The sequence below is a fragment of the Apteryx mantelli genome, chromosome 1, assembly GCF_036417845.1.
Source record: "Apteryx mantelli isolate bAptMan1 chromosome 1, bAptMan1.hap1, whole genome shotgun sequence".
NCBI classification, from domain to species: domain Eukaryota; kingdom Metazoa; phylum Chordata; class Aves; order Apterygiformes; family Apterygidae; genus Apteryx; species Apteryx mantelli.
Window position 1 is genome coordinate 15917546 of NC_089978.1, and position 288358 is coordinate 16205903.

Consider the following 288358-nt stretch of genomic DNA (forward strand, 5'->3'; position numbering starts at 1 on the left):
ATAGTTCTGTGAGCCTCATGTGTCACAGGTTGAGGACAGATTTAAACAGTTATGTTCTCTCTCTCTTCTCCCAGATATACGTTAATCATTGAGCGATGTTTCATTTTACAAGTTACTGACATGAAAATGAATTGTTTTATATCATAGCAAACTTAAACCCAAGACTTCTACACTATTTTCCATTCTAAGTCTCTATGAACTACAGTATATGAAGAATTACCCAGGTAATGTTACCTAGGCAATAGCCTAACTTCATAATTTTCAGATGTGTGAATTTTTTATTTTTAAATAGGTTGTAATGCATTTGATATGACTATCAATACATTTCTGGTTATATATCCTATGAAACTGATACTAGAATAAGCAGTTACAACAAAAATGTGTATTTTTTTTAAAGAAATAATAAAAAAACAACAGCATTTTAACTCAAATAAAACAAGTTATCCTGTACTACATGGAAACATAGCTATTATACTATCTACAGGAGGGCTACCCTGTTGTTCCCTTAATGTAATGAAAACATGAATTAAACAAAAAATGATACACTGATGAGAAGAGGATAGAGTTCAAAGAAAGTGCACATTTCCCTTGTTCACATCAAAATTTATTGTGCATTCATGGATGTAGCCATGAAAAACAGAATTCACTTACTATTTTATTTTTTATACTAAAACAAGAAGTACTTTCCTACTTTTTGGCAGTATACTCTTCCATTTCTTGGAAACGATAATGTAACCCATCTATTTCAGAAGAAGGGAAAACCCCACCTCATAGCAGCTAATAATTATACAGTAAATAGAAGAAAAAAAAATTGTTAAAAAACAAGCTGTCCAGATAAAGAAAGAATATGTTTAGTTAAAATATTCTTGGGAAATTTAATGTTGCATTTTACATCTTCTATGCAGTTGGAAATTTCCTAAAATAGTTATCTCTGTTTTATTCTAGTATAATCATTTTGCTGTAAATCCTCAAAGTGAAACTGTTATTCTATGATAGGCATTTTAGTAAGCTTCCAGACATAGACAAGTTTATGGAAGTAACTTGCTTCTGGCCCATTAATCTGTCTCAGTTGCCCCGTCTGTAATAGGAAAAATGTATTTCATTGTACACATTTTGTTCTAAAACTGACCCTTGACACCCAGGGTTGTAATCTGTGTCTTTCAAAAATGGCATTTGATTGTTAGGCATTTTCCCAAATTTGAATTGCATTACTTTCTAGCTAACTTTCCTGTAATCAAAGCATGACAGCTTTTGGTAAAAATGGTTCATGTATCATCCAACAGTTCTATAAGAATGTTTAATTTGGCCAAGTCCAGATTTATCTTTGAGAACTGAATCTATCCTGTTTTTACCTAGCAAAATGCTTTCATTGCCTTATGACTGCCGAGAGACTTATCAGACTTGCCTTGAACAGACATTTCGGTTGCGTTCTGTTCGGACAAAGGAAGCGTTAACAATGGGCCGATCCCGCTTGTGGCAAATGCCCACTATCGAGAATTGTTACTGGAGTCAGCCTGTTTGTCACGCTTGCTCTGCTAGGGCTGACTTCATGGATCCCAAAGCTACCAGAGAAACTAGATGATACCGCATCATAAAAAGACTCCCTTATCTTTTGTCCGATTGTCTGCTGAGCCAATGTAAATGTAAATTAAGTGCCAGAGAACTCGGAATGCTGAGGACTTAAATCTTCCAGTAAGTGGCAAGTAATGCCACATATCTAGAAGCTCTTGCTCCAGCTGACTTTTGTGGCATATCTTACTGACAGTCATAGATTCTCAAGGATAAACTACTCTCTTGTTCCCCTGAATTAAGCATGATGCAGGTTACAATTACCATTTCAAATCTTCAGATAGCTAAGTATGACGATTAGCATATATAATAATAAAGACTATTCCTTTAAAAGTCTTATGAACCTGCAAATGTTAGTATTTTACTAGCTAAAGAATATTATGCCTTCTCACTGCCCTGTACTCACAGGGTACATGTGCAGGGTACACCATCTGCACATGCTCTGAATTGCCTGTACACCAATGCACGCAGCATGGGGAACAAACAGGAAGAACTAGAGATCTGCAGGCGGTCGCAGGGCCATGATCTCATTGCCATTACAGAGACATGGTGGGATAGCTCGCATGACTGGAGTGCTGTCATGGATGGCTATGTGCTTTTTAGGAAAGACAGGCCAGGAAAGCGAGGTGGCGGAGTTGCTCTTTATGTGAGAGAGCAACTGGAATGTATGGAGCTCTGCCTAGGGGTGGATGAAGAGCGAGTCGAGAGCTTATGGGTAAGGATTAAAGGGCAGGCTAGCATGGGTGACACTGTTGTGGGTGTTTACTACAGGCCACCTGATCAGGATGAGGAAGTCGATGAGGCCTTCTACAGACAGCTGGAAGTAGCCTCACGATCCCAGGCCCTGGTTCTCATGGGGGACTTCAACTGCCCTGATATCTGCTGAAGAGACAACACAGCTAGGCACAAACAGTCCCAAAGGTTCCTGCAGAGCATTGGTGACAACTTCTTGACACAGGTGGTGGAGGAGCCAACAAGGAGAGGTGTGCTGCTGGACCTCGTACTAACAAACAAAGAAGGACTGGTTGAAGATGTGAAGGTCGGGGGCTGCCTTGGCTGCAGTGACCATGAGATGGTGGAGTTCAGGATCCTGCGAGGAGGAGGCAGGGCACTGAGTAGGATCGCAACCCTGGACTTCAGGAGAGCAAACTTTGTCCTCTTCAGGGACCTGCCTGGAGGAATCCCATGGGTTAGGGCCCTGGAAGGAAGGGGCGTTCAAGAGAGCTGGTTAATATTCAAGCATCACTTCCTCCAGGCTCCAGAGCGGTGCATCCCTATGAGTAGGAAGTCAAGCAAAGGAGGTAGGAGACCTGCATGGATGAACAAGGAGCTCCTGGCAAAACTCAACCAGAAGAAGGACGTATACAGAAAGTGGAAAGGGGGACAGGCCACTTGGGAGGAATACAGGAACGTTGTCAGAGTATGCAGGGATGCGACGAGGAAGGCTAAGGCCTGTTTGGAATTAAATCTGGCGAGAGATGTCAAGGACAACAAGAAGGGCTTCTTCAAATACATCAGTAGCAAGAGGAAGACTAGGGAAAATGTGGGCCCTTTGCTGAATGGGGTGGGTGCCCTGGTGACGAAGGATGCAGAGAAGGCAGAGTTACTGAATGCCTTCTTTGCTTCAGTCTTTACTGGTCAGGCCAGCCCTCAGGAACCCCAGAGCCTGGAGGCAAGAGAGAAAGTCTGGAGAAAGGAAGACTTTCTCTTGGTTGAGGAGGATCGGGTTAGAGATCATTTAAGCAAACTTGATACCCACAAATCCATGGGCCCTGATGGGATGCACCCACGAGTGCTGAGAAAGCTGGCGGACATTATTGCTAAGCCACTCTCCATCATCTTTGAAAGGTCATGGAGAACAGGAGAGGTGCCTGAAGACTGGAAGAAAGCCAATGTCACCCTAGTCTTCAAAAAGGGCAAGAAGGAAGACCCAGGAAACTACAGGCCAGTCAGCCTCACCTCCATCCCTGGAAAGGTGATGGAGCAGCTCATTCTGGAGGCCATCTCTAAGCATGTGGAGGACAAGAAAGTGATCAGGAGTAGTCAGCATGGCTTCACCAAGGGGAAATCATGCTTAACCAATCTGATAGCCTTCTACGATGGAATGACTGGCTGGGTAGATGAGGGGAGAGCAGTGCATGTTGTCTACCTTGACTTCAGCAAGGCTTTTGACACTGTCTCCCATAACATCCTCATAGACAAGCTCAGGAAGTGTGGGCTAGTTGAGTGCACAGTGAGGCGGATTGAGAACTGGCTGAATGGCAGAGCTCAGGGTTGTGATCAGCGGCGCAGAGTCTAGCTGGAGGCCTGTAGCTAGCGGTGTCCCCCAGGGGTCAGGACTGGGTCCAGCCCTCTTCAACTTCTTCATCAATGACCTGGAGGAAGGGACAGAGTGCACCCTCAGCAAGTTTCCTGATGATACAAAACTGGGAGGAGTGGCTGATACGCCAGAGGGCTGTGCTGCCATTCAGAGAGACCTGGACAGGCTGGAGAGGTGGGCGGAGAGGAACCTCATGAAGTTCAACAAAGGCAAGTGCAGGGTCCTGCACCTGGGGAGCAATAACCCCATGCACCAGTACAGGTTGGGGGTTGACCTGCTGGAAAGCAGCTCTGCCGAGAAGGACCTGAGAGCCCTGGTGGACACCAAGTTAACCATGAGGCAGCAATGTGCCCTTGCGGCCAAGAAGGCCAATGGTATCTGGGGTTGCATGAGGAAGAGTGTTGCCAGCAGGTCGAGGGAGGTGATCCTCCCCCTCTACTCAGCCCTGGTGAGGCCACATCTGGAGTACTGCGTCCAGTTCTGGGCTCCCCAGTACAAGAGGGATGTGGCACTACTGGAGCAAGTCCAGCGAAGGGCTGCAAAGATGATTAGGGGGCTGGAACATCTCTCTTATGAGGAAAGGCTGAGAGAGCTGGGACTCTTCAGCCTGGAGAAGAGAAGGCTGAGAGGAGATCTTATCAATGTGTACAAGTATCTGAAGGGAGGGTGTCGAGAGGATGGGGCCAGACTCTTTTCAGTGGTGCCCAGCTCTAGGATGCGAGGCAATGGGCACAAACTGAAACACAGACAGTTCCATCTGAACATGAGGAAAAACTTCTTCACTGTGATGGTGACAAAGCACTGGAACAGGTTGCCCGGAGAGGTTGTGGAGTCTCCTTCTCTGGAGGTTTTCAAAACCCGCCTGGACGCAATCCTGTGCAACGTGCTCTAGGTGACCCTGCTTGAGCAGGGGAGTTGGACTATATGATCTCCAGAGGTCCCTTCCAACCTCAACCATTCTGTGATTCTCTACCAGTTGTCATCTATTGAAGTCTGTTAGTACTACACAGTATGGTTGCAAATGCTACCTGCAAATGCATACAACGGAGGACCATACAAGAGAAAAGACAGTGGAGACATCTGTGCATTTTCTCTCTCCTGCTAAATTTGCCGTGGCATCCCTTCTTACCAGTCTGGATTGACTTTCCAAGGTGACTGACCTTCCCTCAGCGATCTTCTGTCATTATTATCTCTGAATATGTCTAAATGGTCAATACTAACCAGAGAAATCCACTTCAAGCCACACATTGTGTAAAGATATTAGCATAGCACTAAGCTGAATATTCCTCATCTCTTCGCTCATCTAGCACCACATGACAACCTAGTTCTCATCTGATGCAGACTCACAGCCAGTTGACTGAGTGTGGGATCAGAATTTGCTCACATCTGCCTATACCCTGTCTCTCCTTTCATGTTCAGCCAAAGTGATACCAGTGATGTGGATAGCAAGAATGGCATTCAACTATGGAACTAGATCGTGGATATGAAACAGAGTTTCTTGCTTTTCACCTTGTTGTTGATTTTTTTAAAGTCCCACTGGATACTTACACCGAACAAACCACAGTAAATAACAGTATGTAAATTAATTATAGGATAATATGGACAAGAGGTTATAACAGAGTCCCAGCAAAGAATATTTGAATTTGAATTGAGATGTTATTTCTACTAATACTCAGATGCTTTGCTTTAAGAGTGAAAACCGAAGGTTAGGGGTACAAAGACACTACAAGAAAGTGATCCAAAGTCAGGCTGAGCAGAGCTCCCTAAAACTACCAGTTAGAAATGTCAAGCAAGGAGCTGTCTGAAGTTTCACCTTCTAGAGACTGGCCACTGTGAATCAAGGTTGCAGGAACCCAGCATCTAGCTTTCTCCCTTTGTAGGCAAATGCTTTAACTACTAAAATATATAAATGAAACAGGTAGAGTCCTTGTTACCTTCCTGTGATTTTTAAGCTGCCACAACTACTGTGACATGTGGAGTGCTGGGTAGCCTTCATCTGCTCAATCACTTGTATTGTATCAAACCCCTTTGGGATTTGGGAACTGCTTGTACCTGGATCTTATTTGGTTTTAAGCACTTACCTCTGCAGCTAAATGTCATTTTGAGCACACCAGAAGTCAAAACCACAGCCAGGGAATATGCAAATCCAACAGAGAAGTAACCAGGAGGTTTAAGCAGACACAGCAGAATACTTACTAAACATGATTTTTTTTTAAATTTTAGTTTTGAACTTTGCTACCTAAAGCATCCCCACACCACTTGGAATTACTCCATATATTAAAAAGACTGGAGATTTTTCAGGGAACATTATTAATCTGAGAAAGTGACAGGAATGTACATGTAAGTAGATCTTTGTGCTGAGATTCATGTCTCAGGGTAACATGAGTCAGTACACACTAAATTACAGGTTTTGACTTCTAAGTTATGATTCTAGCTAATTATCCTCCTCCCTTGGTATTGTTAACTTGCAGTAAATAAATAAATAAATAAATAAATAAATAAATGGAAATTGGCAGCTATATCAATTAATAACTTGGAGATTGTATTCCAGAGAGAGGGAGTAGTATCACTTTCAGTTCATACATACAAGGAATTATGAAACTTTGACTTACTTCCTTTGTTCATTTTTATTTGTTTTCAATTCAATTTTTTGAATGTATTGCTGTTAGCCAATATAAACCTAGCATCTAGAAACTTAATTCAATAAGGAGAAACGGAAAACTTTTAATAGCATTTCTCCTAGCAAGTTACTGGGAATCTTGACAATTCCCATGAAGAAACCAACAGGAAAACAGATAAAAGCAGATCTTTAGAAAAGCTAAAGCAAAATCAAATACTCTGCAAATAACTGCTTGAATGATGCTATGCTATTAATATTTCCTGTGCTATATAGGTACAGAGCTTATCTTGTACCCTTGCGTAGTTAAAGCGTACGTACAAGCATTTGTGTCCTTGCATTCTTTTGCCTATGATCTTACACTACTCTTTCATGGGAAAGCAGCAGTTTTCATAAGACAGAGTTATGCCACATGGCTCTATAACTAATTTTCCTATACTTACGTACATTGCAGAAGAAATAACAAGCGAGTTGGTAGGGTCTCTGTTCTAAAATATTCCCTTGTAGATATGAGACACTTGAAGTCCTTGTCTGCCTTAACAGCTAAACCAACATCTTCTAACAGAGCGAGGTAGAGCCAAATACGTCGAGGACCGCGTGCACAAGCATTTTCCCATTACATGAGCAGAAACATACACTGAAGTAAGGAACGCCAATACTCACCTCTCCCCTCCTCTCCTCTCCTCTCCCCTTCCCAGGCAGCCTCGCTAATAGGACTCCAATAAGAAAACGCCCCAGGGTTACTCTAGAGGCAGAGCAGGACCATTAATTGGAAACTGTAGCTCAATATTTACATTTAAGAAGATGAAGGAGAAATCTACAGTAATTGATCTGACTTCATCAACATGCAAGATTTTAGGACAAACTTAGAATAGCAAACATAGAAGTGAATGAATCAGGACAAAATTCCCCAGGTTTCAGAAAGAAAGTAGCTTCATTCATCTCTTCACAACTAGTGATAACATCAGGCTAATTCAATTAATAGAGACTAGTGCTTCCACCCACTTTGGTTTCTAAAAAGTTGCATATAATCCACCCTCTTCCAGTATACTGACTGTTAGTATTGAAAAAAGGGGAAGAAAAGGGGAAAAGGGGGAAGAAAAAGGAAAAAAGGAAGAAAAAGGAAAAAAGGAAGAAAAAGGAAAAAGAAAAGAAAAAAGAAAAAAGAACAAGGAAAAAAAAGAAAAAAAGAAAAAAAGCTAGTTCAGTACTTCATTTAGGCTCCTTCCAGTTTCTCTCATCTTTTGAAGTCCTGAAACCTAGTGTTTCTGGTAGGGACCGTTACTAGGATCTTCTCAGGGAAAAAAAATACAGAAATACCATTATTTCCTGCACATTATGAAGCTTGGAGCTTTTACACTTCCCAAACATATTTTCAGATACTTTGTTTGCTTTAGAAAGCAAGAAGTTACAGGGCTCTATCTCACTCTGACACAAAACACATACTAAGATTTATCTTTTCATCAAGATTTTTTTGAGGTTCACCTCTCTGTAGGTGTGCCAAATAACTCATTTAGCACATCCTCCTCCAGGTGCAGCCATAAATGCTAATTAAAGTCACAGGTTTCTAAAAACCTTTTCTCTGTCAATGGAAAATAATATAGGGTTGGGTTTACATCTGATCATATATAGCTTAATGGAACAAAGTTCTTAACTAATCTATCTTCCATAAAAACAAAACATTTTTTCTGAGAAAAAGGAAGAGCAGTACATGAGTACTACCTGGATTTTTATTTGATATAGTGTGAGCTGGGAAATTCTCAGTTCAGTAGAGGAGGATGTGGGTTATTTGGAGAAACATATGGAACTGGTTAAAGGGATAATGGTCAGTTATTTGGAGGGAGGATGTCAAGCTGGAGGGAAGTTCTTAGCAAACTTTGCTGCAGTTTCAGTACTGGTCTTATTAATGTTTCCATTCATGATCTTGATACCAAAAGTAGCAATGTGGTTATGGAACTTCTGAAGATGAGAACATTATAGAGTAAGAAATGAATTATTTTGCTCACCAGCATAATTTCTTTGAAATAAAATATAATGTACATGTGTTCGGGGCTTTTTTTGCTTTACCTTTGGAATCTGCTGCTTGAGAACAGAGGAAAAGAAAGATCTAAGTGGATCAGTGAACCCACAAAAGTAATTTGGCAATGCAACAGACAAATACAATCTTAGTCAAAGGTGTTTCTAGTACAGTGAGGTAGTTAATGTGGCTGAAACAGAGTCTTCGGTATAATTTCCGTAACCTGTGATCAAGTAAGATGAATTCAATCTTTCAGAGAAATAGAACTATCAGAATGGGGAAAGAAATTAATACTTTATGACACAAAACTTTGATTTATTTAGCTGTCATATGGCAGGCTTAGGGACAATATGATTGCTTTCTATAACTACATCAAAGAATAAACAGGATAGAAGACAAACCGTTCTCAGCTAGAGGATGATGCTGAGGGAAGAACAAGTGTGTCTAAAGTGACTGTATGAATACATGCAGGCTGAAAATTAGATTTTTAATAATTGGAAAAATTCTATTTTGGAATATTCTTCCCATAGACCAACTGGATTTTAAATGGTATCAGTTTACAAATGAGATGAGATATTATTGCCTGCAAAAGCAGGGAAATGAATTTGTTGACCCAAAAATCCCTTCCAGTCTTTTTTATTAGAAGAATAATTGTGTCAGGCAGCACATCGATGAGCAGAGGTTTGGGCTCTGTATGGATTTGGATAGCCTTCAGTGGGTCTGTTAATATAAATATCGACAGCTAGCTCAGACATTACCCTGTAGGCAGGAAGTCTCAATCTAGTGGAGGCTGAAGATCATTATTTTTTCCCTATAGCAAATTCTGCAGGCCGCACGGTTGGAAATTACAGCCTGTTTTCCGTGTTTCTGGCATTCGCAGGCATCTGTTACAAACGAGCACGAAGAAGCGAGGCTTGACGAGCTGCTCGGCTGGAAGCGCACAAACCGAGCCAAAGAACCACACCGTGCAGCAGCTCCGAGCTCGCCCCATCTCTCCACTGAAACTCCGCAAAAGCGAAGGCCGCGACCAGTTTTGCAGCGGGAGAGCAGGGGCCGCTAGCAGAGTAGCGGCGGCGTCTTCTTGAAGCCCGTTTTTGGCACGAGGCAGCTGCGCTGCGGTGCATGTGCTTTGGTGGCCCATCCTGACGCTTGGCTCCGGCAGTGACAGCCGGCGCAGGTGCGCTTGCAGGCAGCTTTCTTCAACGGCAGCCAGGCCCCCGCTTCTCCACTCAGGTGCGTGGATGCTCCCTCCCCGCCGCCGCCTGCCCCGGGCCCGGGCTCTGCCCTCGCCCTGCCCGCCGGCCTCCCTCGGGCCTCGCCAGCCGCAGGGCCGGAGACGGCGGCCGGGCGGGCGCCGCCGCTGGAGGGCGGCGAGGAGCGAGCGCTTCCCCGGCGGGCGGCAGCTCCGCGCGGCCGGGCCCGGCCGGCGCTGAAGGGAGGCCGGGCGGGGAGGGAGGCGGAGCGGGAGCTGCCGGAAGCGGCGGCGCTGGCGAGCCCGCGGTGCCCCGCGGCCAGCATGTAGTTGGGCGGCAGCGGCCGCAGCGCGCCGCCTCCGCCGCCACCGGCTGCCGGCGCGGAGGGGCCGGGCGCCGCCGGGCGGGCGGAGGAAGGGGCGGGCGCCGCGCTTCCCCCGGCTTGGCCCTCGGCGCCGTGCCCCGGCGCGGCTCCGCTGCCTGGGCCGCGGGCGCCGCTGCCATGGGGCTGCCCACGCTGGAGTTCAGCGACTCCTACCTGGACAGCCCGGACTTCAGGGAGCGCCTCAAGTGCCACGAGATCGAGCTGGAGAGGACGAACAAGTTCATCAAGGAGCTCATCAAGGACGGCAGCCTGCTCATCGGCGCCCTGCGCAGTGAGTGGGGGGGGGGCGGCGGGAGCGGGGGCTCCTTTTGTTTGGATGGGGCCGGGAACGGGCTCCCCTGCCGGCGGCCGGCGGGAAGGGGCCCCGCGCCGCTCCGCTCCGCGCCGCCCGGCCGGGGGCTTCGCGCGGGGGCGGCGGGAGGCGCCGGGCTCGCTGCGGCGGGCGCCTGGCTCCGGGCAGCCTGGCGACGGGGCCCCTCCGGGCGGCGGGGGTGTCTGCAGCGGACGGGCCGTGTGTGCGCAGGGGAAGCTCTTTTTTGTATTATTTGCTTATTTTCCCCCTCCAGTCTTGCTGGAATAGTTCGAGTTTTCTTTCAGAACCTGCCAAAGATGAGGCCGGGCGGTTTGGTGCTGTCGAGGGTGTGTGTGTGACCTTTTGAGCATTGGTGGCTTCTCCAAGCGTGTGGAAATGGCCCGGGCTCGCTGAAGAGTGCGATGGGAAAACTAAGAGTTGCCATTGCTCGTCTTGGCTCGCCCTCCTCGCCTTCCACCGGTGCCACCTCCTTCTGGCCCTTAAGTCGCTGTGGACCTCTCTTGCCTGCTGCCCTGGGCTTTCCTGCGGGGAGAGCAGAGCGGTGACATGCAGCTTCTTGCTCGCTTCACTGAACTCACTTCTTGCCTCACTAAACATTAGTGAGATGTTTAAGGAAAACAGTAATCTCTTTAAATAGTCCTTAAAAGTATCTGCCACATTGGTGCATCATACTAATTTTTACAGGGTTGAAGGGCAGCAGTATTGCTTTTATGAAAACAGGGAGCAGCTGTTACTGCAAGCTCCTGAGCTAATCTAGCCCTGAATCTGAGTGATGCCAACCCAGAGTCTAAACCCAAAGTTTTGCTCTTTACCTGGAGCAGGAGGTCAGACTGTGCGATGCTGTTTGGCCAGTGTTTGCATTGGGCATGAATTGTACTTGTGCGTGTGTGTCTCCACTGTACAGACAGTCCATGTGTAGCATTGCATTCACATAAAAGAGCTACAGGCTTTTTGAGATTTTTCATGCAAGTCTAAATATTTTGGGACATCTCTATTTTGGGGAATAGATTGGATACAAGTCTTACATTTTATGCGAGTTTACATTAAATTCAGCAAGCTCCTGTACGTAAGCTCATGCTCACAGAGTCTGAGATGATAGTTGATATAGAAAAAATGCATGTGGCATAACCAAAGCTTGATGGTACGTTTTTCTTTCCAGAGAAAGAAAAAAAATCTTTTTTTTAGATTTACTTTAGGTTTTTCTTTTTACGAATTTTTTACTACTTTAAACAAGCTTAAATGTCCTGATGTTTTTGAAAAAAAAAAAAAAATTTAAGTTATGAAATTAAGTTAAAAGTTTTGCTTCAAGTTTAGCAAAAACTTAAAATACTACTTCAAACCTGGTTCTATTAGCTGGTATACACAAATAGTAATGGCAGGTTAGGTACCCCGTGTGAACTTGTTTTGAGCTGGATTAGCATTTGAAATCGACTGCTTTTTGTTCCAAACCAAATCAAGCATGAACAAGATACTTTCCTCTTAAGCTGTCGGAGGCCACTGTACAATGAATGTTGTTCTCCAGAAGTAACGTAGGCAGATTCTGAAGTGAGTAATCTCATTATCTTCATAAAGACTACTTGTAAGTCCTTACTTAGACTTTGTATCCACACGTTTAACAACTCTGGCCTTCTTTTAGAAGGACAAGCAATATTTCTGTCTCAAGTAATTAATACTCATCCTGCAAATTCTCCTGAATTTTAAAACGTTTCAGTTCATATGTTGTTTTGTTTGACATGATGCTTATCATATTCTATGTAGAACTTTAAAATGCTGCATGCGGTAGTGTCCTTAAACTTTCAGAAAATAAGCTCTGCTCTGGTGTAGAAAGAAGTATTTCTCTTCTCCGTGTTCATTTCCACCCCCTTAATTTTGTGACCGTGCCTTCCGAAGACCACTGCCTATGACCCTATGTTAGGATAATTGGAGAAATGTCTGTGTTTTCTGAATAAAATGGAAATCCCTGCTTTATATTGTACAGACTCTGGTGTAGGTAGTACAAGGTGTATCTGTATCTGTGTTGGCAAGAAGCAGTAGTTTGTTTCCTAAAGAAAAGAAGAGGACTTCTGATTTGTTATAGTGCGCTCCAACTCAGCTTTAAAACGAGTGTAAAATAGGGTTATGCAAGGCCTTTTTTAATTTGAAAATCTAATCAAACAGTGGAGTAAGTAGTTAATTTCAGTGATGGACTATTATGATTTGTTCCTTGAAAATGTAATAACCTGCTACAAGCCCTGGAGACCAGCAAGCTTTGTTTACCATGTTCTATCTCTTTAGATGAGCTAGGATTTTTCATTTACATATCACTTTGGAGGGTCGGTTTTGTTAGGGGAAAAATTAAGACTGCTGTAGAGCTTCAGTGGAAATGGATTTTGGAGCATATTCTTCCTGATCATGTTTACAGGAGAGAGAGTGAGTTTGACTTAATGCACTTTGTAAATACCATTGCCTTTTAACTTGTCTAAATGAAAGATATGGGAAACGCCAGTATGTGCGTGGGTTTTCAGATGGAATAAAACTTTTATATTAGAAGTTCCAGAATATTTGCTATTATCTACAGAAATAACTATAAAAATATAATGTTTAAAAATATCTAACAAGAGGTTCCACATAACTTAAAGGTAGAACCAATACACTTAATGCAGTATGTAAACATTTTGAAGCTCAGTTGTTGGAGTGGTCCCAGGCTAAGGTCACACTTTATTTTAATGTGGTTCTGCTACATTAATTCTTAAGAATCCTACTTTCCGAAGTAATTTCTAGGACCATAATACTGGGCTGTAGAAGAGCAGTTGGCTTTTGTGAATGCTGTATGTGAGAGCTGATACTGCTAGGATTGAAGTCAAATCATTAGCAGCTTTTTCCTAACATATTCTTGCCCTGGTTTCTCCTCTTTCTAGGCACGAAAGACTTTTGGTAGAAGAATATAGGTTGTAGGGTCCAGTTTGGTTAGTTAGCATCCTGTTTGTATGGCCATCATGCTTAGTTCAGCCTTGTCCTACAACCCCTGTTTGTAGAGACTACTTTTTTTTTTTTTTTTTTTTAATGATCTGAAGTACTAGGTACATTGGTCTCACCTGAAAGGTTCATTATTATGCATATAATGGATGTTTCTGTTGTCTTAGAAAGTTATCCTTCCAGAGAAATTTAACTGATTATGTGTAGGCACAATTAAGTAGAATCACTAGTACTCTATGGTGCTTTTGGAGGAGGGTCTCTTCATCTTCAGTGTTCATTAACTTGTAAGTTGGGGGAGGGGGAAGCTTTCTAGAATAAACAATCTCCTTCTGGTACAACTGGCCTTCTTGGTTATTAGGTAACTTGATTTGGTAAGTTCTTCAGGCACCTAATTCAATAGATCTTTCAGACATATGGTTAAAATAGATACGTGCAAATGCTTCACTTAGTACAGCTGGACTCTTGAATCAGAATTGAAATTTTTCCTTCTCATTGATTCCAGCTCATTTTCAGTTGAAACATCAATCCTTGTCCTGTACTCTTTGCCTGTAGTATACTTTGTAATTTCTTTCCTTCTCAATTGCCTTACAGGGACAAAAAAAGAAACCCTTATTCTGTGGTTTTTTTGTAGTTTATGTAGAAAATATCACTATAAACAGACCTGTATGGTTTTAGTGTCCGTAATAGGCCTGCTGTTCTGGCAACGATAGTGAATATTGTATTAAACAAACCAGACAAGCAACATCCATGCTGTACAGGTGATCTCCTGGCTTACTGCTGTGCAGAAGCCTGCAGTTTTTCCCTCTCATTTTTGAGGCCTTCTCTCTCCATCTTAATTCCTGTTTTAGCTACAAGTTCATGCACTCAAAATGGTAACTAGATCTAGTTTGGGATTAAATGGGTGAAAGCTCACTCATTTTTCTGTTGATTTAAATGTTGATAAACCTGTTAAAGCATTCTACTATGTTGTAAACAGTAATGAAGAACTGTGGCATAATATAAATAATATTTTGGAGATGCCTCTAAGAAAACATAATTACTAACAATGCTTATTTTTTGTGAGAGTTTTTACTAGCAGAATTAGTACCTGAAGTCCTTTGTTTTATTTTACTGACTATTTAACACCTTCAGAAACAGGCACAAGATGGAAATGCCCCCCCCCCCTTTTTCCCCCCCCACAGGACTGTAATTTTTTTTTTCTAAGTTTTTATATAAATTCCACACAGAAAAGACTATGTCTCCAAGCTGTTTCCTTCTGTCATAACCCTAATAGTAAAAGTACAGTGATGAACCTGGCTATATGCATGGAGGTTAGCTGTCTGGAAAAAGAATAAGGGCTAAATTGCAACATAAGAATCAATGGTTTTGTTATCTCTCTTGGGAATTTTTTTTTCATGTAGAAACCCCTTTGTATCTTTTTCAGAGATGCATTTTCCCAGATAGCTTGGCCTCACGTGTTTTCATGTGATTGTATCTTAAAAAATGTCTTTTCCAGATTCCAACTGGAGCGGGAGTGAGTTCATTGAATAACTGCTGAAGTTTGGTAACTCCCATTCTCTTTTGTTAATTTAGATTTTAAGTAAAACCACTGATTCCTCATGCTCCATATGCGATACTATGATGGCAGACATGGAGTTATTAAAGTATAGCTTCCTCTTGAGAATTTCAGAAATAAAGCACATTGCCTTTGAAAATAGATTGCTTTTAGTTTGTTTTTGTTTTAGTTATGTAATGCAAAAGTGCGTAACTCTGCCTTTCTGCAGATTGGAAAACTTTCCAACTAAAAGAAAGTTGAACCTTGGGCGTTGTCGTTCATGTTTTGAAGTCATCTGCTGCTTCACTATTCTATTATTTCTGATAGGCATTTGTGCAGTCCTACTGCTCAACTCCTGCTGATGTTTCACTCAGTTATACATTATAGATACAATTTTCAAAAACAGTTTCAACAGTCTTCAGGCTTTTGTGCAAAGATACCAATGATAAGCTGGTTCTTGGCCAGAGAAGGAGTTTAATTACTGCCTCTGGTGTTTGAAGCAGCTGCAGTCTGTATAGTATTATCTTTAACAGAATATATGTGTGGAAAAAAAACAAATACTAGCTTGAAATGGTTGGGCTAAGTATTTTCTGTCCATTGGAAAATGTTTCATTTTGAACCAGGAATCCCCACAAGTGAATTCCCATGCTATCGTTAATGAATATTGTGTTAATGAAGTCTTTGAACAACACAACATGGGTGTTCTTGTGCCTTAATATTGAAGCAGGTATTCTTTAAAGAAATTTTGCAGTTGGATAATGTCAGGTGAACAACAAAGGAATAATTGATTTTCACAAGCCATTTGAAATGGTGCCTCTACTTTAAGATAATATTGTGCAATTTATTTTAAACTAGGAATTTCAAACTTTTAAAGTGCCTTCTGAAAAGGTCAAATTTAATCTGTTTCTTAATGGTCTAGTTGGCTTTTTGACTACTACATGCTTCATTTGCTATGATTAAGATAAATGAATTCTATTAATAAGAAACCAGCTGCTTCATGAATATTGTCTTTATTACAATGGAAAATATGATGCTGTGGTCACTGAACTTGTACAGCTCTCTTGGGGTTTTGTGGGCAGAAGTGCTACAGCAACTTGCAATTTCCTATAATAGTAAATAACTTAGTATCCATCCTCTGTGAAAAATACAGAGGATAATTCTGTCCTTTCCACTGAAATAATATGTAAAACAGTGTTATGCCATTCCCTCTATATGCATATTTTCCTGTAGTCTTAAAAGTCTCATTATAAATACATTCTGAATATGGAGGAATTAGGTGTTTAGGGGTATCATGGGTTTCCTTTGCTGTTAAATCCAGTCTCCTGCTAGTGTCATGTCATGTAATCCCTACTTGTCAAAATCCATTTTAAAAGCAGTTTTTATCCTTACTATTCCTGCTAGAAGGCTGTTTTAGAACCTTGTTGCTTGGAGGTTTGAGTAACTCATTAAAAATACATTTGATCTGGAAATTTTAACTTGTTTATACTCATTTTTATTTCACTCAACTCTTCTACACTGTTGTTTACCATGATTTGCCTAGGGAATAATCATGTCCTTTTGCTAGCCTGAACAAGCTGTTCTCATCCTCTCACATAAAAATTTCTCTGGTTTCCTGGTCATTTTAATCACGCTTTTCTAAGCCTTTTTGAATGTATCTTAAATGTTCAGGCAAATAGAAGAAAAAGTAGGGGAAACAGAAATACAGTAATAGTTGTACACAGGTTTGATCTTTGCTCATCATATTCTGAGAGAGCAGCAATTCATTAATTGGAATCAATGTTTGTAATCTTCTCCTGACTATGTAGTGCTATGGATTCCTCAAATGTATTATGTAAGGTGAAAAAATTTCAGGATTTTACAAACAGTAGCAGTAAAGTAAATACAAAACTTGTGGAAAAGATAGCTTGACCCTCCTCCATATTAATATGAGATTGAAGTATTATTAGGCAGTAATCTAACCTCCCATTTGCATCCCATGAAGTGCAAATGGCTTTCATTAGAAAGATAATATTTTTCACAGTACCTTATGAACTCTGGGCTATATTATTGTATAGCTTTTCAGATCAGTTGCAAGTTATCGACTTGAATCTGTTCTCTGTCCCGAATTATGCAAACTTGTCTTTCACAGGACATGAAAGACTTAAGCAACATGTTTGTTTTATGCTGCTGTTTTGTTAGTATAATTCAGGCATGGGAAAAGAGTATGGAAATTCTCATGCCTTTAAAAGTCTTATCTTCTTTTAGCTTAATATTCAAAGCAGGGTGCAAGGTGCTGCAATGTGCTACGTGATATATCTGGCTCTACTAATAATGATATTTCATCTTTGGCAAGTTGCTTAAGTGGGAGAGATTTGCATCAGGTGGGCATTGTAGTGTCTGCAAAAGTACTCCTCTGTTCTCTGAAAGATATAAATGAAAACAGGTATCACCTATTTGGTTATATGACTTCTATAAAGATCATTCAAGTCAACCGAACATCATGAAAGATAAAACAGGTAAAAATAAGAAGACTCACCGTGATCTGATCCTGTAGAATTACAAGTACAAATAAGTTTCTTATTTTAATTATTCTTCACCTTCTGTGCTTAGGGAAATCTTTCTCCCTTTGGCTTTCTGTAGTTGGGGACACAGCAAGATTTGTTCAGATACCTTTTGCCTCCAATCAACAGCACAGATATTCCTCGAGGATCAAATTTAATTTTCATATCAGTTGGTACTGTTTTTAGTGATGTTACTCAAAACAAATTCTGCATAATCAATTTTGTTATTCTCTGCCTGTGAATTTGAACCTGGGTTTTGTGCAGCCACAAGTTGATGCTGTTGTAGAAATGGACACTGCGGGAGTGACTGACTTAGTTTGCTAGTTAGTGTCCTTTTGCATGAGATGGAGGATGCAGACAGATAGCAGTTTAAAGCAGGTCAGTAGAGGTGAGTAGAGCCTGATATTTCTCCTCCTGTCTACTGGGAGAAAAGCATGTCCCTAATTCAAAAAGAGGTTTCATGGTTGAGCTCTTAGAGTAGAGAGCTGAAAAGAAGTTCCTTAGAGAGAGAGATTTGACTGCATCTTCGTGAATTTTCTTGTTTTCTCCCAGCTCATTTAAATGACTGCTTATTCCTTTGATACCTGTGAACCATGTATTTGTACAGCTCACTTCCCATGTATTTCTGCTGAGAATCAGGTCACCTAAATTACGCTGATTCCGGTAGTCTAGAGGATACCTAAAAGAAGGAAGAACTGCAGTACCTATATCCCTCTGTGTATTTAGGTCTTAGTTACTTTGGGAGAAAAACACTCCAGGAAGGATGATTATTCCTGTGCTGTTGAGTGATGTTAGGTATGGGGATTCAGCCTGCTTCCTCTGTTGGGGGGTGTGTTTAAATGTATAAAATGTTTAACCTGATGTGTCACACGCGACACAAACAACAAACACACAACCTGATGTGTCACACAACAAACCCAAGCTTCTGAGGGATGTCTTCCTATAATTTTTGGAGATCTTTGACTGAAGCTGTCCTCCTAGGTCATTAAATTTACTTCCATGGGATGTTGGGCACTCATTAATGTTTCTTCTTTCTGCTGTATGCTGCACTCTTAATACATCTTGGGATCAGGTTTGGGGGGGGGGGTTGCAGATTTTTCTCTTAAGTGTTTTTTCTTCCTCTTTCTAACAGAGTTATCCATTCTTGCATATCGTTCAAACTTAGGAATCTGCAACTTACTGTATTAAAAAAAAAAACACAAAAAACTTGTTCTCAAACTCATCCAACTGTTGATTTAATTTTTCCCCCTTTTTTCTACTCCATCTTTTCACTACTTTTCCTAAAGGATAGTCCAGTGTTCCTGTTTTGTATCAAGTTGGCATCAAAGTCCGGGTGGAGATATTAAGGAGATTTTTCTCAATATCAGTCCTTGAATAATATCCAATAATGACATTCCTCTGGTGGGACATTTGCAGCAAAGCCTTTTCCCAGTTGCTTTCTTATCTTTATAGCGTCTCTACAAGTTCTCGTCGTCTCCACCGTAATAATTAACTTCTGTTGTCTTCGTACCATGTGCTTTACTGTTGGCTAGTTAGATCTGTCCTGGTGTTTTTGTTGGTGGTGTTTTGTTTTTAATATCCTTTGCCTTTTCTAAGAAAGATATCCCCTGAACTGGTACAGTTTACCTTTAGTAAACATGTGTTGCCTTTTACCCCATTTTCTATCCATTTCCAAGACTTTTGTTCTTCAAAAAGTGTTCTAAATAATTGCATGTTTTTGAGGTCAAACTAATGGACCATGCTTGTTGGATCATTATCTTTGTTTGTTAAATATGGACATATATTTGCTACCTTATCTTAAAAAAAAAACTGCTTGATTTGGTTGATTTAAAAATCTTGGGTGCTAAGTTTATCTTTTCATGTGTTTAGCTTTTTAGTGGTATAAGGTATACAATATTTGTCCTAACCCCTGTGTGAGTTTGAGCTCTTTACATTTTTCGTATCAAAGTGATAGTGTGATTATTTTGCATTTTTGTAGGTACTCCTTTGCATGAATTTCATGCTTTTTTCATACTGATAGCATTGAGATTGATGCAAATTGAAGTTGAATATTAATTTTAGTTTCGGATCATACTTGAATCTTTGGGCTGTGTCTGTTTCCGTGCTATCTTTACTGCTTATTGGCCTTAGTTCTTATTTGTGTCCTCCTTTGACTTTTATACACAAAATGTTGTTTCTTTTTATTTAGTGAATTTCTACATTGGTTTGCCTTTGGCACAAAATTATCATTTTCCAAGTATGACTGTATTTGTGAAAATACCCTGAATTAGACTGAAACTATCTTGTGACTGATCAGTGTATAGGCTTTCCTAGAGCCTGCAAAAGTGACCCAGCACCACACTGGTGGCTGGCTAAGCTGTTGGAATTCCACTGGTTTTTGGTACGAAACCTGGTTGTCTTAACTTTTAAAAATACACCTACATGCAGGTATGTTTTGAATATAACATAACCATTTGCTCTAAATATTGATTTCTCTTCCCCCGCCCCCAGTCCATGATCCTCTACTTACATCTCCGTATCGTTTCTTCAGATGGTTATTCCTCCAGTTAACCTGGATGTCTTTCATACCGTTGTTCTTCTTGTAACTAAGGCGCGAATGCAAGGTAGCTTCTGTTATAGTTTGGGCTTTCTCCATATACAGTCATCTCCAGTGTGAAGTTCCCTTAATTACACAGATTCTGGCTTTTTGAAATGTAGAACTTCTGTTACAGACTTTTTTTGTGTGGGTGCTTATTCTTGTATTTAATTTTAAACTGAATGAGCTTGTGATTACTTAGAGTCAGGTTATTTTATCAGACAGTTTTTTGTGTGGGCTGTGTGAGCTGTGAGGCTCGTATTTTATCAGGTGAATTGGGATGTGGTTTTCTCTTTTCTGTCCTTCAGAACTGTGGTCCTAGGTGTTGTCTGCTGGATGTCAGACTATAACCGTGCAGTAATTTTGAATTCTGCTGTGCTCTCTTCTAGCACCTGAGTGTCTGCCATCCTCTGTGAATGGCAAAGAGTAGTTCAGTTGTCCCATAGTTCTCACAGAATTTCTGACCAAAAGAGGTTACTAGAGAGTATCTGTCTGAAGCCACGTTTTGATATGTGATTTTAAGCCAGCTCTGCTGCTAAACAAACAAGCAGAAATCCCCCAGAGCCAGCCCCTTCCTCTTTTCCCACTCTTAGACCTTGTTTCCACCCCTCCTGTAAGTGGTACTAGTATCGCTGTTTGCGCAGCTGTGCACTGTGCTGGATTCGGGAACTAAACTAATCATTCATCTTTGCTGAAAAAATGTTTCATCTCTCCCAGTTTCCTGATTTGGTTCATTATGCGGCTGTGGAAGTGCTCATGCTGATAGAGCACAGGGCAGCCTGGGTGTGCAAGTGACTCTGGAAGTTGGTGGCTTGGGGGAAGAACGGGGGCAGGACTTGAAGTTATTGGTTGTTGCCAGGGATTGCTTAACTGCACACCAGGCTACAGCCAAAATTAATGTATGATTTTGCACAGCGTGCCTACAGGCCAGCTAACAGTGACTATGAAAAGCGCTTTGTTTTTGGAGGAGGGAGATCAGCATAGTTAATAAGCTGAACAGGAGCTTGCAGACTGACAGATGCCAGAAATATTGTACGCTCCCTGCATGTGTAAGTTGGAGGTTGTATGAATATTCGCTGTATTTGGTGGTGAGTGTTGTCTGAGTCTGCTCCTGCAGTTCATGTTTTAGGGAGGATGCTGAAAAATTGCAGAGGCTCAGAGATGATCTATGAAAATGCTCAAGCTCCTTTGAAACCATAAGCACCATAAAGCATATTTTTTTGCAACTGCTTAATTCAAAGCGAAAGTTACAGATTTATTTGGATCACAGAACAAAAGTTTGATGGAAAGTTTCTCTGTCCAACAGACGAAGTCATGTGAAGATAGAAGTGCTGGCTGAACCTGTACAAATTAAGATTAGAAATATGTAACTGTTATGTTAATAAGACATTTCCTTAGGGTTGTGATGGACTTTTTATTGCTGGAAACTCTTAAATTTTTTAGGTGTTTTTTTTTTTTCCCCAAGATATGAACAGTTCAGTTTTACCTGTTGGACTTGAAGTAGCAAGTCCTGAAATTTCTGTTCAGTGGTGGTTGCACTTGGTGATCACGCTGGTTCTCTCTGGTCTTAGAAAGACATTTTTTCAGGTACTATCCATTGCTTGAATGCGTATGTGTATGTGGAATCTTGAAAACTGTGAAGATTTAACCCTCAGGACATCTTCTAAGTAATCTAATGGTCCTCAGGTTTTGAAAAGCTTTTAAATGAGGCCTTGAATGGTTCCTTCTGGTACTCACATCACTTAGGGATTATCATTATGTGATTTAAAACTGAAGTGTTCTGCTATAACAGTTGTGTGTCCATCCCTTCCCTCTCCCCCCTCCCCCTTAGTTTTGAATACTAGATTGGCGGGTTTATTTCTGAGTGTTTACATACGTATGTGCAAATGTGCATTAAAACAAAGTCAAACAGTTGAAGATGGTAATATTATCTTTCTTTCCATATATACAGACACTAAATAAATATGCTCAGTTCAAGTTGCTGTGCTACAAGTATGTAAAGATAGCAATTTTGAAAGATTCTTAATGTTAGGAAAGCAAGGTTACTAGCTTAGCTTGTTAGTCTATTGAGATATAAATTATCTGAAGTACTTCAAGCATCTTAAAATTCTCACAGTTCTTGTACCTATATTGTATAGTCATCTCCTACCATGCCTGGGTTAATCTGAAAATAAACAGGTAACTGATTTAAAATCCCATAAGTGTGTCTCCAAACAAAGAGTTGTAAACAGAAATATAAGGCTTATAATTAGACTTTGTTAAATTTTCTCACAAATACAGTCAGCGTGGTTGGCTTTTTGCAATGTGAATATAGAGCTGCTCTGTCTTCCTGCTGTTCAGGATCCTAAGGTCAAATGTGAAATTCAAAATATTCCCTTTTTTGAAGAGGGGTACATTTCCTGTTTACATAGTCCAAACTTCTTTGTATGATGAGAGATTTCCTGATAAATTAATGCAAGACTTTTGAGTTTGCACTTAAATTTGTCTTTTCTTTTTGCTTAGTTCCTTGAAGACACCATTGTCTACACCCTAGCTGGTATGATGCAACTCATTTTTCTGTGGAGAAAAAAACTGAGATCATTTATATCCAAGTCTACCACCTTTCATTTATCCGTAGGTTGCAGGTTTGAAGATGAAACCATTAAAGCCATGTTTAAGTCATTTGTTTAGTGTTTCATTGTTTAGTTTTTGATTGGGAAGTGAAAAATATGATTTTTTTTGCCCTTTCCTCCTTTCCCCTTTCTTTTTCTTCTTATCCCCCAAGAGACTGTTTCTAGTTGAGATCTCTGGTCCAAGTAAATTTAATCCTGAAATTCCCTGGTTATGTAGTCCTGATATCATAATTCACTTCTTTGCTGTTTTAGTTCTCCTTCACTTGGTTCCTTTGCTTCTGTACAGACTGAAGAACAACTGCTGATTTTTTTTTTCCATTCTTGTACGATATTATGTCATATTTCATACTGCTTCTTCTGTCTAGTGTCTTCTCTATGCAATTGAAATACAACAGGTTAAAATATTATTTTTATTTTATTTACATTGCCACAGCATACAGCAATAATTTGATTCATTGTTTTGTTGATTCGGTTCTCGTACTCTTGTCTGTTAATGCAGCATGTCCCAAGAGTGTCGCAGCTGGAAGTGGTAATCATCCCAGATTTACAAAAATAACATTGCAAATCACATCTTTTTTTTACCAGCTTTCTGACGCTTCTCAAATTTCTGAAATCATTTGGCAGTAAAATATGCATTATGCTAACTGTATAATGCAGTTCTTGTTCTCGTTGCCACTCAAAAACATCTTTGATTTGTTTTCCATGAGAAACTACAGTCTTCAATACACCTTGTGACTTCAAGAGTGTTACAGAATAAAGAGTCCCTTTGCTTCCTACTTTTGTCAGTTGTCTTGAGGAATCTTTATGTAGCTCTATGAACAGTGTGTGGCTTGATTAAGCATCAGTCTTGCAATATTTTCTTGAACATTTAATGTACCCAAAGGAATTTCATGATATGAGAAACATTTCTCTTGTCCTTTCATAAATTAAAATGGCACTTACCAACATATTCATACAAATGTAATTAACTATGTGAAAATAGTGTTAATCTGCAGAGATCAACAACTTGTTAATTGTGTGTGTGTGTTGGGGGGATTGTTTTGCTTTCGTCTTTTAATTTCCAGCATAGCAAATGATTCAAATCTCAGTTTTCCTTCGGGAGGTAGGAGAAGGGCTCAGTGCAGTGAATCAAGATAGGAGTATGAGGGTCTGAGCCCCTGGGTGTGCGGCAGTGGGGGTTGAGTGTCAAATCCCATGTCTGGATCCTTGGCGTATATAAAAATTACACTACCTGATTGCCCCGTCCTTATTCTCTTCTTGTCTTGATCTTTCATCAATAAAATACGGCTGTGGCTTTGGGAGATTCATCTTCCTTAACTTTTGCCTGTCTTTGTCTACATAAATAGTAATTTTGTATGGCCTGTCTTTTACTGTGTATATTTGTGTTGAGTATTTTGTTCAGGGCCCATTAAGTATTATGGGGAATTTGACTTCCATATCGATGTCTATACATGGCTTTACTTTAAAATAAAGATGTCTAAGTATGTATAAATGAGTTAAATACTGTCTTTAAAAAGTTGTTTGCATGTGTTTGGGTTTTTTTTGCCTTTTTTTTTAAGGTGGGGGGAGAAATTAAAACAGATGATTAGTCTCTAGTACTCTTTCTTTTTGAGAATAAAACAATGAAGGAGTTCAGCAATTTCTGTGATGAGGCCAAAGAAATTATTCAGATTTGTATGGAAATGCAGCTGAACTTTTTAAAAATATATATGTTAGGCTCCTTCTACTATATAATGTTACAATTCTAATGAGCTACTTTGTTGATATTATAAATTTTGTCATACTGCTTTGTTCATCTTCATTAAAAATATATGTTGTCTATTTAAAGATGGATGTTGAAACTCCATTAATTCTTTATTCATTCCAGTGTAAGTATTTTATTTGTACCTTATTGAAAAAATTAGGAGGCGGAATTTGTGGGGATTTTTTTCCTATTTTGGAGTTCCAAGGCTGCCATATGGAATTTTGTCTCTCCAACAGCTACTTTCTGGTTCTAAAACAATGTCAAGAATATGGAATTAAAAAAAAAAAAAGTGATCAGACACAACAGTTATTCAGTTTCAGCAAAATGTGATTGTTTCCCTGGGAAACTAACTAATTCAGCCAGTATCCTATTGTTGTTGAAATTCAAGTTTCAGTTTTTGTGAGGCGGTTGTACTTTAGAGATATGTCAGCATCTCTGTAGTTTTGAGAAGAACCATGCAGTGTGCCTTCAGGATAGAGCTGGTCTGCTGGTAGCCCCTGTTAAAGTACTCAGCTTCTGAAATACGTCAGATGAGAAGATGAGTACTTGTGGTAGATTTTCACTGAAGTGCCCCTAAATATCCTCAAATAGCCCTTTTTCAGAGATGGGTTTGCCAGACCTGTTCTTGAATCCATCTCTCCTGGTAGACTCCACAGCATTTTTGGCAGTTTTAATTATGCACTGCTCGGGCAAAACTTCTTCCCTTTCCTCTGCTTGTCTTATACCTGCTGCTTGGTTATTTCATTATTTCATTTGGTGATGGTAATTCTATTCTATGAGAAATAGTAACGGTTGCTTATATGCATTGTCTTTGCTGGTTTTTTTGTTGCTTTTTTAAGACCTTTGTTGCATCTTTTTTCCATCTTTCTCCATCTTTCTCCTTTCTTGTAGGTTTTTTTTCCCAGCTGAAAAGTTCTAGTCGAGTTGGTTTCTGCTTTTAAATTACCAGATCTGAACCTCTGATTGTCCTTTGTCAGCCGCCTTTGTGCCTTTTCCATGATCACCGGGTCCTTTTTGAGAGGGATTGACAAGAAACTTCATACAATATTCAAGGTTATATATAATCAAATAATGATATTTTGGGGGTCTGTGCTCTCTTCCTCCTTGATAGTTCAATAGCCTTGATAGTTTTCCCTATTGCTGATCATTGAGTTGACATCTTAAAAGAACTGTCTGCATTTATTCCAAGATCTTCCCAGAATATTAAAGCTAATGTAAATCCCATCACTGTGTGAATATAATTGAGGTGGGTTTTTTTCCTATGTGCATTAGTGTGTGCTTTCCAAGCTTTATTTTCCTCTGTCTTCTTATTTCCCTGTCATTTAGTATTATGAGATCTTTTTCCTGCTCTTCAACAAAGTAAAACATAAAAGCTGATTACAAACATCTCTGTCAGCAGCAAAATATGTTACTCAGTGTTGACACCCTCTTTCCAACCCAATTTCCAGTTGTTTTTTTTTGTGATTCTGTAAAATAGTAAGGCTCCTTTTAGGTCCAGAAAGGATTTATTTTGCAAGGAAGGGAAGTGTTGATAGTGATAATATAGAAACACTGATTTTGAGATGCTTTTGAACTCTATCTCTTTTCACCCCATTCAACCCTCCTTCAGAAAAATAGTAACTCACTGATGGAAAGTATCATTTTCTTGTCTTTTTTTTTTGAGGGGGGGGTAGCTTCATAAAAGCTTGAGTGTTGGGTGTCTTGATCACTGTCTGAAAATACTTGAAGGAATAAAATTGAGAAAAGTGATTCTGGAATTGATCGTCTATGTTGTTTGAGGGTTCTGCCTAATCACAACTTGTAATTTTGATGAATTTCTATTGACCTGAATATCTCAAAAGTGCAGAATACTGCATCTTCAAATAATGCATTCGGATGAGGAAGTGAAGAATGGTTAGTGTGAATAGCTGCTGTCCAAGCAGGTACATTTTTAGAAAGTAAGATAACTGCAGCCTAGAAAACCAATTTTGTCCCCTTTGTGTATTGGAGAGCTTTTGGACTAATTTTTTTTTTTTTTTCCCAGAAGTCACAAAGAGAAATTCAATATTACAACTAGCATTTGAAAATGGAGAAATAGTTAAAAGGGTGGTGTGGGGGTTTCAAGAAGAAAGGTAAATCTTTTGGGCTTCCAGACAAACCAGAAAACAGGAACCCGGGTTCTGGAAAAAGATTCTTCAGGATTCCAAAAATAGGAAGGATGGAAACAGCATCTTGGATACCAGAGGTTGCCCAAACTCTGGCAGTTTAGGAAATACTAATCATGAAAGTGAAATGTGCTTTGTTAATAAATAAAATTCCCTAAAGCCCTTCAGCTTCACTTATCTGCGGGGAGAAAATGAAAAACAAAACCTGACTACTGTTCATACACAGGATTGTGCTCTATTTTTTCATTCAGTAGCACAAAAACATGAATTTTAAGATCACCTTGTCAGGTAAATTTTGGAAAGATGTATACAAACTAGTAAAGCTAGCAGCTGTATAATCTCTTAGCCACTGGAAAATTCAGTTCAAGAAGGATTCTTAACCTGAAAACTTTACTAATATTTTGCTGCTAAGGCAGAAGATTTGATGGTTTTTATTGGACTGTGTTTTTCTTTATGGGAAGAAAGTTTCATTTTTCATGTTGGAAATAGACAAATTAAAAAAAAAAAAAAAAAACAGGCGACCTGAATGTCATTATTTGAGAATTTGGTGATGTCAGTCTTAAGTTTTTGTTTGACTTGGTTTGTGCTTTTTCTTAATAATGTAAATGTACTTTGACCTCCAAAACCAATATGAGAATAATGTTTAATGAGGCTATTTATATGATTTTTTTCATACTAATTCTCTCTTTCATATTATTTATGAATTACTGCTTCCTGCACTAATCTTGAGCACAGTCTGTGCCTAAGTTATAAGTAATATTCAACAGTGATATTTTTTTTTTCCTATCCAGCCTTTATGAAAATTGACAGCAGAACACACAAGATTAATTTCTATATTTGGCTTGAGGGTATGATATCAAAGTTAAACTTAGTAGCTCTTTGGCCGCTGTGGAGCGGTAATGAGCGTGACCAGCTTGCATTGCAGTAGCTCTGATTATATCAGTGTTCTCGATTCTTGTCTGTATTAAGTGGATCCTAGGAGTATTGTCTTGTATTGAAAGGTGCTTGTAAAAGGATTTAGCAAGCCTGTCTTCATGGATAACAGGCCTGATAAGAGATGTTTTGATATATTGTATGTTCAGTGAGCCAGAGAATCACAGCCCTTGATACATGAGCTATTACAACAGCCAGCAGGAGTCATTATGGTCTGTCTTGACTGTGTGTAGAGTGGGGGGGCCTTAATTCGAAACAATTAAAAAAATAGAATAATTCCTTTGGAAAGACTATGTATTGTCATGCAGATTAGACACAAAGATACCTGTAAAACCATCCATTTATTAGATGCTGTAATTTTGAATAAAAAGATTTTTTAAAAAAAAAGAAAATTTTAAGGCATCAAACTTTCTTCCTGTTTAGTATTAATGTTTTTCTCCTCTTTCAGCTGATACTTTAATGTACTCTTTTTACTTATGTCAAGAAAGCTAACATTAACATTTTAGGAAGAGGGTGTTTTACTTGGCTACTCCTGCGGTCCCTTGCGTAAAGCAAAGTTCATCAGCTGTTCATTGATTCATATTTACTTATGTACTTGATTGAAGATGGAACAGGATTACAGTAGATACACACTGAGCCCTGAAAGGACTATCCATTGCAGTTAAGCATTTTACATGCTCATAAAAAGAAGAAATGCTGTATTGTATTGGCATATAACTAACTAAAGCGTGGGTTACAGTCTGGTGGGGGAAAAAAGTGCAACCTCCAAAATCTAGATGACCATACCTGTGCTCTATCACTTCAGCTCATATCACTCATTGCAAGCAATAGATGTTGTTTCCTAGAGTAACCAAATCTTTTTTTTATTTCCCCACAGAGAATTCCAGTTCTGTTTGCAAAAGAATTGATAATTTCAGAACTGCGTCTAGTCACAGAATTTGTTTGTTTTTAATCTTGCTGAGGTTTCCTGGTTTCTTATGAAATGTGTGGCTCCCTGGAAATATTCCCTCCGTATTAAACGGAGGATAACAGGGCCACTACCTTAAGCACTGCTGGGCTTCTGCAATGGAATCTGCAATTCCTTTAAGCTGCTTTTTGTTGAGAAAAGGGAGAGGAGAGCCCACTGAGGTGGAAATTCGGCCACCCTCCAAGCTGTGAGCCATTCATTCCAAGCACAGCTTCTTCCAGGAGAGAAATGGCATTATGGTCATTTCTCCAAAAGATGTCAGGGAAATTCTCCAGGCACTGAATAAAAATACAGTCCTGAGGTATATGGTTAAACATCAGATTTTGCTTTATGAGTGCCTTAATCACACACAACTGGTTTAGGCTCAGCATATACCCCTGTATATACTCTCTATCCCAGTGTATTTTGTATCGTTCAAGAAGGAACCTTTCCCACTGCTCTGGGAGAAACCTGTCTGGGCTTCCCCTGGGACTTGTATGCAGGCAAAGAGATCCTCTATTTTCTGTGCCGTCCTGTCACCAGAATACTGATTCTTTGAGACTGAGATGCGATGAGGTTACAGATTCCAATCCTAGAGTTAATAGGAATTGTTGTGATTGTTAGAATAAGAAATAAAATTCTGTTGCACTTGAAAACCGACTGAAACATTTTATATGCAAAAATCCTATGTTAGTTATTTTAATGTAAACTGCTCTAGTTAGGAAATGTCAATTTTTTTTCTTTTTTTTTTATTTGGGCAAACCCTGACTCTTCTGTCCTGTTTCTGCTATAGGGTGTTTGTTTTTTTTTCTTGAGATGCTTCAGTCAAATTTTAGCAAGTGCCTGTTAAGTAAGCAAGCATGTTGGTGTGTGTGGTGTATTCCTCTCTTGCTTTTCTGAAGACTGACTTGCAACATCTAGAGAGCACTGACTGCTGCAGCTGAGGTACTTGGGAGTTCTGCAGGGTCTGCACTAAATGGATCAAAACAAGTTTTTACATTTTTACAAAATTAGAAGTTTCTTTCCTCCTTTTAATGGAAAGCTTTATTTTATTTTATTTTTTAATTCTGTCCTCTGGGAAAAAAAAAGTTACTTTTTTTTTTTGTGGGACAGGAAAGTGTGTGGAGCTGCATTCTTCCCAGCTCTGGTTCACGTCTCCTGCTCTAAGGGAATGGCATCTGGAGTAACGGGCATAAGGCAGGCACCCAGAAGGGCCTGCCTCATCACCAGGTCACTGCGTGGCCTCAGGCAGTTGTGCTTTCGGCATCTCCTTCTGTAAAGTACTGTAATGGTGTTACGTATTATATAAAAATATATTTATTTCAGTGTCTTTTAGACTTGGCTTGTATGAAGGCTGAGATAATTCTGTATTCATTACAGGCCTTGGATGGTATGCAGTAAGCAATAGTGGGAGGAGAAGAGGATAGAGGAATACTGAACTCTGGAGAGAAAACAAGTATTGAATAGCTGCTGACTTTGTGACCACCCTTGTACTAAGAACTAAGTTAGGAAGTGTTTCGGAGGAAGAGAGTGAAGATAATACATGTGTTTAAGCACAAAGTGTGGAAGGACTAAAGCTGCACAAGCAGTCTTCATTGAAACCTTTCGACTGCTTGGCTGGTAGCCTAGATAAACTTTTTTTCCCCCCTATTTACTACTTATTAATGCAGTTATTTTTACTGTCCAAATTTATGCTTAGCGCACATAACTAAAGAAATCCTGAAAGAATTACAGCCTTGTCACATGGCTGAAGGCACAGTGGTACACCTTCTCTGTCTCTGGAGCAGTGAAAGATCTCTATCTGCACATCATCGTTCACCCCCTGGAGAATATCTCGCATAGCTTAGCCGGCGGACTAGAGCTTAAATGATGCAGTACAAAATCAGCTGGGTTAACTCAGCCCCCCTCCTCCCTTGGTGATTTCTTGGCTTCAATGGGTGGCTTTGTATTGAGGTCAATAGAGTGCTTAACCATGCTGCTGTACTGGCTCGTCTGTGTGTGATGACCTCCTCCTGGTAGATGGTGGTGGTGATCAGCTGATGGTGTCTTGAATCATTCAAGCTCTTGCGGAGCATACGTGTCCACGGCTTGCTGCAAAAAGCATAAGAATGACCATGCTGGGTCAAACCCAAGGTTTATCTGGCTTTATATCCTGTTTCCAGAAATGAGTAAGTGCTGTGCTGAGCATGTTGTATTTTCTCCCTTCCACACAATACTGAACGCCTAGGGTAGCATATAAGAACAGGCAAGAATGGAGTGATATTTCCGCTGCCTCCAGCAATTTGTGCCTTGAAGATTTCCTGAGCAAGAGGTTATGTCTTTAATAGCTCTCAATGGATTTTGCTTCTGTGAACTTGTCTAGTCCTTTCTTGAACCCACATAAATTTTTAATATCCACAGTATCCGGTGGCAGGGAGTTGCATGATTTAATTGCACATTTCATGAAATGTGCATCTCCTTTGTTTGTTTTGAGCTAGCTTCTTGCCAGCTTTATTAGATACCCTTTTGTCTTGGCTTTGGAAGAGGCAGTCACCATTTCTGTAGCATGTGTGACTTTGTAGAGCTCTTGTCATGTGACTCCCCTGTTGTCTTTTTCAGGCTGAGAATTGCTGGTGTGTGTTTTCATTTCTTTAAGAAAGGTATTCCCACCATTACCTACCCTTGTCGCAGTTCTTTGTACCTTTCTCAGGTGTCTTGGGATGGGTTCAAGAAAAAATCTTCACATCGTGTTCAAATGCAGGTCTATCATGGATTGATGAAGTGGCATGTATTTCTGGTATTTCTGTTTTTGTTCTTTTTTTTTCTTTTTCTTTCTTTCTTTTTTTTTCTAATTCCTAATAATTCCTAATGCTTGAATTGTTTTTTGTCTGGGTCTGAGCATAAAGTAATAAAACAATCTATTATAATTATTATAATAGATGTTATAATGACAAGATCTCATTCCTGAGTGATAGTAGTCAGTTCAGAACTCATTACACATGCCATAATATAAACAGTGCTAGTACTAATGGATGCTAAGATTATGAATTAAAGGATATCACTCTGCCAGGAAGATAAGGAGAGGATGTTGTCATATATTCCTAAATCTTTTAGTGACAGGAAAGTAGAACAAAATTCCAGGGTTTTAAAAGTTGAAAAAAAAACAAAACAGTAAAGGAAACATGTTGAAGCCTAGTTTGTCCTTCTAAGAAGTTATTTGAATTAATAAAAAAAAGACAGATTTCAGGGAAAGACAAGGTCATTAATGTTCCTTGTTTTGTCTGAGAAGTTAATTTAGTGTAAGATTCCAGTAAAATGAATATGAATATACTTTTTTCCTGCAGATAATATGAAGAGCCTGTTCTTTGAAATAGTTTTGTATATAGGGAGAAACTTAATCTGATTACTACTTTTTGCAGTGTTTCTTACTTGCTTTCTCTAGCTGAATGGAATAAAACTGGAAAGTGTGTAAGATACAGAAAGTATTTCAGAACTGTTAAGGAAATAGTGTCACATGCAAATTGTGGTTAACTCCAAATTCCTTTGCAACGCTTGATTCGTGGTCAGTGCAAACAGGAGCTGAGGTGGTGAAGCAGAGATTTGCAGGTGTGCATTTCATAATTTAATGAAGCTTGTTTTATTTGGTCGGTTTTACCCACGTGAATATGTAGATATTTTGGTAACAGATTTCGTAATTTTGCGTACTATGAGCGATTTAGTTTAAACCCTCAAAAGCATATCATAAAGCTCGTGGGTACTTTCATGACTCTCATCTCTGCATATTCTGAATACCTTTCATATTTTCAAGGCAGAAGAGGCTTTTAACTACTGTATTAAGCTAGTTTTCTAAATTAAGCTGATATTTTATGTTATATCCATTCTTCCTGAGCAGTGAGAAGTAGTGAATCAGAGCTATGGTAGACTGTCAGAGTGCAAGCAACTTCTTCAGGCCAAATTTGGTAAAAACATTCAGTGGCACTTAACTTCAGGGGACAAAATGCTGCCTGCTTGGGGACTCAGTTCTGTCCTCGAAGTCTGGAAGTGCATATTTGACTCTGTGAACAAGTGTTACTTGCATCTCTGTGTGTGTGTGTACATCTGTGTTTGTAAAAATAATACTGTTGTATGCAACAGTGAAATCCATGCGACTGTGATATTAGTTGTCTGATCAAAGGAATCTAATCAAGTGTTGTGTGCCTGAGCTCTAAAACCTTAAGGAATTTCTTATAGAAAGTGTTTCATTTCCTTTAAAGCAAAGTGGTAGTATTTTTTTTAATGAGCTAAATATACACATTTTATTTTACTTTTTTCTCCCCTCCCTCTTCTGCTCTTACAAAACACTTTGTTTTGTTGCCCAAGTGCATAAAACTGCCAGGAAGAAGGGTGAGCAAAGCTTCTGTTTCCCATGACCCTCAACTCTAATGTTGTTCCAAGAGCTCCCTACTTACGAATGCCTTGATAACTGCTTTCATTCCTTTCATCCCTCCCCCTCCGCTCAGCACACTCCAATCTGGCTGATCCTCACTCCAGCAGCTTTCTTCCGGGAACAGGGAAATCTACCTAACACAAAAACCATGGCACATAAATGCATTTCAAGCTATATTGGAGGAATTCTTATAGCTAGAGATCTGTACATTAACAGCATGATAATTGCAGGGATTTGTTCTTGGTTTTCCTGGAAGCAGTTTGTTTACAGCTCCATGTTCATACCAGAACTGACCAACCCTGTTCTTCATTTATTTATTTTCTGAATACACGTTTTGGCAGGGGTAGTAGTGGTGAAATCACATCTCATTGTACTCTTCTACAGGGCAGAAAGGGCTGAACTGATGTTGCCCAGATAGTCAGAACTGTGTCCCTTATGTGTGTTACAGCAGAGGCTTTAATTATGTTATCGAATCATTTTGTCCTATATTGCTGTGTTTTTCTTTCACTGTCGGTAAATAGGGATAGGGATTTTTGAAAATTTTCTGAATGCATTGTTAGGTGAAGAACAGAGAAAACTGTATATTTTCAAATAGTATTAAAAGACAGTCTGATACACCTATATCTTACGTTGCACTGAAAATCTGGAATTTCCCTGGTTTTTCTGGTTTCTAGACAGGAAGTCACTTTCTGCTTTTTCAACCTCTGGCGGCATCTGGTCTTCGTTTCTCTGTCTTTCCTTTGTGGTCCTTCTCTGTCTGCTCACTAATAGCATTCTCTGTGATGTGCCAGCAGGAGTGAGAAATGACAGCAGCAAGCCTGATAAACCATGTTTCAAAGAAAGAGGGTGGGAGGAAAGACTGGCCCTGTGGATCCAGCTCACTGGAAAATGGTCACAGTATTCTGGGAAATAAACATCCTTAGGGCAATGGAAAAATGTGGAAGAACATTTAAAAAAAAAAAAAAACGCATGCGAAATTCCCAGGAGGAGCAAGAGACAGTATGTTGTGAGACAAAGCAAAACTTCAGGGAGTTTAAGAACCTAGGATAGATAATAGAGTGGTAGAAAACTGTGCAGAAGTTCAAGTAAAATGATACAGAAGAATATAGGAAAACCTGAGAAAAAGAGGTGATGGGGAAAAGTTTACATTTTCTAGCTTTTTCTAGCCCTTTGACTTTTCTTTATAATTTTACTTTTTCACAGCCCAGGATGCTACTTTAAACTGTTTATTATTTAAATTACAGTCGAAACAAAATGGAAATGGATTATATTTGTAAAGGGAGGAGGAGAAGTACATGTGCAGTATTTTATGGTGGCCAAGCAGTTCCATATCACCATGTGTCCTTGAACTAGTTTAGGAATCAGTGTGCTGTGGTATCTACGTTAATACTAGAGACATCTGAAAGATGTTGTACGCTTATATCCAAGAGTTTAGAGCAGCCATGAATTACACCAAGTTAACAAAGGTGATGCTGTGCAAGGCTGATGGCAGTATTAATGTTCGTATCCTTTTGTATTGTAAGAGTTAGTGTATAACCAAGACTGCATGAGCAGAGGGTTCGTTTTATGGGTCAGCACAACATCTTGTGTGTCACCGTGACCGGACTTGTTTCTGTGTGCACGGTAAGTTAGAGACCAACAAACTCCGGGTGGCTCTGGCAAGCGTAACAAAATATATTGAAAAGCAGAAGGCTTGGGAGAAGAATGAGATACCACCCTCAACTGAAGTAAGCAACTTGAACGTTTTGATGAATTGTCAAACACTGAGGAGGGTCAGGAATCATTATTTAATGTGTGGTATAAGCAGATATGACCTTAGCTTCTTTTCAGGTATGTTTCGTGTCATGCTTTATTGATCAGAAAGCAATTAAAAAATTAGGCCCTAAAGAGCTGAGATCTTCCTGATAAGGAGTTATGGAATAGTTTTGTCAGTGGACACAAGGAAAATATGGAAAGTGTGTGGGTGAGTAAGTGCTGATTTTCAGTGATTTTTTTTGAATGGTAAAAAGGCTGGGAAATCAGCTTATTTTCATGGAGATCTGTGTTTGTGTGAATACACAATATTAAAAGAAAGGATTTATTCTTCTTTAACCTACATGATTCCGCAAATATGGGAATCCATCCTGTGAATCTTGGACAAAAAGCTTACTGAATGAAAATGAGCATATTTGCAAAACTTGCATTATATAGAAATGTTTTGTTAGAGTGTAATTTAGAAAAATATAATAATGTGCTAGCAATAATACTAAGTTATACTCCAGAGCCAATTTTTATAATTTCAAAAGTAAAATGAAACCCAATGCTCTCTGAAACTTTCAGCTCTATTTGTGGAAAATATTCAGAAAATTGCAATTGGTAGCAAAGGAAAATTTTCCTTCTGCTTTTAACTTTGTGATTAGTCACTTGTAAAGGCTTTATTGTTGCATTAATTCTGTGAATATGGGTTTATGATTGGATGGCTTAGAGCCTAGTAATTCCCTGTATAGTCGGTTTGCTTTCTAATCAAATGCAGCAATATCTTTGAATAGTCATATAAAGTAAAATATTGGGAAAGAAAGGATTTTGTAGCAATGAGGTAATGAGAAATAAAATAGAAGAATGTGCACTTGTTGAAGCAAAACAGAATTATACCATTTAAACGTAACTTTGCAGCTTTTTACTGCATAGTGCCATAACGTTAGAGAAGCAGATTTGTAGTACGTGCTGTATGGTATCCTCCAGATTGGTGACTACAGTACGTAGTGTAAGATTAGTGTAAGCAAATATCATTGGTTACATCTTCATTCTTTCACATATTTATCACCATGCAAAGTCAAAATGAGTTGGCCATTGTATATACTTTACAGTTTAGCATACTAAAGCCACATCTACAGACTAGCATACATCAGCCACATCTACAGACTACCTGAGATGGTGTGAGGAGAGGAGTGTTGAAGAGGGATGAAATATTATAGATTTTGTCCTCTTGCTGTATTACATTATTTGGTTAAACAGTCAAGCTTTTGGGGAGTTTTATAATGATTTTATAAAGACATTAAGTTTCAAGTAAAATGCAAATGTGGCCTAACAAAAGCTGTCATCAAACTTCTTTGTGCCATTCTGGGGTGTCTACTTCAAGAGTGTGTAGGATCCAGTGCTTAACCATAGAAAAATGTGAAGAGTATCCAAAGTGCTTTAAAAGTTTCTAATGAAAGGAAGTTGGGACTTAAAAGTGTTAGAATGAATAGCTGTGAATTTTGAACAAGATGCATACTTTTTAATAGCTCTTGCGTCACAATGTTAAGTAAGTGGGCTCCTGTTATGTTTGAAGAGGGGGATTTCTGTGTGCATATGAGAATGAGAAATTAATCTGTGCACTTTTCTCATGGAAACGTTCATGGCTAAGAAAATGACACTGAAGAATTTCAGACTGCTATAGTGTTTTATTTAACCCCAGAGGGATACAGTAATGCATGGAATACGTGTTGACCTGTTCTGTGATGTCCTTTCCCTGGAGGTTATGAGAAAGAAATCGGCTTCCCTGATATTGAGAGCAAAACATCGAGGTGGAAAAGTTGTGTGGGATTGCTGGGGGTGGGGACTTGTTTATTTTAGTTGTATACTATTTTGCTCCACAAGTTGCAAGCTGGCAAGGAATGTGGACCAGGGAAGCTAGCAAGTGTGGGGGATAAAGAGTTCATTGATAGCACAACGAGAGACTGTGGCAGTGCAGAGTAATGGCCCTTGTGCCGCACAGTCCTTGGCATCGGCCACGTTATTCTGGATCCCAGTGTGGTCTTTTCTTGTGACTTCTTTAGAAGGCATTAGGGCAAGCAGCCAGCAGCGGTTCCCTCTGCCCCTGCAGCACGCAGGCACTCTCCCCTGCCAGCCTGCCGGGTGAAATCCTCCTGCAGCAAATTTGGGAAAAATGAGGTAGTTCCTAAGAGGAGAGTGGTGTGCTTCCCCCCCTGTTTTTTTTGAATGACCATCAGAAAAGTTATTTTGATTCACAGATTAATTCAGCTGAGAAATAAAGAATAACTTCTAAAAATAAAAATGCCATGGACAACATTCTGTGCAATGGTATTGGCAATGAACCATGTGCAGTGGGAAAGACTCTAGTGTTGGAAGCCACTTAAAACTGAAGATGACAGAAGCTAATTCAGCTGGTTATACAGATTTTGTGTGTGTGTCTGTGTGTGTTTAAAAGGAATGTTAACATGCATTTTATATTGCTTTCCAAGTATAGTTGATGTGATCCTGCCCTTGTGTATTATGATGATGATATTTTATTAAGCTGGGGTTACCCATTCTGGTAGCAAAACCCAGAATTCCTTTAAAATACAATTGAAGGACTGAATTGCACTTCTGAGATATGTGCCAACATCCCCGTGCTCAGTATTGCTTTTGGGGGGAATTTGCAAGCCCTTGTCCCTTCATTTGGGTTGACCCACTATAACCTAGATTATGCAAATGGAAGATTTTCTGTAAGGACTAGTTAGCTACCTATGACAGTTGATTCCCTCCCTCCCTTCCCCCCCCCCCACTTTTTTTTTTTTAAAGCAAGACAGTAATGAGTGATGAAGAGTAGAAAGAGGAGAAAACTGTGAAGAAAATTCATTTTAGTGGTGTTGTCTGAATTGAGACCAACAACTGTGAAACTGGGATTTTTAATGAGAAAGCCCTTAAGACAGGAATGCATTTGAAATATAATGGTGATGTATGCAATCTTGTATGATCAGTGCTTTTAGCTGCTTAATCGTTCATGTTTCCTAAATATAGCCATATTGCCAGCTGCTGTGTTTACAGTCTGTGATGTGGAAGAAGATGTCCCACGATGGCATGTTCTAGTTACAATCAAATTGACTGTAGCAAACACAGAAGCTGTTGAAGTTCACCGCTTCTCAGTTGGGCGTTCTTGTTCCTCCAGCTTATTTCTGACTGTCAATAGAGCTTGCCTCCTTGAAGTTCTTTTTCATATAAAATAACAAAACCAAGATAACTCCCAGTTCATCTTCCCAGTAAAGAAGCATATAACACATCATGCAGTATTTAAGGAGATGCGTGCCTCATGAGTATTTTCCTGGATAAGTAATGTTTTAAAGATTTGTATTTGCAATACTGAAAGCCTTATCCCTCCCTCCCCCCCTTTTTTCTTGTATAAATTTTTTAAACATTTTCTTGCTTCTGTCTTTTGGTGTAGTAATAGTGCTGCAAATCATGCTCCTAATAGCTGCTGTTTTACAGTAGCAGCATCTCCATTATAAATCTACATTTTAAAGTGTTTATATAACTTAGGCAGGAAATTGTTTATAGAATAGAAGCTGTCTGTGAAATAAATCAAGAAAATACATTTATTTTTAATGCAATTAAAAAAAATTAGTGGACCATTTTCAGATATTGAGAAGGAGTAAAAGTCAATGAAGTAGACAGATGCTTATCTGCATTTTAGCCTGTCATTTTATGAAGTGCTCTGGCAATATCATTCAGTTCCTGCTGTGTTTTATTTCTGTGTATGGCAGCTGCTTAGTGTTCTGTTGTTGGGTTTGAGGAGCTTGTGTTTTAATAAGCTTATATTGGGCAGTGTATGCCCAAATGAGGTAACTCATAAAGCACGGGACCATAGTGAATGTTTAGTCGTACCTGGTAGAGGAAACAAGCAGTCCAAAGGTCTGGAACACCAGAGGTGACCATACTTGGTCTCCTTTAGCCTTTAACTGTCCCCAAATTCAGCTGACTGACAAATTGCCTCTAATATCCTGTCAGATCGGCCACCACCCCTCTACTCCTGCAATTTTTGAAGCCATGCAGTAACCTTTAGCTTTGTTTCAGATCACCAGATACGTTGCTGTCACAGTTGTAACCAGAGCACCTATGGTTTGAAGATCAGTATAACTGTGCTCCGACTTGTGCTCAGGGGTTAGTTGGGCCACGCCTAATCTTCTTGCTAGGTTTCAGCTGCAGTTTTTCTTTATTAACTTAGTGAACAATACCAGTTATACGATGGTGATTGACATCAGTCAGGAAGAATGTTGGTTATTGGAACTGCACTTGCTACAGAAGTCATCCTTTTAGGTAAAGCTGGTGCGGAGACTTTCGCTCTGATGTATTTGCTGAGAATGGTTCCTTGTATGCTCTTACTGGGGTAGGGATGTTGGTGCCTTGCATGTTTATCAAGTGCTTCATTTTAGAGCTTGTTTGACTCCTGTGTAGATGGCTTGGGCTTTCTTCTGTTCTTCCAATGGGCAGACTGGCAAAAATAAACAGCCTTCCTGCCCCAGGAAAAAAAGAAAAAAATTGCCTGTACTTACCGACTTTTAAAAATCTCAAGCTTCCTTATCTGTGGAACTTGATCCTTATTGTGAAGGGCTGTGCCAAAGCTAACATGCTCCATTTTTCAGGTAATAGGTCTTTCAGGTAATAGCATCTTTCACTTCATTACTCTTTTGCAATGTATTGTCCCCTCCTCCTCGAGGCTCCACATAGGAGTCTGTTTCATGCTCTGTTTAACAATTCCAGAACAAGAAGGTCAGAGAACAATTCTGGTAATACAAAGAGATGGCATCATCTTAGTTTTTTCATCCTATACCCAGCAGGTCTTATCTGAAGCCTAAAATAAATTGGTATATTACAATTTAATTTCAGTTCTCCTTTTTGGCAGTTTGAAATGAACTGAATCTTAAAAAAATGACTTTTAACTATTCTTTTATTAGCATTCTGATACTGATATTTGTTATTACATATATCCATATTCAATACCAGTATTATACTACTTTCTTGTGGTTAAGCTGCAGGTATTCTTTTGTGGTTGCTGGACATATTGTAATACATTTCTGTTAATAAGTTTGAAGACGATGAGAACCCAGTTTGCTTCCGTCAAATTCTACAAAAAAAATCCTGCTAGTCAATTGAGTTGATTCATCCTTTATTAAAATTGGCAACTCCATCTCAGTTATCTCCCTCCACTAACTATAAACAGTGTTGATGGTTAATCTTGACTGCATACCTGACTAACCTAAACTGATTCCCACTTTGGAATTGGGGAAAACAGGAAACGTAGGGTGCAGGTGAATACTATTAAAACAAAATAAAACAAAACAATGTTAACAGAAGATAAAACGGCCCATTAGAAATTCACCGCTCTGGCAACTGAAAGATATCAAGGTGTATTTTTACTTTTTTCCTGGCACCCAGAAAGGATAGTCTTTTTGAGTGCCTGCAGGACGTGCCCACAACATTAATGTTATCAGTGAGGCTTTTGGAGCAGCCTTCCTTCCCCAGGGAATAGACTTGGACTGTCAGTCAATAAAGCTAATAAGCTTTTTATAGTAACTTAGAGGATCAATTGGCTCTGCTCCAAAGAGAGTTTCTGTCCTGGGCTGAGTGAAATACGGTGTCCATGTGAACTCCACAGAAAGGGGGAGATGCATATCAAGACATGCATGTTAGAATTTGAGTGAGAGTGACTCTTGTAATACCAAAAAGCTTGCAGATCATAAAAAAGCAATTTGCTTGGGGTGGTGATTTACTGTCTTGCATCTGGAAGGAGCAAAAGGTACTGAGGTCTCTCAGGGATGTCAGGACTCTGGGATATAGGGTGATCTATAACATTTTTTAAAGCTGGACAAGGCGTCTGCTCCTTCTTTCTGCTCTTTTTGTTTCTTGTCAGGCCAAGGTAAGACGGTAGTATTATTATTTGCCTCTTCTTGACTAAAGAAGCAGCGGCTCTTAAATCTGATTTAATTCAGCGTTGAATCTTTGGATGTCTTTATCCCTCAAAGGAGGCCTGCTTGTTGCACAGCCAGTCCTCTCTCTGGGACTAGACGCTATGTAACCAAGTAAAGTGATGATACTCTTAAGAAAGAAGTTGATAAAAGGAACTAATTCCATGGCTTGGTTCAGATCTGGTAGTTCGGCTGCGATGTTGAGCCTTGAGTCCTTACAGAATAACTCTCTAAAAGGTCTGAGAGGCTGTCCGAATAAGTTGGAAAGTTTCTATAGAACAGTATTTTTAATATTTTCAGGTAATGTTAATTTTGTACAGGATCTCTAAATTAGTATCACAGGAAACATCTTGCCTTGGAACGTTATCTTATTCCTTTCAACGCTGAACAGCTTTAATGTTGATATGAAATCTAGTGTTTCCAAGCTGTTAGAATAGGTCTTATAGTGTCAGAAATCTCCAAATGGGATCATTCTGTATAATTTTATAAAATGATGTAATGAGCTCTGTACTTTTAATTACATTCTTCAGACCCACCGTTTCCAAGTTAGGATGAAGAAGTACACCTCCTTTAGGTTGAAAACACACAAGCATTAACACTCTCGGTTTTTAATACAGTGAAACAGATATCCGCATCTGCATGAGACTGATACAGAATATAAAATGGTGACTCCACCTTGTTTTGTTTTGTTTTTAATCATTCATTTTCTAGTTCCTTGACATTTGTTCTGGTGAGCCCTGCACGTGAGGAAGAGTGATAGGGGAGAGCCTATGCTCCCTCGTTTCCTCTCGTGTTCACAGAGATGCTGGTCGTTGCGGATGGCTACCAGATTGTCCTCAGTTCGGGGGAAATAGTAAATCTGAACTCCTGTTAGTGATAGATAATTTTTACATTCCAGTAGTACTTACATTACAGTATGTTTTTCATTGAAACACATTGAAGCCGTGTAATTCCTTTTGGCACAAATTGGTGTGCAACAATTTTATAAAAGGGTTTAGGATTCTCTGTAGTAGCTTGCTGGAAGAGCCAACAATAAAACTGTTTCTGCCACTTAAACTCAAAGCATCATGCTGCAAATGCAAATTAAAGTGTAGGTCTTTCAAACAGCTGTAGAACAGTTAATTACTTACATATCAAAAATATTATATTGGCTTAAAAAAGTGCTTCACCTCTTTGTAAAAATATTTTGTTCTACTATTACAGACTGTAGGAGACGCTTTCAATGTTTAGCTTCTAATTTGTTAATACATTTAATAATAAAATTTTCATGTATTTTGGAGTAGGAAATGCTCAGTAAAAATGCAATAGTTCCCAGGTGTGTATCTTAATGGAAAATGTAGTATATTTTGATAATGATAAGATACTTAGGAGGTCAGGAATGTACTGTGATGGAATTATGATTATCAGACAGGTTCATCTGGTAGTTTGAATCTGTTGGATAACTGTAATTCCATTACAAGTGTCAGTATACTATGAAGGGCAATGTCTGTCATGGATAAAAACAGAATTTATGTAGAAAATTATCTGACTGTAGATGTAAGAAAGCTTCATCGTAGTGACTTCTGTTCATCTAAAGAAAATAGCAAAGTTGTTATTTTGCTTAGTGCATAAAAAATGAATAAATCATCAAAAATATAGTTGGAATGTGCTTTTAAAAAGAAAAGATGGAAGGCATTACTTTGATATTTTTTGACTTTTAAATATTGTGAATAGTTGCTAAATAATTCTTATTGTCAAGGCTCACAACTTTACTTAGAGGAAGTTTGGTTTTTTTAAACTTAAAATTGACTTGGACAGATATTTAATAGCATCTGTAGTAATTTTAATTTTTTTGACCTTATACCAGACTTAATCATTTGAAGATGCAGTGGCCTGTAAGCTGAAGTGGAGGAGACTCTCTTCCTTGGAGTGGGGGAGAACTTTCTCCTTTTTTCATGATGTTTATCAAAAAGATACAGAAGTTGTTTACCCATTTCTTTGTTTTAGCTATTTATCAGATAAACATGTGGAATTCCTTGCTAATATAAGAAAAATCTGTTCATGTTTGTATTTTCTAAAAGGTGTTTGTTCTCTTTTTGACCTGATGTGCTCTGTAGCTGCATAATAGGAGACTGGGACAGAGAGGAGTTTTTGACTCCCATGATGCCCACCAGCCAGAGGCCAACATGAAGGCAGCAGGCGCTGAGCGAACAGAGGGGCAGGGCAAAGGCCTGGTAGGGTCTCTGTTGTTGGATAGTGGTTACCTTCAAATAATAATAATAATAATAAAAGTTTTCAGTTGTCTTATTATGTGGGTTGTTATTTGAAAGTATCTGAAATGTTTTCAAACCTTATTTGGTTTAGGATAGTGGAATGGTCCTTATTGTTGAAGATTTTTCAAATTTAAATGGCATTTTTCTTTTGTCTTGATTTAGGACCATAGGACAGGCTGTGTATTTATGTACTATGTTTTACTCTTGCCGGGAAAAAAGTAGCTTTCTATTACCTGAGGAAGCTGTTGTGCCCCTAAATGAATATCTGTACATTTAAAAGAACACAACATTGGGGACAGATACGTGCTGCTTTGGGGACAGAGTTTACGGCTTGGCTTCCGTTAATTTCTTATCCTTACTGCGTCTTTTGATTAGATTTAGCAGATACCAGAATCTTAATTACTATTTTTCCTGGCTTCCAAACAGATATCGTTGGTACTTCCTGAAGGATGTAGAGAGTTGTTGCTTATTTTCTGGGCTTTATCTAGACTGATAGCTTTTTTAAGTCTTGACTGAATTCATTCATTTTCTCATTCATCTCTGCGTTGGCCATTACTATTCCTAATGAAGAAAAGAAGACATCTTTGTGGTTACGCTGATGTTCTGTATTTATGAACTTTGTTTGTCGGTGCGTGTGTACAGTTATATTCAAGTTACCTGCTGTGAAATCTGGCTTGCTTTGACGTTCTTGAATCAGAAGATTGTAAACAGAGCACATGAAGCCTTGCTCCTAGTGAAATGGTGGTGAAGCAATTCTGAATTTCTCTTTTTTTCTCTCTTTCTTGAATTTTAGATTTATCCATGGCAGTGCAAAAATTCTCACAGTCTTTACAAGATTTCCAGTTTGAGTGCATTGGAGACGCTGAAACGGATGACGAAATTAACATTGGTGAGTACCCGCTATGCTCTCCTTGCAGTAACGTTCTGTATTGTTTCTTACGTATTTGTTAAAACTATTATAATGGGGCAGTTAACTGTTTCAGCTTTAATGGAACATATAACAAATACTAAAACTTTCAGTAAGCAGAGACCGTGCAAGATTTTAAAAATACACAGTGAAATATTGTGTCTTCATGACTTAGCTCGGTTCATGATAGTTCAAAATACTGTTAAGTCAGCTGCAAGGGTTCTAAATTCTGATACTATTTTTGAGTTGCAGCCAGTTTTCTTTGGGATGCAAGTTTCCTGTGAAATAACCTGGATCTGGAAAAGAAAGAAAAAAAACCCACTTAAGTAAGATACAGGAAGTATTTAAGAGCCTAAAAACAGGAATGTTTTCTTTACAACTTGTGCATTCCTAAGTATATAGTTGTTTGAGTTTTAGCCAGTAAAATTTACTAGCTGTTTAATGTTTTGTTTCTGTGCACACCCAGAACTTCTGCATGCGCAGAACTGAACAGCTCAGCATGTCTTGAACATTGCTGTCCTCTAATATCATCAAAATATTCTGTCCCCAGCAGACCTAATCCCGGAAGCATATCCAGAGTATACCTTGTTCTGCTCTGTGGGTGTTTGTGCCTGACAAAATTCAGAAATGCTGCTAATCTTTATTCCAAAACATTGCCGCAAGAGGAAGCAGTTGCAGTGATGCTTTCAGGCAGTAGCACAGCAGTGGGAGCGTTTCAACTCCCTCTTATGAGAGACCTGGATTCTCACCTATCTTCAGACTGAGGATGTCCAATATCACATAGCTCCCGTGTCTCTTCCAAAATATCTGGGAGGAAGAAAGGTGTTTGTTAAACAGTAGTTGCTTCTAAAAATAACTAATTTGGCAGCACAGAGGACCTGAAATACATAGGACTTGAATTTTCTTTAAAAAAAAAAAAAAAAAAAAGTCTTCATAATGCAGAGAGGAAACAGGGATTTGGGCTTTTCCAAGTTTCTCTCTTGTGTAAACCATTTTAAGTCTCCTCTCCCTTCAGTATTTCCCTTCTTGTGGTTGAATTACCTAATCATTGAACAAAGGGTCTAAGCTGCTTTCTTCCACAGCCAAGGTGGAGATTGCCTAATCCTCATTTTATTACAAAGTGATAGTTAGGAATGTCCTTGGGTATGGCTGGAAGTGTTCTGGGTCACTGTCTTCCATTCAGCTTGTTTGAGGGGTGAGGAAGGGCAGGGGGAGAGGAACCAGCCTTTTTCCTCCCTCCAAACGGCCAGTGATGAGCATAAATCCCTGAGAGATGATGTTTCAGATATGTTCCCATGATGAAAGCTTTATTGGATCTCAGCTTGCCATATTTTACTTCCATGATAAAGTCATTTGCCTCCTGTTGTACGTTAGCTTACATCTGTAGTTTGAAGATACAGCTTACTTGTCTGAAGCCAGATGCTGAAAAGTTAGAGACTATTGTACTGTGTTCTAACACTTGATTCCTTTGTTATTTTTATCCCTAAGTCCTTAAAACTTTCCTCATTTTGCAGGTATGCTTTTTTCTCCAAACTTTTTTTTTTTAAGAAGTAAAGTACACGTTTTATGTATATATAAAATATATATATATATTTTACAAAAATGTATAAAGGAAGGGTGAAAACATTGAGCTGCTTCTATTCAGGCGTTAAACTAAATACACTTTTCAGGTGTATCAAGCTTGTTGTATCAGCTCAAAAGGGATTTTTTTTTTTTTCATTTACTTCAGGATGACAGTTAAAGATGCAATTTATGATCAAAAATGGTAGCCAGTTGCCCAACTTATTAGCTGTGACATTCAGTCTAAGCTGGGAAGCATGACTTATTTTCTCTTTTCAAACTGTAGCTCCTTCACCAAACTGAGAATGCGTAGCATGACAACTATTGCAAAACTTGTGTGCTCAGCATCATGGCAGCACTTAGGAAAGAATACTTGCATACTAATGATTGTTAGGTAAGACCAGTTGACATAGTGGCATTAATTTAATAGTTTTCTATAGTAAATATGGGTTTGCTAGTGCAAGTCATGTTAATTGAACTGAAACTTCTTTGTGTGTATTAACAAACCAATAGAGAACTGAGAGTCAACTGATACCTGGCAGAACTTTAAAAATGCCTTTGGGAAATTTCTCCTAATGAGCGACAAAGAGGCAGAATAGTCAGTTTTTAGGATGAGAAGATGCTGATTCTTGGCTCCATAGTTTTTTTTTTTTTTTTAATTAAGTCAAATGTTTAATCAGCTAATGAATTTTTTATGCCTTTATGAAATCAGTAACTAGAAACATTACTGAGATGATAAAATGGGAAAATACTTTAAAAACTCTTGGAGAGTATGCCAGTCATAACTCTGCTGATATTTAGAAGTTGTGTATTTCTACTAATTAGCAGGTGAATGGATTGATGTTTAGAAATTGATGCCACAAATTAAGTAGAGCAATTCAAAGCCTTGCAGTCTAGTGCCCTGTACAACTCCTGAACTGTCAGCGACTTTGAAGTTTTTTTTTTTTAAGACATTCATTTACTCCATTTATTGTTAAGATGACATTTTGAAAATTGTAAATATGATTTTTCTAGTTAACAACTGCAGTAGATAGTTAACTTCTTATCTCATACAAACTGGTTTCTCAAATAGCAGGACATAATGATGCCATTATATATTCGAAAGTTGGTGTAGAAGTATAAGAGGGGTATCCTGTCCCAGAGGACAGTGTTTGTATGTCAATTCTGTTCCTCTATAAATTTTAAAACTTTTAAAATGTAGAAATGCATTCTTGTCCAGGGCCATAAAGTACTATATTCTAATTTACTGAATGCAGCACTTTTTTGCTATGCTCTGTGATATATTGCTAAATAATTATATTACAAATGAGTCATATGTGTATGTACTCTTTGGCATTATTCATATTATTTCTTGTCTGGTAGATTTATCTTTTGCATGTTTTATGCATTTAAACTAAATCTACAGTATCTCAAAGTTGCGTGTTCTTCCTGGATTCAATCAGTAACTATTTTTTAAAGACATAAGGATTTTGAATTTAAAAATGAGGTGATTGAAGACAACCAGGACTTTCATTTTTACTTGAAATCTAAATGTAGAAAAGACAAGACATTTTATTGTTTGGACATTAAACAGGCATTTAAAACTATTTAGGAAAAAACAGAGTTCATGAAGTTTGACAGCTGATTTATTTCACTTGGAGCTTCAAAGAAGGGATTTCTGGCTTCTAAAGAAACCATTGGGTTGTCGTGTGCATCAAAGCAGCTTATAAGAGTAAAAGGTAAACTGACAGGAATCAAATCCAAGTCTAACAGAGCTTGAATGATATTGTGTATTGTATAGGATAAACTTTAATTTTTGATCTCCCTAAAGCAGTGACCTAGAATTTGTCCATATCTTTACATCCCCAACAAGCTAGACGTTTGGTCATCATCAAAGACAGCTTTGTATAGATGAATCGTGCTCTCTCGGCCTCCTTCTGCCTTCATCGCTTTTTGTAAGAATGTTCCTTTATCATATCTACGATTGCGCAGCCCAGTGGGAAGTTTTACCTCAGTTTCCAGTGATACTCTGATATATTTTGTACATAAACACCATATATGTATGGAACTTAATACAGTGATTACATTCTGAAGATTATAAAATACGTGTTACAGGCTTAATGTTGGAAACCCACCCTAGTATGACCTTCTGAACAAGGCTTCTTCTGTCAGAATTTCATCTTTCCAGTAAAAAAGCAGATAGTATGAAAAACTGGACTTAAATAACACAAATTGTTTTACTAAACCTGTTATCAGAGCCAGAAGTTACTGATTTTTCAGTCTTAAATCCATGATTCTAGACAGTCTGACGTTAGGAAAAAAAAAGGTTTTGCTAATATATTTCTTTCTTGCCTTAGTGTACAGCTTCACCTTTTTCCAGAAAAAATAGCACCATTCCTAAACAGACTGAAAATAACATGTAAAATATTATTGGGAAAATACTGTGTATAGTGTTTCAATTTTTTCCTGAAAGTTGAAATATCCAGTTTTGAGTTCTGCTAGGAATGTTACTTTAAACAAGAAAGAATCTACTTCCATTTTGAAAAGAAAAATTCTGCTAATTTAGAAGATTTATTTTATATAGAATTGATTTGAAAGTAGAAAAATGATTTTTACAACACAGGTGGGTGTATATGCGTATGTATTTACAACAAAATGCTGTGGATGTATCCTCTTCACATAAGTTAAGTCATTTCATTGCTTAATTACACAAAATTTTCAAATATTACTTCAAAAAGTTTAGCTTTAACTTTTTTCAAAATTGAAACTCATTTATCAAGGTTTTTTCCTTACCTGTAATAAATATTTGGAACTGAGTTGATGGTTTCATGAGTGTTTTGTTTATTTTTGGCTTATTTTGAAGGAAATACCAGAGTTGACAACTAAAAGCACCATCATTTTTTGCTCTTCTTGCCAACCTGAGCTATAATAATAGCCTTCAATTTAATTTGTATTTCCTGCAACCTGTGCATTTTTAGATACTCTCTTTATGCAGGTCATTAGTTCCAGTACACAAATCATACAACATGTGTAAAAAGTAATTTTTTTAAGCTCCATGACAGACTCTGCATACACAGAATTATGATAGCATTCTTAGTATTTACACAGATCTATCTAGTATTTAATTTACTGGATTATTTGATTTTTATTTGCTCTTTATTTTCTTCTTTCATTACTAATTTTTATGATTTCTTAGGTTTTCTTTTACAAATAGTTCTTCTATAGAAGAGATGATCTTTCTAGAAGAAAAATGTGTATGTCTATTTGTGACTGTATAATGCATTCCTGTATTCTTTCCACATTGCTGCAAGTTATGAAAATTTATCTAATTCTCTTTATAGAAACTTTGAGATTTACTGTGCTTATTTTAGAATCGGGCATTTTGTGCACAGGTTGTAACATACTCTGCTTTCCTCCTTGAATAAGGAGGCTGACTTGTTCCTCAAATCAAATACAACGTGATTTTTCTAAAATTTTGAGCATCAAAGGATTCATACTATAGCCTTTTCAGGTCTGTCAACAGACTGAATTTGAGAAACAGTGCTTCCCAGTTTTACTAGCCTTTTCAGTAAAAAATGCACACTTAGCAACAACTGTCAGCCTTGTCTCTTCCTCTGTTTTGAAATGCATGTGGCAGCATGTGACCTGCAGCATTACAAGAGCCCTAATAATGCTAATTGGTACGAGAACATGGATATTAGCCCCAGTGGCATGTGGTTCAACTAAGCTGTAATTTTTTGTGCAGTTGAAAAGTTATGCAGGAAGTGACATCTGTGAAGCGACAAATAACACAGTGAATGATAGTGATTAATTAATACAACCCCAAAAGGCATTGTAATAAAGGCTTGATAAAAAAGCCTGTTTTTATCCTGTTTTCTTCTCTGTGTGTTATCTGGATTGTGGATGATGCAGATGAAATAATATAATAAATACTACTCAGTACAGTTCTGTCATTGTGCTTTCTTGTTTCTCTAACAAGGTCTTGTCTGTTTGGTTGGTATTAGGAATAGTCATAAATTAGTGTGTTTTAATATGAATAGTGTAAGACTGTGCTCTTCAGAATTAAAAGTAACCAAGGCAAATAAATACATTCTGTTTTTTCTTTTTACATCCCCCCTACGCCAAGATAAAAATCCAAGGTTGGCCATGACAACATTTTACTTTAATATCTGGTTTTCATTAGTCTGTGCTGTTTAGGAAGAAGCACTGAAAGGCATGTATATTTCTCTGTGTGGTTGTTAGTTTTGATATATATTTTTTTCTGTAATCAGAAATGGTTTCAGAGTTGTATTATGACAGATGTTTCAAGTAGCATCAGATGTTCAGTTTAGAAATATAATAGGATTATGAAGCTCCGTAAAATCATTATTATTAATTGAGCCACAAGGAATAGGTCAGATGTTCTAAAATATGTTATCTTCCTGTGTTGGAACAGAGTTCTCTTCGTGCTGCTAGCAGTTGGGGCTCATATGATCTTTGCTGACTCACATCCGAAGTCATTAATGGGGCGATAAAATTGCTGGTAACTAGCCATCTGTAGAACTGTTAATTCACCAGGCAATTATGTTGTATATAGCAGCTTAGTTACAAGCTGAACTTTCAGAAATCAGCTAAAACATGTTAGGGATGGAGAACTCTTTTTTTTTTTTTTTTTTTTTTTTTTTTCTTTTAAGCGAAGAAAGAACTTTAACCATAATTTTTGGTTAGAACTGCTGTGTTCTTGTTTGAGTTGAGCAAGCATGCCAGAAGCTCACAGTCTTTTCTTCTTTGCTTGTACTGTGCATCCACATGCCTAATGCTTTCAAGTTAGCTGCTGTGTGCCCCCTTCGAGAGCTTGTTAGAGGATAACATCCTGTCATCCTAAGCAGTAAATAGAGGGATCTGCATTGGGAATTTTGTGTCTAAAACTATGCAAATAAAAGCAAAATTCAGAAGGTTCCCCCACCTCTTGTAACAGTTTAAAAGGTTAATAGGCATTAAAAAGTGCCAATTTACTTTTTTTTTTTTTAAGTGGAATAGACTATGCACAAAGTGCTCTATTAAAAAAAAAAAAAAAGTGGAAAATATTATAGGAGCTTTTTGCCGTAGGCTTTATGCCTAAGTGTGTGGAGGCAAATCTTGACAGATGGACATTGCAATCTCTAAGTTAGAATGCAAGCTCTTTTGGAGCCACTTGGAGGCTAATCAGGAATGTACCTGCCAAGCTGGCCATGATTTCAAGCCGCTGTATCTTCATTTAATTTATTGTGCAGTGGTTCTTGGATTTTCCTGGGTGTTTCACAATTAATTTTTTAATACCCTAGCCATCTACAGTCTGAATCACTTGGATATCTTATAGGTCACCTCATTAACCTGTTGAGATTAGCTTGGACGTTCAAGTAGGCTCTTCCTAGAGTTAATATTCTACTGTGCTTTGGACTGAATTCCCCTTTGTAACCAGGTTTCTGAATGGCATTGTCAAATAAGTATAATAAGAATTCCAGTGGCTCAGGTATATTGCTGCCTTATCAGACCTAAGAAAGGAGGAGGATCTTGCCGCCGCCTTGAGGGTGGAGTTCCGGGCATGGGTTTTGTTAGCGTAGGCATCATCCCAATAACTTTTTTTTTCTCCTCAGTGCCTGAGTGTGTTGACCTTGTGGAGCACATTAGAGACATATTTACCAAAGGCGTTTTTTCAGATGGGTGGGAAAGGATTGAATCCTGAATTAGCATAGAAGGCTATTTGTGATTAACTTTGAATTTGCATAGAAACATTGCATACTGTTTTTCTATATTGATTACCTGCCTAGATTTGCCAGCTTTTTATTTTTCCCAGTTGGAAGAATGAATTTTAAGCTTAACTTTTTAGGTGACCTTCAAAGCAGCTTTGCCTAAGCCACCTGTGAGAACAGAACAGATTTGTTTGTTACTGCTGTTGGACTATTTTTATCTGCAAAAGTTAAACAGTAACATATTATGGGAGGTACTCAGCACATTCAAAATGTGAAATGTCTGAAATATTTGTTTAAAATCTGTTTCTACCATTATTTTTTATCTCTGTTGCATATTTAAACAAATGCCACCTTTCTTCAGAACACTATTGTTTCTCAAAACAAATGAGGGATCCTGTGTTAGTGCTAGCATCCCATAGAGGCTTCAAAACAGCATCTGCACCAGAAGAAGGAGGTTGGCATTCTGTTGGTCCAGCCCACAGATCTTGTTTTTGCTTGTAGAGGATCAAAGGAGGCTGACAAAGCAGGAAATAAAATAATGTTGCAGTAGGCCTTTATCTATGCAGGAGGAAAAGGTAAAATAAGAAAACAAGGCCTAGATTATTGATTTCTTTTTCTCCAAGATACATATCAGAAGGTTGTTAAGAAGATTTGCGTGCTTCATTCCCTGTTACCTTTAAGTGCTTATTCAAATGGTAGAAATTAGACAGGCGTGGCTGATGCAGTTACCTCCCTTCCTGTCTGCTCTACCCTTCTCCCCCAACAGGAGTAGCTGGATGTGAAACAGAGGAGCTGCAGTTCACATGCTGGTGTGTTAAGGGAGGCTAAAATTAGTGCCGGTTCGTCCTAATAGACAGGACTGCAAACTGCGATGTCTCAGGCTGCCACTTGGCTTGGAGCTTGGGTTGCTTACAGAAGGAGGTTGATGCAGGTGATTGACAGTGAAAGCTTTAGCTGTCCTGGTGCGTTCTGCTAAGTAGATTAAATGAGTCAACATTTGATCTGAACAACTGAATAGGCAAATATATCCCTGCCACAGGTCAAGGCGAAGCATCTTTTTTGTCCCTCATTAATACATTAATTATTTGAACTCTTGTAGATGCTTTCTACTTTATCATCCTCATTCCATGCCTTTAACATTCTTCTTCCTCCCTCCTTTTTCTCAGCCTAGTTATTGTCCAGCTCCACGATTACTTCTAGAACTGGGGATCCCAGCAGAAGTATCACACAATGAATGTGAATGCCTGTAGGGAGACAGTTACAGCCGGAGGCCTGGAGAATTTCCTTTACAGAGCTGGTTTGAAAATAATTGGTAGGGAAGTGTCTACTCTTGCTGCTCATAGTGTACTTGTTCTATTAATAGGACCTAACACTTTAGAGCTGTCAAGCTGGTACACCTCTTGAGCAATAGGCACTCATTTTCAAAAGCAGGTAGTGGTTTGATCAGCTTTGATATTTATCTTCAGGCTTGAACAAATCAGATGAGGAATTTGACTTTTGAAAGGGTTTTGATTTTAGAAAGTACAAAGTTCAGCATTTTAAACACAGGATGTCCTTAATCACTTTGTAGGCCCAAATTCAACAAAGCAATTACAGCAAACCTAACATTTATTGAGGTATTTGTTGATGTTGTTCATAATTAAAGTGCTTCACCATTCAAGTAATAAATGCAATGAATTTTACAAAATGGAAAAAAGTATTAATGATTCTCAGCTGTGTTCTGCAATATATTACTTTTCCTTCCTCTTATTTCAGCACCCACATACAGCCACCCACATGTAAGGTTTATACAGCTGGAAAGATAGAAATACTGGCTTCTTCCCCTCATTTGAAGTGTGGATGCGCCTCTAAAGAGTCAGTGATCTAGCAAGCCTGAAGTGTAGTTGTAGTTACTTCCAGTTCCAATGTTTATGGAATGCTAGGGTTGAATATTACTTTTTCAATTTGATATATTACCCAATGCTCTTCTCCATATTATCTTATTATTTATCTGTTCAGAAAATTTGAGTATGAAGTAGCAGTTGCTTTCTTAAGTAAAATTAATGATTTGTGTTTCTAGTCAATTTATATCACAGTCCTTTCCAGTGAGATTTTGCAGAGGAGGAGGCAGCAAAGGAAAACAGCAGAGGCTTGGAGGAATCTGTGACTTAACCAGAATCTGCCTTTGATCTTATCTAGTCCTGAATATCTAGTCCTGTGGTTTTCAAAGCTGTTCTTTCTGTGACAGGCCTTGGATATCAGTCAGCTCTGGAGAAGTCTGATCTGTTCAAGTCAAAGGTTAATAGTTAATTTACTTAAAGACTCATTCAGGCGTGATGGACTTTTACAGTATACAAAGTTATGCCACTAGTTTCAATAGGGGCCAAATCAAGCTGGTAGGGTTTCAAAGTATGTCTCCAAGAACTCAACTTCTGTGCACAAAAAAGGGTGACTAGTGAAACCACATGAAAATTGTTTCATTGCCAGTTGCACCAAAGGTAATGAATTAAATATTTATTCTCCACGCCCTGTTGAGTTATGCAGCAAAGATACCTCAGTCCTGCGGCTGCCTTTGCATGTGGCTCCATCAGGTGGAAACAGAGGCTGATTCCTCTTTTAATATCAGTTGACAAGTGTGATAATTTTAAACCCTCTTTTATAGTGGCATAGAAATGCAGTTTCTTAGTGCCCCCTTGGCTAAAACTCTTACATATATATTCTGTTAAAACATCGTGGAGGTATAAGATTTGTCCTTTTCAGTCCAAGTGTATCAGTATCTTATCTAGGCAGTGGCTAGTACCAGAAGCCTCCACTTCTCTATAGGAGTATAAAGGAAGGGGGGAGACGAGAAACAGTCATTTACTAATTTGTGAAAGGGTTTTTATGATGTGGTTTTCTGTGTGAGCAAGTGACTGCGTGGGATTATCTGGGAGATCCATACAGTCCCTTATTTCTGACAAAACAGAACAAATTTAATAATAGATGATTATGGAATACTTTATTAGGTAGTTTTCCTTGTTACTCTGGACAAGAAGCAGAGAAGCCCTGTGGAACTGGAGTTGCTAATACAGGAGACAACATACCATTCCACATTAGTAGCTTAAGCTCTGCCCTCAATAAAAACAGTGGTTAAGCCTATATTGATGTTCCCAGAACAGCTGGGTCACTTCTGAGTGCTGTTGAAAATTCTTCCCTTAAATGTGTAATGCCTGTGAATCTTGTCAAAACTTCTGATATTTTATGGCAGTGATATTAAAGGAGAATTATGCATAGAGATTTAAAAGAAAATTAAGCAAGTGGCTTCCCCCCTCCCCAATAAAAAGCTACTGTGCCAGTGGTTTACAAGTGGTGATTAACCAGATTAACCCGCAGTGGAGATATGTAGTCTCTGTGTGTCACTTGTGAACACCTGACTATGGTCTGCGGCAGTTGTGTATTGTGGGCAGTAGCTCATAAAGGAAAAGTATCTGTCAAAGCCAAATCATTAATAGAGTGGATTTGTCAGAACAAATACCATATTCTTATGTTTCTCCACTGATATTTCCACAAATTGTAGTAGAAATTGATCCATGTTTTTGAAATAAGATATGCCTCCCTGACTTACAGTTATGTCCTTCAGACCTACTGAAGGTGGGAGACTCATCTTCTTGGACTCCCTGTATTATTTAATGGAGAGAGGAGCCTACCTTTGCTAGCTTAATTGCTGAGATGATTTAAAAGCTTTCTGCTCTTGCGTCAAGATGTCACATGTTAGGAGAGATTCTGTAGACTAGTAGTGGTCTATATTGGGCTTTTTATACCAAAGCTCTACTAGTGTTTTAGATTCTGACTTACTGCTTTGATTGGGGTGAATCAATATGTTACTGTTCTTAGATTGTTTTCTTGTCTGCCCAGCCATCTCAGACTGTAAACTGTGTGGGCCTCAGATAGCATTTTGCTTTGTGTTTGTAAGCTCTGCCAAAGGGAGTTGCTATTTTAGGGTGAAGGTTGGGTACATGCAGTGAAAACAAAAAGTTGTAGAACACTGGCTGATGCTTATAGTCAAGTCTGTCAAGTATAAGGCTCAGTTACTGATTCTTTAGGATTAATTTCAGAATGTATTTTATAAGAAGAATTTGCAAAATAGAAAATAATTCAATTTGGAGATTTGTCTATTTATTTTCAAAATATTTATTACTTGTATAACCAGCATACAATGAGAGGACAGGGTAGATATATTAGCTGTTTTTTGAATGAAGCATTTATTATAACTGTGGTGGTATTTGAATAATTGCTTTATTATTATTATTATTATTATTTTTACTAACATACTGTGGGATAGACAGCCACCTTAAAAAATCTTTAGGAACTTTTAGAAACATTTTGCCTTTGCTTGATTCATCTAGAATTTTCTACTTGGATTTGGTTTGTGAGGTTCAGCATGAATAGGGCATGTCAATTTACTGATATTAAGTGAAGTAGTTGGATTGGTTTAAATTGCATAACATTGCATGACTTAGGGTTATCTCTGAGTGTTGTGTTTGACAAGTGCTGACAGTGAATCTAGAGCTTCTAGATAACCTGACTTTTCTTTCTTGCAAGTTTACTTAATTTGTACATAAATATATGCGGCATTTTATAGACTCTTGTTGAAAAGGAGTGGAGTGGAAAGCATGAATGTCTTGGCTTAAGACGTTCCTTTAACTCTTGCCTAAGGCTTACATTACTTGTCTACGTGCCTGTGATACAGTAACTACCTTTTATAGCAAAGAATTCTCAAGCATGATACTGTTTGTAACTGGATTTAGTTACTTAACTGACAAAGTTTTCAGTAAATCCCCGACAATTCTTTAATGGGAAAAAGGATTTTTACTTCTAATAGTAGCAACCCTTTGTTTTATGCTTTACATGTGTTTAGAAGTAAAATTATCATAAAATACTTTGCTATATTTGCTCATTAAGTTGTGCAATATAAAAATATTTTTGAGCTAAAATTTCATTTGCCTAATATGGCATGTACATATTAGTCTGTACTTGCAAATACATCTTGCAAAGCTTTGATTACGCTTAGATCTTGATTTGTTGCATCATGTGGTGCATGATAGTCTGTACTTTGAGGCACATGTTTATGGTTCTCAAGCAAAAGATTCCATTTTTGCTGTCGAACTTGCTGGCCTTTTTTGCTCTTTTGTTGCCTTGACATTGTGACAAAACCCAGGAGACTGGACAGAGGAAATGCTTGTGTCCTTTCATGTGGATCACTCCTTGAAAAAACATGGGCACTGAACGCCAAAGAACAGTGGAGGGTCAAGCAAAGAGAATATTAATAAATTTGTGCTAGTTTGCTTTCTGTTTTTGTCTTCATGGGGAATTTGGAGCACCCATTACCTTGCCACAGCTATCTCTGTGTGCTAGTACCACAGGGAGCCAATATGCTCCAAATTATGATGCAGAGGACCAGATACCACTGCATTTACCCAGGATTTACAGAGCTGCAACTCAAATGAAGTGGGGATAAGCCTGGTTTTTTTGTATGTTTATCTTTGGTTATGTGGATTTCAGTAGTGATGCTCCGATCAAATTCTTTGCTTGCCATTATTTTAGTGGAAGATGTAATCTTCCTTAGAGAACAATGCAGAGCCCTTGTCTCCATTCTGTGTTTTTGTTTTTTTTTCCCTTGCTTTCTCATTTGTGTTTTTTTTGGTTTTTTTTTTGCAGAAGATTTAATTTCGGCATTTTTCATCTCTGTGTCTCTGTCTCTCTCTTATCATACTTTCTTTTTGATCCTGGTATATGACGAACGTGTTTGGCATGTTCTTGTAAGTTAGCATCCTTTTTTTCAATAGATGAGAAAATGGGGCAACAAATATGTTTCTTCAGAATTCAGGGAAGGAATTGCCACAGGAAACTAAATTACTGCTTTAAGTTATGCTCTCTGTGTTACACTATTATAGCTATAGTTACTATTCATTTTTCTTATGGGCGTGTCTGTATTAACTCAGGATAAACAGTCTTTGAAATGGGATGGGAAGTTTTTTGATTTTTAGTTATCAGAGTGGAAAGTTTAAATTCAGGATTAAGTACAACTTGCTTCAAAATCTTGAAAGATTAAAATAAATGCCATAGTACTAATTCATTAAAAGCATTGGATTAAGCCCTCGTAGAGTTTACTTACAGTACTAATTACAGAGTATATAGTAAGAATGTTATTTTATTGAGACTGAAATTGCTTCACGTTGCCTACTCTAAGCATGTTTTGATTGCATAAAGAGAACAGCACAGTCTGCATATAGTTGCATATACCTTTGTGTAGCTCCCCGTGACGGAATTCTTCCAGGGAATTTGTGGTTATTGGGACTGTAAATTTAAACCACTGTCTGCTGGTAGAATTTGCTGTCAATCTGAGAGTGGGTGTGGGGGGTGTTTCCATATCATTTTAAAACCTGTACACTTGAATCTTTGCTTCAGCTGGTGTCTTTCACTACCAGAGTAATTTTTCATTGTATTACAGGAAGGTACTAATAGTTGCTGTTTCTGTTCTTATGGAGGCCATGATAAATGTAAACACAGACTGAAGGAATGCATGAGGTCTTTATTACAGATCCATAAAATCTGATACCCAGATTAGGGAAGTAAGAGAAACCAAATGGGAGAATAACTAACATCATCCAATATTATTTTCTTAACCTAAACAAAACTGAAACCCTTGAAGAGTTGAACCATTATTTTGCCATTATCACTATTTTCTTTAACACTTTAAAATTGTAACGTAATGTATCTTTTGACACCACTGCTGAGCTAAAAGTTGCAGTTTGTCTGACATGCTGTTAGCTTGCAAACTGAAATTTGGTTGAATACAAAAGTAATATTACCTTAAGCCTGAATGAAAGACAGCATTTACTCTGTTTCTTCTAATATCTTGGGAATGAAGCCCAGAAGACAATGAAATTGGTAAGAAAACAACTATTTTGAATCCTCCCCCTCTCCTCTAGTCTTCTCCTCTGTTTTATCTTCTACTTTTCAGGAAAAATTACTTTAGGAGAACTTTGAGATCTGTACCATATTAAAGTTTGCTGATGGTACAAACTGGGAGGAGTGGCTGATACACCAGAGGGCTGTGCTGCCATTCAGAGAGACCTGGACAGGCTGGAGAGGTGGGCGGAGAGGAACCTCATGAAGTTCAACAAAGGCAAGTGCAGGGTCCTGCACCTAGGGAGGAATAACCCCATGCACCAGGACAGGTTGGGGGTTGACCTGCTGGAAAGCAGCTCTGCGGAGAAGGACCTGGGGGTCCTGGTGGATAACACATTGACCAAGAGGCAGCAATGTGCACTTGTGGCCAAGAAGACCAATGGTATCTGGGGTTGCATCAGGAAGAGTGTTGCCAGCAGGTCGAGAGAGGTGATCCTTCACCTCTCCTCAGCCCTGGTGAGGCCACATCTGGAGTGCTGTGTCCAGTTCTGGGCTCCCCAGTACAAGAGAGACATGGAGTTACTGGAGTGAGTCAAGTGGAGCGCTACATAGATAATTAGGGGACTGGAGCATCTCTCATATGAGGAAAGAATGAGAGATCTGGGACTCTTCAGCCTGGAGAAGAGAGGACTGAGGGGAGATCTTCAGTGCATTTAAATATCTCAAGGGAGGCTGTAGAGAGGATGGAGCCAGACTGTTTTCAGTGGTGCCCAGTGACAGGACGAGAGGCAGCAAGCACAAACTGAAACACAGGAAGCTCCATCTGAACATAAGGAAAAACTTCTTTACTGTGAGGGTGACTGAGCCCTGGAACAGGTTGCCCAGAGAGGTTGTGGAGTCTCCATCCTTGGAGATATTCAGAAATCGTCTGGACGCAATCCTGGGCCACATGCTCTCGGTGACTGTGGTTGAGCAGGGGTGTTGGACTAGATGATCTCCAGAGGTCCCTTCCAACCTCAACCATTCTGTGTGATTCTGTTTCTCCAAAAATGTTGCCATTTAGAAAGTGAGGGAAAATGACCTACAGTAAAAATGGTAGATGAAATAAATACCTGCAGCCAACAAAAAAAGTAAAAACCTGAAGAATAATTGGGAAGATCTAGTAGGCATATACTTGTCCGAATACACCTTTTCTGAAAATCTTAAAAAAAATTTTTTTTTGTAGGAATATTTTGCATTTGTCTTGTACTACTATTTTTTAAATTATATTACAGCAGTACTCAAAGACCTAATCAGATTGGGTTATGAAATATTTATGAATTGCACAAATCATTCTTTATTCCAGAGAGTTTGCAGACTCACCAATCCTGCAACTTGTTCACTTTGTGCTGAACTGTGTCTGTAATTCCATTTAAAGCTATAGATATCTGTACATTTTCAGAGTTTTAGAGTTTTTACTCAATAGAAAAAAAGGAAGAAAATGAAATGGTAACAAACCTTTTAATAGTCCAGATTGTGCCAATGCAAAAGGAAATCTTTCTATTTTATATAAGATATGGATTATAGTTGAACATATAGACAACTATTCAAAAACAAAGAGGCTTTTGGGACCTTATTTCAAGACATTTCTGTTTTGGATTTACATTTTGGTATGTTGAAAACTTACTGCAGTGATGACATTTTGAGACATCCAGTTTAACTACCTTCAGAGATACACTACAAATCCCTTATGTCTTTTATAGGAGATCTGTGATTTCTGCTAGGTGTAAAGTACTGAGAAAGCAGGTTAATGTCTCTTTATTACAGGTATTTGTGGTGGCCTGCCAGTGGTTATCTGAAATTCGTGATGTTTTCTGTCCAATCAGCAAAAAGGGCTGTTGTTCCACTTGTCCTACTTTTTTTTCCCGTATTTTCAATATGGCTTAAAGCCACAGAAAGAAGGATGGAAATTTTATTTGATGCTGTGGCTTTTGAAAAGCTGCTTGAAATAGAGTTTGTGGCTGCAAATAATGCTAGTACTTAAAAGCTCTGAAAATGCCTCTGTGAAATAGTAACTGTTAAGTCATATTTACAATATATTTGCTTTTAGAATTGGAAAAGCCTCTTCTCCCAGCCCTCCTGCCACTTGCAGATCTTGTATTTATTCTGCTCTGTCACTGATGTCTAGTAAAACAAGTGTTAATCCTTAGGAAATTTCCTTAATGGGCCTTAGGTTCATTTGAATTCTTATTTGGTAATGTGTTACTTACTGTGGAAAACTCCCTTGGAGTCTTTAATTGACATTCATGCTCAGGCATGAATTCAGAGCCTGTTTTGACTTGTCTGTGCTAGATCTGACCAGTTCTGGAGAGCACACATGCACTGGCTGACCTTCCTGCCAAAGCGTCTCAGATGCTTCCTCACGCAGCCCAGCAAGATGCAAGGAAATGTCTTGGCAGGCTCTCACATTTTTGGTGCCCTAATGAACTGGATTCCTTTAACAGTAAGACATACAGTAAGATGTCGTAAGAACAATTTACCTACATACTCCAGGCTGGCATTCACATATTTAAAGATTGTGGCGATAGCTGCTTAGAATACTGTAGAATCCTGTTTAGTGCACTTTAGCATATTTAAAAATTGTCTGTGCATTGTTTAAATCTGTCTGTAAGTATAAGTTAACAACAAAAAATAAAAATTTATTTATTTATTTATTTGTGTGTGAATGCAAACAGTTATTTTTGTTCAGGTCCTCCACAGTAACTTTCCATTTTATCTCTGAGGATTACCTTTCAAACTTGGTTTTACATCTTTGAATTCAGTACTGGCCATACAAACATTAAAGCTAGTTCTTGGTTTAACATATGTTGTTTTCCTTTGATCCCTGAATGTAGACAACATCATACCTATTGTATATAACATTTGACTGTCAATGTAACACCGTGCTTCAGTATTAAGCTAATTATTGATAGAGTAACTTCAATAATGTCTGTAGGTATCTTGTTTCCAGGTGATACATTCTCTGCACCAGTATGTAACAAAACCTTCATAAAGTTAATAGTGTTCTTTTTTTTTCCCCCTATGAACCACAGGGTTGATTTTACTGCAGTAAATCAGAATTCTAGGTTATAAACTGTAGTGCTAGTTTGTTTCCTCATGAAGCAAACTAACTAAAGCACTTTTCATTGAAAAATACAGAGTGAATTTTTAAAATAGGATAACTGGAGATACTTTTCCTGAAGGAGGATAATTTTGCAGTAAGTTGTTGCTGGGTTGGGAACACTCCAGCGAAAACAGCTGGTGACCCGTTTTAATTGTGATGAATGAGACCACAAGTATACAGTAGGGTAAATACACAATTCTGCTTACATGTTGGGAGTTGCTTTTCACGGACATCGCTTCCACCATAATGCCAAATGTATCTTACAAATCCTTTGAATAGCCCTTAAATAAGAAGCAGACTGTAAAGCTGTTCGGATTATGTAAACTAGCATCTCATAACTAAATGTGAATCAAGTGAGTGAATAAAGTATTAGTAAGCTGATTAGGGTAATGCTTCTTTGTTTTACTAAAAATGGCCCACCAATAATTGCTTCATGGAAGAGCATTAGAAAACCTTAATATTAAATACATATTATGTTACATATTGTACTCTAGATTACCAGTATGTTTTCAGGAATCGTTTCTTATCAGCACATTCCTATGACATTTCCTCTTGTAAAATAACTTGATTCCCCTCCCCCCCCCTTTTGTATTTACAAAGTTCACTCTAATTCCTCTGTGTCTATTCGGATAAAAAAAATGCGTGTTGCAGAATTAATAAGAAAAGGTTGTGACTTCTGTGTGGAATTCGTGGACTTCCTGACAGGCGAAAGTGGGCCACACTTAATGCAGATGATTCTGATTTTTACATCTTTGCGCATTTAAGTACACAGTGTACCTTGAATTATTATTATTATTTTTTTAATAAAAAAGTGCTCCCACGGTGTGACCTGGAGGGCCGCCCTGGTGCGGGGAGCTCGCCCAGGGGGCCTGCCGCCCCACGCCTCGCGGCGGGGCTACCTTCCCCTTTCCGATGCTGGGCAGAGCTCTCGCAGCAGCGTCTGTGGGAAAGGAGGGAGGGAAGGAGGGAAAAGTGTACGCGGGGGAAAAGGGAGAGGGGAAGGGGCTGCCTTGCCTGCCATTGCTGCCTCCTGCTGCAGCTCCCGACCCAGATGACGTTCTCTGGGGACAGATCCTGGCTTGCACTGAGATCAGACTGACTGGGGGATGTATGGGAAGAAGGGAGTAACACATCCAAGATTCAAAAGTGCTCAAAACTCGCTGATATTGCTGGATAGCTAGCAGTGATTAAACTTTTTTGGACAGGTGATGTGGTGCCATCGCAAGGGCAGAAAAACCAGGGAGGCCACCAGAGACATCCTCGTTGCTGAGGGGTCTATCGATGTACTAGAAATGCAGCCTTCAATACATCTGAATTGCACGATGTGCCTGGGGTTTTCCGCTCCGTACGTGCTGTGGCAGGCCAGGATACTTGGCACGCTTCTGTGGGCACCAACTGAATGTGGACGGTGGCAGGCAGCGAAGAGTGGAGCTGTAGTCAGTGTTGATGTGGAGATGCCTTTGCGAGGGAGGTCGTTCAAGGATCAGGGAAATGATTTGTTTTAGACAGTGCTGCTGAAGAATGTAGATTCTGTGCATTTAGTGAAGCTTTGACCTTTATAATCCCCCCAAAAGTGAGGGGAACAGAAAGGGGGAAGATGGAGGCAGCTTCTCAGGCTTAGCTGAGGCATTGTATACAGGATGTATTATTATTCCTTTTATATTTCAGTGTGTTATACATTGAGAAAACATTAGTATGCATACTCACAGAACATATTCTTGTAGCTTTTTTTTTTTCTTTAGCTGACCTGGTTTTATTTATATCCTAAGCAAAAGTTTCAATTTAGAAATTAAAAAGCCTCTAGTTCTACTTTGAAATTAGGAAGATGCAGCAGAAGCTTCTCTTATTGCTTTTAGTTCCTCCTCACAGTTTTCAGTCATTCTTCTGCCTAGTTTCTGCTTCCTGCTGTTGTTAATTTACTATCTTTTTGCTCCTAAGAACACTGAATATTGTCTGACCAGAAAGCATACTTTTTTCTTCTCACCAATATTGCTTTTCCTTGTTTGCTCCCCCACATGCCCCCCTCCATTTGATTTAGAAGAAGTTTCCCCATATTTGGGGGCTGGAGACTGGCCATATTTGTACTCAGCTGTTCAAAGGTGTAAAATCATATTTTTCTTCAAGCTCTGTAATGATAAAGTTATGTCATGAGCCTTTGTTGTATTAAAAATGATTTTAATGATGTGCTCAGAAACTTAGAGTACCATAAGGCTTGGTGTGGTGGGAAAAACTTTATACTTCAGTGTGTTTTGGATCTGCCCTAATTACACAGCTATAGTGCTTAGTATGATAATTTCTATTTGAAATAATTCTGTTACTATAAGTGACTCCACAATAAAAAAAAAAAAAAAAAAGAGGGGGGAATGGAATCTCAACATGTGACTGCAATAACACATCATCTTGTGGTTTAAAAATGACCGTTTATTTCAGTGAAATAATCTGGAAACAATTTATGTTGCTGACTTTACTAGAAATTCAGCTGTTTTTCTAAAGTGCATCCTAATTCCCTGAATAGGTAATAACATTCAAACAGTATGTTTATCCTATTTTATTTGAAAAAATTAATTTTTTAATGGAGGGTAAAGAATCACCCTGCCATGTGGTGCAAATGATAAGCTGACTCTGTCCTGTTTTTTTACTGGTAAGGATAGTCTCTTGTTAATTTTATTGGGGATACTTGTTATTTATTTTGTTTTTACAGTTTCATAATGGGTACACAGATATTTTTGAACGTAGTAGTCAAGAGGTATCTCATCTGATAACTTCACGACTCAGTTCATCAGCCGTTTCTATACTTTATTTTGATAGGTGGGATGTTATGAGCTGACATAGTGGTCAATTTAATTTGGTAGTTATGAAACTGAGCTCTTGATGTCAAGAATTAACACTGATAAACTAAAGGACTCATCTAGTAAACCTGAGTTGAGGAGCTCAGAGCTTGTAACGGAGGCTTAGAATTTCTTTTACTTGAAAGGTGCCAAAATTATCTGATGATTGTTTTCTGAGCAAAAAGAAAAAACTTGGAGGAAAAGGCTTCAAACCCAGCTGGATGGATATCTAACTCACCAAGTGTATTTGGAATAAACAAGAGCTCATGAGTAATGACGGGAAAAAGGATTTGTCAGCAGAGAAAGAATCAGAGGTCAAGCCATGCAGGTGTAGCATTACAATTACAGAAATTAAACTATGTAAGATCTTGCAGAAGAACCTGGAACAAACAGCAAAATGTTTTTCAGTTGTATAAGTTAAAAGAGAGCAAGAAGATTGCAGTAGTGACCTCTGCAAAGTCTAGATGGGATAAGGGATAAAGCTATTTGGGTATGGTCTTAAAGCTAAGTAACAGTTTGTAGATACTGAAAACACAGCCAAGGCAAGCTGCGTAGTGGCTTCCTCTTAGAAAGTAACGGAACGTAACAGGTCCTATAGAAAATGTACTTATTTCCAAAAATCTTTCAGGGAAGTTGGAAGTGGATGAAGCTTTATTATTGGAGAGCGATAGATCTGGTAACAAAAGAAAATGGAAAAATAACTAAGAGGGCAGGAGTTCTGTTAGCCTACACTCAGTAGCATATGTTAGTTAACTGTAAAAGCTTCTTATCTTGCATTTTTGCCTGTGGAGCTATGATGCTGAATTCTGAACAACCCATATGCCCTTGGGAAAGTAATGTAGATGGAAAGATAGGATTTTCCTAGAAAGATTTGCACCACTAGCCTACATCAGAATGAAGCCTTGCTTATCATCCTCTCAGCTGGCCATGCAAGACTGTCTCAATGCCCTCTTTTCCGAAGGCATGCTACTTGTCTTATCAGTAAATTTTTTGGAGACCAGTATCACGTTGTTCATGTTGAGTTATTTGGAAGAAGGTAGTTATTCACTTGTTTAAAACAGGAAAAAGATGATTATGTATGACACTATGAAGCATCATGTCACAGATGATTGTTGCAATGCATACATGGTATGGAAATCCCCGTTTTCTAGCTCAGTGCTGTGATACGGATGTAAAGGAGGTCTTTTCGGATTACAGTAGTCTCCTTAGTGTCACTAGTTGGACACTCTTCTAGACAATGACCATTTCCCAGAGTTTTTGGAATGTTTTCCCCTTTCTTGCCCTGTTTTACGGGTTAATGCTTTTATCATGTTTCTATTGACTTTCGGTATAACCCTTTGACTTATATTTTAAGGTAGTTTTGAGCAAAGATTCTCTTACAGTAGGTGCAGAATTCTAAGTTTTTTATAAACTGATCATCTGTTCTGCTTTTGTCACCTGAGAGAGCTTGTCCTTGCAAAACAGAAAGCCAAGGAGCCCCTAGACCTAAATAGTTGGCATAAGTAATGTATTTCTTCTAAGATGTTGGCATTCATATTTTTAACTGAATAGTTTTCATAGTTCTTTGGAATATTTGTTGCTGCTCTTTAATAGGAGAAACTCAGGATTTTTCTTTCAAGTTTCTTCCTGCTGCTTGTGTGTTAGAGTGAATTTTGTAACTGCATATAGAATTATTTCCTCTTCTGTTTTGAGAATGACCTCTGCACATTTCAGGATAACGAGTTTGCCATATTTCTTTTAGACTTTTATTTTTTTGTACATAGGACTCTTAGGACTAGAGTTCTTTCCTGGAATCTGAGGTCCTCTCTCTTCACCTGCTGTTGACCTGCTGTTCACTTCAGTGCTCTGTGCCTCATTTTTAAATAGTTAATGACTACTGACCTCCTTAGTGAAGTACTATGCAAGAATAGTATCTTATCACTATGTTTTCAGTCTGGTTCACAGACTTATCTGGTCTTTTAAAATATAATGTTGATCTGGACATTCTTTTTTTGGTTTTCTTTTCAGCTCAGTCACTGAAAGAGTTTGCCCGGCTCCTGATTGCTGTTGAAGAGGAGAGGAGGCGCCTGGTAAGTCTCGTGGGAATAATAGGTTGCATTGGGACTTTTTATATTAAATACTACATTTTTCATTCCTCTTGAAATGTTTTTTAATTTTTTATTTTTGTGCAATAAGTATTTCAGTAAATATTTCATAAGAATCATTTGATGTTCTGCAAAGACAGAAATGTGCTAGTGCGGACTTCCAATATTTAGTGGTTTGTTCAGCCAGATACTTCTGCATTGCTTTAAAAACTGTTTTCTCACAATTTTTCCCCAAATAGCTTTGAACACTGATGTACTTTTCCTTTCCCCCCTCTTGCCTTTTTATTCACAAGGTACAGTAATAAAGTAAACTGTAAATGAAGATCTTATAATGGAAATATAGATCAATATTTATACTTAATGAAGTCTATATTTTTAGAGAGTCTGTATTTTAAGAGTCTAGTGATTATATACTCAAAGAATATAAAAAGTAAGTGGTAGGAACAGAAGCCAAGTTCATTGCTTCTGACAAACTCATGTACAATATTCTAGATCAAACTTGTCAGATTTGCCCTCTGTGATACTATTCCTATTCCCTTTGTTTCCATACTGTTGAATCTGCAGTATGCTTTTATTTACACTTGTGTTCTGATATAGCTTTGTTAATGGAGTTTCAAATATATTCTCCTGCAAATCTTTTTTAAAAAAGTTCCATATAAGCAACAAGACTACTTTTTCTTCCTTGGAAGTCAGTCATAAATAAAGAAGAAATGAATTGGTCTGGTAAGGATGAACCTCAGTAGGGGGATTTTTAAATATTGTGAAAGATTAGCTAGCTCACATCCATCCAATTACCATGTCTGTCTTTTGTTTTTCTTCCTCCTATGAGTACTCCTGGAGGTGGGGGAAAGAATCTTATGACTCAGATTGGGAGAAATTTATTAATCTGAGAAGAGGTTTGCAAAGGCTCTCTTTCCTAGAAGTAAATAAGCATAGAATCAGTCTGCTATTTCTGTGTTACATTAATATTTTAAAGTAGCAAAATCATTAATGTTCATATGGTACAGTTGCATAGTTATTATACCTAAACCTAGAAAAGTGCAAGCTTTTGGTTCAAACTAAGCTTTTGTTTTTCTTCCTTTGTATATGGTACTGAGAGGAAGAGTATGAAGGTGAGTGTTCAGATGTACCTCCTTAAAAGATGTTTACCAGAACACACATTGAATTACTTATTAAGCAGTGTTTCAGGTGAATAGCTTTCCAATTTAGGTTAAAGATTATTGTGAGGTAACTATTAGGAGAAGGAAAAGCAATGAAGAGGTGACAGCTGTATTTTTAAAATGGGTTAGTCTTTCATAATGTGTGTATGTAACTTCCTTTTGATTTTATTCTTTTTTTATCCTCAGATGAGTCACTCGTTTTTACTTCTAGAAGTTTCTGGTCTTTCTGTAGTTTATAATTTAATCATTCTATATAATATTTTACTTGATATAGGAAGACAAGTACAGTAAAAGGGGAAAGAAAACCATTAATTTTATAAGTGAGCAAAAGCCCAGTCAGATAGCTGCCTGTTGTTCTGTTTTTAGTGTGACTTCAGTGGGTCTTGCACAGATTCAATAGCTGAGCCTTCCGATCCCCCATCCAGGGTCAGAGCCCTGCGTGAAATTTCAGTGTCATGGAAAATTACTTTACAGTTGGCTATATGTTTAATATAATACAATCATCAAAGCCTTGTAAATAAAGTGGCAAATAATATTCATGTGTAGGGAAATTGGGCTGTTGCACTTGATGGGAAACCATTCACATCCAGCTCTTTTCTGAGTTTGAAAACCCCATTCTGTGTATGTTCTTCCAACTGAAGGTTCCTGTTGAGAGCACTGAAGACATGCAGTTATCAGGGTAGTGATTTTTGAACAAGAAGAGAATTCAGCAAGCTTAGGATTTCTTTTTTCTATTTTTAAACAGTTATGAGCTGCCTGTTGGTGGAATTAGATGATTATTCTGGGAATTAAACTTCCTAAAATATCTGTTCATAGTAGAAACAAATGCAAAAATGAAAACCTCAGGCTGAGGCTTTAGAAAATACACACAGGATAAAACAGTCCTGTCTAGATTTTACGTAGTTGCTGTGCCCACTCTATTCTCTAGGGTAAACTTTAGAAATGAGAAAGAGAGTTTGTTTTTCTTGGTTTTCTTTTCTCAGTTTAGTGAGTTCCCCACTGTGATGGCATTTCCAAGACAGAGGTGCTTTCCACTGAGTATAATGTACATGGACTGCATTATTTATTGCTCTAGCCCTAGAGCACAAAATTCTAAGCACTGCAGAAAAGTAGGCTAAAATGTTGCTGTACTAACTGCCATACAGGCGTGCAAACCAGAGGTCCTGCTATGCTGTCGGTGCACGTACTTAAGGATTGTGTTTGGATTTCCTTTTTCTGATTACTTAGATGCAGAAAAATAAAAGATGGGAAAGAAAATAAACTTAGAAACAGTCAGACAATCCTGACTTTATTTGCCCTTATCAGAAAAAAAAAAGAAACCCATTAATTTTCAGTTTTTCATACTATAATGAATACATTTCTTGTATCTTATGATATACATCTTTGCTGTAAGGGTTTAGAAGTTAAAAGCAAACAAAACCAAACAACAATAACAAAAAGCAAGCCAAAAGGTGTCAAAGATAATCGTTTGTGATTCTCCAGTTCTCTTACTGAAGTTTTATGCATGCTGTCGTAGGATCCAGAGGCCCCTATAAAGGTCAGGGTACCATGGCTGGATGCTGAACAGATACCTCATAATAAGAGTTTTCTGCTCAGCAAACTTGTGATTTAACTGTGAAAACTTCAAAACATTTTTTGCCAGTTTCTGAGGAAGCAAGGAGCATTATATGTACGCTTTGATTCTGCTGCTGGAAGCACTTCAAGCCAGCTAATTTGCAGATTAGTGATGATTTTAGAAAAAAAGTTGTCAGCTGACTGGAAAGCTTGAGACAGGGCATGAAAGTCTTTAAAAATTTTTTTCCTTTACTTAAAAAGAGAATACTTGCAAAAGTAAAAAAGGATAGGAATACAGATCTTTTCTTTTTGACATCTTGCAGAAGGCTTTGAGAAAACCAGCTGGCCAGTGTTGTGCCTGTTTACAGATGCACTTCTTACCATTTGCACCTTTTTTTTTTAACCGCTTGAAGTGTGTGATCGTAGAAGACAGTAGTATGTCAGCAAATGCTGAATGTGTGGGAATATGGAATGACAGATGTTGATTTTACTTACTGGCTAATGATTTTGAATTTTTTACTACTAATTGATGACCCTGGCAAGCATGCATGTGAGTGCATGAATCAGACTTGAATGTGGAAAGTCATGTATTCATAGCACCAATTTGTCTCTCATCTGAGAGCTTTGATAACTCTCTATTAAATTCTTCATAAGTAAAAAAAAAGTTTCTGTCCTTGTCTCTGTCCTCTATTTGCTGATACAGAAAATTTGACTAGTAGGCTTAGAAAAAACACAGGTCATGCACTAACCTTTCCCCCTTAAACAAACAAAGGAAAAAGCAATGCAGAAGACAATTTTTATGATATACAGCCTTATGTTTGATAGCCATCATTTTTTCGTTTTATTAATTTAGTGATCCTGTTGGTAAATGGTAGATTAAAAACAAAACAAAACTATTTCTAAGTCTTAGATTTTATAGGTAGCCTATCATCTGTATAAAAAGATTCATCCCCAATGCCTTTCCAATGACTTCAGCAGCAAGCCTTCAGGGAATGTAAAATAATGACCTCTATTTTCCAGTGATTTTTAGGGAACAATAGAGATGCCATAATTTAATTTCATGTGAACAGTTGGGTCTATATCAAGGGAACTTTTTTAAAATAATTTCCTTCTGCTCTTGTTGAATTTACACTGTTAAATAAATGATAAGCTGTTTTGATTTTAGCGATTCATGTATGATGTTTCCTTTTCATTTGATGTTATTAAACTTTATAACAAATAGAAATGTACTGGGAGTAATATAAAATACAATTCCTTTTCCTTTCTTAGGATTAATGCTGTGTTGACACACACGGATGGATTAGTTCATGCTACTAATTTCCTCCTTCTTGAGTTCCCCTATCAATTTGAAGCATTGAATACATTATCTTCAGTGTTATGTTATCTTGAATATAACTCCCAGATTATTTCTGAAAGATTACTAAATGCTGAACAGAAACAGGCCTCTCAACTGTTACATTCTTTGCTGTTTACCCAGTTTTTATGGTTTGCTGGCAAGTGATGAATGGGACAGAGGGTCCTATGGCTCTTTTCTCTGGCATCATATCAGTGAGATGTGTATGGTTACTTTGAACTCCTGACCAGTATTAAGTACTTCAGGAGACAGTACAAAAAAATTCTGAAGTGAATAGTTATGTAGTATTATGTTTGATGGATGTTTTGCTCTCTAACAGCTGTCCTTTTGTGAGTATCTTATAACCTTCATGCTTCAGAGAGTATCTTGTTGTAGTGGTTCTTTCATATTAACTGGATGCTCTCATTGTAGTACTGTATTTGCCCTCGTGCAAGGGGTCTGATGCTATTTCTGCTACTTCCAGGGAAAGCATCGACATTCTGAGTTTCAAAAGCTGCACTTGGAGAAAAATAAATGAACTATTAAAACCTGTTATCCATGGAATGGTTCATAACATCAGATACCTAAGGACTCAGTATGTTGTTGAGGAGAAGTAACCTTTTTCGTATATGTGAAGTGGGCTGCAGATTCTGCCAGAAGAATAAGCAATCTTTCCTCCACAGATGCTGCTTATATTACCCAGATTATAAAGGGGAAAAATTGTAAAATCACATATAGTAGCACTGTGAGACTGCATATACCTGCATACACCTGGTATTTTGTTTAACAAGCTCTCTCTCTTAAAATGACAAAAAATAGTATATGATGATGTTTTGATATACTTGATAACTGTTTTCTGCACTCTTCAATTTTCATATCAATTTTATTGAAGGAAGGTCCTGGGATAGTCTAGATGTAACTACTACTCGAGGAACTAAATATTCTGCTATTATATATTCTACTTTCATTATTCTACTATAATTATTATATATTCTTATTTTGTATACTTTTCCCCTTATAATATGCTACTGATCACTGTGGTGATACTGGAGTAGAGGAGATAATATGGCCATTTTTATGTCTTTGAGTAGCAGTAGTTCAAATAGATTAAATTAATGTTATCTGGAGGCTTGGAGATTGCAATGACATGCTTCAGCATCCTTTAAAACCTATTGGCAGACTGACCTGATAGTCTTCAGCAGCAGGTTCAGCCCTTGAATTTTATTTTATTTTTTGCTGATGATACAGTCCTTAGTCTCACTTCCTTAAGAACTAACATTAAAAAAAAAAACAAAAACAAATCTTGCTTCAAATATGATTAAAAGTTTCTGTCATCATAACACTGTTTATTACCCAGTTCTCCCACTGCCTTTTCACAGAGGCTGTTACTCTCTGCTTCCCAATCTGAGCTTTTGCAAATACTGTGATAACAGCTAGAGAAAGACAAAAGAAAAAGCACCTCCTCCTCTTTTCTCCCTTTATTGAATGCCTCGCTTGGGGAATTTATTCTATATATGGGGTAGCGGTATCACTGCCAAATCTCATTGTCCTCACTGGCCTCACTTCCCTGCTTGGAAGTGGATAGGAAAGGCCTGCAGACTAGGATGCAGGCAATGCTTCAGCAGATTAAGTCCTCTTCGTCCCCTAGGAAAGGGAAGTTGGGATCTGAAGGACTGCTTTGAGGAACCATCTGCTTCTAATAGCTCAAAGAGCTTGGATAAAAAATGACCAAGTCTAGAACAGTAGAGCACAGCTGTGCCTCACACTGTAGAGATGAGCGGTTCCTGCTTCAGCCTGTTCAGTATTATAAATTCACCTGGAAATCTCTGTCCAAGGCACAGCACTCACTAGCATAGGAGTATCTTCAACTTCACTATCTTGCTGCTTCCTTCTTGCCCTTCTGGAATTTGCCTCAGATCCCATGACATGGACGATTTGGACATGTGTGAATTTTTGCCCTCCCGATAACTATCTGGAGGTGTATCTTTGGGTGCATCTTCAATTAATTCCTTCCATTTTATTTTTACATATAGAATAATTTTTCCATATGGTTTTCATTTGCCTCTCCAGGAGAAAAATATGATGTGTCATTACCATTAATAAATTATGAATTTTATTTTTTAAAGTATATAATACTATGTTGTGAATGTTATTGTATGTTAGCTTTGGAAATTGTTGTTGAAGAGAGATGATATAGACTGCAGCAGTGTACAGTTGTATGCAGTGTTTTAGCTGTAAAATGGTTGAATAAATCTTTTACAGAAGCTTTTAACTAATGAATGGCTTTCAAACCAGCTTTCTGCCCCAAACACAAATCAGCTTTGTGTCCCAACTACTGTCACTGTAAAAATTGAGAGCTAACTGGAGTGGAGTTCGGTGACACCTGAAAAAATGGTTTGATATTCGTATTAATTACAGTTTTATAGTGTACTTCTTGAGCCATTTAACAAAACGTCCAGTCTTCTTTGTTGTGGTGGTATGAATGTTTGTGTGATTGGGTAGTGAACATAATTGGAGAAGCGATCCAGCTGGAAAAATAATTCCTTCCTTGACTTGCCATCAGCCGCTTCCCCTCACTTCAATGCACACAAGGAAAATGGATGACTTTCTGGGCCAGAATAACCATCAAGAAGATAGTAATTACTTTGATAGAGTTACTATGAAAAAGATCATGTTTGAACTATACCTTCAGTTGTCTACAGAAGTTATCAGTGCCGGCTCCAACTGATAAATGAAAGCAACAAATAAAAAGCAAATTTCCCTTGTGCAGGTTTGCCAGGGTGCAGGCTTGCGCTGGGTCCTCTTGTTTCTGTTAAGGGACAATTCACAAAGCTGCTTCCCTCTCGCACTGTCCTGGGCTAGAAGGAACCCTGCTTGCTATCCTGTTCTGCGCGGCTCAACTACAAAAGTCTATGTGCTCAATGAAGGTTTCTTAACATTTGTGTTCAACTTAAAAAAAACAAAGAGTATAATTCAGAGTAATAAAAGGAAACATCTCACTTCCTGTTCATTTATGACTACGTCATTAATGTAGTCTGATATCAACTTTATGTACCCATGGACATTTTTTAATTTTCCCCAAAATAGAAGAAACATATCAGTCCTGACAATTTGGAGGATAAAATCATGGTTACTTTTAATACAGAGTGTTAGCTGGTTCTTCCGGATGGCAGTGTGTCAACTTCCATAATATTCTCAAATAATAATGTCTAGGGATGCATATGGGGCTCTTAGTGTTATTTTTTAATCATACACTCGATACGTTCCTAATTTCATTTAAAATACTGTTCTAAACTTCTCAGATAATTTTCTTTCTTAAAAAATTTCTTGCAATATTTTTGTGAAAATGAAGAAAAAATGAAGTTACCCTGTCACTTCTGATGATGTTAATACTTAAAAACTTAAACTGATATCAATTGAAATTAGTTATAACTAGTCTCTCTCATTTCAGTGCCCACCTGTTAACATCTGGGATTGAAATGTAGACCCCTTTTATCTTTAAGTTTGCAGAAAAGACTTCTGGAATCATTTTGCTGTGACAGAGTAACACACAGGATTTGCTCAGGGGTTTAGCTGGTATGAATGAAACCACCAGAAAATGATGAAATCACAGGAAAGCATATTGTCCGGCTTCTGTGCTGTACTTCTTAGCAGCTTTCTCTTTTCAGATTCTTGCTTTTGAAAATGTGAATTGTTTCCTCTTAATATAAATGTGCATATGTGAAGAATCGTAGCCTCTACAAGGACTTTTGCACATTGACCTACTTAAGTTGGTCCTAAATCATTCTGTTGCCTTACAGGCCTACCAGGTGAGGAGGAGAGCAATTTGACTGTTTTTAAGACAGTCTTTGCTGGTGAGATAGTTGTCCAAGAGCTTGAATCATGATATAGTCATTTTCTTCTAGTAAACATCTTTTGTCAGAGGTGCCAAAGTGTAGCTCTGTTGTGTAGATCCCCACTGGTTAGCTGCTGTCAAACAGTGAGCTCTAGACTGTCTTGATGGGCCAAGAGACATGGGTAGGAGCTAAGATAATCCTTCAAGAGGAAGGGAAAAAGGGAGTGAAGAGGCTAACAGCCTTCACTAGCTCTGTGCCTTGTTTATAATATTTCATACCACTGATGCATCTGTAACGTTATACAAACAGCATACAAAGCCTTAGTAAGAAGGCCTTAATGATTAGTGTCCTTATAGTATTTGCTATTCAGGGTTTTTTTTGCAGAGAAAGGAAATTGGGGATAACCATTAATATTTAAAATAGCAATAGCAATATTTGTCACAGGAGTACTACACTGTAGGTTAATATAATTGTTTTGGTTATCTGTTAAAATATCTCCTGGTTTCTATGTTTGGGCGCTTTTATTGGCATGTGCCTCCCTTTGGATATCTGATTAGTAAAGTGCTAAGACGATTTCTGCTTATTACAGTATAAAAAGATTACAAGAAATCTTTGATCTTTGGGCTATGAAGAATTTTATTAAAAGATTTAGTGTAGTGGCTTGCTGTAAACAGTCCCATGATGTTTACAATATCCTCGTGGGCTGGCGTGGTCCATTAATAGCAGCTTTATTTGCTGCTCTTAATTGACTAATCAGCGGTGACTGCAAATAAGAATAGGAAATGATTATTGAAAACCCTTTAGTAAAAGAGAAAAACTCATGGATAAATTTAAGAAAATTTCTGGTTTACTTTGCAACATTGTTCAGTTAGGAGAGAACATTGACAAAATGATACTGCTTGCCATTCCCAGTTTTGAAAAGTATCATTGAGAGACAGAGAGATGAAATCCTCCCTTCAGTAAAAGTGCAAAATCAAGGGTTAGCTGGAAAACTGTTTGCTCCTTCTCATTTTATAAATCCAATTTGTGTCTTGATTTCATATACTCTTCTTGTGTCCCCGGTGCTTCAGTGAGTGTGATTGTGCATTACAAAACAGTAACTTCCCAAAATGTTTGGAAAGGGATTCACTGAATAGTGTGGCTTGAATGACTTTTATTTCTAATGACATTTTAGTTTATCTTCATAGAAATTCAGGTAGTTGCTATTTAAGCCTGATGACGCTTGGCGTTCAACACTGTCACTAACAGAGGTTCTTCTCAGATCATTATTGATAGAGAGAAGAGAAAGATGTATGCACTTCTAAATGGGTATTTTAAAGGAAGCCGAGTTTTGCTAGATGACATCTGATGAGCTGATCTTCTAGCAACAGAGTTTTATGTATTTATTTTGTGACTGCAGAAAGAAAGGGAATGGCTTTGTTAGTAGTAGAGGGTACATGTTGGACCCATTACTTGTCTGTAAGGATACCAGAACATCTGACAGTCTGCCACTTTCTGAATTTTTTCAGTGGATTCTGAATTGATCTCCTTTTCTGCTAGTAGTTTGAGAAAAGATACTTCATTCCTATGAACAATTTATTTTAGAGTTGTCCTTCATTTAGTCTGATCTCTGGAATATTTTGAAGGCCATATATTCCCTGTTGTTATTCAGTATTCTGGGAAATGTGACTGAAAATGGAAAATGACACAAGTGCTTTATAAACCTAACAGTGTGCACAGACAAAAACAAAGATGTCTTACTAAAAAAAAAAAGGGGGGGGGGAAGAAGCAGCTTTCAAAAGAAAGCGAGTAAATTTGCATTTACAGTGCATTCTGCTGTTTTTCTCCCTTGGAGAAATTGCTTCATCTGAATGGGCCTGCAGTTATGTTACAGATAAAGATGTTTTATTTCAAGTGTTCTCACTGGAATGTTGGTTTAATGTTTGCAGAACATCTAGATATTTTTTTAAATGCCTCTATAAGGTCAAATTATTTTTATTTTGACAATCTTGTTTAGATACATCTCTCTGAGCAAGAGCTTTTACTTTGAACTAAGACTAAAATCTGATTAACAGAGTTTGGTTTGTTTTTTCAGCAGCAAGGCAAGTTTATGCGCCCAGTTCAGAAAAATGATCTGGATAAAAACAAAACAAAACAAAGCAAACAAAACTTTTTACTGGTGACTTTTCAACCACGTTGGTTTCCCGGATTGGTTCCCTACGTTCTTCCACCAGCTGTTTCACCATCGCAACAGAGGGCAAAGGAGAAGTCAGAGAGAGCATGAATAAGCAGTGCAAGATCAGCAAAGTCATCTTAAGTTAGTATGACTCCCAAAATAAATGCCTGCCTCGGTAACTCTCAGCTGCAATGTTAGTTGTTACACTGCCCTCACAGCTAGTTGTGGTCAAAGAAAGGTTATTTTTCTGCTGATAAAAGGAAGTTATAACAGTACACTTGGAACCCATGTCACTGAATCCTATGGAAGGTTTCAAATGATAGTGGCCTTAATAAAATATTGAGAGCTACCTCTTGGGATGCCTGTGCTTCAGTAAAAGACTGCCTTTAAAGAAAGAGTGGGCTAAACTTCTCTCTCCACCGAAGCTGGCTCTCACGCTAGGTTGGTATCTTGTTTACGAGCCAAATGAGAGCTTTCCAAATTGATTGCTCTTGCTAGTCATATTCCCATGAGAACAGAGAAGGGACTAAGAAACTTACAGCCCTTTTGCTCTGAACATCTTGCCACAGTAAGTGTTAGCCCATTTCCGGTATCCCTTTCTTAATTGGGTGTACTGTTCCCAACACGATTATTTTTAACTTTCACCACTGACACACGGCAGAATCTTCTAAATTGTAATTTTTTAGCATTTGAGGTTTACATAACCTTTGAACATTTTACTTTGTGTCAGCTATCAGTAAAGCTTGGTAGGTATGTATGCAGCTATAAAAATCATGTTTTACAGTATAAAATCTATTTAAATTTTTTCTATAACTTTATTTTATTGTCATACTACTTTATTTTTACAACTGTTGTTAAGTAGAATCATGATCTTTTCCTGTGATTGTAAGGAATTAGCTTGAATAGCTTCCTTATATGTTTCCAATTTACTCTTTAAATTTCTGTTGGGATGCAAGAGCAATGTGTACACACTGAGTTAATGCTGTCAACAGCGTGGGCATATCAAAAGATTTTCTATAGGTTCTGCTCCCTTCAAAGTTAGTTTATCACTGAATAGTTAAACCTGTGACTACCTTGCCTTTCTTCAGAAAATATTCTTTGTGTTCATACACGTGCTTGCTTTTCCTGAAACGATGCGCAGTTACAACCTCGGAGTTAACAGTTCCTGGGCATAGTACCATTACAAACAGCTAAGCTGACTTTGGCTTTATGCCTGGACATGTTCATTCATGAAATACTTGTTAAAACAAAATACAACTTCCAGTTGCATTCTTCTCTTGGAATAGCTAGTTTCCTCAGTGCCGGCTTTTATTTGATTGTTTTCTTCTTTTAATAACAATGATTTGGGGGAGGTCAGTGAAGGTTGTGTTGTAGAGATAAGGGATAGTGCATTGCTGTGATGCTGCCATGGCTCTCACATCAAGAACCAGACACTGTAGAGGAGCAAAGCACTTAACTATCTAACTGTCCCTCTCTGTGCTTTCTTTCAAAGCAGCTGTGCTGTATAATGCAAAATGATTTCTAATGGTAATAGATAGTGGAGGTTAGTAGCTATTAACCCCATTTCTGCAGTTACTGGAATTGACCTGTGTGGACCCGCAGTATCTGTGAAGATGAGAAATAATTTTCATACTGGAATGTAGCACAGATTGGTCAAATGGTAACGCAGGGCCAGCTGTACCAACAGGACGATTTGAACTGGCTGCTTAATCAATTTTCAGCCTCGCTAAGAGCAGCAGGCAGGTATTAAGTGGCTCTTAATAAACTGGTGAACTCTCAGTTGCCTGGTCCCAAGAGGCACCACTTATCCACTGATAAAGCATTTTTACCTCACACAGATGTGATCACATGGGCTGATAAAAATATGTATTAGGCCATTGAAAATATGCGCAGAAGAGTAAAACAAACCAATCCAATGTGGCCGAAGTTAAAGCAATGGATGAGAGGGTAGTGGGTTTTAGGGTTCTGTGTAGAAGAAAAGAAAGCTTAACCCATAAAGGTAATACGTTTATTGAAGTGCAGTATTATGGACATCAGGTGATCCAGCTGTTTGCTGTGTGACTACCAGAACAAATGATTTGCCTGTGTCAGCACAGCCTGTGAAAGGGGAACACTCATACTTCTTCACCTCTCATCTTTGTAGTTTATTCAGAAGTTGGGTTTTCTAGAAAAGAGACTCCAACTCACTATGTTTATTTGCTATTTTTATTTATGTTTCACATAAAGCTGATTTAGTTATAGCCCTCAAGTACTGCCATAAGAGACAATATTCTTAATTACTGTGTGCCTTCTCACCACCCTTGTCAGAATCGGGCTGCCTTTTGCGTTAGCTGCAGTGTGAAAATGACAGAAGATGGCTTCCAGTGCGCGCTGCTGACCCTGCCTCTCAGGGCTCAGTGAGTGAGAGCTGCAAAATAAATAAGAAGGCAAAGGGAAAAAAGATGAGGCTAATGATAAGTTTGTTTGCCAGCATAGCTTTGCTGTGTGTTCAGCTTGGTGTTTCTGAACCATTGAGAAGTTTGTGGGCTTTTTCTTAATAAATATTATTAACTGTTCTGCCTTGGTTGGCTAATTTCTTATTAGTGACATGGAAATGTCTATCAAGCAGAATTTTGAAGATTATAGTTCACAAAAGTATCTTTTGCAAAAAGGCATCATAGCATTTATATCATAGAAGTTCAGTGTGTTTGTGGAAGAAGCAGACAAACAGGCAGTCAAGAAGAGGGTCAATACGATAAACAAGATTGGTTATGCAGAATGAGAAAGTATCTTTTGAAAGTACGATTTTTAAGGGAGTGGTTTAAAAGTGAAGGAACTAATAGAGCTCTGAGGAACAGGCAGGCCTGATGATCTTAGCTGAGTTGTGGAAGAGGGTGAGAGTCAGCAAACAACAGGAGCAAGTTTTGGAGAGAGCTGAGGGCTTAAACATTTTTTATGAAGTTCTGATGGTTGGTGGCAAACAAGGGTGAGTGGCATTAAGCACTCTCTGACTTGTCTCAAAACAGTGAAAAAGTACAGAGAAAAATCTTAGAGCAAAGTGTTAGAGAAAGTGCAGTACAGAAAAAGACATAGCTAAGATGCAAAATCTTTCTAACCATTTTATAAAAATAAATAGTTTTCCTTCATTTCTAATTCGTAAATCCTAAAATAATTAAGAGGTACAGTTGTTATTGTCTTTAACAGGTAGCAAAAGTTACCTTTGCAACCCAATTCATAGAAGAAATTTCCCCTTAAGATAAGGCTAGCACTATCTCCTAAAAATGGCAAAAGTTATGGGACCATCAATTTCCGGAATTTAATGTCTCTTCAAAGTAGCTTCTTAATATGCTGTGATAATGTAATTGGACTATCTGCTGTAATTTGCAAGGTCCATTTTCCAAATCATCTTTAAAACCGCCGGGGTAAGTAGTGTCTAAAGTCTTAATACGGTTTTCCGTACCATAATTATTAAATATGTTTGCTTGGTCTGTATACACTAATAAGGAAATTTGGTAGAGTATAACATTTGTATTCAAACCATAACCATGACAAATAGATGTGCATTTACACTGTCTCCAATTTAGACAATCTCTTAAGTAATCTGTTAGAAGTACTTTTCTTACAATTTTATGTAAACAGTTAGTATATGTTTTACAAGCATTTTCGATGTATTGTTAAGCCAAGCAACAGAATAGTGAAATCAGAGTAGCAGAAATATGTTGATACCAGATTTTGACTCAGTTTCATAACAAATAAACCAAAATGCTTTTTAATATATACATATGTAGATATGTATTTATTGCTCTAGATTAAATACAGTTACTCTTAACTTTATGGCAAAGCTTTGAGTAATTGTTCAAAAGGTTGTAAAGATACCTAAGTATATATATATTGATGATAGGTGTATAATTTACCTGCTTCTGCGTATGTATGTTTATCTACATACTATTAGTTAGGGATTTTCAGAATCTGCCGAGTATAACAGCAATGAGCTGATAAAAGAATGAGCTAGGATCTAATACAGCTCTTTCCAGATGGTCTCTTCTGCTTTTTCCTGCATGAGTTCCTGAAAAGAGGGAATTTTAACTTCTACTTTTTTTCCTTATTAGCAGAACATTTGTTTCTTGTTTTGGGAAGTGTATATTCTGCTTATGTCTTCTAGTTAAGAAGAGGCAATCATCTGCCAGGATGCAACTGAGGGAGAATATAGGGAAGGGTATTTTGTACTCAGAAGAACTTACTGATGATATTCAAATACTCAGGTTCCCGATCTCTTTTAGAAGTCCGGTGTCAAAGACTGGCCTGTGCATCTGCCTTAATTTCTCTGCCATCTTTTTACAAAGAAGGGGCTTGCTTTCTTTCTTTTCCTTTCTTCCTTTCTTCCTTTCTTCCTTTCTTCCTTCATTCAAGAAAACATTTGAAAAGTCCATTTCAGAAATTTTGACAAATGAAATTCTTTAAAATAAATGTTGTGGTGAGTCTGACAGCTCAATATCCGTTACGGGATAACGTGTGATAATTAAAAACCATTGTTTTTACTTTCATAGTAAGTCAGAAAGTTCTTACTTTGGTTAGTCAAGAGTTTATTTTTCCTTTTATTGATTTCCAGCTTTCCCTTAACACACTAATGGACCTCACAAGGAGGCCTGTTTTGGGTGTATTTACTCCACTCTGTAGAAGTTTTGATGACATCTGCGCAGTGAGGAAAACAGGCCTGGCCACAAACTTTGCGGACCAGGATTTGGAAAGGCAAAGAGACAAAGCAATAAACATATGGAACTTATTTTGGGTGATTCTTAACTAGACCTAGCAGCCGGCATGAAAATGCCTGGGAAGATTTAAAATAAGGACCTTATGAAATAAGTCATACTACTTGTTTGCTAAGATTTATCTTAATCATATAATCTATGCAACTGTTAATGCTTTGAATGTAAAATGATGAAAAAAACCCACAAAAGACCCAATTATACAGAAATTTTTTCTCTTCTTAAATTTAAAATTCCCCTTCTGGTACCAGGAGGTTTGGGAGTTTTTTTTTTTTTTTTTTTCTTGCTGCTTTTTCTTCACATGAAAAAATATTTTTCTTGTGATTCTTATACAGTGTTTCACAGTAACAGTTTAAGAAATGAAAGATTTTTTTTTAAACATAGTAAAATATCTGGACCAGATGATACTTAAACCACACTTACCACAGTACACAATAGAGTAATTTACCATTGCAAATGTTGTAAAGCATAGGTGTACTTGAATTCTGGACCTATTTTTCTTAATTAGTTCTGTGCTCTAATTATGCTGCTTCCTGTGTTTATGTAGTCATTTCCCCCTTGATAATATGTAATGTAAACACTCAAGCTGGGGGGGGGGGTTGTTGGGTTGTTTTTTTTTTGGAAAGCCATAAAGGGAGGAAAAAACAGAAAAGTTTTCTTCCACTGGTTATCTGAAATGCCATTCTTGAGTTCTCTTTTGCTTTCATTATGATTTGAACTCTTGGCCTAATCAAGAGACATGGACTATTTATAATAATGGTAATGATAAAAAGATAAATACATTCAAATTTGTGAGTGCACAGCTGAACGGTTTTCCTTCTTTGTGGTTATGCTTGCCATTACTTTATCTTTTACAACTTTCATTGGGACAATCCATGGAGTAAGCCAAAAAATGAAATGGCAGCTCTTACCAGTTGATTTGCTCTTACCCATGACCACCTCCATTGCTGATTTATGCCGTTCTTCTAAACATTTTTTCAGGGTGCTGCTAAATGAAAACAATGTTTGGTTTGGTTTGGTTTGGTTTTCTACACCAGGCAGTTCCTTTTATCAGGTGATGTAAATGTTGCTTATACAGCGTAGATGGGATGTCTGCAGCAATGGATTTCTTTGGTTAAAAGTGTGCAAAACACTGTGTTCAGGTTGTTTCGTGTCTTTCACCTCTATTTGGATACAGAACAATTTTGAATATCATATTTAATGGCTTGCCTCATTCAAGTCAGCAGGATTTTTTCTTTCCTTTTTAACTTGTTGGCTATTAGCTTCTGTTAATCTATTTAAAACTCTTAAAGGGTGAATATTTTTCACATAAATGAAAAATATCAGGAAAAAAATCTTAATGTGCAGTGCTCTCTGTGGTTGAATTTTACTTTACAATTACTCATGCGGTTAGCGTTAGGGTATTCTTAGCAACTGGATTCTTTATAAATTGTCCACTTGCCGCTCCGGCTATCCCAGGGAAACCGCTGGCAGTTACTGTGCGCAGCACGTCAGAATCCACTCGCGGAGCGTTCAGGAGAACGAGCTCAGTAACGCTTAACGTTGCATTGTGATAAGTTGGTCTATTTAAAGCCCCCAAAGCAAGGAAGTAAGGTAAGAAGAACCGGTTCATGCCCCTTCACTTCTGATTTCTGATAGCACTGAAGATGAGACGCTCCAATGCTTCGTAAGGCTTTTATTATCAAAGGGTACAGTCGGCAGTTTCTTAAATACGACCATGTGAGATGTCTTTTTAGCGGATCAGCACATCTTAGAGTCTGACCTTCGAGTGTAGTTTGGCTTCCTGTTGGCCGAGAACTGTGTTTAAGTGGCCTCTCCATTCTGTGCGCTATATGTAACAATACTGGAGTCTCTCCTCCAGATTCATCGGACACAGGTTGAAACGTCTTGCGCTTCAGATTGCTGCCGTTAGCTCTTTGTAGTTGAATGGAAGAAGTAAACGCTGGTCTCTCCCCAGGCACTTGCCAGGCACAGTGGGTATTTTTATAAGGAATTAGCACTTTTTAGGCTCAGTATTCTCTTTGAATTCTAGGAATCGTGGGTTCCATTTTTGCTTTTAGGATGCAATAGTAGTTATGTTAGTTAAAAGAAAGATAGTCCATCCTGTTATGATCCCTCCAGCTGTTAAAGATTATGGACTGTTGAAGTTTGTAGCTTGCATGTTTAAAAATGAATTCTTAGAACTGCCCTACAGTGAACATTTCCTAAAAATGGATTTAGGTGCCTAATTTTAAATGTGCAGCTGTGCCAGGTGTCCTTTGGAGAACCTGAATTAAAGATGTTACAGGAGCTTAGTTTACCGTGCTGTTGATCCGTAAGTAGCTTTAAGTAGACAGCACATGCTTCTTTTTCCAGTTTGCTTCTGTGGTAGTGTCAGGAGTAAAACATAATAAATATTTTACTCTGTGATTAGAGTGGTAATCCTCAGAAACCTCAGCAAGGAGATATTTTGAGTAATGATGAATAACTCTTAGATACTTTCCAGCCCATAATCACTACACTGAAGAATCACTGATACTTTGAATTTTGCTCAGAAACTAACAGGGAGCTGGTAAAAAAAAAAAAAAAAAAAGGTTTGCGCACTAATATTCATTGCAGACTTCCTCTGTCCTTCATGAGACATTTTCCAGTATGCATTACGGTGGCCTTGCTAAGAGATGCAAAGGTCTGGAAAACCACTGTGAGGTCCGCAGTCGTGGAGGAAGCCTGGCGCTTTCATGTCAGTCCCTAGATGCTACGAGTTTGTTCCTTTGTCACTATTTAAGACGCCAGGAGCAGCAGCTGATGCGGGCAGACTGGTAGGGTGTGACGAGCTTGTGCAGAAACAGTAGTTCAGTTGAGCTGCATGTACATCAGCAGGGAAAAATTCAAGCAGCACTCCAACCTCCAAAGTTTTATTTCTAAGGAAGGCCCTTTATTCGCATCCTTCTCTTGGCAAGACAGACTGAGAGAGGAATGAAGTCAATTTTGTTACTAGTTCATGCAGGAGGACAGTAAGAGTATTGTTAAAACCCATGTCTGGACAATTCCCTTGATTTCATTCTTTGCATCCTACTTTCCCTACAAAGCTTAATTAACAACATCCTAGTGTTCATATTTTTATTTATTACTTCTAACACTAATGCAGGATAGTATTTTGCCATTTAGAATAGAGGGTTGACACCTGAGAAAAGTTGTGCATTTTGTTTATTATTTTATATATTTTTTAATCAAGTTACAAAGGGAAAAGGGGAGAACTATGAGAAAAAGAGGATGTAAGGAACAAGTTGAGTTTTGGAATGAATCATATTTTCTTAAGACAGCAATTTTTTAATTTTTTCCCCAACCAGTGCATCTACACTATTAAGCATAACCTATTTGAATTTGTTTGGGCCCTTTTGTACATCAGTGTTTCTTCTGGAGACTGTCTAATGTTTCAAAAAATACAGGATTCCTTGGCCAGTTTGTAGTGCTGTGAGTGGGAGAGGAGAGAGAAGTATGTGCTCACCTTAGAAACACTTCTGAATCTTAGATCTGATTTTCTTGAATTCAATAACTACTTTGTGGTTGTTAACAGTCATAAAATTAGTCATATTCTTTAATAATTCAACTGGATTTTCTGTCTTGATGATGAACTCTGGCAATCAGCTTCTCAAATAGATTGTATATTACTAGTGCAAACTCATTTTTATTTCTTAGAATTTTTATCAATTGATATTTTCTGCCAAGCAGCCTATTGTTTCTTGTACTGCTGGATTGTAAGTAGAAGGCAACCACTTTTTACTTATCCATTTTAAGTAATGTTTTTTATTTCCTCACCTCATTTCCTAGCTTCTTATGTAAAATGTGTTGTGTTGCCTTTCTTGAAGGTTGTTTTCATTCATGCATATATTGTTTGTACATAATAATATCTGAAAGTAATAATCACTTATTTTAAAATACTTCAGTTTAAATGTAGATTTGTGGTATGATTTTTTTTAAAAGACCAAATATATTAAAAAAGACTATATTAAAATTTTAAAGACATTTTAAAAGTTTAGTGTCATCCCATGTTTTTCCTGTTATAATTTAAGTTCATAGAATAGTATTGAATATGATGGTATCAAGAAAAGATAAGGTCTGACCTTGTTGTGGTTAAATATTTGAGGTATTTATAGCCGTCTAAAAAGAAAATTAAGTATAGCAGTCTTTTAAAATTTGCAATAAAATAAAGATGGGAATCTTTATAGGAAAATGGGAAAATAAGAGAATATCTGACTTTATATATACATATTTATATACACACATACATGTCTATATATATGGAACATGATTGCTTTCAGCAATCCATTTTTTTAAAGTATTTTTTTGGATGTCTTAAAGATGTAAAATAGAATTAACATGAAAGTGTTTCTAGGAATTTGATTTCAGCAGTTCTGAGTGCTTGAAAGACTTGTTATATCCCTCCAAGAAAAACATCTGCTCTCTCCATACAGACTACATTATATTATATGGTGTAAATAGTTTTGAAAGGCTGCCGATATAACCGATCAGGCAAACATCTCATTGCCACTACACAGTATCAGAAACCGCTTTCTCGCTGGGTATGTGGAAGGGTAGCCTCTTACTGCTAGTTGCAGTGATTGATATGTATCTGCTGCTGTTTTTCAACTCAGCAGGACAGTTTGAGCATCAGCTATCAAAATGTCTTTAATAGTTAATTTGGTTGTCAAATACTGATGCGTTTAGTAGAGGTGATTATAATAAATGCAATTTCTGTTCCACATACAAGCAGTGGTAATTAAATGAGCAGGTTATTCCTGATGGCGTTCAAAGTTATGCTTCAAGTATTAGTGATCTGACAATGCCCAGGAATCCTGTGATTATGACCAAATAGATGAGCATTCAAACATTAAAACTTAATTACTGTAAAATAACAATTCTGGGAGTTTTAAGTATAATGACGTTTTCTCTTTAAATATTTATAAGCCAACAAAGACTGTTATAAGCTTATTGCAAATTCGCAAATGTGGAATTTAAAACAGATGGAGTGAATATTTAGCTTTTTCCTCCAGAGACATCACAAACAAATGGATGCAATGAGGGAACAAGATAGTTAAAAGGAAATAGCATTAAAAGAAGTATTAAATGAACTTGTAGAACATATTTTACCCAGATATGCCAAAACACCATTTTTCTATCTTTTTAAAATCTTTTGAAATACAGAAGTTTTACTCTTTATTTTCCCTGCAATTATAAGTTCAGCCAGGAAATTATCTGTTCTAGTTTGGAGAAGGATAACTGTTGAGATGTATGTGTAACTTGCTGCCACAACTTCATGATACAAATATTCTTACCTAAGTGCCTTTATTTTTCCTTCCCTGTATGTCTTCTTTTTCACTGAGCAGTGTCTAAAACCAGAGTCCAGTCTTGCAGTTACTAATTACTGTCTGTTGGGGTTGCTGTTCAGGAAGAGCTGAACAAGTCATTAAGACAAATAGTCATAAAATGTTTGAAAGTCATTGAGCGCAGCTAACAGAGGCAGCGAACAGACGCAGCAGTTTGCGCAGCAGTGTTTGGGCTCTGACTAGAACTTGAGGATCTTGTGGAAGTTGTGGGCTTTCTGAGGACCCCCGAGGACCTAGAAGGTGATCGCTGTGAACAGGAAAGGGGAAGCTAGGCAAGGACAACTGCAGGAGGCCTTGACTTCTCCTGGGAAAAGCTCGTGGGAAAAGCTCCAGCTAGGAGTGGCTGCTGCTAACGAGCTCTCTGGGTTGCCCCTGACCAGAGGGGGTTGGGGCCTTTGATCCCAGTGGCCCTTGATTGGGCGGTCAAGCACCCTGTGAGTCAGTGCTAGGGAGAGGCCTATATAAGAGCCAGGCCTAGAGCGCAGCTCCCAGAGCGCAGCGAACAGAGGCAGCGAACAGACGCAGCAGTTTGCGCAGAAGGGCGCGTGAAGGGACGTGCGAAGGGACCTTCATTTCTGTTCCCTGTGGTGTACACTTCCTCAAGTATGGTCGTGACACGCCGCACAGCACGTTCCCCAGCGGCTGCTGGAGTTGCTGTGTCAGAGGCTTGGACCCAGACTGACCCTCTGACAGTAGATGCAGCTCTACAGGTCTCAGGCTGCAGGGAGTGCTTGGGGCCTCTCCGGGAGGCCTGGGCCGGCAGTCAGCTCTCCTGCAGGAGGTGTGCTGCTGTTGGCGAGTTGTGTCGTCAGGTAAGGGAGTTACGGGAGGAGGTCAGTAGGCTGCGCAGCATCCGAGAAGCAGAGCAAGAGATAGGGTATTCTCGGAGACTGTACAGCTCCAGGAGTCCCAACCCCCTGCAGCAGTGGAGTTGCCAGAGGGCTCTGTGCCGTGTGAAACGGTACATCATAACATCGTAGAAGAAGGCTGGAAACTGGTCACTGCTCGTGGGAGGAGAAAGGCTCCTACTCCTTCTGAAGACCTGAAGCTGAAGAACAGGTTTAGTGCCCTCCAGGATGAGGAGGAGATGGGCATGGCTGCCAGGGAAGTAACCGGGACAACAGACCCTGTGCCCTACCGGAACACCCGGAAAAAGCGGCGGGTGATTGTTGTGGGGGACTCTCTGCTACAGGGGACGGAGGCATCTATCTGCCGACCTGACCTCTTGTCTAGAGAGGTTTGTGGCCTGCTGGGGGCTCGTGTGAGAGATGTCATGCAAAGACTGCCAAGGCTCGTCCATTCTTCGGACTATTACCCACTGCTGCTCTTCCATGTGGGCGCCAATGACACCAAGGGCAAACTGGAGACCATCAAGCAGGATTTCAGAGCTCTGGGGATGGTGGTCAAGGGTCTGGGAGCCCAGGTCATCTTCTCCTCAATCCTGCCAGTGAGGGGGGTGGATGAGAGGAGGAGGAGACGGACTTTCCAGGTTAACGACTGGCTGCGCCGCTGGTGTTGGCAACAGGGTTTTGGTTTCTACGACCATGGGACCCTGTTTGAAGATCGACAACTGATGGCGAGAGATGGGATCCACCTCACGAGGCGGGACACGCGGGTCTTTGCCAACAGGTTGGCCAACCTGGTAAGGAGGGCTTTAAACTAGGAAAGATGGGGGAAGGGGAGAGTTATAGTGACAGGGTAGTTGGCAAAAGTCTGCTCAAGTCAGGATGCCTCCAGCAGGTGAATGCAGCCAGGGAAGTGCGCATGGGATGTGGCTATGGAGGACCCTCTTGTATCCCTCCTGGGAAACCTGCATGCTCGATCACCTCCCTGAAATGCCTGTACACCAATGCACGCAGCTTGGGGAACAAACAGGAAGAACTAGAGATATCTGTGCGGTCGCAGGGCCATGATCTCATTGCCATTACAGAGACATGGTGGGATAGCTCGCATGACTGGAGTGCTGTCATGGATGGCTACGTGCTTTTTAGGAAAGACAGGCCAGGAAAGCGAGGTGGTGGAGTTGCTCTTTATGTGAGAGAGCAACTGGAATGTATTGAGCTGTGCCTAGGGGTGGATGAAGAGCGAGTCGAGAGCTTATGGGTAAGGATCAAAGGGCAGGCTAGCATGGGTGACACTGTTGTGGGTATTTACTACAGGCCACCTGATCAGGATGAGGAAGTCGATGAGGCCTTCTACAGACAGCTGGAAGTAGCCTCACAATCCCAGGCCCTGGTTCTCATGGGGGACTTCAACCACCCCGATATCTGCTGGAAAGACAACACAGCTAGGCACAAACAGTCCCAAAGGTTCCTGCAGAGCATTGGTGACAACTTCTTGACCCAGGTGGTGGAGGAGCCAACAAGGAGAGGTGTGCTGCTGGACCTCGTACTAACAAACAAAGAAGGACTGGTGGAAGATGTGAAGGTTGGGGGCTGCCTTGGCTGCAGTGACCATGAGATGGTGGAGTTGAGGATCCTGCGAGGAGGCAGCAGGGCACCAAGTAGGATGGCAACCCTGGACTTCAGGAGAGCAAACTTTGTCCTCTTCAGGGACCTACTTGGAGGAATCCCATGGGTGAGGGCCCTGGAAGGAAGGAGTGTTCAAGAGAGTTGGTTAATATTCAAACATCACTTCCTCCAGGCTCAAGAGCGGTGCATCCCTATGAGTAGGAAGTCAAGCAAAGGAGGTAGGAGACCTGCATGGATGAGCAAGGAGCTCCTGGCAAAACTCAACCAGAAGAAGGAAGTCTACAGAAAGTGGAAAGGGGGACAGGCCACTTGGGAGGAATATAGGAATGTTGTCAGAGTATGCAGGGATGCGACGAGGAAGGCTAAGGCCCGTTTGGAATTAAATCTGGCGAGAGATGTCAAGGACAACAAGAAGGGCTTCTTCAAATACATCAGCAGCAAGAGGAAGACTAGGGAAAATGTGGGCCCTTTGCTGAATGGAGTGGGTGCCCTGGTGACGAAGGATGCAGAGAAGGCAGAGTTACTGAATGCCTTCTTTGCTTCAGTCTTTACTGGTCAGGCCAGCCCTCAGGAACCCCAGAGCCTGGAGGCAAGAGAGAAAGTCTGGAGAAAGGAAGACTTTCTCTTGGTTGAGGAGGATCGGGTTAGAGATCATTTAAGCAAACTTGACACCCACAAATCCATGGGCCCTGATGGGATGCACCCACGAGTGCTGAGGGAGCTGGCGGATGTTATTGCTAAGCCACTCTCCATCATCTTTGAAAGGTCATGGAGAACAGGAGAGGTGCCCGAGGACGGGAAGAAAGCCAATGTCACCCCAGTCTTCAAAAAGGGCAAGAAGGAGCACCCAGGGAACTACAGGCCAGTCAGTCTCACCTCCATCCCTGGAAAGGTGATGGAGCAGCTCATCCTGGAAGCCATCTCCACGCATGTGGAGGAAAAGAAGGTGATCAGGAGTAGTCAGCATGGCTTCACCAAGGGGAAATCATGCCTAACCAATCTGATAGCCTTCTACGATGGAATGACTGGCTGGGTAGATGAGGGGAGAGCAGTGGATGTTGTCTACCTAGACTTCAGCAAGACTTTTGACACCGTCTCCCATCACATCCTCATAGACAAGCTCAGGAAGTGTGGGTTAGATGAGTGGACAGTGAGGTGGATTGAGACCTGGCTGAATGGCAGAGCTCAGAGAGTTGTGATCAGTGGCACAGAGTCTAGTTGGAGGCCTGTAGCTAGCGGTGTCCCCCAGGGGTCAGTACTGGGTCCAGTCTTGTTCAACTTCTTCATCAATGACCTGGATGAAGGCACAGAGTGCACACTCAGCAAGTTTGCTGATGATACAAAACTGGGAGGAGTGGCCGATACACCAGAGGGCTGTGCTGCCATTCAAAGAGACTTGGACAGGCTGGAGAGGTGGGCAGAGAGGAACCTCATGAAATTCAACAAAGGCAAGTGCAGGGTCCTGCACCTGGTGAGGAATAACCCCATGCAGCAGTACAGGTTGGGGGTTGACCTGCTGGAAAGCAGCTCTGCTGAGAAGGACCTGGGAGTGCTGGTGGACACCAAGTTAAGTATGAGGCAGCAATGTGCCCTTGCGGCCAAGAAGACCAATGGTATCCTGGGGTACATCAGAAAGAGTGTTGCCAGCAGGTCGAGGGAGGTGATCCTGCCCCTCTCCTCAGCCCTGGTGAGGCCACATCTGGAGTACTGCGTCCAGTTCTGGGCTCCCCAGTACAAGAGGGATGTGGCACTACTGGAGCAAGTCCAGCGAAGGGCCACAAAGATGATTAGGGGACTGGAGCATCTCTCTTATGAGGAAAGGCTGAGAGAGCTTGGCCTGTTTAGCTTGGAGAAGAGAAGGCTGAGAGGAGATCTTATCAATGTGTACAAGTATCTGAAGGGAGGGTGTCGAGAGGATGGGGCCAGACTCTTTTCAGTGGTGTCGAGCGACAGGACGCGAGGCAATGGGCACAAACTGAAACACAGACACTTCCATCTGAACATGAAGAAAAACTTTTTCACTGTGAGGGTGACAGAGCACTGGACCAGGTTGCCCCGAGAGGTGGTGGAGTCTCCTTCTCTGGAGATATTCAAAACCTGCCTGGATGCAATCCTGTGCAATGTGCTCTAGGTGACCCTGCTTGAGCAGGGGGGTTGGACTAGATGATCTCCAGAGGTCCCTTCCAACCTCAGTGATTTTGTGATTCTGTGATAAGACCTGTTACTTTCTGTAAAGTTCTGTAAATTACTTTCTGTGCTAGGAACTTATCCTGTGCTTAACCTGCCATTAGGTGACGTAATAATCTTCAGATGTTTCTGGAACAGAGTTAACTGAGCAGGATCAGGTGGTGGGATTTCTGAAGATCTCCATTTTACTGTTTTTGTTTAAATGTTTGTTGGTTGGCATAGTCAAGAGCTTTAATGAGTTTTTATCATAAATTCTTTGTCAGACATGCAGTTAGCTGCTGTGTTCTAGGACCAGTTGGTGAGTGTGGTTTCTTAATATTAGTTAATGACAAAAAATCTCCTTAGTAAAAGCAGCATATTGTAATGGGACTCCATGGTAGAGAGCAGAACACTTATTTCTGAGCCTGCATGAAGTCTCATTTTAAAGAGAGGTGATATACTATGGCAAGTTTGGATTTTAACATACACTATAGCTTACATCAAACAAGTACCCTAATACTTCTTTCATTTGCGTTTTCCTATTTCAGTGCTCTACACATGTACCAGATGGTAATACTGTAATAACTATGCTAGGAATTAATTAAATAAAAGGAAGTCAAGAGGCATAATATGATTTCATTTGGTGCCAAAGAATAAGCCATATTCCTAATGTACTATAATAAAGTTTAATTTATGTGACCCCTGTTTACCCTCTCTTCAGAGAATTCTGTTAGAATGTGTTTGGCTTTTTTTTTTTCTTCTGAGTTCTGACATAAGTAATTTGTTATCCTATTTCATTTGTTCTAGTACTTCGGTAATTTATTCTTGATCGTTTGGGGCTTATTCATTTGTAGTTCAGCTGTTTGGTTGCAAATTAGGATTGTGACTGTAACTTTGGACTGTGAAGTGTTAACATCTAGTGAATCTTGTAATGTTTGTGCTGGCTCTGTCAAATGTACCTGCTTTCTGCTGAATGAGAAGTGACTCTTCTGCTTAGTCCCTTATTTCTTTCCGATATTCTGTAAAACTTTAAGTGGGTTTGCAGTATCTCTGAGTTAGAGCAGACTTCAGGCCCAGTGGCCCAGACACTCATTTGCTTTCTTTTGGCAACACCTAAGTTATGTTGATTTGGGCTTTTTACATCTACTGGGAATTACTGCATGAAAACAGAGAAGCAAACTCTGCTGAGTTTGATTGCAGAGAACCTGGCAATTTTATGATGGGACACAACTTACAAATGAGGTGTACCTGATACCTCATCTGTGAGTTGTCCAAAATGAGTCACAGGAATTGTGTGCTTATTGCTCTCTGCTGATTGTAAGGAGAACCTTAAATGACCGTCTCAAATGCAGACCCTGTAGACATTTAATGTTGAGTGAGTGAGTTAAGTTATGGTCAGCTCTTGAGACTTTCTTCGTACTGGTAGCACTGCTACTGAGACAGAAACATGCTCTGTCAGGTTATAATGTTGGCAGTGCATGCACTGATTCAGTAGGGGCCAAATTATGTTGGGGGGCTATTATTGCCACTTGTAAAGCTTTCTTTTTTTTCCCCTATTTTCTTGCCAGACCTTTAAGTTCTAATTTCTCTGTTGTTCATTAGCCCCATGGAAGGTTAACCCAAGTTAATACAGGCTGGTCTCAAAAGTCCAGGGTTTCAGGATCAAATAAAAGCCTCATCTTCTAGCAGGAAGAAAGGAACTTTTGTCCCACAGTCACTGCGGACAAGAAGGATATCGGTGCCTCCTTTCATTCAGAGAGAATCAACTTACTGGTTTTATGAAAGGCTGTACTAGACATTGGGGCCTCAGAGTTGCTGAAATACCATAAATGTTCCAGCTTGCCACAGAGATTGAGATACCGCAGAAAAGGCAGGATGCTTGAGAATGATTTGGGCTTCATTTGATAGCATTTGCCCACTATGTCGTACCCAACATCTGAGAGAGCAGAGTTCATCTTCACCTCAGTTAGGAGGATCTGGAGACATCTCAAAAAAGCATATGCACAAAGTGCTCCAGCAACTCAGGAAGACAGGACACAAATGAATCAACTTCGAGACTGTTGGATGTAAAATGAATTAAATGTGTTTTATATAACATTTTATTAAAGGTTCAGGTACTGAAATGCTATTGTATTGAAAATATTTAAAACAGTTCTTTTTAAAAACATGCTTCCCTTAATACGATAGTGGATAGTTCAAAAAAAAGGTAGTAAGACTATTTCTGAAATGACATGAGCTCACTCTTTCTGCCAGTGAACTTGCAAAATATATAGATTTTAAAGTTTAACATTTTCTTCCTTGCCTAATATTCAGGAGGAACAATACCAAATGGGAGCGAGAACCCCTAGAGGACCTCCTGGTATTTGGTCTCCTCCCCAGTCTATGAGACAAGGCCACATCTGGTTAATGATCACAAACATAGTCGTGGTATTGTCTGCAAGACTTGCTTGTTTTTATATCCTGCTTGGCAATCTTCATAGCTTGAGTGGAGCTGTTTGGTTTTGGGGAATTCCTTGAACTGGCTTCCCTCGGTGAGGTCCTTGGCATTTCCGTGTTCCTTTAGCACACAAAATACAACTGCTTACAATCCTGGTGCTCATCTCACAACATGATAAAACATTGTTTCCTTCTCAACTTGGGAATGATATTTCCCTCTGTTAGTACTTGCCTCAAGTGCAGTTGGTTTGATATTTTCTCCCTAACTTGCCCTGTAGCATGGCTGTACTGGAGACTGGAGGAGAAAAGAGCAGAAGTAGAATTAATACCACCTCTGCAGGCTACTAACGCTGCGAAGGGTCTCATCTTATCTAGAGATAGAAGATAATGTTGTTCACAAAAAGAAATGAAAAGTCTATGAAGACATGCAGATTTTCTGCAGTAAAGAACAATATCATTACCTTGACAGAGGTTGGAAAGAGATGCCCTGTCTTGCAACATGCACATTAATATAAACTTCTGCAATAATTGGCTTGAACTCAAGGGGTTAACAGAACTCAACATCTGATTTAAAAATAGCTTTTTAATCTTTATTTTCCTTTCTGCTTCAGTCTCTGTTATGCCAGCACATGCCTCTCAGAATTTTCTTTTTCATTTCTTCCCTTTTAAATTCCCGCAGTGGTTGAGCAGGGACAGTCACAGGAAGGGCAGTAGGTCAGGTCAAATGCATGGCTAATTATTGTGGGATTTGAATATTTCGGGGAAATCAGCTCTCTAGAGTTGGAGGTCTCCCATTCGTATGGGATTCCCAGCGTTGTAAAGGAAGAAAGCTGAACGGGCAGAGGGAAGAAATTAAAGCTTGACGAATACAGGAGTGGCTAGGTGCCTCAAACAAAGCCGTGCTGTGTAGGGGGAGTTAAGGCAAAACGGACGGTTGAGGCAGAGAGCTCTAGTGGTGATCGGATCACACTCTCCCCAGCTTCAGCTTTTGCATGCCAGAGATATCTGAGCTTTCCAGGAGAATCTGCCTGTGGTCAGGATACGAGATTGTAAGAATTCCATCAAAACTGCCCTAAACAGGCTGATATCTTACAGTCTTACCACGAGGGTGTCTCTTTCAAAATCAAATTCAGTTCTCCATAAATAAGCTTGCAGCATCGCCTCTGTCTCAGGAGCACCCAGCAGAGTTGGGTGTGCCAACAGTTTCTCTTCAGGTGAATTTTAAGGGATGAAGAGGAAGTTCAGGATCTCTTGCTGGCTGGTACAAAAGCAGATACAACTTATGCACATGTCTCTGGCTTTGTCATTGGAGCAGAGCCTGGAAATAGAAAGAGACGTTCATGGGAGCTGAATGGGAGTTGATCTCTAAGCGTGATAATACTGCAATGTCATTAGAGGGCACAGAGATGCAAAGAGAGACCATTCTTTGTGTAGGACTTTTGTATCTGAAATATGGATGCTTCCAACCAAACCCCGATCTTCCCTTACCTCTCCAAAAAGAAGTATTTCTGAAATAGTCAATATTTATTTTGAATGTAGTTTATCCACCTAAAACTAGACATTCTGGGAAAAAAAAAAAAAGTATCAGTAAGCCTTTATTTACCAAGACCTTTACCAAGTAATTACAAAGTCAAGATGCACAGAATTTGAAATAGTGGTGGCAATGGTAATTTAAAGTGTTACATCTATAAACCTTTTTTTTTCTGGATGCATATACCTTACATCACTGTGTACTTGGTAGAACAAAAATGTTGAGGTTTAATCGTTTGATAGTAGAATGTGAGGCAGGGATTTTCACAACATTTTATCCAAAGGTGGCTGATTTTTCTTGTGTTGGCTCTATAATCAGTGGAGAAGGAAAGCTGCTTGATGAAACCTAGCATGTAATTTGTTCCTTGCAGGAGTGTTTCTTTCTCCCGTGTTTCGGGAGGACTCCTTAAGGAGACTAGCCTTCCTATGCTAAAGGCAGGCTTTTGTGTGTATTCTCCTGTTTCTTAATTTCTTAACTGTTTCAAGAAATAGTCATTTCAGGCATGACACTACATTGCTTTATCTTTAAACAGTTTCTTGTAAGAAATTAAAGGATACTGTGTTTTCTGCTAACATCAGCATGGGCTATAGAATATAGAAAATCTAAAAGTGGTGTTCACTTGAAAAAACTTACAGAATAGTAATTTTTGAACCAGGTATAACTACTTCCAGCCTCAACTGGTGTGTGATTTATAAGCATTCCCTTGTGGCAATTTATTAAAACCATCTGACATAGCAAAAGGCTAGTGCTAAGAAGCTGAGTATTGCATTATGGATTGTACTTAGAAGTGTCTGTCCTGTGTTATTATTAGTCTATGGCTAAAACTTCATCATCTTCTGAACATGCTTTAACATCATCTGCATTTCAGTTCTGCTTGAAATGACTGGAATCAGTAGTGATAATTTTTTGAAATTTTCTACAAGCTTGGACATTGTTTGATGTCATCTTTTTTGCAAATGTGAGAAGAATTAAGAGAAACTTCAGATATGTGTATATATGCTTTGTTTTGTAAATATGCAATTTGTCTGTGTACAGTTTTCCTTAAAAAGCTTAAAAAGCTGTAAAAATACTTGTCTTATGTCAAGAAGCTATAGGCACTGAAATGCATATTATTAGGTTTATGTCCTATTTATGCTTTTTAACTTCTTAAATGAAAACTGAAGACTTAAATACATGACTGATGTTTCATTATGATGTGTTTATCCTCTGTGTAGCATGTAAGCTTGGTACATAATAAAAAAAACTGTTTGTCTGCATTTCATCTCTGTTTTTGTATTTGAAGTTGTATTGTTTAGGAGCTGCTGATAATTACCACAGATAGAAAGAAATGTTTTTTATTCTCTGACTTATAAGAATGTTAGGAACTATTAAGATTTGGAGGGGGGAGGTTTTCAGATGAAATTATTTCTTTTCTTCTAGCAGAGCAATATATTTCTACATTATTTCTACATTACTGTGAATATATTAGCTATGAGATTTGTTGCCTTGTAGAAGTCTTATAACAACATGAAGCAAATTAATACTTGTCAGCATTCAGAACTCATGAGTCATTAAACACTTCAGGGAAATTGGTTGCATTTCCAACATGCAAGTGTGATAATTCTGTGTGGCAATGAAAAATACTTTTAGCATATTCAGAGCAAACATGGAGCAAAAATTAATATTTTTTACATGTACAAAAGGTAGAATAAAGTTCTTCTAATGGTTAAAGCATTTCACTATAATTCAGATTATCTTAATTTAATTCCTAATTCTGTTACTGGAAAAGTGCCTCACCTGGTATTTTGATCTTCTTCTGTCACTGAGAATCCTGTTACTTTCTTCACTCTATGAGCTACCTAATGTCTTTAGCTCTACAAGTAAAAATAGACAGTTTAAGATGTATTAATTCTTCTAACTGCAACTTAATATTTGTAGATTGCAAGGTGAAGCTCAAATCTTGTAAAGCACTTCAGGGATTAAAAGTTTGGGGACACATTATTGGTATTTACTATTGAATAAGCAGCCACATCAATATTTGCGTTAAATAAAATTTCCATGTGTGTCCACTGGTCCTAAGTAAAAGCAGTGTGTACGTGCATCATTCTGCTTATCATATACCATATCATATACCAAATTTACGACTAGAGAGTTGATTCTGTTTCTGTTGAGAAAGCAAAATGCTGACCCTAGTCCTATAACGTTTTCTGCTTACATGTGTATCCCCTCAGTTAGATGCTATACGGAACAAAGGCATTAATGCATAGGTCAAATAGCTTCTGTTTGCAAATATATTAGCTACTGTCTCAGGGCTGACGTATTTTATATTTGAGACTGACATTTTATATTTGACTGAAGAGTAGCTGTGCATATCAGGTGAACAGTGATGCACAGCAGGACAGTTCAGCTAAAATGAAAGATTCCAACTTGAAATAAGGAAAATAAGGGCAGTGAAGCACTGAAACAGGTTGCCCAGAGAGGCTGGGCAATCTCTGTCCTTGGAGGTTTTCAAGATCTGCCAGGGCAATGCCCTGAGCAACCTGGTCCGTGTCCAGTGCTGCCCCTGCTTAGAGCAGGCGAGCTGAGCTAGATAACCTCCTGAGGGCCCTCCTAGCCTGAATTACACTATGTTTCTATGAAAGCTGGGGAAACAGGAGTAAAAAAAAATTTTGCAGTCAATTCAAACAAAAGCTGAAGTCAGATTTATTAAAAGTAGTTAAAAACTTATTTGCAAAGAATTCTGTGTTTCCTAAATAGGAAACTGAGAGGCATGATATGTTCTGATATAAAGCTCTTATCAGATATTTTTTTTAATTACTTGAATAAGATTTTCATGTGCAAGAAAGCAGCTACCCCAGATACAAAGTTGGTACATTGCTTACACCATAATATTATGTAAATCATATAAATGTATTTGTATGGAGATGAAAGCATAAAAGCAAAAATTTAATTCAGAATTAGTCAAAAATGCAAGTTTTACATAAGCAATTTATTTACTGTATAATGTGTGACAGAAAACTTATCCCAGAAGTTAAATTTAAGAAAATCTAGAAATAGAAAATTTCAGATAGGTTTACAAAAAACATTTATTTCTCCCTTTCTAATGTGATGTAATAATTATGACTCTCATAAGAATGTGTTAGTTGATGCTGATTTTTTTTTCACGTTCTACTGAATGAAACTTTTAGTAACAATGAAAAGTTAAAAAAAAAAAAAAAAGTTTCCCTAAAAATCTTCCAAAGTAAAGACTTGGAGTTTCTCTGCGATTTGTGAAAAACACAGTTTAATCTCATTATTAGTCCCTTAATTCAATTTTATAGCAACATTCTGGAAGGAAGGGGGATGGGCTGGAAAGGTGGAAGAACCTGAAGGCAAAAAGACAGCTTAAGGTGATTTATCACATTGGTTTGAAGGATGTCAGACCATACTGAAGTATTGTATTTATCCAAACTGAAGATGACCTCATAAATTGTCAAAGCTGGCTTGTGAAAAGTATTTTCAATTTTTTTTATGTTTTTTCAAGTGTTTTAAACAAATTCAGTGCGAGTTTGGCAACACTTACTTTAACAATGCTTTTATCAATAAAGCTAAATAGAGGGAGTTACATATATCAAATTTAGAAAGTTGATTAAGTCCTATAGTTTAAGAAAATGCCTTTTTACTAGATCTAAGAAAACTTTCTAAATTGTCAAAGTAACATTTTCCTATTATGTCTACCTGTTATATGTCTAGGCTGTTAACTGACACTAAGTTGTAACTGTGTGGAGGGTTTTTTTTGTTTTTACCTTTGTTTTTTGTCCTCTGGAAGAAGAGTGAGAAACTGTCAGAGAAAGCAGCACTTTTGATTGGGACGCCGTATGTTAGCAACACTGGGAGATGGGACTGTATAGCGTCCAATATCTCTATTGGGTCAAGAAAGCCTTTAAAACTTTACAAACTTTAAAATACATATGAAGATGTAACTAATTTGAATAAGCTTTTAAGGAAAAGATCTGTATTGTAAGCACACCATGGGTTTCTGAAGTTGCTGTTTACAGTCTTTTTGGCGTTGTTTGCCTGTTCCAAGTGTCTTTGATTTCAACCTCGCAGGATAGCTGAACGAGAAAGGGATTATCGTCTTGGCAGGAAGTAAGCTACTCTATTAGAGCCACACAATGAAAATACCGGATTATCCTAAAAAATCATGTTGCTGTAGACATGGTTGTGGGAGGACTGCATTCCTAATTTTGAGGGAAAGAAAAATTGGCCATAGGCCAATTTCTTCTACCTAAAAGTATGTTCAGAGAGGACAACCCAGAACAAGTTAACTATAATATAATTGCAGTGACAGGAATCAGTAATGAAAATAAATGAATAAATAAATAAATGCATAAGGCGAAATTTCTCTCTGCTCTGTGCTTTTTGGTTTACGAAAGCGTGGCGAGGTTGGGTGGATGTAGACAGGAGCCTTTGCAGAGCTGAGCCGTCTGTATCTTGCAGTCGGGGATGCCAAAGTGCATCTGCCAGGGTTTTCCCTGGTACTTAGCCGGCAAGTTCTTCCCAGAGCAAATGCCCATTGCTTGTCAAGTTCATAATTTTTTCAGGAAGCAAATCACCACATCTGTGCTCTTGTCAGGAGAAGTTTTTGGCACAGGGACAAACTTGCAGCCTATGTGGCTCAGCAGTTCTGTTCAGAGGCAGCAGACTCTGTCTTGATGAAGTGAGCACCATCTTTTAATTACTCTTGCAGTATCCACTGGCCACTCCTAGTGGTATATAAGTGAATAATATTGGGCTTCAATCCAGCCAGGCCACTTACTTCCTAGATTACTCTTCAGGATACCATATGCTTCCTGCAACCATCCTCTTTCCCAGTGGCTGAAGCAGGATTCTCTTCCAAGATTTTTCAGTCACTTGGCAGCAGAGTTGAGTAAGACCAGTAGTAATAAGTGTGTTTCAATCATTTTAAGGCTGTCAAGAGGGCAATATATGAAGTGAGGTCTCCTGATTTGGCATGGAGACTACCTAAATGTGATAGCTTTGAGCAATGTGAAGAGACATATTCAGCTCCATGCAGAGTTAATCTGGAGATTAGCAATGACTGTTGACATCTGTAGTAAATAATTCAATAATATGAATTGCTTTTAAATGAACAGTGAGGTATTTAATATATTATTGCTATATGTGACATGCTCTCAAAAACAGAAATATAGTTGTTGGAATTCAAGTCACTAACAGAAACTTTGTTTGTGAAAAAGGAAAAAAATGCATCCACACTTCTGTACCTGTGACTCCAGCAAACTTTTGTGCTTTCAGTGTATGCCAGAAACCATCCACGCATATAAGCTGTCAAAACTTCCAGCTGCTCCTTCCAGATGTACACAGTGCAATTTTACCTGATTCTGAGCAAGTCACTTAACATTTCTGCAGCCCTGTTAACTTTCACCTGCCTTACTTACAGTCCTTGGGATAGGGATTATCTTTTGTTACGTGCCTGTACGTTGCCTCATAGAAAGTGTCGAGTCTCAGTTAGATTGCTAGATGTTGCCTGAAAGTCTGTATCTTTGGGGGAAATGTCTGCTTGGAGAATAACGTTATGTTGCATTATATTCCAGTCTAACTGATGATATAAGTTGACTACAGTAAAAGCTCAGTGAAGCCACGCTCTTTTCATCCTCAGTGCCCGATGTCTATTTTTAAATGCGGCCAGTTCTAATCACTGCGTCATCAAACCTGCTGCTCTTGCTGCCTTGGACTTTTTTACATTAGGATGTCAAAGAGGGTCTTGACTTTTCCTGAAACTGCTGCCCTACTGAGAGAAATGGTGATTCTGTGGTCTTTCAATTGCAATGTTACGTTTGGAAGGAAAGAAAATATGTTCGTATTTTACTATTTCTATTCGATGTGTTTATTATTACAGTCTTTTGGGAAGCTTTTGTGCTCTCATAACAATGCAACTTATCAATTATTGTTATGGAAGAGTTACAAGAGCTCTATTCATTCACGTTTGGCTTAGCTGCATGTTAGCTTTGCCCAGTCCTCCAAACATGCCAAAGTGGAAATGAAGAATGTGATGACTATCATAAAGACTGGGCTACTGAGGAGCAAAGAAGTTATTTGTGCAGAAAACCTAAAATTTTGCATGTACTTACTATAATAGATTTTTATAATGTGTTTTATTATGCTTTATCTCTGATGTTTTGGCAGTTTTCAGGAAAGATGTATGAAATCTGTGTGCTTGTACTGAATAAGGCATGTTTTAGGAGATGTGGTTCTTGAGTAGGAAGCTGTAGCAAAAAGAAAACTGTATTTTTCCTGAAAAATAGAAAAAAATGTATTAAGAAAAGATAATGTTAATAATTATAAATGACAATATTTATTATCATGAGTATGATAAAAGTAGAGGAGTAGAAAAATGTTTTATTAAGAAAAAAAAATGAATACACCCTTTCCAGAAAGGGCCCAATGTAATGACTCAAATGTGTCATAAGCCCAAAGCCTGGGTTTTATGTAAGTTTATACATAATGGTTCTTCTGAGTTTTTTCTAGGAAAAATTGATTTAATTTGTTATTCTGTCTGTCCCCAAAAGGCACATAGTTAAGTCATACTAGCTTTTTTAGCATGTAGCATGATGGCAAGACTAGTATTTGTATTCTGCTACCTGTGTGTCTCCAGCCCAAATGACTAGGGACCACTTATGTCTGGTCGCTGCCGTGAATGGCCTTCAGAGAGGGGTTTGAGTTTGCACTAAGTGAACAAAGACTATGAGGGGAAAAATGCGATTAATTAGGAATCCTGATTTAGGTTAAATTGATAAAAATAGCTGCAGGATATTTTAAGTTAGTTTAAAATCTAAACCAGTGAGGGAATCCAATTTAGAGTGTTTTGTAAATTATTCACTTTTATTTTTAGAGTACTCTGCCTTATTCTTCTCTATTTGGGATAACTGGATATATGATCCAAGGAGATAGCTGAAAAGATTCAGTTATCAAGTTTTGTAAACCTCTGCTCTTTTTAGACCATGCTGTCATTACTACTGTGCTTGTCTTCTCTATTCGGCCAAAACATATTTCTGGAAAATTTCATTTTATATTCTAGTTTTAAGGGAGATGCAACAAGTAGAAGTAAAATACCAGAAGTCCCTTCTATACATTGTGGATAAACCAGCTTTATCATTACTTACAATTGTTTTAGTTATTCAAGGGAATGGTCCGTTACAGACTAGTGAACATGTGTGTAGTATGCTTTATGTAAAGAAGTCATAATTATTTGAGCCCCACTCTGTTTTTACCAGAATGTTGAACATTGAATTTTTCAGTCCTGTAGATTGGCAGAGTTACAGGACTGCAACTTTCTGCGAATACTCTGTATTGAAAAGATGTGCTTTCTGTTTAACTTTTCAGATCCAGAACGCTAACGACGTGCTAATAGCACCACTGGAGAAGTTTCGTAAAGAGCAAATAGGAGCAGCAAAAGTAAGTGGCTGGGAAAATGATTCTTTTTCATTTCATGTTTACTGGAGTTTATCAGTGTGTGTTGAAAGCTGGACTGAAAGCAGGCATATGTTTTCAAACACATTAGATACTATCCTCACTGATGCATTAGTAAATTAGACTGAAATCTTTGCTGCAGAAAAGGAGATGATTCAGAAGTGGAGTATAAAGACTGCTTGTGTATACGCATAGGGTAGAGCTCTTGTTACTATTGCTCATTCTTACCATCTGGAGTTGTGTTTATCTTCTGATGTCTGCATTTACATTACCTTGCATCTTGGGTTAACTCAGAACCACAATGAGGGTTCAGACATCTGCTTTGAGAGTTGTGGCCCTGCAGTGGCTGTTGTATAAAGACCGACAGAAGTCAGCGTGCTTTTGGCATGCTCCCTCTCTTTCCCTGACTTCCCTCTCCACTTTACATGGCTGGTGCAGTGCAGCGATTGCTATCTTTATACTGCCCGGAGATTTGCCCATGATGGAAGATCTCCAGTTGGTGATTTCAGCCAGTTCTTTAGTGTTAAGTGTTACATCTGTGTTACAGGAACAGTGCAGATTGTCTAGGTCGGGGTTCAGTAGTCAGCCCAGGAAATCAGTTGCATTAAGGAAAAAGAAATGAGCTTCCAGTCTAGAAGAGCTATTTTCAGTCTGATCCTGCAATCTCAGGTGGGCATCAGTGGCTACTTGGATCACAGTCTCTCAGGGATGCATAAAGGCTATGGTAGTCAGAGGTATGGTTAATTACAGTTCCTTCTGTCTGCATAAATGTACCACTTTGGAAGCATTTCACTCTTTGTATTAACACTCATCATAAAATTTTCTGGGAAATCTCCATTTGTAAGGTTAAACGGGGGCAAAAAAATCTACTTTTGATTTAGACATAACACAGCATGTTGTAACTGAGGTTGCCCTTGTCCCGTACTCCCAGCAACCTCAGAGGAGGAACAGAGATGTTAGAAAGAGACTGAAGGCTTATGCTTCTTGTACTGCTGCTGTGAATGTATAGCAAACAGATGAGACTGCTTCTGCACAGGGACTAAATAAATGTGTGAGAAGAATTTTTACTGTGAACTTGAGGTCATATTTCTCTGAAAAGGATGTTCTTTTGCTGGATATGGTTCTGTGTACAACTGCATTCTTTTCTTGTCCCACCCATTGTGCTGCTGTTAGATGCACAAGTGGGAGTTTGTTTTTAACTGCTGCAGAAATCAGAATTTAATCCTAACATAAAATTATTTTTAGTTTCCAATAGGTTTTTAATTGTATTGTTCAGCTCTTTGTGTTATAGTTTCATTTTTCCTATAGTTTCAGGAACACCATGTTCAAAAGCCTAATATGCTGTGCCATTAAATTGTCTTGGTATGTCAGAGAGAAGATAGAGTTTGTAGGGATCACTGCAGAGTTATATGAGATGCTTCTGTCCCCTTTGAATGTATCATTCAGTAAACGTCAGAATGTTTTTTAATGATCTGATTGAAGACAACTCCTTCATTTTTGGATCAGCAAGTGTTGAACATTAATGATAGAGCACAAGAGAACAGGTTGAAACCTCTTGCTTCAGTATACCACAAATGCTAATATATCTTTTCTGTATCCCTTCCAGATAAAAATAGGGATATTTGCCCATCTTCTATAATTTAATGAAACAGTGATCGTTTTGAGCTGTCTGTAGTCATCCAACAATATACTGAATGAGTTCAGGATAGAACCTCTGTTTGCCAACTCTTACTCCCATGCTTAGTGCATTGCATTAATCAATGGCATGTGGGTTTTGGATAGCCTAGGATACTGGCTTAACACACTGATACCATATAGAGAGCTTTCCCAGCTCATTGTTTTAGAAAATGTCAGATAAACTTGTCTTCTCTTTTTCTGGCCATGGAGTTCAACTGTACGGTTCAAAATGAGAGATTCAGATCACTCGCATAACCCAGGTTGTGATAGGGTTTCATACATTCACCTCTGAACTGATTTTTACCAGTGGAAACAACCACAGAGTATTAAACTAAACGTATTTAACTAACGGAATCATCACAAGGAAGTGAAAGATGAGTTGCATGTAGTGCTTTTCTTTTCCTAATTAAAAAATAGCAACATGTGGACTAGAAATAACAAGACCAGTACAAAACAGAGTGGAAATTTGGGCTTTCTGAAGCTCAGTGTTAGTAAAGTGGGGAAAGTGGTCCAAACGCTTACCTCCATTTCTGTTCAATCGGCTTAACGTTTGGGAGTTTATGGACCATTAAAAATACAGGATGAGTTGAGCCTGCTAGTTACTTAGCTTCAGTTAATGAAGAGATTTGGCTTTTGAACTATTGTGGGGTGAACTGAATTGACAGCAAAACGGAAAACTTGCATGCTTCATGTTATCTGGACCTGGGCAGTAAGTTTTGTGGCGCCACCCCCTTGTTTCTCTGCCATCCCTCTCTCAGAAAGGAAAGTAAACATTTCACTGCACATGTTCTTCTCTAAGGTGTTGCAAGCTGCGCAGGATAGGTGCTAGTTATGTCATACTATGTATATTGCTAGAAGTTATTCCAGTAATTGCTGATGAGGGTTGTAAAAGCACCCAAGAAGGAAACAAGAGAAGACAGCAGTGTATTTCCAAGTAATTTGCACATTAACATTTTGTGGACTAACATTTTCAGAGATTAGATTTAGAAGCATGAGATTAATTGTACATGACTTTTGCATTGGCAATCTCAGCAGTAGGTACAAATGCAAGTTGGTTTTTGCGATGAGCCTTCCCCTGAGAGCACATTTATAGCCAGTGGTGAGTGTTGCAATTTTTCTCTTTTAATTGGACTTTGAAATTATTCATTTTTGTACTGTTTTAAACTGAGTATAGGAACTTTTTTGAGGAAAAAAATGCATTAGCTAGTTATGTTACTTATGTGTATAATAGGAATCATTATTGGTTAGGGACTGTTGTCAGACTTTGGTAAAGTGAGAGAGAACCCTTAAAAGAATGCTTACTGGACTTTTTTCTTTCTTTCTAAAATGCTAGATAAAATTCAGTTGGAGATGTTCACATATGAAACAGCAAAAATTAGCCTAGAGCATTATAAACAAGTGACCCTCCTCCTTTATCAAAAAAATACAGAAACAGTTTATTAAGAAATGACAGTTTTCAGAATGACTATCTCCATTTTATTTTAATAAGTAACTTAGCAAGATTTTTACTGCCATGATGAAATATGTAGGACTATGCTATGGTTATGTTTAATGAAGAGAATGAGAATACTATATTCCTTATTCAAGCCTACATATAATGTAGGTAAAACATATGATTACAGAAATAAAGGAGAAAAAATATGGAGGACAAAATATTATTCTGTTGCCACTACAAAGCTATACTTCAAATACAAGTACAGCATAAACCCAGAGTGCAAAGTTCAAGTGTTTTTTAGAATGTCACAAGAATAATGTTAAAGACCAATTATTCATATGTATTTCAAAAACCTAAAGGTGCCCAGCAAATTTAAGAAATAGACTCTGTAAAACATAAGTGTTTGTAATCAAACCAGCAGTATACAAATCTACATCACTTACTTTTCTTGATTTATACTACTTGCTCTTCTGTTTTTATTGCACATATTTCAGTTCTTCCTTTTCTGTGCACACTCAGTTTAAATAAAACTTGAGTTGTCTCCAGAGACTACACAAACCCAGCTTTGCACTGGGTAGCCTGTTGATTTACTCCATCTGAGTTTAAAAAAATGACCTCTGCAATTATTGTACAAATCATAGGAAAAGCACAGTGAGCTAACTGGGAAAAGATTTGAGGCACGAAGCAGTTTGCCTTATTTGGTAAATGTGGTTTGCAAGTCCCCAGCTGGTAACTTTGGTGAGATCACTGTGCGATGTGTTATGTGCAATAAAGCCAAACTTTCATGTTTCTTTTTATCCATTGAGTTACAGTATTTAGCAATATTTGTTCCAATGTCCGTTGACCTTTAGTACAACTCAAATCAGATCAAAGAAAACAGAAGCAATTTTGTTTGTAGGACTTAAAAGAACGGTTTTGTTTCCTCCTTAATATTCCATCTGTTTGTTTCATAGAATTATTTATTTTGGCCTGGAGAATTATTTTTTAATATTATTTATTTTTATTCATTCATTCATAGCTGTGAGTTCCTTTCTGCTTGGGAAACAAATAGATGTTCACTGCTGGGATTAATTTTCTAGCATCCATGTTCACATCTCTACTCACTTGATCTAGTCATGCGAGAATTAGAGTGCTCTCTCCCCGTGTCTTATTATTATTGTTACTGCTCAGAAACTGAGGAGCACAAAACAGAATATATTTTAAAGTCTGCGAGAAGAGTTTTGAATACGTATCCAAGAACAGTTAGAAATGACCAATTTTGTGAATTGTTTTCCTTGGGATCTAATCAAATTCCAGCAATTGTTGTAAATCCTACTATTTCTTTAACGGAGAAAAACTAATGACCTGGTTAATATTACTCTAGTAGGCAAAGTGGGGTGTGTTTTGTTATACAGAGCATCTGTTACTCAAGGTCTGTGGACTGAAACAGGCAAAGTTTGTGTCCACTAGTTTTGGAGTATTTTGACTGTCAGCCTGAACCACAGAGGGGAGGGGGCTGGCGGAAGGAGGCAGAAAGACAGGACAGACCCTTTTCATGTTCAAGGCGTAACTGATGGCCAAATGTTTCAAGTTAAAATGCAACACAGGTTTCCAAAAATGTATAGTACCAGAGTTACCTGAGAGCTGTTTTGATAAGATGGCTGATTTTATAGACGAGGAAGTGGATCTAACCTACCTCTATTTCAGAAAAGCCTTTAAAGCACATTACATGAGACATTTTGATGTAGTTTGGATGAGTATTAGTCTAAGGTATCTGCGATGTCTAAGGAACTGGCTAATTGGGAAAGGGCAGTGGGTTTGTTTGAGGGGGAGACTGTCTGGGTAGAGAGAGGTTGCTGTTTAGGAGTTCTTAAGGGGCAGTTTGACATCAGTCTCTTGCATTTTCAGTAATGGCTGGTCCAAAACCCAGCTGTGCTCCCATGGCTTGTGGTTGCCGTAAGTTGGGGGTATTGTCAAAATAGAGGAGGACTGGGGTTTTGGGAAGTGTAAGAAAAAATGACGGAACAGGAGGAACTGGGGTTGCCAAATGATCACAAGACAACCGCAAACCAAAACATTTGCTGTAACATTAAAAGGGTAAAGCGACAGTCTGTTTGCATATTAGAGGCTTTGAGGATATATCTCGGATAGAGAAAAACACATTTGCTTTTGTTTTTCTATGAGCTGTATAAATTTCATATTTGGGGGTAAGCTTGTGAACTTCTGTGAAAGAGAAGGGAGTGTATTACTAAATTCTGGTATTCCTCCAGGAAAGACTTGGTACATATTTCTTTGCTCATGTACAAAATCAAGGTGTCTGACAGATAGCCATGATAACAGTAACATAGTCTTCATTCTGCAGATTTGCGTAAAGAACTTTTAAGAATCCTATTAGCACCATTCTGTTTGTTCACATGTTCAATAGTAATTCTATGTATGGATCTTTCCAGGATCAGGTTGTTATTACTAATGCTTGTATAAACATATTTAGTTCCAAGGTGTTGGTCCTAGGTTATTTTTATCTGAGAAACAATTCAGAATATGTTGTCTTATCTGATGTTTTAGTTAAATTAATATTGACAGACCCAAGAACTGAAAAACTAGAAGGCTAAGCAGGAAAAGAAAAGAAAAAAAAATCATAATGGTAAATCATGTTGTGACAGTTGTTAGAAAACTTGAAAATTTAAAAACTTAGAGATGGAAAATTTTTGCTATTTCATCTTGATTCTCTCTGACTCTGGATTTCAGTGTCAGTGTATAGAATCTGCTGTGAATTGTCCCAGATCCTAAAATTTGTAACCTCTGGATTGCAACTTTATCAGCTGAAGTTGTCTCTTTTTTCCTTTTGTACTTTGTTTCGGGTCAATAATGACAGTCTGTAGTATAAAAATGATTTTAAAATATAGATCAAATGAATTTTCACTTTAAAAAGAAAGCTATTTAAGTAAATCGGTGGAAATAAGTTGTGACAGACCTGCCTTAGTTTGTTAATCTCTATTAAATTATTTTTAAAAATGTAGAAAATAATTCATGTACTACAGTATGACTAGCACTGCTTCTTATACTCTCTATATGTGGAAAATATTTAGAAATGTTCAAAAATTGTGGTAAAGAGACCAGTGTGCACATACTTCATTTTTTCAGGGAGTCTTATTTTCTTTTGCAGAAAGTCAAACCACTGAGCTGGGAGGTATCCCTGGCTAGGCAACTGTACCCAGAGGCTTTTTGAAGTGATTAGTCCACTTGAGATGTCCCTTGTCATTTCTGCAAGTGCAGCAAAATTATTTTGTTATTGCAGCTTCCTTCAGTTCAATAACTATTTCATTCAACATGAAGAAAGCTTTAGAAAGATTAAAAAAAAAAAAGGAAAGGAAAGGAAAGAAAAATCCTTAAAGCTTGTTTCCCTTCTAATATACTAATTTAAAAAAAATAAGAGCAAGAATTCAGATCTCACAGTAAAATATTGTGCTCACAATGATTAAAAAAAAGAAAAAGAAATCTCAGTTCAATTCATTAGCTGCAGGTATTTGTTAGTAAATTGGTTGCAAGAAGATATGCCAATTGGCTAACCAAATTAAGGCTTTTCCTTGCTAATTCAAATCACCCCATTGGTATCTTTAACTGGTGAAGCATTCGGGATGATTACAGCCTAACCCCACACGGTTGCTAGCATCCTGCTGCCCTTGTCTTCTATGGTGATTGAAAGAAAGGGAAGAGGCATCTGTTATTGGCTCCAACCTCAATTTCCAGTTCCTAAGAAAGCTGAACCCCTTATTCAGTATCTAGATACACTGAAGTATTTTCAATTAAATGAAAAAAATGCTCTTAATCTCATCAGGATACATTATCTCTGCTCCTCTAATATGTTCTTTCTACCCTTGCTCTTTGCTGATAAGGCTGAGAAAGGGATTAGGGCATCACACCTCTGAGTGTGATCACACCTCTGAAGGTTAATTGGGAAAAGCAGGTCTCAAGAATCTTCCTCTTGGGGTAGTGCGGATAGAGCAGGATGAGATGGATGAGGAAGAATCCAGGACAAATACAGAGAACAAAGGAAAGAGGAAGAGGAGGATTTAAGAGAAACATAGGAAGTGGACATTTCATGGCATGGTTTGCTTCAGAGAAGAGATTACTTCAGACAAGTTTTCAGGAAGGTTGCATAGTGCCACAGCTGTCCCAAACTCTTAGCATTTTAACCATGAGATTTTTTTTTTTTAACCTGGGTATCAATCTATTAATTTGATTCTGTTACAAGCTATGTTGGGTTTTTTGCAGCAGTTGTGGGGAAGATGAAAATTTCTTTCTCCACTGATTCCCTTTCTTTACTTACATAATGTATTTGAGATAGTAGCGTAAAAATATATCTATTACATTTGAACGTTACTCAAATCATGTTATGTCTCTGGGATGTTATTCCCCACCTGTGGTGGAGGGTTTTTGTCTTTCTAAATAGAAAATCACTGTATTGGAAGACTTGACTGTATCACCATAGATTTCCCTTCTCACTTCATGTTTCCATTTGTTCAGATGTTTGTTCTGTCTATGAAGCCGGTTCTGCAGGGATCTAGGAATAAGCAAACATACACTCTCCTACCATTTAAGCAGTTTTGCTTTCAGCAAAGTGAATGTAACATAATTCCACTCAATTGTGTGGTGCATGACAGTAGCTGGAAAGTAGCAAATCTGTAGGGTAACAAAAGACAAGCATCATTACTTGTGTCTTGGTGTAGATATGGGAGTACCAAGAACTCCATCTTTCTACCAGATGAACCGCTTTTATAATTTCTGGATATTTTAGGCTATGGTAGCCACCACAGAACCATTTGTCCCCATTGAACTTCCCAAGAAGAGGTCTTTTTGGATGGTTGTTTTGAAAATCATCCCTTCCTAAGAAGTAAACTGAGAACACTGCGTTTTAACAACGCCGCTGAGCAGGCATGACTTTTCACCCCAAAGCGATAGTTTGTGTTGCTTTATCAATGTTGTAAGAAGGACTCTGAAAATAGATGCTTTCAAAACTAAACAAAATCACTTTTGACATTAACCCCAGACTGTTTCCTTTTTTCCTTCTGTAAACAGCACAGTTTCCAGTTTTGTGTATTAATCTGGAAACTTTCTCATAACATGCCTCTAGTTCTTCCTCAGATAAGAGTTACACTCACGTAGTGCTGACACAGCAAGTGGCATGGGAAAGTGAGCAATGCTAAATGTACTGCTAATGGTTTTGAATCAAGAACGTTGGTTGGCATAGATGGGAGAGAGCCAAAAGACTGTTTTAAAAAAAGAAATTACTAATTAATAAGGAGATATTTTTGTCTTCTATATTCAAAATAAAGCAGCAAGTCCTCCCCCTCTACTCAGCCCTGGTGAGGCCACATCTGGAGTGCTGTGTCCGGTGCTGGCCTCCCCAATTCAAGAGAGACATGGAGAAACTGGAGCGAGTCCAGCAGAGGGCTATGAATATGATTAGGGGACTGAAGCATCTCTCCTGTGAGGAAAGGCTGAGAGAGCTGGATCTGTTTAGCCTGGAGAAGGGAAGACTGAGGGGGGAATCTTATCAATGTGTATAAGTATCTGAAGGGAGGGTGTAGAGAGGATGGGGCCAGACTCTTCTCCGTGGTGCCCAGTGATAGGACAAGAGGCAACGGGCACACAGGAAGCTCTGTCTGAACATGAGGAAAATTTCTTTACTGAGAGGGTGACTGAGCCCTGGAACAGGTTGCCCAGAGAGGTGGTGGAGTCTCCACCCTTGGAGATATTCAGAAGTTGTCTGGACAGGGTACTGGGCAACGTGTTCTAGGTGACTGTGGTTGAGCAGGGGTGTTGGAGTAGATGATCTCCAGAGGTCCCTTCCAACCTCAACCATTCTGTGAAGTATGTGGTGTTGTAAATTGGTCTTTCAGAATTACCTTATCTGAATAACTTTTACATTCTTTGCAACCTTTTTGTTTGTTCTTTAGGGCAAAAAGGAAAGAAGGTGGTTATTAATTACTTGCACATGGAACGGTCTCTTCATACAGGTTTTAGATTCAAGAGATTACTAGTGTACCAGTGCATTCCTGAAGTATGCTTCATCTTTGAGGTAATCTAGCAGATTAAATGAGGCACAGAGAACCTGAAACTGCAGTGTACCTCCAAGGGGAGGGATGGGACGCCGATGGGATGAACGAGGCTGAGGAAGGAGGCAATATCAGGTGTAGGGTGCCAGCAAGGCAGCTGCTCAGGGAATCAGGTGATGGCAACTCAAGGATAGAGGAAAGGACAAAGAGAAGCAGTGGTAGCAAGAACAGGAGAGTGTTGAAAGACAGAGGGAAGTTGTTCACTACCATAATACGGTTTTAAAAATGGACTTTTTATAGTTGAAAAAAATCCACTGCTCTGGTTATTATAATGGAGGCCATACTTACTGTAAAGTGCAAAGATAAGACCATGCTATGAATGTTGTCATACCTATAGCAACTCTGTGCTATGCTTACACTCCGCTAAGCATCTTTAACATTTCTGTGGACTTAATTTAGTAAATATAGAACCAAGTCTGCCTTGTATGTCCTTAGTATGAGAACTAGAGCCCCAAGACAAACAAATGTTTCCTTATTATTAAATCAGCGCAGGATGATAGGTTTGTATGACTACTGAAGGACCAATTTCTTACACCTGTCTAAAAACAGGTGCAGCAGATTCTTCCCTATTTAGTCCAAGTGCCGATACAGAAGATTAGGCCAAAATTGGAGCTGTCTATTCCCCATGCTTAAGACCTGTTCACTTTGGTATCATCCACTGTAAATTTTGCTTTCCTTCTGTCCACACAGTTCATGTGTGGCACTGTTTCAACTGAAGATTCTGCTACAATGCACTAGAGCTATACTATGGTGATATATTTGTGTTTTCCTGTAAACCTTCTGCTCTTTTGATTGTCCCAGCTAGTCACTTCGTTATCTAAGCTGAACTGAGTTTGTTTTATATGTACTTAAAGCAGAAAAAAGGAGGGCTATATATATATATATATTTTTTTTTTAAACTGAGTGGGTTAATGTTAAATTTTAGGAAGCTCTGTAAGCTCATATTCAAACTAGATAATGGGAGAAGAAAACACTACTACTTTCCACTTTTATGTATTGAAGATATCCTCTCAGGCCTGATTTTATAAGCGTTGATGATAACGGGTTTCCACAGATTGTGTTGCCAGCTCCGTGACTTCAGCATTTTGAATATTCTGAGTCACCATATTTATTAATGCTGATTGCCTTTTATATTTGAAGATTAGCATGCCCCAAATCTGTCTTGGTTCCTTTCCTTGTAGCACATAAGTGGTGATTTGGGTTTGGGCTGTATCTTTTGTTGTAATTTATTTTCTGCTAAGCTTATGTAGCTATATTGATTTCAAATAAATGTTTGGATTGCTTAGGATCCAAGCAGTTTGTTCCACATGATTTTCTGATGAAAATGCAGAGTTAATTCGAGCTTCTTTCTGAATTCCTGAAGAGTACAGTTAACTTTTTTTTTTTTTTTAAGTGCACTAACTTTTTATTAGGAACCGGAGGCCCTCTTGCTAATATGATAAACCATTTTCAGCTTCAGAAAACAAACTTAAATCTGCTTAAGAAAGGAGTTAAAAAGTCAGTTTCTGCCGTTCTAAAGAGCTGCTTCATATTATTTAAGCAGTAATATGTTGACTAATATCCTAAGTAACATATTCCACCAAAAAAACTCTCATATTTGGTAGACAGTAAAAACAATAAAACTGGATTACGTGTGTAGACTTACCAACCCTGCTGTTTGGGCAGTGATTTTACAGATTCCCAGACACGTAGCATCTACTCCTGGAATCTGCAAGTCCTGGATAAACTCAAGGCAACTCTGCAACTTAAGAACAGGGAGTCTAATGTATTCTGCATTGTGACCTGCCAGTGTTGGCAGGTTTACATGTCTTTTCACAGCAGTGCTGGGAACTTTTAATATTTTTTTCCATTTCAAGAGAGGATTTTTTGGAGAGAAACAAATGACATTCTACAAAAACGATGTTAAATGCTGCTATTTTGTTCGTTTAATAGTAACTCCTTTTTGAATTTAGAAACTTTAAAACAAAACTTTAGATCTGTTAGAAATAGTGAAACTTTTTTTTTTTTGTCTCCACAGATAAGTACGTTCTGTCTGCACACATCTCATGTAGTTAAATAGGAAAGTATTAACAAATGGCTACAGGGTTCTCTTCCAGGAAACACTTTTAAAACTACCTGCTATTGCAATCTGTCAAGACTTTACAAAGTACAAAGAAAATTTTCTTCAGAATATTATGAACCTGAAGGTAAATTGTCTTTTGTAGGGTTATTTAGTATTTTACACAGAGGTGAACTCCATCTTAAACATAGATTAGTTTAGGGCTCTTTAAAATATATTGGTAGCTTTTATGCATCTTGTACCTGATTTGAATTGCGGTTATCCTTTAAACTGCCTGTTTTTAATATCTGTCTTTTAGCTTTAATGCTGCTAAACAAAACTTGTATTTCCCATTTATTGCTTTATCACTCTTCATAGTTTCAATATGTTCTTTTTGTGATAAATATTTGTGTTTTACATGCCCTATTCTTTTCTGGGTATTCATAAATTGCATATGGTTATTCTTTTTTAGTAAAGAATTAATTCAAAGATTTATAGTTGTCAAGTCATTCGGTTTTTTACATGATGCCTTCAGCTTCAATTTGGAAGTGTTTTCATGAGCAGATATGAGTAACATAAAGTCCTAATTTATAGCTGTATTAGCCCCTTTTTATAACGAGCAGCAATCATTTCTTTATTGACTACAAAATTGCTCTGTTTCACTTCCTGTAATTTACTAATAGTACATAAAGGATGAGCTTTAACCTCATAGCTTTTGCACAGTCTTGGAGAAACCATGTAGCCTCATGATGTATTAAATTCTGATTGGAAGGAGGAATAGGAGGGGAAAAAAATCTATTTGTCTTTTTCTCTTTTCCTTTTGAAAATCTCTCCTGGCCTTATCTTGAACTGTAAGCATTCAAATAACAAATCAAAATCTCTTCCAGAAAGAATTCCCACCATCCAGACATCTGTCAAAATGCAGTGTGTCATCTCAGATGCCTACCATAATTCAGATTTTATTAAAAACAACCCCCAAACCCCTCACCTCCATGAGTGTTCTGAGAAAAAGCTTCCAAATATGAGTGTCCACGAAGACAATATAAAATGGAAGGCATGAATTTAACTTCTTCTCTTCTCAGAAGTTGTGAGACTCTGAGATCTCATGTTTTCCAGGAAACCTATAGCATCCAAACTCAAATCAATTTTTTCCAAGACTGAGTTCATTTTCTATACTACAGGTCTACTTTTCTTTATCATTATCATCAACTGACTAAGAAATGATCCCCAAAATACACAACTCCAAATTGTATGCAAAGCAAAGAAAAAGGTGGCTTTGAAAAGCACATTTGAAGCCTAAAATTCCAGCAATGAATGAACTCCGCTGTGCTATTATATGCACTTTTTTTGCAATTCATGTCAAAGAGAAGCAAAGAAAATGTGGCTTCACTAGCTCAGCAGAGTTCACCTTTGATTTCAGCTTCTTTCACTGACAAGTGTGTATGACTTGCTCTGTATTCTAGTCTCACTCTGTTCTATTCCTGTGCCGGTGAAACCATCATTTACAGTTTCTACATCTCAGCTTGAGTTCGTGAGAAAAATATGTACTAATTTTGGGTGGGGAAAAAAAGGAATTGTCATGACTGTGTTTCACAATATTCACTTGTTTCCTAATTAAGGGATTCCCATTGAAAATCTTTCTCCAAATAGTTTCTTTGAAATGTTTTCTCGTTTTGTTTCCTTTCTCGGTTCACTTCCTTTGGAAGTTACCTCTTGCACAACAGGTTTATTTTATGGTTTCACAAATACATTTTTTATTGAAAATTAATCTAGACTGAATGTACAGGTTTTTTTGTTGTGAAGATTTGCATATTAAAGTTTAAATATGAATACTGGGACAAAGAAAGAGTAAAAATATTTTATTTAGGGACAAATTTAGTCAATATATGCTAATAGATAAACATAGCACCAAAAGTCATTGCAACTAGAAAAAATGGAAAGCAAAGGGAAGGACACCAAAGTGTCCTTGCAGTGAAAAATAATGAGGACTAATTTATATACTGATTTTGAAATAGTATGCTGGACGTAGAAAGTAGTGGCAAATTTAATGAAAAATAAGATTTACTCAAAAAAAATTAATCAAATAAAAAACAATCTGATTTCTTGCTGTTCCCACCAGAAAAGAGAAGTGCAGCTTCAAAATAAAATAACTCTTTCTCCTTTACCTCCAAAAATGCAATTTGTGGTTAAAATTTGTGGAAATCATGCCAGTGATTAGTTGCACACCTATTAGCAGTTACACGGCATGGAGTCAGAGTCTTTCTGAACAGGAAGAAATTGACTGACTCACTTGAGTCACATTTTTAATAATTGCTGATCTTTTTACAGCCATAGATTTTTGTAAAGAATGATAAGAGAACATCCCTTGATTCGAACTTTTAACCTGCAGTTCTGTAATCAGTGATAGCTCGAGCAAAATTTGTTTCCAAAAAGAAAATTTTTTATTTTTGGAGATTATTTAATGGAGATATTTATATAATTATAATTATTTTGGAGATAATTTTTATGAAGTAAACAGTTTTCGGAGGCTTCAGTAAACTCAGATATGTGCTTTTACTGGCATATCAGAGGAACTTTCGAGCAAAGGGCCTCACTTACCTGTCAGAGCCAGTATTTTTTATAATGTTTCCAGAAACATGTCTGAGAGCGATTTGTACAGTGCCAGAAACACTGTCCTGCTGGCACTGCAGTCTTATTCCCCGAAATATCACCAAGCAAAGACACTAATGCAGTCAAAACTGCTGAGTGATCTTCTCAGCCTGCTTTTGTTTGTTCTCTTTACTTTCTTCTTGCAGTTTGTCTTAGAAGTGAAAAATTTCGGTGTGATGCAAATCTGAAAGTAAGAAGCTGGTAGGATGTGCTGTCCCTGGAAGCCCTGCAGTCGGGCTAGGAGTTGCCTTGGTATCAAGGAAGCTCCAAGTCATTAGTTTTCTCTTTAACTTAACTGGCATGCAAATGATAACTTTAAATGTTGAGCGTATCGTCGTTGCAGCAGAGCTGACAGATCGCTTCCATGTGATCTCTGAGGGGTGGGTAGCAACGCTGGCAGAAGACCAAGAGTCTGCGAACTCTGCGTGTCCTCTCTGACAGGGCCGGGAAGACCTGCGTGACGTTTCCTGTGAGGTACAAGATGCCTCACAGCCCATTAGTATATATGAAGATTTTTTTGTCTTGGTCTTGGGGCAGTTTTATCTGTTTAGATGAGATCGTTTACTTTCTGTGTTTTCATCCTTACGTGTAAGGAATATAGGTAATGGGATGTGTAATTCATGGTTTTGCTGTAACTTTTAGCACAAAATACAAACAACCGAATTTGGTGTATTGGGAATCGCATTTGATGTTTAAACGGACTCTGTTCTTGGCGTTGATATGCTGTATGATAGTAGGGGAGCTACTTCAGACTGCCAAGTCCATTTTCACGCCTTTTCCTTTCATTCTCACCAAGCAATTTAGACTTCAGGCTCTGCGTTCCAGCTCTTATTAGCTAGGATTATGTCCTGATGTTAATGGGAGCTCAAGTACCCGACCGGACTTCTGATCACCCGTTTACAGTGTCTGGGCACGCAGTCTGACTCAGTTCTGAGGTGAGACGAATAGCTCGCCAGGCTGATTCCCAGGCTTCCTCAAATAACAGGAGCTCTGTCAGCAACTCCCTATCTCCTCCTTTTCTCAGGCTCTTCTGCCTTTGGTGTCCTACAGCAGAACAAGATCAGCGTAGTGTTGGCAAGTCCAGCAGGCGCGAGCGCCGGAGAGGTCTGTCACGAGTGCTGTGTTCTGGCAAGCTGGAGTTTGTCGGTGCCCAAACGCATTGAGGATGCGGTGCAGGCAAACCTCTGAGGCTCCAAAGGCAAAAGCTAGATCAAGCCCAGGCGTGCTGCAAATGTCATCCGCATCCAGGCTTGACTGTCAAGGGCAGCTTCAAGTTACCTGCTGCGAAGTAAGATCGGCTCCCAAACAGGGTGTCTGCCACTGAACTCTGACGGCTTGTGACCAGGGGCTTCGGTGTCCTGGTTAGGCAGATTGCTCTCCCATCTTTCAGTGACGTGGCAAAAAATATCAGCACGTCATTCTCTCTCTTTTGCATTTTTCATTGCACCCGTGACACAGCGATTTCCTCAGGGTGGTGACTTTGCCACCTGTGGCACTTTGATCTTGAAGTAACCCTGTTCAGTTGGGGATTTTTTTGGTCTAGCTCCTTAACACCATTGTCTTAGAAGACACTGCAACTACCTGCACTGTTCATTAAAAAGTTGGTGCCTGTGGTGTATGATCAAATGAGTTTGATTTCTGTTTGTGATTGAAGATGTTTCTAGATACTCAGGTTCCTATTCCCTGATCATAAGGGCCTGGAATTGGAGTATTCCCCTGAAGCAAACTGTGACCGTGGCTGTGGAATCAACCTGCAATTTTGGTTCCACAAAAGTTGATTTCTTTCATTCATTAATATTTTCTTGGGTCGGGTGCCTTCTTTTCCATATGATTTTTTTTGAAGATATTTCCATTGTGAAGTAAGGAGAACATTAGATTGTGCAGATTTTTCATGATAAATATGTTGTTTGAATTTTCTGCAGGATAGAAAGCGTACAGTCTGTTTTATAATCTAGTATAAGTACCATTTTGAACTTAAGTTACTGGAGCTAATCAGTAGATGGTTTGCTGTTACAGCTGGTCGATAAGTCTTCATTCATGGTATTAAATTCTTCCTTCCATTTCTTATTTCTCTGACTGGCCTGACTTTCCCATAGCACAACAAAAATGAATAGGATGATGCTAGAATACAGGCCAGTTATTTTTTCAGTGCATAATAATTTGTAAGGAGACAGGGATCAGAGAAAGGATCACTACAGTCCTGATTATGACCTGATGTTATTGCATTATATCCAGTATTTAGTTTTTCCACCATTAATTGCTTTTGCACATGTGTGAGTAGGACTGGTCATGTTGGCCTTTCTTTGTTTTCTCAAAATATTTGGCTTGTTAGTCATTAGAAAGAATCATTAGGACTTAAGACTGTAAAAGCCACTGACAGCTGGGTGCTCTCAATTAGAGGATATACAATGTTATGATTAAAAATAGTAATTATTATTGGTAGTACTCTTATGAGATATCCACCTAAAACCCTTCTCTTTTCTCCTGAAATTTGACATTTCTGGAAAGACGGAAAGCTCTGAGAAAACTGTCTTTTTCTTAAACTCCCATGAATATCAGATTTAAATATTTTAAAAGTGTATGTTGTCAATTAGAAGATTACAGGAAGTAAGGTGTTTCTTAATTTACTCATAGCAGTAGTTTCCTTTTGTATTACCATGTGCTAAAGTAGTCTTGTGGTGAAAATGTAAAGCTTGTCTGCATATGATGAAAAACTCAAGAGGAGTGAGAATAAAAAAGGTGGGATAACTCTTTTATATGAGACAAGCTTAAATATTCAGACATACAAAACATTATTGGAGACAGACTTTTGGACCAGCTTCCCTTTGCATCCATGTATGTGCTTTTCCATTGTCGTCTTCGTATTTTAAGTGTGGGTGGAAAATAAGTGTATGTTAGACTTAAATACAAAGGATAGGCCTATATCCTCATCAGATTATTTTATGCTCAGCTACCTCTCCCATAATATTTTTTTCAGCAAAGACAATATGAGACAGGTACCTTTATGGAACATGGAGAATATTATTTTACATTAAATGTCTGCTTATCACCGACATAAAACCTTACGTATGCTTAATATGGGAAGGTCTGTGAGTTGGTTGTATAGACTTATTATTTATAGCAAAACTCCTGCTTAATACTGCATTTGATAATTGAATCTGCCTCCTAGTATCTTCAGGCCTTAAATCAATGTAACCAACAAAAATGACTTTATAACTAGTCATACTTCGGCACATATTGTATCTTTTATATTAGCTGCGATACTTAGTCAAATACTTTACCTAGCAATGTTTTGTTTTTCAGGATGGGAAGAAGAAGTTTGACAAGGAGAGTGAGAAATACTATTCCATCCTAGAGAAGCACTTAAATTTATCAGCAAAGAAAAAAGAATCTCATTTGCAAGATGTAAGCACTTAACATACTACTATTACCCAGTTTCAAATTTGCATAGAGATGGTGATAACAAACTAGTTCTATTCAAGACATGCTGTATTTTACTTATATGAAATTGTAGTTATTTCTTCTAGCTGCTAATGTTGTGAATATAAACTCTTGAGGGAGATTAATGCAGTCCTAATAAGAATTAAGTATTTTAACAAGACAATATTTTACGTTTCTAACTTGCTCTGTATATTTTAAATGGCTATTTGTCTTTTTTCTTTTTCTTTTTTTTTTTTTTGTCTTTGAGGAAAATTACAGTAAAACCAGCAATTTGGTATTAATGCTACTTTGTTTTTTTGCCAAAATAGTTAAATACCATTTTGAGAAGATTACCGTTCTCACGGTGACTCTTAAATTCTGGGGTTTATTTTGCTGGTGAAGTTTTCACAGAAGATGTAGCCATCTCTCGGTCTCAAATTATAGGATTTTTTTCATGTTTACCAATAATACTGTACTTACATATAAATGAGGTTTAGAGATTTAACGTTTGTAATAATGTTTATACTCCTAAATTGCCGTAGCTATCTGTATAATAAATCAGCTTAGATAAGACCTCCATTATATGGGAGTGGTTAATTGTTCCGCTCATAGGCAAAATTTCATAAGTACAGTTTTCACTTTTCATACATACCCTATGTACAGTATTGATGAAGAAACAGTTCTGTTAGAGGCTAAACAGCAGCCGAGAAGAAAGTTATTATTATCTATTATTATCTTTTTACTAAAATGTGGCAAAGTAAACTTAAGCACTGATTGACTCTGGAGTATAAATAAAATATTTACTCTTGAGACAGGAGAATAATTGCAGTCTAAAAACAGCAACTGAAGTGAAATATAACAACTGTGACACTAATAAGCTGTGGTAGAATAACAATGGCTTTGGCTCAAGTGTATAAACTAATGGAAAATCAGAGTAAATTTTTCCACTGTGTACTTAAATGACATCCCTGGATCTAAAATCTTGTAACCGAGGCTGAGTCTTCTGCTTTTCTGGATGCTTCAGTTGTAAAACATATAAGCCGTGCCATGTCATGTCCGTTCTCCCCAGTGTTATGCAGATACAACTTTGCAGAATCAGCAACATACACCAACCTTTAGTGGGACAACATACAATAGTAAATCAGTACCAAAAATGTTTACTGGAGAGACTTTTGGGCTGTGTCACCAATCACTGGCCCCAAAACCAAGTGGTACATGTTGACTCAAGTCCCCACGGCTTGGGGCTAGCCCATTTAGAGCGGATTTATTTAGTCAGGGCGGGCTTAGGTGGAGCAGCCCCCAGCAGAGCCAGGGAGCGAGTGCAGAAGGGAGCAGGGCAGGCAGCTGGGGCTTTGTGCTTGGTTCAGGGCAAGGCTGGTGCTTGCCTCAAGCCTCCACATGTAGTGAGGTGGTACTCCTACTGGAAATACCATTTTTTTGGCTGCTACTATCACACTGAAAAATACTTCTTTTTAAACCCACTCTTTATTTTGTTTCCTGAAGTTTCTCGGTACCTCATCGTGTTACGTGGGTGGAAGGGTTACTGGCATGAGTAGTTCTCATACCATCTTTTTTAGGCTGTTTCATAGATCTCAGTTGGGTGTAATTCAGAGTACCTTAATTAAGCAGCTACAGTTTGACAGTCCGAACATCTCATATGTAGGGTGGCTTACATATGTTTTTCTTATTGAAATATGCTGGATATTGTAAGAGCCTACAAGGCTACTGACAGTTCGTGTAGATTGATCCAACTTTTCTCCCTTAGCATCAAAAAGCTACATAATATTTTCTTTTGACTACCTATGGAAATCCACAAGAAAGCAGAAAATGGTCTGAATTAAGTGACGTGAAAAAGTTAATACACTCTTTATTCCATTTCCATGAAATCTGTTCCAAAATGAGACATATATGTAGAGACGAAGATTTCACTCTCCAAGCTTGTGTGAAGATGTGATATACTTTTTAGTGATATCCTAGGTCAATTGAAATATCGCTCACTATAATTAGGTATCACACAAATAGAGACTCAAAATCCTATCCACCAAATCTTTTATTTTTTACATTCAGTTCAATGTCATATAAAAATGTGCGAAAATCCCTTCAGCTTCTGAAACTTTAAATCACTTCCAAAGCGGTTCTTAAAATCTGAATCCTCAACGTTCACACAAATTCATCAGCTTCTACAGAAGATGTATTTTGGAAACTATGATTTAATCCCTGTACCCTAGTGGTGATTATGGCCTTAATTTAGGAACCCATCCATATTTGAGATGGTACTTAGTTATCCTAAGTATCATTGCAATTACACTTTGCTTAAATGCTGTTCAGAATAGAGATGGATTTAATTATGGATTTAAGTACTTCCCTGAATCAAAGCCTGAAAAAGCTCATTTCTAAAACCAAATTATGCTGTTTATTTACAATTAAATGTGAGAACTGAGGTCTGTCTCAAGTGCTTATTGACTGCACTTCTGCGAGGGAACATTTGCTGGGCCAAAGTGGTAGCACCTGGTTCTGTTCAGCTATATTGCATTCCCTACATAGCATATTTTTTTGTGAAATAAAAATATTAACACACAATATGAAAAGAAACAGTAGCTGAACACACTGTATGAATGGCACATGGCAGGATTAATTTTGTGGTAAAACACTCCGTTCTTGGAATTTTGAGTGTTCAATCTCTGTTCCATAATATTAGTTTTTGTACTTAATTTCCTGATTTGCTTTTTATAGGCATTGGAAGGAAATGGTGCTGCTAAATCATTTGAAACATACTGTTGAAGCCCATGCTTTCAAGTGGTACTAGATCACTATGGATGTGGGTCAATATTGTTAAGAGTCTGTCTGGCCTAAATCATGATAGTAGCATGTCCTTAACTAAAGAAGCACTGTTAATTATATATGGTGCCTTTGAAGACAGAGTACTGTATGAAGGAAAACACTGTTTTTTCATGTTTGCAATGTTAAAAGTACTAAACTCTTTTATGATGAATTTGCTATTTTAATGTTTGCTGTCAAGAGGAAACAACATCTAGCTTTTCCATTTTTCCCACACTTGTTGCTTTCAATGTCAGAATTGAACTGGAGAATATACAAAAGTGCAGTGCTATATTTTAACTGGCATAAGTCAAAAATAGCTGAACTGCTTTTACTCATACTGTCCAAACTTGATAATGTTTCTTTTTGACCAAAGACCAAAAACTGACAAATTCATCCCAAAAGGGTTTGGGCTTGCTTGACAAAGTGATTTGTTACTGTAAAGTGGGTCCTCAAATGGAAACTGCATCTCTTCTCTAGTATTATCCACACATTACACTGCCTGTTTCTTATGTCCCTTTCTCGTGGCTTGTTTAAACTGAGGTTGAGAACCTATTACTCTTCATCAGCTGAGAGAATTAATTCTTTAGCTCTTCTGGCAGAAGCCTTTGTTTTGGCACTGCATCTTCATGGTGGATGGTATTATTCAGGCATTTCTGACAAATATTGCCTTGTACTTCTGGCATTTTGAAAATGAAAATATAAAAAATAACTGATTTATGAGGGTAAAGGCTTGAATATGCTTATATTCCCAGAGAACATGACCAATGCTATGAAGTAATAGGCTGCAAGATTTCTTTGTTAAAGACACTTTATCTAAGAGAGAAAACAAAACTCTTGAGAAGGTATTTGAAGCTAAAAAATACATGTTTTTGGTGTATGTGGTACTCAAACATTTCAATAGAAATATTAATCATTCTGTCCCTCCTTGATTCCTGTCCTCCTATTCTGTTTCTTATCCTAAGGTTTCCATATACCTGGAACAGAGTTCTCCATACAACCTTCCTATGTTTCCTTCCAGCCTCTCTTAAAAACTGTAATGTATTAAGTGCAAAAACAAAGAGGAAACCAAACAGGAGTGGCGAAAAAGCATTGGGTTAAAGTGTGTAGCGTTAGCTTCTTAAACTTGCATTTAGCTATTTTAAGTAGGTATTCTAATTTCCAGAAAAACCGAACCCCATAAAGCTTGTGAAGTAGATCTTATGGAAGATCTGTTTGGTAATGACAAAATCCCGTGTTAAAGAAGTTGTGAAAGTAAAATAATGTTGTCTATATTTCATTTTGCTTTCTAGGCAGATACACAGATTGACAGAGAACATCAAAACTTTTATGAAGCATCATTAGAATATGTTTTTAAAATTCAAGAAGTACAGGAGAAAAAGAAATTTGAATTTGTTGAACCTGTAAGTTTTATATTATATTTTCTTTACCAAATTTAGAGTGCCTGCATTTAAAGTTGAAATTTTAATTTCAAATACCTATTTTTACTGTCCTTTTAATTGTGATTACAGATCATTTGTATATAGATGGACATGAAATCTTGGCTTGGGCATTTCCGCTGTTTATTAAAGGTTTATATAAGAATATCATGTCTACTGTGAAGACATGTGAAGACATGTGAAGTCGGATGACTTGGAGTGTGCATAATATTTTAATTGGACTACACGTAATGTTGTGTCTGTGAAACAAATAATGGATATTTCCTAATATTGTGGCTGAAATTTTGAGCCAGTTTTTGAATTGAAATATTCTGTGTATGTAGCATACCTGTCACATGCATTTTATCCAAATTATACGTGATATAATATGCAAAATCAGTTCTTCTGTAGGGTAGGTGGGTTCTTTTTTGGTGGAGTCATTTGTCTGTAGTTAACTGTGCAAAAAAAAAAGAAAGCATATCCTGAGACAGGAAAAAGAGGAAGCTAAAGTTATGGTAATAAAGTTATAAAGTTATGTTCCAAAGTCCATATTCAGGTCTGAGATTTGGCACCTGGACTGCATTTTTTTTCCACACTATCTGCTTGGAGCAGTCAGGACCTGAGGCTGCTTCAGTACAATGTGCTAGCACATCTCTATGGCATGTTAATGGTATTGATACTGCTCATATTGTGCAGGACTAGCTTGCCACTTGTCTTATTTAGTGAGTAGCTGTAGCCCTTGACAGAGAGCATCCAGTGTCACCTGTCCCTTCCAGCTGAGCACGCTGAGGGGAGCAGAGCATCGCTTGTCAAGGGGGAACATGACAAGCACAGCTTCCTTTTCTCTCTGCAAACCATCTTGCAGCTTCCTTGTAACTAACTGCAGTAGCATCCTTGACTGTGAAACAGGTTGAATTACATCTCTAACAGCCAATGTCACCAAAAAGAGCTTCTCAGACGCCTTCTTTCCATGAGAGGACAATCTATGGTATAGTGAATGTTTGACATTGATGCAAACTAATGAACCTGGATTCAGCAAGCAGTACTTATAGAAATCCTATCTTTATGGCATACAGCTGCCAAATCTTAGAGTCTAAAACTTTCCTTGGATTCCTAAATGAGAACATCTTTCTACCTGTCACAGATTAATCCAGAGTGTCTCTCTCTGCCTACTCCTGCAAAATTCTCACATCCTGGAAAAATCTAGCAATCTTGACCTAGCTCTGACCCTGGTACAGGAGACCTCATGCTCCCTTAAAGTAATAGAAACTTGCTGTATTGAGGAGACTTTGTACATCAGGAAATACTGTTTTGCAGTTGCATACAGTTAAAATAGGGCATCTTTCATTCCGCGTGCTAGACAGAAAAAAAAGAAATTTAATTTTAAATATCTTGGCTGAAGATATTGAACTGTATCCTTTTGACCAGGAGACCTGTATGTAATGCACAGTAGAGGGAAGATGAAAAAAGACTATTTGTCTCTTTTTTTTTTGGAGGGGGAGGGGAGACAATGTCAATGCCTTGATTAGCTTAGACAACGTCCCATACAGCTGTCCCCAGGCTCTGTGAACCATTACAACAGCGGCTGTGAATTACCAGAATGAAGGAGTTATTTATCAGTGCATCAGTGCTGATGCAAAGCAAGCAAGGGAAGTTGTTGGTAAACTCAGTGTCGTGTACCTGGGCTATGTTGTCACCGAGTATACAGTTCTAGTAGGCAAAATTAACTTTGACTAATCGGTTGCCATGCTGTGGCAGATCAGTAGGCTGTGTAGTCCTGTGTGCTGTTTGTTGCCCTTGATATTGCAGAGGAAGGTACGGGAAATACTGTGGTGGCTGGGTAGTGATAGCCCTTTCAGGAAGTGTCTTCTGCCCCAAGTGTGTGGAGGTTAGAGTCTAACATCAGGTATAAAAATTTTGCACCTTCAAAATTTGTAAATTTTTATTTCTTGTATGTTGCATATAACACGTTGGAATTGAAACACTTACTAAGAACGCAAAATTTCAAGTATGCTAAGTAGATTATAACACATATCAGCAATAACGTGAGATAAAGAAAGAAACGGATCTTCAAAACAGACTCTCTAAAAATGAATGGTTTATGCAAGTGATCTATGAAGAATGAGCATGTGCTTCTAGATGCAAATAGATAAGGACGAAGACTAACCTTTTAAAGTCAGATATCAAAAGAATTACCCTATTACTCATTTTCCTCTGGGTGCTCAACAGATGTTCAGATGCTAGAAAATGCCTGTTGGAGCATATATTAAGCCATTCCTCTTCACAAGCTGTGCTAGTCGTGGGGTTCCTAGTACCTGTGCTGCTTATGCCTCTGAGTTGTCAGCTCAGTGTCACATCTCTGTATAATTTTCAGTCTGGCGGGTTAGTAACAGACTTGTATTTTGTTAAACTCTCCTTCAAAGAGCCATTCTGTTAGTGCAGTGGCGGAGGACGTTGAGATGCCCATGTGGAAGAAGGAAAAGTTCATGTCCTGAGAGCTGAACTCAAAAAGGAGATAACCTGCTGCACTGCAGTTCCTTCCAAGATCTTCGGGTTGTCTGTGCCAAAAGATATGGGTGGTCTGGAACAGGATGGGAAACATTGCCAGCCTTGTTAAACCTAGGGAAGCAGAAGCTGCCGGAGTGGAGAATGTCCCTCTGCTCCAGGGAGAGGAAGAAATTGTGAGGGATGAGATGCTCATGGCTCGTACTCTGAACAGGAGATTCTGGTATTTAGAGGAGATTTCTGCAGCTGGCCCTCCTTCCCTGGGTTCCTCTGCTGTGCTGTGCCTCTTGCCTCGAGGAGTTGCTAACATACAATATGAGTAATTGGCAACTGCCTGTTTGTGATCCTCCTAGATTTTGATATTTTTCAAGGAAAAAAAATATATACTAAAGCTTTTCATTGAGATTGCAAGTGTGAACCTGCTCTCAGGTACAAATTAATTTTACAATTTACCTTGCAGCAGGCTAAAAACAAAACAAAGTAAGTGAAAATAATCGCTGCTGCTAGTTTTGCCATTTTGGGCCTGGAGAAACTAGTCAAAACAAACGCGATTTTCTGGGGATGTACACTTTTTAAGAGTAAAATACAAACTCTTTCCTAGGAGTAATGCCAGGATTCCCACTGGCCTGCAGGGATCAGGGCCCAGAGTTCAGAAACAGTAAACTATCGGAAGTGAGAGGAATGGTCCGTTAACTGTCACAAAAGCCCAAAAGTGTTTATTTAAAGAAAAAAAAAAATCTGAGTGTAATTGCGTGTAGTCCCATGAGACTTCACTTTTTCATCCAAAGAAAGTGTGGATAATAAAACTCAAAGTCAATTTCCCATTTCTTGGATTTCCTACATTATTAGCCACATTCACTTTAATCTGATGGATAAGTACCTTCTGGTGCTAGCTACTTGTAAATAAAATGAAACCGGGGAGACAGGGACTTGTGGCTGATGCGCTGCAGGCCAGAGGTTAAATTCCTCTCCTATCCGAAACCGATGTACAGTCATCTTCCTGTGAGAATGAAATGACCAAGCAGTTCTTGAGGTCACAAGCTCTACATAAAAATAAATAAAGTCTCACGAAGGAGCTGGATTTTGTTTCAGGTCCTGTGTTGAAGTCTTTGCAGCTCTTGCAGCGTGCAGGCAGTGAGTAGTATTGCATTACTGAGTTCAAGCCTTGCTTTTTATTGATCTGACTGATTAGTTATTCAAAAAGGGGTCACTACAAGGGACATGTTATGCTTGAAAAATTGATGTTATCAACACCTCAGAGATTATATGTAATGTTTGATGAACCAAGTCACCTCTTCACATATGAAAACCGCCTTGAAACACATTCTGAAAATCTTTTTTGATTAAAAGGATGTCTGGTTATTTATTTTTTTCCTGTTATTTAAAATAAATGCCTTAAAACTATGAGCCTGACTCTAGCCTCAGTGCCGCCTGTAACATCAGCAACAACACAACACCACTAGCAACGTAAGTGTAGGGCAAAAGTACCTGACTTTTAGATCTCCATGCAATGCTATGGCAGTGCTGCTGCCTGTCCTAAGGGGAGAGAAGAGGGTGTGAAAAAGCATTACAGTGCAGGCCCTTGGGGTGCAGGGTGTTTTCTGGTCCCCTTCACTTCCACCACTAGCAATACGTACATAGGAGCAAATAGCATCCTCAATATCAGTTTCTTTAACCCAGAACATCAGTAACCTGGACTAGGACTGGCATAAAATAAGCACATTTTTACTTTTCCTTTATTCCTGTTTTTCTGTGTGCTTAGAGAGTATTTGACCAAGAGACTTTCAAGGCCAGAGCCTCTGCAATGCACAACTGCCAGAACAGCAGAACAGCAGTTTAACTCAAATGCATTCAGAATTTGTGTCTTTTTTCTTTTTTCTTTTTTTTTTTTGTTCTGCGTGTTTTGTGCTCTCGGATAACTTCAACTTTGCTGCCATCTAGTGCCAAATGCTTCCCCCCCCCCGATGCTTCTCGGTGTACTACATTCTCAGTAAAAGCTGTTTGTGTGACAGAAACTGGTTTTCTTTCAATATTCAAGCTGAAGTTTAACCAATTTGTAGTACGTTCTTCAGAAGTGGCTTTTAAATGGATCTTTAAAAAAACGGGCATAAACTGACATGCTGAATCTTTCCCCCACTATTTCTTTCACTGCAATTTTGGGTGTGCTCTGACAGTCTGCCTAGGCTGCAGTTTTGCTGAGTGCTCATATTACTACCACAATTCTTCTTTCACTGAAAAAGATGGGTTTAGCAGTAGGCTCTTTCTTACGGTTTAAGTGAACCCACCTGCTCTTGACTGAAGCAAGCTAGAGTAATGACAGGAGTGGGGGTGCTGCTGTATCTGAAGGTGCTGCTGTGGCTGGGGGTGGTGCTGAGTAACTGCGTCCAGAGCATGGGCAGGAGCCTCCAGCCCCTGCACAGCTGCAGCACAGCACAGCCTTAGCTATGTGCATTGGCTACTTCATTCATAAGCAGATTGGAAGATTTTTTTTTTTTCTTTTTTAAGGGTTAGAATTGCTCTAGAAAGCTCACAAAGTTGTAAAACTCTTTATATTTGCTTACATAGTTGGAGCCTTTTAAGGTAATTTGTCATATTTTGACCTTCATCAGAACCATGTGAATAACCACTAAGAGGCTTTCAGGGCCAGATCTTCAGGCTGCCCAGTGTAAATCATTAAAGCTGTGACAATTTACGTGCCAGCTGAGGAGGTTTTGCTTGACTGGGTTGTCTTTGTTGTTTGCCAGTGGGATGCAGTTCAGAAATTCACACCCGCTGACAGGCCCCCTGAAAAGTCATGCGGTGTTTAAAAAGCAGCCCATGCCCAAGCATCTTTGCAGCTCCTGGGCCACCAGGAGACTTCACCACCTTTGCCTGAGGCTGCTGTTTCAGTTGCTCTTGCAGTACAAGCACAAACCAGGCAGGAGGTCATCTTCCCAGCCTTGCCTTCACACTTATTATCTTGTGCCAGCTCCCAGTGCTCTAAAGCCCTTGAACTGCTTTAGCTTACTAATGCAGGAAAAAAACTGGCTTTCTGAGTCAGAGCTGCCCACTGAAGGGCTCCCGATACCAGAGCTGGCAGAGGGGTGTGCAGGACACGCGGCGAAGCTGAGGGGGAAGAGAGGAAGAGCTGGACGGGGGCAGTAAGACCTCCTTGAGATAGCAGCAAGCCATAGCATTAAGTCCCCTGCCCTCAGAGCTGTGACCTTGTCTTCTCATCCTTTAAGAATGAAACTTTGCGCATTAAAGCGTGTGGAACCTCTTGCAAGTCTTGAATTGATGGGGCTCTAAAACTGCACAGTACTATTTTAGCTATTCCCTTGAAATACATGCATTGCCGTCATACAGATCTCTCTTAGTGAACAATAGAAAAGAGTGAGGGAGAACAATTTAGTGAGATTTCTCCAGGCAGGGATAAGGGTAGATTTAAAGAAAATATAAACATGATGAAAGCCACATTTTAAAGCTGTTTCATTTAGAATAATCTATGATACGGGTGACACAAAGAAAAGTGTAATAGATATGAATGATGGAATTTATGTTACCTAACTCTAAACAGTCTAAGCTATTTCAGTAGTTGATGGAGAGAGATGGATGCTTCCATTGGATCATTCATCCCATCCTGAGAAAGAAGTCTAAAAAAGGAAAGGAGAATTACACACTTGAAAACTTGCATTTTTCTACTGAGTTAGAAGGCAGCCTAGACAACTAGTTATTTAGACTAGATGATTAATTTTTCAATGGATATAATACAGTAAGATAAATCAGGCCTGTTTTTCTGCTTTTGTTATTGTATGTCCCAATGAATATATCTTTTTTTTAATCTTTACTTGGCTGTATTTAAGTTAAATTACATATACAGAGGGAAAGACTCCACAGTAAAAATTAAATGCTTCTTACTAAATAGCATGTGATGTAACTTACTGCAATGTCTAGACAAACATTGTTTTAATTTATAACAGATTAAGTTAGATGGCATTTTAAAACTAATAGGTGGTAGGAATGTTTTGCTGCTGAAAACAAATTAAAAAATCAACTGTCCTTAGTTTTTGCTTTCTAATATTTACCTGAATATAAGAGTTTATCAGTCGTTTAAGAACTATCATCGCAGGCAGTATTCCTTATTTCTAAGTTAGTGTGTGTGTTTTACTTGTAGTGTTTAATTTTAAGAGCACTTGTTAAAATATGTAATGCTTCTTCAATTTACCTTTTCAGCTTTTGGCCTTTCTTCAAGGATTATTTACATTTTACCATGAAGGATATGAACTGGCTCAGGAGTTTGCGCCATACAAGCAGCAGCTGCAGTTCAATTTACAGAACGTAAGGCTGATTTGTATTTATGCCATTTTGTTTGCTAATTTGATTTCAGGATATTAAAGCAAACTTGTAGCGTTTTATTGGAACTGTAAATCTTGCAATGTTTCGGTAATCTGAAATCAAATTAATATGTAAATAGGTACAAAATAGTTTGTAAGCATAATGTGATGAAGATTGCGGTCAACAAAGAACTCCAGAAAATCAATCCAGCTAGTAAAGAATGGTGCAGTTTGTTTCTTTAAAATCGCAGGTTGCCATAAACAACTTGTTCTGCTGTCCACTGGCTTCCTGCTGGATGTGAAGCATCCTTTGGAAGCCCTTCCTTGACTGTACTCTGGATTTAGTCTGCGTAAGAGAACTGGTGGGGCCTTCCTCCATGGGAAGCAGCTTTCACAAGCATTAAGTTCTAGTGAAGAAAGGGTTTTCTTACACATATAGAGAATACTGTCAATTGAATAGATGGATCTTTTGCTGTAGCTTGGTCTAAATTTGGGGCTAAGGGCCATGCAAGATGAGATTGTGACCAAAGATTCCATGGCTTTCAGAAATAACATTTTAAAAATGCATTTAATCAACATATTTTTTCCACCCATCATAACTGCTGTATACAAATAATATTTCCCTGTGAGGAAATCAATAGAGAGAATTAATCTTATTTTATTTTAAAGTTTTGTGGTAGACTCAGACGTTACAATTCCAAGGACATATGATCCATTATCATTTGCTTTTAAGGGGAAAAGTAGAATTAAATGTGTTAATATTGGGCCAATCTTATGTTTTTTCATGCCAAATATCTTCGAAGTAAAGAACAAATGAAAAAAGAGTGATGGAAATTTATCATTTTACTCAAGCTGTTGTATTTTTGGAATGAAAGCATTTTTTTTTTCTTCAGAGAAGAAAAGACACACACCTAACAGAAACTGTTGTAGCTCCACTAACATTAAAGAAGCTACAGCAGTGTAGAACAGCTGACATCAGCCTTTGTGGATAGTGCCTTGGCCACTAAACTTAGGTGGCATGAATATGTCTGCGAGCACAAGGACACTGTACTACTTCCAGAGCAGGTGTTACTCCCTGGGGATTGCTGGAAGATGGAGCAATAACCCTCTCCCTCTAGCATCTCATTCTTACAGAGGTGTGTGGTTGCTCAGGCTTGGAAGATGGCATTGCCTGGCATGGTTAATGTAGGTCTGTGTTCTTAGTATTACTGCACTGTTCCAGGTTTTGTCCTCCTTAGCCCTTTCCTGTAGACTATTTATGTCTGTTGCCCATGCACAGATATGGATCTCTTTTAAAATGCTGCCTGGGGAAATAAGACTAAAGTTCCTAGATGATTAACCTTCTCCTTTTGAGTCAAAATGCAAAAGTTCATCTTTGTCCATAGCACACATCAGTCACTTGTCCTTTCAAATTATGTATTTGCTATGTTTTCATTTGCTGCTGAGACTGTTTTAGCTAAAGGCACAAGGGGTCAGTGTTGTTGCACAGCACAGGTTCACTGGAAGGGTGAACAAATGTGCTTCAGTCCAGTGATTTATTTACTTTAATGTGGCGAGTTCTGATAGGAGCATGACAGACGGGAGCACAGACCAAAACTGGAAGTGTAAGACAGGATGCGTTGATATCCTCTATGCATAGATGCTGTGAGAAACAGAATTATTAAAATATTTTCTCAAATTCAACATTAAAAGCATATTCAAACTTATTCTCTTGTTCAGTAGTGGTTAAGTGCTACTTGAAGTTGTAAGTCTGCATCAGACAAACATATGCATGAAGATATAGTGGGATACAGTACATTGTTTACCCCTTTTACAGAGAAGTTTGGAAACTGGCTCCAGGTCTAGATTCATGGCCTTTTTTTTTTTGTCAGAGGTCTACCTGTTGACTCAGAGCATCACCCAGCCTCAGAATGAGCTGCAGTAAAACTCTGTAGGTCAGGACAAACTGAAGGCAGTGTCCAGGCGAAACTGTGTTCAGGCTATTGTAGGTGTCAGTAGTACTCCTCTCCCTTGCTTTGAGTGTTAGTGGTGTTACAGTCTTGCAGATTCATTGACCCACAGTGCCTCGTAGTCCTCGTGGCCTACCACGACCTGTCATGTTCACTGTTTCAGCTGGCCAGAGGCTTATTTCACGTGTCGGTTTGGCTTGGTTTTCCGCAAACAGATACAAAATCCTGTGTGCTTAAAAAAAGTAATTAAAAATTCACCAGACAGGGATAAGTTCTCAAAACGAGGATGTTCCTTCCTTCAATGGCATGTGGTCCTAATCTAAAGCCTTTAAAAGTCTTTAAAAGCCTTCGCTTAAGTTTGGTCTGAAATGGTACTTCATCCTAAAGATATTTTAAAAGTTCTGGGAAAAACTTTACCTTTCTCTCTGTTTCATTATTAATTAAATAATATTTGCCTTATTTACGGCAAGCATTAGGAAGAGGAAGATTTAATATATGTATTATTCTACCACTATGTAAATCCATAAATGTTCTTTATTGTCAATTTCTCTAATTGGCACATGATAACTGGTCTGGCATATGTTGCATAAACTTTTCTAAGCATCTCTAGCACCTTACATCTTCACAGCTCTTTGCAGTCAGTGGGCTCATAACTAGCTTGAGGTCAGTCCATACTGTTGCTAACTTACGGACATTTTATGAAGGTAAGTGCTAGTGCATAGCTTCAAAATGTACAGCCACAGAAAAGGGGAAAGTATTCAGCAGTATGTAAAGCCCTGACAACATCTTTTGGATTAGCTGGGATTAAATTCCGTGGGGTAACTTTGCAAAGACATTACAAAAATTTTTATTTTATCCTTTTACCTGTAGGAGCGAAGGGTGTTCAACATCTGGTGTACCAGTAGCAGTCTATTAAACCTCTGATACCTCAGAATAGTTCGCCTGTAGTGTGTTAGCTGTGTGGAGGGAAATCCTGACCCCACTGAATTCAACAGGCAAAATGTGCATTTAAATGCATACAGACATTTACAAATAGGAATTACTTAGCTCTGTGCCTAATTGTTTGTTGGGCCACATGCTTGGTTACATGCACGATATTTATGGCAGACAGAGCCTTTCCATGCACTTGGCACAATTCTGCCACGTGTGACCTGTTTTGTACCTAAGTAATTACGTTACACTTAAATGTGGTGTTCACAGAGTCATGTCAGAATGTGTACGTGACAGTGCTGATACGAGCCATCAGCAGCTGTGGTGTTACTGAGGGTATGCGTACACAGTTTTTTGCAGGCAGGTTCAAGCTTACTGTTTCTGCATGTGGAGAGACCACGGCCATCTAGTCACATTAGCCCGGCGTTAAGCCAAACCCGCTGACTCTGCACTGTACTTTCAGAGGGGCTTATTACTTCAAGTTTGGGGCTATGCTGTCTGCAGCTTCTAGTTTACACCTGGCTTCTGTCTTGGTGCCCTAAATTACACACACACGCACACACACACACGCACAGAGAGAGAGACAGAAAGAGAGAGAGACTGCAAAATACTATGTAAACATACCCTGAATATAGGAAATGGCATCCTTTCTGAGGTTAGTGACCTGCAGAAAGAGGAATGCTACTACTCTCAACTATCAGTTTCCTCGACACTTGTGTTTAAGTTGAATTCTTCATTCCACTGTTGGCATGACTTCTAGAGCAGTAAGGAGTGTGGGTTCGTTTCTGTTCGTGTTCTTTTTATGTCTATGACAAATTCTTCTGCTTGTCTGTATTTGATATAGTCTCTCTCCTTGGCATTATTAGTAATTAGTTTTTCATTTCATCATTGTTTTAGTAATTACATGAAATATATATTTTTTTTTGTTAGACCCGGAATAACTTTGAAAGCACTAGGCAGGAAGTGGAGAGACTCATGCAAAGAATGAAAGCGGCCAACCAGGATTACAGACCACCCAGTCAGTGGACAATGGAAGGCTATCTCTACGTGCAGGAAAAACGTGAGTGAAGAGTTGTACCTTTTAATTTAATTTGAAGGTACACCAGAAAAATACAAGGACGAGGAAATGGATTAGTTAGCAGGACTGCACAACAACTCTGAAACTGAATGTCACAGATTTTCCTATGGTTGCTTTCCAAAAAGGTTTAAAGGAGAAATAAGTTTTTGATTATTCAAGAAGCACTCCGAGTAGGAAAGGCCAGATGAAACAGTGATAGAAACGCTTGTATACAACTCTGCTCTTGCTCACTGGGTCCTTGTAGGCAGATCCCTGCTATTGGCCATCTCAGTGGTCGAGTGGCAGCAAACTCGGCTCAGTCCTCTCACTCCGAGCTCTGGTGCTGCCTGGCTCCTCACTGCAGAAGCTGCAAACTCCCAGCTGTCTGCAGTGGCTCTGCATGCCGAACCTTGCAGGCTCCTGAACTTTCTCTGCCTGAACAGACTCCATGGTTCATCCATTAGGAGCAACTTCCCCCTTTCACCACTGACCCAGCCACCTAAAGAGTAAAGGAGCATGCACATGATTGAAAACAATTGAAAACAAAGATGCCAGAAGAAGAAAAAGCATCTAAATACAGTCTGTCACAGCTTCATAATAGCTACAAATCTATACCTAATTGTTATTCACTTTGTAAGAAATGAGAATGAAGCGATGTCCAAAAAGAATAAAGGAATAGCATTAAAGTTGTCATACTCCTCTGAGAATACTTGGAAGAGCCTAGCAGTAAATCATATTATGAGGGAAAACAGAACAAGGAAATATGTGTAAAGTCAAATGAGAGAATGCAAAACTATATGTGATCTGAGGTATCATCTGCCACTGTTTTACAATCTAAACAGTGTAGAAAAACAAGCCAAATTAGCTGCATTAGGCAGGATCATTGAAAACCTCAGTAAAATAGTTTTGAATGCATGTGATACCCAGAGCTTTCTTTGATGTGGAATCAGTCTGATGCCAGAAAAGTAGACAGCAGTCATTTGAGAAAATGTGTATGTGCTTGTGAAAGTTTGCTGTACCTTCAAAAATGATTGAATACAACTTTGTTTACAATCTGATTTCTCAATCTAAAATTAAAATAGAAGGTATAGCAATGTAGAATTCCAGTGTCAGACCTGGTCCCACTCAACCTCAGTTTTGAGGCTATCTTCTCCTTCAGCCTGTTCCTCCCTTTAGACAATACCTCAAAAGACAATGTGGTGTTAAAGATAATTATTTTCCAGGTAGCATCCTGAAATTAATCTTTATTCCATATGTGAGATAGAAAAAGAAAATCTCAGTGCTTATAATAGTTAGCCTCATCCACTTTTAGCCTCAGTAAGCACTGAAAGATTTAAGAAGAGCCCCTATGTTTTAGTTGAATAATGATAAAAGAAACCTGTGTTAAGTGGAAATTACACTGAGCCGTGTTAATGGGGGAGGGAGGAAAGGAGTGAAGCACTGGGCACATGCTGTGCTTCATTAAATAGTGAGAGGCCAACTTGACATCCTCTTACCGAAAAGAAATTTGTTCATTAGTTTATTCTGGAGTAAGAATAACAGGGTCTGTAAGCTGTGTGTCAAAGGGAAGGCACCAATTGTGTATTTCCCTGTCATACTGGTTTACTTTCCTGCAACGATTATCCCCTAGACTCCTGTCAAATTTTAGACAACTGGGTTAATATTTGCTACTCTTGAGAATATAAATAAATATTTTATATATTTAATACTGATATTTTGCGAAGTGATAGATATGTTTATGGGAAGTATGGCAGTTGGCCTTAAATTGCTTTTTATTCACATGGGTAGTCATTATGAATAAAAAACTTAAAGTTGCAATGTAGGTGTCTGGTTAGAATATTTTTTTAACATTAGATGTATAATTTTTGATTTCATGAAGTCTCATCTCAAAAACAGGTGACTTCTCAGCCATCTAAAACTGCTTTGAGAATGCTGCTCCTTTTTATATATGCTAAAAGAGTTGATGAAATACTACCAGAGGAAAAACTACACTAGAATTACTATAGATGTTGTTTTGTTAAAAAACAAAAATTACCATATAGGAACAGAAAGCTAACTTCTGAGGATGGGTAAATAGTTGACTTACTGTTGCCAGTGCTGCATTATATTACTTTCCTGTGAAATGCAGACAGTGTGAGAACATTCTCAGAGAATGCTTGTGACAGAGCGTGTAAACTTCCGCATTTACATTTGTGGATTGCCAGGCAGCTGGTTTACATAACTGATGCAGTCTTTCGTGCACCTTTGTGGAAGGCAAAACCATTGTATCTGTAGCAAAATTGCTGTGTTTGTTTTTTCATTCAGTTTAACTATTTACATTAAAAAAAAAAAGAAACTATCATTTTTAACTACTTTCATTTTAAAAAGAGTTAATATGCCCAGATATGCGTTACTTAAAAAAGGAAAAAAAAAATCAGTGTCATATTTTTTTCCCAATGGTAGCTCCCTTTGAAATGAGTTGGGAATTCACACGTGGGTCAAAAGTATCATCTTGCTCTGTCCTATTCTGAATTTACATGGTAGTTAAAATACTGCATCTATGGTTTTGCAGAGAGAGAGCATGTTTGAATGCCAGTCTCTGAAGCATAATCTGGTCCAAGAGGAAATAACACTTTTCCTTCTTGGATATCTCTTCACACATAGTCATTTTGTTTGGTCTTTGAGGCTGAGTACCCAGAAGTTACGTCTATGCTTGTAAAATAAATGGGACTATGCTCTGGCACGGCAGTCAATTTGCACATAATATCCCACCCAGTATGCTAAATTTCCTGTCCTCAAAAATTGAGAACTTGTGTCCAAGTTACATGTTGAAAATGGCATCTGGCCAGAGCTACCCTCTCTCAGCCGTTTTTCTGGAAGAGTACTAATCGGCCTGTACCAAAATTGAGCCAAGGATCATTCCAATAATGTCAACTTCCAATGTCCAAAAATGTTCCCAATATTGTTTAATTTATCAGTGCAGAAATAGCCATAATGTTCTGGCCCAAGTGGGAGCAGTCACATTGCAAAAACCTACCTGAATTATCCTGTCCTCTGCGGTGCAACACTCTCCAGATGTATCCATAAGAATTTAGGAGCTTATCTTGTTCTGTGTGCTACAGTAAACAGATTTTTTACAAAAAATTATGGGAGATGTTGGCTGTACTTCTAGGATGCGTGGAGAGTTACGGAGATGTTGGGAGGATTTACCCTGTGTCCTCATAACAAAGTAAGAACACGTTATAAAAGCTTGTATCTAAGCTAGGCTAGCAGATGAAGTTTACAGAATCACAGAATCGCTGAGGTTGGAAGGGACCTCTGGAGATCATCTAGTCCAACCCCCCTGCTCAAGCAGGGTCACCTAGAGCACATTGAACAGGATTGCATCCAGGCGCATTTTGAATATCTCCAGAGAAGGAGACTCCACCACCTCTCTGGGCAACCTTTTCCAGTGCTCTGTCACCCTCACAGGAAAGAAGCTTTTCCTCATGTTCAGACAGAACTTCCTGTGTTTCAGTTTCTGGTCCCATCCTCTCGACACCCTCCCTTCAGATACTTGTACACGTTGATAAGATCTCCTCTCAGCCTTCTCTTCTCCAGGCTAAACAGGCCAAGCTCTCTCAGCCTTTCCTCATAAGAGAGATGCTCCAGTCCCCTAATCATCTTTGTAGCCCTTCGCTGGACTTGCTCCAGTAGTGCCACATCCCTCTTGTCCTGGGGAGCCCAGAACTGGACACAGTACTCCAGATGTGGCCTCACCAGGGCTGAGTAGAGGGGAAGAATCACCTCCCTGGACCTGCTGGCAATACTCTTCCTGATGCACCCCAGGATACCATTGGCCTTTTTGGCCACAAGGGCACATTGCTGCCTCATGGTTAACTTGGTGTCCACCAGCACTCCCAGGTCCTTCTCGGCAGAGCTGCTTTCCAGCAGGTCAACCCCCAACCTGTACTGGTGCATGGGGTTATTGTTCCCTAGGTGCAGGACCCTGCACTTGCCTTTGTTGAACTTCATGAGGTTCCTCTCCGCCCACCTCTCCAGCCTGTCCAGGTCTCTCTGAATGGCAGCACAGCCCTCTGGTGTTTAAAACATTTTGAGCTTAAGCTCAAGGGTTTTGTGTTTAGATTCACTAAAGGTCCAGAGCAATGCCTGAGCAAAACTCAGGGTAATCTAGGAGTGAAAACATCTTTTGCATCAGAAATCCTATGTTTCACTGTAGGGTTAAGAAGTACTGTGATGTGCTCTCTTCAGGATAAGGCGTGTATCAACATAGTAGAAGATTGTAGCAGAGCCATGTATGGCTCCCTAAATAGAAGTCTTGGGAATCCCTAGGCACATTATATTATGGTATTGTGAGTGTGTGCAGTTGTCAGTTTGTGGACAGTTTGAGCTATTTATTGCCAGAGCTAATGTGTTTTCATTTTTAAAAGTACAGCTCAGTAGCCTTTGTCTGAGCATGGCCACCTCTCTTACAGAGCAGCTCTTTTCTTTAGACTCAGCACCACTGTTATTTCCAGTTGGCAGGATCCCATTCCAAGGCATAAAAGGCAAATGTTTCTTCCTGAAATTGCCACCTCTGCTATCCAGAATTTTCTCCCTCCTCTCTAAACTCACTGTCACTCACTATTACTCTCACTGTCATTTAACTTCACTATCCCTTTTTGCTTCCTTTCCTTCTTCCCTTGGCAGACTAATCCTATCCTCCTATATCTCTACCCTAGCAGAATGCTGTTACCCATCCAGTTGTTAGAGAGTCAGTCTGCTGGAACTTTGGGCAACATCAAACAGATATTTGAAAATTAGACCTAAATGCCAAAATGAGAGGGAGTTTTGATTTTGTATGTTACATGTGGACAGTGTTATATTTCATCTCTCTACTGTATAGAATTCCAGCTAAAGTAGTGATAAAAGCCTCAAAGAAAAAATTATTTCTAATGCTGTATTTCTTTAATCTAGGACCACTTGGATTTACATGGGTAAAACATTACTGCACTTATGGAAAAGGAACAAAAACATTTACAATGTGTATAACTGAAACAAAATCTGGTGGAAAAGTGGTGAGTATTACACAATCTCTAAAATGGGCTTGTATCTTCCATATTTTATATTAAGCATTAAGAAAGTGTTAAAAGAAAGAAAGATTTGATGAACAAAGTGCAAGACTGTTTTCTTTTCATATATGAGCAGTGTATCTTATATGCAGCATATATAAATAGAATATCCATTATTTAAATAAAATATTTCTTAGGTAACATATAACTATGTACTAAGTATCTCCTCTAATTTGATGGTTCCAAATATGTAGGCAATCACATGTTGCACAGAATCACAGGATGGATGAGGCTGGAAGGGACCTCTTGGATATTATCCAGTCCAACCCCCTGCTTAAAGCAGGATCACGTAAAGCAGGTTGCTCAGGACCATGTCCAGTTCGGTTTTGAATATCTCCAAGAATGGAGACTCCACCACCTCTCTGAGCAACCTGCCCCAGGGTCTGACCATCTTCACAGTAAAAAAAGTTTTTTCTTATGTTTAAATGGAAGTTCCTATATTTCAGTTTGTGCTTATTACCTCTTGTCCTGTCACTGGGAATCACTGAGAAGTGTCTGGCTCATCTTCTTTACTTCCCCCTCCATCAGTTATTTATATCAATAATATCCCCCTGAGCTTTCTTCAGGATAAACAATCCCAGCTCTTTCAGTTTCTCCTCGTATGTCAGATTCTCCAATCCCATAATCACTTTAGTGGTCCTTTGCTGGACTCGCTCCAGCAGATCCATGTCTCTTGTACTGGGGAGCCCAGAACTGGACACAGCATTCCAGTTGCAGCCTCACCAGGGCTGAGTAGAGAGGGAGGATCACCTCCCTCAACCTGCTGGCAATGCTCTTCCTAGTGCAGCCCAGGATACCATTGGCCTTCTTGGCCACAGGGGCACATTGCTGGCTCATGGTCACCTTGTTGTCCAGCAGGACCCACAGGTCCTTCTTGGCAAAGCTGCTTTCCAGCAGGTCAACCTCCAGCCTGTTCTGGTGCATGGGGTTATTCCTCCCTAGATGCAGGACTTGGCATTTCCCCTTGTTGAACGTGATGAGGTTCCTGACAGCCCATTTTTCCATCCTGTTGAAACCCCTCTGAATGGCAGAACAACCATCTGGTGCAGCAGCTGCTCCTCCCAGTTTTGTATCATCTGAAAACTTTCTGACAGCACACTGTGTCCCATCATCCAGGTCATTAGGGAAGATGTTAAACAGTGTTGTCGTAGTATTGATCCCTGAGGGACACCATGGGTGACTGGCCTCCAGCTGGGATTTGTGTTGCAAATCACAGCCCTCTGAGCCTGGCAGTTCAGCCAATTTTCAGTCCATTTCACAGTCCACTTATCTAGTCTGTACCTCATCAGTTTGTCTATAAGGCTGTTATGGGAGAGAGTGTCGAAAGCCTTCCTGAAGTCAAGATACATAAAATCCACTGCCTCTTCCTTCATCCACCAAGCCAGTCATCTCATCATAGAAGGCTATCAGGCTGGTCAGCCGTGATTTCCTCTTTCTTGTCCTTTATATATTTGGAAATGGCTTTCACGAGGATTTGCTCCATCACCATCCCAGGGATCAAGCTGAGGTTGACCAGCCTGTAGTCCCCCTGATGCTCCTTCTTGCCCTTGTTGAAGAAAGGGGTAACATTTGCTTTTTTCCAGTCTTCAGTAGCCCCCTGCCTTTGCATCACCACAACTTTTCAAAGATTATTGAGAGTGGCCTCGCAATGACATCAGCCAGAACTACAAGACCTAGGAGTTAGACAACCTTATCTTTAATCTTTAAAAATCTGTTTTCTGTGTGTGAAGGTTGATATGAGTATGTGATATGAGTTCTAACATATACCAGCAATCTTGTTATATATACAAATATTTGTATATGTTTTGAATTTAGGAATTTTTCTCAAGTATAAAACATGAATAAAATTAGATAAGAGATATGTAACAAAAACTATTCAATATATTCCTACTTTATGCACAGAGAAATTACTGTAAATGTTCCTGATTAATTGAATCCACTATCTTAATGCATGTTGCCTGGGACTGTTTGTGCAGTTAAATTCAAGGTGTGGAGCCTGGCTGTATCAACATACTGTGCTAATTTTGTATTTTTTGTTTGTTTTTTGGATTACAGAATGGCCTTGTCACCAGCCCACCAGAAATATTCAAACTAAAATCTTGCATCAGGAGAAAGACAGATTCAATTGACAAACGTTTTTGTTTCGATATTGAAGTGTTTGAGAGGTTTGAATTTTTTTCATTGTATTAACAAAATGAATATAATTAAAAATAGAAGCATTTGCAAGCAGTATGCAGTAATTACTATTGTAATAGGCATACATATTTCTCAGTAGGCTTGCATCCAGATAAATCAGACTTTCAAGACTTAACATTTAGTTGCTCAAATCTGTTTTTCTAACAGAAAATGCATTAAATTACATATGTGTTGTCTTAACTACATTATGGTTGCATGCAGGCAGAATATGGGTCCTTACAAACCTGTACTGCAACTGACTACCCCCTTTTAGAAATAGATCATAAATATTTCTTTAAATATTTATTATTGCACGTTCTTTATCAATCCCCCTCTTTCTTTCTAAAATTGAAGATAGCACATTGTTTTTCAGTTTTTTAAATTACCTTTAGGAATTTTTTGTCAGTTATTCCTGGATATTACAATTGCATAAAATTGTTGGAAACAGCTTTTTCGTATTTGAAGTATATGTGCACAGTACCTCCTAAAAATGATTTTTCTTTGAAGTTTGGATATAAAGTGAGAAAAACTGAATGAACCTATCCCTTAAAATATAATGAAATAGACTGACTTTTTGGGGCTAAGAAATATTTTATGACTGTTGCTCTCTTTTTAAATTCTATTCAGAAGTACTGCTGTTTTACATAACTTTGAGGTTACTTTGGTACTTGTAAATGTAATACATTACTCAAATTAGACTTTTGAGGGAGTTCAAGCTTAAGAAATAGACATTTGATATGAACAAATGTTGAGAAAATTTGGTCTCTTGAAAGCTGCTTTCAAGCTTCAATTGATAGCTCGAATTTGAAATTGGTAGCTTTTGTTTTTAAGTAGAATAGCATTTATTAGACAAATCTGTGGTAGTACCACTGTAAAGTTTTCAAAATTGAGTGTTGTCCTTTATCTGTAAAAGTATTTGAAGTTATTCAAGTTCTCTTCAAAGAAATAGTTATGGCTACTTCTTTAATTATTTTATTCCTCCTGTACATTTTGATTGACTTCAAATATGCACTGCCTTTAAGCTAAAGGCCTTCTGCAAACTTATCCAAAAGGTTGAAAGAAGTGTTGAGTACAAAGTTACTTAGTCGCTATTATAAGAGATATCTTTCAGAGGCTGATAGAAAGCTGACACTTGTAACTGATATGAGATTCATCAGGGAAGTAGTAAATTGTTGTGTGAGTCAGCAGACGAGATAAAACTTAGCCAACAGATTTGAGAAATATTTTCTGGGAATTCATAAACAAGGGCAAAATCATCTCTTTTGGATGTTGTATTGCTGAAACTTGGGTCTCTTCTAAGAAAGAGGAGATGCGGTGGCAGTTATGTTGGTAATTAGCTAATACTTTCTGGTTTGGGGGACTAAAATGCCCGTGTGTGTCTGTAAGTACATACAAATACACTATTGAAATACTCGGGATTCAAAAAGATTTTAGTAATGATTATATTTAAAAAATTATTAGCTAATTTTAAATTCAAGACTGAAAATTTCTTTGTTTACATGGAGTTTAAAGAGATGTTAGGCATCACCTGCAAAATACAGAGAACCTTTAAAAGTGATTGACATCAGTAAAAGATAAGTTTATTTAGTAACATAAGGCTAGCACTTTTTGTCATGAAAGAGCTCTTTCTACAAACATGCAGCTACAGCAATGCCTAAAATTCTGTTATGAGATTTTATGGGGGACTCCTGTTTCCAGACCCCTTATCCCACAGAGCTAATTCTCTCCTTGTATTCTTCAGCATTTATATGAAAACGTTGGAAAACCCATGCAGACTGATGGGCGCATCTCATTTCATGAGAGAACCATATTAACTGAAAGAGACCCTTTCAACTGATAACAGGGAACGCACATCATGAACACTTCTAATTGCCACAATTAATTTAAATTTTACTTAGGTATTTTTCACACCTACATTCAGCTCGGACTTCTTATGAAAACTACTCTAGCAGTTAGTCACCATCTTATTTGTTTGGAGTTTCATAAGAAGTTAACAGCATAAAATGTATGTTTTGCCTTGCATGTTACTCTGTTTTTTGAGAAGTTGCCAACTTTTTCAGCAACTAGAGAGGAAGCTAGTTCAAAAGTATTGGAGTTCTTTCCTTTGTTTTTTGTAGGGCACTAATATTTGGGCATTATAATATTTAGATATTTGAATGTTAAAACAGCCTGTGCAATCTTGGCCAACAGATTAAATCAGGAATGCAGAGCTAGAAGGAGGAGTCTCTCTAGGGTTGAAGTAAAACAGCAAATTCATACACATTTCTGTTCTTTCTGTACATGCTGATCAAGGGACTATAAGTGTAAATGCAGTTTTCTAACTGAAATATTTAGCAGTAGTCACTATAGAAAGAAGAAAAAATCAGTTTCTATTTCTGAAAAGTTTTTGAGAGGAAACTTCCTTGATAAGAATCTGTGGGTAGGTAGCAAGATGGAGTATTTTAATGGCTATAACCTTAGCCTTTAATAAAATAGAAAAACAAATATTCATGTTAATTTGGATTAACCTTATCTTTCTATGCTTATGATAGTAGATATAAAACAAAATGCTCGGCTTGGCATTTCTACACAAAACTGGCAGTTTAATTACTGCTCGGAGTGACCTAATTATCTTACTACTTTTGGCTTCTGAAAGCCGTCAGAGGCAACATGTGAAACAACTCTTTCCAATTACTAACACACACAAGCACACCTACTGCCACAGCAGAGAAGAATTAGCGTCTTGGCTTTCAAGCTTTTCTGTGAAATTAAGGTTTGAAATGCTGAATTGCTCAGCTGATGGAGTAGTCTCTTGAGATCAGATTTAAGCACCAGGAAATTAATGAATATGCACTTGTGTGGGTGCAAAATATCTGGGTATAACCCTGACTAATTTCAAGGAGATCAGTTTGTTTTTACTACTGAAGGTCAGCAATTGACAATTTAACAGTGTAATCTTATATTTTACAAACAGTTTGCACGTAGAGGAGTGAATATGTTTGTTGTCATGGGTTTTGACATTTTGTATGGATTTTTTTTGTGTTGATCTGTATGTCAAATTATATATGCCTCTTCACATTCTAAGTAAATGATGTGTCGAGGCTAGTAGATTTTGAGGCTGTAGAGAGCTATTATGGTAGTGTAGGCTGATTTCCTGCATAACATCATCTTATGATAGAGTAATAGTAGAATCGTTATTATTATTAAATTATTAATAGAAATATTAACTTTATTAACATAATAGAATCTTGCATCAGTTTTTTTGTATCATGTTAGTCTCTTGTAATAATGTTAGAGGTATAGTTCAGAACACCATCTAATTTTGATTTTACGAGGAAGGCTTGCTCCTCTGTATATGCCTTGGTGTGTGTGCATGAACACATTTTTGTATTTTCCAGTAGCTTTCTTTGCATGTTTTTTAAATAAGATGTGACAATAGAGATCTTTCCAGTGAGAAGGGAAAGGATAGGGATTTGGGGTTGCTTATTTTTATGGTGGAAGATGCATACCTAGTAAAAAATAGTGTCCTTAATTTGTCTACTTACCAAATAGAAATTATGTTTTAGGACAAATATTCTAAAATTATGACTATTTCTAGAAAACTATTTCTAAACTAGAAAACTATTTCTAAAATTATGTAGTGCAGTGATGCACTACACTGGTATGGGAACAAAATTTTCTTTGAGTTTTCTCTTGAGCACTCTGTACTGGCAAATCAGTGAATTAATTTCACATCATCTTAAAATAACTCACTTGCCTATGATCACAAGTAAATAAAGGTTCTTTACTACTCTGGTATTTATACATATCTGTTCATAAAATAATTTTAGGGAAAAAGATTGGAACAGATTCCCAGATGCCCTCATTGGTTCCCATTAATTTTTTTTCTATGCATTGTCACAGTTTTATCAGCAGAGAGAAAATATGCCACTTTTTGAGTTTCTATCGTAGTGGTTAGAGCGCAACCTGCAGAACGCACTGGCTTTTTGAATCTTCTTAAGTAAGAAAGGATATTAACCATGCTCTTTCCTGTAACCAGAATGCTTTAATCATAAACATATTGTAGAATATGCAAGCTGCATCTCTTGCTTCCTGCAGTTGTGTGCTGCAGGATGTGGGTATGTAATTCCTGCACCCTGACACTGCTCAGCTCATTTGGCTTTACAGCTCCATGCCTGAGATACTATCTCAAAGCTCTCTTTTTAGTCAACCCTTTTAGGGCACTTTTTTTTTTTTTTTTTTTTTTTTAACCTACTTTGGAGGTATTGGATGTTTGTTTTGGGATGTGTTGACTTTTAGATTAAAAGTACGTACTTCCCTTCATTTACAATGAAAGGAGTGTAGATAACCAACTCGGGCAGAGACGTATTTAGTCAGATTGAGCTGATGTAGCTTGTCCTTAAGTTTTCCACCCTAAGCATCTCCCCATTGAAAAACTGGTTGTGTAATGTCCTATTTGCAGGCGTATAACTCATCTTGCGATACAGAAGTGCCTAATATCTCGCAGAAGGTTGTAGTATTAGGACAAGGCATCTAAAATTAAACATTGCAGTACCAAACTCTTTACAAACATGAAATCTTTTCTAAATTTAGCTCAAGGTTAATGTGTTATGTCAGGAGTCAGCAACTAACTTTAACTTCTCTGTCTTTTATGTATTCACTTCATGTCAATGCACCTTTTGGATTCTGACTTCGGATACTGTTTGAGAAAAATAAATTAACAATTTTTGTATACGTGTATATTTTTGATAGACCTGGGATCATCACACTACAAGCTTTTTCAGAGTCCAACCGAAAACTTTGGCTTGAAGCTATGGATGGAAAGGAACCAGTAAGAATTTTTTTATTCTATTTTTACAGTTTCATGACATGCGTAAGTTAAAGAAAGAAGCTGCCAGGCATTTTGGATATAAAATCTTTTACAATACAGTACAGTATAAGCAAATATATTTCTTCTGTTGTTCATAAGAAGCAATGGCAAATACACAGTGAAGATCAGTACAAAATAGTGAAGCAGAGCTATTAGTTTATTTTAACCTGTGTTTATACATTGCTTTATTTAGGATATTTAATGTTTAACTAGTCTGGGAACATATTGTCTTACATGATAACATGATCCAGATAAAATGTGTAAAATGGTAGTTTCTGTACTGGTAAAGACAAACCATCTTTTAGGCAATGTCACGTAGTAATAATAAATACCATCTTGAAAAGCACTGCAGAGAGCATAAAAACATGTTGAAAGCTACTAAGAAACAGGCTTAACTGAGATTTCTTGCCACCATTAACCCGCTACTGAAATAGTCACTGAATGTGGTGATGCCGGACACGTAGCCAAAGGAAAGAAAAGAGTTGATTGATTTTATGAGATAAGTATTTTTGCAAGCTTCCTACTTGACTGGAACAATGCAGAAATTGAATCAGTATTTGAATGGGTATTTAACCCGTTTAGAGTCTGCAGATCTGACTTGAGGTGCTTATAAATTTCATGTTATTAAATCCCTCATAAAATTAGAACCTCAAGGTCTGAATGGACTTTTGGGACGCGATCTGACTGTCTGCCTTTTTGCCAGAGGTGAAGAGGATCAGCTCTTTCAAACTGCAAATACCACCAAAACAATAGACTGTTTTCTCCTCTGCCTGCTCAGAGTTTAACCCAGGGATGTCAACCTTGATGAGTGCTACTGGGGAAAGCTCAAGAAAAAGTGGAAGGCTAGGCTGGTGCTGCCAGGAGCTCTGTGCTCATGGCGTTAGAGAGGGGCTACAAATAGCTGCTTTCTTAGTATATTTGAGGGCTGCTTCTGAGAGAAGGAGAGGAGCGATGAGAGGCAGCTCCAGGAAAGCTGCCATCACTAGGAGAGTGGAGTCAGGAGAACTGACTGTCAGGAGAATCCAGTCTGGATTACTTGGACAAAGTTGCTAGGTAGTCCTCCTGCCAGAGGTGTTATTTCAATTTTTATAATCTATTAAACTTATTAACTACAACCTAATAAGCAAATGTCAGGATCAAGGCTTTCCAAAAGCATCAAACTTAACATAAAGTGTGTTGGAACTAATTTAAGAACTATCAGCAAACCTGGTGATAAAGAACTTAGAGCACAAGCAGTGACCCGTTGCATTGATTTTTTTTCCCCTCCAGATTTACACACTGCCAGCCATTATTAGCAAGAAGGAAGAAAGTAAGCACTTTAATTATGTTGAGATATGAAGTATTCCTAGATTTCTGTAATGTCCTGGTTTCCAGGGTGTGTGTGTGTGTGAGAGAGAGTGAGAGGGAGGGAGAGAGGAGGGGGAGAGAAAGAGAGCAAGCACACGTGCAAGATTAATTTTTTTGTGTTTTCCTTCTATTGCTATGAGATACTGTTTGCTGGATTACATGAAAGCCCACCCTAAGATTCAGCTATGTAAGAAATGTGAGAAAGCCCTCAATTTTTGGATTACTATCAGACATAAATTTGAAGAAAATGCATTTGGCTTCAAAACAGCAGTATATTTAACAAATCTCTATGAAGATTGTATCTATAGTTTGTATACATAAATGTGAAGATATAACTGTATATTGAAATAATATCCCTATATGGTTCACAACTTTTTGTTTGTAGGTGCATATGCACCTATTACACATGTACTGAATAATAAAATGAGTATATATGAAGATATTATGGGTCTTACGTGTGTATAACTGCATTACATTTTAATCATGTTTACGTATTCGTGTATGAACTTTAATAAACATCTGGGTATATGTATTATATAGAGAGATATACTCTCAGACAGATGTATATCAGTCCTGACTCAAATGTGATACAGCTAAAAGCAGAGATTTTGTGTCCTGATGAGGTGAAAATGAATTGTTTTTTTCTTCTTTTTATAGTGTTCTTAAATGAAGCAGGTTTTAACTTTGTGAGGAAATGTATTCATGCTGTAGAAACAAGAGGTGCGTATTAAATTGCAAATTATGTATTAGCTTATTATGAATATTTTTCTTAAATATTACTTTGATAAAGTCCATTTGTTTTACAACTGTGTTTTGGAAGGTGTCCATCATTCAGTTTGTACTTTTCACCTATTTTATGTGTGTGCTTTGTGCTTAAAACCATTACAAGTTCCTACAACAATTCTTAACCTGTTGTTTAACTGTTATTTTTTTTTTAACTTTATGTGTAATTCCATGCTGTTTAGACAGCTTAATACACAGTTGCACACATCTTTAGTCTATTTTTTAATTTGTATGCACTGAATTATTCTTTCTGATGAAACTGTAGGGAGTGGAAGCTTCTAACTTTGGTTTATGTGATACCATAGACATCTAAAGACCAAAAAGTCGAAGGCATGAACACTGTCTGCTGAAACGTTTGTGGCAGAGCGTAACTCCCATCATTTTATTCACTCATTTTGTACCTGGTTTATCCATTTTTTAATATTTAGTGATTAGTATTTGATAGTGGGCATGGATGAAAAGAAAATAATAGTCGTCTGTTGATGACTCACAAGAAGCTTGTAATTATCCCCTTTGAAGCAAAGAGGTTCTGGCTCTGTGGCCTTCCCTAAGCAAAGGGATCCTTTGAGTGTTGATGCACTGAATTGCCAGGGTGCATGTCTCTTCTAATCCTAAAGCTGTGAGATCGCACTGTGCAGCGTTGAGCCCAAGATGAATTCAGTTTCTTGGGTAACAGTGTTAGGTAGCTTTTGGAACGCAGCTTACTCAAGCTTACATTCTTCTGCAAAAGATGCTGAAGAAAACCTCAGGTTATCTAACCGAGAGAAGACTTTGGAAATTTGTTTTCAAAGGAAAAGCATGCAATTTTGAAATAGTAAGACCTGAAGTGGTGGGAGAGAAGGAGAATAAAATAAAAATGTAATTACATATCAAAATTAAAAGTAAATTTACATTTTGGGACTTACAGTTTTGACTATATCAGCTAAATATAAAAATCCTGCTCCTATGGTACTTATGTTACTTTTCTTTTTCCTCTGGGCACACAACCAGGATAAATGAGAAAATTATTTTGCTGTAGTTACTCCTAAGAACTCAGTACATCAAAACTTGTGGAGTGATGTGCAGAAAAGACCACATCAAAATTTGCTTTCTACCTCACACTTTATTATACTGCTGTTTCTAAAATGCACTTACAAACAATAAAATCATCGTCCCTGGAATCCTGAAATACTGTATTTTGAATGCCACACTTTATTTGTTAGTTGTGTTTGTGATATTAAAAAAAAAATAGAAAGAAAGGAACTTATGGGTAAATTGGGACTGTCCTTATTTTCCTTGGGATCCATGCATGGTCCATCCATTGTATGCCAAGCTACAATGTTGCAACAGTGAACAGTGTACACTTTTATTTTGGGTACAATTGTTATTTCTCCAATAAATGTCATCCAAATCTGAATGGGAAGGATAATGATCTAATCAGATGTAGGTGCATACTAATTCTACTGAAGTCTAGATAGGATAAACTTGTGAACATGTAACTTTCTTTAAGACTGCTTTGGGATCTTATTTTTCACTTTTTTCAGCCATCTTCAAGGTGTTTGCTAATGTGGCTCCTTTCTATGCAAAAGGATTCTGTTAATTTAAAATTATGATTTGGGTATGGTATGGTGTGGTGTGGCATGGATTCACTTGAATGCATTTGTTAATGTACCAGCAGACAACTTGGTGGGCTGAAGTAGCACTCAGGAATGTACCTGTACAATTTTCCATAAATTGATTTAGATGTCACGGGTAGGTCTTCAAACCTGTTTTGGAAACGTACACCAAGGATGCATCAGAATGTACTGAAATATCATATTTTCATTATTTTCATTATACCTGTTTTCCCACATAGGTATTACAATCCTGGGACTGTACAGAATAGGTGGTGTAAACTCCAAAGTGCAAAAGCTGATGAATACCATATTTTGTAAGTATATGAAGTGAACCTTTGTCAATAATGTGCCGCCAATATGTTATGATGACTTTTGCTTTAACTGCTGTGCTCAGAAGAGTGTGTATCATAATATTTACATTTTCATATGTGCAGCTACTGACAGTAAGCTGAGTTTTCAGTCTTAAAAAGAGTTGCATCTAACTCGTTTCTTGTATGCATTATCGTTCAATTTCTGCACGCAATCATTGAAATACATGAGCAAATTACTGATAAAATACATTTCTTCTTTTAGTTTAAAAGTTCTGTTTCTTGGCATCTATTTGGCATTTTCCGGAAGAGTTTCAGAACTTCGTTCTGTAATACAGCTGTCTGTCTTGAAGTCATAACTCGGTTTAAGCAGTTCGTGTAGTACTAGTATTTCACTTTTTGTGCTAATTTGGCTCTGTGATGGAGATATCTGAATGTCCAAACCAGTTTCTACTGACTTGGGCTTAGCATACTCTTTGATTATGGTGCATATAGCTCAAGTTTATATATACTAAATATTAGTTCATTTTACTAATACTTTGACAGAGATTAAAATACTTCAAATTGATCAGATTAGTAGTTGATCTGGTCAATGAAGTAATCACATGAACTAAATGTCTAGTCTGTTAGCTTCTGTTGTGCTGCTTTTCTAATTAGCGTGTTAGTCAAACTATAACACAATCGTAATTCAAATTTCTACCAGCCCCTAAATCTCCTCCTGATATGGATATTGATATGGAGCTTTGGGACAATAAAACAATAACAAGTGGACTAAAAAACTACCTCAGGTAAGTATGATGCTACGCAAAGCTCAATATTCCTTTTCTGGCCCATCGATCTTTGTTTATTAGTATTGTATTGCTTTTTTTGTATCCATTAGCATGATGGTAATTGACTATATTATCAACTTGCACTGTGATTATTTCTAATAATAAATCTCAAGTTTGATCACACTCCTTCTGGCTTGCTAAGATATTCATATGTTATATAGTCCTAAATTTGACAGAATTCAATTACTTGCATGTTTCTATTTTAAATTCTTTTATGTAAACTGCAAGCATGTTATGCTGAATCTTTCTTTTTTGAATTACTTAAGCTGTGTAGCATGCTGTTTCATGGCATTATTGTTGGAGCAGAGTAAAAATCTTTGCAAAAATGTTAATATTTGTTTCTTATCCTATGATATTAATATCTTTAGATACAGGAGAAAAGTAAATCTCCCCTCCAAAACTATCAGTTTCTTTTCAAATATTTGGTAATAAGAGTCAGAATTTTCAAGAGTGGTGGTACTTCTGAGATGCCTCTTTTGGGGTCTCAAATTTATAAGGTTTAAAAGAAACAAAAAGCATCAAATCCAGAGTATGAGTATTCAGTGCATACTAAAAATCCAATTTTCCCTCTGGAAATTAATCCTAGGATTTATAGTGGAAATGCTCATATAAACTTCATTGAAAACATTGGCTTTGGTGGAAGAAATTTATAACTGATAGCATGTCTTCAGGAGCACATATCATTGTTGGTGTTGTATTTGTGAATTTAAAAGAAGAACTAGTAGTAGGTGTGTTTTTAACTCTAAGACAGTTCACAGGCTGCCTTTCAGAGGAGGACTCTGCCAGAATCGCTCAGAATCACTTAGAATTTCAGTGCCAGATTTCATAACGTATTTACTTTCTCAGTCTGAGTTTCAGAGATTATTTCTGCAGCCCACTTTACCATGTTCTGCAGCAGAATTAGAATATTTCTGTTCTGTACTATGGAAGGAAGAAGATAGTGAGTCTCTCTGATGAAGACAGTGCCTCTAACGTTTCCCTTATTAATTTACATAGTGGCACCAGGTTCAATTCGAAAAGATTATCAGGCTATCTACATGACTGAGTTGTATGCTGGTTATAATCAGTAAGCAGTGGATTGGGTTTGCTAGCACATACCAAGATATGGCATGCAGATATTGAAGGCTATCATAATGACACTAATAGAACTTGAAAAGTCCTAGAGTAATGCATCTTCTAAAATCCCCCCCCCCCTTTTTTTTTTACAACCAGGTGTCTTTCAGAACCACTGATGACTTTCAAGCTGCACAAAGATTTTATTGTTGCTGTTAGTAAGTAAAGAAATAAATGCACTTTCGTGAAAGTAATACTGTTTCTAAACTGTCTTACTCCTCAGTTATTGTTGAATACCTATCTCTGTTTTTCTCCTTGCCCTGCTATTCAGTGACCCAGGCAAGGATCTGAGTTCCTCCATTTCACTGTGTATGACAAAGCAGTGCCATGTGAAAGCCCCCAAAACAGAGAAGCCTCACTGCCTGAAGCTGTTTAGTGGTTTGTTCTCATATTTTTTAGAGCTTCTCAATGACTGCCCTCTGCACAAAATTTGAATCTTGATTCCTATACGGACTGATAATTCTCGTATAGCATTCGTCCCTCTCATCCAGGGACCTTTGTTTTCCCAGCTTACCTTGAGAAATGGGAGGAGTGATATTGTTGCCTTTTCACAAATGGAGAAATTAGATACAGAGATAGTAAGATGGTTTTTCTAACAACTCCAGTGTAGAATTTGAAGTTATTTTCACATTTCCTCTTACCTTGATAAGAATAAAAGGTACTCAAAGAATTTTAGATATTTTAAATATCAAGGGGTAAAATCTTGGATTCCACTGAAGTGGCACACAGGTCATAATTGCCACTGATTTCAGTGGGCCTAGTTTATGTTTTTGGTGAGTTATTTGAAATACAGTTTCCAGAATGCTCTTGTAATAAATATAATTGAATTGTCCTCATCTTTTTAAAGGCTAATTGTGTTTGACTCACTGTAATGCGTGTGTGCATTACCGTGCAAGCACTGATGCTGTTTGTAGTCATGTCTTAGCACGCATTCTGATTTATCAACAATATTTGGTTTTTGTTTCACAGAATCAGATGATCAGAACTACAGAGTTGAGGCAGTGCATGCGCTTGTTCATAAGTTACCGGAGAAGAACAGGGAGATGCTGGACATCCTTATCAAGCACTTGGTCAAGTAATTCTTGATTTTTCTCTATTTGGTATTATTTTAGGAAGTGATCTTTTTCATTTTTAATTTGTCAGTGTTGCCTCATCCATTCTCTATGCCGGGACGAAGCCACTTGAAATTATAGTTAGTTTCTAAATGCTATTTTAATGCGCTGAAAGAGTCCTGCCTGTAGAAACAGTAATGTCTTTCTTCATGTTCCTAGTACAGGAATTGGCTCCAATTACATTTGAGAAACATCTAAAGCTATTCTACAAGGTTTATAAAGTGCTATCTGAATCTGACTTAGGGTCCCATACTGTGTCAGAAATCGAGAGTAGACTAACATGGTATAGCTTGTCCTTCATGTTTGATCTTATTTTTACCTCTAACAGCTCTGAGATACAGTATCATTTCAAAATATTAATTTGAAGTATTGTTATTTATGTCCTTGATATCCATATAAATGTCCAAACCCTCTTTTGAATCTGCCCAGTTTCATCAGCTTCCCTGAGTCTTAATTAAATGTCATATGGAAAAACGTTTTTTATATCTTCGAACTGATGACCTTTCATCTTCACTGAATTACTCTTCTCTTGTGGTCTGAGACAGAAAAGACAAGTTTTGTTCTCCACTGTCTGTACAGCTTGCTGTTATTACACAGCTTTGTTATATCATCATTTATCATGTTTCTAAAGCAAACAATATTCATGTGAGTTTTAGTGAATCTTTTGTCACTTTCCACAGGCTTTTGCTGTACTTTTTTTTTTAATTATTATTATTCTTTCTGATCTGGGATGACTGGTGCCGTGTGCTGTTTAGTACATGTTATCAATGATCTCGTGATGTGAAAAGGCAAACTGCAATTGCTCTGATGAGGCCCGCATGACTGACGTGAATAAAAGATATAGCAGAGGTCCCCGTATTGTTTTCCTTCCATTCATTACATCCCAGCTCTTTAGCTTTTCTGATCGCAGCTTGAGCCACCTCAGTGTGCGGCGAGCTGCCTGCAGGGGAGCCGAATGCAGTGGCTTCCTGTTAGAGACTGCAGAACTTTGAAAATTTCTTTGACAGGAGATTATTTAGCCCTAGCAAATTATTTTTAGTCCTTTATGATGCTGGTCCCTGGAGAACCGACGTGGTAGGGAGCTGCTGTGAGCGCTCAAGCACAGAAACAGGTCAGGCAGAGCTTGCGTTTCCTCAAGCCTGGGGGAACCCAGAGAACCAGCGCAAAGCAAGTTTCCTAAGTTTCCTTATTCACAGAGTTCTTTGATCAGCTAAAAGTAAAATATTTACTGTTTTCTAAGCCTCTGAAAAGTTAGGCTTTTTAATGATGGATTAATGATTTTGTAAAAGCTGCTGGTTTGGAGGCTCCAAAATTAAAGGGAAAAAAAAAAAGACTTAATTGTGGGCAAAATTAATTGTAGGCAAATATTTGTTCTTTGACCTCTCTTCCTGGCCCCTGTAGCCTCAATATTACCTCAGATGTAGAGGAGAGCATGTCCGCAGTGCTCACTGCTGCTTTAGTTGTTCTTCTATCCACAAGGCACTTGGTTATGATTTTCCCTTCCGATGTATTTTGGTTTTATTCTGAAAACTTTTCGTTCCTCTCTTTCAGAAATCCAATTTGGCCTTTCTGATTTCTCACATAATTTGCCACCTGTTGTTTATGCCAGCAATTCTAATGAGACTGAATTCAGAATTAGTCTCATGAGTGTATTATAGTGTTATTATATATAATCAACACAGAATAGTATAGTCAATATAGAAAGTCAATAATAAGTGTATTAGTGTGGAGATTTTTCAAGGCACAAATGACAAAGTGCTTAATTTTCTGTAAATGGGGAAGCCCACTTCAAAATGTACATCCTTTCCCTGTATTTCTTTTGGCTATTCAGTTCCTGTATGTGAGCTCTTGTGTCTACATGAAAATACTATACCTTTAATTATGGGTTATAAAATAAGGATAATATTATTTTTCCTTGGTGTAGGTCTTAAGGTCTTTAGGTCTGTGACTACCTTGTCTTTAGTGTCTCTGTGCAAAATTAAATGTGATCTAGATGATATGGGATGTGGATTATACTATTAAAAAAGGGGGAGGGGACAGGGGAAGCAAATCCTGAAAAATACCCTGCAGAGAGGCCATATCGTAATATACTTATTATACTTATTGTGTGTACTTATAATCAGTTAGCAGCTGGGTGACACTGGAAGTTTGATGTTATTTTCAGATAGATAAAAAGATATACTGCATTTTTTTAAAAAACCTTCATAATCAAATTACATATTTGTCTCCTTTAAAGAATAAATTCTTCTTTGGTGTAATATAATAACACAATACCTTTATCAGTTAGATGGCCAGAAATCTGCAAACCAGCAGTATCAAAAATTTACTTTTACTGGGGAAATAGCAAAGAAAGATTTTGAGGAGAAAGCAATTGCACTTTAATGGATGTCTTAGAGCTACCTGAAATGCATGATTACCGTGGCCTGTGTCTGTTCAGTAGCTGAGCAACAGTAGGACTAGGTCAGATGAAATTGGTTATCAAAAAGATCCATTTACAGGCCTGGGTTTTCTTCCCTTTTGCAGGAAATTGAGCCTTTGAGATGCTTTGCAGAAAGTCCTTTCTGGTCACAATGTTATTAAATTCACTGTTCCTTTTATTAACCAACCTACCAACCTGCCTAACCAAATTTGTCACCAAGGAAACCCAAACATAGTACAAACACTACTTTCTGTCTTATGCTTTAAAACCATAATGTTTGTGTAAAATGTTTGTGTAAAAGACCTTAACAGTTATCGTGCAGCACAGAGCAGAATAACATTGCACAGACAGATGTTTTTTAGGTTTTTCTAACATACCTAGAGCTTAGTAATTCAAAATTCCATTTTCATTAAAATACAGGTGAAATTCCCAAATACTCCTTGTTCTTCTAAGCCAAACATAAGCTTTGTCACAGTGAAAATTAAATTAAGATAATTGGCTAAAAATATGCTTTAGCAAGTTAATAATTCTCATGATTTGGCTTCCAAAAAAATATCACTTCCAGGGCACCTAGTGAAGTAAAATTTCTGCAGTGTTTTTAGACTTAACTAAATGAAGTAAAATAGGAAACATGTAAGGAGATAGGCATTTATTTTCCTGCAGTTTATGACTCATAATCTTTGACGTGACTGGCGTTCCCCATATTTCTCTTAATTCACAGTGTAAACAAGGTGCTAGAAAGTTTCTGTTCCAAATGAGAGGGGAGTATTTACTTCATTACTGAAGTGGTTCTGCAGTCTGGTTCACTTCTATGCCAAGATAATTCTATTCTCTGTTCACTTATTCTGTGCATTGATAGCACCTGCTTGATAGTGGGATTGAGAGAAAAGGTATTGTGCGAGTCCAGACTTGGTTTTGATCCTGATCCTGACAACCCCCCCCCCCGCCTTGGGATTTTGTAGCCTTGAGAAAATCATGTAATCTTTTTGTCACTGTCTTTCCAACCTTCGTAAGAGGATAGAATTTGTGTTATTTGCTACCAAACACTGACATCAGACAGATCATTTTGCTAATGTTTGTATAGCACTTCAAGAACAAATCAAGCTACCTGAGAATTTTATTGGAAAGAAAATGTAGCAGATGTCTCCATAACCCTGATTAATGTAGGTTGTCAGAGAAAACCAGAAACTAGGGTTTGCACCTACCTCCTAGTCTTCAAGTATGTTATAGCTAAGTTTTACTGTTCCCTAATTTTAAAAGCTACAAGGGTTATTTTAGTTATGTAGGAAATTGATAAAATAGTATTTTGTCAGCTTGACAGTGGTAGCAGATAGCAGTGAGGAGGAGAAAGGAAACCATGAATGAATGCCTCGATAAGTGATACTCTTTGGTAACATATTCAGAAAAGTTAACTGTAAAGGCAATTATCAAATATTTACTTGGTATGGTATTGTTCAGACATGAAGGCCTAGGACGGCTCTGACTATGGAATCGGTGGCAGTTATTTTGAAGAATTATGATCGTATGGTTTGTGTTTGGTAAACCTTATTTACAAGGAGAGAAAAGGAGCATTGTGGATTACTGATTGATTGTTTTCATTTTACTATCTGATAAATTATTGGAAAAACTAAGTAGACAGTTTCTAAATTCTACATTAAAAAATGATAGAAAAGGTAGGTTAGGCAAAAACACAATATATGAAATAAAAGGTTAATGCATTTTAAAGCTAGAAGAGGTCATCATGGTCATCTAATCTGATCTATACCACAGAAACAAAATGGTTTCACTGATCCCGTTAATCCCATGTCTTGGTCATATTAATAGAGAGATCTCATTGCAATTTAAGCTTTTTTTGGTAACTAAGTTTTTTTTCTTTACGTGAAGACAAAGGTGTATAGTTGGCCTCCATTACCCCCATGCATTTTGAGTTAATCCTGCAGCAAATATTTAAGTTCCTGTATTGGAAGGAGACAGGTGCCTTAAGGCTCCTAAACTTTAGAATGACTGAATTTCTCTGCAGAGACCTTCGAAGACAGTTACTTTTCCCTATCAATTCTACAAGGAACTTAGGTGCTTACTCCAGAAGGACTTGCTTATTATCCGTTAAGTTATTACAGGATTGAAGCCTTAATGGAAATATAGTAGTTATACTGCATTGCATTTTGACCCTAGTAAAGGTAAAAGTTTTAAAAGGTTTTTTTTTAAAGTCATGAACCTGAGATTTAATTAAAGTAGTAGTCTAACAGTTTTCTGCCTGTTGGAATGGGAGGTTAGAATGACTATTTAACTGCATATCATTTGTGTTCATTTAAAGGGTATCATTACACAGTCAGCAAAATCTTATGACTGTATCCAACCTTGGTGTTATCTTTGGACCAACTCTGATGAGAGCCCAAGAAGAAACCGTGGCTGCTATGATGAACATTAAGTTTCAGAATATCGTCGTTGAAATTCTGATAGAGCATTATGAAAAGGTAGAATGACGTTATCTAAATGTTTTGTGATAAAGGTGAAACTGGGATCTCATTTTCATTACCATCATTCAATTCTTAAGAATAAGAAATTCAGCATTTATAGAAGCATATGATAGAAAGAATACTTTCTTCCCACTCGATGCTATGGATCTGTATTCCTAGCAAGTCTTTTGTGGCTATGCAAGGTACAGATCCAAGGCATAATATCCCATGCTATGTAGGAGTTGATCTGAATCATTCTAAAGATTGAAGTCTCCTTCTCATAGCTGAAAGCGGGATGAGAAAACTTTGCTTCAAACTCTTCCATCTGTCTCCTGCTAGCAGTGTATCAAGTCCCACACTGGGTGAATGCATGGATTCTCCTCTGAGTGCATTTGCGCATCAGGTCAGAGTCTTTCTGGCCATCTCTGTCTTTTGGGGATATGCCAGCTGCACAGTGGAGATCCTGTCCCACCTAACATCATGAAACCCCAACCATCCTTCAGTTCCTCTTTCCACAGGTGGCATCAATGTGAATCCCCAGCAGAATCCCCAGATTCTATGCACTGTATCATTTTTCATTTGTGAAAGTTGTCAAAAAGACAAAAAAAAGTTTTGTAGATGAGGTTTTATCCCTAGCTGCAGGTTTTAAACCCATTATTTCCTCATGATTTAAAAGTTCTTGAATACTCTGGAACATATGAGCTTCTCTAGGTACCTCTTTTGCTTTGAAGAAAGGCATATTTGTGGCTGCCCAGTTTATTTTGTTTTCCCCAAAAAGACCAGTGACAGGGAAGGTACACCTCAAAGTCGTCTTTCTGGAACACTGAATTAGAACTTTTTCAGGGCTTGAAAAGGCAAATCCCTGAAAGTGTAAACAATTTCGGTCTATATGCTTGCAAGTATCAGCTTGGCTGTGAGCTCCTCAGCTCTTTTTTTTTGAGGAGATCAGACCATTTGATTACAGAAGTCAAGATCTCCTTTACTTGGTCATTAACAGGAAAAGGATATTTTGTTGATATAGATCATCTGATGACTATCAAAGCAAAAAAAAAAGTGTTTTCCTTCTATTTCATGTTACTCAGCTGAAGGGCATTTCCTAGCCGATATCAGGTTCCCCTGCACTGTTTGTTCAGTAAGTACCCACAGTACTGCTTGGTATCAGCAGTTATATTTCATATGGACTTCTCAGAATTGGTATGATACTGATAGCCTCCATGCCTGTAACTCCAAAACATATGCATAACATGTTTCCAAAACTGAATTTCCCCTTCTGTACATTACAAGCTCGTTCAATATCAAGACCATGGCTGCACAGCCAAAATCACCATTACTGAATTTCTCTGTCTTCAGGCATGTTTTTGCTTTGGTGTGCTACTCACTAATTTCTAATATGGTGTTACTATACTTCAAGAGCATCTCAAAACCTCCATTAAAGTATTTTCTACCTTGAAAGGGAGTATACTGGTTTTCTTCCACCTTTCTGAATGACAGTCTGCTTGCTGTTCACTTCATGATCTGTTGATAGGGAATCCTTGCAGAAATGTTATTTTGGTATAGCATGGTATTTAACTCATGACACTTGTCCCTCTTTCCTTGCAATATGGAGACTGGCCAGTGTAGATTCCTTCAGGAGCCTGACTAATCTTCCCCAATAAACCTCTTCTCCCTTCCATAAGACTAATTCCACTCCCTCCACAGAATATCATAACAGATACTCAACAGTGTTCACAGACACATAGTCCACACTACGAGGAATAAGTGAGAAAGAACATCTGGAAGGAAAATACTGAAAAAAAACTTCTACATTTATTGCTTCGGTCATCTTCCAAGGCAGTTATTATTTTTATGGTCTTCTGAGACCTCTGCAGCAGGTGTCTTGGATATTGCAGAATGTGATACAAATGAAAATCTCTCAATTACTGGTCTTTCTGCATTGTTCTTGCTGGCAGACCTGTTGTGGTTATCAGCAAAGAGTTATTAAACCCTCATACATACCTGTATCAGATCCCAGCAGGATTTATGCATGTGTGCATAAGAAAGCAAGTAATCAGTTACCCCTAAAGATTTGAGTTTCTCTACAGCAATGAAGTGCAGAGTTTGACAGTGGTAGCAGTAGTACATTAAAGAAAAATCATAAGATGCTCCAAACATAAAGATGATCCTAAACAAACTTGACCTGTTAGGAAAATAAAGTCATTTTCTGAAATATAAATTTGATTGGAATGAGGTGTGACTGTGCATAGAAAAGCTCTCATAGGAGCATGGAGAAAAAAAATCAGTCTTTTCATAATATTTTCAAAAAACAACCTGTTTCTGAAAGCTCTTGATGGCTTGCGGGGCAGTCCACTCTTCTACTAGCCACTATGCCTTTTCAGAGGCTTCCAGACTAGGGGCCCTTTTTAGCAGGACTGCCCTGTATTCTGTATTAAAGTAGGGCTCAGGGGTCTTTGAAACTCTCAGTTATTCAGAAAGAATAGTTACCTGTAAAAGAGAGAATGGCACTTCCTGCACTATAGGTGAGATTCTTCTATTTGTATATTATAAACTAGCATCATTTACTGCTTTTACAAAGTCCTCAGATGCCATGTAAGCAAAGGAAATGAAGGCTGATTGGGCCCTTTTTTTTCCTTTGGGTGATAGGAACATGGTGTGCCCCAGGTGTAGTGGTTGGAACTGTTGGCTAGAAAATGGAGGAAAAAATATTGTTGTTTATGAAATACATAGCTTAAAAATCTTTATTGTCTTTAGGTTAAGAAACAGTTCTGGAAAATCCAGCTCATTTGCTTCATTACTAATACATCCTGCACAGGAGTTAGTAGTGAGCACCCACTGCATGTTTGAGCAATTAGACTGTTAATCGCTTCATACCTGGGACTAAAAAAGTAAACTGTTCAAATATTTTTATATAATTAGTATAAATTTTATGTATAATTTTTTCACTAACCCAGTATTGTCATTCTTGGATTGTAAAATCAGATCAGAATAAAGCCTATAGTCAGTGAATTTCCCCTGTTGTGATGTGTGAGACTATCACAGCATTCATTTCAGATGTAGTGGTGAGCAGAACAGCTTAATAATGAATATGTAGAAGTACCTCTATTGTTTACGGCATTTTTCTCCTCCCCCCCTTTTTTTTTTTATCATGCAGATTTTTCACACTGCACCAGACCCCAATATTCCTCTTCCCCAACCTCAGTCCCGTTCAGGTTCAAGAAGGACAAGAGCAATTTGTCTCTCCACAGGTTCACGTAAACCTAAAGGAAGATACACACCGTGTCTAGCAGATCCCGATAGTAAGTTTGCCCTTGCTGTTGACTGGTTATCTTTCATGTCATGTCTTGTCTTTGCATTTTTCTGGTTAAGATCCAATAAGTATTGTATTCCAATAATTATAAGCATAATAGATGGGAGTTTTATCAGCTTTTTAAAGTTTGTGAGTCTTAGCAGCACTGTTGAATGGCTGCATTCCTTACTTTCCTCAGAAGAGGAACAATGTTTGTTTTTAGGCAAGTGTTGTACTGCATAGAGTGTTCAGAAATTTTTACGGTAGATTTTATATTCTGATCTAAATATGGAGTGCCTTCAGACTGTGAGAAGTTTATTATATGACATTCACCTCATTTAAAGTTGGGAAACTGTGAATAGAATCTTTCTTCTCCTCCTGTAATGAATGCAATTCAGTCAAGGTCAGGAGATCAAAACCATTACTTGGCTTTTTTCACAGGCATGGAACTGTGGACTTTGATTCAAAGTAAGCCACTGCCTAGGTTGCCAAAACAACTGAAACTTTTTATTTTTACTGGGATAGAAACAACTCTAAACCTAATATTTTTGTGAGAAGCAGTATACTCATCATATGGCTTACTGTATAACAGCAGGGAGTTATGTTTGCACTTGACTGCTGCTGAGAAAACTTACTCCTTTTCATGTAAATGTGACTATAAAGAAGTTGCACTTCATACATTTTCACCCAGTGGGTCATCACTTTTTACTTTCTGGCCTTACCATTAGCAAAGATTAAATTACTAACAGTTCCATTACTGTAATACAATTCCAAAAGAAGTTCTATGTCCCCTAGTTCCTCAAGGAGATTTACATGAAACTGCTGCAGTAAATTAATGCACATTTAAAGTGTATCTGTTCTTGAGCATCTGTTGTAATTCTCAGATCTGTAAGGTGGGGAAGTGTAGCCTTACGGTACTCTTGCACAGATGCTGCATTGTCCGTAGGCATACGTTACATAATTTCTGTCAGCAAGAGTTTAAATACTGAATGAGGGCAATAGCTGCCTACCTGTCAGTTGTCAATGTGAATGGCACAGGATCCTTAGAGTAAGAAGCTATGGAGGAATTGTCAGCTACAATTCACCAGAGGAGAAACTGAGCAGTTTCAACAGTGTTTCACTGTGTACCTGCCGTGACTGGGTGCCAGAAAGAAGGTGTCAGGGGCCATTTCTGTGCAAGTATTTGGCAGCGCAGATGCAAGCTCACTCTTCTTCATTCAGAGCAAATTTGAGCTGACTCAGGTTTGAGTTTGCCTTATGCTGGAGGCTAAATTTAAACCAGCTCTGACCCGAGAGCTCTCCACACAAGGGCTTTGCCTATTAGCTTAAGCTCAGCACTTGCTGCACAGGTTCCAGTTAGTTAAGGTCTGGATTGTGTCTTGAAGGCCTAGGCAGGAGCAGAGGTATTCTCCCTGCCAAATAGCTCTTAAGTGTGGCCAGAGACAGTCAAGAGAAAGCTATGGTTTCTGGCAACAGCTATTTCTGAAGTGCTAGGTGGTTTTAAGAGCATCATTTATGAGAAGCAGGGACCCTTAACTACATTGCAAGAAATTAAGGTGTATGCCATGTGAAAATTAAGTATTCTTCTGCAAACCCTGCAGAAGAGATTTTGTGGTTATCAAGGCCTGTTCACAAAATTCATTTTTAAATAAGTGGCCCTGCAACTCTGATAGGAAGCCCTTTTGAGAACTTCTCTGCTCTAAGGGCTAGGAGTATTCTGTTTTTTTCTGATTATATTAATGGGCAATTTATGCCTGTTTGCATTTATGCCAATACTGTCCCTTAATTTCAACAGACCTTCTACCTTCCTATCTTTATTCCAGTGTATTTATAGAAATCGCTTACGCTTTGTCTAAGCCTTTGTTTCACTAAGCTAAATGAGCCAAGTTGTTCCTCATGTCTGTCTGAAAAATGAGCTGTTTTGTCCGCTTGTCTTACTGGTAGCTCTTTTCTGCACATTTTCCAGCTTCATTTACCAAAATTGTACGTTGTATTCCAGATGAGTCACACCAGGGTATTGTGCAGTGGCTATGGAGTTATTGTACATAATCTGGAATAGCAGAATTCTGGCCAGAAGTGTACAGAATATTTCAGATTACTGTACCAGTGGCACTTATAATTTCATGCCCACTATACAAGGCACTGATATTTGTGACTTTATCTGGAACATAATATGTGGCTATAATCACCTGAAGTCCAGGATATTTAATCACTTGCAGGCAAAGGCAGCTGTATCACATTGGTATCTCATAACTAACGTGTGACAGAAGAGAATACATTTTTTTACTTCTTGTGAAATTTGTGAATTATATCTCCAAGCTTTTGGAAAAAAAGTCTTTTTAGAAACAAAGGTATGACCCACTGAACTTCAATCATATTTTTATTAATCCAGTCTTCAAGATAATTCAACCCTCTCTATGTTCATGTCAGTTCTCCTCAGTTTTTATGAGTGTTCCTACCTTTATATCATCGGCAAATTTCTTTAGTACATTCCCACTTTCTGTTCCAAAATATTAATGTAAATATTAAATAAGTACAAAGTTTCTTGTGTAGGAAAATAAATTTCTCTAATATCAGTCTAATTAAAGAAATTCATCAAATGTTCAATGTTGTCAAGAATGTTAAGGTTATAAATAAAGGAATAAATAGTTGTCCTTTAGTTGTGGGATTAGTATTTCCTTAAAGATATGATGAATCAGAAAATAGGATATCTATATACAGTCTTATGAACTAGTCCTATGGAAACTGCAGAGATCCTAGGAACTTGGTAATCAAAGTAAAACTTCTTACTCCTGCCAACAATACAGTCATACATGTTGGAGCGTACATATGGCAAGTACCACATCGTTTGTCTTTTAATGGAAATCCAGCAAGATACTCCTCACAAAGTCATTGCAGCATTCAAACTGTTTAATTTCCTAAAGCTATTTATACTGCAGACAATTTTTCTTTCAAAATGCAAATAGTTTGGTCTGTAGCTAATTTTAAGCCCATTATGTTCAGCAGGTCTGGAGAAATGTCAACAGAATCCCTGCTCTTTCTGGTTAAAGACAGGAATATGTGTGAAACTTAGAGTAACCAAATAACTATTTTGTCTTGAGAATGATTGTCTATAAAGCTACAGATTAACGAATTTCATGATAAGTAAGGTGCAAGGGGCTATGAAGTGGCATGAGAGAAATATACATTTTTAACTTTGGACCTAATTATCTTTTCATTTCTCTTTCTTTCTTCTCCCCTCACTCTCCTCAGGTGATTCCTACAGCAGTAGCCCAGATAGCACTCCCATGGGCAGCATTGAGTCTCTCTCTTCTCACTCCTCAGAACAGAACAGCACCAGCAAGTGTGCACCCTCGCAGCCCAGGGAGAAATCGGGAGGGATCCCATGGATTGCTTCTCCCCCCTCTTCTAATGGCCAGAAGAGTTCGGGCCTCTGGACTACAAGTGCAGAGTCCTCATCCAAGGAGGATGCAACAAAAACAGATGTGGAGTCAGACTGCCAAAGCATAGCTTCTGTCACTGGGCCAGAGAGTGCCTCTCCACCAACAGATCTGACCAAAAAGAGTTCTTATAGTCTGTCTGGGTTGAAAAGATCTTCAGCTTCTTCCCTCAGATCAATTCCATCAGCTGAAGGTAATTTCCAAGGTTGTTTAGGACGTCGCTGAATTTACTGTGAAGTAACAGAAACAAAAGGTGCCTCTGAAAGCTGATGATGCTCATTAATTTTGTTTGTTTAATTGTTAATGTCGTGGTATGTTCTTTCACTTTTCAAACTGTTTTTGACATGTTTTCATTGTCTGTTATCTGTACAGTTCACACAGCTTAAAATATATCAGCGTTTCTCAGAATTTACAATACTCTGTCCTGCCATGCCTCAACCAGGCTACTGACTTGTAAGAGTGCCAACTTGAGTCGGTAGCTAGGGTTTATCACTGTGTCAAAGCAATGAATCCTTGCAACATGATCAGTACTGATGAAAGCTGTCATTTAAATTTAAAAAGCCTCTGTTTTTTGGACAACTGCATCTCTTAAATTGGCTGAAGTAGGATTTTGAAAAAAAAAAATTCTTTTAGATAGGAATTTTACGGACAATGCCTTGAGTTGAGATAGGACTGGACAGATGGTACAAAGGGGTAAGCCCTGGCATGATGTTTATGTCTGAAACCTTGCTTATGGAATGGCTGCTTCATTCTGCCCTATCTGCATCTTTTGGTACCCAGCAGAGAGCGTAGGTTACCTTGAACATGAGAAGTATGGCAGAATGCACCTGTACATGGACCTATATGAAAGAACAGCCATAAGTTGAAAGGAGAGATTTATGGCTACTGCTCTCTTTTGATTATCCAATATATATTTGCAAGTCCAAATTTAGGAATCCAATTTCAGTGCCAGAGTTAGGACTCTAGTCTTCCTATTTAGTCAAAAAAGGATGCTGCTTCAAAGAACATGCTCAGAGGACCTAAGCTGAGCCTTTGTTCTAAATAGCCTTGCGGAGGGGGTCCTTACAAGAAAGGGAGGGTTAAAAATTGAGCTTCATAATTTAGACACTTTTGCTAAACGCTGTAAGTTAGTCAGCTTGAGTTCCTGTGAACTCTGGCTCCTCTATGAGTACAAGAGCACTCATTTTTGTACAAGTATTGCAGTATATTGACAGCTATCTGAAAATTAACCTTAGAACAAACACTGTAAAATTCAGCATATTTACAGTGTCTTGGATTATAAAGATTAACACAGTCAGCACTGAAACAGTGAGGTCCAGTGGACTGAGTGTGAGTGCTGGCTTTGCCACTGAGCTGTCAATAGTATAAGTAATACAAATGCAGGTAGAGCAAATAAAAAATATAAGGTTATGTGCTGTGCACTGGAAGTTTAATAAAGTTCTCCCCCTTGAAGTGTACAGTCTTTTTCCTGAGACTACTTGATATGTGTTACTGTTAATTAGTAACAGTATTAATAACACTATTAGTAATAAAAGTATTGTATTTGGGGAACTATTTATATTACGGCAGGCTTTAAAGCGTTATTAAGCATCTATTGTTCTTGGGAATAAACAAACACAGAAGTAGACACAGTTCTTGTCCTGCAGAGTGTATAGGCAAACAAGGCAGTAGTCCACAGGTAGGTCAGCCTAAAAGGCACATGAGACCATGCCTTTCAGACTAGCTGAGGTGCAAGTTCTGTGTTCAGAGACTGGATAGATGGCTATAGCTTATTTAAATGCACCAATTCTGTGGCACAAGAAAATGTCTTTGTTACAAGAACTTTTTTTTGGTGCAATACATGCTGTACAGCTTTAGATTTGTTTTGTCAAGTTACAGTAACAATTGTTTTAGGCAAGCTGTAATCATCGATTTCCAAGATTTTTTAAAACTGCACGAAGCTTCTGTGAATACTAAAAAGTTAATTCTTAAAATTTAACCTGGTCTGATGTCATAGCTGCTTTGAGCAGGAAGTTGGACTACGTGACTTCCTGAGGTCCCTTCCAACATGAATTTTTCTACAGTTCTATGAAATATACTACTTTATAATTGTTGGGGAGGTTATTATCACTTTTTAATGAATGTAGTGTCTAGCCGTTTAAGTGCAATTTTTAAGTGTCATTTTTAGCCTTCACAATTATAATGTCATTTCTTCATTCTTGCTGCTGGTCCTTTTCTCCTGGCTTTCTGCCTGAAAGGCTGTTTCTTCTCTCTCTTAGTAAGTACTTTCTCTACCTATTTTGTTTCTTTAAAAACAGGGAGTTTTGTTTTGCACGTTGCACATCTTATGGCACAACTTCAAATTAGCTTTAATATTCCATATAAATTTGGTTGCTTTCTTTAGGTAACAAAAGCTGCAGTGGATCTATACAGAGCTTGTCTTCAGTAGAAACCAAAGATACACCAAAGGCTTCACCAAATCCCGATTTGCCACCAAAAATGTGCAGGAGATTAAGATTAGATACTGCATCAAGTAATGGCTATCAAAGACCAGGATCTGTGTAAGTAATCAAGACCCTGTGGAGATTTGAGTTGTTATAGTATTGCTCACTCTAAAATGATCCCAAACAGCTGGATAGATGATTGAAAAAGCATCCATGAACACTAGATTTGAATGTTGCTGTGTTTGGGAATATTTGTCTACAATCATTAAAATTGTAAACTGAACAAAGAAGGCATGACCCAAAGTGTAAAGAAACTTCTGCTCTGAAATTTCTTTTGGTGTTACATGGAAAATATTTTTTTTTTCTAAAACAGTTTTTTTCTTCTTGAGAGGATGATAGTTCTGTGCAGCAGAAGTTATAATTTAACTTAGCTGAGATTTAGGTTAACAATATTTCTTAGTGCTTATAGCGCAAACCTAAGAGTCAAGAGATATTTGCTCTAATCCTGACTCTGACCTTGACTTTCACTGTCCCCATGAACAAGTGATTTCCAGAACTGCAGAATACCAAAAAGTTCTCCAAATACTTCAGGACTCCATTCAGCCTGTCCACCTTTTAAACTGGAAGGGATCATTGTAGCCATTTTACAGGTTTCTATATCTTAACTTAAACAGAAAAACCTACCTAGCTCAGAGTACCAGCACGATAGTGACAGGCTGTCAGTAAAAGCATTTCCAATATATCTGTTGGCCATCCATGAATGTTAATTTTCAATACAGGGTGATGTGTTTTTTTCTGTATATTACCTTCTTGGTTCTGTAATTTCCAGGTTAGCTGACTCAGCAAGGCACCTAGAGCATTCAGTGGCCTAAATTAGGTTATGCCCTTAAGAATTGTGCTGAATAGGGACTTAAACTTAGCTTTTGAGTTTCCTCTGTTTGTCTAGTGAATATTTAAAACAATTTAAAAAAAAGGTTCCATGTCTTTAGATGGTTAAAACTGAAATCAGTCTGTGTGTTTAATTAATGGGTTAAGTTTAAAGCAGACCACTTTTTCACTTTATTTTCAGAGTGGCTGCAAGAGCCCAGTTGTTTGAAAGCACTGGTTCACTTAAACAAGTTTCTTCAGGACGGTAAGTGCTTCATAGTTTAACAACATGTAAAAACCTTTGTGCTTTGCTGGCTTCAGAGATTGAAATAGAGGCGTCAGAGCTTTGTTTGGTGTCTTTTGGACAGTGTCATGTGGCATGCACATTTTTTTGTGGTTTATTAAACTCAGCCTTTTTATAGAAAGCTAAACCTAAGAGAGAATACCAGCATACCTGTCTATTCTGTCTGCTGTGGGCACTGCAGTAGGAGATGCTCGGGCTAGTGGTCTGTTTAAGGACATGACTGCAAGAAGAAATTAATGTGATTTAAATTAGGGTGAGGGTGCTTTACTTATTCCATATAGTTGTTTGTATATGCATGCATTCAACAGAGTAGCAAAGATGCCGTCAATCTAAGTCATAGTTCATGGTAATTTGCTCATATAGTCAAGTCCTGAATAACAGGATTAACTTAATCAGGATTCCTGTCCTTCTGACTGCATATTCTGCAATATCCTCAGTCCGGAGAAACTGTCACCCCTTCTTCTTGATGATCTGCATTTTCTTCATTCTTAATAAGCATTATTTACATTTTTATTTACAGTCTTATGCATTTATTGGTTGGATTTAATTCATTCTTACGTTGCATGAAGTTAGAAAGTTCTGACAGGTGTTCGTGTAGGAAGCAATATCCTCCACCTGTTATTAACCTGTCTATCATGAGTAGACTAAGACAGATAATCAGATAGGTGTGGTGAAAAAATCTCTTTCTCTTTTACTCTCCCTGCATTTCAGACTCTTTGAGACAGAGCTTACGTTTGTTTTTGTCTGACACTTTAATCACTGAAATCCTGATCCTAATGAAACTGTTGAGCAACAGAAAAGTAACCATATGATCCATATGGATATAATCCACAAGTCCAGAAGTAGTAGTTGAAAGTAGCACAGCTGTAATAGAGGATGCCAACATGTGCTGAGATGCGTGGTGGTGAAATATGGCTGTGCTCTCTGGCAGATCTAGCAGAGATGAGAAAGACAAAGCTGACCTGCAAGGGCCCACTGATTTTGTGCAAGGGAAGCAGTTTACAGGAATCAAGGCTGTTCTTGTTTTGTATAGTACATGAACTGTAAGATGACCAAAAAAGAGGGTGGCAGGGAGGTGGGAGAGGAAGGAAATGAAAAGAGCAGGACATTAATTTAAGGAAGAAAAGTATAGATAAAGAGACTGGCATGTTCTTAAGCCAGTGTCCTAAGCCAAAAGCAATGATTGCTTTACCAGTCCTGCATCATTTCACCTCTACCGCTGTTCTTTCTCCTATTTTGTATTGCTCCCTTCTTGTAAACTCTCTTCTGCTGTTCCCTCAGAACCTGTCCCATCTGTATCTGTATATAAAGAGCATGTAAGAAGCAAAAATCTGACAAAGGAAAAATATAGCAGTTTGATAATGGATATGGAGAGCAGATAACAAAGCAGGAAAGGCTGAAAGGCTTAATAGCTCCTCTACTTCAGTTCTCCTAAGAAAGCAGAAGAGCAACAATAACAAGGAGAAAGGAAAATGAGAGGTCAGCAGGCAAAATGAGGAAGAAATAAGAAGTAGCTCAGCTGTTCCCGTAATACTGCTCCAGCTTTTATTTACCTCTCATGTATGCTATGAACATGAACACTGAACTAAGTCCTTAGGATCATCTTTCTTGTTCTTAAGTGTATTGAAATCATGGTAATTACATATGATCCATCCAGTAGAGAGGCCTTATGGATTCATAACTCTACCACCTAATGGGTATATGCAGGGCGGAGTGTAAGAGAAATCCAAACTGTGTTTAAACTAACTGGCTTGATACCAGAAATATTCCAGTCGGGAGAGTGTTGAGCTCTGTTCAAGGATAATTTACCCTGTTAAAAATGTCTCTGTTTTTGAAATTGTTAACTACTTCTTTCCTGTGCATAGTAGCATCTAGGTAGCTTCATTCCTACTTGACGTATCTATTGCCTGAAACAGTATTTTGTGGTCACCTGTCCAGTACATGGATCAAAAGTACCTATATGGCTTTGCAGTATAGATCTTACATTGTCTTATGCATTCCAGCAGGTAATGTGTTATTGGATGCTTTACCACCACAGTGATCTGGACATACTTGATTCCTTCCTCCAAACAGCCTTTACACCTCTTCTTTCTGACTTCATATAATGTGCCATCTCTACTATGAAAGCTCTCTTTTTTTAACTTGTTTCTGTGTGTGCTGGGCCAATTATTTGACCTGAATGTTTTCTCACTTTGTATACATGAGTGTGGGTCCACGTAGTGACAACAGTTTGAATAAATTTCTTTTATTCAAAAAGAGACAGAATGAGAGGTCACAGTACACATTGTAGGACTGGAGGGGTAAGAGCAAATCTCGAGTCTCCACTCTCTTTTTCCAGTCCTAGAGTTATTTCTGACTTCCCGTCCTTCCCTTTTCCTCCCTCCTAACTTCAAGTTTATCAATCATCTATCTCCTGAACTGTAGGATAAGCTACGGTATATGCTGGGACCAATCCCTATTACTAATCTAGTATGCTCTTGAAAAAGGTGAAAGGTTTTTATTACTGCTTTCACAAATATTGCAGTTAACTAGCAGTATCAGTAAGGACTGAGGTCTCTGTTGCAGCTGCTATACAAAAATGTACCAACACATAATCCCGACTACTTTTTCTTGGCTTTTGATTAAAGGTACACAAATTAAATCTCAAAAAGTGGGAAAATGCATCATAAGAGGAAGGTTTTTCATTAGAAGAGAATACCTAGAAAAAGTGGAAAGAAGAGTTGGTGACAGCAAATGGCTTTGTCTTAGCAGCAGGATCCCTAGGTGCAGGGTTGGGACTTTAATAGGAGCAGGCTGACAGAGTGAAGCTCTCCAGACCTATGCTCCCCTCCCAACTGTATAATTAAATATCCCTTTCCAGTTATCCTTCTGCTTTTATTTTGGTACTATGTTTTGCATTTACTTAAACACTTGGAATGCCCTTCCCAGTCCAGACCAGAGCTTTCTACTCAGTCAAACTCTGCTGTAAATCTGCCCTTTCCAGAAGTCTGTAAACCTTTCTTCTTCCGGTAAGATAATAGTAACTGATGAGTCATCTGATAGATGTTCACGTTTTCCCTCATTCATTCCTCTTCTGGTTTCTGTCTTTGTCTTGCTAGACTGAAAGCTCATTAGGGCAAGGACATAGTTTTGAAGCCTATTTGTAACTTCTAAAATGGCTTATTAAAAGTGCCTCGGGTGTTGTTGACACCATGTAGTCAAGCAAAATAATTTACGATCTGTTGAGTATTGACCCTTTGACTGCTAGTCTATTACACATGTAATAGAAAATAGGCCATAAAAGAGAATGGAAAAATGCATTTTTTCCTCTGGAGCCTATCCAGTAAAGTCATGGAAAGAATGGACTCAGGTAATGTGGGTACCATTTTCTGAAGGGTTTTTTTTTTCCTCACTAAACAACATGAATCACTCTCTTCTCTCAGAATATTATCATCTTAAGAGAACCATAATAGATGATGGTGATGTTATCACATGTTTTTTAACAGACAGCTTTGCTTGCATTAGCACCATAAGAGCCAATGTCCAGTTTCATAATTGCACACAATAAAATTGCCTAAGAAACTGCAGGCCCTTTTCATTGCTAATGCTTCTAGCTGGATGGTGTTAAAATGAGTAATAACTAATAGGAGAACCTAATTAATCAAAACGGGTGTGGAGGGAATAACCAAGGGATTAAAAATTGCTCCAAAATTATGGATAAATATTCTTAGATTTGTTGTCTTATTATACTGTCACACACCATTTGTAGATTATATTAGGATTTAATTACTGTGTGTGTCAGGAGCAGGATAATGGGAAGATGATCTGAAAAATCCTGTAATTCCTGAACTGTTGCGAAGCTGATTTTTTTTGTACCTTGTGTTTGTATATCTTTGCAAACATAAAACGCTGGGAAGCTTTTTCTTTCCAGAACTGAGCAAGTCCATGTTTTTTTATGTTCTTTTTACTTCTAAATTAAACCTACTTGGACTGGGTATAGCTGGAAGCAGAAAACAGAAGAGACTACAGGAGAAAGGAGGACTTGGTAGTCATGCCACTAAGTAGCAGTTCAAAATCATCCCTGTGTTTTAGCAAGTTCATTACCAATTGTCTTGTAATCACTACCAATTATCAACAGTTACTCTACTGTTTTTAATTAATATTTGTGTAAAATATGTTGTTTTGCCACGCAGGAAATGGATACTTTGTCAGAGACTTACAGGTCTGGGTCTGTATAATCAGAACACCTGTAGAGCACTTTGTCATATAGACTTAGGGGAAAAGTGACCTTCAGGTTAAAGGATTCAACTATAGCTCTGATTGATACTTTCTTTGGGACCTTTGGTAAAGTCAGCTAATCCACCTCTGTGCCAGTTCGGTATATGTCATGTAGAGCGATGAAACTTTTCCGTGTTTTCTTCATCTGTCTTGTTGACTATAAATGGTAAGTTCTTCATAACAGTGACTGTATTTTAAAGTCAATATATAGTCCTGAGTCTTTGTAACATCGGGGTCTCTAGTCGGAACTAGTACCTGTAAGTCTCATTGGAATACAAATGATAGTATCCCTAGAAGAGCACAGTTTGTTTTTTGTGTGCAGGGACTTATGGTTTCATTTCTCCTCTAGAAATGAGAGCCTGTTCATAAAGGCAAGTGTTGTGTGGTGACAACAAAGATTAAGAAAAAAAGAATTTACGAGGATATGTCTACCCTACTAAATAAAAGAGGCCGAAGAACTAGTTCTTGACATGGAGGTCAGGTGGAGTGACAGGCTTGTGTCCACGCAACTTAGAACTGCCCCCCAAGCAAACTGACAGTGTCCAATAACATAGCCCCATATGATGGCCTTGTGGCCGCAAGGCATAACTGCTATTTTGCCTGCCCTTTTTCATTGCACGGTATCTGAAATAATGCTAAAGCTGTGTTGTAAGCCCACCAGAGCATTTTTTTTATGGCAAGAAACATAGGAAATATTTGTATATCCTGGAGTCTTCCAGGACATGGGGGATGTGTCAGGGTACAAAGTCTTGTGGAATAGTGCTGGTGGACAGATCGTATCAGTTGGAGGAAGCCAAATAAGGTGGCATCTTTTCTGAATTGTGGTGAACTGTTCCCTGGTTTGTGCTAAGGAGTTGTCTCAGAAAAATGCTAAGCCAGAGCAGTCCAAACCAGCCAGGAAGCAAGCTAACATTTAAGCAAAGTGGACATTCAGGAGACCGGTGCTCATGGTCTTTTAGTTAGCAGTGGATATGTATTCAAAATGACAGTGCTAAGAGTTAGAAATGAGTGATTACCAGAGAGTCCTGGAAATCTAGGCCTGAGAGTCTAGCCCTTGATGAGTCAGTTACTCACCTTGGAGTAAGACAACACACCATTTAGTCTAGTCATAAATCAGCTTCAGAGAAATATAAGAGAAGTTTTTTCTTCAGAAGGAGAAATCAATTCTTGAAGATAATGTGTTCTTGAAGCTCATACACGCAAACCTGGAAATATATCTATCCATTTTCGTATCCTTCTAGAGATTCAAATGAAGTATAATGTGCTGGTACTGGTTGGCTCCAGGGCATAGGGGTAGGGTAGAACTCCCTACTCCGTTTAGGAAATTTGTCCCTGCTTAACTCCAGAGAGGTGTGGAACTGCAAAGGTGAAGAGTCATGGCCCCATCACCAGTATACAGAATAAAATAGACTTCTCCATATGCTAATGTTGCACTGTTGTTAATCTAACCTGTGACTCTGTTATCTCAGTGTCTTGGGAGGAAAGAAAAAATAGATTATGTGCTTGCATACCCCACTCACAAAAAGTATGCCAAAAATTTAAAACTTCATCACAGATAGCGTACTGGGTCATTGAGATAAATGCTGGCTGGAAGGAAAGTTGTATCAGTAACCCTCCATCACATCGTATGAAGGTCAAATGATCAACAAGTTAATCTTCACTTGGCAAGGGTTCCGATGTGGGTTTCCAGCAAGTTTAAACAAACTCAGAAAAACTGATGCCAGGCAAGTTAAGTGATTAACAAAGGTTCCTATAAAAACTGTTTTGAGTGTATAAATTAAAGTCAAGGTATCATTCTAGGTAAAGCACAGGAATCTAATGAGAATTTCTGATTTCCATCTCTATGGTCAGCCCTGGGGATTATTTTGTAGAATTGTAGTGCTAGAAGCCATATCAGAGGTCACCTAGTCTGTCCCGCCCTGGGATAGGATCATTGTATACCTAAAGCATTCTTTTACAGACGTCTCTCTAGTGTGGGGTTTTTTGTTTGCTCCTTTGTTTTTTAAAAATCTTTAGCAATGGGGATTCTCCAATTCTAGCCAATTCCAGTGTTTCACTATTCTCACCACTAGTTTTTTTTTTTTTTTTTTTTTTTGGTTGCAGATTAAGATACACAAACTAGCTGTCTGCATGTAGGTGTCATTATGTCAGGTTTTATTAAAGGTACTGTTCCATTGAAGGTGTCGTTACAGGCAGTGGTATCTAGAGAGCCATTCATTGCATCCTCAGGTAGGCGTCCAGTGTAGCAGAACCTGGAGAGCTTCTGGAGACCTGGAGAGTCCATTGAGCTAGGCACACCCTAGCTCACATATAGACATCTAAATTCAGGTGACGGAAGCTGAAACCCACCCCATTCACCTAACCTCTTTTGAACTCTCTCCAGCCAGACCCTCACTTGTTTCAAGCACTGTGCGCAATTCAGTACTTGTTTGAATTTGGCAATGCCAACTAGGATGGAAGAATCCTTTTACAGTTGCAAATGATATTTCTGTTTAAACTTCTAAGTAGATATTGATCTCTTTTCTGCAATAACATACTTGTTAAATCCAGGAAGCCTGGTGTTATCATCTGCTGCTATTCTGCTCCTCTGAACTACTATGCAACTAGGTTTTGCAATCTGTATTTGTACAACTGATTATTCCTGTACTTCTCAGGTTTTAAATGAATTTCTTTGTACTTTTTTTCCCAGTTATCTTATTTGTTGCAAACTCATATTTTCATCTTCCAGACAAGCAAAAGCCATGTATTCCTGTAAGGCTGAGCACAGTCATGAGCTGTCTTTCCCACAGGGGGCAATATTTTCAAATGGTAAGATATGTTTTGCAGTCTCTGTTTACATAAAAAATAAGCTGAATTGTATCCACAAGGCAAGAGAGTTATAATTCCACTTTCAACTCTCATTTTTTGCCCTGATTTTTCAATTGATCTTGGATAACTATTATCTAAATAAATATATGAAACATATATAAATTCTTTTAACTTTGTTATTTCATTATAAAAATGTTTTGGGTTTTTTTGTTTTTATTTTTGTTTTTTGCAGTGTATCCATCAGTGGAACCAGGCTGGTTAAAAGCAACTTATGAAGGGAAAACAGGACTAGTCCCTGAGAATTATGTTGTCTTCCTCTAGCAACTTATAGTGGACAGCAATATCTTCATGGTATCCATGGTAACAAATAATAAGCACTACGATTTTTATCTGACACAGATATGGGATCAGCCCGTTAGCTGAGAGTGGTAGATTTCCTTCAGATACTGCAGCCGCTCCCTATCACCAGCAAAGAATGTGATGAAACAGTTAACAGTTCCTGTACTGAAGACGGTACTCTGTTTAAATAACTTCTATTGTTTGCAAAAGGTTGTTCTGTTCTTCTTTTATGGGTAAGGAACGCTAGAGCAATAAAATCAAAAAAAAGTTACCATGTAGCTGTAGACTTTCAGGTCCTAGGATGTTGCTCACAGAAGTGTGAAATTTAGAGGCAATGCACTCTATGATGTTTCTTGCAATCTGTAGTTTAATAAGGTTTTTTTTTTTTAATGTAAGTAATGTTTCTGTTGTGATCTGAATTCTCCCTTGGAAAACTTGATTCTGAGATCAGTCCTAATCATTTCAAATAAGAAATGAGTTTTCCATAAATCAGAAGTTTGAACTTTTGTTAGTCAGTGAGATCGCAATATGTTATAGAATTTATGTGACTGATAACAAAATCAGATTATACACTGACTGAGTGTAAGTGCTCATCCAAATGTGATATGTTTAATGAATGTTTCATTCATGTACTTCTTAGATTTATTTCTTCCTTTCTATATCATTATAAATAATAATAATAACTTAATATTTCTATGTTACCAGTCATCCTGAAGACGTTCTCAGTGTATCTCAGAACAGCACCTGTAGAAAACAACAAGTTACTGAATCTGAATGATTGGTAGTTATATGAAGTGAGCAAAGAAAAACAACGCAATATGTTTTGAAACCCAAGATAAAATGTAACCTCATCGCTTTCAAGTTTTTCCATTACAAATAAGACAAATGGCCTGCAAAGTAGTTAATTTTGTAAGCTATGAATGATGAAAGCTCCATCTAGCAATGAAAGTATTTAGCATTATTTTTTCTGACTTCCACTGAACTATTTGGCAAAGTTCACCCCCCCCCCCCCCAGTAAAAAACCCTACTTGGTAAAGGTTTTATAAAGAACCATTGATTGTTCCTGGTAGAACAAAAAAAAAGAAAATAGTATTAAATTTTGCATATATTTTCCTACCAAAAAAAATTACTATAAAAAGGCTGCAATAAAAAGCAAGCACGTCAACATTCTTTTATTACAGAATAAAGTCCATAAAAAGGGAACAAAGAACACAAGTTAGACAATATAGACAAAAAATAATTGAGACAGACGCTCTGCTAAAAGAAATACCTGAAAGTCCAGTCCTGAAGCTCTTCTTGATAAAACCTTCAATTACATCTGAACATCTCCAGTCAATAAAACTACTAACTTAGCAGAATCTGTTCTTGGAGTGCCAGCTGAATGCTTCATGACTTAAAACCCTGCTCTGGAGTCAGTGGAATTAGATGTTCATTCAGAATTACACAGAAGCATAAGCAGCTTTCTAAATTTGAGCCTCTTTCTTGTACAATTTAAGAAGGAAAAGTGCAGTCCCTGCTTGGTTAGTTACCATGCCCTATTGAAAGACAAGATTTTAAGCACCATATTAACAAGTTGGTGATTCTTTAGTGTTAGCGTTAGAGGAAGATTTCACTGTTCCATAGACCTAATGAATCTTAGTTCTTTCTTCAATAACAATAATAAATATATAAGATTTCTCTTAATTTCTAAGAGGTATGCTGCCTCCAGAAAATTTAAGGAAGAACTTCTTTTAGAACTAGAAACATCATTAATCTACTGACTGCTTCTTTTTTTTTTCCATAGCCTTTTTCTTGTTTAAATTAGATGATAGATTTATTGCCAATATAGAGAAGCATATCAGGACCTCCTTTGCATGCATGTAGTCCATCACTTAAGCTGAGCAGCCCTGTGTTGGAATTCAGGCTGGTGGCAAAAGCCTGCAAGGTCCTTCTATTCAATAGTTAAAGCACCAAGCAGTGCTCAGGAAAGGGGGGAGACCGGCAGAGCAGCCCCCGAGATGGGCTTGCTTTTCACAGAGGGAGTCTTTGGCATTAATTGGGCTGGTCTGGATGGGGTGGATTGCAGGCAGTTGACAAACGGACCCCTTGAATTAGTGACTGACTCATCTGGGTTATTTCTTCACTCTAAGCAGAGTTTCATGAGGTCCCAAATCAGATTTCCCTTCCCCATAAAACAAGACTGTGTTCAGCACCTTGTGATGAAGAAGGATTGTTCTGGACTTACCATGGGCAGTGGAGAGACAGACCCATGTGTGATGCCCATAATTTTCCCAGAGCAGGAGAGAAAAGAGGTGAACAAAAGGACCTTTCTCACCAGGTCAAGCCTTTCTTCTTTTTAAGGCAAGACAATACCTTTGTATAACCTGTGCCTGAAACTTGCATTGTCCTGAGATGATCAACGTGATTTTAGGGGGTTTTTTTGCTGTATTGGAAGACACAATCCAAAAATTGCAGAGTGTTGAAGGGCTTTCCTCTGCTGACCTGCCCAGGAGAAGGACTCTGCAGGTGAACAGCAGTGGAAGGGAGGCAGAGGGCAGAGCTGTGATTAGAGGCTACAGGCCTGGCAACAGCATCTCACCCACGCAGAGAAATGCAATGGTCTGGGAAAAAAAACTTTTCCTATCTATTGCGCCAGGGTCAGTGGCAAACTGACCTTTATTGAACTTCTCCTTCATGACCTTTTAGGCCTTTTAGGAGGAATTTAATTGTTGTGAAATTCCTGAGGAAGAGTGAAATAGAAAATGCTTGCTTTTATTTGATTTTCTTTAGCCTGATTTCCCCCAAATTTTTTTTTAAAAAGGTGTTTTAGATGATCTCACAATATGTGTGTATTTCTGGGTATTCTCCAACAGTATGTTTTGAAACCAGCTGATCCAATTGCAAGCTAGAGGACTCAAAGATACTAAGCTTATACAAATTTTATAAAATTGTAGGGTTCAGTTACAGATTAGGTAGGTAGAGCCTGTAAGTGCTGAGGGAAAGGTTGCAGAAAGACCTGAAGAGATCCCTGTGGAAGAGAGGTATTATGTCTATTCACATACATTCATATCCTGTTAGACATCAGAAAATTCAACTGTGCAACACAACTTCATAAGAAACTGGATTTCATTTGTTCTGCTGCTCATGAAACAAATCTATCTTTTCCTCTTTAGGACTGTTAACCTTTTCAGGCCCTTCTTCCGAACCAGCCATGATGATCATACATTTAAAGTTTAACTTAGCTGTAAAATGACTTTTCCATCTGAAAATGTAATGCCCATTCTTAACTGCAGTTAACCACTTTCTCTTAATGGAGAGTTAGGGGTTGTTTTTGTTTTTAATACGCCGCTGTTATTCTGTGTTCCTCTCTTCTGTGGTACATAACAAGCACTTTCTGTGTAATTTCACTGCTGGGCTGTGAATGCCCCAGCTTTTCCCTGACTTTTTATGAGGGCATTTATCTCTACAAGAAGCTGTAAAATGAACTGGAAAGTTGTTTAAAGTAACTGGGTGTCCGCAAACTGGAATGGAGCAGAGAGCAGCACCAAAACTGCCTGGTGATGATACTCTCAGGCCTGACCAGAAATCTCTTCTAATAATTCTAGAAGATCAGAAATACATGTAACATTTAAGTGAAGATAAAATATTTGGATAGTGCCTTATTAGAAAATTAGGTCATCCAAACCAATTTAATTCAGAGTATTTATTTACTGTTGTTTAAGAAAGTCAGATTCACTCTACAAGCAAAGGTTGGGCTAAATTTTTAAATTATCCTTACTACTAAATTATCCTTACTAAAAGAATGCAGCAGTTTTATCAAAATATCACTGTAGAACTCGCAGAAGATGACACATTGTGATGGCTGTTTGTCTTGTGAAAAAAATGTCTGTACCCACAACTTATGTAATTAATCATGTCTTTTTCTTTGTTAAACTTTTTGGTACATGTTGCAGCACAACATGAGTCAAACTAATAGTATGAAGGACTGATATATTGTATGATAAATATGTAAAATATATTAATATTTTATATCACTTTTATTAATACTGATTAAGGTGAAAAATTATTTTTGGTGTAATTTCTATGAGTTCAGTATTAAAATGTTCATGCCATATTATGGCATTTAGAGTACTATGTAACAAAACTCCTAAATTAAACCATAGCTATCACTTATGTCCCTAACTAATCTATAAAGTTCATTGTTAGATTATTTCTGGAAAAATGACGCACAGAATTGCTGACCAGCACTAATCTATGATAGTGGAAGTAACTTATTGTCTTTTTATATATTTCCTGGTGATAATCTCTATTCTTTGCCTGTAATTGGATTCATTTTAATACGCCTTTAGGAAAGAAATCTTAGGAAGAGAGAGAGTTGCAAAATTCAGCAGTTCAGACCAGTAATTACAGCAACAAAACAGCATTATAATATGGGGGGAATTGGATTTCTTTGTTACGTTTGTGCACTGGCCTATTTTCTACTTAATAAGATTGCATAAGAATAAATAATGAATCCAAAAAGCACATTGTTCTTCATACTGCTTTTCCTAATGCCGCAACTCTGGAATGAGAGGCAAGAAGAGAGTGTCCCCTAAGGGTGCGTATCCTACAGATTGAGGTGGATCTTCTCCATTGATGGAAACTCTCAGAGCTCTAGAGAAGTCAGAGAGAGACATCTGGCAAATTATAGTGGGAGTTTGCTGGCCAGAAGCCCCCACAGAGTAAATGGAATATTCTGTCTGTGGGAAAACACGTGATATGGCTTGGCCCTGTGTTTCTTCAGCAGAGTGCCCAGTGTGGATCACTCCATTAAACAGAGATCAAGCTATAGACAAAGTTCAGTGTTACCCTTTGTGGTCATGCAGCCCCGAGCGCTGCTGCTTCTGCCACCCCTCCGGCTACCATTCTTGCAAAAGCTAGACTGTTGATCAGGCTGTATCAGAAGAGGTTGGGAGGTCTCTTTTTTGCATAGGATTTTGTGCGGGCTTTGGGAGTTTGCTTTGTTTTGTTTTAATAAGGTGCTTGGTATCCGAACAGCTACTAATACAATGTTGCATTTCAATCATCGAAGATAGTAGCATTGTTTTTATTGTCCTGTTTGTGGCAGTATTTAATAAGCCATTGGATTACCTTGTTATTTTAAATACAGACAATGGTGCTTCAACTCTTGGATGTCTCAGTTGAAAGCTATTCTGCAACAGTTTTCTTGCAAGTGTATCAGGAATTGTCGTTAGTGTTCTGGCACTGGCAGTAAAGATTTCAGAATGATCTCAGCACTACAAGAGTTTCTACTATAGCAAAAGGGCAAAGCAACTGAACACATGGGTAGTTTCAATTTACAATCATATTTATGACAATTTTGGAGGTATTAGAGCTTATAGGGATTACTTTAGATACTTTCCTATTAAAATACCCTATAGTATATTCAATCAATAACAAAATATATATATTTAATAAAATACTACTAAATTATCTTACTGAATTCTTTGTTTATTTTGTAGTGTGGTTTCAATAATTATCTGCACTCTGTATATATCTACATGTAAATAACTGGCATGATATGCATAAGCTGACTTGCAGACGTACTTCTGTGTTTTACTTTACACTGTATTTCAGAAATTTGAAAAATGTTTTTAAAAATAAAAAGCCTTTCTACACTACTGATTTCTGTATTGTTTTTAAACTTGGACTTTGATTCAGTCTTTTTTCGGTTTGCTTTCAAGTAATAACACTTTTGTGCTGCTTTTATCCCTACCTGAATTTTTCAGTGCCCAACATTTATGAAGTTTCATCTGTGAGGATGCTTTATGTACAGGACAATTTAGTAAGTTGTTCCTACCATTTAGTAATGAGCATGCATATGAATACTAGACAATAATATGTCATCTGCTGTCTTGATCAGGTGGAAGTCTCCAAAGACTTCTGAGGAAAAAAAAGTGACAGTTTTACATGTTATGCAGCAAAGAAGCACAAGACTAGTGCAATATCAAAACAACACTGATGAGGTCTCTTTGCCTCTAAAAACTTGCAGGTGGGTGGATCACTGGAGACAGCTGACGGTATGGTGATCCGATTCCAGCAATACTGCCTGTAAGTGAAGTTGTTTCTGCAATTACTTTGCCTCCTCTATCACAGTTTCTCCAAAACTTTTGGCTTCAGGGGACCTGCAGCTGTTGGGCCCTCAGGGGCCTTTGAGGTCCTGCAGCTTTTCTAGGCTATAGGAAAGGAGTTATTTCTGTTGTTGCTTGTGCCTGAGTCAAGCAGAGCTTTGAGGCTGATCTTCCTCCTGAAGGGACTCTCCAGAAACCCAAGAGGCTTTTATACCCCTGAAAAAGTCATGTTTTATTAGGATATTAACTAAAAGACAACTATTTTTCTTAAACTAGAAGCACTCAAAAATTTCTGAGGAAGATCAAATGACTTTATAAAGTCTTTCCCTGTCTGCGTGGATAGTGCAGCAGACTCTTTTGCATCCCCAGTGGGCCCAAGACAATTCCCTCTTGCAGCGGAGGCCGGGCTGCTCCTGCCCCATGCGCCGGCTCCTGCGCCCTGCGGGGCTCCTGCCTGCCAGGCCTGCGCTCACCCCACCACCTCACCTAGGAGCCTTCGCAGAAGGACACAGGTGTCACTGAGAACAAAAAGGAGAAGAAGACATGGTCATAAATAAAATGAGTTAGTCATGGAAGCAAAACAAGGACTAGATTAAGAAACAGGTATTTCCATTGTATTACTTTCGAACAAATGCTAAATGAAACTCTCGTTTCACACCTCTCCCCCCATAAAGTTTTTAGAGGTTACCTACCCACTGGACCAAATACTAAGGAGTCAGCATACCTCATTGATCTATTTATGTAGGTTTAGCCATAAGATGCGCCTCTCTGATACTCAAAAACAATAGAAACAGCTGAAGTGTCTGGGTTTGGAGTTTGCTGTTTTGTTTGATTGTTTGTTTGTTTGTTTTTATCAGACTTATTCCTTTTCAAGTTTATCATCTGTTGCGTTTGCTACCATGAAATGGTGTTGGGTTTTCCATTAGACTCTTGTCTAACAAGGGTAGAGAATAGAAGATGATGGCCAATTTATATTTGCAGCACAGACAAGCTTCCCCCCATTAAAACTCTTGCTAAGTAAATAATGTCAAATGAATGGGATCAAAATGAAATACGTTTGAGAATTTTCTGTCTTGCTGTTTGATAAATTTCATAATTTTCAAGTATAACCTTAAAAATAGGAACTGTGACTAAAATATTTTGCACTTGAAATAAAGAAAAAGTAATGATAAAATGACTATTTCCCACAGTGGGGACATCTTCAACATGTACAACTTCAAGCAAGTTAAAAGGAAAATCACTGAAAATTTGAGCCTATGTTTCTGTTGAAATCAAGACCTCAAGTTTCAGATTTCTGAGCATTTCCCCAAAGTCAAGAAGTCTGGAAGTCTGAGATCCCAAGTAACCTGAGACTGAACAAGTGAGAGGTGAATGATAAGGAATTACAGTCCAGGATTCATATCTGAGTTCTGGATGACTTAAAAATCCAAATCTTGATCTGAGTCAGTCTTTACAGTGGGTAACTCAGAACCCACTATAAAAAGTTCCAGCTTTTTCTGTACTCACTTAAAATGAGGTATATGTATGCTGGGTCCTTAAATCCACTGTGAGCTCAGCCAGCAGTTAGTCTAGTGGAAGCGGCGTGTGATGTAAACCACTGTGCATCAGCAGAAGGAGCCACTGTTATTACCATTATTAAATGCTAGGGCCATACAGCTTCATATCTGTACTTTGTAAGTTTTAAAATGCTGAGAAAGTACCAACAAAAACTCTACCAAGCATGAGCAGCAATGAGGCGGCGCCAGCTACTGAATTTGCAAGCTGAAAGTAAGCAAGTGGTGGAAAATCAAGCTATTTGGTAAAAAGGAGTTAAAAGAGCTGGAAGGAAGGGAAGGTGAGATGTGATAGCTCAGATCCAGCTCCTGACCCCTAAGGGCTGTTCGAGACGGCTGGGAGACGCAGTGCTGCATGCCTAGGGCTGGCAGGACCGGCTCCGGGCTGGGAAGCGCCATTCTGCGCATCCAGGGCGCAGGGTGGTCCTGCTCTGCGGGGAGCAAGGCCTGTAAAACGATGGTTGTAAGCGAAGAGGCAGCCTAGCCTCGCAGCTTATGGGCGCTAAACATGTACCTTGTTCAGTTCCTGGTGTTTTGTGCAGTATGGGGTCAGGGAAAAAACAGAAGTCTGAGCTCAAAGGAAGGAACTGTGCTGGTGAAGCTGGGTTTTGCTGTATCAGCTCTGCTAGAGAAGTCTGAGAAGGAGAGGCTGCAAGTGAGAGGTACTAAATGATTTGCAATATTTTGCCCTTAGTTGAAGGTTGCTTAACTACATCAGAGGTAGTGTGTAACTATTATGAAATAACCTGTGACTTAGAGGAAACATCTGTGACTAACCTGTCACCGATTATTCCCCAAAACACTCTCTAGCACCATGTGGATTTTCAGCAATGAGGCAACACCGGGAGCAGCAGCGGCAGCTGAGTGCGATTGCCAGGAGATCACCAGCACTGCCCTATTGCCCTCTCATGCCTGGCATGCTGAAGTACATCTGTCAGCCTACATCTGTGCCCACGTTGGACTTCACCATGACAGCGTAGTCTGGGGGCAGTACTAACGGCTTACTTCACCATTGCTCGTATTAACGACTGAAAGCATGAGTGGTAAGAGCTGTCATGGATTCCCAGATCTGCAGATCTGTGGAACAGGCATAAAGGGAAATGAAGAATTAACTCTCCTGTTCCAGGCAGGATGGTTCACAGATGATTAAGAAGTGATACATGCATTTTGATGGTTTGCAAAATAAATGATAGATCATCACAGATTTTAAATTCAAAATCTGAAATAAATTTTCTGTTACAGTTTTCTGCCCTCCCCTGCTGGGATTCAGACTCCTTGGCTTTCAGATCCTCTAAGCTGCAAGAGTGACTATAGCCCAAGACTAGTTTTATGGCCTAGACTAAGCCCTAAAAGAGATCTCATCATTCATTTTCCCAGCGTCTGTAAGGCTGTTTCCGTAGCATCATAAAAAAGTTGATTTTTCTCTATTTCTGAGAAGCAGATAGGCTGGCTTGTGATGTGCTGACACTTCAATGAGCATTTAAATATAAAAAAACTCAAATTCCTGTTAAAGTAGCACAACATTCCCATATTATCACCAAAATGACAACTCCCAAGCGATGAGACACTATCTATCTGTGTTCCTTATAGAAGGGTGACTTCACTGTTTGGTTGCATGAAGACACCTCAGACTACCTGATCCTCATATGTCTGGAAAAATGGATTTCCTGGTATGCAGATTTGAGGTACTTACTGTATTAGTTGCTAAGCCTATGATTTGTTCTATTGATCAGTTGAGCTGTGGAAAAGTTGTCGTACAAAGCATAGGCATTCAAGTGACCCACAGCTGTGTGAAGCATCTGCACGTTTGGCGTAGGTTAAGCAGAACAGAAGCCTGGCTCAGCAGCCACATTCGAACGTGCCTCTTGAGGAGCAATGCTGGCTGTAGCCCTCTGCTAGCAATGAGAAGAAATTTCAGGAAACAGTGTAGCGATAGAGATTCAGGAAGTCCAAGGAAATGGTGTAAAGGTAGAGAAAACAGGCAGCAAAGTTGAGGTCCCAGTTGTGAATGTTGTCACATGAGTTAGGCATGATCCATTGCTTCAAAACCTAGCTTCCTTTTTAGCATGAACTCTATGCTTATTAAACATGGTAATTAAGGTATCCGCACTTGCAGCTTTTTAAAGTTTATTACATGTTTATAAAGGTATTTCTGTGTAATTTGGATTAATCACTGATACAGAAATAAAGTATTGAAGTATATTCTTGACTCCTTTTGCAATGGTTGGATGGTTTTCTATTGTATTTATGGCAACAAGCTCAAAAGCAGAACTAACCTAGAGCAAGCACCTTTGCCAAAGATCATGGTGTGCTTTTTTAATGTAAACATGCAAGGATTCATAGGAACATTCAGTGACCTCCACAGCCAGTACAGAAAGGAGTCTTAATTCACTTGAAGTACTTTGGTAATTGGAATACATCTTTCTGCCAGTATAATTGAGGAGCTGATTAGCTAGACTTAGCATGGGTATATTTCATTTGAAATTACTGTTAATGGCTCTGGGGTGCCCTTATAAGGGATTAGGGTTCAGTCTGAATGAAAAATACTAGCAATTTGTTTTTGTTGATGGTCATTGCTTTTGTCTTCTTACACCAAACACTTTCAAAGGGAAATATGTGGCTTATCTTGATCGTGAATATTTTCAAAATGAGATTTGAAATTCTGTGTTTTACATTATGACAACAATGAACTCCATCCCCGTCAATGACCAACTGGGCTTGAAGAAAGATTCGGTGAGGGCCTTTGCGTTGCAGCACAAATTGTTGCGACACCGCAGCGAGGGATGGAGACAAGCGGGGTGCCTGGCACTCGCCGGCTTGTGGAACCAGTGCTGGGTGCCCGGCACGCCCCGACGCAGCAGCTGGTCAAGTAGGAGCCAAGAGACTCCAACAAGTCTCATCTTGGGACTCGCAGGACTATCACTCTACAGTCCAAACTTGACCATATGTGCCCGCCATTGCTAGAGAAATTGAAGTATAGCCCGTAATAAGATGAGATGGCTATACGGTGTAAAGGCCCATGAGAAAACCTTTAAAGGACAATTCACAAACCAAGGCGGAAGAAAGATAAGAAATCTGAGCTTCATAAATCTATACAGTGTTTCTCCAGATAAATTAATTGGTGTACAGGATACAGCTGGTTCCCAGAGTGAAACAAATGGTATTTGCAAGGACCTCACAAGAAGACAGTAAAGACAGAATTTCAGTGTGCCTGAACTGTGAAACTGAGCACAAAGCAATGGAAACTGAGGCTGTGCAAGCTGTGACCATTGTGAGTCCTGAATTACAACAGAACAAACAGGATCCCTGTCAGCAAGGAAATTCCATGTACAAATGTGAAATACATCAAGAACTTTCTGTTAGTATTCTCCAGGGGTCTGAAAAGGAAGCAGGTAGATAGCAGAAAACCTCAGAGCAGTTTAGTGAAAATAAATTTTCAGGCAGTGATGATGCAAATGTATCCTTTCATAAAACCATAATTTAAATGGTCATTTTATTTCCTTTGTTGTTGCTGTTGTTTGAGGGATCCTTATGTTTGTCCATGAAAAACACTGTTTCTAAACTGTTATTATGGAAAATTGTGTCTGCCTTGGATGGGAAAATTTATTATCATTCTGCACAATTTCCTGAGTCCTCTTACATTGGCTCAATATGAGCTATCTAATCAGGCCTTCTCTTGAGAAATTTGCAGTAAATGCCCTCCTAACATTTGACTCAACTTCCAGTTGTGACATGTAATGCAGTTATTTTGGGAGGTTGGTCCATTGCTTAGTTTATGTTATTAGCATATAATTCAGAAAATGTAAAACAAAAAAGAACAATTATTTTACCTTCAGAGCAATACATAGATATCTCAGAAACAATGAAGTTTTGCAAAGAGGGTTCATGTTCCACTACTGCTGAAGCCCTTCCTTAATAATTTTTTCTCATCAGTGTTTAAAGCATCACTTGAAATATTTCCTGACAAAATGAACTGGGAAGCCAAATGTCCAGATATCTACTAATGCATTAGCTAGAGAAACTTGGGTGAATACTGATGCCTTTTTTAACTAATGTGATTAGCTTTGTTGGATAGTTTTTGTTCAGAGGGAAAAGAAAGGATGTTTCTTTATCACTGTGTTTGGGTACATCTCATGAACAAGCAGCTAAGCTAGTCTCCTGCATGCAACAGGAACAAACACTGCTCTTCAGCTTTTCACAATTTCAAAGTCACTCATTCCTGTCAGTGTTTTTTCTTTAAGGTAGGTTACATCTGAGTTCTATAAAAAACAGCAACAAAAGAAAATTGTACTGCCCCTGATTTAGGATGGTGGAATTCCTTCTGGAGTCACCTCAGCCTTTGCTCAGTTTGTTGCTATCATCATCTCCATTGCCTCAGCTTCTTCCTTTTGACGTATAAAAAAGGAAGTCATAGTTTCATCCAAATTACTGCATGCTATGATTTCTGATACCTCTCGTTTCTTTCACTTAGGTAATCACAAAAAAGCAAGGATCTCTTTACTGAGAAGATGTGAGTGGTAGATTATTCTATGAACTCTTTAGTATGATGAAGTGAATATACACCTGCACTGGGTAGAGATGAGTCAATCTCCACAGTAGCTGTATCATTACAGTGTCTGAAATGTAATAATGAAAAAAGATCTCATTTAGTTAAAGGTTAAAGCAAAGGCTTCTGCCTCAAATGGCTTAAGCATCTTATTTCAAATTATGGGTAAAATTCTTTTATTCTTTTACACCTTTCCACTACCACTTCTCCTAAAAAACAAAACAAAACAAAACCCAAAACCATTTTTGAGTGAGAGACATGCATTCAGATTGAAATTGGACATAACATATAGATACAAAGTCCAGTCAATCCAGAGGAATATCAGTGCATAAAGAGATGACTGAGGACTAAATAAAGGTAGCAATACAGGTGTCCTTAATTGAATGCATATTTAAGTAGGACCAAGGTCTTAAACTTTGACATCTCTTAGTTCTTCAGTATCTCAAAAACTCTTTCATTTTTTTTCTGTGTTATAGCTGTTAATAAGACTTCCCATTCTGACAGAATTTATACATATTTTGTTGCAGAGACCAAAAGCCTTTTGCTGTTGTTTAATGGTGCATGGAATGTCTTGTCTAACAAACAACTAAATTAATTTGGAAAAAGTCACCTATGTGGTACATCATAGCCCTTTGAAACTGTTCATGCTGTGCACATGGATTACTGATAATATTGAGATCAATTGACAAGAACGAGGGCATTTAGAAATGCAACTTAAACATCACTTTCAAGATGTACTGTATTCTGTGGAAATAATGCAAAAAAAAATCATTGTTGCTGTTGCCATGGTCAATGCTGCTCTGAGAGCACGTTAACATTACAGTGTTTCCTGAGCAAGGGCTGACGTCTCCCACTCAGAACAAAACTATCAGTGTACCCCTAAACTGAGAGGGTTTAAACTGAGAAAGTTGGTCCCTCCCTTTCAGGGAAAAAAGCATTGAGCCACGCAGCAATTCTGCTGACAGTCAGTGCCCCCGGCTGGCCCAAGGCCCCATCCTTGCCCATTGCACGGGCTATCGGAGAAGGCTGGAGAGCAGGCAGGATTAAGGCTAAGGCAAGGATCACCTGAATGCTCAAGTCAATTCCTTAAAAGTCTGAGGTGATATTCCCTATTGAGGCAACCACAGAAAGGTTGTGCCAGTCCAACTCAGTGAGCTGTTGTGCACTGGCATTTGGAAAACACTCTACTGCTCAGTGCCGGGAGGCTGTGTGGGGGATGAGCTCCTGCAGAGCTTCGTGTCCGTGAAGCCAGTCTGACAGTGTCTGCCTCTGACTGCAGAGGCTCCAGTTAGCAGTATGGACACAGCTCACGAGCTCACTGACAGCCTCTGCAACATGTATGCACTGCATATGGAAAACTTACTCTTAAAACTTTGGTATAAAATATATATAAATAAATCATTACACAGTGTGTAGACTGCTTTGCTAATTATACTTGCATCTGGATGCTCCTAGATTAACACTGTAAATATTACCATTGTGCATGCAGTCACCACAGTTCAGACCATTTTTCTTTTTTTCTTTTTTTATAGATTTTTCCTTTAGATGTATTTATGCCAGAAGATCAGGAATGCACTGTGCCTTTTATTTTTCAGGTTTTTTTTATCTAATAACAATTTTGCAATTTTTATTAAAATCAGCACCGTCCACATAAGTTTAAAAAAAAGATCCTCATCTTCCATTTCTTTGAGTCTTGTAGAGGGTTTGAATTGAAAACAAAATGGAAAATAATTCCCTGTCCCCATATGGTTTTATATTCAATAAATAAGCTGTGTCTGTTATCTGTGACTGGAGCTGCCAAAGTAACCACACTGAAGTTAACCTCCATGGCTGCTGCACCACAGAAGCACTACAAGCACCAGAGGCTTCTACCACCACGAAAAGCAACCATGTGTTTTCAGTATGAGCCGGCATGATGCTAGTAATTGGAAACCTCTGGCCAATTACAGCATGGTGCTATGTTGTGGCTTCTCTTTACTTTCCAATCTAGTTGTAACTGAAGTCTTAAACACTTCCCGTACTACTACAAAGTAAGCACATCTCCAATTTATTGGATATGACACAATGTAGCTAGACAACACCTTTACAAAAATACTTGAAAGCTATTTCAGACTTACAAATATATAGATGCAAATTCCTCTTCACTGGAAAATACAGGAATCTTATACAAGCCTCTCTCTTTTTTTTTTTTTTTATAAAAATAACAGCAATAGACTGTAAATTATGTCCATCACACTCCTGATTATTAAATACAGAGCAATACTAACATCAGTCCAAATATGTCTCAGTTAAATATTAATATTTGGCTTTCTACAGAATTTTCCATCCAGGATCGCAAAGCCTTTACCAAGTGCTAATGCATTACACCCCCCCAAGTAATCCATGTGAAAGAAAGTATGCATGTGTGTGTGTGTGTGGGGGGGGGGCATTTTACAAATATGCAAATTGAGACACAGAATTTTTGTGAGATTCAGAACATGAAAGAAATCCTGTATTGCAAGAGTTCCCCATGTTGGTTTTTAAATCCTAGATTGTGCTTTTTCTCTATAACGTAGCTTTACTTTGAATTAACAGCCATCTTCAGTGAAGACTTTCGGATACTTTAAATGCAAGCTTTTCTAAAATAATATTTTCAGCCCCCCCCTTTTTTTTTAATATCAGATGTTTTGCTTATACTTTGCTTATACAGCTTTGTAATTAGCCAAATAATAGACACATGATCTGTATTACTAAGCTTGAGAAAGGGTATGAGTTCCTGTCTCCAAGTAAAATTTAAGTAAGTTGAATGTAACCGTCACTATAAATTGCAGGTATCAGTAAACCCAATGACAATGCTTTTGTGTAAAATTGGTGTAAGGAGTGAATTGGACTGCATGCAGTATGACTATATTGAATGATGAGCTTTGGGATACAAAACTTTCAATTACATTTTTAACTGTAAAGCCTTTTCATTCTTAGAAATCCCTTGGCTAACCCATGGTATGCAATGATGATAGTCCCAAAAGACTGAACTACCATCCATTATGCATAATGCCATCATGATAGAACAGAACCGGACTGTTTGGTGCCTCCATAGCCCGACTACCTGGGCATTTCAGGTAATGGTAAACGGTTGAAAAAACCCTTTTAATACTTTCTGTTGTCATGTTTCTTCTATTTAATAGTGCAAAATTTTTAGCAAGTGTTTTGTACTTTGCCTAGAAAAGAATCTATTTACGTTCAACAGCAAAGTAATGCCACATTTTCTTATTGCAAATTTTGCTAGGATCTGGGAAAATGGTATGGAGCATATTCTTTCTTCTATTGAGTGGTCTTTGCCACTATTCTGAAGGTCTGGTGACACATTGAGGATATGACATCTTCAAAAAGACGTCTAACAAAATGACAGTTCATATGGACTACCATCCACCAGTCTCCGAAATTTCATTTCCTTTACTGAAAGTTTAAGTCATGATCCTAACTTCCTCTGAGCTGTAGGTGAAAATTCATTCCAGTGAAAGTGCATTCAATTCATTATAATACACAAATAAAATTATGATAATGAGATCTTTATAACATGTATTTATTTCTACAAAGGATAAGATGCATGGACTAGTATTGGGGCCTTCCTCAAAAAACCCATTATCTTTTAAAACTGCTTGAGTTGTATACAGGGATGCTATTGTAACTACATCTGTGTGTGTGTGTGTGTGTGTGTGTGTGCGCGCACGTGTGTTTCTGTATGCATGCCTGCATGTGTGTGATATTAAAATAAGTATTTCAACTATTCATGCTCAGTGTTCTTTAACTGTCAGAAAAAGCACTGCGTGAAACACTACTATTCATAATGACAGCTTTAACCTTACATTTAGATACACTTGGTAACAACTACAATCAACTGCCTTTTAAATAGATTTGTCCATTTTGGGCAATTTATAAAATTCAGGTTTATAGTTTTCAAATTTCATGTAAGACTTAGAAAACTCAGTTCCTTGGAGCTTTCTTTTTTTGAAAATGGATTAGAGATCCTATTAAATTTCAGTACACAATCAGCCATAGGCAGTATTTAGAATGCAATAGAATTGTATACGCCTTTGAAACAAATTTCCTTTTAAAACTGTAGTGATAACAATATTGCAACCTATGAATTTTAATTTTTTTTTCCATGAATCCAGTATTCTAAGTAGCATTTACACACTTTCTGAACGTATGATGCCATATACATGTTCACTTGGTGCTTTGCTTATTCAGTCAAATTTCACAGAGCCACAATGGACCTGCCTGAATAAATCAAATTTTTTGGAAGAGAGCTATGATGAGAACATTGTTCTCAACTGGATGATATTGCAGATTAGAGTGTCAGACTGGTCATAAAACAACAATATAGGGTATGAAGTGTAAAAGCATTTTTATCTAGTGCATGAAAAAGAGGCATATGTGGAAAATGTATGTGCAATATGCAATGATTGACTTACGGTACCGTCCATAAAAGTCTCATCTGTATAATACAAAGGCCTCTGTACTGGTCTGCTCAGTTATCTCAGATTTGATGGCAAAAAATATTTATTGTGCCACTAGATGTTTTTCATCTTGCATCTTGTTTGAAAGTACACCACGTGGAGTTCACTGATGGGGAGTTCTGGATTCCTGGAAAACTTTCTTTTTCCTCAACATAGCAAAAAGAGATTTTAGTACTAAACTGGTTGGTTGGATATTTAAATTGAGCTGTGGGAAAATGCAATAGAGTGAGACTATTTAAATGACATTGTGAGAACTTCCTCACTGATATGCTTGAACGCTAAATTGGTGGAACCATTGTACCTGTAGAGGTGAAAGGGTAATTTAGTTTTCTTTCCCAGAAAAACATGATCTATGGCTAAAAGACCTATGATGTTATTTTTATAATGAGCACAACTCACACCAGCAAGAAACTGAAATGTTGCCAATTTTAAATGATGAACTAGAACTAAATGAAAGTTCACTACTCTTTGGTATTCTTTATACTCTTTAAACCTTGAACAGAGTACTGAGGGCCTGATCCAGGAAAGAAAATGCCAGAGTGTAGGCAAAAAAAAAAAAATACATCGAGGCAGCAGCACTGCTCATGTACTTAAAGTTATGCAAAAGCTGGAATAAGGAATTCAGTTCAGACGGCATCGGTACCTTCTGAGGATTATTTTCCTCAAACAAACAAATGAACAGCTACAATTTTAACTCAGTTATCATTATCCATGCAGTAATCTTTTACTTACGTGCTTCTGCTCAAGAATCTGAAAATCTATACTATCATTCTGTATACAAATAACTTCAATATAATAAATTAATAGCATATTTATCTGAAAAGCGCATAAATTTTAAAATAAAAAACACCTAAAAATAACATTTTTTTTCTTTTTATCTTCCAAGAGGGAAAAGAGAATTAAATTATAAACAAACCCGCTGTTCAACAGTTAGGTCATCATGACACAGAGCAGCACAAAACAGTAAATCTAGCAATGCTGACAATCTAGCCTGGCAGTATATACAAAGGCTTTTGAGCCATGGAAAGTTGGGAAGGCTTTGGATATTGGCTCTGTGGCTGCAAGCTGATTTATCCGAAGGGAAGAAAGGTCAGCCTGCCACCAATGGCATGTGAGACAACAAATGCTTATTTGGAGTTGCAGAGCTGAAAGGAGGGAGCACGGCCCATTGCTCTCCTGTTCTAGCGATAAGCTAACCTTATGTTTATGCAGGTAAGAGAGGATGGGAGGAAAGGATCCCTATAGATATTACAGTTTATGCTACTGATATGCCACTGATAATAAGAATAAGGATTTGTTCTTAGATAGGAATGCAATAAAGCAGCTGAGCTTCCCAATAAAACCAAATTATTGGCAGATGTTCTGTCAAAAAAACTCAAAAAGTTTTTAGATTAGTTCTAACTTAAAAAAACCCTGAAGTTTAATTACTGGGATTTGTCATAATGCCTGCAGGCTTGATGCTTGCTCTTTGATTCTACTTTGTGGAAGCAAAATCTCTTTCTTATCTTTCTGTTAGCTTCCTTGTTCAATTGCTTTATATAATCATTGAGAGAGACATACTTCCATAGCTTAAAAAAAGCAAAAGAGAACTAAAGCACGAAGGCATTGACCGTTCAGAAAATACAAACTGAATTCTCATCTATTTTACAAGTAACACTAGAAAATAAAACTGCAGTGCAGCTGAAGGAACAGCTGGAGGCCAAAAATACCTAAACTTCAGTTTATTATATACACATATAACAAGACTGTTCCAAAATCAATTGAAAGATTCCCAGACTACTTTTCCTTAGGTCATGGAACAGCTGTTAACAACCAACATCCTCCCTCCCCAGATGAATGTCAGAAATGTTGATCCAGCTGAGAGCTTTGAAAATGTGAGTTATGCATTTGACCTTTTGAATTTCTTTGCCCACAGCAGGTATGACAGTCAAGCAACTCCAGGCCACGCGTGAACAGGTAGGGCAACCTGCTGGTGCTGGAAGTTTCTCATTCTCTGTCCTGCATTGCTACAGCTTTACAATTCCAAACACAGCTGGGGCTGCTCCAGCCAAGCAGTTTAACTTTCCAAACAGTCTTTAAAAACTATAAATACTTTTGAACATGTCATGCCTCTAAAAGCTGAATAATAACAGTACAGATGAAAGAAGGCAGTTGAAGACTTTGTGGTTTTGTTTGTTTCACTTAAATATTAGCAGAAGGCAATACTGAAGGCCTTGGGTCAAAAATGCATGAATTGCACAGAATATGAGAGGCTTAGCTTCAGGCAGAGCTTGCATAATTTAGTGTAAGAATTAATAACTTCTAGTGTCCTGTCAGAAAAATGAAATTATGCCTGTAATCTGCAGAAGATGGCAAGCTTTCTACACAGACAACAGGTCTAATAATACCTTTATAAATGTAATCGGGCACATAAATGCCAGAGAGCAAAAACTTTTTTTGTCCACCAAAACCTCTTACTACCAGTACGCAAAATGCAACATGAGAAGATGCAGCCTTTTTATACCTTGTTCAATATATACAAAAGCATTAGAAGTTGTTTATTTAGACCTATTTGTAAACTTCAGGTTAAAAAATACCTTCATCCTGAAACAAATATAAATGCAGAGAAATACAGAAAACTGAAAAGCCTTACACTCTAAAAAACTCCTAGAGAAAACTAGTTTGCTGATAGTTCTCTGGATATGGCTGCAGTGTTGCAAAATCACAGCACATGAAATTTCTGCAGGAGAAGAGAAAAAAATCTCGTGTTTTGATTACTGTTAATGGTAGCAGTATAATCTGTAGAAAATGATGGTACCAAAATAGAGACTAAAAGCAGTTTTAGCAACTGGGCTCAAAGCTGGAAGATCTCAAATTAATATAGTTTTGTCTAACTTTAGACAACCTAATAATGAATACAGGATTTTCAAAAGATATAGCAGCCACTTTTAGCCAAACTCCTCCTGAAAGTCTTGGGCAGTGCATTATTTATCATGATCATGATGCTCTGGGAATTTTTTCTGAGAGATAGAGAACTTCAAGAAATAGAATTTGCTATTCATTTGCTATTTATTCCCAAAAGACATCTGATCTTTATTTTGGATGATGCCTTTGAGACAAATATATAGTATTTCAGAGTAAGCTGCCATATTTACGGGACACAGTGACATGGCAGACACTTGGAACAAATTTTAGGAATTGAGTAAAAGGCAGATATAGGCTGACCTAGGGCACTCTTAAGGCAAGCATATTGACTGTTCCATTTTCTAATTTCAGAATTAGGATGCTGAGGAATAATTTTTAGTGTGGGAAGTTTCTGTTAACAGGTTACTATAAACAGTAATATCTGTTTATTGAATGGTAAATCATATGGCAATGTTTAACTTACTAGAGAATGCATGAAAATATTTTTGTTATACAAAAGCTGGATGGTTGAAATGAACAACTTTTTTTAACTGAGCTCCACAATTACTGAATGCAAATACAAATAAAAATCAAGAAACTAAAGCCTCATTATTCAGAAATAAAGAATTTTGTGTTATTTATTAAAACATAATTGCTTTAAAGATCAAAGTTAAAAGTCAGACTGTACTGAAAATATGGTTGTCTCTTGGCAGTTAAAAATTACGTAGTCAACTAACAAGAAAGTCTGGTTATGCCATTTTATCTAGGGATGTTTCTTTTCCCCAGCTCTAGCGGATTTTGTACTACTATGTGAGAGCTGAAATGTTTTTATTCCCATTTGTAACATAGCTTTTTCCTGAATGGCTTTAGGAAATGATAAATAACAAAGATATCTTTAGATCTACCTTTTAGATGGCAGTTCTCAGCATTTCTTCTTTAAAGAATCAGGACATAATCTTTACGAACAAATAAAATCACTTAAACTTTCAATGCGGGTCACCCTGACTTAAACAGGAATACTGAACTTCAACAGGTCTGCAGTTCTGCTTTGCTCACATGACAAGGATATATCTTGTTACATGTGACTGACATGATGGATGTATCCAATGTGTAAGGGGGGAAGAGCCAGAATGTGTGGCTAACAAGTACCCCAGTGTGACTCACTATCTCCTACATTGCTACAGAACTTCAGTACCATTTGTAGTGACTGGCAAAAATGTCTCATATTGTAATAGCCTTATAAATTCTTTTGGGGCTGTAACCATTTCTCTTTTGTTTGAATACATGTACAATTTAGTGCTCCAAATCTAAGAGTTGTTTTATACTCATTCCTAATGCAAAAACACCACAACATTATCATTCTTCAGTCAAATATTTCATTTTCATGGTAAAATATGACATTCCCCTTGAACATATAAAGCTAATTTAGTTTGATTCCTCTTTTACAGTTACCCAAATTATAACAGCATGCCTTTAAAGCATAAAATATTTACCTCTACAAAATGGTAACAAAATGAGCCTAATGTGTATCAAAAACTTTGTAGTCATATTTTCCATTTCTTTCTCCATTTCTTTCTGCATTTAATCTCTCTATAATTTGATGTTAATGGTTGTTTTTCAACATTAAGATTCAAAACATTAAGATTATTAAGAGTTGTACTCTCTGAAAAAATTTCTATTTAAAGCTTCTGAAACGCAGAATTTTAAAGCTGACAAATTTAAGATTATAGCTAAGTGATTTAGCTCTAGCAAATGCCAAACTTTAAAGGAAAATAACACAAACTAAAGCTGAGTGGATTTGCATACACATTATTTCTGGCATAACATACGTGGACATTTTCATAAGCTTTCCAATTTTTGAAGGAGAATTGCACCAAATGGTGCAGAAAACAGCACACTGAACTCAGGGTTCCAATGCAGTATGAGCACAGACAAGAATATGAATGTATGTTTTGCTGCTAGCACTTTAGTTACTCATGAAGATACTACAGTGACATCTACTTAAGTCTGGACAGCTTATTTTGAAAGGATATTTCTGTGAGGCAGATTATTAAGTAAAAAGTGAAATATCCATGAGAAAATGTGGGCAATGTTATTTTAATTTCTTTAAAATCTTTAGTATTACACACATGCCCACAGGTACCCACGCACATAATGTATTAAAAAGTTTACACCATGTCATATAAGAAATTTGAAAGCGTATAATATGTAAGAAAAACATATAAGATAACTGTTCTTAGAAATCTGAAAGCTCTTTTCATTATCATTCGTATGCATATCTAAAGAGCAATCTAGCCAAGTTTATAAAGCATTTCTTATGACTGTTGTGATTTTTGCAGTAAAAGGAATCAGGAACTCACAATATGTACATCAAACTTACATGGGTTGTGTATGTTACAAGTATAAAGCAATAGGTAGGGTAAGTATGACAAATATACTGAAGTCCTGACATCATTGCAAAATCTTGACCAAAATAAACAAACAAAAAATGACCCAGAAATCATCTCTATGATAAGAGAAAAGACATTTCACTTTTTGTGAAAGAGAAGAGGTTTCACCATCCCTGCCAGAATCTTGGGTAGCTGTGCAGCAATCACCTCTGACATCATCTCGGGGAATTCAACACTTAGTGCACGGGACTGGAGAAATGTGTTCAGACAGAAGAGATGGAGCTGTTTCACTAGCTGGATTTAATAAAATACAAACATGATAAATCAGGCTAACAGTAATGTAGTCAGATAAACATGCTTTTCATCACTTATACATCCCTCAGCTCACATCACTATACATCTATCTGTCATTCCTTGAATCAGTAATGAGGGTACTCAGCATTCCCTATCAAAAGGTCTTCCCAAGGCAAAAATCATAAATATAGCTAAAGGACACATTATATAAGAAAAGAGTGACTCACTAATGTCATTAGAAAGTAGTATCATCTTCATTAATGACATGCAACGTGAACAATGGCACTTACTAAACAACTATTGAATCTTCTATTTTTTTCTGATGTTCAACATGTCTTGATGCTATATTTACTGCATGCTATTCAGATACTGCTTTGAGGACTGAATTTATTATTTCCTTGTGAGCTTTTCCATGGTTCTGATTATGATCATATCTGGGTATGTCACAAACATTAAACTTCATAGGCCCCTTCCCTTTCAAAGCAACTGCTTAATAAAATTCACTCTTTCACCTCTTCTATCTTCTTCAACTGAGAAGTTTCAAGTTTATAGCAGTTTTTCTTTCACATTTGTGTCCTTTATGTTGTCAAAGACCATACAATTTCTCTCACCCTAGGCCTTAACACCATGTAGTTCCTCCAGGGTGATCTTTTTCTTGTATCTCCCATCTCTGTCAGCTTGAGCTGGAAATAGGGACTTGAACTAAGATACAGAATGTCCCAAACACTACACTAACCATCACTCTGCTTGATATTTTGCAACAAGTCTCACTCATTTGCTCCCATTGAGGCTATTTTGCATAAGTATTTGAAATGAAGAGATTGACTCTACAGCCCAGTAGTCAAGAGTTCTCCTCTGGATGCTGTGAGATTCAGATTGCAAATTCTTACTACAAGTAAGGCAGGAAGAACTTTTATCCCAAGAAAGATATGCCCAAACAGGCTCCTTGAGCACAGGGCTACCATGAGTAATAGACTGGACAGGACTTGTTTTCGCAAGTATAAGGTGATCAACTGAACTCCATCTGCAGGGAGGGGTTTGGCACTGACAGTTCCAAATGAAGACTGGAGTCTGACTACAATTAAATACTTAAAGTTAAGCTCCTTCTCCCATTCCATATTCTCTGTTGTCTACCTTAGCATGTAAGGATGCTTTTCTTACTTGTCTCATACTCCTTGTGCTGTTATCTGAGAAGGTGTAATACCTAAATTGTGAATATGATTTCTGTGGATGGCAGAAGTTTGTGGAGAGGTTTGTGCAATGGATCAAAAGATTCTGGACTACTTGGTGAACCACATAATTATCACTACTGTTACCTCTCTTAACTCCAATAAATAGGATCTTCAAGTTATTGTGTTTTTTTTTCCCCCTACCAAAAGGAGTAATTAATGATAATAAAAGGTTTTAGATGAATATCTATTTATTCACAAAGAATGAAAATAAAATGCAGATTTGGTGAATGCAGAAGAATGCAAACAAGTAAAGACACCATCTTTCCCTGAGATTCTAAGTTCCCCTCAACCAGCATGGAACTCAAAAGGAATCTTCCTAGATTATCTTAATGTATTCCTCAAGTACTTGCTAAAATTGTCAAGTGTTGCCCTGTGCCTCTGCTTTTGCCTCTCTTGCAGAGATATACAAGCCATTACAAAACAATATTCACATGGATACAGGTTTATACAGAATGTCATTCATTCCACAGTTTTAATAAATGTTAAGCCAATAGGATGTATGCTATAATCTCAGGGATGTGGAAAGGGTTCAGTTTCATCTTTTAAAACCCTTATGAATGTCTATTTCATTATTAGAGCTGTCAAAGATTAGTCACTTCCAGAATATAGACAAATACTTAAAAATTGCTTATAATATACAGGGACTAGTAGTCAATTATGGTTGAAAAACAATCTTGATTGTCTCTCCCTAATTCTTAGTAGCCTGACTTTAAAACTTGAATTGCTTATTGTTTGCATTTTCAAAATGTTTTTAAGCATTCACTAGCACATATACACACACATACATCCCTACCAACAAACATAATTAATAGTAGCAGAAATAGTGCAACATTCAAATGCATTTTTCTCACACACTTAAATCTTGTATACCATACAATCTTGCATACAATACATATTTATTATTAAATATATACATATTCACACAGATATACACATTAAAGGAAAATTCTAGTTATAACAGTTTTTCATTTAGAAATGTTGACTAGCCACTTCATCTTTCCATAAAATTACTTTTAAGACTTATTACTTCCTTCTGACGTAAAAAGCAAAACAAATTAACAAGTAAACTTACATCGTGCATGGAATCCATCAGTTTTGTAAGTTGATAAAAACGCTGCGAGTTGGCCACAACGCCTTTCTGGCGCAAACCAATTGCCTTCACCAGTTCTCTAATGTAGCTTGTTCTCATCTCATCAAATTGGCTTTGACTTCTTAGCCCTTCCAAAGGAACTAAAAAGAAAGTAACACTTGTTTTGCAATTTATTCTGAACACAATGAGAAAGATTTAAAATACAGGACCAGTTTATACTGTATTTTACTGTGTACTTTATTGTTATATAGCACATATTTCTTCCTGTTAGGCAGCGACTGCAGAAACAGTGATACACTGTAGTTAAAAGGATTTATCAACAACATTATTAACTGTGCTAATTTCTGATGTCTAGAAATAGCCTTAAACTTCAGCTATACCTATATGTTGAATAGAAGAGGGCCAAAAGAACCACCCCTGACCTTAGGAAAAGTGTCATGGATTGGCTCATGTTTACAATGCTGAGGGTCAGCCCTCTTTATAGCAGATATATCTTCAAGAGAAGACTCAAAATGGAGTCAAGGAATGAACTAATTACTTCTAATCAGCGCAGATGGTAAGGGATCCAGGGCTCAGGTCTACTGTTTGGATCTCTTTTATTTAACAGAATAAATGTACTCTCAGAGTATCAAACACGGATGGCTTGTTGGAAATAGCAGGAAGAGCAAATGGTTGAAATTACTTTTATGTAATTACTTAAGTAATTACTCTTAAGTACTCTTTTGATGACCAAAATGAAGACATGGAGAGAACATCAGGAAACGAACCTCTTAGTGACTTCTAGTGACAGGATCATATCTGATTGTTGATGATAACTGTTGGTGGCATTGTAAGGAAAGAGGCATTAGCTACAACCACTACTTTCCTTGATTTGGAAGAGAGTAATCCACAAGTCTTATAATACATGTTGTCAAAGGCCCATAAGAAAACTTGAAAAAATATTCCTATCTTGCAATCAAATCTAAGTCCTTGCTTCTTTATAGTAATCATTTATTAAAACATGGGCTTGTTTCAAACATACTCTTTTTGAAAGAACTGTTACATTTCTTCCCCTTTCCTTTCTCTCTTGCTAATGATACTTCACACTGCAGTATCACTTTTGACATTTCACACTGTGGGAGCAAATATAAAGGGAAGGATTTACCTCACCTAACTTTAGACATCTACAGTGAAGGCACCTCCATCTGAGCTAGTGACAAGGCTGCCTGTATTTTTAGTGCAAAAATCAGGCAAGTCCAGGGTACAATGCATGTTAATTGTTTCAGAAGTAGGTCTAGAAAGAGATGAATTTCGCTTTACAGATGCTTATTTCCTCTTCACAGAGTCTCAAAGAATCTTATGAGGACTAGCTTACATAGTCAAATAAATCACATACCAGTTATCTTTGATCTCAATATCTAGTATATCTTCAATCTGATATGAGCCTACAACTAGCAAATTTCATTTGAATCTCTTTAAAAAAACATTGCTTCACAATGACGTTGACTTTTTCAACACTAACTTCTAACTTTCAGGTGATTTGTCACTTATTAGAATTAAAAAAAAAGTGTGTTCTGGCTCTCTGTACAATGCACTGTATTGTTAGATTCCCAAGAATGGGATTCATAAAACAGAAGCCACCCAGTTTTGCCAAAAAGGAGATGGCTGCACAGGGGTGGGACCTAAACCTATTCCCTGAAAGAGAATTAAGTAGCAAATCTAAACCTGCACTGAGATGCACTGCTCTCCATTCAGAAAACATATACCCAGTCCTGAAATCAGTTGCCTAAGTCATATCTGTCTGTCTGTTCCTCAGAGGAAGGTAAGGGGGAAAGAAATATTTCTTTCAGGTAAACATACAAAAATTATTTTCCCTCATCTCAAGTCCAGAGAGAGCTAACAAAGCAGAAGTTCAAATCTCTACTTTCCTCTGATTTATGCACAAGTCTCTTATTTCCTAGGAGACTGCCCAAGAGATGAAACAATCCAGTTTGCCAAGGATGGTTCTTCCTCAGATTCTCCTCAGACAAGTGAAAGTCTGGGGCAAGGAGTTCTAAAGCTAGAACTGAACTTATTATATGCTTATTTTTCTCTTTTGTGGCACAGCTCTGCTTTCTTAAATTATATTCTTTTTGAACTATTCATAGTAATACTTCCTAGACGTGTGTGTCCTTTGATAGATGAAGCACTATTTAGAACTTTTGGGGCACTACTACAACACAGCATATTACATGTAGTAAATAAGGAACTGTAAAAAGGAAAAAATTGCAGAAAATAAAAAAGCTGGTTCACTTTCTGCAAAGAGTAATTCTTCTTTCAAGACAGCTTTAAAACTGTCCAAGTACAATACAAAGAAAGAAAGTCTAAGCTACAGCAAACTGAGGGGAAAAATGTAAATCTGAAAAGAATGTTAAAACTTAGGCTGGCATTTCCATTCAGTATTAGAAATGTATTGAGACTGTCATTTAGTTATCTTTAATACAAACTATTGTTTCTTTGAAATTATATAAAAAGCAAAAATTAGTTCATCTAAATAATAAATAGAAGACAGAAAGAGAGACTAAAATTTGGGAATAGATTTATTGTTAGTATATGAAAACTTGCAATGGCCATACTTTCACATTTGAAGAGGATTAGAGTGAATACCATGACTAAAATAACAAAACTCTTAAACAAACACTTTATAGCAAGAATTAGGTTACATGTTTCTTTTGAGCATAGTTTTGTGGAAAGTATTATATTTATACAGTACCAAAGTTTACTAAATGTCTCAGCAGCAATGGTTAGGTGTGCTCCTTTTCCTAAAGATCTGACAAATTGTTTTTTCCTATAAGACAATAAGTGCAGGAGAGAACAAAAAGCAAAACTCATCAGCATTGGCAGAAATAGTAATTTTTTTAAATTCATTTGTCACTTACATACATCATCTTAGAAATTAATTTCTGAGAGGAATGCAGCTGATAAAGAATGGTAGCTGGATGAATACTGTTAAAATGATGCACTCATAATTGAGAGGGAGTGGACCTTTGCAGCGTTTTTTGAAAAAAATCCATTATGATTTGAGCTTTGTGGGATTATAATGGAAAGCTGGAATATCACAAATGTATCTAAATTTCACTGAAATGTAAGACTTCTCTCTAATGGTCAGACAGACAAGGGAGTTATTTTTGTGAGGAAAAAGAGGTGGAACACATTTAAAATAAGAGTATATTCAACACCGAACAATTCCAACAAAGCAACTGGAGTTATACCAGAGAAGAATTTTGGTCCACGTTATTTTTATTGCTTTAGCAGGGTGTATTCATTTTACTATTATTTTAGTAATTTTTATATTTATATGAGCTAACGTTACATTCTGTTGCTGGCCGATATTTTAAGCATGAGCTTATGCAAATACCAGCCAAGGACAGCTTAAGAAGGAATAAATTTTAGTTCTTTATCTTTTACTGAAACTTTGCACAGCCGAGAAATAGGTTATGCAGGATTCACATGTCTCTTCTCCCACTCAGTAGGTATGTAGAGAACCATACCTCACCATTCTTACAAATATAGTTTAAGAAGTTGCTTGAGTCTCATTTCTAATAATAGCTGTACCATTTTAAAACTTTTCATCTGGGGATTCATCACAGACAATTATGGCTTCAGCTCATGTACTTAGTATTTTAGAAAGGGGTTCAGAAGAGAACTTCATCCACTTCCATATTTCCCAGTAAAAGTGAAAAACCACTGTGTATGCTGGGATCTTAAAAAGACATGTATGATTAGAGTGATCACAGATTTGTTCTCGAACAGACAACTAATCACAACAACATTTTCATTTGTTGATATCTGGGCTAAGCTTGACCATTTTACAAATAGGAGAAGTTGAATAAATGCTAGTATTGTTGGGCATGCCCACTTCCCCCCTTTTTTTTTTTTTTTTGAGTAAGCATGTTTTAACTTCTTCACCAGGATAAAGCCCTCAGTCAATAAGTCTGACAATTTATTAAATACTTGTTTGTATTTCTAATGCTTGTAAGGGGTCTTTATCCGTGTAGACTCATTTAAACTAAAGAGCTTCCTGGATGAAATACAGCACACTTGCTTTGAAAATATATAATGCAGTATAGCTGTATGTCAGACTGGATCCAACATTTCTCCAGTGTTATACACAACAAAACCAAGGATGAAGCATAGATTATTTGCTTCTTATAAATATTCAAGAAAGTATTTTTAGGTCTTGGAAGACTAACATTTTTTTCCTAAAGAAGTCTTCCATTTATTAGACCAGATAGCTTAGCAATTTTCAAGTTAAACAGTATTGTTCAAAACTCTAAACTTTTACTCGTAATACGTTACACAGAAATAAAACAATTTTCTACCTACTTGTATTGAGAAGTAAAAGTGCTTTCATACATAGGAACTCTTCTTGGCTAACTTGAAGTCTGACAAATTCCTGTGGGAGCTGCCACATGGATAGACACAGTGAATAGAACGATGATTCTTTCATCCTCTGTCTTACACCCAGAAAAGGTTATAAAAAAAAAAAGAAAATAAAGAAAAGGCTCAGCTTCTAATTGTTTGAAGGAAATGCCTTGTTACCAGTTTAATTACCACATTACTGAAACTAAGGGAAGAGATTATACATACAGAGAAAAAAATAAGGATTCTTCTGTACTTATGTTAGTTTTTTAATAGTAACAAATTTGCTATTATTTTGGATGTTTACTCTGTTGTTGCTGGGCCAAAAGGTAACCTTGGAGGCTATCAAAGCTGAATGCTAACCACCAAAAAGAGGGCTTATTATTAATTTAAAATAAAATAATAATGTGAAATATTGTAGTATTATATAGTAATAGTGATGTGAAATTGTTTTCTTTTACAAGTTGGCAAATTTTTTTTATTCTTTGAAAAGAGAACGTAAAATTGAAGATGGTTTGTTCCTAAGTCTGATAGGTTTCATAAAAACTTGTCTTTGGGTTTTGAGAAAATGTATTTAGTATGCACTAAATACTTTGTGGCAAATCTAAATAACATTTTACCACTAACAGCAATGATACTATTTTGTAACAGTTTATGCCATTAATAGTTTAAAATAATTAAATATAAATATACAAAAAATGTTTTAAATATATTTAGACCCTACTACAGCCTTATCTAAGAATGTGTGTAAATAGGACAAATCACATCAGTCAATACGTAAAATTGTAGGGGGTTTTGCAGCACTTGGATCTTATTTTTCACTTTGAGATTTTATTGTTCAGAATATATTTTATTGCATATATTTATTGGGAAGGCAATTTTCAACTGAAATGACTACAACAATAGCATCCTAAAGTTTGTAAGTTGAACCTGAAGGTCCAATAACATGGGCTAATTTTACAAAGCTGCATTCTGATCTGAATGTTAGTTGCAACAACAAAGACAAGATTAAATTTTGCCCCATGAGACCAAAGGGACTTTTGTCACTGGTTACAAAGGAAATTCCAACCTTCAGAAATTCAGATCAGGATTCCAACCTGATTGCAGATATTACTCCTAATAATGAAACCAGAAGATATTTTCTATGCCTAAAAGAATCTTCTCAATGCATTGAGGTTTTTTTCTGCTGTTATTTTAAGTGGTACTGTTATCTTAAATGAAAATTCTTTCTTTCTTTTCTTTTTTTTTTTTTTCAAAATCTGAATTGTTGCACCAGCTTTGACACGAGTTAAACATAAAATTTTGATCTGTTAGATCTGAATGGACTGGTTATTTCCACGCCTACTTTAAATCTCCTTTTTTATTCTTTCCTGCTATTCCCTATTCCTAAGTGGCATCTTAGAAGGGTATTAGCTTTCAACATTTTGGTATTATTAAATGTTGTTCTTAGCCATATTTTCAGACACTGGAAAGTATAAATAACAGTAAATCTTTGTAGTGATTTAATATTAATTCATGAAACCATGTCAAACTAACAGTCCTGACTTTCTTCGTTCAAAGTTGCTGCTACTGAGGAGGTCATTCTCAAGGAGCACCAGAATTGACCTCTGGACAAATTCTCTAAATGAGAGATTGGCTGTGAAACAATCTTTGGATTGTGGTTTCATGGTCATTTCAAAACAACTTAAGCGTGGGTTGCCACTATAGAAGGAATTTCCATTATCTCTTCCCACCTCTAGGTGCGCACTCCTGCTATTCTGGCATAAGTGCCTGTATGGCCCATGTGGTAAGTCAGAGCAGGGATCAGCTCCATCTGAAAATTAATTGCTTCTTCTAGGCATTTTTCAAGTATATCAGTTTCCTTATCTGTTTTACAGTGCAGCCTGCCAGTGTTTGGTCCATCTTAAGGGAAATTATGGGAATGCATGGCCAGGGGCAGGCAGGTGGGTGGGGCTGCCTTTTTTGGCAGCTTTTGGCAGTTACCTTGGCTTAAAGTGGTTATGAAAGTACAACCTTATATATCACTGCAGACAAAGAAGAGGGTTATATTTTACTGATATAAAAGTTAACTTTTTTCCCCAATATATAGCTGCAGCTATGATTTGGTGTACCAATTACTCTTTGTTTCTAACTCTTTGTTTCTAATGTTTCAAAGCTGAGCCCGCTGAGATGTTCTCCAATTGAAAGAAGGGTGTATCGTCAGTCCGCCTCTTTCTCAATGTAGATAGACTTGGGCTGCAAACAAGAGCCCTTTTGGAGGGCTTATCATCAGGGCCCATAAATCTCAACCCTTTTCTGGAAGAAAGTACTTAAAGTCTTCTTCACCAGATGGCAGCAGTGGTCCACATGAAGGGTAATATTCCAGGACGTGTTATTACTGCCTGAAGACATCTCAATCTGTATTTCTGAATGTAACCGCAATATATATCACAGAGTATGCTGTGACAGAATACAGTGAAAAGTTCTCTCAATCCCATCCCTTTAAAGTGCTTCAATTTGTACAGCATAATTAATATATATGGGACAGGAATTAATTCATTACTCTATAATCTCATGGTGACTTGCAGTCATCTGAAAGAGAAAAGACCAGGAGCTGTAGAGCCTAATCCACTGAATATCTTGTATAAAGAACATTGCTGACAAAAAACTAGATGTCTACAGATTTTAAGTTATTTTCAGCTGAGATGACAATTGATTGGATCTTTGAAGTTTGTAAATTTTGGATTTAGGTGCCTAGGTCTTCTGCAAACCCACCTCTTAATCTTTAAACAGACATGATTTATATGAAAACTTGCTTAATTTTTATCTCACTTTATAGTGTCTCTTTTAGGGTTTTAAGGAAAAATAAATAAGTAAAATATATTAAGGAAAATAAACATAGAGAGAAAAATATGTTTTACTATTCATGAAAACTTCCTGTGAATTATACCCAAAGTATCTAAAATTACAACTTTGGTAATATTAAGTTGCTGAACTGAAAAACTGACAAAGACAGAAATGAAGATTATCCGAATTCATCAGCATAGTGAAGGATAATCTATACCAACAAATCTCCCCCAAAACAAAAAAAAACAGTCTCAAAATAAACTATCCTTGATATTAGACCTCCTTCTTGCTAAATTAGTACAATTTTCTAACAAGAAATGTGTTTTGGAAAAACAGGGTTTAATAAGAAAGTGTCAAAAACGAATGTTTTAGACTATATATAGACTATTTGTACCACCCCTGCAAAACAGTGACCAAAAAATAATTCCAATTAGTTCCATATATTAAACATGACCTCAGAAATATCTTAGTCACATAAATTCAGGTAAATCATGCTACAGCATCATTATCCTTTTTTTTTTCATCTTAGATAATGAAAATATTATTAGAACTCCTTCTGTTCGGCCACCCCAGCAGAATTTTGGGGATTTCCAGAAAATCCTTCCCAAAGTTACTGAACTTTGAGTTTGTGAGTTTGAGTATGACCAGAGCACTTTTTTCTGATGTTAATTTTGAAACAACAGAGCAAATACAGAATGAAATCCTGGCCTCAATGAAGTTACATTCTCATTAACACAAATAGGTTCAGAATGTCATTTATATTACGGAACAGCAGAGTCTACTTACTCATTTAGTATCAAATCTGGTGCAAAATATAACATCTGACCACTGACATGTTTGTATGATCTCCATCCCATTGCAAAAACCATTAGACTCATCCAGGAATACTGGATGAGGGTTATCTGATCATCAATATGTAAATTCCGAAATCCTGGAAATGAAATAAAAAGTTATTTTATACTCCTTATTTAGACAGTAGCTGAGTAGGTGTTCTTTAGATCACAACTTTGTGCATAAGCTCTAAAACTGGCAATAGGTAGGAAGTTTTGTATAGCTAGTAAGGAAGCTAGGAATAACTAGGAAAACAAATGCTTTTGAGGACATAGCTCTAGGAAGCTTGTGAAGTTCATATAATAACCGATCACTTCATTCTAACAGCTAACCTCTTCTTTTTCTATTCCAGTATTTTGAAATGATCAAACCAAAATCAACTTTAGCAGTCAGAGGTGACTGAATTGTATTTGTATTTAGGAAATAGGAATGCATCTCATTCTCCTTTAGTAAAAATATTATTACATCATCACTGTAATCAACTCTTATTTAATAAATCTCATATTTCAGCGTTCTTTATGAGAAATACAGTTGTAATACAATAACCATCCACCTATGAATATCTTTCTTGAATTTAACTACAGAGAAGTGTTTTCAGTTGTGAATCACAGTGGAAGAAGATGTATACTTTACTTTATAACCTTTGCTCTTTCATAACTTTGAGGATTGTTATGATGCAGCAGAGTCAATCTAACAGCTTCCTGCTGCTGAAAGCAGCAGTCCATTACCTAGTCCTGTTACCTCTTTCAAGCCACCTCTGGCCTTCATGTTACCCCTCAGTAAGTCAATTCAGCTCATGAAGCCATCAGAAAACTACAGACAGGGAAAAAAAGATTTGCTTTGTTCTCACTTAATGAGATGGATCAGTTCAACTAAGAGGTCAGACAAGAGCAAGCTGCACTAGGAAGGAGCAGCAAATGGGACTACCCCTTCCTGCAGCAGTGAGGTCTCAACTTGTGGTCACATGAAACCATATTTCCAGGCTTCCTGCTCAATGTATTGGCTTTTACAGATCACAGGGTTAGGTCCCTATGAGCATACAGAGCACGTAGATGCATAACATGACTTTTTTTTTGTGAGTCAGCCCTGGATCTTCACAAATTCAGTTACTTTCGGATAATAGTCTATTTGTGAGGTCCTTAGTCCTAACCAGTACTATTTATTGTAATTTTTCTCTGTTGCTTTTAAAATTCATTTAAACTGGAATAAGAACAGAGAACATTCAGAAATATAAATATTCCCATGCCAAAAGAATGAATAACAGAGTAGGAGGGGGTAGAGTGGAAAGGCCACTATAATGGCCAGATACAGGAATACTGTGGGCTTTTGTTGTTGTTTTTTTAATGTCTAACTATTTAGAGGTTTTCCTTTAAGAAGGCTGTCCTATTAAAATGTATTTTATTGGTGCATGAATTATCTGATGAAGTGGAAGCTTAATCCTTTTACAATTTGTTAAGAATTAAGTAATATGCAGACAATAGACAAACACTGTACTCTTTTGACTGTTCGTCCTATGACATATTTGCTTAACTAGAATTCACTACATATAAGAAGTGCTATTACCTGGTAGCAATTTAGACCACTTGACTACACAAAGAAGTTGCCTCTCACAAAGATGATTTAGACTGGTCAGCAAGGAACTCGGTGTTTCAGGCTTTGTATTGTCATAACCAGCATAGACAACTTCTGGCTCAATACCTCGTAAAACACTTATCATTGGGGGAACAAACTGTATTTCTTGATTTGGAGAAAAAGACAGCCTCTGGGTTAGAGATTGGCTTTCATCTTGAAGGGCTGCCGGCTGCTGGAGTGCAACATCTAATGTTCTCACAACCTTAATTTTGTTAAACTTTTTAAATTTTCGACCTGAAAAAGAAAATTGTTGACCTGTTAAAAAAAATTAACCAGAAACATAAACTTTTTCCAGTAATGCTAGATAACACTTTCAATCTGTACACGGAAACTAGAACTGTCTTCTACATAAGTTTTCTATTTTTTGTTTCACAATTTATGTAATTTTTAAAAAATGATGGAAAATTCTTCATTTCCCCCCTTCATATCCTCCTCCCTGCCCTGAGAGATGAATGAATGCACCCATTAAAATTATTGCCATGAATTCTAGGTTAGAGTAACCTAATAAAGTGTTTTCTGGTTCAGTTCCCACTGTTCTATAACATGCTGACAGCTGAGCCAACTGGCTCTACAGTTCAGTTTCTGTTCAATGTTACTTAATGATACCATTTCATTTTTTTCCTCTAATATTCAGAAAAAAATGCAAGTAAATTAATTACTACATGTAGAAATCCCTTTCCTCCCAGTTCCAGAAAAGCATTCTGGTCTCATGACTAAGTTCTATTTTGATGATCTGTAATGTTACACTTCTTGTTTACCAGAAAGAAAATATAATGCAGTGATGAGTAAAAAGTCAACAAATGGTGTGAAACCACATGTCAACACTACAGATCTCTTCATTTTCTAGGGAATAATTTCACTTTTTCAGTAATTGTAATTCATATTTCCATGCTACAGTGGTTTGAAGAACACTTATTAAAAAATAATAGCTGAACTGCCTTCCCTAGATAAGTACAAATACTATGTCAAGTACGGCTATGTAAATATACAAAGCTCTAGGTAGTAATTCTTCAAATTTCTTTCATGGAAACATTCTGGAGGACCAAGGAACTTGAACCTTCAGGGGTTCGAGGACAGCAACCCTCAAGAAGAGATTACCACATTACACATATCAATAAGAAGACAATTCCACGTAGAGGTGGCTGCATGGAACACATTCACTTTAAATAGACCCTCAAAGGTGATGAAAACCCTAGTGAAATCATTCAGTTCCTCAGTTCTGCCAAAGTTGTTTTGCTTAGTAAAAAAAGGGTGTCAGAACAAATAAAAAATGCAACAAAGCTGCTGATATTTATGGTCTGATTTACGTGGCACTGGGTCAATAAGAAAGAAGATGCAGTGTGACAGCAGACAAAGAGTAAGTCATTCTGCCTATGAAGAATAAAAAGCTTACATGTTTCAACCTTAAAGAAAACAATGAGGAAGGAGAAGGTTCTGCTGCAAGAAAACTCAGAAATCACATGGATATTTTTACTTTCCTAAGAGTTTTTGCATACTTAATCAATAGTAGAAAAAGACAGAGAAGCACAAAATTTCACTGAATGAAAAGAAAATCCATCCCTATGAAATTGCTGAACCATTGAGAAACTGCATTTTAAAATGGCAATATGCAAAAAACACTCTGAAAGTATGAGGTATGAGATAAAAGGTAACAGAAGATATCAGTGTATCTTTATGTGCTTGAATTAAAATCCAGCTTATCTCATATGTATCAAATTATCTTTTGAAACCTTTAATCAGATGGTACTTTTATTTGTGAATTGAGAATTAGACAAGGAAGGATACACAAATATGTCTCCATCTCATACTGCCTTCTTTTTATTTTACCTTAAAGTAGTGCTGTACTGTCAGAATGCAGCCAGTGCACACAGCTGGCTCCAGGACACTCCCTAGGAGTAGAGAGGCACACCTAAATGTAGGCATGTGCTCTCAATCCTATACAAAGATTGTTTCTCAACTGATTATAGAAGAAATCTAGAGATGCTAGCTAAATCAGTCTTATTTATTACTTTCCTCCTTAGAAATGAGGAAAACACAAGAAACACAGGAAAACAAAAAGGTTCAATAAAAATGGTTTTATTGAGGAAGGTGTCTATTCCATTTTCCTCAGATGCTGCCATATAATAGGAGATAGCAAATTTTATGGAAATTCAGTGTTGCCATTTTGGAAGATCTAGCATGCACACCTAGGAAAATTAAACTGACCTGTTAAAAACATGCATTAGTACATCAGTAATAAAGTATCAAGCAAGATTAATACACCAAACATGGGAAGATACCTCGAGTTATTTCTAAATATTTTATACAGAGCTAATTCTGTTATTTAATTTAATTACTCTTAATGTTCATTGGCATAACTGAAAACAGAATCAGTCCTCACGTTTTTGAACCAGACAGGGTTGAGCAGATGAATGCAATCTAAGATGCTAAAATCAGCTTTCTTTTTTAAATTCTTTAAAGTGCTATCCTATCATAAATATCCACATTTAAGCATTTCACATGCAAAAAAGATTTTCAAAAGCCTCAAAACTTGAAGTTGAATTGAACACTATGTAAAATCCAAGGGGAGTATACTAAACACAATTTCAATAAACACATTTTCCTAATAGTATAAACATGTGGGATGGGCCCCTCAGTAACAATGAAGTCAGAGGTCACACACCCACTGACTCAGCTGGGTGTTTAATTAGCCTCGTACTGCGTGCCCCAACAACCTTATGCACATTTTACTGCTTTCTGCAGTAAAATTAACATATTAGTAAGGATACAAACATTCCTGACTAGGGACTCCTTAGTAAAGAACCAAACATGAACTTACACCTTATGTTACATCTGAACCAAAGAAATAAAAAAGAATATTCAATATGATATTGTGATTAGATACCCAGGGCAATTTCTGTCAGAACAAAGCTATTCATAGTCCTAAAAATGCTGGAAATTACCCACTAACTATTGTTTAGGCATGAAGGAAAGCCAAGTAGGGAGAACACATTTGATAGCTCATAAATAATGATTTCAGGTATTTTCTGAAATAATGGTTTCAGATGGTTTTACAGTTCAAAGAACAAGTAAAGAAAAAAAATGAAACAGAGCACTTACCACATAAGTACCCACATTTCCACATGATTAAATGTATCAGAATTAATGGTGTACTGGTTTGCAATATTGCTTATGTGTTTTTTTCAAATTATGTTGCTATACAGCCACCGGTAAAGCCACACCCCTAGTTACCTATGTACTAGAGAGATGACTACTAACAACTCACATTAAACTTTCCCATCTACCACAAAGAGACCATGTCACATTAATGCAAACTCTTAAGGACATAGGGAAAACAACAGATTTATCGATAGCTTAGCTTTTCAATTGTAGCTTGCATAAATATTCAGATACTTTCTTGCTCTAAGATAAACAAATGTCTCAATTTAGCTATATAGTGGATAAAGAATACTAATCCACTCTAGCAAATATTCATCATAACTTTAAAACCAGTCTATGCACATTTGGATAGCAGGCTCTTTCTTTGTAGCCTTTTCATTAATTTGTTCTAATCAAGATAGCCAACCACTCAAGCGGTTTCTTGGTACTCACAGTTCCCTTACCTACAATTTACTATAAATAGCAAGTGATAGAGCATTTGTGTACTATGTGTATCTAGAAAACAGAAAGTGATAAAAAATAAAAAATCTACTTCATCTAATTATCAAATATATTATGATTTTCTCCTTAATATATAAATCCTGTATTTTAACATTCTTTTAGCTATATATACAGAGTCACACTGCCAATAAGACATTATAGACACCAGACATTTCATATTAAAATGGCTGGGTTTCTACTAAGAGTCTAAAATCTCACCATCCTCACTATCCTTCTCCATACTCTGTAATCAGGTGAAATATGTCAATGATTTATTATTCTTGACAGAACACTATGGCTCTGACTTTAAGGTCACTATGCTCTTACATTTTGTGTAGTAGAACAAGCTGTGTACACCCTAGGAGGGTGTATACAAACTAAAGGAAGAAAGCAGAAGTAATATATCTTTTATTAAACCCTTTGATGCTCCCCCAGAAATCATTACGTGGAAAATTAATTCAAATTTGCTAAAAGCCTGTTATGTAGAAGAGTTGGAAGGGGATGGATTAATTTGTCTAGCTAGTAAGAAGTGCAGTCCTGAGCTGTGGTCTTCCTAAACAATGGGATGGTCTGTTCTCGATCTCGATAAGTTTTCTATAAAAATCAACCAGTTATCCTGGGCACCTTTCCCATCATGGCAGCTTCCCAAGGGCTTCTGCCCAGCAATTCACTAAACAAGTTGAAGGCTGTTCTCCTGAAGTCCAGAGTCCTAACTCTGCTGCTTACCTTCCCAGGCTTCCTGTGGATCCTGAGCTCAATCATCTCATGGTCGCTGTAACCCAAGCAGCCATCTATGACCACATTCTCCACCAGTTGTTTCCTGTTTGTGAGCAGCCGGTGAAGAACAGTATTATCCCTGCGTGCCTGATCTAACGTTCCTCTGTGAAAATTGTCATCGACACAGTCTAGTATATTTGTGGAATGCTTGAACAATATTGACTCCCCTCCAACACAACATAACAATATTACTCTCTTGTTTGATTGTGATCCAGAGACTTTCAACATATATGTCTCTAGTTTCATACTGAAGGTCTAGGCAGTCAAAAAGCTCAGAAGTGCAACTCCCCCATCTTCTTCCCTGCCTATCCTGCCTACAAAGCTTGTACCAATCTATGTCAGTGCTCCAGTCACTGTAGCCATCTCCAACACCAGGTATGCAGACAGGCGTTGGTTTGCCAGATGCATCTTCTGCCATCTTGGCCTTTTTTCTTCACTGGAAGGATTGGAAGGACTTGATGAGAACAGCACCTAGCCCCTGCCACCTTGGTTTCTGCCCAGAGAATCCCACAGCCATCTAGAGAGATAAAAGTCAGTAAGCTTTCTGGGACCTACAGAAAGGTCCTCTTTGGAAAAATTCCACAAACTTTTCCATGAAAGTTAAATAATCTTTTTCTCTTAGTAGAGTCTCTACTTAAACTCTGAAGGTGAACATTCTGCTCTTGAGCTGATTCTCCTGATCCCCATATACAAACCACTGCTAACAGGAACGTTGTTTACAAAAGATGAAGTAGTAGTTTGTGCCTTGGTAGAGAATATGATTGCCTTCCAAGAAGAATTTTGCTCACTGGATCACAGCAAATCTTTATGCAATGTGAAATCCAACTATATTGGATCTGCATGAGCGATGGCAGCATGCATGCATACCAGAGAGAAAATCTTTTTCCCAGATATGTACCTGAGATAGAAATGCAAATTATTATAAATATGTGCAGTGTTTTAATCTGCTCATTAAACTACATACATTTCTCATTCTTAAAAATGTTTTTAGTTTCCAAAAACAAGTTACTGCTGATATACTTCAATATTCATCCTAATTTTGATTTTACTATAGGTCTCAGTCTGCCATTCACAAAAAAATAATGCTTGTTCACACACACTTGAAATTTCTGCAAGAAATTCCTATCTCCTGAGGAAATTTCACATGTACTTACAGGAAGAGCACTGTTTGGAGACTTTTGAATGATTAATATGAAGATACTGCTAGAAATAACAAACTGGCTAGATAGAACTGCCTAACACAAAGAAATTACCTAACTACAAAAAACTACCTAAATACCAAGAAATTATTTACATATTCCTAGTATTAGCTGAGAAAAAAGGGATCCAAAGAGAAACAGGAAGTTAATACTCTTTACCATGCATGATGGTAAAGAACTAACAGTCAGAGAAACTTTCTCTTTAGGTTTTGGTTTCAAGTATGAGGACATAACATATCCACATACCGCCCCATCAATATTGCTAGCAAAAGCGTCCAACTTTTTTCCATTTTAGGCACCTACTTCCAGAGCAAAATCTGTATGTTCAAAACTACTAGGAAAAGAAAACATTCTTTTTTAAACTAGCATCCAGAAACATATGCAAAATGCAGAAAAAAGTCAAAAGTTTTTCTATGTAGAATTACCATGCAGAACAACATTGATGTGAAAGGAGCAGAAGGAGTAGATGATGCTAGTGATTCATCATACACTCCTCTCCATGTCGAAACAGGGCTGTCTGTGACGTTAAAACACTTGAGTTTCAATTATTGGTATTACATAACCTTTAAGACATGTGAATTGAGGTCATGATCATCACCAGACTCTTGGCTGTGCAGAATTCACAGCCAGGAATGAATTAATGAATAAATCTGACTTAATTCACGCCAGTTGTCCCCAAACCTTATGAAACTAGGCTTTATGTTTGCCAGCTCTTCCTTTCCTGAGTCTCCATTCTTACCATATACTTTCCACAGTCCACACTGTCTCTTTGGCTTTCTCCCCTTCTGAACCTGGGGGAGTGTTCTATCACCTGGGCAAAAAAATGCTTCAGATTCAAGGTGAAAAGTCTGCCCTTTGAAGTACTGTTTCTTCCCTCCATTCCTACCTCAGCTCTAGAACACCACTTCTCTCCTGGGAAGCACAGCGCTAAAGATCCAAAGGACATGTTCTCTTTCCTTCATGTCTCTTCCTTCCAGTCCAATGCCACCAACATGCCTGTCAGCTCCTTTTTTTTTTTTTTTTTTTAACTGAGAGGAAGGACTGACAGAACAAGGTGTAGCAAGGAGAGAGAGAGAGAGTATTACCAGATAGACGGATGGTTCTCCTCATTGTCTGTCTCCAGTGCTGTGGGGAGAGATGGATGCAGTCTGGAGAAGAGGACTTAGAGGAGAGGTAGTGCTGAGTGTCTAGGAAGGTGTGGGAGTACAACATAGATCACAGCCCACATTGCAGCATTGCTTCTCTCTCTCAGCACATTGACTGTTCCCTGGACCTGCAGTACTGTCTCTTACTGAAGATGAAAAACAGAGAGCCAGAAGCAGCTGCTCACTGGTTGGCAACTACTGATTTACATCACCAATAAAAGTATAAAATACAAGAATGACACAATGGTCATGCGTGCAAAATACTCCAGAACCACAGCCATGCAATATAACAGAGGCTGAAATCCTACACAGCTGTGAAGTTAAAATGTCAGTCTGAAAACCACATACACATTTTAATTTATGAATGGACCCAGACTAGCAAGATAATGAAATTAGCAACAGTATATAATGCCAGTTCTTTCTGCGAGGACAAACAAGAATATGTATATACAGAGAGAGATATGTGCTTGATGCATTAAAATAAATGATACTGAAAGAAAGTAGTTTGTCTCTTCCTTTTTTTTTCCTAATTTCCTTTGCAAACATATTCCTTCTTATTATTTCTATCATCCCCATATAGCCATTTTCTTATAGTCTTAGCCACACAATTTGAAGAGTTGTGCTGGGCCAAAACTTTATATAGCTAAAGTTCTCATGATCAACGTGAAAAAAAATAGGAAAATTATCTATCATTCCTGCATATAAGCACAGCAAAACTTGCCATGTGAATACCTGATCCTATACCACTGGCTTGTTCCCTGTGGGATTTCTATGATATAGTGCACAACTTTCATTAATGTTACATAAAAAAGCAGAGTGTTCTCTAAAGCAAAATCTGTTCCAGCAAGATACAACAGGAAAATGGAAATTCCCAGGACCTAGTATGCAAAGTCTGCAGTACTGGTGCAAGCGCTACCTGGTCCTCTTTCATGAAATAAAAGGATATAATTTTGCTGACATCTACTCAAAACAATGATGGAGAGAACAACAAAAAAGAGACAAGGATAGTACTGATTCCTGGTTTTAGTGTCAGTCTCATCTTGCTTCTTTGTTTTTTTCTAAATCAAATTCTCTGATCCAAAATTATTAATAAATACACACCAAAAACATAATTCCTACCCTTTGTCCTACAGTACTATATTTTTGTCTCAGGATTTCCAGACATTTTAAAGAAAAATTACAAAGAAGAATCTAAAATTATTTTTAAAAACAAGTAATTCTTCAAAAAATAACATTTCTATGGTTTTTTTACTTTAGAATATCAAATTGATAGTGTTTAAACTAAATAGACTGAAGGTAGTTTTCTTGACTGACTATTTTTCTGAATCAGACTTCAAAAGTATCTCACCTCCCAGGACCATACCAGCTTGACAGCACTTCCGCAAGCGACATGCTGGACAGTTCTTCCTACGAATTTTATCAACTATACAGTCATTTCTTCCAGCACATAAATAGTTGTGCTGCCCTATAAGCAAAAGAAACACAAGATTAATAAGTTTTATAACATGACAAAATAATTTCTCTGTATAAATGATCCAAAAATAAAAGAGGATTTAAACCAAAGTGTACCCATTAAAGGCGTCCTTCATTTTTATGTTAACTTTTAAATAATTGTCACTGTTTAAATATAGTAATTTCTCTGGCCTTTTTAAGAGGGACATTCCCAATGTATATAACTCCAAAATAACTGTAAACAATATGAACCACTTAAATTACTGTACTATCAATATTTCTAATGTAAATCAAGCACGAGGGCAGACTGATTTGTTTTTTTCAATCTTATTTCTTTTTCCATGTAAGTTATTGTTCCTGCTTTTAAAGTGAATAAGTGAATTTTGCTTTGATTGACAAGGAGTTTCCTATAAAAAATGAACAAAGAAAATGGGGGACAAAGCAGTGCAAAAAAGAGCCCTTTTAGCAGACTAAATTACCTCTGATGGAAAATCAGCTTTCCACTAGACATACCCACATATCAACACAGCCAATGAGGGAAAACAGAAGGCGGTAACTTTTGGGTTATGTTCGGTCTTAGGAATCACAAGCTTGGCAACTCCAGTTTATTGCTGAATTCTGAAGGACCCAAAGAGTTAGGAAGAGGTTGGCATTAGCTTGAGTAAGCATCTCAGAATTTCCAGTATTTCATTATCCTTCTTCACCTTTTTAAATGGATGATCTAAATCTTCCTTGCTTGAAATTTAACTCATTATTTCTTGTCCTGTCTGCCAGACTACTCCCTTCTTCCTTGCAGCAGCATATTTCAGACCTATCAGTCTTCTGTCCTCTAAGCTAAACAAACCTAATTTATTCAGCCTTTTTACATAGTTTCCATGTTTTCTAGACTTCTGATTGTTCATGTATTCCACAATACATGTTACAAATTTCTCGAAAAGTACCTTCCAAACAGATGCCGCAGTCTAGCCCAGGACAAACTAGTGTTAATTACAGTGAAAAAAAATTTTTTTTGTATATTATAAGCTATGATGAAAAAGTTATTAACAACATCATTTGGACAGCTGAACTCCAAGTGAAATTTCTCAGTGCACAAAAAACATTCAAAAATAACTGGTAGAGCAAGACAGATACAAATGGATGATTTAATTACAGGAAATTGTTCATTTCTGTAACATAAAGTTTATGTGATTTTCCTAGATGTTGTAGCTATTTCTTCACCATAGCAAAAAAAGTTAATTTTCATGAAAAAAAAACTTTTAAGTCAAAACTAAAAGCCACATAGTTATCTCAAAATCAGGATTTATCTCCTGTGTATTGAAACGTGAATCTTATAAATGAAATTAGCTTTCAGCAGTGCTAAAAAATAAAATTCAGCTGATATTCTAACATTCTTTTGATGACAAAGTTCAATGAAATTTCTAAATTTCACTTGAAGAAAATGAAAAAGTATGCTTCTATACTTTAGTATGATACTGACTGCTTCTGTGATTCATTTTAATTTTGAATGAGTAAACTTAGCTATAGGTAAAAGAAAACAAACCAAATCTTCACATAACCTTTCAAATTAAGTCCAGGTTTATCCTCTAAGGTTTATCCTTCTTGTTTGTGCACATCATCCTCTATTCATTTCTATATTTTCAGTTTCTTACTGGTACCTAGCATGAAAGCATGAAAATATTTAAAATTAAAAAATGGACCGAAAAAGTAAGGATAAACCACAAGAAGTATCAACATCATGGATGCTTCCATTCTGTTATGGACCTCCAAACAGAACAGACCTCAATAGCACACCTTTCAAATTTGTATTTATTTTTAGATCAGTATTACCCAAAGTTAGCCCCTGATGTCACCAGTAGTAAACAAGCCCGAGATCATTATTTTACTCAGCTGCTGTTAGTCAGTTTTCTTTATAACCAGATTTAGTCCTCTTTCTGCACATGATAAAACGAGCAACTGTTCACCAATAACTTTTCCACACAGCAAAAAAAACCCTGAAAATGAATCCTCTGAAAAATGCAGGAGAAAGAGGAATGTTCTAACAAAGAGAGAAGAACTAGTGCTAAACCATTTGAAATGGAATGTGTTTGTTTCTACGCTTTTTTTTTTTTTGATAATTAATGTACTTCTTACCCATGCTTTTAAGAACAACTTGTCTAGGCTTTTTTTGTCTTTTCCTTCCAGAAATGACAGGGAAATACAAACGCTTGTCTCAAGCATTGCCTGGCATTTAAAAAGTATTTACTAATACAGTAAATCAGAAGACATTACTAAATCATCTCTTTTACTTTCTCCCATTACTTCTAATCTTGGATTCCCATTGCAGGATAACAATACCAAAAGTAACCCCAAAATAAAAGTCTTTCTTGTTTTTGGCAGCAGACCAGGAAGCAAAACACTTATTTTGAACATGTCTTTCTCGCGATTATGTGCAGTTTTTCCTTGATCTCTTGCTTTGTCTTTATTAGCTACAAAAGCACTCTCTGTTTTGATAGGCAACAATAGTTTTAAGAGTCTGTTAGTTAACTCAGACTAATATGAAGCGAGTCAGACTCTCTCTACATTATGGCATTCTGATGCTTTACAGTAGTTAATTACAAAGGAACACATGAAGGAAATGTAAGCAGGGAAGTAGGGGGTTAGGTTTTATAGGGGGTTAGGTTTTGTTTGTGGGTTGTTGGGGGTTTTTTTGTGTGCCCAGGCAAGTATTTCTTCTGGACCCCTTTTTTGGTAACCCTTTGAGTCTATGCATTGTTTTAGTCCATGTAGGGCACGTCCACTGCAAGACCAAAAAATGAACTATGTATTTCCAGTATAGCAGATGATTGAGAATATGGAGAAAATGGTAGGAAAAAATACCAAAACGAAGCAAAGCAGGAGTCATATAAAATCAACAAGGCCAATAACAGTAATAATCGTATGGCAAAATACTGGACAGAGGAAAGTGCTGATGATACTAGTAAATCAGCAGGTATTCATGTTTATGAGAAATAGGTACCTCATATCTACAGCTGTCCCTATTTTTGTGAATGTAAAGAGTATGATATACAGCCTTATACATCTCACTGTATTCCAAATATCAAGTCAAGAAGGAACAGGAACAATCCCATAAAAGATAAAATAAGAAAAGTTATAAGAATATGAACATGAATATGAAGAAAATTCTCATAAATATGTTTGCTGCATTCATATGAAATGAACAATGACCTTCTTCTCCAAAGCTTTAAATGGCACTTGAGAAATATTACTTTAAAATAGTGAAGAAATAGCTAAAACGGATGATAAAATTTTAGCAACTCTATACATTCAACTTATATATGCTTTCTTTGCTCTTATCATTTACAAAATCCAAGTTGCTTTAGCAGTTCCAGTAGCCCTTCTGTTCTTTGTACCACAATCATAAGAAATGAGCCAAGATACATGGAACTAGATGGGATGAAGTAATTCCTGCTTCTATTCTTCTGTTTTAAGATCTGTTACTAGTGTGTTCTAGATTCTCATAGTATAGCATTTTTCTTAACCTCCATCAAACACCATTATGTTAGCAAAGGCGGAAGTCCTAACGCAAAAAGGCCACTACAGTTTTAAGCATTGTGTTGACTAACACTATATTGGGCAGATTTATATGAGAAAGTGGTTAAAATGCCGATGGTCTGCATACACAAACATGCTTACAATTTTTACTTACGGTAACCTGCACTGATGGTACTGCAGCACTCAGAAATTTTAATCCAAATACTGCTGGAAGCAGCATCTACAATGTCTTTGGAAGCTTCACTGTTAGCTTACTGATATACTGTAAGTCACTTACTTACGATCGCTGGAGTGAACTAATGAGTTGTCAAGATTTTGCAGATAAGCAAAATATTGAAAATGTAAAGTTTTATCTGCACCAGGGGTATCAATTGCAGGCAGGCAGTTATTTGTGTAAGTGCATCTGTGCTGAACCGCTGCCACTCTGCACTAAAGCAATGCACTTGTTTGCAAACCCTCAGTTCCTCCTCACTGTAAATGAAAGTACTTTTTCAATTCTTTTTTCTTTCTTCCATAGCTGGTTCTGTATCCCTGTATCACTCTTAATTGGCAATGCCTTCTTATAAAATCATCTACTTCCTACACCCACCACTGGAGGACTGTTCTTTACAATACATATCACAGTGTTTTATTTAGTCTGCTTTTAGATATCTGTTTAAAGACACTGAATATCTATTGCATCTCTTTGTAAATTATTTTACTGCCAAATACCTTCCAGTGTCATCTTATGTCTGTCCTGCCCCACAGCCTGAGAGCTAGCCTACCAGTTCTGCTCATTAATTTAGTCCCAGTATGCTCTTTACCTCTTGTGGTATTTTTTTTTACCATAAGAATTAGAAGGTACCAATTAAATTAATAGCAATTAAATTAAATTAAAACTTTTTCACACAATTAAACTTAGAACTCCTTGCCAGGGAATCTTGTGGAAGCCAAAAAATATTGTTTTCAAACAAAACATGGTTTCAAAACAAATACAATGAAAAATAAGTTCGTCCATGTGTATTAAACACAATGGTGTAGATGTAGATTCCATGCACCTCAAATCATGTTTTTTATTTATTTAATATCCATTTCACTTCTGTGCTAACATTTGCTCCAAAAATGGAGAAGCCCCTGAAGCGAGAATTAGTTTCTAACCACTTAACAGTAAATCACATCCCCCACTGATCTTACCATGATCTTTGCTTTGATCCACTATTCAAAAAATTTTACTCTCTCTGTTAGTCTTAGAGGCCTGATTTAGCAGGGACAGTGCTAGCAAACTTTACGTATTTACAGCAGCGAACTCTTCTTAGAACACAGACTTGGAGCTGTCACTGTATAAAAATGTAGTTAATGAAAGCGAGAGATGCTCCCTTTTAGAAAAGAGCCTAATAGCAGACAATTCACATTCAATTTCCTGATTTGTCCACCGAAATTGAAATTCTCATTTCCAAACTCTTAAGCAGGTGCCCTGACTACAACTCCATAGTCTCTGCTGGTATACAGACCTACTACTGATGCAGATCTACTTCACAGCAAAGAATTAAGATTTCAATGGACCACAGAGGGCAAAAAGTGGGTAGGACAGTAACCTGGGATATGCCCTACCCTGGATTCATCTTCTAGCTGAAATAATTTAGAATTCCTTCCACGACAGTGATATAGCTTAAAGAGAAAACGGTGAAAAGTGCTTGCACCTCAAGTCATCCAACAGCCTGGTACTCAGGGCTACAAGGAAAGAAAGGTGTGTTTGAATCCCTTAAGGCATTAGAGATGTCTGTACATGGCTCTCATCTCCTGGGAGACTGCCTGAACTTTTTTGTGTACTCAGTGACAGGACTCTTGAGCGTAACAGGCATTAGCAATTCCTTCATCTCTGTGAAGCTAGTCTTTTATTTCCTTTGCCTTAATTACAGGTGTTGAAAAAAGGGTTGACACAAATTGATCTCTTTATTTTCTATTTTGGTCAAAACAAACTGTAAAATGTTTATTCCTAAGTCAAAACTGGTATCTTTTTCTATTCTATTTCGCTTTAGTGAGCAGATTGATGAGTAATTTTTCACATAATTCTACTTTTAACAGACTTTTGGTATTCTTCCAGTCCATTGTCACTGGTTTTAAGCCTGCAATCTTACAGTTCTCTGTCAATTTTTTTGCTAAATGGATTAAACAAAACTGGTTTCTCTAGAAGGAAAGCAGCATTCTCAGATCATCGCATATCTTTCATTGCTTTCTTCTATTCAACAAACCACTTCCTTCCAATGTTTGCAACACCCCTGAGTCTGACTCTTTCCCTGTCTCCTGATCTCAAATTTTTCCTACCTCTTCCCGTGAATACTGTAATGTCATTGTTTTTTTCCTTCCCAAATTACCTTTCCAGACAGTAACCTGAGCAGATTGCTTTTATGACATATGTAGCTACCTTGTTTTCATTCATTTCTGGATACAGTTAAAATTATATTCCTGTTTTTTAATCTTTCCCTTAATTTCCTCATCTGTTCATCCATCTTCTGATCTCCCCTTTCAATCATTCACATATACAATTTTCTCCTTCCATATACATCGATTAATGTACCTGTATTTTTACAAAAATAAAGTTAATCAAAAGCTAATAAAGTTAATAAAGTTAATCAAAAGCCATGAAACTTGTAGAATAAACTAATCAAAGCCCATGACATTTGTAGAATAATTAAACTATAATTTCTAAAATTACATAAACAAAAGAATGTGTGGAAAAATAAAATGAAATAAGATCTTTGCTAATTAATTTAACAGAGGCCTATAACAAAAAAAATAAAGAAAAAAGTAAAATCAAGCAAAATTAAGTCCTGCTTATGGAAACAATCAGGAACTGCAAAATCAATATTACCATTTCACATTGATTCTGAGCTGTTTTGCCTAGCATATTTACCACTGCAACATCCTGAAAAGCATAGTGTTTGCGCCTAAATTTAGGAATTTACGATAGTAAAAATTTTGCATAGTTAGTATCTTTAAGAAAGAGATGCTGACTTCTAAAAATTAGCATTTTCAACTCTTTTTATGGCACTGTGCAACAGTTGCTCCTTGGTCACAATTTTTAATTAACTATATCGGTAATAGAAATATGTAAAATGATTAAACTGACAGCTTTTTTGTCAGTGAGGGATGTGTTTCATATAAAATATTGATCATGGGATGCTACTATGACCACAAAATCCACTTAAGAAGTACTCCAAGTATTTCAAAGGCATACATTATTCAAGTATCTTTTGTTATTCTTCCAGTCCTCGACTGTCATATTCTTACGCCAACACAGAAGGATTGTATTTATATTTCTGCCATTGTATCATTCTGATTTCAGTGAAAGTATTATAGCACATTGCCATGATGAAGCTTTTCATAAATATTTTCTCCTTATTCTTCTACTTGTCAGTGCTTTTCTGTCCTACAACTGAAGCAGTGGGACTGGGTCACTCACTCTGCAAGTAATAAAGGCAGGAAAATAGAATCATTAGTAGAAGAAAACAACAAAAAAGAAAAAAAAAAGATTTTGCTTTCCATTGATTGAAACACTCAATTGACAACAGACTGCTGAAAAACAGCAAAGAGGGGATTCATTTGACTAGCTAGATTCTACAGTGTGGACAGCCAGGAGAACAAGTAGTGTACACTCCCTTCTTGGTCATTAGAGAAAAACAGGCCCTTAGGACACAATTCATCTTAATGCTGAGCAAATGTCTAAACTTTGGTCCTTAAATAGCCTACTGGTCTCCTAAGGAAGCTTGAGGAAATTAGCCCAAAAAGGGATGTTCACACTGTAAATGCCTATGGCTTGGAGCAACAAATCTCACATAAAATACTGTCTTTGAGAAATATGGAAGATGATATAATTACTGGACAGGAATAGAGTAATATTCTCCTGGATCAGAATGTCTGCATGTAATTCTTTCTGTATTTGAACTACTAAAGATTTCAGGTTGTTGAAATGTGTGTAGACGTTAACCAATATTAAGCAACAGCCACTTGTGAAAGGCACAGGAGTTTTGACTAGGCATAATCAGGAAAACTCTGAAGTGGAGCCATGTATCACTGCACATAATGCCAGACTATAATATATAAATGTCACATTGTGAAGACTTTGTTTCAATAGTTTCTAAAGAACCATCTCAATTTCTTATTAGTACATCATCAGTTTGGGGGAACAGATAGATACACAGCTTAAGGTGATGGCCACCATCAAACCTTAATGTGTTTTTAGCAGATAATAGTTTGACTTCTAAAAACCTACTGGCTACCTTGGTAACATGGGTGGGATTCACCTCACCAAATGCAGACAGTGTACATCATCTGATACTCCTTTTATATGCAGTACAAAGAAATAGTTACTGTTAGAGTACCGTTCTTTTCATCCTAAGCAGACATCTAAAATAAGTCAGCGAATCACTTCCTAGAAGTCCCCGTTTCTCTCCATTCACTGTAAAGTGAACTTAAGGTGAGTGACTCAGGTTAGTCATATCATGCATGTCTAAAGTTAGAACAGAGGAATCTCAGCAATACTGAACAGCCAGTTGCTGGTGATCTGTAAAGCAAGCAGTTTTACACTACCTGAAATAACCTCTATTCCACCTTAAAAGATGTTTAACACAATATTCAACACAGCTTATAAATATGCTACATAAAATTAAGCCCCGAAAACATTAATAAGTAGCATTTCTGCAATTGATTATGCTCTAAGCCCTCTCTATCAGGAAATCAGTAATAACAAGTCACAATGAAAGTAGTAAAAAGCTCAGCATTAGCATAATAACCAAAGCACCAGAATGAATGCAAACTTAGCTCACTCAATTGTTGTGCCTCATAAAAATCAGTTCAGCAAATTAATGTTTGTCAAATTGCTGAAAGATAAATATTCTTAAAGTCAGAAATATGAATATATACAATTATGTATCAGTACAAATTTTCTTACTTTTCCTTTCATGTTGAAAATATTTTGTTCTCACAGAAGTGAGACTTCCCAATTGAACTTTAGAACCTTCAGTGCAGTAACTCTGTATATGTGAATCTGGGAATGCACCTAGTGGACTCCACATTAACACTTTTTGGTAATGTGCAAAATAAAATAGTTTTAATAGTATTAAATTTGGTATCATTACATATTAAGTGAAAAGCATTTTTATCTCTCAACTTACCATACATATGTTTTGTCTATTTCATAAAACTTTCATCTCTATCAGGTCCACGGTATAGACTGTACCAATTTCTGGGACACAATCTGGAAAACTGAATTAACAGTTGGAAATTCCTGCAGAGTTAGGAGACAAGGGAACTTTTACAGCTCCCCAATCAATCTCATAGACAAAAGGGTTTCTATAGCATTCCATTTCATTGTCTTTCCAAGGAAGGCTATTATATTTTTTTATTTATTTATTTGACCTCTGTTCTTAAGCTACAGAAAAGCACATTTGTTTAATTTGGCAATTTTCCTTATGCAGAACATTTCACTACAGGATGTAGAGAATCACACTGTCACCATAAAACTGGCTATACAAAATATAAGTCCCATAAAGTTTATCAAAAAGGTTGGTTGAAGTGATGGTCAGACTTTCAGCTGTGTAACTGTAGCTCATTCTTATTTCAGTACTTTCCTTCAGCCATACATCTCCACATACAGCAGAGAAAACTCTTATGGAAACTCTATTTTCCATCAAGTATAGTTTGTCAGATTAGGTCTCAGAGAAAATAAAAGTTCACACTTTGGCAGTTAAGTGTTAGCTAGTGCTTATGGTTAAGCTTGTTCCCTGATACTATTATTTGTATGACACCATTACCCCGAACTTGAAGGACATATTACAACCAGCTAAATTTGCTACATAATCACTAGACCGATTTTATATTTTATAGAGCCCCAAAGGGTTATAGGGTTTAAAAATACCAACAGTTAGCTTTCTGCACATCTGCTGTAATACCTATTAATGTTGGCCTCAAACTCTTCAGGTCTGGGCAACTACTTTTCATTACATGTAAAAGTAATATAAACAAAGGACGAAGGGAAGCAAACGTCTTATATAAAGACTATAAAACAAAAATAAGAAGTAGGACTTTATATAGAAAAGACAGCACTTAATTTTTTTTTCAGGATCTAGGTAATTTTCACTTTTCATCAGTAAAACATCTGCAAAGGAGACACTTTCAATTAAAAAGCACTTCCTTCCTCTCCAGGGCATAAATTTTACCATTCTTGTACACAAGTAATTTAATTAATGTTGTCCTGCATGACTTAATGTGAAGATATCTTTAACAGATATCATTAATGACTCTGGCAATTTAGTGTTAAAAAAGTAAGCATTTACCTGCTTAATTCTTATTCTCCTAACCCCCTATTAGAAATATTATACCTAATTTTGTGTGACCATGAACTAAATCTATTGGTAACACTTTAAAAATTCCCAATCACCAACAGCAAATCACTTTACAACTACACTAATTCTACTTATTTGAAAACATTGTAAATATTACTTCTGAATATTTTTTGATTGATAACTCTAAAGTGCCAGTCATTCTCAGCTCACTGACAAGAAAAGTAATGTTTCCTGAAACAAAACAAAACAAAAAAACAGACTATTTACCCCTTAGCTATTCTTACCCCTTAGCTTATCCTTAGTTATCCTTCCCACTTCCAGCATTAATTTTTTTCCTATCTGCTTTACTAGGTTTTCCCCAAAAATGGATTCACAGTTTTTTTCAGATGATTTAAAAACTGCTCCTTGAGGTCCAAAAACTGTACTATATATTTTCTAATCATAGTCTTTCCCTTAAAAGCCTATCCTGAAATATGAAGCTTACCATCTAAAAATATTGTAACCTGCATCAAGACTTAAAATTGGGCAAAAATTAGTTCATAGACTATTGGAAAAGAAATATTTTTTCTAAAGAATTGAACTGCCCTTTGTTAACCTATTTCTCTCCAAGATTCTGTTTAGAGTAAAATATACATGTTGTATTAACATCTTTTTCTTTATGCTTATATGAACATATGTGAAATCAAGAACCCAAACAACATTAACTATCCATCATATTATCAACATATATTCACTATATTTAACAATTCACTGCCAACAAACATTCTAAAATAATTTAATTCTAAATCTACACTTTCATCTTAGTGATCTTAATACAGTTCTGCTCCACTGTTAAAGTGTGAAAACTGTTAAAATAATTATATTGTGTATCTTTGCTAGTTATAGTCAAATGCATGATTAAATCTTATTACTGCAGAAACATTTCTGTGTTCACCTATATAGTCTTAAATAATTATTCATTCTAAATATTATGACTTGACTTTTATAATGAAAGATCAGAGACGAAAAATGGAGTTTTCTGGATAATGTAATGGCCCCTTTTAACACAAAGGGAGCATTTAATTAATAAGGCAATTTCCACACACTAAAGGAGAGTAAAAATAAATGGTGTATGAACAGGAAGATGACATAGGCTATTAGACTTGAAACAGCCAGCATATTTGAGATTAAATGGATATTTTAAATAAAAATAGCCATTTCTCAGCAAATTATATACCACTATACTTTGTCCCTTTTTTTAAGTTATGCTCTTGAAAGCTTCATAATATATGAAAAAGTCATCTAAATACAGAAAATCCAACAAGTAGCAAATTTCTACTTCCAATTTTATTTTAATTTCTTATAGTGATAAGTACTTATGCAAAGTAAATCTAGAGTCGTGACTATGAATTTGCATTCATAAAGTTTAACATCTTTTTTGCAAGAACTATTATTTAAAATACAAAATAACCATGTCTGTAATAGTACTACCTAAAACTTTAAAAAGGTAAATAATGCATTCTCACTTCAAGAAATGATGGGTGTGGGGATATTTTGCATTAAAAATATGCTCAATTAAATTTACACAATTACTATTGTAAACTTTTAAACACCATTTTCTATTGTATTTGCAATAAAAATATTCTGTTTTTTTTTACTGAAGAGTATTCTATCACCTTTACTTGTGATATCAAATTAAGTGAAAATTAAGTACATTACATGTAAATTAGAGAAAAAACAGGCATCTATCCATAAATGAGATTATTTCAATACTGCTAATTATATCCTATGCTTCAGTTAAAATGGGAAGTCCATCTTTTTTAAAGAACTCCATAGACTTGCACCTTCTACATAAAGCCAGGTAACTATGAGTAACTACGTATCTGCTCAGCTTGCTCATGCTGCTTATTTCTGTCATTCTTTCCCTTAAGACTCAGTAGACTATATTTTTTATTGTTACCGTCCACTTTCTGAGGTAGCTGTCCATTCTTTGAATATTTTTACTAAAGAAACCAAATGCCCTGCCTCACAGTATGCCCACTCTTTGCAATCATTTAAAAATGGTGAATATTGTAAATCATTGTAAATCATGCTATTGTAAATCATAAGCATCTTGTTTGTATAACTGTGCTGATCTCTTCTTTCTTTTTATGTCTATATTTTTGATCTGGTAAGATTCTACAAATACAGACTTTGCGTAAATAACTAGCAAAATTCAATTAAGACATTTCTACTACCAATTTATATGTCTTCTTAATATTTATCACTAAAATATTTATGATGAACATTAATAAAATATTTTTGAGCAGGCTCACCTTCTACACAAGTATCGATACTAGCTTAGGAAAGAGATGAAATTTAAATGTGACAGAATCAAATTCAAATAGAAAATAAAAAAATAAATATTACTGTAGAGATGAAAAGTGAATAATAAAACTTTTTAAAATATAGCATTCATTAATTATACTTATTCTTAAAATTTCATTCCCTTGGTTTTTTTTTTTTTTTTTTTTTTTTTTTTTTTTAAGTATATGACCGATTTACTAGAAGAAACAAAAGCAAAGTTTGTGAAGCGAAACCAAGAGACTGGATTAACACAGCCAATGAAACTTAAGTGTATGCCTAGAGGTGACTTAAGAGCCAAGTTCTTCCCACACCGGAATCTAACATACATGTTTCTAATGACTGTCTCTTTAATCTCATTAAATGTATTGGAGGAAGAAATGCTGCAGTAACTCCAAAGTCCACATAGTCTAGTGTCCTTACACAGGAAGTGTAAAGAAAAACATGTGCATATGCTTAAACTAGAAAATAACAGCATACTAAACAAAAACAGAAAATCTAAACCACATTATTTCCCTAAGCTTTTAATTTCCCCATATACATATGCCTCTTCATTTAAAGGTCAACAAACTATAAAGTTGAATAAACTATATATCACAACAAGAAAACATAGGATGCAATTTTTTATTTTAAGGAAATCTATACATTGTAACAACTGTTTTGTTAAGTATATGGAGCAGAAACCTTAATATCCTAGTTCTGATGGGTAAGATTATAACCACAGAAAAGGAGACAAAGCATAAAATGTAGACACATTTGTTATACTGCATCATTGGTTGCACTTTATAAAGAAATCTGTTCTTGTATTTGTACATATTTAAAAAAAACCTCAGTGGGCATATATCGACAATGACCTCAAGTTACAAAATATAATTCAAAAAGAAAAAATAAACATAAGTATTCTTATTATCGTCTTATTAAACCTGCAGCTTGACTTAGTTAATTAATGGCTAGCTGGAACAAAAGTCAAACCAATTTATTATTATTATTTTTACTTGAAATAGTTCAGTAAAACTTGAAATACTTCCATAAAACTCGGGAGGCCAAATTCTGCATTTTGCAAGCAAGAAAAATGCCTCATGATATTTTAATTTGATTAGCATTCAAACTTTTTAAATTAAATTGCGTAATATGAAAGATTTTTATGAACCTCTGCCTACTCAGAAAGAGTAAATGATAAACAGTAAATAATAAAAGTAAAACAAATAATGCTAGTAAAATCAATTAAGAAAGAATTTAGTATTCACTGCAATCCTTTAAAAAGAGTTGCCAAAACAACAACAACAAAAAACCCTGACTACACTGATAATACTTTTAAAGATCCGTTAGATCTGTTTCAGCAATGGATAAAAGTTATGTTCTTAGCAATGCCTAAAAAGATGTATTTCAAGTAACTAGGAACAACGGCATCATATAGTACCTTCCATTGCCCTTTTAAAGAAGACTTTACAACTTCCACAGGTAAGTACTCCGTAGTGGCAACCAGATGCCTCATCACCGCAGATGAGACAAATCTTCTGGGGTAAGGATTCAAAGCTGTATTGAGGACTTTGGCTGGTTTCTGTATCTGGTCTTTAAAAGAAAAAGAATTGAGAGAAATTAAATCTCTAGATTTGTGACAGTTGATGATTAATTTGTGACAGTTACCTGTATTAATCAGTTTTATATTTAAAACTTCCTTTTTAAAATTGTAACCAAACTTCAGAAGAACAAGAAGAAAAAACTAAAGAAAATCCAAGTATGACTGCATTTCCATTTAAGGGCTTGTCTATACTAGAATAAAAGGTACATTTGTAAAATGTGCCAAGCCATTAAAAAGCTAATGTAGTGGGCCAAGTAGTATTCTAACCTTCATTAGCTGAAGAAGGTAAAATCTAGGAACTTGTTAGAATGTTCATCTTCCTCAGAGCAACAATTCTTTTGAGCAAAGTCATACTACTTTTTATATTTTTTTCCTCAGCACAGAATGGCAGAGAGAATCAAATAGAAGTAAACTGAATTTCAAAAGTCCCTTTCACATGGGAACAATTTATCTCATCTAGAAAAATCTTTACTAATCAGTTTTTTTAATCCCATTCAGTTGCAGGGTTCTGACCAGCAACTAGTTTTGATGGGCACATTATGAAAAGTTAAGGAAAGTACTTCCAGATTTCTTGGCAAGAAAAAAACTAATCTAGTTAATCTTCATGTTTTAAAAAATTCAAGGATTTCTGTTGAGACTGTGGTATTGTGTATATATACATATTTCTTTGCATACTTTCCTATGTAATGCATAACATCTTGGAATCACAGTAAGCCACTTCACTCTAACAAATCTATATACATATTTGAAATGTTTCAGGTTTCTTTTTTGTGTGAAATTAACTACTTTTTCTCAAATCAGGAATAAATATTTTAAAGAATATTTAGGCATTTATAAATACTGTCTATATGTGAATTAAGACAGTCTGCAAAATACACTGCTCCTCCCCTCTTTAGAACTGATTACTTGCAAAGACATAAAATGCTACTTTTCTCAAACCAGAATTGTGCCCCAAAGATCTAAAAATGTATCAGTTGCAAAGCTAAAATTCAATACAGTAAAATGCATCAGAGCTCAGCTCATACATGAACTGTGATTTCCTAGCGCACAGACAATACATAAGCTATCTACAACTACTTTCTAAAAACCTCGGATGGAGTTTAGCCAGGCAAAATTTAGTTATTTGCCTCAGTACCGTCCATTACTTAGACTGCCTTCCAAGAATACTTTCAAGATGCAATGCCTTACACTGCGATGAAACTAGCCTCCCTCAGCAGAAAGCGCAAAACGCACTCAGGCGGCTTCACCCGCGAATCTGTTCTCTCAGTAAGCGCATTTGCGCGACACCGCTCCGATCTCGCTCCCCTCGGGAAGAAAAGCGCTTGGGCGCACCCGACCGTTACAGCTCGCGGACCCGGGCGGCCGGCACCCCACGCGCCCAACGGCCGCGGCACCCCACGCGCCCAACGGCCCCGCGCCGCCCCGCCTCCGGCCGCCGCTCGCCCTTACCGAGCGTAGCCGATGTAAGGCGGGCAGAGCTGCGGCAAGCCCTCCTTCAGCACCGCCGCCGGGAAGCCCAGGGGCTGGTGGCCGTTGAGGCCGAGCGGCGGGTAGAGGCCCGGCGGCGCCGCGGAGGTGGAGGGCAGGCTGTCGGGCGGCCCCGCCGCCGCCGCCGGCCCGTAGGCCCCGGCCAGAAGGGACGACTCCGCTTTGTAGAGGACGCACTCCAGCGAGGAGTCCTGGCTGCCCCGCGGGTGCTGCGCGAAGTCGGCGCAGCCCGCCGCCGCGGCGCCCTTGGCGCCCAGGTACGGGCTGGGGACGCTGATGCCCTCCTCCTTGATCTTCAGAGCGGGCTGGAAGTCGCCGTAGCCGAAGGGCCCCTCCTTGGCCTCGGCCGCCGGGTAGACGAAGTCCGCGAAGTCGGCGGCGGGGGCGGCGGGCGAGGTGCGCGGGCCGAAGGCGCCGCTCTCGTACTCCTCCACGTCCAAGAGCTGCCGGGTCCGCGACGCCAGGTAGGCAGAGTTGAGGGGCAGGATGGGCATGTGCAGATAATCCTGCCCGGCCTCCGCTGCCGGCGGAGAGGCCGCCGGGGCCGGGGCCAGGCTGCCGCCGCCGCCGCCGGAGCCGGCGTCCTGATCCAGCCGGCTGCCGGAGCCGAAGCCGCGCTCCTCGCTGGGCAGCGCCGCCAGGCCCGGGGCTTTGCCCTTGGGGGCCGTGGCGGGCCCCTCCGCGCCGCCCCCCGCCGGCCGCGGTTTAACGGCGGCGGCGGCCAGGGCGTCGCCGCCCGGCCACAGGGGGGCAGGCCGCGGCGGGGGCTGCGCGGGGCCGGCCGCCGCCGCCGTGCCGGTCGCCGCCGCCGCCCCGGGGGCTGCTTCTCCCGCCTTCTGCTCGGAGCAGCGGCTCATCGGCGCGCTGGGCACCTCCGAGACCTCCGCCCCGAAGAAGGACCACGGCGCCGCGGCGACGGCGGAGCCGGCATGAGCCGCGGGGGCCAGGAAGGTGTCGAGGACGCTCTCCAGGGAGTCCTTATCCGAGAGGGAGCCGCTCCCTGGCCGGTACGAGAGGGGCTCCCGGTCCTCTCCCCCCAGCTGCTTCCGCGGCTCTTCCTCCTTGTCCTCCTCGTCCTCCTCCTCGTCGCTGCTTTTGGGGTAGAGCAGTCCGTCCAGGGAAATGTCGATGGCCTCCGCTTCCCTGCGGAAGGGGTCACGGCTAGGGTGGCCCTGCAGCAGGACCGCCCCGTCTCTGGCAGACGAAGGCGCTCTGGGGTCCTTAGCCTTCACCTCAGTCATGCTGGCCCTGGGCTGAGACGCCGGTGCGCTGCTGCCGGGGCCGGGCTGCTCCTCACATCCTGGACGTGCCCTCGCCGACGGCTGCGGCCGCGCGGGTCCCGCTCACATGGCGCTGGCTGCGGGGCTCTGCCTTCAGAGGGGGCGGCTCATCCGCGGCTCCGCTGCCTTCGGGAGGGGGATAAAAGGGAGGGGGGCTGTCTCGTCCTAAAGAGCAAAACCGAACGGAGCGTGTGCAAGGCGCGGGAGGAGCGGCGAGTGTAAGCGGCGGGCGGGAGGGGAGAGCAGGTGCCCCGCCAGCCTCCTGCTGCCGCGGGCGGGTGGGCGGCCGCCGTCCCGTGCTCCGCTGGGCGAGTCTGCCAGGCGCGCCTCGCTGCGCGCCTCGCTTTCTCCGCGCCGGCTTCCCTCCTCGCCCGCTCGGGGCGAAGGGGCTCGCCGCCCTCACCACGCCCCCGCCCGCCCTTCTCCCCCGCCAGCGGGTCCGCTTGCCGCTGCGGGCCCCGCTGCTGACAGGCTCGCCCCCTCCCCGTGCCTGCGTTGGTGTCGCCCCCCCGCCCCGCTCCTCCTCGCGGCCGAGCCGCTGCCTCGGGCTGCCCCGGCGCCGCCCGCTGCTCAGCTCTGCCTCCCCTCGGCCGGCGCCGGCGGGAAGCCGGGCCCCTCTCCCCTTCAGCGCCGCCGCCTCGGGCGCCGGGCTTCCCCCAGCAGCTTTCTCCAGCTGCTCTCCGCATGCCCTGGCCCCGCCTCTGCCCCGCGCCCCGGTCCTCCCATCGCTCGCTGCTCCCCCTTGCCTCGCCTCGCTTCTCTGTCCCCGTGCCTCAGGGCTGCGCTGCTGACTTCTCCCCTCTGCCTGGCTTCCCCCCCGCCTGGTGATCCCTTTTCCCCCAGCTCTTGTGCAGGTGCCCCGTCTTCATGCTGTACTATCCTAAGAAGTGCAACTCTTGCCTCAAGGCTACGAGCAGGTTGGGTAGGTCACAGTTTTGAACAGAGAGAGACAAGTTTCACCTATTTGCAGTGACTGTAGCCTTCCTTATGTCTGTTTTCATCCTCCCCTCCGGATGTGTGTTGTAATTCGTCCAATTTCTTTACAGATAACTCTGATAAATCTTCCATTTTCTGGTAGCAAAGAAACCAAGGCATTTCAAAGCACATTACATCCAGGGGCCTCCAAAGTATCCTCTATTCTTCATCCAGATAAAACACCAGGCTCTTGGAACAAAATGTTTGGCTAATGGGGCCTTCTGTGCTTCTAATATTTTCCTATAATTATTTTGTCAGGATGAATAACAAGAGGACCTGCTTTGCAGAGGCTGGGAATATAACAAATTATAATCCAGCCCAAGTTGGTTCCAACCAAGAAGTTGTTACCTGCTAATAGCCAGTTGGTATTTTGTGTAAAAAAATGGCTTGGTGGTAGAACTGATTCCATTCAATAAGATAAATATTTATTGTATAAAACCAGTTAATGTAATTTGCTTTAAATAGTCTCAGAAAAGAAACCTGCCTTGAAAGATGCTATGTATAAATTAGCCTAGAACTGACCCTTGAGACTTTGAGTAGAATCAGGATATATTTGATTCATGAAGAAATGTACACTGTTAGTTTGCTGTTTATGTTCTGCCTGTAAATAGAACACAGTTTTCAGAAAAGACATCTTTTTCAAAAACTCTGATCACTGTGAATAGTTCCTTTTTTTTTTTTTTTACTTTAAAATATGTTTAGACTGAAAAGGACAGCTTCTTGGGAGAGGTTTTTTTTTTTTTTTAATTATCAGTGTTCTAAAAGCTAACATAGCAGAAATCATACAGGACAACTTATAGAAGCAGTGGCTTCAGATAGATTTTGTTCAACACGGTGTGTACATTTTACTCTGGGCAAAATACCAGTGGCTGATGGACTGCTTTTGGAGTCTGCCTTTTATTCCGTTAAGAAGTAGGATAAAATCTTTAATTTTTCCTTTCCATTTGTTTTAAAAAATATTATTTTTTCATGATAAGAGCTCACCTTTTAAAACTCAGTTGTCACATAGGCACCTCTATATACGCAGGATGTTCTACAGTATGCTTCATGTTAATATATGCATGTTATGTATAGGAATATTTCTTGAACAGAAATGTCTAACAAAGTTGAAATTGTAGAGGAAAGAACTGTTTGGTCAGCAAGTAGCAAACACAAAATAAGATGACTTCCAAAAACTTACTAGTGAAATAGAGGTTAAAAGAATGGGTTCAAAAGGCTGTACAATTCTATTATGACAAGACATTAAAACAAATAATTTGAAATGCTTCTCTGGCTATTGAGTTTCTGTTTTTCATGCTACAATGTTTGTCCCTTTTACCAAGCCTTCCTTTTCTCAGAGAGACAGAAGTTCATCTCCAGCATCATGGCCATGTTCATTTTGGATTTCCCCTGATATTTTCATGCACAGTCAGCTAATTGTCATGTCTGTTTATTGCCACTGTCTTTTACTTTCTCATTTCCACTTCCCCAAATGCATACAGCTTTCATGGCCTGCTTCTACAGAAATGTGCTCCAAAGATTTGTCTCCTTACAGTGACTTGCCTTCTTACTACTGCTTTAGGCCAAAGAAAGGTAAAGAACCTCAGACGACAGGATGAGGGAAAGCGTGTGGAGTGTTTTCTGCAAGTCCAACTCATTGCTTCTAATGACTTGACCACTAAAATTTTACACTAACAAACAAGTCTGTGTGATTTTAAATATCTGAAAATTCACCAAAAAAAAGAGGATTTACTATTTGCATTATTTGTCTAAATGTTAACAGTCAGATCTTGCTTATGTTCCCTATTGTCATTTCTAATTTCATTTTTATGACTCACCAAATATACTCAATTATTTAATGTAACAATTATGCTGAATTGGCATTCTTTAAGGAAAACATTCTGAGTTCTTTATCTTTAGAACATTTATAGGACTTTGATTTACGTTGGCTTCATGTAATTTCCATAAGTTTTCACTGGAAGCTTTTGGTATTCTCTTCTTATTGTTCTGTCCTTAGCCTTCATTCATTTCCTTTGCCATCAGATATTCTCAAATCATTTTGGTGCTTTCCCTGATATTACTTTGATATCACAGATGTTTTTCAATAAGAACATTTAATGGTATGTGCTGTCAAATTTATTAACATTATAATGTTGCTGTAATTTTGATACTACAGGTTGCAATCAGCATTATGGAAAAATACACAGATTTTCATATGGTATTTGCCCAGCACAGTTTGTATTTTTTTAAAGGCTAATTTTAATTTACAAACCATTAAAACTGTTTTTTTGCAAAATTTTCTAAAATAAAGGTTTTGAAAAGAAACAAATATTTTTGTATCTTTGTTTTTTTATGAAAGTGGCATTTTAAATTCAGATATAAAAATGACTTTTTTATATTCAGTAAATTTTTACTAAAAGCAAATAAAATGAATAGATTTTTACTTCAGAATACTCCTATTTTGGCTCAAACTGTAAAATGTATTGGAGGGTTTGATTGACACTATTATATTTACTTCAAATTCAAAAAAAAGCTTGAAAATGTAGTATTTGGGAGCTCAGACTATTTTTTTAATTATTTACTAGCCTGTTGAAACAATGGAAATAATAAAATGGAAATAATCCAAGCTGGACTTAACATGATTTCTCAACTGTTTTGCTATGCAGCACAATTCCTGTGTAAAATGTCAACAGATACAATAATATAATTGTACTGACAACTGTCATCATTATAATGCTGTAAGATTGCATTAATTTTTTAAGCAGTTCCTGAGCATTTGTTTGAACATTCAACCTTGTATTTTTAAGCACTAGAAAAATTTTATAGAACCTCCAAAATATTTAAAATAGTGATGTTCATTAAAAAAAAATGCAGTATGAGAAAACAAGAAAAGTACAGCCTTCTCAAACAGGTACTACATGTGTCAAAATCCCATTTTTTTTCTGTGAACACCTGTTCTTAAAATAGTCTTGAAGCATGGCCTGAAGGTCAACAAAATCAGTTTTTCTCAGACTAAAGGAGAAATGTCTTCCATTTGTATCAAGAGTGCTATATAAACTGTGCCCCCAAATTAGTGTCTTAATGTTTAAATCCAGGAAAGAACAGACTGATTATGCCAGAAAGCTTGAATTACTGGGTTAGTCCATATAGGCCTTTCTTATAGTGGCCACAGCATTGTTTCGCACAGGCTTTTTAAGAACAGAGCTTAGAAGGTAAAAATGGTGTTTGAAATATTCACAGTTAATCAATGTCTGAAAATTTTTCTTTGTTATCATGTATGTTATGATACAGAATCACAGAATCACAGAATGGTTGAGGTCGGAAGGGACCTCTGGAGACCATCTAGTCCAACCCATCTGCTCCAGCACAGTCACCTAGAGCACGTTGCACAGGATCGCGTCCAGGCGGGTTCTGAATATCTCCAGAGAAGGAGACTCCACAACCTCTCTGGGCAACCTGGTCCAGTGCTCTGTCACCCTCACAGGAAAGAAGCTTTTCCTCATGTTCAGACAGAACTTCCTGTGTTTCAGCTTGTGCCTGTTGCCTCTCGTCCTATTGCTGGGCACCACTGAGAAGAGTCTGGTGCCATCCTCTCTACACCCTCCCTTCAGATACTTCTACATGTTGATAAGACCCCACCTCAGTCTTCTCTTCTCCAGGCTGAAGAGTCCCAGCTCTCAGCCTTTCCTCATAAGAGAGATGCTCCAGTCCCTTCATCAACTTAGTAGCCCTTTGCTGGATTCACTCCAGTATCTCCATGTCTCTCTTGAATTGGGGAGCCCAGAACTGGATGCAGTACTCCAGATGTGGCCTCACCAGGGCTGAGTAGAGGGGGAGGATCATCTCCATCGACCTGCTGGCAATGCTCTTCCTCATGCAACCCCAGATACCATTGGCCTTTTTGGCCACAAGGGCATGTTGCAGGTTCATGGTCACCTTGTTGTCTAGGACTTCCAGGTCCCTCGCTGCAGAGCTGCTTTCCAGCAGGTCCACCCCCAGCTTGTACTGGTGCATGGGGTTATTGCTCCCCAGGTGCAGGACCCTGCAGGACTTTCCTTTGTTGAACTTCATGAGGTTCTTCTCCGCCCACCTCTCCAGCCTGTCCAGGTCTCTCTGAATGGCAGCACAGCCCTCTGGTGTATCAGCCACTCCTCCCAGTTTGGTATCATCAGCAAACGTGCTGAGTGTTCACTCTGTCCCTTCATCCAGGTCACTGATGAATAAGTTGAATAGCCAAAAGTGTCATTGACTTTTTTTAAACAAAGAATATCTGATTCAAAGAGCTTATGATCTCACGGTCCAAAAAAATAAAGAGAGGAGCAAATTTAGAACTTGAGGTATAAGGGATTATAGGAAAGGCTTAGAGGCTTTTGCTTCTATCACAGAAAATAAGTTTTTGTAAACAAAATTTAATAGCTCTGTGACTGCATTTTGCAATTCCTGCTCTACAAAAATAACCTACATTTTCAGCATTTAGTGTAGAATAAATGCAAATAATATACATTCTCAGTATGTTATGCTGGAGATGTGTACTTCTGCGATTGTATTCTCTGTTCTATAAATATTTAGAGCCTTAGACAGACTGCTAAATTCCACTTTAATGGGGATGCCAGCAGACTTTAAATATGCATTTATTAGAGATCATCAGTTTCAAAGTAGTAGCTAAGTCATGAAAGCATCTAACACCAGGGATGTGATCTGATCATAAATGTTCACATCTGAGCCAGGTGATTAGCCTTCTGTAGTCAGATAAGAGTCACAGATATCTGTGGAACATACTAACTCAGCCAGTTCAATGCATCTTCTGGAGCTCTTCAGAGACTCTTACCTCTTTCTATTAAAGATACAAAAGACTTCTGTGATCTGAAGCACTCTGAATAAGATCTGTAACCTAGTTCTTTGGCAATGCAATGTCCAAGATTGATGCCTAAAGTAAGATCTGAATATAGTCCTAAATCCTTAAAATGTGGTATCAATGTGTTCTACTATAATGGTTAAAAATTCTACAAGAATCATGTTTTGGAAAGTGTGCACTGCAGACATATTGTTCCTTCCTCTGAGCATGCGACTACCACAATGTAGTTAATCTCTGTGGTGTGTAATCAGGTGTTTTGCTAGTTTAAATTAAACCAGATTTATAAACAATCAAAATTGTTGTTTTACTAAATACAGTGGTGTCCTGTAACAAATGCAAAGGCAAAGAGATCTGCAAACAGCACAGTATGAAGCAAAGGAAGTAAACAATAGAATCACAGAATCACAGAATCGCTGAGGTTGGAAGGGACCTCTGGAGATCATCTAGTCCAACCCCCCTGCTCAAGCAGGGTCACCTAGAGCACATTGCACAGGATTGCATCCAGGCATGTTTTGAATATCTCCAGAGAAGGAGACTCCACAACCTCTCTGGGCAACCTGTTCCAGTGCTCTGTCACCCTCACAGTGAAAAAGTTTTTCCTCCTGTTCAGATGGAAGCATCTGTGTTTCAGCTTGTGCTCGTTGCCTCTCGTCCTGTCGCTTGGCACCACTGAAAAGAGTCTGGTCCCATCCTCTTGACACCCTCCCTTAAGATACTTGTACACGTTGATAAGATCTCCTCTCACCCTTCTCTTCTCCAAGCTAAACAGGCCCAGCTCTCTCAGCCTTTCCTCATAAGAGAGATGCTTCAGTCCCTTCATCATCTTTGTAGCCTTCGCTGGGCTTGCTCCAGTAGTGCCACATCCCTCTTGTACTGGGGAGCCCAGAACTGGACGCAGTACTCCAGATGTGGCCTCACCAGGGCTGAGTAGAGGGGGAGGATCACCTCCCTCGACCTGCTGGCAACACTCTTCCTGATGCACCCCAGGATACCATTGGCCTTTTTGGCCACAAGGGCACATTGCTGCCTCATGCTTAACTTGGTGTCCACCAGCACTCCCAGGTCCTTCTCCGCAGAGCTGCTTTCCAGCAGGTCAACCCCCAACCTGTACTGGTGCCTGGGGTTATTGCTCCCCAGGTGCAGGATTTTGTATTTCCCTTTGTTGAACTTCATGAGGTTCCTCTCTGCCCACCTCTCCACCCTGTCCAGGTCTCTCTGAATGGAGCACAGCCCTCTGGTGTATCGGCCACTCCTCCCAGTTTTGTATCGTCAGCAAACTTGCTGAGGGTGCACTCTGTCCCTTCATCCAGGTCATTGATGAAGAAGTTGAACAAGACTGGACCCAGTACTGACCCCTGGGGGACACCGCTAGCTACAGGCCTCCAACTAGACTGTGCCACTGATCACAACCCTCTGAGTTCTGCCATTCAGCCAGGTCTCAATCCACCTCACTGTCCACTCATCTAGCCCACACTTCCTGAGCTCGTCTATGAGGATGTGATGGGAGACAGTGTCAAAAGCCTTGCTGAAGTCAAGGTAGACAACATCCACTGCTCTCCCCTCATCTACCCAGCCAGTCATTCCATCATAGAAGGCTATCAGATTGGTTAGGCGTGATTTCCCCTTGGTGAAGCCATGCTGACTACTCCTGATCACCTTCTTTTCCTCCACATGCTTGGAGATGGCCTCCAGGATGAGCTGCTCCACCACCTTTCCAGGGATGGAGGTGAGGCTGACTGTCCTGTAGTTCCCTGGGTCCTCCTTCTTGCCCTTTTTGAAGACTGGGGTGACACTGGAAGTAAACAATAGGACACAAAGGAAGTAAACAATAGAGTTATAAAAGGACATGAGGAAAAGGAAGCTAATCACAGTGCACATTTCTTTATTTCTTGCACTCAGGCACTAAAGTTGCCACAGGGATAGTATTGATACAGGAGGTGAAGTGGGCTCAGAGACATTTTATCTTTATAAATTGTCCAAAGGTGGAAAATAGATGTGCATTGAGTTACATTCATGAAAGTGATAGCTGCTTCTGGGACAGAAGTCATATAATTTATTTAATTTAGCTTTATTTGTCTGTTTATACTTTGTCAAATTCTCACTAAACTACAGCATATCATAAGCTTGTAGCTGAGAAAATAAGCAGGAGCAAGAGAGATGAGAAAAAAGAAGAAAGATGCTTTCCGATTTTATGCTTTACAGAGAGCATCACTGTTTGCTGGATGACATCCTCATCTTCATTCTCAAATACCTTGTCCTCTGGTTTCTGTGAATGCATCATCTTGGGGTGTCAAAGGGCATGTGTTACGTGTCCCTGAAAGCCTAGTTTAGAGACCATTTACCCAAACCCACTATCTTCCTCAAAGAAGCTTTGTTGCTTTATTGCCTAGAATCAGGAAAAAGATAAAAAGGACATGTATTATTCTCATTTATTGGTTTACATGAAATATGGTTGTCTACAATTTGTATATGTGAAATACATATTTCAGTGTATAAAGCAGCCACATACAGACAGTTGAACCCCATGGTGCTAGGTGGAATAAGGTATCTCATCTAATATTAACATTCATGATAGTTAAATATGGTAACATGTTCTGTTTACTGGCTGGAGAGTAGGAAGTTGCAACCAGTGACACCAAACAGATGTTAGCATTTCTGAAAGTCAGTAGGTAGTCAGTAATTTTTCAGAAGTATTAAAACAAATATCTTGTTTAAATTGTGAGTCATAAGTAATCATAGAAAAGAAGATAAAAATCTGGATAGAACCTCAGGAAATTTTGAGTATGCAAGTAAATGCAACTCTACAACACGAAGATAAACAAGGATTAAACCCAAACTGTGACAGTCATGTTCTTAACAGCTTACAAATTGGATGAAAGAGAGCTGATCTTGGGGTTGATATGCAGTGTAAGTGGAAATAAGCATGATTTTCTTTTAGTTTGCTCCTATGCAAATTTAAATTGCCTTAGCAAGGTTTAAACTTGCATCTATCTGCTACTCTGAAGTTTTTCTCCCAGCTTCCACTTACCACTTCATGGTAAGCAATCACTTCATTGTTGTCCCATGAAGTCTCAAAACTGACTCTTCAGCCTTAGATTAGTGACAAACTCTTCTGTATTGTCAATTTCTTTTCATAACCTCGGTTAAAGGCATGTATTTATTTTTATGTAAAATACAGTATTCATCAGTTGCTTCACATTTAGCCTTCCCTATGTTAAATGTAAATGGCTAAATGGCATCAAATAAAGCATGTCAGAAACAATCTTCTGATTATGTTCTTTCTTACTTTATCTCATTCCTACTAGGTAAAGAGTGAAGCATTGATTAAATCTTCATCCACTTCATACCATATCTCTAGAGAGTTTCAGTTCTTATGGAGTTCCAGGTAATTTTCTTTATCTCTTGTGCTTTGTGTTGTTCCAGGATCACTGGGCATCTGATACACATAAGAGCTTCTTATTCAGTGTCCAGTTCCATCTACCTCTGACAAACCATGCATCCTTCTATAGACATACTTTAAGCTTTTGCCTCTCAATCTGAGAACCCAAGAGTCACCTCTTCCCAAAGGGAGCTTTTTCATCCTTGTGCTACCTTGCTAAGCTGAGTACTGTACATTCTTCCTTTGAGCTCTGACTTCATTCAGTCTTAGCTGCATAGTGGGTCAGCCCTAGCATGAGGAAGGAAGAGTGGCTCCATCCAAGTTTTATTTCTAACCTGCCAGTAATAGTGTTCTGGGAAGTGAGAGCAAGAGGAGGAGAGCGTGCAACCCCAAGGGTACCTGTTCCTAGCTGAGTGCTTTTTGCACAAGCACTTGTGCAATAGGAGGCAGTAAATAAGAATTTTTTTGACTCAAAACAGAGGCACTGATTGATCTGAGGCAAGGCAAGGGTTAGGTTTTACTTCAGAGTAGGCTGTCTGAAGCATTTGCTTAAGATTGGAGAGCAACAGTTGCTTGATTCAGCATTATCTGGAATTTAGGTGGTTTGGGTATAGCCCAGGTAATGGCACAACACTTTTTCACATTTCTGTAACTGAATTGACTTCAGTTAGATTACTCCTGCATGACAGAAGAGGGATTAAAAAAAAAAAGCTCTGTTAAAAATATATATGAGAAAAACCCTGTGAAGTTAATAGCCATAATACTACTATTAACAAGGGAAGACACTGACTTATAGTTATGTCACACCAGATCCAGATCTTCCTTTTTTCCCCCTTTGTTTGTGTGTGAAGCAGAAAACTCTGGGATTTTTCACATAATTATATTGTTTATAATTTTATTTCCTAATTAAAAATCAGTAGTAAAAATTAATCAAAGTTTCCAAAATATAACTTTAGTTTTCCAAAATATTTATGCCACTTTGGCATGGTATAATCTACATACTTAATGTAATAGAATTATTCTTAATAATTGTTCTAGTGTTCTGGAAAATCCAGTTTTGTAATAAAAAGATTAATATTCTGCCATATAATCTGGAAAAGAGAGAAGCACAAGTAGGTCTGTCAAGGCATTCTTCATATATTAAATTATACAGTATCACTAACCTGCTGCAATACTTTGTTGTACTAGATATGCCAGCCTGCTCAATCTCCTAAATGAGAGAAAGGTTCTACACAAATATGCAAATTTTAAAATGGCATAAATATTTTCCATGTTTAAATGAGATATTTACCTGACATAAATCGGCACAACTGCATTAGGCGTGGTGAAGGTATTCAACTTAACAGCTGGCAAGGGACCAACATTTTTTCATTTCTTCAGTTATAAAGTTCCTTTAAAACATGTTGTTTAAAGATAGTAAATGCCAAATTATTATTTACCAAGAAGCCTAAAGCATTCTCAAGTTTGTTCCATTGGGAATGGATATACGTCTTAATAGTAAACTTCTCTCAAGGTGTCAGACAAAGCCAGTATTTCACATTTGGATGATCGAAAAGGGCCAAGTAATTCCAAATTCTAGGAAAAAGGTGCATTAACTCCCATTGAGAGCAGCAGAAAAGAATGTCAAGAAACTCACAAGTGGAAATTTGCCAAAGGCCTATCATAAACCTCTCTTTACACCCTCTTACAGTGCTCATTCCTCTTAGAGTTCTAGAGCTTGTATCAGGTCAGCAGAGCTATACACATGGAAATGAGGGAAACACTTGGCTGCTTTGATAACATGAACATTCAGTTTGAGCCTCAGCAGATTTTAATTTATTACTCAATAATCAACAAGAAAAGAGCCAGGGTTAAGCCACAAGTCTGCTAGGCACGGATTCAGACATATGATATTAAGCAACAGAAAGTGAAAGGGAGATATAGCTCCGAGACATAATGGTTGCTCAGCTGCTTAAGTGAATCAGAGAAAATTATATTTCATCAGGAGAAATTTAACCTTACCACATGCCCTTTATAAATAAAATCAAGAGTATAACTTATACAGAAAAGAAAAAATAGGAGGTCACCATTTAATTAAATGAATTCTTCTGAAAGGTCAGAAGGTTATCTAAGCTGAACTGATCTAAGTTCCAGGCTGCATAACAGATAGAGAAAATAGTACAGAGTAAAACCTTCAAATTGCGCTAACTCTTTTGCTGTTCACCTGAAATGACTATTTGAACCTCATTCCCTTAACTAAACATAAAAAGACATAAAAGACCTGGTTCATATACTAACCCCAAAAAAGCAAATTTATCAATGTCAGTAAAGATCATAGACTCTGTAATCCTTGATTTTGAGAAACTCTGGCCAGAGTATTCGTCTTGTCAAATAGCCTAGTTAATTCTGTTATTTACTGTTGCTGGTGTGGTACTCATCCCTAGAGTTTTCTATCATTGATCAGAGCCACCCAGTCTTATGGTAAGTATGTAATAGATTAAAAAATATCCTGAAAAGCTCTTATGGAAAAATAGAATCAGTTAATCTCATATAACACAAAAGATAAATAGATGCCATACTAATTGACAGTGTATTTTCTTGTAGAAATAAATTTAGACACACGCAAGGAAGATGTTCTTTTTAATCACAACTCCAGTAGCCTACTACAGCTGTTAATCACTCTGCCTTAAAATGAATCTTCAGATATGCTGGCTTTAAAATTACAGCCATAAAGCATCTTTAAAGGGTTATTGCAGGGTGTGATTTTCTGATGACTTCTTCTGACATCTTGTTATTGCCTTAGTGTAAATAATAATAGTTGCACTTTCATTTGGAGGCCCAGAGCACCCCCAGGGAAATGTAACAACAAAAACTATCATAATAAGGTGATGTCTATAGTGATATGTTTGCCATAAAAAGTAAAAAAGGTTGATAACCAGTCATAGAAAAATAGATTAATGAAGTATATAAATCATGTGACTGGAGGTATCCCAGCTGTGGAGGAGGGAGGTGGCAGGAGGGATTAAGGAAGCAAACACTTAAAAGGAGAAGGCCTGGCAATAACACCAGTTCCATGATTATATTTTGGGCACCAATGGGAACTTATTTTGCAGAGAGGTAAGCTTGGCCAGCTTTTCTTTGTAGTAGCCCGTTTGTGCTAGCCAACTTTATAACTTATTTACAACAAATCTCATGTTAAACCAGAATTACTAAATTTTATGACGTTTTCAATAAATAGTCCACCAAGAATCTACCAACATTAGCATATGAATCTCAACAAATAGCTTAGATATAAATTCCGTCTGAGCTAGGATACAAGCTCATGATTCCTAATAGAATAAAAAGCAATACATGAATAGAAGACTTGGTCCAAGCTACTGGAAGTTACCAAAAAATTTGGAGGAGGATGAACAATTTTAATATATTTTTAGTTTTTTAATTATTACTTCAGATTTAAGGAATGTCACTACTATCCTGACTCTGTTTCTCTATCTAATGATTTACAAGTTGCATCATTCCTATCTGAGCTGGGAGAAAATTTTCCTCCAAATCCCAGTGTACAGTATACAGCAAATTAGGGACCTTAAAGTTTACTGGAAAAGCAGGGAGCATTTAAGATTTTAATAAAAAAAAAAAAGATTTTTTTTTTTACTTCCTATCTCTATTTTTATATTTGTACATTTTGTTATCAGAAAATAGCTTCGTTATCAGAAAATAGCTTCTTTTCCTTTAGTCTTTTAATCACAGGTTGAGTATTTTGTATGACTGTTCTGTCATGAGTTATAGTTTCTGATTTTTTAGCATGTTTGCTCTCTGAGCTCACTCCTCTTTTCATGACTGGTATTTTAAAACTGGTATTTTTTCAGTCCTTATTGGGAAGAATGAGTGTAGCTTAAAAATATTTTTGATTTTAATTGATGAAAAATAATCAACAGTATATTTATGCAAAGTTTCTGTAATAACAGATGGAAGATAAAAAGCATGATTAGAAGCTGCTGTATTTGATACAACAGGTATATGAGAGTCACCTATATTCTGGAAAATTAAGTATTACAATATCCAGGACAATATATTATGTTGTTTATAAGACACTTTTTTCAATGTCATGTATCTAGTTATATTCACATATACACAAACATAGGGAGCAAATGAACTAGACCAAAAGCACCATGGCTGATCCAAAAGAAAATCAGAATCTGAGCCCCAGCTCTGTGCTTTCGGTGCCGTTATGAAATCAAAGCAAAAGCAGTTCCTGAGTAAACAAAGAACAAATTCAAAATGCATCTTAAAATAGAAATTGATAATGACGTAAATTTAGATGCCTCTTACTCCAGAGAAATTGATACATTTAACGTGCTGTTACTAATGTAGGATTTCAATCATCAAAGAATGTTGATATCTCAGGTATGAAATTCACTAAATGTTCCAAAGTGTAAGCAGTAGTTTAGGAAAATGTATGAAGAATGTTCTATTTCACCAGAACATTAAAAAGCTTTCAAATAGTACAGAATGCAATTATCCAAATAATAACCAGGTTAGGGTACAAGAACAGCTGTCTTGACCCATGCAAAAGCAGCATTTTTTTAAAAATGGTGATTGATATAAAAGATGTGAAATAGTGACTCACTAGATGTGTGCACTGTACAGAAAGGACCTTGACAGAACAATCAAAAAGTCATTTTTAGGGGAAAAATTAAAAACATGAATCAGAGTTTGCAATTGTTTTTATATATTTATAACTCTTGGGCTCTGTACAGTCAAGCATGCAAGAACTGTGAGGATAAGAAGCAAGTAATCAAGAGGTATTTTAGTCTATCATAATAGTGAGGGAATGTATTAAAGAAAAAGAGCAGACCTAAAGTTTTTCTTTGTCTTTCAGCCTAATGATGGTCCCGGTATAGACCATGGTCTGGGTTTTGAATCTGTGACAATTTGTGACAATTATGAAGTGCCACTAATTTTTTCTTAGTCTGACCATTTTATTTTAAAAGGATCAGAAATTAATTTAACTAGAAACTGGATTTCACAATGGAAGTTGATAGTCTCAAAAGGTGGTTTGAACAAAGCCGCCCAATCCTTTGTTAGAGACCTTATCTCCTTTTCATTTTAAATCTTTCATGTTGTAAAGCTTATACTGCTGTATCTTACTCGCTTTGACATGTGGGAAAGCAGCTTGCTAGTTATGGAAGCTTAACTCAAAAATCAGTGATGATGTGGCAGGGATCACAATGCGTGTACTGTAACGTAAATGATTATTCTTTCTTTTTTGAGTGATTGTCTGGATGGATTGCTCTCTTACAGATTACTGTGTGGTTTGTTCATCAGGAGAAAAAAGGGAGATGTCACTTAAAGAATGACTGATAGGAGAGCTCTTCCCAAACTGGTAGCAGATCTGAAATCTTTTACCAAAGCATACTGGAAGTTGAATGTGTAGACTGAGCTCCAGGAAAATCCTCCACAAATCACAAAGTTCAATATTCACAAAGTAAATTACCAACATTTTGTCAACTCTAGTTTAGGAGAATCTCATGTGTCCTCTATAGCCCTTGTTTGTCTGGTGCCTAATGTATCCTGTAATCTATGATGTGTAGAAGTAATAATTAGAAATATATTCTTTTGTATTCTCTTTTGTCTCCTTTTTTCCAAATGCCCTGAACAATTTGGAGAATTTTCTAAATGTCTTTGAAAGGAATGCATTTATCCTTTGAAAGGATAAATGTCCCATCAGAATTTTTGTACAATTCAATTTCACTTGGGCTGGGATGAAGCTTTGATGAAAAAACAGGAAGATGCACTGACTGATTAAGACCAAACCAAGGCAACCTCAGAAAAAAGCTATGAATGGCATTGTCCTCACAAGTGATAGAATAAGGATGCCCTGCCTTGATGGCTTGTATTCTGCTGAATCTTTCATCGGAGGATGAATAGAAAATAAAAGGAGTAGGCTCTCACATAGATACACAAACAATCCAGCAAGAATCAGATTAAGGTGTATGCATGAGGTAGTCCCCTAGGTGACATAAAAATGTGGGAGAGGTTCTGAAAGAATTCTGACCTTGTGAAATGCAGGCTTGCATCTGGGATGGAATAACCCCATACAACAATTCATTGTCTATCTAGGAAGTAGCTCTGCAGGAAAGGACCTGAAGGTCCTGGTGGACAAGAAGTTGAACATGCAGCTGGGCTTGTTCAGCCTGGAGAAGAGAAAGCAAAGGGGAAACCTTATTGTTGTCTACAACTACCTGATCAGAAGATACCAAGAAAATGGAGCCAGACTCATCTTGGAAGTGAACAGCAATAGGATGAGAGGAAATGGACACAAATTGGAACATGGCAAATTCCAGTTAGATATTAGGAAGGTTGGGTTTTTTTCTTTTTTACCATTAGAGTGGTTAAATACCAGAACAGGTTGCCCAGAGAGGATGTGGGATCACCATCCATAGAGATGTTCAAGACTTGACTGGACAAGTCGAGGGGGTTGGACTAGATGACATCCAGAAGTGCCTTCCAATTTAAATTATTCTGTGATTGTATGGTTCTGTGACTGACCTAGAACATAACAGGTGGAGATGGCTACAAGATACACTTGAATGGAGATAAGTGAAAGTTCTTCTTTAAAGAGACAATATGGCATGTGCATATAGCATGCATAGAAAGAGTTTATATATACAAATATATAATACATATATGTAGTCTACATGTATAAATATATATTCTAGGATAGGTGGAATTGCAATACATTACAAAAGGAATTGCCATAGAATCACTTGGATGTAGAATTTCTTGCTCTGCGCTATGTAAAATGAGTCTGATGAGCAGATGCCTGTTGCTTCAGCTGAAAGGTTTCTCTGTCAAGTCCACAGCATAGAGAGTACAACATCCAAGTTATTGGGCACAGGGAGATGGATCAAGCTGTGGTGAAAGGTTGATCAAATGATCAGCCAAGATACATCTAATCTGTGGGGTCCAGAATAATTTTCCAGGTTCATCTGTGCACTCTAAAGACATCCTGAATTTATGTCAGGATGAGACCATGTACCACGAGTCACCTGAACCCTGATTTCCATTGGAAAGAAACCAGGGGATGTGGGCAGAGAGGAAGCCACAATGTCATTCATAAACTAGGGCTGAGAGGAATACATCTGCCCTGCAGTTTTAGTACAGTCCAGGGAACATGAGTACGAGTATCAGATCTGCCAGGTCCAAATTAGCACTAATAGACTTGTGTGACTGAAGTCTTGCTTCAGCTTCCTGGTGACTCGAGGACTTATCAAAATTGTGAAAAGATGTAAAATAATCCCAGAATCTTTACTTCACTTCAATGTTTTATTGGCATGCTTATGGTAGGTTTAATAATAGCGCAGAATTCCTGATATTTTCACATTAGCATCTGCTGGTCCAAGCTGATTATTTGTCATTTTCTCTGTCCCGCATTAGTCTAGGGCCTCTGACACTGAATCTATGCTTAGTGATACTGACCTGGATATCTCTCCAAAATGTGATACAGCATTTGTGTACATTTGTAGCTGCTAAATTATTCTTATTATTTGCTTCTGTGCCTCTGAAGCTAGTCAGTGGCTATATAGGAGTTTTTGAATGTTATCGTAATTCTTTCATCCCTGAGAAAGTAAGAAATATTAAGTGCTTCTAGTCTGTGGTCTTGATTTTGAAAACATCTCAAGGGGAAAACAAATGAATTAGAAGCCCATTTTCTACACAACATGCTATATAGTGTTGTTAGAAAAAGCAGTATTCTATTCTCTATCTAGAAACAAAATGAAAGGGTAAAAGTATATCTAACAAGGAACATAAGAGAGAAGGAAGACAGAACTCAAAATGTCAGAAGGAAACAGACCTATCAATGAATAACTGGAAAGATCCTATTTTTTCTGACTTCAAAATGAATGGTGCACAGGTAAATTTTGCAGGACTATACCTGGTTATTCAGGTGAAACCAAATGGCCTGTTTTCATTTTTTATTGTTCAAAACCTATGAGCCATGCAGATGTTGAAGATTCTAGTTCTGGGGAAGAATTAGGCCTAATGATAAAATTAGTGGAGGTGTTTTTTTCCTGCTTTGTTGAATGATACAATGATCACCAACCTTTGATATGGACTAGACTGAAAGTTCACACCTCTTGCCTTTTCCAGAGTGGCCCAATGGGAAAAGTAAGAATTTTGCTATTTTAAAATTCTGTAATTAAACTCCTGGAAACTTTTCAGCCACCAAATTTATTAGTAGAATTGTGATCAATGAACTTGGGAGTTTGCTGAATTATTTATTAATATAAATCATACAGGGTGTTCTTCCTCATATTGGTATTTCATTGTTATTTCACTTTTTTAAAGGTTGCACAGATGATTCCAAGAATTATGCACTAAAAATGTCTCTTAAATTTTAGATTGAGACATTACTCTGAGAAATAGACAATTGGGCAAAGCATTGTACAGTTTTACCAGATAACAAGGCTTTTTCAAAAATGTGTTCTCTGTCATTTTTAATAAATATTGCCTTTTTCATTCATTTTTGTAAGTTACTTCCTAAAGTGAGGAGCTTTTGTGTATATCTTTTCCTTTTTAATACTTATATTAAAGAGCTTATTGCGGTTTTAAGAGGCAGCTTAGTTCTCCTTTTCCTTCTTTTCCCAAAGGAAATAGTTGGGAATTTTTCTTCTTTTGCTTCTTTTTTATACAGATGACATGATTTTGCTGTTGAACACTTCTCTAGGTCAAAATGTATATTAAAAAACTGTGATCCTTTTGGCTTGCAAGAGTGCATGTTTTCTTCTCACAGAAGAAAATAGAAAAAGATTTCTTTGGTTCACAGACTGAGGCTGCACATGTAGATAATCAGTAGACACAATACTGAACAGGCTATGTTTTCCCCTTTATAAGAACTTGAGTTGTATGTAAGGACTTAAATGTTTTAGTTCTCAGAACTATAATCTGTGCCCCGGCTCCTGTGTAGCCAGAAAGATATTTGAGTGCTCAAGATCAGCACAAAATATACTTTGAAGCAATGTTCTAAATTAAATTTCTACTCTTTCACTGGGAGAAGGTTCCAGAAGGTGCAATTACAGCTAATGCACATTGGTCTTCATATAATTCCTTGGCTACATATTCATCACGTGAACAGTAAGACCTTCCAAAGCTTAGAGATGAAATTCATTTGCAATCTGTTATTTCCTTCATTTTATTAGCCTCTTGAAAAATAACCTAGTTAGAACTGTAGACAAAAATAATAAAACAAACAGACTAAATTATACTCATGGTAGAAGATATGGAAGTCATCTGTTCAACAAATGCTAACCATAGCTATTTTGTGAACTGACTGCATGTGTAATTGTGAGAATATGTAGGTGTTTTGAACACTAAGAAGATAAAATGGGCCTCTCTTGTTTTCCAGTTTTGAATCTGAGAAAAGTAGGTTGGGAGTCATTAAATGTTTGCGGGTTTTTTCGTATGTACATATGATTAAATTGAGTATCTGCTGCTTTCAGTATCTTTTTCATAAGTCTGACTCATATCCTCTCATCTGATAAATGAGAGGATCCTGATTAATAGGTCTCTTATTTCACAGACTCAAGTCTTAAAAAGACTGCTGTGTGACAAAACTGATTCAATTATGTGTGTTCTTACCCCTTGTCTAGTTAATCATAAAAGTAAGATTAAAGTATGTGAAAGACACACTTTTTATGGTCTAAATGATATGCCTCTAAGCCTATTTTTTTTTAAATATTGATTTGGGCTTACTATTCAAGATTGACTTATACTTTTACTTTCTGCATTTTAAAATATGTAGTTTTCATTTGCATGTTGTGCAGCATTCTATGAGCTACAGCTAAATTGCTATACAGCCTTCTATCAGATCTTCTATGGATGAGATATTCAGATTGCTATCCAAGCCACGGGTAGCAGCAGAGGTGCAATACCACGTAAGTGCAGTTCACTGCTTCCAGGAATAGTTTCCTTCTACAGGAATACCACCAATTTCATTGGCAGGAAACCCAAGGTCATGGACCCTCCCAGGATTTAACTGGCCCCACACAGGAATTCCAGTTTGTTGAGTGTGTAAGATAGGGGACTACCAGTACCAGGAGGCTGGTGGGGAGGGGGTTGGTGAGGGTGTTAGGGTTTCACGATGTTTAGGTACATCACATTACATCCCTCTCTCCTGGGTGGCCATCGCAATACCTAGGAAAGCTCTGGCCTGTCTGCCCCTGTGTTTCAATCCCTCCAACCACTGCTAGGCCAGGTGTGAGTCCACACAGCTCTTATTACTACGCTGTAAAAAGTCAGGCTTCGTCTAACTGTCTGTGTTATACAACATATAAACATAGATGTAAAGATACAGTTTACTCAGCAGTACCTAGTAACTACCCTTGGCAGCTTACACTGTCTAGGTAGCATCATGGGCAACTGAGCTAGATTGTGCTGTCTTAAATACACTAACATAAGCTGTAATCATACCTCCATGAGCATATACACAGCATAGACATATACACAAAGACATCAGATAGTGCTCCTATTCATGTTCACCCACCAGAAAAGCAATATGTCCTTATCTTATTCAAGGATGAGGGAATGTAAATCTTTAGGTATGGTTAAATTTACTGTCTGGAAGGCCTGGCAGTTTTGCACGACTGGCACTCATAGTTTATACACCAAATGCATAGATATCTCTTTTTTTTTTCTTTTTTTTCTTTTTTTTCTTTTTTTTCTTTTTGGTAAAAATTTAATTCTATGTTCCTCTGTATTAAATAAATGGTTACATAAATAGGGGGGAAAAAAAGTCCTTTCATAGTTCATATCTATCTGTAAATTCTGTACACAAGGCATTGATGCATATCTTTGAAAACATGACTTTAACATTTTTTTTCCTGAAGGCATTGATTAAGCTATTGGGCTTCATAGAAATATGTGATTTTGGAGACTCAAATTTTATGGAGAATGCTTACTCACTGAAATGGGTGATGTCCATTGCCTATTTTGGGGTCAAAAATGTAGTATGTTTTCAACTGCTGAATTAGAGAGTTTTTACTTTTCTTGATGGCAACTTGATAATATTAATATGAGAGGTTGAATAAGACAGCTAAGTAGGAAATGAAGTTATAAATATTTTCAAGATATGTATTTGTTATCAAGAGCAATGCTGACTGTTCTGGAAGTAGGGTAGGTAATAAATACGCAATGAAATATTCTGTTTTCCTAATGGAGCATTGAGCAGCTAGAAATCTAATCACCCATCCCCACTTTACTATCTTTGCACCAGTCAGTCTGTATCACTTATATTTTCATTCTGTTTTGAAAAGAGAATGAAATAAAAACAATATAATTCCTGTTAACCAGGTCATACCTTCATCTCTATATATGCTGGAACATCAGTATCATTCTGACATTGCCTTCAGCTCAGACCAATAGGAACAAAATATTTAGTTGCATCAGAATGTATTTCTTAAGTAGTGTTTTTATCTAAAAGAATCCCTAAAAGCCTGCTAAAAGCCCAAACAGCTACACATATGTTAGTATATGCATAGACTCCATCATCACATCCTGGTGTGTAACATTCCCATCTTGGGAAATGTACATTGCTTAACTTCCAAAGGCTGGATTTGTTGCCAGTATCAGAGTGCCTTCATAATTTACACTTTTTTTTCCCCTTATTATTTAACATTTCTTTAAGTATTACCCTAATATCCTGATTTGAGTTGTTTAGGTGGTTTATACATGTTTTCTTTCTTTAGTGTTGGCCTGAGCAGGGGATCTGATCCGGAGAGGTGCCAGATTGTATCTGCTTGTAACAAATTAGGCCTCTTTTTAAACAGATTAGATACCTTCAGGTATCCCTTTGAAATTTAGCAGGGATTCCTCAAATTATTTATTTTCTTACCTCACACACTGCATTTGTTATTTTGTATATCGTTTTCTGATGAATAAGTTCTGTGCCTTCTGCCATCTCTTATGACCAAAACACTGTATATTATGTATTTTAAACTCATTCTTTATTTCACTGTTCAGTCTTCCTGTGATCTTAGAAAAAGTTTTACTCTCCTCATTAAATGTTCCAATAGAAATACTGTTCCCATAATGAACAGTAACAATTAGCACTTTCACATACTAAACAGACATTCAAGTACTTTGAAAAATGTGAAAATGTGACTGAGTTTTGCAGGAAGGAAAATAGGGACAAGAGAGATGTGCAGGTACTCTTCTCCATCACCACCGAGAAATTGCAGTGAAGTTGGTTCTGATTCTGTACAGGAGGGGAATCTTGAACTCTGGCACAACTACACAAATCACCTCAAAGTGGTATGTGGCCTGTGAAGAGCCTCTAGAGAACCAGTTTCTGCCACTAATGGTAGTACCTGTTAAAAGGAGTTAGAAGACTCCTGCTACAGACAAGTTTATTTTGGCAGCTAAATTTTTTGCCCACTGGTACCTTCCTCTGAGCAGGGGAATAAAGTCTTTTTTCTTTCCTTCCCTTTCTTTTTACTGGATCTTCTTCAGGCTGATGCTTTTCCCATCCAGACAGCCAGCTCTTTGAAGGAGCACTAATAGTGATTTTGAAAATCTCAGACATAGAATCACAGAATCACAGAATGGTTGAGGTTGGAAGGAACCTCTGGAGATCATCTAGTCCAACCCCCCTGCTCAAGCAGGGTCACCTAGAGCACATTGTACATTGGATCGCGTCCAGGTGGGTTTTGAATATCTCCAGAGAAGGAGACTCCACAACCTCTCTGGGCAACCTGTTCCAGTGCTCTGTCACCCTCACAGGAAAGAAGCTTTTCCTCATGTTCAGACAGAACTTCCTGTGTTTCAGCTTGTGCCTGTTGCCTCTCGTCCTGTCGCTGGTCACCACTGAAAATAGTCTGGTGCCATCCTCTTGACACCCTCCCTTTAGATATTTGTACACATTGATAAAATCTCCTCTCAGTCTTCTCTTCTCCAGGCTAAACAGGCCCAGCTCTCTCAGTCTTTCCTCATAAGAGAGATGCTCCAGTCCCCTAATCATCTTTGTAGCCTTCGCTGGGCTTGCTCCAGTAGTGCCACATCCCTCTTGTACTGGGGAGCCCAGAACTGGACGCAGTACTCCAGATGTGGCCTCACCAGGGCTGAGTAGAGGGGGAGGATCACCTCCCTCGACCTGCTGGCAACACTCTTCCTGATGCACCCCAGGATACCATTGGCCTTTTTGGCCACAAGGGCACATTGCTGCCTCATGCTTAACTTGGTGTCCACCAGCACTCCCAGGTCCTTCTCGGCAGAGCTGCTTTCCAGCAGGTCAACCCCCAACCTGTACTGGTGCTAGCCTGCCCTTTAATTCTCACCCATAAGCTCTCGACTCGCTCTTCATCCACCCCTAGGCACAGCTCAATACATTCCAGTTGCTCTCTCACATAAAGAGCAACTCCACCACCTCGCTTTCCTGGCCTGTCTTTCCTAAAAAGCACGTAGCCATCCATGACAGCACTCCAGTCATGCGAGCTATCCCACCATGTCTCTGTAATGGCAATGAGATCATGGCCCTGCGACCGCACACACATCTCTAGTTCTTCCTGTTTGCTCCCCAAGCTGCGTGCATTGGTGTACAGGCATTTCAGAGAGGTGATCGAGCATGCAGGTTTCCCAGGAGGGGTAAAAGAGGGTCCTCCATAGCCACATCCCATGCGCACTTCCCTGGCTGCATTCACCTGCTGGAGGCATCCTGACTTGAGCTGTCTTTTGCCAACTGCTCTTTCACTATAAGTCTCCCCTTCCCCCATCTTTCCTAGCCTAAAGCCCTCCTTACTAGATTGGCCAACCTATTGGCAAAGACACACGTGCCCCACTTAGTGAGGTGTATCCCATCTCTCCCCATCAGTTGTTGATCTTCAGACAGAGTCTCATGGTCATAGAAACCAAAACCCTGTTGCCAACACCAGTGGCGCAGCCAGTTGTTAACTTGGGAAATCCGTCTCCTCCTCTTCACATCCATCCCCCTCACTGGCAGGATTAAGGAGAAAATGACCAGGACATTCTGATCAGGAAATGATATTGAGGGTATGTGGGAAGGGAAGAGTGCTTGAGGAAGTGGGTCACAAATCTCACTGGACTCCATATTCTCTTAAAGACAGGGGAAGAGCCAGGAATAGAGAAAATGGTGACAACTGTTTATACATACACAACACATACAAAAATCAAATCACTTTGTTCAAAGACAAATGTCTTTCTGTAGCCTTTTTCTGATATCCTCCTTTTTCACAGATTGACAATAATAGGCATTTTACAACACACTACACATAAAACAGATGTTTGTATTTGGTACCATCCAGGTCATATTTTTTTCCTAGTGGATACCTTCATTTTTCAGAGAATGATGGAATTCCAAAACATCACCCAGAGTAAAGATAAAATCCAAACTCTAAACTGAAACTGTTCCCATGGCTGATAGTAGCCTGCTATCTTCATAGAAGCCTGAATATAACATTTAGTCTCTATCAGTTATGTACTTTTCCACTTGGCAGAGGAGTGATCTGAGACACTTGCCAAGATAGCTTTGTTTCATTTATGTGTTTGTTATGCTCTAACAACATTGATAATGTCAGCATGGCTTTAGGAATAGTGTTTGCTAACTTGTGCCAGCTCTGAAACAACAGATCATAAAATACTGTACTGTTTTCATAAACTTATATTCCCTCATTCAACGGTAGCATGCATTTAGTGCTAACATTTTAAAAACACAGGCCACTCCTCACCAAACCATAGCAGTGTTGAGGAAAGCATAATTAATTGTCAAAGGTAGACTGGGGGTCTGTTTGAAACTTTGAATGTATTATTAGCTCTTATATTGACTATTTTTGTGATGTAGGTACAGTTATGTCACTTTTGTTCACTCATTCCAGAATGAGGAAAATGCCAGCCTGAAAGGTCTGCTGTTAGAAGAAATGTATATTTATAAATAATTACAAGAGTTTGGGGTAATAGCTGCTGTTAAACTGAAAGATATTAATATTTAATTACAGAATATCTATGAAAAGTTTCAAGATATTATCAGCGTAGCCCTCTATTGATAGACAGGTTTTTATGTTTTCCCAGGACAGTAATATTTTCATACATGCTTTCATTATCTTGACCTTTTTTGTACATTACATAGGTAATAGAAGCATGGTAAAACAGTCTTCAACCAGCAAGGCATGGAAATATTCTTTAAGTACACTGAGCAACACTGAAATCAGTTATCCTTGCTTTCTGTCCATTCATCAAACTTAAGCAAGACCTCAGGAAAAATTTAAAATAAATTCATTATTTTTGTTTTGTTTTATAGTTTGGGTGTTTATGCTGTCGTTTTATTTGTATTTGCTTTGCTTTACACTAGTTTACCTGTATGTCTCAAAACATGCCAAGCATCCTGATCAGTTTTGTAAATTAACAGCACAAACTAAATAAAAGGAAGTTGCTATTTATATAAAGCAAATGAGATCTTATGGCTAGTGAGCCATAAGATTCTTCCCACTGTGGATTCTTCAAGAGTGTTCAAAACTTGCAGTTCCTTCTCCTTACTCTCTCTGATTAACATCATAGACTTTTGGCATCATTTGGAAATAAAAATGCCATAACAAAAAGAGAAAGATATTCCTGTATGTTTTTCAGAAAAACATCAAATCAACTTAGAGAGGTTGGTTGTGTAAGTGTCACCAGCCTATTTAAATGGGACATTCTGATCTAAAGAGTCTGTTTAAAAGAGGTTGTGAGCAATTTTAGACAAGCACATATACCCTCTGTAAATTCTTACTGGCTAATGTGCATTTGTGCAATCAGGAATATGATGAACTAGTGATGATGATCTGTAAAATAATTTGATAATTTTACTCTAATGCATTCTTCCAACAGAGCTAAAGAAATTCAAACAAACCTTTCACAAATGTAAATTTCTAGATGTGGATGCATTTGTGGATGCGTTGACCTTAACTGAACAGGCACTGCTCTATGTATGTTAATATTGTCATTCTTGTGAGAAAATTAGGTATTAGAATATGACTTTTGTCACATTCAATATAAGCAAATGTAAAAACTTCATTTTGTAGTATTCAGAATTTGCTCTTTTGCGCTAATGTAATTTGTAACTTTCAAATATTCAGTGTCATGTCTTTGAAGAGTCTTTGAATGAGCACTATTGTCAATCAGTATTTTAACAAAATAAAAATAAGTGACAGCCTGCCTTTCTGTCATTTCTGTACAGTACTCTGAATGAGAGTCTACAATTTTTTACACTGAAGTATAAAACAAGCATTAGTCTGGCATTTTCTTCATACTCCAGATTGTTATCAAAAGCAGTAAACCAACTGTGAGGGTACTACAGGCAGGAGGCATGCATGGAGGTGATTACATCCACGAGCTAAGTGAATGTTGACCAAGAGGCATTTGGAGGGTGTCATAGTCTCAGAAGAAAAGACCTGCTGGGGGACAAGCCTAGTGGAGAGTGGGAAATGCAATGATGTCCAGCTTTCATTTGCTATTTTACCGATCTTTAGGGAGTACAGCAATCCAGGGGACTGTGAACAGGGACTCTGCACCTAGCACAGTAGTTCACATGGCAGGGCACATGCAGGAGTCTGGGATGCTATTCAGGCTGCTGTTTGCTGTTGGTGCTTGCAGTTTTCACAGCAGTGCCTGGGCTCTGTTTCTACATCTTCTAGGTCTTCTGGGAATGACTGGGAACTTCAGAAAACTTCATTCAGGACTAAGGTTAGCAAAAAAAGATATAGAATTGCTTTGCAGCTGAAAGTGGCAGTGAGTTCAAAAAGATGAAGCTGACAAAAGATTTCTTTCTAGTTTGGAACTTCCAAGACAATTTCAGACATACAGGTGCTCAAGCAGTGTAATAGATATTACAGAGAAATCTAAATAAAAGTAGACTGAGGAGATAGAACACAGTTTAATTGGTTCATACCACATTTTATTATCCAAACTGAAGAGGTAAGCTTGCAACCTCAGCCCTGCATAGTTTGGAAAGAATTTCTATTTTCCTCTCAAACATCTGGAACTGCTGTCACACACAGGATTCTGGACTAGATGAACAAGTAATCTGATCTCTAAGGCAGTTACTATGTTGCTGTGACACTGAACTAGGTCTCAGGGACCCAGTGCAATATACTTAACTAAATATAAATGACGTTGCTACGCCATGGCATCCTCCTATCATCTCAGCCTGTTTAGATCAATGACTACAATTATAGTGAATAGTAACAATAAAGAATGTTAGAAAAAAGTACAAACATGCCTCACAATCACACAAACTGTGTTGGCTGGATTTTCTTTTGGTGTAAATCAATGTCATCTACTGGTTTCTTGAAGCGAGCCCAGTTTGCACGCCTGATTTGGCCTTGGGCTTCCAAATGCTATTTCTATGCCTTTTGCAAGTCTCCTCCAAATCTGGGCACATTTCTAACATCTTCACATCTTATGTATGACCTCTCCTGACTGTGCATTTGATTGATCCTCCTCTTTTTTTTCCATGTCACTTCTCAAAACTAGGTTTTTCCGTGATGCCTTTTCACAAACCAACAAACATATCAATATATTCGGAAGAAACTACATGCATTGTTTTAATACTGTGCCTTTGATCTGTGGACCTTGTGCTTTAGTTTACTGGAATAGTCTTCCAGGAACTTAAACACAGTAACACATTGACAGTATTCAGTAAATAATTCAAGTGGAAAGCTTCAAATTAATTATTTTACTCAGTGAAATATTAGCCCTGAATTGCAATCAACCTGGTTTTCATTGGGGAAAAATACACTGCATATTGGTAATTTTCTGACATCAAATGATATTATTTTACTCCAGTCTTTAATCGTCATACTTCAGTTAAGGCCTTGTATTTATTTAAGCGTATATGTGAAGGACTGCACGTTATGTGCTTATTGAAGGATTAAGATAGGAAATCTTTAGTGTGCAAAAGGAACCTTTAAGTATTATGTTGAATCCTGATTAGAAAGATTTACAGTGCTTGTGAAATTACTCCAACTCATTTGTTACATAAAAGCTATCGTGAAGAAGTGTAAACAAGACATAAAAGACTGAACAAAGTAATTTCTGTTTGTTTTCTTGTTTATATTATAAAAAAGAGTTCATATAAAGTCACCCTTAGAATTCAGGAAGTTTAGTTATTATGATGTTTTCTATAAACCAAATGAATGTTAGTAATAAGCTTACAGGTTTTTTTCAAACAGTCATGAAAATGAATAAATTATCTTCATCAAATGTGATACAAATGCAAATTTCCTAGTACTACGTAATCTGTTGGCTGACTATCTTGTACTAAAGAATCCTGCTTGTCTAACCTTGATTTAATTGTGTTCTGTGCATAAGCACTGACCTCACTTGGGTCATGAATCTCTGAATCAATGGAGCAAAAAGTACCACGTTTGACCTTGCCATTAATGGCAAAGCCTTAGAGAGTGCTGTATTGTGTTCTTTTATGTAATATGTGTGTGTGTGTGGTTTGTTTTTTTCTGAGATAGTTAGGCAGGTTTCATCTTTGAAAAATAAAAAAAAATAAATTTACAAGTGACAGTCTAGATCCTGCCCTCTCCCTCTGCTTGGATCCAATATGTTCATCCTAAAAAAATCCATTTCATGTATTAAAAGGTAGGATTTATAATATTAGCTTAACTATACAATACTGACGGCTAATTGTGCTGAGGTTTACAGTTTTGTTTGCAAAACTTTATTTAATAGAAATTGTATTAAAACCAGAAGATAATGAGCATATAATATATCTAAAATTGTAGTTATAATTTTTAGGGTGCTCAGCTGTGCTACTGGAGTGGAGTTATATGCTTAATGTAACTATAAAATCCAGCCAGCTGACAATAAGATGGATGGAAAAACTGCTGCTGGTGTGTTGTCTCTTCAGAAATAAAATAGCACCTTAATGGATAATATACCTTATTTGTACAGTGACGGTTTCTTAAGAAATACATTCAGATAAAAAGTCTCTATTTTACCTTTCATTTGTTCATTTTCAGTAACTGATGCTTATTACCTTAAAGCTTAGAGCGCTGCAAAGCAGTGATTCATTCTTATTGTAGGGTTATGTTATACCAAAGACAAGGGAGCCCAAACTGAATTCAAAATTTTAATACAAATACTAATTAGTAATTAAAACAAGATAGTACGTGTCTCTAATTAAGGATTCTAAAATATGGGAATTTGAGACCTACATTTAAAAAGATGCCACAATATTTAACTGCTAATAGAGTTATATGTAAAGGAAAGAAAATGTTTTGCGAGGAATTTGTAGGGTTTTTTTTAAATTTAATTGAGTTCCAGTCTAAAACAAAATCTATCAAGTATGTAAACTGTATATAAAGGAAAATGATGAACAAAAAAACTAGCTAACAATTTTGTCTTAATGAAAACACAGAAATTTGACAAATCGGAATTAGACCATATTATATTACTTTGGCATTACATAAATAAATTACATAAATAAAATTTTAAATATTTTGAAATAAAGAGCAATTTAAGCCTGTATATATCATTCTAAAAATGGTGGTTTTGACTTCAGCCAATTTTTTAATAAAAATTAGAATTGCAGATTAAATTGACACAATTGGATGGAATTGAATATTCTAAAGGAATGCATTTCCACTGTATTTTTTTCTGTCAGCTGTAATGATTAAGCCAGATCTGATTCTATGGTCCAGAAATGTCAAGGGCTATTTCATTGCTTTTAGGAAAAGCCTAAAAATAGTGATGGAAGGAGAACATTTCTTCTTGTACTTGAGATTGATAAAACATGATCTGAAAGTGCATATATAAATGTAATGGGTATGGGAAAGACAGATAAGCAGAAAGATATTTCATTCATTCAGAAAAAATAAACTTTCATCTATCTTTGGTGTGTTTTAGTCCAATTACTAATACTAAATCCAGGAATCAGTAGAAGGGGAATAGAATGTGCTTATACATTTCTTTCTCCTCCAGAATTTGTTAGATATTTATAACATGCTAGAACATCAGTCATTCATAAATCAGATGCTACAATATCATGCCTAGCAGTAGCATTATACCTAAAATCAGAGAAAAATAATCAGAAAATTAAAATCTGTCAAAATTAGGAAAATATAGTATAATGAACCAAAGAATAATGTTGAAAATTCCCAAATAAAATTGATAGGCATCCACACTAGTAGCTTTATCACTGACCCTAGTTTGGGCTATATATGATATTTTCCCAGTTTTCTTAATATTCTGGAAATCACACACATTGCTGTAAAGGTGAACATCACATTTGGTGGGTGAGAAAGGAGGAACACATTCAGTTAGCATATCCCACATCTTATTGTTGCTAAATCAGAAGCTCATGTCTTTGCTGTTCTGGCATGTCACAAAAAGACCTGCAGTCTGTGGAAGATAGTCTAAAGGACTGCATATTTGACATCCTATTTATGGATAGGTTTTAGTTATAAACTAGTGTAGACATAAATGGTTGCCTGTAGTGCTAGGCTAGGCATTATAGATGTTGTTTACACTGCTGAAAGCATCCACTCCAGGTAGTGATTTAGCCTCTGGCCAAGTGGTGGAAAGGGGTTCTTGTCCACACTATTCAGGGATAGCCCTTCCAGAGTGACTTAACTGTTCACGCTGCATGAAACTTGACCTGGATCACTGACTTTCCTATTGACATACTGGGGACCTAAAACATAATTTTTGTTTGCTTGTTTTTTACAATTCAAAGTATTTAATAATAATATGAGAGTGGTTGCTTTGTGTAATCTGATGCCAAGAGCAGGGCACATGCCTTGGGATATGGCATGAGAGCACACTGAGGTGTTTGGCATGTTTGGATGATGCTGGAGAAGTTTGTAGGGCAGACACTGTACATGCACCCAACATTGTGTTGTGGTATATCTGTGGTATATCTCGCTCCACTTACCAGAGTCAAATCCAGGTGTGAAAGCAATGGAACAGAGTGTGGTTTTTTTGGTTTCAGTGTATATGATTACTTCAAATTGCGTTTGTGATTTTGTTTTCAGATGATCCAATACTGTGTTTGAAAGCTATGAGACCTTTCAGGCTGATGTACTCCAAATCACAGTTAGTATGACGACACAGTGTGTAAGCACACCATTTCCTTTGAATATGCAGTTGACCAAAATGAATTCCACTCCTGAGTGGAGCTGTCTATTTTTTTTGACAGGACACAGAGAATGAAACTTCACCACATGTTTGCTGCAATTTCATTTCATGGGTGGACAGGGTCAGGATACTCATGAGGATGGAAATGATCTTGTTCACACTATATCTAAATGACCCCTTTACGACAAATGTGCAAACTGATATTTGTCCAAATAGTATCAGACACCCTCTCTAATCACATAATGGAATAGATGTGGATAATGTCTAGAAACTATGTTGACAGGAATATGTATTTGCAGCTCTAGAATACCAATTCCTCACCATGAATTCAAAGATTTGTGTCAAGGTTAGGGTGTAGGGAGGGAGGTCTGATTCTTTTATTGGGGCCCAGTGGGGTAAGCAGCCTTAGAGCTTTTGAATCATTGAGGGAATCAGACAAGATCTTCCTTTCCTTTTGCAAGAGTTTAATCTATTAGCATAGTCTTTCACAGATATCCTGAACAGCAAAGGTCTCAGCTCTGGGCATCCCATGGGCTTCCTGTTTGTCATGTCCTGAACTACAGTAATATTAGAGTATTATTCTCCCAAGTTAAACTGGAAGAAGTTCTCCTAAACTTTCCTTCCTTGTCACACAGGTTTTTTTAATACCATTCTGCCCTGCTGATTTTATCATGTGAAGTAGTTATGTTACAATATTTGAATCAAAAATGGTAATAAAATAGTTCTCTTACTTTTTTTTTTCAGGGTTTTTAGTCAGAGTAAGATGCCATGTTCTTTTATTTTTACACCCCTACAGATCTTGGACTGCACTCTGCAACGAGCAGCCCTATCCGAGAGAAGATGCTGTCTCAGAATAACATTTTTATGCCACATCAAAAGAATGCATAGTTCTGATCAAATTAAAATCTACAGAGCTGAAAATGTACTGCTAAGTGGCAAAAAAACAAGAAAGGTTTTTTCCTCCCTTATTATTACAAAATTTTAGCTGTTACAAAGAGTTCTTTGTAACCATAATACACAAAACCCCTCTCTATTCCATCTTATCACTTTAGAAGAGTAGAAATGAGTAGAATTTTTTTCCAGTAGTGATGGAGAAAGGTTCTATTTAGAGGATTTTATTGCGTTGTAGAGGTCATGCTGGCATTTTTAAGAGCTACTTCAGACTTCTCCAAAAATTTTTCATTATGTTGTTTTCTGTTAGGGACTATAATATATACTCTTTGATTCTTTAAGCTAAAACCAGGCTGACATTAGTGCTCAAGAAATAAAATCATAGGTGCAAAATTTGTATTCTTATGGTAGCTCCCCAAAATATGCCATTGGAGTGCTTTACTTTTATCATCTGAAATGTAATTTGAAAGAAATTTACTGCCTTTCAGTTCAACTTCTGCAAATTTATCTGTCTTTACATTTTGTTGTGTTGTTTTGTTGTGTGCAAGTAGTTTGTCTTACTTCTTGAAGTTCTTTTTAGCGTTATTGTAATAATCACCGACTACCTGTATCACTAAAACAGAAGTGATTCATAATGACATTTTTACATTGAACTGTACGTAGCAATTGGACAATTGTGTTGTGTAGATGGAACATTATATTCACTGGAAACTGTTTATTTTTGAGATGAGTTCAAAGCATCATTAAAAATTTACAGACAGTCTGGAACTCTAAGATTATTTCCTACGAAACGCACAACCTTCAGCCTCTTTTTTTTACATAAGAGAATCTTATAATTCATCTATTCTGCCAGAGAAGAAGAATTTTAAGTCTTCAGGACTGAACAGAATTGAGTAGAATTGAGTAACATTACAATTTCTGATATATATTTCACTGGGAGCAGAAGAATACAGAAGACAGAACTTTTTCAGGTCTTCCAGTTCAATACTTGCTGATCACAAACAAATAGGTCATACAATTTAATTCTATTGATAGGTATATCAAATTCACTCTTCAAAGTAATTAAACTTCTATTAAAAAGCTCAGGAGCATTTTGCTCCTGTGATAGAAAACATTTGTCTTATATTTGGATTAAATAATAAATATCTTTTCCTCCAAAACTTATAGCTCTTCCATCTTTAGCTAACAATTTCCATCAGTGACAGCAAAAATGCATCAATCCAGTTACAATTTTATTATTTATATACTAATTATGTTTAAGCTCACTAAGATAGCAAAATATCTATAATATATATATCTCTATAATATCTATTTCTCTTTCAGGATCTTATATAGCGTCCTCTTGAACCTATGTTATCTTTAATGATTTACGATCTCCTCTGACTTGAATTCCACAGGCCTGTTACTCCTTGAGTGAAGAACTACTTCTGTTTGTTTTAAATGGGGATCCTTCTAGCTTCATTTGATGTCACCTTATTCTTGTACTGCAAGAAAAAAATGACCAGTAAATGTCTGTCCCCTCTCCATGATACTCATGATTTAATAGATATCTATCATAACCCTCCCTTTCAAAATCATATTATTCTCAATTTTAGTAATTCCTTTAATGGAATCATAACATAAACAGCTGTATTAATGGTTTTATCTCTGTTCTCCAGTATAATCCTTTGGTAGCATGCTAAACCACACAGAGAGAAGCAACTTGTCCCATGCTGTACTGCCACATCAGTCACTCGGAACTTGAAGAAAAAAGTTTTGCTGTCATGCCTGGTGTCCCCAGTCACCTTACCCCCCATCCTTATTACAGTCATATTTTCTATGCCACTCAGTTTTTTCCTTTGAGATACTGACAAAAATCCTGAATGCTGGATTCCTGAATTCCAGGTTACTTTTTGTTCTTATTTGCTTCTGATTATTTAAGTGCTTGTATTCTGATCTGTTCTGTTCATAAAAAGAAACCAAACAGTCAATGAGACAGAAGTTTCCTTACCACTGATGAATATCAGAATAAATGAAAAATCAAAATGAAACCAAACCATAAAACTTAGAATCCATACATATATGTAAGTCTCCTTTCCCAGAATATCAGTCCATCTATAGATGGACTATATGATGCTCTCCTACGAGCATCAGAAGATACAAAGGAATAGTAGCTACTAAGAAGACCAAAAAATTAAGAGGTTTTCAAACTTAAGAGAAGTGAAAATCAACTCCACAGCTATTGCCATGGCAGTCCCAGTTTCCAAAACTGCCTTTTAGCTAAATCAATATAAGAGAGAAAAGGCAGAATCCATTCTGAGAGGTTATCTGACTCAAACCCTGCCCTTACATTCAGAAGTATAAATCTAGAGCAATTTCCATGTCAGTGACGAGGGTCAGTCATAATAACCTCTGGTTATTTCAGTAGCGAATCCAAGTTCTCAAGCAAAATTGACCTCCCTGATGGGTCTGGAGGTCGGTTACCAGCCCCACGGTCTGGGGTCATTTCCTGTAGCTTTAGCAAAAGAAATGTTCTAGTTCTGCATTAGATGTGCAACCTTGCATGGTTTGAACTCTAGCCTACTCTGCAGAGGCTAAATAAAGAACTTGAAAAACATCAGATGATTCAACATTGATTTCCACAAACCAGTTTATAGTTCAGATTCACTGACCGGAGGGTGGGTTTAATATATGTTGTAACAGTCACATCCTGGCCCCGTGCTTTCCTTTGGCATCTGTACTGCAGCAGAGCCGTTACAGCCCTGTATCACTGAAAATGTCCTAGAACTCTGTTTAGGATTTACAGCACACTTAAACACATTTTTTAATCTCGGTAGATAAGTCATTGCAGATAATGCCCACTCTTCTTTTAGAACAGAGAATTCAGTGTGATAATTTAAGGACTGTATCTGTGAACTCCTTATATAATGTTACAGGAAAAAAAAGGCATTTTTAAGAGGCAAAGGCAGAATCAGAAAAAAAATGATGTGGCAAAGAAAAACAATAGCACAGCCAAAGTTATTATGTATTTTTGCTCTTTTTTCTGCCCCTACCAAATGCTTTCCTTAGTCTTGTTACACATAACTTGCTCCCACAGATTTAAGGAAGCAGTGCATATTTTACTGATGAACCACTATAGTTGGCAGTGACAACTACATTATGGTAGCCCATAATATTATTATTTCTGATAGATTATGATTGGTAGTAATAGTAATATTACCAGTAATAATTAGGAACAGATGTTGCCTTCCAAGTTCTGAAACCAATTAAATGGCACAGGACCTAAAATAGGATGGATTATATTTCTTATGCCTGTATCCAAAAGAGTTTCTAGTGCCTGAATACCAAAATTTTTGGTATCTGATCCTGATGAAGAAATCCACACACAGAAAAAATACCTAACTCTGTGTACAATGCTAAGAGAAGAAAAGGATGCCTCAGGGAGATTAACTAAAAAATTTGTGCAGTGAACTGTCTTCTATGGTCAATTTTGCCAGTTGTAAATCTACATGATACAAAATACATTAATACAGAGAAAAATCCTGCCTAACTTTTCCTGTTAGAATAATTCAGCTAACACAGGCACCTGAATGCACTCAGGATAGATTGGCACTCAGGATGGAATACACAATATTAAATAAATAACCATAATAATAAGAAAATAGAATGACATTTCAATTTCCTTATATCTGTTTTCAATTTCTTCATTCTTTTTCAAATCAGTATGTTTTCTGAAATTAAAATTTTATCACAGTTAAATTGTGCTCTGTTAATTTCATCTTCTTGCCGTGGTGATGGTAGAACCATTTTGCCAAAAAGAGCATCTACTCAAAATAATAAAGAGTAGGTAGAAATAATTAGTGTATGACTGCTTTCCACTAAATTAATCATTAAGTTAAATGAGAGTTGATTAAATCGTGAACTCCTGTTTATAATGACTTTGCTCTCCAAACCTACCAGGATGCACACTTGTAAGAGCAACTGGCAGCTCCTGTAACAAATTGATTAAGTGCAGTATATTAAATAACTATAATAATATCAGAATAATGAATAGCTCTTTGGGCAAGGTCTATTCTGGTTTTGTACAGTATCCAACAGGGAAAGTCTTATTTTATCTGAGAAATATCTAGGCATTACTGTAATAAAATGGTATAATATAATCAATGATATATTATTATTGTGACACATCCACATTGGAGTGAAAAAGTACAAAGGTGATATGCACCTACGCTATTTTTCTTGGGGCATGATGCATTTTAAATATATACTCACCTACTTTGGTACTAATCAGAATCAATGCCATAATGCAGTTTCGCTTTTCCTGCAGTATGGGAATACATCTGTAAAGCAGGTATATTACAGAAATTACAGGCGATCTCATTCTTTGTGCCAGCTGTTGCTTGTATCACTCCATCACCAGTTTACTGATAAGCAAAGGGCAGTCTGAAAACCAAAAGTCGTTTCACATTTCAAGGCCATGGCCTTTCAGGTACCTCACGGAATGTCAATCAGTTTTTCAATGTACAACCTGTTCAATAAGCATACGTAGTAAATTCAAAAAAACGCAGACATTCCATCCATTTGTTTTGCTTTTAACTACAAATGCCAGATTCTAGTAAGGCCACATTGGTGGCAGTCTTTGTCAGGCCTGCAGTATGTTTACAGCTTTATGCACCAGAATGATAAGGATCTTTTACTAAATTCTTAATTGTGTAATCTAACTATATAAAGTATTGATTGGTGCTTATATAATTTCCAACGATTTATGTGTGTACCACAGGCTGCTGAGGTCTTAGTCAAATTAAATTACTTTCTGCCCAGCTGTCATTACCCTGGTCAGAAATTTGTTTTTTTTGCCATAATCTCTCTATTGGTGACAAAAAGCCCTATGAATGAGATCTTATTCTCTTCTTAATTATTCAACTGAATAAAATAAAACATCACTGATATGTTCCAGAAGTCTGAAGTGGCAGCATTTACCACTTCATCCACTAAAGAGTCATTCTCAGAATCTAAACATTCATCAAAAACATATATTGGTTATGCAGCTCATCTTCCAGCTGTGAAGTCCATATAAACTAGTAATTATTTCTGTTCTGCATAAAACCTATAGCAGAATCTCTGAGAAGTATAAATGGTTGCTCTTTTCTTAATCTCACTAATACTTAGTATTCGTTAACTTCATTTTTCTATGGTTCTTAACTGCACATAATTTTTGCAGAAACATTCATCTAGAATATTCTGTGATTTCTTAGTGTGCCTGCAAATATAAGGATGAAGGTTTTTGCTTCAGCTGATTCCTAGCTAAAAGCCAACAGCTAAAAACTTCTCCTAGCTGAGAAGTTCAAATATAAGGACATTCATATTTCTGGGAAGAAGAGTGGGAGCACAAACAGAGCTATATGACCTTGAAATCTTTGCAAAAATGTAATCTTTTTCATTGAAAGTTCTGGGCAGCCTCATATATCCATAGCTCACTCACATTTTATTATATATGCAGATAATTAATGTTAAATAATGTATAGCTTGTGCTTTGGGGTTACAGGACATGGTTGAAAACTATGAACAAAAATGGTAAAGTATATGCTTGGCAGAAAAGATAGGGCTCAGTGCTTCTAAAGGCATGGTCCTTCTGGAGATGCCTTCTTCACTAGAGTCTGAGATTGTTCTCCATGCTGTGCTACCTGTCTTCTACCCACCCTCCAACAAGGTGGAGGGTTAGATTTAAAATATCTTACTCATAAGAAGATCTGGAACTGAAAAAAAAAATGATTAGCTTTCTCTTGGGCTGTCTAGAGAAAGGGACAGGGGAAATCTGAAGTTTGATTATTCTCTATCAGTCTATACAAGATTAAAGTCTATCCTCCAATTTTTCAAAGGCATTTACATTTCAAATTCTGATTACTGAGACTTTTGGCTGAGAAACTTGGCCATCAGCCAAATTTGAGTCTTTGTTGGAAACAAAAATTAAGGTAATTTTTTGGTTTTTGCTTCTTCATAGTCAAGAAGAAATTGATAACAAACTGATTGTGTATATTTTCTATATGAAATACATTCTGAATTCCCAAATAATCTTACAAAATAACAATATCTGGATGAGTATAATTTGATGAGTCTATGTATGAATAACACTCACTTTCTTGAGATATATTTTAACTACAAATTTAGATGAATATGGTCACAAGTAATCTTACAAAGTTTAGCTGTAAGACCAGACAGACCTTTTTTTATGCACACAGTTACTGAAGGTAAATAACTTAATTTACCAAGAGAGCCATAGATCTAAGGTAAGATAAATTCATGTCTGCCTTTCTGTCCATCTGCCTGCCTGTCTTATGTAGTGTTGCAGCTTCTGTGACTGAAAGTTGATCAGAACTATCAGTCTTAACTTCTGTCCTTAGCTATTTCTCAGACATTTAATTGCAGGTATTCTGGAATTAGATTACAAATAGATAACCCCTTTTCCTTTTCCTCCCTACCCATATAGGCAATACATCATATCTGAGTATTAGCAGCATTATTTTTCTTTTAACAAAATCTCATCCTTAAACATCTTTAAAATATTTTCTTTTCATTTTGCTACCTGCAGCTGGAAAGTGATATAAGACCACTCTACCTCACAGTCTGAATGAGTGCAAAGAGTTAAAAATTTCAGAAACCAATTTTTTTTCCATGCTCTCCCATCCATCGAACAACTCTCCTCTAAGATTCACTCAGTAACCATTGCTGCTGTCAAATGTTTTTAGAGATTTATTTCAGACCTACAGTCTGTATTTTCTTTAACGGGATTTTCCAAGTCCAGGGTATGTAAGGTTAGGATGATTCATTAGAAGTTTAAAAACATTTTGAAGGGAAGTCCATAGAGGAAATCACTAGTATTTTTCAAAAGCTGTAAAAGCCTGCAAACATTTTCATTTTAATTTTACATATTAATTGTCCATCTATTATACTTAGAAACCCCAAATGAGGCTAGAGCTATACTGCAAATATATGCAAAGATAAAATTATCCTGTTCAAGTGTGAATCACAGGCAGTTTTATCCGAGCTATTGCCACTGTGATCTTGTTATGGTTAAAGGAGAATAATAGGCACTTTCAGGGCATGAGTCCTCTCATCCTAGTGCAGACATCTGAAATAGGATGGCTGAATCACACGCTTCAGGCGCCAGCTTTTCTGTTGTTTAGAAAGAAAGCCTGGGGGGTGACCAGCTAAGGTATCATTTTTTATGCTGCTGACATCTCTAGTGAAGTGAGATGAATCCACCCCAAACTCATAGCTGGTCCTTGCAGACAAAGAGCAGGTCAGGCAGTAAGGGCATGGAGGTGATTTACCTGTCCGATGGGGAGGCAGAGCCAAAGACTGAAGGGAAAGCAAGTTTTGCTGACCATCTGTTTAACTCCCCCTTAGCCAGTCTACCCCCCAGCAGATTCCACATATGCCAGGTGTTTCTCCTTTTTTGCCAGTGTTGGGAAATACTTCACTTTTCAAGATGGGGCTGATGATGGATAGTGACTGAAACTATCAAACCAGCCCATGATCATGATTCATTTCTCTATACTGCAAGAATCTTGACCTATAGATCTGAAGATGTAATTTCTCTTATTATTTTTCATTCTCATCTTGGATTCTAGAAAAGATTTTACATCGATTTGTACAAAGTAGAAATTTATATTGTCTTAACAATATTTGGTTATTATTGTCTATACTATTCTATATGCAAATTGTTTGTCTGTTTGTTTGTTTGCCTTTGACTAATCTCCTACTGTGTTTGCCTTGGAATATGGCACTGTCCACCATCAAAAGCTTCCTCTTTATGGCTTATATTAACTCCCAGTGAATATAATGTAAATCTTAATTGCCTTTGCAAAGAACCCTTACATATGTTCTCTTCAGTTCACTTGATACTTAACTATAAATTGTTTGTCTTGATTTAGATACAAAATTAATGGGGTATATATCCGAATGTTTAATGTTTGAAATAATTATATCTAATTGTAGTTGGATATATTTAATTCCCAGAATCTGTAAATTGTATTTAAGTGAATTACCTTTTGACCTTAGTTATAACCTTGACGTTCTTTAAAAAATACACCATAAATTGATCTGTAGCCATCTTTAATTCCACACACTAGAGAAAATGAAAATATTTGTCTTTGAGTGGAACATTAAAAATATGCAGTGAGGAAGAAAAACAAATGGAAAAAAATGTACTCTATAATTTACTGCTTTCTAGTTTAAGTCCTAGTGAGATCTGAATCAGGTCAGTAGTACAGTGTATGTTGAAAATTATTTTTAATTCAATTTATTTTGTTTTATATAATGAACTTTTTTGAAAAACACCCTGTAGGGACCTTAAAGTAGTTCCCTTAAAACTGCTTATATTGGTTTGCTTGTAAAATATCCAATAATGGTTAATAGTACTGCAGCCTATATTATTTTTGATCGTCAACTTTAACAAGTAATTGCTAAAAAACCTCTTTGTTCTGTTGTTTTTTTTTTTTTAATTATTTTGTCACTGTCCAAAGGTAACTTACTGCTTCAAGCCTTGCAGTCATATTCAGTTCTTTGGGAGAGGGGGAATATTTTGCATGAGTTGGAGGAAGAGTATTAAGAAAAGGGAAGAAAGGTAGGGAAGGGTCACAGAATCACAGAACGGCTGAGGTTGGAAGGGACCTCTAGAGATCATTTAGTCCAACACCCCTGCTCAACCACAGTCACCTAGAGCACGTTGCCCAGCACCCTGTCCAGACAACTTCTGAATATCTCCAAGGGTGGGGACTCCACCACCTCTCTTGGCAACCTGTTCCAGGGCTCAGTCACCCTCTCAGTAAAGAAATTTTCCTCATGTTCAGACAGAGCTTCCTGTGTTTCAGCTTGTGCCTGTTGCCTCTAGTCCTATCGCTGGGCACCACTGAAAAGAGTCTGGTCCCATCCTCTTGACACCCTCCCTTTGGATACCTGTACACGTTGATAAGATCTCCTCTCAGCCTTCTCTTCTCCAGGCTAAACAGGCCCAGCTCTCTCAGCCTTTCCTCATAAGAGAGATGCTCCAGTCCCCTAATCATCTTTGTAGCCCTTTGCTGGACTTGCTCCAGTAGTGCCACATCCCTCTTGTACTGGGGAGCCCAGAACTGGACGCAGTACTCCAGATGTGGCCTCACCAGGGCTGAGTAGAGGGGGAGGATCACCTCCCTCGACCTGCTGGCAACACTCTTCCTGATGCACCCCAGGATACCATTGGCCTTTTTGGCCACAAGGGCACATTGCTGCCTCATGCTTAACTTGGTGTCCACCAGCACTCCCAGGTCCTTCTCCGCAGAGCTGCTTTCCAGCAGGTCAAGCCCCAACCTGTACTGGTGCCTGGGGTTATTGCTCCCCAGGTGCAGGATTTTGTATTTCCCTTTGTTGAACTTCATGAGGTTCCTCTCTGCCCACCTCTCCACCCTGTCCAGGTCTCTCTGAATGGCAGCACAGCCCTCTGGGGTATCGGCCACTCCTCCCAGTTTTGTATCGTCAGCAAACTTGCTGAGGGTGCACTCTGTCCCTTCATCCAGGTCACTGATGAAGAAGTTGAACAAGACTGGACCCAGTACTGACCCCTGGGGGACACCGCTAGCTACAGGCCTCCAACTAGACTGTGCCACTGATCACAACCCTCTGAGTTCTGCCATTCAGCCAGGTCTCAATCCACCTCACTGTCCACTCATCTAACCCACACTTCCTGAGCTTGTCTATGAGGATGTGATGGGAGACGGTGTCAAAAGTCTTGCTGAAGTCTAGGTAGACAACATCCACTGCTCTCCCCTCATCTACCCAGCCAGTCATTCCATCGTAGAAGGCTATCAGATTGGTTAGGCGTGATTTCCCCTTGGTGAAGCCATGCTGACTACTCCTGATCACCTTCTTTTCCTCCACATGCTTGGAGATGGCCTCCAGGATGAGCTGCTCCACCACCTTTCCAGGGATGGAGGTGAGGCTGACTGTCCTGTAGTTCCCTGGGTGCTCCTTCTTGCCCTTTTTGAACACTGGGGTGACATTGGCTTTCTTCCAGTCTTCAGGCACCTATCCTGTTCTCCATGACCTTTTAAAGATGATTGAGAGTGGCTTAGCAATAATGTTCGCCAGCTCCCTCAGCACTCGGCTGGCTCATGCTGGCCCATGGTCAACTTGTCCACCAGCACCCCCAGGGCCTTCTCAACAGAGCCGCTTTCCAGCAGGTCAACCCTCAGCCTGTACTGGTGCCTGGGGTTATTGCTCCCTAGGTGCAGGACCCTGCACTTGCCTTTGTTGAACTTCATGAGGTTCCTCTCCGCCCACCTCTCCAGCCTGTCCAGGTCTCTCTGAATGGCAGCACAGCCCTCTGGTGTATCCGCCACTCCTCCCAGGTCCTCACATGGCTTTCCACCTCTGTAATATATGAGTCCCAATTCATACTTTTCCTCAGCTAGGACAGAATGATCATACAGGTACCAGCCACTGCAGATGGACAATGAAAAACTACTTTATTTTTCTTTATCCATTTCTGTGTTTGCACTAGCATAGGAAACATCAAAGACTGATCAGGGACTTAGGAGATTCTCAATGCAGGACAGTGTGCAAACAGCCTGAGCCCATTGGCAGGCCAGGAGTGTGTTTGAGAAGGGAAAAGTTTTCCTCTTCTTCAACTTATTTCTGCAAGTAGGGGTTGTCTGCATGGTGAGAAGGGTTTTTTCCTGGAACACCTAGAAATGTGTGACACCCTCATGGCAACAATTACAGGAGTTGTGCATTGCCTCTTAGAGGTAAAGGTGATGGGAGAGGGACAAATCATGTGGCCTAGGTGGAATGCTAAATTTCTGGCATTATCTTATTTCCAGGTGGAAACTTACCAATTGGCGACTAAAAGGTGTCATGGAGTCTGGGATTCTGTAAAGAAACTTAATAAACTCACAGATCCTTTCATAGCAGGGAAAGATGCCCAATTCACTACAATGCCCAGCAGCTGCTTATACTGCATGAACCATGAAATGTACTTGCATGTAAATACTTATTTGTTTCCCATCTACTTGTACCACTCTCTGAAGGATATTAATATAATCTGTCACTCATATCTATATTAATAATGCTCTGTAAATACAAATGGGAAAATTCAATTTTAGAATGGCAATAGGGCCTTTAATATAGCACATTTTTAGAAGGCTATTGCATATCTTAAGTGGTTAATGTCACACTGCCTTCAACTTCCCAGCTCATAATACCACTCGAGTTATGCTGTAATTATGTAAAAATGCTCTGTCTGGAATTTCTTTTCATTTCATGATACCTCTGCTCACAGGCAGCATATCCACAATTGCTTCTCAACTCACCAAGTTTCTTAGATGAGTATCTTTTAAACCAGATAGATCTTGCTGACTACTGAAAACAACAAAACGAATTTCAGCTCTGTAGTATCATGCTGCCTAGCAACGTTCACATTGACCTCAGTCAAGTTGCTATGGTGACACCTCTAGTGCAAGTGTCACAGGAAAGAGGATTTGAAACAATTTTCTCTTGAGAAATAAAGTTCTGGTAATGCTGACCTCAAGAAATGGATAATTTTACTGTTGTCATCAATGGACTATACTTTTTAGAGAAAAACAACTAACTTTCTCAGTAACAAGTTTTAAAACAAATTCAGATTCAGGGGTATCCCCATTCTACCATGGGTCACCCACAGGCGCAGTCTCTTGGTGGTGTCCCTGCTCTGACGTGGGTTGCCCATGGGCTGTGGGGTCTCGAGGTGTCCCTGCCCTGGTGTGGGTCACCCACAGCCCCTCAGGGGTGTGCATACCCCCTTTGGCATGGAGTGTCCTCAGCAGTGTGTCTACAGGCCCTCGTGGCTGCCCGTGTCTTTCCAAAATATGTTTGAGCAGGGGCACCGTGTGCTGCTCTGACTGGCTAAAGTTGTGGTGTGTGATAGACTTTGTTTCTGTAGGTTACAGAGCTGACTAGCACTGCTTTTGACTGGCACATGGTGGATCATAACCTCTTGACAAAAACTAAAGCCTCCAGTTATGTAAATTTTTTACTTATACATGTCCATTTCAAGTGCAACGCTCAGTAACTCTCTTCATCGCTGTGGGGTTACCCAAGGCTAGCACTAGGCCTTAGTGTTGACCTCACATGACTCTTAGCTGAGCCCTCGGCTGAGCCTTAGCCTTTGAACAAGTTCTCAGGAGGGATTTCTTCTTGTAGCCCACCCCTTCCTTGGTCATCCTCTTTGAAGCCCCTGCCCAACTGGAGCCCTAGGATTTATCTTTCTCCTATCCCTAATCCTAACTCTAACTCTAACGTAAATGGAAGAAACTGCCCAAGAAAAAGCGTGGGCTTCAAAAAGGATTCTCTCTGGAGAACTTGTTCAGCAGGGCTGTGTCTGCATGATTGGTGCTAAGGCTCAGCTGTGCTCAAGCCCTAGGATTAGGCTTACCAGAAGGGTTACAGTGATGAACAGAGTCAAAGGAAGATGAAACATACGGTAATACTAGGAGCAGGGCTAAAAAGTGGCTGCTGAAGAAAGGGGTGGGCTGCAAAAAGAAATCTTTCCTGGGAAATTGGTAAATACAGTCATGGCTGGTGTTTCTGAGCTAAAGCTTAGTCAAGATCAAGGAGAGATCCTAGGCCTAGGGTTCAGGTTAGGGGCAGGAGAGGGCTAAAACATAGTGCTACAGCTGGAGTGGGATGCCAAGAGTCTGCCCAAGGAAGGAATAGACTGCAAACAGGTTCAAAAACTTTTTCAAGAGGGCCAAAGCTGCGAGTCTTGGTCTAAAGGTCAGCCAAAGACTAGATTAAGGCCTGGGGTTAGCGTAAGTTTGGGGTTAAGTTACAGTTAGGGTTAGAAGAGCAACAAAGCCTGGGGCTCCAGTTGCAGGGTGGGCAGGGGGCTACAAATGGGCTGCCAAGGAAGGTGTGGGTTGCAGAAAGATAATGGTAGACACACTGCAGCTCCACTCCAACTGGAACCCTGACTTTCTCTCCCTCCTAACCTTAACCATAGGCCTTGGCCTTGGATGAGCCTACCTCAAGGCCTGCCAACACTGCCATGTTGAACAAATTTTCAGGAGAGATTTTATTTTGCATCCCACCCCTTCCTCAGGCAACCCCTTGGGAGCCCTGCTATAGCTGGTCCATTATGTTTTATCTCATCCTAAACTGAGCACTTGACCTACACACTAGGCCTTGGCATCAGCTAAGCCTTACCCCAAGACCCCAGCCATGGCCTTCTTGAAGAAATGCACAAGAATGATTTTATCTTGTAGCCCAAACCTTACCTTGGTAGCTCCTTTGCAGCCTCACTCCAGCTGGAGATCTAGGCTTTGTCTCTCTCCTAACCCTAACTGTAACTTAACTCTAACCCTAACCCTATCCCGTCTTAGATGAAGATTGCTAGCCATGGCCCCATTGATGATGTTGCTAGGGAACTTAGTGTTCCTTTAGCCCATACTTTTCTTGGGCATCCCTTTTGCAGTGCCACTCCAAATGGAGCCCTAGACTTGGTCCCTCTTCTAAAGCCAATTCTAACCCTAACCCTAACCCTAACGCTAACCCTCAGTATTGTCATCAGCTGAACTTTAGCCCAAGACCCCCAGCCATGGCCTTATTTACCAGATTCCCAGGAAATATTTCTTATTACCGATCCTTCCTTCCTCTTTGCAGAAAAACTGTAGCTACACCTGTAGGCTTTATGTCTCTTCTAACCCTGTCCCTAACTTTTATGGGGGTGTCTGGTCTCAGCTGAGCCTTGCCTTGTGACTCCCAGCCTTATCCTTGAAAAAGTTCCCAGGAATGATTTATTTCTGTAGTCCCCTCCTCTCTTTGGCAACCCCATTCTCTGGAGCCCTAGGCTTTGTTTGCCACCTGACCCTAGCCCTAACCCTAGATCTTAGCTTTAGCTGAATCTTAGCCCAAATCCCCCAGCCATGGCCCTGTTGAACAAAGTTTTAGGCAGCAGGATGTCTGCACCCTGTGTATTCAGGGTGTTCGTGGTATTTTTAATGGTGGATATTTCACCAAGCCATTTTATTTTGGTGAGCACAAATGACAACCAAGTATCTCTGAGCATGTCTGTGATGTCTGCATTCCAGTGGTGTAAGGAGGCAACTTCTGGTGAATTTTCCTACTGTAGTAGTAATAAAATACATAACATACATTTCCATAGCAGTTGTCAGCTTCACAGAGCCATGTAAACATAATGTCTGTCATGCTAATTTTCCGTTTCATAATCATATTTTAATGATTAATCTGACCAACACTTGCATGCATACTTTGAAGATAATGAGTGTAGTCAGAACCATAACTAGGGCAGAACGTGCAGGCACTATAACTCAGCCACCCTTCTGGTAGGGGCTCTTTTATGGGAACTGATATCTTCAAGTTGCTGCAGCTGCTGCTGCTAACATTGCATCTGCAACAAGGGCCATAGGACTGTGACGGCAAGCAGAACAGACAGCGGCTGCAGCAGCTGGTCCAAGTCTGAGATGATAGGAAGCAACTGGTCACGGAGGGAGAAGAACTCCAGGATGAAAGGAGGTCGAGAGTATGCGGGGGAGAGAGGATCTGTGAGTGTCATGGACAGTAAACCAGTTTCACTGAGGTCCCGGGCAGTTGCATAATCCTTTTGTTTCCTCTTACAGGAAAGTACTGAATCCAAATATATTTGCTTCTCATCTACATTAAGTTTTTGTATTATTTCTTGATTAGGAGATAACATTTTTAAACATTTGGTTATGTTTTCTTTTCACCTTTTTTTTTTTTTTTTGGTATGTGATTGATGCTGTTGTAATGACTAACATAGCTCCGTTTTTGATAACAATAAACTATTTCCGCATGTCCAGGTAGTTTACTCATTTTCTTTGCCCTGAAAGCAGGTGCTTTTTCAGTAAAGCAGAGTGCTTCTACTTGCACTCCTGGGTGAAATGACTTGCTTCCACCATATATTTCAGGAAAAGTGCTGGTGAGCATAGCTTGGAGAAGCATAGTCAATGGATAAACACATATGCTGAGTTAAAATGTATGCCATCAGGGGTAGAACATACAGGAAAATAGTACTTAAAAAAAAAAAAAGCAAAGATAGCGAATGAGCTGAAAGAAAGTTACAAAGTTCTGGAGAACTTTGAGAGAACCAACATCGGAAATGAAACAGTGTGAAAAGGCAGTGAAGTGGAGTAAAATGTACAGTGACTGGGTAGCAAAGGAGTAGGAAATGGAGAAAATAGGTGGCCGATGGAACAGGCTAGCTACAGAAGAATGAGTCAAACATTGAAAAATAAGGAAAGAGAGAGCCATAGGAATGGTGAAGACATTGTAGGGAGAAAAGTATTTAAGAAAGAAAAAGATATCACAGAAAAAAGATAGTTTATTATATTACCAAACACAACTTCCACTTGACCTGGACATTTGCATGGCTGTCCTTGACAGATGTGCATAAAAGCTGGCCTTGGTTTAATTTTTATGCATATCTTAAAAATTACAGTTCTTATCTTGCAGTTCTTGTGTTAGATTTGTTACATTTGTAGCAGTGTTATAAGAGAAATCCTGGCTTGCAACTGTTTAGAATGAATGCTACAATAATCCACTAAGTTTATGCTTGCCATGGAAGGAATTTTAATGCCTAAGATCGACTCCACTGTGACAACTATATGACACCTTGTTTCCTGAAAGAGATCCCTGAAGCAAGTATATTTTTCCCAGCCATGGATTTCCTCTCACTTTTAAAATGTTAGCTAACATGAAAACATTAACGCTTTCTTTCTCCAAGGCCCTGAGAAGTCATAGTGTCATTCTAGTAAAGGTAACAATATCAAAGGCAGTCATTTCCAAATGCCTGTGCCCCAAATCCACAGATCTAAACCATTATAAACTGTAAGACACTGATAATTCTGACAATATCATCATGATTTGCTAAAGTTGCTAAGACCAGCAAAGGTGTCTGACTTAGTCATCCATGTTTAGAAATGTCAATCTTACACCTTTTGCACTTATTGTAATGTATTAGTGTGATGTTGTGGTACATGTCAGTGTGAAACCGGACCTCCACTTAGCCCCAGTCAATATTTAAAATATGAAACACTAACAGCTGCAGAAACCTGCTTATTGTTCCATATGGAAGATAATTATATAAATCTTACTGCTTTTTGGTTTATGTAAGAGTTTTGGATTTTGTGACAGATGGATAAACCAAGCATGGAATGAACAGGTTTGGAGATGCACAGAACTTGATCATATAATGGGAAGTTGGCTGGAAAGTGGCTTATGCTATACGCAGCTTTTTACCTCTACATTATTTGGCCCCAAACGTGTGGCGGCACCAAAGTTGCTCCCGTCATTGTTAGTCATTGGTAGTACAGATATTTTCACTGTGTGATCTTATGTCTTGTTTCCAAAGGACAAATCCCATCCTTTAACTGCCTGCTCTTATATTCTCTAACCACCATTCTTATACCAGTATCCATACTGGACAATCAATCAGCACAAATTGCACAACATCTTAACAGCAGAATCAGCAAAAGGACAAATAACAGACTGACCTTGAATGCCACAGCCCTTTCACACTCCCCCAGATCTTCCTCTTCTGTGAAGTGGATGTTTTTTGGAGGGGACAAGAGGACGAGCCTGGGGGGCAGGCCTGATGCCACAGCCACCCTGGGCTGCTCAGCTGGGAAGCTCCAGCAGACCCCGAGAGAGACTGCTCTGGCCATCCAGGCTGTCAGTCTTGGCTGTAAAAGAGAGCAGGGACTGTACCATGCTCACCACTACCAGCATCAGCACTAGTTTTATCTCAGAGTAAGACTGTCTGGTCCTAAGGGGTATGGGTCTGCCTTACCTTTACAGATCCAGATGAAGTGAGAAGCTGCAGTAGTGCTTATGACACCTTTACGAGACAGTATTTCAGGCCTCTAGCAACCTCATGCACTGCTTGCCTTTCTTCACTCTGTGAAAGATGCTAACTCACTTTTTATGAAATCTTAATTGTTTGCTGTAAAAATGTACAAATGAGAAAAAATATTTAAAACAGAATTCATCATTAAAACTAATGACATTTAGGGAGATTTCATAAACTTGAGAAAATTATATAATAGTAATATCAGTCCTGTAAACACATAAGTGCATAGTAATTTTAACCAAGAATTTAAAGGACTTGTAGGTTTATCTCTCATATATCATGTATCCAACTTCAGAAGGTGATTAAAAAAGATCGCAGTTTTGAAATTCCTTAAATTTACTTAAATCAATTTAAATTGAAATTATTTTCTATACACCAAAATGTGTTTTGAGAAGATTACTGCATAGCAAAATAGTTGATGCACAAACATACACTGCATTTTATGGACAGACTACTGACACAGATTAGTAAATGTGGTGTCAGGAACCAAATTATTGTTTACATTGATCTGATGAATCTCTTCTTTTATAGAGTTAATATTTTAATAAAACAAAACTCCTTTAATTAAAATACTTTGTACTTTAATAATCAGTATCTGCCTTACCACTTTCTATCAATTCAGTCTCAAGCCCATTGCACATTTGAAGGCCAGTGTAAGATTTTAATGAGTTACTGTGAGACTGTAGAAATTTTGTGATGAGATGTACCCACAACACTAGCTCTGATAACCAAATTCTGCAAACAAGATTCTACAGTTTGTATGTAATATTTGTCTAAAATACTTTGCACTTGTATGTAGTTTTGATATCTTCAGAAAGCAGTTAAGTGCTTTCTGTTGGCTGATGAAGAGTATTCTGGCAGTTTTTGCAGTGAAAACCAGCAGGTTAAGTTAAATTCTGCACAGTTCAGAGCTGCTGTAGCAAGAGTGTTTCCTGTACATGAGCTGGTTTGTTCAAAGCTATCGCATGCATTTCTTCTCTACCCTATGACTTGCAGATTGACACACTCTTAACTTCACAAGGTAGGAAAAAAAGAAAAAAATGGGGAAAAAAATGGAAAAAAAAGAAAAAAGGGAAGAGAAGGGCAGGGCAGGGCAGGGCAGGGAAGGGGGAATCTGTGTGATCTCCTGAGAACATGGTGCTGTGGGCAGTGAAAGTATGGGAACAGTCAGCGCAGGGGAGGTTTGAGCTAATCTCTTCTGTTGTCTTTATATGTTTCATTAACAAATATTAATATTAATAAAAAATAAACTTCAAGAAGTGAATGAATCAGGCTTAAACTTAACATGTGGTCTGTGCTTGTAAGTTGGGAGCTGTATCTGAATTACTGCTTTTGGACTTTTCCAAATCCAGCTTTTGAGAGGTGAAAATGAAGAGAACCTGACATGGGTGATGGAATAGCAATAGTAAGTTTATTGAAAGTTATAAGGCAGCTGCAAACCTTGACTTCAGGCCTGTAAAAACAGCATAAACCGTTGCAGCAACCGATGGTCCAGAGGCTTTCATTTATTCAGGGACTGTTAGCATGTACCTGCCCATCTCTGTCTGAAGCTGAAGGATGTTACAAGAATACGAGAACGATTGTACTGGGTCAAAGACCCATCCAGCTTTGTATCCTGTCTCTGACAGTGGGCAATACTATCTCAGAAGAAAAGCAGCAAGAGCACTTCCAGGAGAAAGAGCCATTTCTTGGTAACCTAAGCTTTGGCTGTGCTTGAGGCAGTAATTTACATTTGGACTGGCTTGAATTTTTGCTGTCAGTTCACTCTATCATCTACACCAGTCCAATTCTTAAAGTAGTTTTCGAGCAGAAAAAACTATTCCATTGCAGTGGAAAGCAAAATGGCAGTCTTTATGCTAACTCCCCTTCTACACCTGTGGAGATGCACTTGTGACACCCAGATTTACGTAAATGACCACCTGGGAAAAATCTGCGAGACTCCAGTTGTCTCACTGCTGTGAGAAGCTGAAGATTTGCCCACCTTGGCTACCCCACCTAGGCAGCTTCCCAGGAGCTGTGCAGCTCACCGACGAGGATGCGGACCTGACCAAGCCTGTACATTTGTACTTGAATTGTACTCAGCTAAGGGTGAGCTGACATAGTTTCAGATGGACTGATCCTATAAGTACCACTCTACAAGAATGAGAATTGTAGAATCAGATGTGTAAGCTCCCATTCAGCAAAGCATTTAAGGACAAACTGAAGTCCTGTTAACCTACATGAGAAATAAGTGTGTTTAATTGTACTGCTGAACAAGAGATGTAGTTATCATTAACTTGTGTTGTACTTTCAGACTTTTTGGAGAGGGCATCCATTGACATGAATAGGAATGTGGATTGAGCCTACACTGAATAGTTTTTCTCACCAGTATGAAAAATATGCAAGATGATCTGTTCCTCTTCACAGTGACTCTTAGACTTCCACCATAACTCTGTAAAGGCAACCATGTGAAGCACCATATCTCTACGGCAACCTATTTCATAATCACAAAAGTGAAAGCTCTTCAGCAACTGTTTTTTTTTCTTTTAAATCACAGAAATGCTTTGTGTTATGTTATCCTGGTTTAGTTTGAAGGCCTTTCTTTAAACAGCAGTTGTTAGCAATGGCACTGTAAGTCTTAGCCTGTGTTTTAGAGTCCCAGAATACTCTGCAGTCTTGCTAAACTACAGCCTAAAAGGGTAATAGCAGTGGAGCAACAGAAACTCCTGAAGTCCTGGTTTATTGTAATTTCAGTGCCAATGGCTAAGCATAAACCTTATAGAAAGGATTATGTGTAGGCAATAGTAACAGATGCCCAAACTAAGATGTATAAGTGGTGTCGCCTGCTCACTGTTTCAGATATTAAATAGGATAAGGAAAAAGGTATTGAATCTAGGAAAATTGGATCTAATAAAAAAAAAAGACTCTAAAAAATGAATCTAAGAATATTTCAAACATGGGATATAAGTGAGGTATAAGTACGGATATGTTAAATTATAGAGTGATCTTGCTCCATTACATTATGTAGTTGTTGCTCTGAAAAAAAACCTGCATTTGAATGGGAAATAAGTAAGTTTGTCTGTTTGATTGGTTATAGTCTTGGCAAACCTAAAATTATTAATAATATTATTTTAAATCTTATCATCATTAATAATTCATTAGATCAGTTGGGTAAGTTCTTTTCTCCAATCCTTCCTAAAAACAACAGTTATCAAACTAACAAGCCAGGCAGGAGGTTAGTGATTAACATCGACTTAATCTAAGTGACCAAAACTGCGTTTTGCTTACCAACTGTGGGAAACACCGACATTATGTAAGGGAGGATTTGACTGTTGTCGAATCAGTGCGTAGTGTGCTCAGCATGACATAGAGACATTATTAGTTGGGATTTTAGTGCAAAACTGTCTCCTTAACATTTTATTGGATATTAGCAAAATTATTCATAAAATTTTGAACCAATGTTCTATTAAATTTAAGTAGAAAATGGTGAAAGTCTTGGTTAGAGTTCAGCTTAAAGTGGGTGAAATGCTTTAGAAAGACCTGTGTTGCTTCAGGTTGAGTCAAAGAATAGCTAAACTTACACACTCTAGCCAATGAAAGAGAAACTCAGAAAGCGCTTGAATATTCTGTAATTCAGGGGTTCACAAAAGGTGTGCTTCACATGCAAGGACTAAGAGCTGTTGTGCTGCAAGAAGCAGCACAGGGAATTCAGGTGGGCTCGCAGTGGGCCAGAAGGCAAGTACAGCTTTTCTGTCACTCACAAGTCAAAGGAATTGTTCTGCTGGTCCCATTTGTGGGCCATTAGTTATGCATCCTTCTCCTATCTGATATATCTATAGAGCAGGGCAAAGATCCCATGATGAACCATGGCTCAGTGGCAAAATATTTTAAATGCTGGGCAAAATGCCAGGTGTTTGTAGGTAATACTAAACAATCACCAGGAAAGCATTCTGTGAATTGTAATGAACAGCTTTTCTCAGTGTGGGAGCTAAACAGAAGGGGAGCTTGGCAAGCCACCCCACATATATGTTAAACTGGAAATAAATCATTCTATTTCAAGAAGCAAACACAGGGTGGGACCAACAGTTAATAGGCAAGTTCCTTTAAATGCAGGGCTCAGTCATCCAGTTAAGTTGCATGGGAGAATCCTGGCCGGGATAGAAGAGGGAGAAAAAAACCAAAAAGAGCAGCTGCTGCTGCTTTGCTATTGAAAGCATTTCTAATTTACTTTAATCAGGGTAACCCAAATGGTGGTATAATCCTCACCCTGCAGTCAATGTGATCAAAGTCATACAGTAGATGATATGAATTATTGATTTATCAAGGGTTGAGACCATGGAAGGCAAAATGGTTCCTTAATGTATATGGTCCCTCAGTATCACTGTCAGCTGCCGCAGTGTCAGAATGGCCAGTAGGTTTATCTATCACTCTTCCTCAAAAAAGAGCTGAGCAAATCACAGACCAGGCTGATGCTCTCACCCCTACATACAGCCCAACCCAAACAGCTGTCTGCCTTACAGCAGAACTTAGTTTCTCTTCTGCACAACGAACTGTCATCTCCCAGGTTGAATCCATTGCAAACAACTGCTATATAGCTGTGACTGTTTTTTTTCTTTGAATTTTTGGAGATTTCCAGTTTAAAGTGCTAATCAGCACGTCAGCCCTTCCCTGTCCTGCATGACCTACATCCTGTGTGTTATCTTCTCTCCTTAGGAGACCAAACAAATGGCTTTAGAAAACTTTCCCAGTAGTTCTGTACCATCCATTTTATCTAAACCTCTTTTGGTAACTTTCACAGATTATAAGACCCTATGCTTTTGCTTTAGCTGAACTGCTTGGATGAGGTTCAGTTTGCTATCAAAATACCTAAATGTGGCTGTATGCAAACAGGTGGCTGCACATAAATTAGGTGTCCGAGCTCCCACAGTAGATGATGGAGTATCAAACAGTCAATGTAGCTTAGAGGTGATTTGGTTTACCCTAAGAGTTAACCCTTAGGTGTTCCTAAAGTAGACACCCTATGGTGAGTCAGATGAAATGTTCTCTCAGAGAAAAGAATGAACAGAGATATAGTCCATTAGATAAGCACCATCCCTGGTTTTTGCTGTGCCTGAATGGGATCATGACAGTGTGTTAATTCTCCTGTTACAGTCCTTTTTTCCAATACGGACTGTGTCAAATACAGATTG

General features: G+C 38.1%; 2 protein-coding genes across 5 annotated transcripts; one reads left to right on the forward strand and one right to left on the reverse strand.

Annotated features, from left to right (window-relative positions):
- The first annotated feature begins 10159 nt into the window (after positions 1-10159).
- Positions 10160-176738, forward strand: ARHGAP42 (Rho GTPase activating protein 42). The gene is made up of 24 exons (XM_067289754.1): positions 10160-10372; positions 43551-43646; positions 65762-65823; positions 101954-102025; positions 119241-119342; positions 123467-123577; positions 130310-130414; positions 134220-134349; positions 139282-139382; positions 141492-141601; positions 146343-146421; positions 147730-147769; positions 148465-148527; positions 150425-150499; positions 151197-151281; positions 152536-152594; positions 153406-153511; positions 158282-158441; positions 161572-161716; positions 164959-165339; positions 167530-167686; positions 168639-168701; positions 175726-175805; positions 176038-176738. The coding sequence occupies exons 1-24, from the start codon at positions 10219-10221 to the stop codon at positions 176124-176126; spliced, it is 2625 nt and encodes an 874-aa protein (XP_067145855.1). The 5' UTR covers positions 10160-10218; the 3' UTR covers positions 176127-176738.
- A 19585-nt stretch (positions 176739-196323) lies between these two features.
- Positions 196324-235545, reverse strand: PGR (progesterone receptor). 4 transcript variants are annotated; one of them, XM_067289761.1, is made up of 8 exons: positions 233809-235545; positions 232198-232349; positions 218498-218614; positions 210321-210623; positions 208713-208857; positions 205065-205195; positions 200703-200860; positions 196324-198398 (listed from the first exon to the last, which is right to left on the reverse strand). In XM_067289761.1, the coding sequence occupies exons 1-8, from the start codon at positions 235086-235088 to the stop codon at positions 198243-198245; spliced, it is 2442 nt and encodes an 813-aa protein (XP_067145862.1). In that variant the 5' UTR covers positions 235089-235545; the 3' UTR covers positions 196324-198242. The 4 variants fall into 4 exon arrangements, with proteins under 4 accessions (XP_067145862.1, XP_067145873.1, XP_067145876.1 ...); XM_067289767.1 differs by lacking the exon at positions 196324-198398 and adding an exon at positions 203452-203526 and having other exon boundaries at positions 200780-200860; XM_067289772.1 differs by lacking the exon at positions 210321-210623.
- Positions 235546-288358: the final 52813 nt, after the last annotated feature.

Excerpts from the sequence above, each read along its gene's own strand:
- ARHGAP42 (XM_067289754.1), top strand. The coding sequence starts at position 10,219 with ATGGGGCTGCCCACGCTGGAGTTCAGCGACTCCTACCTGGACAGCCCG. Across the intron at positions 134,350-139,281 it reads TCTCTACGTGCAGGAAAAAC|GACCACTTGGATTTACATGG; the intron begins GTGAGTGAAGAG and ends TCTTTAATCTAG. Across the intron at positions 146,422-147,729 it reads CTATGGATGGAAAGGAACCA|ATTTACACACTGCCAGCCAT; the intron begins GTAAGAATTTTT and ends TTTCCCCTCCAG.
- PGR (XM_067289761.1), bottom strand. The coding sequence starts at position 235,088 with ATGACTGAGGTGAAGGCTAAGGACCCCAGAGCGCCTTCGTCTGCCAGA. Across the intron at positions 232,350-233,808 it reads CCTTACATCGGCTACGCTCG|ACCAGATACAGAAACCAGCC; the intron begins GTAAGGGCGAGC and ends TTTCTTTTAAAG. Across the intron at positions 198,399-200,702 it reads TGATGGATTCCATGCACGAT|CTAGTGAAACAGCTCCATCT; the intron begins GTAAGTTTACTT and ends TATTAAATCCAG.